Here is a 288,358-nt window from a genome sequence, read left to right as displayed (position 1 = left end):
TGACCTTGTATCTCTTAATGCCTGATTCCAGAGTTTTGAAACCCATAGTTTTATATATTTCATGTGCTTTTTGTGTGTGGGGGGTTCAGAGTGGGCAAGAAGGCAAATTTGGTCATTGTTCCCCCATGTTGACTAAAAGTAGTTCATTGGCATGGAATTTAAAGAAGAACAAAGGAAATGTGAAACCTTTTATACTAGTCCCAAAATTTCCATCTTGTCATAATCAAAAAAAAGAAAAAATTTGGCTAAGAGACAGAAGGAAAACCCTAGATCCAGAGTGTGAAAAGATAATCACAGTTTCTCTCTGCTGCAGAGAATTTAGCACGGGAAGGAGGGAAAGATATAGTCACGCCATGCCATTGCAAGAGGTTCTTGTTCATTGAACCCTACTTTTGCTCAATTCACATTTCATCAAGAACAATCTTTGTATCCAGGAAGACTTCAATTGTTGGGATGCCATGTGGGGATACTTTCCAAAGAGATTAGAGAGTCAAGGGGTAACAATTCTCAGGGGAATTGGTGGAGGGAAATAATACAGGAAAGGAACAAGTGATATTAACACTGATTTACTGTTAGTGCCTTTAGATATTTATGGAATTCTCCATATTATGGATTCCCTACCCCCATCATTGCAGAAATCAGACCTTCATTGTCTCAACCTCCCTTGCATCTATCTTAGGTAACACAGGCATATGATCTGGGGTCTATCAGTCAAATCCACCCACAGCAGGCTTTGAATCAGAAAATTATATGTAAGTAATAGGCACTGACTGAGTTCATTCTGTTTGAAGGGCAAAGAGTAACATTACAATTTACAGAGGCAGAGATGCCAAACCTTCTAACAGTCCTGTCCAGAGCCTGGTGTTGAGAGTATTAGCAGCACCTTGGAATAGTGGAAGTAAAGTTTCCCTAAGCTAGTTCACAACGTGCTTTTGTGAATTTTCTGGCTGTGTTGCCTCTAACACAGTGTCTAGCAGGGTTTTCTGCCCTCTGGAGAATCTGTGTATGTCCTAATATCCTTTAATATATGTATTAGTAATCATTTTCTACAAAGGGGTAGTTAGTTGTTATGGACTGAATTGTGTTCCATTACCCCCATTCATATGTTAAAACCTTTATCCCAATGTAATGATATTTTGGGATGGGCCTGGAAGGTAATTGGGTTTAAATGAGGTTATGAGGGCAGCACCCAGATTAGTAAGAAGAGACACCCAGAGAGCTTGTTATCTCACTTTCTCTGCCCTATGCAAAACAGTCATCTAAAACCCAAGAGAGCTCTCTCACCAGAAACCAACCATGCTGATACCTTGATCTTAGATTTCTAGTCTCCAGAACTGGGAGAAATAAATTTGTGTTGTTTAAAGCTACTTAGTCTGTACTATTTTGTTATGACAGCCTGAGCTGACTGAGACATTAGTAAATATTTTGGGCTTTGTGGGCCATACAGTATTTGTTACAACTGCTTGATTCTGCCCTGTGCTTAAAAGCAGTCATAGACAATATGTAAACAACTGAGTGTAACTGTGCTACAATAACATTTTATTCATGGACACTAAAATTTGAATTTCCTATGATTTTCATGAGTCATAAAAATAGTGTTCTTTGGAACAATTTTTTGTCCAGCTATTTAAACATGTAAAAATTATTTTTAGATCTTAGGCCATACGAATATTAATGATGGGTCACATTTTTCTGACCTCTGTAAAAACATTCTTTTTCTGCTTAGATGATCTACCATTGGTTTCTGATTTGTAGTTAAGAGCTCTGACTAATACATTTAGACTGTGCCTGTTTCAAGAGAAGCTTATTCTTAAGCCACTAAGATAGACAAACACCCATTCTGCTTTTCTTCAACTGCCAGAGAAGAATTTTCTACATAAACCTCCATGGGTCACCTGCTACGATTTTTAGTAACCCACAGACTCCTTGCACTGCCTAATATATTCCCATAATCTCCTCAGGAGGAAGGATTTTAAATAGATTTTTGCTTCCTTCTCCTATACATTGCCCTGCTCTGGAGAGACCTTGCTCATCTGAGTGAGCTATTTGTTTCCTTGTCACCTGAGCCACATGACTGTGGATAGACACAGCTCAGCAGCCATAGCTATAGCTCAGATTTTCTGTAGCTGACAGGAAAGATATGTGAAACAAGACACGCAGATGGTAATAAAACAGAGCAGGCTGCAAGATGAAAGCAGGTCATTCCCTCAACTCGTTTATAAGGTGAATTAAGGAAACTCTGCTGCACCATTTTGGAAGCACAAACTGACCAAAGCCGTTGACATTTACAGTCTGTCTTTTTTCCAAGCATTTTACTACAAGACCCAGATTCTGTTTGCATTTTCAAATAGACTCCTTGACTAATAAAAATATGATGCTTAGCAACAGAATTGAAATATATAACTATATTTAGCCAAGCTAAAGCTATATAAAAATGTACTGGACAATTGATTGACACAATTGGCAATTCCTCTTGTCCTTTACTGACAGTATCACCTGGTTTATATTCTGACATGAGAAGAGTCTCTTCAGTCTGAGGTGATTTTATTTGTCAGGGGAACAATGAGAAGGCAGAAGCTTAGACAAGAAGGTCTCTCTTTGACTTCTCCTCAGTCACAGGTCTAGAGTTTAGAGAATCCCTGCCGGTATCAGAGATTTCCCACCTTTGAATGTTAGATCTTCAATTTTTCTCTTAAAGTTACAGTAATTATGTAATCAGAAGAGAATGCAATTCAGTGTTTTGTGGGTTGGGCCTGGAAGAAAGTACCTAAGAGTGAGGAAGAAAAGGTGGACTTTCAAAACATCAACAGTGATAAGTCATGTAGATAGTAAGTATTCTTAATAAGATATGGTGAGAACAATCCTTTACCCTTGTGTTCTTCCTTCCAAAAGCCCATAATCCCAGTCTAATCATGAAAAAACATCAGAGAAGTCTTAGATGAGGAACATTCTACAAAATGTCTGACCAGGACTACTTTCAAAAAGGGAAGTCTGAGCAATTGTCATAGCCAAAAAGAGCCAAGGAGACATGACAACTATATGTGGTGTGGCTCCTGGAACAGAAAAATAATATTTAGGAGAAGGGAGGAACTCTAAATAAACTATGGACTTTATAATAATATGTCAATATTGGTTCATAAATTGTAATTAATGTACTATGCTAATGTAAGATGCTAACAATAGAGGAAACTATGTGGGGTATATGGGGACTCTGCACTATTTTCACAATGTCTTTTTGAATCTAAAATTTTTTCAATAAAAAGCTTATTAAATAAGAGAAAGTAGGTTTTCTCTGTTGCTAGACTTATTCCCCAGCCCTCCATGGAAGACAGAGACAGTAGTCGCTATCTGCACTGAGCTCAACCTGCAGTTCATTATCTGTGACTGCGTAATATAGAGTATAAATGATCAGCCAACCATTTTTAAAAGAAAGCTAGACAAAACTGGAATTAAAAAAGTGTACACAAAAGAATAACTTCCCAAAGCACTTTGTTATTTGTCAGTGTGAATAGAAGATAATCTACGAGAAACTCTAAGACGGAATCCGACCTTTTATTTTTAACACAACAGCTGAACTCTCAGTGGTTGCCTGCAATAACTACAATCATTGCCTATAGAAAGCACCTCTTCCAAATTAAGGAACGTTCCTTGAAGTTCTCATTAAATGCACATTACTGTTTGGGGGTTGATATCCTGGGAGCTATGATTGTTCAAGTTACTCTTTACAGAGTTGAGTACTTATATAAAGCAGAAGCATTATGAAGAAACTGAAATGTATTCTGCAGAGTAGGTTTGTTTTAAGTATGTTATTCAGTACAGATATCTCCTTTGGGAATTGTACTAGAGAAAGCCTTTCTGATTACTACTCCAGGACTGTGTTTATAGCAGTAATTGCTTCCCTTAAGATAACCTTACAGAGGTCATTCTTAAACAGAGAGAACTGATTATCTTGTCACTGTTCTTCAGAATTGGTCATAGTGTAAGCTGGTCATAGAAAAGGAGGACTCTCTTGTTTTGCCTTTTTAGCAGCAAAATAAGTGGGAGACTCTAAAGCCCCTTTCCACTGCCTTTATGTACTGTTTTCAGAGTTTGGGACCTGCTTTGACAGAGGTAGCTGTAGCTATTTTGATGCTAGCCTTTAACTTTCTGTTCTTTATATAAATTGAATTCTGATACTGCCCTCTGCTTTTTTTTTTCTTTCTTTCATAATAAAGACATATTAAAGAAAAGAAAAAGCTAGAACTGGATTTCAACATTCTCAGTTTTTCTATTAAAGAGTTTTGTTACAAAGTGCCATAAACACAGTTTGGTTCTCTGTGCTTCAGTTTCCTAAGCTGTAAAATTAGATTCATAATACTTGCCTCCATTATTTCAGTGTAACTGTGAGGAACAATGATCCTAAGACATGGCAAAATTTTTTTAAGTTTAAAATGAAAAACAAAGCCATTTAAATACCTAAAGAGAACTGCTCAGAAATTCAAAGTGCCCTTCAAGTTCCCTAAAATAGCAGTTTACTTGTGACCAAAGTGTTAGAGCTACAATTTGGTCACAAGTTTCACACAACAGAAACTAATTCTGGCTGATTTAAGCAAAAAAAAAAAAAAATTTTTTTTTCCTAAGGGAATGTGAAAGAAAGAACATTTTTGAAACAACTTTGAGTACCTCCCTCAATTGCCATGCTTGAAAAATGGGTAAAATAAGGAGGGTGGGAATCAGACAGGACTGTGGCCGAAGTCGAGTCACCAACCACTGCCCCCCACTTGGTGTTTTCTGTGTGAGCGGGGAGGTTCTGCAGTATCTATGTCCTTGGATCCCTTATTCAAAGTATAAGGGAGAAGTTTCTTATTGGATTTCCCCACATTATGACCTAACTTTTCAATAAGAGAGCTGGGTAAGGAGCATCTGGCATTTTCTGCTTCTAAAGTGAGTAGTTGGCAATGTCCTGCTAAAACTTGTGAAGTCACATTCCCCAATCAGAGGATGGAGATTCAGTTGCTGTTCAGACAACAGCACAGAGAATCAAAGTATGTTTATGGCACTTTGTAACAAACCTCTTTTTTTTTTTTTGAATTTTTTTTACACATTCCATTTCTTTTTTTATTTAAATATTTTATTTTACATAATTCTTACATCTTTTTTCATCTTTGCACAATGTATGCATTTTCATTTTGGTTATATTCTCCATACAATTGCACCTCGCCCTTATTTTGACTCTAGTCCTTCCTTTCCCCACCTTTCCTTCCCCCCCCATAGTGTGTCTCTGGTTTATAGTTGCTTGTTAATTTTGATTTTTACTTTGTATTGATTAGTCTTTTTCCTGGTCCCTTATTTAGGTTTTCTAAATTCCTGCTATGAGTGAGACCATCTGGTATTTTTCTTTTTCTTTCTGACTTATTTCGCTGAGCATGATCCTTTCTAGCTCCATCCATGTTGCTGCAAACTGCATGTGTTTATCTTTTTTGATTGCTGAGTAATATTCCATTGCATATATGTACAACATCTTCTTGATCCAGTCATCTATTTTTGGACATTTGGGTTGCTTCCATAGCTTAGCTATTTTAAATAGTGCTGCTATAAACATAGGTGTGCAGGTGCCCTTTGGAATTACTGTTTCTGTGTCATTTGGGTAAATACCTAGGAGTGGAATTGCTGGATCATATGGAAGCTCTGTGTGTAACAAACCTCTTTAATAGTAAAGCTGAGAATGTTGAAATCCAGTTCTAGCTCTTTCTTTTCTTTAATATGTCTTTAATATGAAAGGAAAAAAAAAAGCAGAGGTGCAGTGTCAGAATTCAATTTATTTAAAGAACATTTAGAACATGAGGCATTAGACCTGTTCTCACTAGCCAACTCGGACACTGTCTTCTGACTAGGTCACAACTTTTTGCTCCCATAATTCATAACTTGGGGCACAACCTACATTTGAGACTACAAGGGGAAAAAAGCCACAGCAATACAGACCTTTACTGTACTTCCTAATTTTAGCAAATAGCTATTTTTTTTTCAACTAGAATATAAGTGGCCTAAATTTTTCAGATGGGGAATATTTTTACGTGAAGTCTTAAAGTTATTCTTTCTAAATTTATAAATGTTGGTCATTTTCATGATCATAAATGTTTCCTAAACAGTTTATAAAAACGTTTTCCTGTTGGTTCTTACAAGTGCCAATTAAATGTTCTGAGTTTGCTTTCACATTTTTATTTGATGAATATAAAACTTAAGCCCTGATTTGAAGATGAGAAAAACCTTACCATTTAAAAGTGTTTAAATAATTTTCCAAATTATGGAGCTACTCACCAGCATGATAAGGCTAAATGACTAGGGGGGATATTCAGAAGCAGGGAGCAGGAAATTGGAAGCCCTCCTTATCACCCAGTCGATTTGCCATCTCGCTCTTTGCTTTTACATAGCAAGAGGAGACTGTGAGGTATGTGGTACAAAAGTTATTTTCAGAGTTGTTAGGATTTAATCACTTCAGTGCTTTTAGCCAGAGGAAACTTTTATTTATTTTACTACATTAGAACAAATGTTTAAAAGGAAAGTACATAGTCCCTGACTTAGAATAATGAAGCTAGCTTACTCCTCTCCTCACCACGCAGTATTCTACCCTTCACCAGACTGTACACAGATGAACTTTCTGTCTCATGTACCTATTTTCTGCCTCATCCTCAGTTAGGGAGAGGAGAATTTGATGTGAAACCGATAAAACATGATCTTCAGGGACCCAAAATTTCATGGCACTCTCTCAAGGGGCAACTAGCAATACTTGATGTGGTCATATAATTTCGCAAAAGTAAAATCATTTAAATACAATTGGGGAATTCTTTTATCTTTTTTTCCACTCAGACACCCCTCTCTCATAATTCTCCCTACTTTTTTTTAAAGATTTATTTATTTATTTATACAAGCACTGGGTACAGTCAGAAGCACGGGAGGGTGAGGGAATTCACCAGAGCCAGAGCGGAGAACAGAACAGGCAGACTGACGAAATACATTGCTGAGGGGAGCAGCGGGCAAGGCAGGAGAGGTCTGCGCACCATGTGGGACCCTCACTGGTGGCCGGGGATCGAACCGGCACTGCAGAGGCTGCGGGCAGCTTCGCAGCCCAGCGCTCAACCTCTGCGCCACCGGGGAGGCCCAATTCTCCCTATTTTTCATGGTATTGGAGGATCCATGATCATTTCAGGGATTTATCTAAAGGAAATTAAGTTAGGAATACACTTAGTTGGGTTTTGCAAAGATAAGTTCATGTGGTTTACAATCATTTCTGTGAATAGCTATTTCTGTCTGTCCCATCACTTGACCACTCACCTACCATTGTGACCTGAAGGTGATACTGGGAGGCTTATTCCTGGTCAGGTGAAACTGCAGGGTGCCTGGGGACTCTGAATTATTAAGTGGAAAGACCCATGTTGCCCATTCTAAGGGTTTGTACTACCCACATATATCAAGGCAAATCAATCAGGGTCTAGTAACCTGAAGATCATGTTTTATTGGCTTCACATCAAATTTTCCTCCTCCTAACTAAGTGCTAAGCACAAAATAGGTAACTAAGAAGTGTTTGCAGCATATACGAGAGTTCTGGTGATCAGTTTAAAGATCTTTAATTGGTGAGAAGTTCAAAGGGCATCGAATTGTGAGAGGTTCATGAGGAGAAAGTAAGTAGGGGAGAGAAATACAGACTCCAAATTAAAATCCCAAACCACCTATTCCCTCATGTATAAACAGCTAGCCAAATGGGCTGAGCCCAGAGCAGGGCAGCTGAGGCCCCAGAACAAAACTGCCAATGCTCCAAGGCACCTCCTAGTAGGAAGATCTGGAAGGGAAGGAAAGTAAAAATGTACCATGTAAGCTGAGCCCACTGGAGGGCCAAGATCATGGCTACTATTGTCTCCAAAGAGAGCCACGTCTTGATGCCTATGAAAGCACCAAAGCCTCAAAAGAGCATAGACCAGGAGAAGCCTACCTCTGTGTCTTCTGTTCTTCTCCTGTTCAACGATCCATCCACCCTTTCTTTTTCCTGGCAACCTGTCATTCAAGAATTCCAGTTCATGACATGCTGGGAGTTGTAGTCAGATGCTGAAGGTGTCGAGATAGGACAGAGTTTGTAGCATTGTTCACTGTATTGAAGATCACCAGTGGCCAGCCAGCCTACTTCTTTTTTTTTTTTTTTTAAGATTTATTTTTATTTATTTATTTATACAAGCACTGGGTACAGTCAGAAGTGCGGGAGGGTGAGAGAATACACCAGAGCCAGATCGGGGAGCAGAGCAGGCAGAAGGACCGAAGTACACTGCTGAGGGGAGCAGTGGGCGGCAGGAGAGGTCTGCGCGCCATGTGGGACCCTCCTCCAGTGGCCGGGGAGCAGCCGGGGATCGAACCGGCGCAGCAGAGGCTGCGGGCAGCTTCGCATCCCAGCACTCAACCTCTGCACCACTGGGGAGGCCCCAGCCAGCCTACTTCTAAGAAAGGTGCAGGGTCATCAATGATATGCTGGTATGAGTATGGTCAATTTAAAGAACATTAAGATTAGTCATTGCACAACTTGAAATGCCCTGAAATATTAAAGCCCATTCATAAAAGCAAGTTGGTGGACTTTTCCCCAAATTTGGCAATATTCCTAGAAATGTACATGACATCAGTTATGAGTTGGGAAACTGAAAGCTCTTCTAAATTATTAATAGAAAAAATGTTGATCAACCATGTTAGAGGAAAGCATGAACTATCTCTAATCCCTGTAGAAAATGATCTTATAAATTATTGTCATAATTTTCCTGAGTGGTGTATCAAAAAATTATTGCCAAAATATCTCCCAAAGTTATTTTCCCAAGAAGCTTTCTCAAATTTTCCTTTAGAAATTATTTTCAGTTCCATGGCCCAAGGTATAATGATCCTTCAATTTTTGCTTTGCTACAGTAAAAATAAGAACAAATTATGAAGAATATTGAATATTGTAGTGTGTTCATGTTTTTATCATGAAAATTGAAGTTGTGTGTGATGAATTACTATTTGAAGCACTTTTTTAAAAAAAACAGCTATGCACTATTCAGCATTAAATATATAATTTATTGACTGTGGAATGTGAGGTTACTATTCCATATTTGAAAAATAGAAGAAATTGAGTCTCTGGATGATTTGTTAAGATTTCTTCCAGTTTCTCACTTCTCTCATTCTGATAACTTCGTAGCATTCATTAAATCTTGGGCTTCTCACTCTTACTTAGATGCTTTAACTCCTTCCTGTGTCTTCCCTGGAGAAAATCAGATTTTGCTTACATCATTTTTTTTTAAAGATTTATTATTTATGCATACAAGAGCTGGGATACAGGCCAGAGATGCAGGGAAGTGAGAGGATTCTCCAGAGACAGAATGGGAAACAGAACAGGCAGACTGACTGAAATACACTGTTGAAGGGAGCAGCTGGCGAGACAGGAGAGATCTGCTGCACCATGTGGGTAGCTCCCTGGCTGGCCAGGGATCAAACTCGTGCTGCAGAGGCTGCGGATTGCTTCATCGTGTATTGTTTAACCCCTTGTGCCACCAGGGAGGCCCCTACATCATTTTTTTGAGAGCACCATATTTTTTTTTTTTTTAAGATTTATTTATCTATTTATACAAGCACTGGGTACAGTCAGAAGTGCAGGAGGGTGAGGGAATTCACCAGAGTCAGAGCGGGGAACAGAACAGGCAGATGACTGAAATACTCTGCTGAGGGGAGCAGTGGGCGCGGGAGGAGAGGTCTGCACACCATGTGGGACCCTTGCCGGTGGCCAGGGATCAGGCAGGGGATCGAACCAGTGCTGTAGAGGCTCAGGGCAGCTTCGCAGCCCAGCGCTCAACCACTGTGCCACCAGGGGAGGCCCTGAGAGTGCTGTTTTTAAGAATACAAATAAAATGAGGTTAAGGGCTACCATACATATACTGTTATCAAACACTCACTTGAATATTCTGGTAAGAAGTATTTAATGTGTTTTGATTAAGCAAAAAGTCTCTGAAGAGTCAGGTTGGCTAGGGCAGATTGTGAAACTGGAGGGGTTAACAAAGAAGTCACTTAAGCTAAATTAGAAGTGTTGAAGGAGAAAGTTAATTGAGTAAAATAGTAACTTGATTATTAGGGTTAAATTTTCAGGCTTGAAAGGAAACAAAGTGATAAGAAAAAAAGGCCAGTAAAGGGGCTTACACCATGTAATTCCAAATATGTCACTTTGGCCTATGGATTATTTTGAGCTGAAGGCAAAGCCAACAGACTCAGGAAAAGGTAACTATCTCCACTTTAGCAGTCAAAATAAATCATAAATTCCCCATTTATGGAGGAAATATAAATTTCCACTAGAAAGTTACCTGAACCACCAAGAAAGTTATTAACAGAGATAAATTTTTCTACCTAAGGGACTTATCTGCATAACATGCTTTTTTTACCTTACCTTTCCTCCTCTCACTGACCCACACATTGCCTTTCCACCCCTGTCCTGCCCCATTACCCAGAAGCCCAGGTCTTATACCTTTCCTTAGCTCTGGATGATATATAAGTCTCAATCATCTGGCCATCTGTTGAGTCTCACATCTTTGAGTTTCCCATATGTAGACTTGTAATTAAAATTATTTTTCTTCTGTTAATCTATAAGTCAGTTACAGAGGGCAGGAATAAACATGGTTTTTTGCTGAATATCAAGAAGAAAATAAGGAACTGAGATCTAGAGAAAGACTGGAAATCATACAACTTAAAGACATGGAAATCATACAACTGAAAATTCTGAATTAATGTACACAAAAGGAGATCCCCTGTGATGTCTACTATGACTTTATTTTTTGTCTACTATGACTTTAATAGAGTGATTGATTCATAGCATGCCATAGGCCTGGGAGCTCTAAAAGTGGGGGGGGGGGAGTAGGAGAAAAATCATTTTCTTAAGGAGTCATTGTTAATGACATGGTAACAAAAATCTGTATCTATATCTGTTAGATTACCTTTAAAGTTTGCTTGACTTTGTATAGCTTCTAAAATATGTTTACACATTTGTAATGTGTTTCAGTTTAGTAAAGTGGTGAAAAGCACAAAGACAAGAGTAAATATTAATAGAGACTGGTAATTTAAATTCTCTGAGTCTCAGGTTCCTCCTTTTGTAAAAGTGGAATAATCATTGATACCGGTTTGCTGAGAGAAATAAACATCTTTACAGTGTCTGGTGAGTCAGGATACTCAAAAATCACTTTATGCCTGAGCCTTTGAACAGGTAACCATTGTCAAGTAGCTCTCAGTAGGACTGATTATGAGTGTAACTGTACCATTGCCTCACAGAAATTCTAAAAGTCATCTCATCTACACCCCTCACCCCAATCAAGGCAGAAATCTGCTCTACGGTATGGATTAGTTGGGCATAAACATGTCTACTTTGGAGAAATCAGTACTTTGGATGGTAGCCTATCTTGTTTTAGGATGATTTGATTAGGAAATTTTATCTTATATTCAACAAAAATTTGTTCCTCATTTCTACTCTTGGTCTTTTTTCCTGCCATCTTGTTACATCTTGTTCACACAGTCACTTCCTTATTCCAAGTCAGTGAATGGGTCGTACCCCCACTGCCAAAGGCCTTCTTTCTCTTTGTCTCTGCCTTTCTTCTCTCTCATTTATTATTACCCCTGCTTTAAAAAATATATGCACTTATGTGCAATCCAGAATATAAATTTAATTTATATTTAAGCAATGTTTTCCTCCACCACCATCCCTAATACCCCTCTGACCTTTTCTCCCTTCTCCTCTCTCTGAAGCTCAGAAAACGCACTTCCTTGATTAGTGTCTGCTAATTTCAGTATTTGTTTTGTCAAATCCCACTGCTACATTTGGGGGTCCAGGAATAGAGGGAAAAGGCTCCTGGGGAGGCTACTTTTAAGCATAAGAATGTGAAGGTTTTTTGCAAATTTTGTTTAGGGTCAGGATGGAGGGCATAATTTAAACAGACAGGACTATTCACTTTATCAACATCTGCTACATAATAAATTGGGACAGAGTTTTTCTCTCCTCAGAGAATGTGTAAAACAAAAAGGATAGAGATTCTTCTTGCCACTGATCTAGCCTTCGCTATAGAAATCAAAGAATATTGGGTTCTTCCGCCAAGTAGAGCCTAATCAGAAGCATGGGAAAATAGAGCAGAAATCAGTTACTTCGTTCCTGAAGGACTGAGAAAATACTCTCTCTCTCTTCTCCTCTCCCTCCCTCTCTCTCTCCTCTGTGTGTCTCTTTTCTCTCTCTCCCCGTCGTCTGTCCTCATTCCTTCTCCTCTCTGTTTTACCCACTTAAAAAAGGTCTTTGGGTAGCGGAAAGCATTAAGAATTAGAGCACATAAGGGTTTGGGTTTGCAAATAATTTAACCTTGTCTTCCTTTATAGCCCTCTGGTGATTGTATTTTCCAGGATCTGATTTTAATAATAATAGCTCCCATTTATCAACTACTTACTATGAGGCACAGAATTGTACTAAGCAATTGAGCATATTAACTCAATCCCCAAAGCAACCATTGGAGGAGAGACTATTATTATCATCAGGTTATAGATGAAGGGAATAGTTAAGTATCCTGCACAAGGATGTGCAGGGGTCAACTGGAGCTTCAGACTCAATGTGTCCAACTCCAGAACTTATACTCTAGTATGTAGTAGTCTCTTCCCTGTTAAGGAGATTTATACCCCCTAAACTCTAGGTTAACAAAGTGTTTGTGACAAACTTTTCAGTCTTTACTGCAGGGGATAGGATATCCAACATGAACTTTGCTATGGCAGAATATTTTACTGGATTTCAGTTTGCTTAGGAAACAACTATAAATAGAGCTGATGGCCCTGGGTCTAGATTTTTGATTACTAAAAGAAATTGCTCAAGTAACAGTTATATCGAAATGCTCCTAAAGCTGTGTGTTTCCTCAAAGTCAACTGAAGTAATGTTATTGTTGGACTCCTTACTCAGCACATTATGAGATTCTCAAGACATTTCTGTAAGATAACTTTGTAATTTTCAACTTATTGCCTCTTAGCTCTAAATTCACTTTCATTGCCTGCACTGAAAAAAAGGGTGCTGAGCCCATTAAATATTTATCCTTTGCAAATTTACACAATGTTAAGCTTTGTCAGTAGGAGTTGCTAGAGAGGCAGTGCAAGAAGTTGTTTAATTTCCTGGTTCCTGTATGTCTTGCCGCAGGCTCCTGCATTGTAAGTAGCTTTTATGGCAACCAGCAATCCATGTTTTCTGTAAAACTGGACTTTCACAGTACTAAGTCATGATCAGTTCCCATCAGCTTCCCCAGGTACTCACTCAGACAGACATGTAGTGGAACACATCTAGTAAGACACCTCCCCTTTAACAAATTTTCTTATTAGGATGAGTTTCCAACAAGTTCTTCTATCAGGGTACCACAGAGACTTCTCTGCCATTCAGTGAGTCACATGCCCTGCCACTCCAACAATGCCTGGCTTTCATCCCAGGTGGGCTGGGGCCTGTTCTGTGATTCTAACTCAATCCTAGGGGTAGTGGTTGCTCCTTAGAGCTGCTATTTCTATAATATTTATAGTTCTCTTTTCTTCTTACTACCCTTCCCTCATCACTCTGTTACGGTTAATAAATTATTTACATGAAACTTCCTCTGTTCAAATTTCTCTGTGGTTTTGGCCTCCTGAGTGGTCCTTGACTTATACATTTCCTTATTGTACAATTTGAATGTTGATTCCCCTCAACTATATATATATAATTCAGAGATCTGTTTAGTCAGGACTTTTCTTGTCACAATTAAGAGAAATCTAACTCAAAAAAAAAAAAGAGTAATCTAACTCAAATTAGCTCAAACAAATAAACAAAAAAAACTATTAGGTCAAAACACTGAACTTTAAGAGGCAGAAAGTTCAGGGAATTATAATACTACCGTATCTCTGTCCATTCTTTCTCTCCATGTCCTATCATCCCGCTTCTTCTGTTTATCTTTTTCTACCTGTGACTTCTTCGTTAGGGTCAATTATAAGTATGCATCTAGAATCATGACTGCATTTGTGTCCAGGCTTTATAATTCTATGTTTGAATTCTACCCTAACTCTCACACACACAAAAAAAATTGTTTTTCTATACTGTCCAGTTAGAAAAACCTTAAAAACACTCTTGACTGAGTTTGAACTGTATGCCCTTCAGAGATCAATCACTGTGACCAGAGAAGAAGGGTATAGTTGTCTTATCCTGAATCAGTGCTCACTTCTGTGGCCAGGGAAATGGGCATAGTGATTAGCAGTGCCCCAAAATTTGTTCTGCGCAGACAAAACTATAGTATTTTCATAAGTTCAAGCTGCATAAACTGAAAAAAAGCAAAGTATGTCTAGTAAAAATGTCATTCATGGGGGCCTCCCCGGTGGCACAGTGGTTGAGCGCAGGGCTGTGCTGCCTGCAGCCTCTGCAGCGCCGGTTCAATCCCCAGCCACTGGGCAAGGGTCCCACATGGCGCGCAGACCTCTCCTGCCACCTGCTTCTCTCCTCAGCAGTGTACTTCGTCAGTCTGCCCGCTCTGCTCTCTGCTCTGGCTCTGGTGAATTCTCTCACCCTCCCGCGCTTCTGACTGTACCCAGTGCTTGTATAAATAAATAAATAAATCTTAAAAAAAAAAAAAGTCATTCATGGTACTTTGGTGGTTAAATGATAGTCCTCCTTCAACCAACTGACCAAGGCAATCATTGTTAGCATAATTCCCCAGTCCAACAGGACTTAAATGTGGCAAGTGGTGTTGGTAGCATATTAACAGCCAGTGCCTCCCATATTGCTTACCAGTAGAACCTTATCATAGTCATGAATTCAGTGAAGGAGCTCTTCCCTGGCTCCAGAGTAATTCCCTGTTAGCAATATATATATTTTGCAATTGATCATTTAGTAATGGGTGTGTGAGGCAATTCTGTAGAGACTTGAAAGAAAGTTTTCTGGGGGTAAGTAGTAGCTTCTGTGAGAGCTTTTCCTCAAATTGGGAGGAAAAAGTGTTCCCTCCTCTTGTATATGGATATCAACCCCATAGGAACGGATGATACCTGGAGACGAAGCAGTCCTCTTAGAAGCACAATGAAGCAAGCAAGGGCACAAAGAACATCAAACTGGGGATGAAAGCAAAAAAGCATGGAAGATGGTTTGATGACACTGTTGAGCTTTGAGCCACTTTTAGGTTTTTTTTTAATATACAACCAAAAGTATTAGAAAATTTAATCTAGGACCTTATTTATCATCACCTTTACATCAGGATGTAGCATATTTGCTTGGAAAAATCAGATACTTTTATCATAGAAAGAAATAAGAATGGGAATATTAGGGGTAATGCAGTCAGAGTGTATCTAGCCTCAGAATCACCCAAAGTCATTGAATTAACTTCTACACATTAGACATCTAGTGTCTACAAAGATTTATATCCAGTTCATATAAGACAGATGTGACTCTTTTTACAGGTGAATACAGCTTCAAAAGACAAAAATAAAATATAAAAAAAATTAATTCACCTTTTCAAATCAATGTCATTTGCCAAAGACATAGACATTTGAAATCCATTATAGACTCCACAGCCCATGTGGGCAACTCTCATTTGGAATGCCATCTGCTGAGCTCTTCCAAAACTGTACTCGACAGGTAATTCTATCTGTGAGGAATGCATTCAACTGACAGGCAGCTATTCAATTTCTCTCAACAGGACTGAAGATATATATAGATATATATCTTACATTGATAGTTTTCTTTTATAGTTTTTTCCTGTACTATACAATTTAGCTCTTAAATATATTATGATTCTTCAGTTTTAACCTCTTAAAAGTGTCTCTCTTTGTTAGAAAGATTACAATTTCTTAAGAGGCTCTGAGAATCACAATTAAAATCTTGGTTCTCTTATTTAATATCTTTGTAACTTTGGGCAAGTTACTTCTGAGACTGAGTTCATTTTCTATAAAATGTCAATAATAATGTGGCCTTTTATGATATCATTGATACCAGGCAAAAATTACAGGGAACCAAAACTGTTACAAGGCAAAACTAAGGTGGTAGCCAAGGACCCCAAACTGTTTAGAGGAAAAGTCCATGTTGTCTAGTCTAAGGGTTTGTGCTATCCGTGTGCATAAACGCAATGCAATCAAACTCTCCTGTGCTCAAAGATTTTTAATCAGTGAGAGGCTCAAGGGGAAAATAGAGAGGAAGGAGTAAGGGACAGGAAGATTTCAAATTGCAGACTCCTGATCAAACTCTGAAATTCACTGTCCTTTTGTGGACACCCATTTAGCTAAGTAGGCAGGGACCAAAGTGGCATGGTCGAAGTCCAAAGCAGAGCTGCCAGGAGAACAAATCCAAAACACCTCCCAGCAAGAAACACAAGCAAGAGATTTCTCAAGGGCGAAAGGATTGGGAAAGGAGAGAACCAAAGTTCAAAATGCACCGTCCAAGCTGAATCTGCCCAATGGTCAAGATGGCAGCTGCCTTAATCTCTGAAGAGATTCACCAGCCAGAGTGCTAAAGCCAGAAAAAGAAAGTGGGCACAAACTTGTTCAATATTTTTAAGTCCAGTCATGGCTACTCGCCTCCACCCCTAAATCCCAGCAGCCTCCTCATTCAGGATATCAGGTTCAAGGCATGCCAGTAGTTGCAATGCTTAGTGTGTGGGGATGGGTGCCTGGGAAGATTCAGGGGTTCGAGTCCATTCAGGACATCATTCACTAGCTCAGAGTTTACTCTTCACAGTTCCTCTAACAGCATCACTCACTGCTGTTACACTATGGAAAACACTGTGGAGATTACTCAAAAAGCTAAGAATAGAAATACCATATGATCCAAATATTCTACTTTTGGGTATTTAGAAATCAAAAACACTGGTTTGAAAAGATAGAGCATACATCCCTATGTTCATTGCTGTATTATTTACAATAGCCAAGATATAGAAACTAAGTGCCTTCAATGGATGATTGGATAAAGAAAATGTGGTATATGTGTATGATGGAATACTGCTTAGCTATATGTATATAAAAAGATGAAATCTGGCCATTTGCAACATAGGTAGACCAAGAGAATATTATGCTAAATGAAATAAGTCAAACAGAGAAAACATGTATTATATTATCTAGTCATTGTGGATTCTAAAGAAACAAAGCAAACCAACAAACACAGTAAAACAAATGCAGGGCCTCCCCTGGTGGCGCAGCGGTTGAGCACTGGGCTGCAAAGCTGCCTGCAGCCTCTGCAGCACTGGTTCGGTCCCTGGCCACCAGCGAGGGTCCCACATGGCTTGACAGACCTCTCCCGCAGCACCCGCTGCTCCCCTCAGCAGTGTATTTCGTCAGTCTGTCTGTTCTGCTCCCCTCTCTGGCTCTGGTGAATTCTCTCACCCTCCCGCGCGTCTGACTGTACCCAGTGCTTGCATAAATAAATAAATCTTTTAAAAAACAAACAAACAACAACAACAAAAAAACAAATGCAAACTCTTAGTTACAAAGAATTGTTTAGTTGTTATCAGAGGGGAATGGGATTTTGGGGTGTGACAGAAAAATGTGGCTATTGTATAGTAGCGGATAAACCAATGTTCCATCAATAAAAAATATTTTTCAAAAAGAAAAAGAAAAAAAGTAAAGTTGGTAATTTTCTGGGTAAAGATAAATGACCAAAATTAAAAGGAAAAGTCACTAAAGAAATTAAGTTCTAATGGGGGAAAAACCACCTCCAAATAGAATAAGACACAGTTTATAGCCTAACGTTAGCAAATCTTCAAAAAACAAGTTAACATCCACCTATTCTCTTCGAGAGAATAGGAAAGAAGAGGAAAAACAATAGTAAGCAAGAGTATTAATGCCATTTCAAGGTATTAATCTTACAAAAATTTTCACACATGTATATAAAATAGCCTGGATGATCATGATCACAAAATTTATTTGAAACATAAATAACTCAATGTCTCTCAACAGAATGGATAAATTGTTGAATACCCATACCATAATAAGAAATCATAGCTACATCTATCAGCATGGATAAAAATTAAAATATTAATGTTCAGTGAAAAAAACAAGTTGCCAAAGAAAATGTACAAGATGATATCATTTATAGAAATCTTTTAACCTTACAAAGGTAGCATCTGTATATAAACAACTGCAAGTTTTTTTTGTGGATATATAGGTAGTAAAGTATTAAAAAATTTATGAAGTAACACTTCAAATAATTGTTATATCTGGGAATAAGGCAATAAAGAAAGGAGGGGCTTGAAGAGGGAATTGGGCTAATGAAGACAAACATCTATCAGCCCACATTTTATTCATAGGGATTAAGGTGGGTTAAAGGATGGCTCCACAAGATAGGTTCCAACAAAAGCCTGAGTGTGACTGTATTTGGAAAAAGGGTCTCTGCAGATGTAATTATATTTAGGATATTAAGATGAGATTATGCTGAATTAGAGTGTGCCCTAAACCCAATGTCATCTGTCCTTAGAAGAGAAAGGGAGAGACACACAGAAGAATGCCAAGGATTGCTGGAAGCCACCAGAAATTAGGAGAGAAGCAAATCTGGGAAAGTTAATGGGCATTATACTAATTTTCAAATAACTCATAAATTCTATTTTTTTCTTTTTTCTTTTTTTATATATTTTTACATCATTGTTAACTCATAAATTAAAAGCATTTATGTATGTGCTTTTGATATATATGATAGATTATGTATATATGTGTATATATAGGTTTTTAAATTATTAGTAATATATCAAGTCTATGAGGAAATGCTCCTTTATATCTCCCAGCTGCTTTTGGCCATGGATATATCTGTAAACTTGATAGTGGAGAAAAGAAACAATCTCTGTTCCAATTTCTCCTTTGCTTAACTCTGGTCATTTTACCAAAATGTTTTTGCCCTAACTTTTGGTGTTTGCCATACACAGTACATTCAAAAATTCATGCACCAATCCCACAATCAACATTTTCTAGAAGGACTGCTTAAAGTCTTTTATTTCTTTTATGATTTCTTTATTATTGATGTAAAATAATGTCCTTTTCTTTAAAGAGTTTTATGATAGTTAATGAATAAAAAGAGTTGGGTGTTGGGTTTCTGGAAATAAATACTTTTCATATTAATCATGGCAATAACTACCTTTTATTAATTTTTCCTACTGTAAATTGCATTTGGAATGGGTGTTCATAAATATAAACTTAACCTGAATTGTGAACTCCTTCAGGTGGTACCTTACTAACATGGGTGGAACCTATGGAAGGGCAGCAAGGATTTGTGCACTGTAGAACCAGAGCTTTATGCAAACTCAGCCTCTCTCTTTCTCTCTCTTCAGTCACCTTCCTCTACAAACTGACTCATCATGCCTCTAACCCAAGATGACACAGGCTCTCTGGTGAGGTACAATTTTATAAATTGTTTTAGAGGTTTCTGTGTTCTTGGATGGAGATAATAATACATTAGGAGCTTAGTTTTACTATGATGAGAGGAATTCTTTGAATGCCCCCACTATTTATGCATATATAAGGGCCATTGGCATCCTTTCTCTTGAGGAAAGAACTTTGTGCGTTCATAAGAAAAAGATCACACCCATTTTCTCTTTAGAACTTAAGTCCACTAGCCTATCAGGTCAAACAAGGTTGTCCTGTCATCTGGTCACCAGGACACTAGTTTCCAAAAATGATGGCAACAAGTGGGATGGGTGAATTTAAGATGTTAACTTGGGCTAAACACAAAGTTGTAACAGCCAGATTTTCTGTGATACTCTTTTATTCTGGCAATTGTGTTAATAAGTGAATGCAAGTTAAGAAAAATCTAACATTAGACATGGAGCATGAGGAGACTCTGGGCTAATGAAGACAAACATCTATCAGCCCACACAAGACCAGCATTGAAGCATGCAACTGTGTGGGAGGGACCAAACTAATGCTGCTAGTAAGCCAAGCAGATTTCCAGTTCTTTCTTCTCGAAGTTTGACAAGGTTGATCCTTTTGCACCAAGATAATCCCTGAGAATCTTAGACAATTCAGTGGGAAATCCTCACAGGGGAGATTCTGGAAGAGTATGTGAAAACTTGAGTACATCTACAAAAAATTAAAGATGTAAAGCCATATTGTTCCTTAAGCTGGAAATGTGTTTTATAGTTTAAATCTGTACCTTTTTAGCTCAAGAATCTACCACTAAGTTGAATTTCCTTCTGAATTTCATGTTAAATTCCCAAGTGAATGAATCTAATTTGCTTGCACAAGTCAGGCAGCTAGGACCTAAGGAGGGAGGCCAAGAGGCAGGCACTGACAGAAAAGTCAACATTGACATTATATTGACATAAGAGACAAGCAGTGTTGCTTAGAAGAACACAAATGATGAGCAACAAAGGCATGTGTTTAAATACGCTTAGGAGTTGAAATACCTCAGGAAAATTAATCTACTGAGTCTCAAATCTGTAAAGTGGGTATGATAATACCAACCCCAAAAAAAGAAGCTGTGACTATTAAATAAGGTAAAGCTATAAAATGCCTTGTACAGTACTTGACACATAACCCATTTTCAGGGAAAGATCAATGTTATTTTTACCTCTACTAACTAGAGTTAGGTTTTCTTCCAAGGTGCTTTATGTACTCCATGGTATTGTTCTCTGAATTTTGTAAATGTTTTGAGATTCTATGGGGGAAGTATACTATATTAAGAAATTTTATTTGTGTTGTGCTTCTGACTCAATGACTAAGTCATACAGATAAGATTAAGGAGGATTGTAATATTTTTCTGGCTGTTTGTCCTCTAAGTTTGAATGCATTAGTCAGAATTCTTATGGTTGCAAATTAAAGAAATCCAACTGGCTTAAACATAAAAAAGGAAATTTACTTACTCTCATAAATGAAAAAATCCAGGGTATGGTGGTTTTAAGATTATTTTGATGCAGGTATGCATAAGATGAAGCCAGGAATCTCATGGTTCTATTCTCTGTAGGACTTCATTGTCAGACAGGCTCTCCTGGAGTGATAGCAAAGATTCCAAAAGAACCCCAGGTTTGCATTCTATCTATGGGAAAGAGAGTGTCTCTTTCTTAATAGTCCCAGTGCAAAACTGAAGGAAGATTTTCATTGGCCCAGGTTGGATCATATGTCCATCTCTGAGCCAATCATGAGGACAGATGTTACATTTCTGATTGGCCAGGTTTGGGTGATGTATTTAGCACCTCTGGATGTAGGTAGGGTGAGCTCTACCTGCAGCACATGGAGGGGTGGTTAGGTACCTCAAAATGGTTTTACTAAAGGGAAGAGAAGAGGGATGGTATGCTAAAGAAGAAAACAAACAGTTCCACAGAAGAAACTGCAGCTATTGGAGGGGAAGTTAAAATGACTACTTTCTATTCTTTTGCTGCTATGAAATATATATTTACCTCCTAGTGGACTCTGAAAAGTCTTTTGTAATCTTATTTGAAAGAAATAATCTGTATCTTACCAATAATGTATTCAGATGATAAAAATGAAGATTGGCTTATCAGACAAATAAATTACATAAGAGTAGTTTTCACTCTCATCTGAATGATTTTTGTGTGTGACCGCTACCCTGATCAGCTCATCCTATAACAAAAGAAATTGCCATCTGTCACTTCACTGTGTGAAATATTTCTGGAGGTGGCTTGCCAACTTCAGCCAGAATTATAGAACTAATGAGTTTTTAGCTACCATATGCACAGAATATAATAATAGCAGGTTCTAGGCAAATGTCTACTTACTTCTGGGAGTGCTTTCCTTCCATGATAGAAGCAGATGCCCAAGGCTCTATTAAGAATTCTGTTTTCTTCATAAATCTGTACAGTGACATGGAGTCCTCATCTTTTAGTGAAGTAATTTTTATATGGAAAACATGCCCTTGTTACCCTGTTTCTCTTGGAGCTTTCAATCTCTATTATATAAAGATTGGCTCTGATTTTGGTAGAATTGAGTGCCAGCTCTTCTGAGGAAATTTGACCAGTTTGAAATTGCTGATAGGTCTTCTGTTCTTTTGACACCTTACTGATTTTTTGTGAAAGCAAATAAGATTTTAATTTCCTAATATTTCTCACTAGTTAAAAATGACTTTTTATCTAGTCCAATACTTTGTGTATAGTTACTGCAATAGTCAAAATAGGGTAGACTGTGGTTGTAACGAATGACCCCAAATTTCAGTGATCTGTAACAAAGACTTCTCATACTCGCTACCTATTCCACCATTTCCCATAGATTACCATGCAATATATAAATACCTACAGGAAACTAGAGGGAGTAAGTGGGTGAGAATTTTCTCAGTTTATAGCATAGTATACTTTTTTTTAAAAAAAAGAATACCGATAGTCCAGCTTTGTCCAAAGGTAGTGCCTTAAAGCAACTGTTGCCCAGCAGCAATGAGCACACCTACTGCCCAGATCTTGGTCTCTAAATTCCATTCACCAATAATGGGAATAAATAAGATTTCATTGGAAAACATTGGAGAAATTATTAATTCTAGGCTCAAGTCAGGGAAAGATCATTCTAGAAAATAAGGAAATATTAAGAAACACAAGTGTATCCCCTCAAAATTAATGGACTTTTGAATTGTTTCCATTTTGGGGTTATTTAGATAATAATGTACTCACATTCATGCCATGGTATGTTAGTTGAGTTTAAAAACTAAGTCCCTACTCCTTGTCCAGCAGGCAAGTTTGGGAGTCTTGAATGGATAAAGGGAGTGGATGGCACTGCCATAGGAACTAGGACATTAACCTTATGATCTGATGATCTGTTATGGCTTATTATGCTAATTCATATCATTGGGATATTGCCAACTTCAGCTAGAATTATAGAACTGTAATTTATTTGCAGCATCTGATAAGCTAGTCTTCATGTAGTGGTATCATTTCTATCGTCAAAAAATACATTATTGGTGAGATATAGATTATTTCTTTCAAATAGGACTACAAAATATTTTGAGGTTCCTTGGGTGTCAGGACACACCCAATACTAGTCACACTAACCAGTCAATGATGCCCGGAGTGTAAATGGAGCCTCAGAACCCCCACTCAGTGTGCAGCAGACCTCTTCTGTCTTGCCCGCTGCTTCTCTTAGCAGTGTATTTCAATAAATATGCCTCTTGTGCTCCATTCTGTCTCTGGTGAATTCTTTCACCCCTACACCTCCAGTCTGCTCCTGATTGTCCCCCATGAAAGTTCATATTCCAGTTCATTTGTAGATATATGTTTTTAATTCCCTTGAGAATATACAGTTGACCATTGTAAAACATGGATTTGAACTGTGAAAGGTGACTTACATGCAGCTTTTATTCTGCTCATGTTACAGGGCAGAGAGAGGGAGCACCTCAGAACCCCCAAACCTGCCTGCTCTATGTTCTGCTTTCTGCCATATCAAGATAAAACACATAAGATCTTTAATGGAAAAGAATTTTAATACAATTAGTGTGCAATACAGAAAAGGGAAAGAATATAGTTTTCCAATCAAGCACCCAAAGTTATCCAAGCCCTCATGGGTAAAAGTCCAGCCAGACAGGATTGGCCCAAAGAAGGGCCAAGAACCTGTCACAAGTCTAAAGCACCTTCTAGTAGGGACCCATGGAAAAGGGTCAAAAACATCCCCCCCAACTCCGCTCTACCCTCCTTTAGGTGGGGCAGGGAACCTGGGACCTCCCCTTTTCCTGGGCACCATCCTGTTATACTCACAGGTTCCACATTCACACATTTAACCCACTGAGTATATTAGTTAGTTGAATCTGACAATATGGAACCTAGGGATGGGAAGGACCAACTGTAAGGGACTTGAGTATTAGAGATTGGAGAAAAGTCCTGAAATCAATCCCTTGCAGATACCAGAGGACAACTGCAGTTAAGTTTGGGGGGATTCAAGAGCGCATTGGGAATCAGTGTATGGAAAATCACTAAGATAAAGCATCAAAGCTAGTAGGATTGCTAGACCCACTCAACAGGATTCTTGCTGGCAGGCAAGCCAGAGTGATAATATATTGAGGGTAGAGATGAGAAATTTGATCAGATAATCAAGGGTGGCTAAACTGATCTAGCAGGATTTTTGCTAAAACTAGAAAAAGGAATGGGCAAAGACAGAGTTAAAGGTCAGGGACTAGATTTTGGTCAAGATGAGAGTCTTTGGGGCCTCCCTGGTGGTGCAAGGGGTTAAGACACAATCTGTGAAGCTGTCTGCAACCTCTGCAGCATGACTTCTATCCCCTGGCCTGCCAGGGAGCAACCCACATGGTGCAGCAGATCTCTCCAGACTCGCCTGCTACTCTTCTCAGCAGTGTATTTTGGTCAATCTGCCTGTTCTGTGCCTGACTCTGTCTCTGGTGAATCTGTTACAGGGCAGCCCTGATATAAAACGGGTTTGCCTGACTGTGGGTCCTCACCCACGCACTTAAAAGGGACTTAATACTCCACTGCAGGCACACACAAAAGGTTAATAAAAGATTTATTCACAAGGGAAGGGGAAATGAAGAAAATGTACAACTCAGGGAAAAATGGGAGATAAAGTCTTAAATGTGTCCTACCCGATCCACCGATCTGGAATCCCAAATGGCACTCTGAGAGCTGGCTGTGAGCCATGAGCTTTGAAGCCAGAAGGCGAGCGAGAGAGAGAGAGAGACCCCAAGGCCCACTTGTCTGGTTTTTATACCAAACCTGGCTGCTTAACTCCACCCTCAGGTCCCAGCAACCTTCCCTTTGGTGGTGACGGGATTTGTCTTTCCCAATGTCTTGATGGCTTTGGTATGGAGTCGGGGTGGAGTCCACAAAGCCTGTATGGAATTAACTCAGGACATCCTTTCCCCCTAACAAATCCTCTTACCTCCCTCCCACCCCCTAACCCCCGCCACAGCTCTGGCCTGTACCCCAGCTCTTGTATGCATAAATAAATAAATCTTAACAAAAAAAAGACAAGAGGATTAAAGGTGTGACCTATCTCCTATCTGAACCCTGTTTTAAGATAAGGAGCCTGAGGTCAAAGGGGTCTTAAAACCTTTCATATCACGTGGACATGAAAAGGCATGTAGACAGACAGTAGGTCCCAGCTTCCCCAGATATCCCCAGCTAAGATTGTTCAAAAACTATATACCAGAATCTATGAGAGGATAGTGAGTGCTAGAGTGGGGATTTAAATCCCTTCTTAAGAAAGATATGGCCCTATTTAGAGCACTGTAGTCTAGTAGAACTCAGACTTAAAAACTCACCCATTGGCAAAATAAAACAATTTTTTGTAAAGCCAAATGCCTTTTATTGGTGAGGACAATTTTCCAAAGTAACATCTACTATAATTGTAATTTCATTAAAGAATTGACATTTCTTATGTATGTACACACACTTATTTTAATTTTTAAAAATATTAAATAAATTCAGCTCTTTTCTTCTTAAAAGGCTTTTGCTGTGTTGTTCTCTTATTTCCCCACAGAGCAGTAAAACTTGTGAACAATCATTGGAGGCCCAAATGCTCTGCTTTAGACTCCTAACTAACAGAGGGGCCCTGCAGGCCTGCCTGCCTCACCCTGCAAGGTGCCATCACCAAATAGGTATTTGATAAATGTTCTTTGATGATAAAAGTGATGAGGACAGAATGGATTTATAATATTTATTACAGTTGGGAAACTACATGCTAGAGGTACAAAGGATTTAAATTGCTTTTCCAAGGTCACATAACCAGTTATGAAAGGACCTGGTACTGGAATTGAAATCTTTTCTCTTCAGGCTAAGAATCCCTCTCCCTTAGACTACATTGAGTTTGATAAAGGAAGTCTAATAGGATGGCTCTTAATGGTTTGGTGGAAGGTACTGACTTACCCAGGCAAAAGAGATGGAATCAAACATCAGGGACTTATTACAAGATATAAAGATAATATAAACCCAAGAGAGGTCAGAAAATTTGAGGATATTAGTTTTAAGTGGCAAAAAGTCTGTATAAGGGGGAGTAGAGTTTGGGGTGAGAGGACCAGTAATGGTTTTCTTTGCAAAACCGCAACTGTTGGAGTAGTTGCTGGAAATCAAGTAGCAGATGCTAGTTGATTTCTGGAGTTCCAAACTGGCAAAACTTGTTAGATAGGCTTTAAACTGAGAGGAAAGGGTGATGGAACATCCATTTAACTCAGATATCACTGGATATATTTACAATGTAGAACACTGGACTAAGCATGTTCAATGGAAAATAGCGTTGAAAACTAAAGCTTTGGTGTGCATAGCAAATGTTATATATATATTATATTTTTTGTGTGTTAAAATCTGGGGTAATCCTGCTACTGAAAGGAGTTGTTAGAGAGTTATCTCCATAAAATGGGGAGGTTCCAGGTTCCCTTGCCCCACCTAATGAAGGGTGGAGCTGAGCAGCAAAGGGAAACAGCAGAGAAAAGAGTCAGAAGGGACTTGGAGGAGACACGTGGAGCAGAGATATGTGAAGAAGGTCCACTTGCTCCTCAACTTTGGATTTGCACCAGGGACGTGGGGAACATGGAAGGAAACATGAATCAAGAAATAGACACTTACAAAAAACATGGCGAAGCTGACAATAGCAGCCTTTATCTTGATTTGTACTTTAATCTTGTTCCTTTCATCCCAAACTTGCCTGGCTCCTTCCTCCTTCCCTTTCCTATGGGTCGCCACCAAAAGATGCCTTAGACCCATGGTAAGTTTTCAGATCTCAGCAGCCCTACCTTGGGCCAACTGTGTTTGAGCATTTGCCCACAAGGGTATGAGTAACTTTGGGTGTTTATTGGGAAAATATTTTCTTTTCTGTCTATGCATACTGTCCTATTAAAGTTCTTTCACACTAAAAGTATGCTTTGTCTTTTGCATTGGATGGCAGAACCCATTTAGAATGTGCAGGTTTGGAGGTCCCGGGGTACCCTTCAATCTGTACACTAACAACCCCACTATGGCATAATAGATGAATTGACCTGTGCAAGAAAAAGAAGAGGAAGTGAATTTACCATGATAAATATTTTGAAATGACTTATGGAGAAAACCAAAAGGCTATTATAGAAGTGAGCCAGATAAGAAATAAAACAATACTTGTTGAAATGTTTGTAGTAAGAAAGGTTCTATAGCAATGCATACGCTGTTATAGATAGTAACAGCCATGTGGGATTAAAGTTCGCAGAATGGTTGAGTATCTGTCTTCTGAGTGCTTTTTAGTTTCTAAGAAGGTAACATGGTGCAGGAAGTAAAGAAATAAACCAGAGGTATGGTTTTTGCGTGCCCTAGGGATGTTGCAGCAAAGATCATCTGAGATAAAGCAGATGTATCTTTAGAAGTGCCATCTGGGCTGGCTGCTCATAACTGGTACACCCAGATGTATAAACCTGCTGGGTGAAGTTACTCTTAACCTCTGAGATACATTCAGGTTCAAATGCAGCATCTTCTCTCCTAACAGTGAGAGAAGTCTTGTTTCCTGGTAGCAATTCCTAGCTTCCCTCTTCATATTCACAGCACTCTCAATGAAATAGTCTTGCCTTGTTTAGCCAGCAAGTTCTCCCTTGTAAGGTATCTTGGTTTAGTAACTAGATGGTTCAAATATAAGAATGTTGCAATACAATGCAAAGGAATGTCAGAGTCCAAAGTATCCCTGAGATTTAAGGCCAGGTTTTTGTTTGTTTGTTTTACTTAGCTTTGTTTTTGCACAGGGAGGTTGTCTTTGTTTGCTGTGTTGCTTAGTCCATTAGATGAGCTAATTGTGAAATTTTTTTTTTTTTTAAATTTCTGTGATTGAAATACTTGCCTGTCTCACATGCTTACCTGGGCATGGTCTCTGGGAGAACTGCCTTTTAACTGATGTCTTTTAAAGGTGGGAAGACATCAGTGGCAGTAAGACCTGAGAGGTGGTGGAAAAAGGAGTAATAGTGAGCAGCTCTAGCCACAAAGAATGTGGTATTGGGGCCTCCCCTGTGGCACAGCTGGTTGAGGGCACTATGAAGGAATCCGCAGCCTCCGTGGCACTGGTACGATTCCAGTCCAGGGAGATTCCCACATGGTACGGCAGACCTCTCCAGTTGCGCCCGCTGCTTCCCTCAGCAGTGCCTTCGGTCCTTCTGCCTGTTCTGCTCTCTGCTCTGTCTCTGGTGGATTCTCTCACCCTGCCATGCCTCTGGCCTGTCCCCCAGTGCTTGTATAAATAAATAAGTCTTTAAAAAAAAAAAGAATGTGGTATTGACCATGGAAGTGTGGGTGGCTTTTTTAACCTTATTCCTTTACCTGACTCCATTCAACATTAACCTGATGTTTTAAAAATATCCTTGCCTTAGGATGTCCACTCTCACCATTGCTTTTCAATATAATACTGGAAGTCCTAGCCAGGGCAATAAGACAAGAGAAAGACATCCAAGGAATCCAAATAGGAAAAGAAGAAGTCAAACTATCACTATTTGCAGACGATATGATATTATATATAGAGAGCCCCAAAAACTCCACAGAAAAGCTAATTCAACTCATCAATCAGTTCAGTAAAGTGGCAGGATACAAAATCAACACGCAAAAGTCAGTAGCCTTCCTATACACAAACAATAAATCTGAAGAAGAAGAAATCAAAAAGACCATCCCTTTTGTTATTGAAACAAAAAAATCAAATATTTGGGAATAAATCTAACAAAAGAGGTAAAGGACCTATACAAAGAAAACTATAAAACACTGTTAAAAGAAATAGAAGAAGACACAAAGAAATGGAGAGACATCCCCTGCTCATGGATTGGAAGAATAAACATTATTAAAATGGCCATCCTTCCAAAAGCAATATACAGATTCAATGCTATTCCAATCAAAATTTCAATGTCATTCTTCAAAGAAATAGAACAATTATTGATGAAATTCATATGGAATCACAAAAAACCCCGAATAGCCAAAGCTCTCCTGAAAAAAAAAGAAGGGAATGGAGGCATCAGACTCCCAGACTTCAAACTATACTACAAAGCCATAATCATCAAAACTGCATGGTATTGGAACAAGAACAGACATACAGACCAATGGAATCGAATAGAAAATCCAGAAATAAACCCACAGATTTATGGTCAACTAATCTTTGACAAAGGAGCAAAGAATATGCATTGGAGCAAAGAAAGTTTGTTCAATAAATGGTGCTGGGAAAACTGGGTCGCTACATGCAAAAGAATGAAGCTTGACCACCACCTCACACCATACACAAAAATCAACTCAAAATGGATTAAAGAACTAGACATAAGACCTGAAACCATAAAATATATAGAAGGAAATATAGGCGAAACACTACGTGATTTGCACATCAAAGACATCTTTACAGACACATCACCCAAAGCAGTGATAGTGAAGGCAAAGATAAACAGCTGGGACTACATCAAATTAAAGAGCTTTTGCACAGCAAAAGAGACAATAACAAAAACAAAGAGAAACCCCACCAACTGGGAGAACATTTTTGCACCCAACACTAATGATAAAGGACTGATCACAAAAATCTGCAAAGAGCTGATGAGACTCAACAACAACAAAGAAAATAATCCAGTCAAAAAATGGGCAGAAGAGCTAAAAAGAAACTTCTCTGAAGAGGAAATGCAAATGGCCAACAGGCATATGAAAAAATGTTCAACATCACTTGTCATCAGGGAAATGCAAATCAAAACTACCATGAGATACCATCTTACACCAGTGAGAATGGCACATATTAAAAAAACTAGCAACAACAAATGTTGGCGAGGGTGTGGAGAAAAAGGAACTCTTCTGCACTGTTGGTGGGAGTGCAAACTGGTCCAACCACTGTGGAAAGCTGTGTGGAGATTTCTGGACCTACTAAACATAGAGCTTCCATATGATCCAGCAATTCCACTCCTAGGTATTTACCCAAAGGACACAGAAACATCAATTCCAAAGAACACCTGCACCCCTATGTTTATAGCAGCACTGTTTACAATAGCTAAGCTTTGGAAACAACCCAAATGCCCAAAAATAGATGACTGGATCAAGAAGATGTGGTACATATATACCATGGAATATTACTCAGCATTCAAAAAAGATAAACACATGCAATTTGCAGCAACATGGATGGCGCTGGAAGGGATCATGCTCAGCGAAATAAGCCAAAAAGAAAAAGAAAAATACGGGATGGTCTCACTCATAGCAGGAATCTAGAAAACTTAAATAAGGGACCAGGAAAATGAATAACTATAAGATAGTGAAAATCAAAATCAACAAAAAACTATGAACCAGAGACACTTTTAGGGGGGCGGGAGGGGAGGGATTGGGGTCAGAATGGGGGGGCTGCAATTGTATGGGGAATATAACAATAAAATTTATTTAAAAAAAAAAATTAAAAAAAAAAATATCCTTGCCTTCTCAAAACTTTAAAATATTTTAAGCTTATTTTGATCTCTTTCCCCCATTGTAGGATATGGAATTAGCAACTTTTAATGGCTGCTAGCACTAAAGATCAAAATCTGGGCACATACTAAGATTACAAATTTGATGGTTCCATTTTAGTACTAGTCTAGTCAGGACTAAAGACTGATAACACTGCAAGGCCACTTTGTTGACAGAGCTGGAAAAGGCACTTTTGAAAATACTGAGTTCATGTCCCTTTTTCCACTTTAACAGTAATATTCCAGTCTAACTCAAAATCCTCTAAATTCTGATCCAATATACAAATTTTTATTTTCTGTGCAATGCACATACATAAATGCTTAATTCCCCACTTATAATTTTATCATTTTTATAACCCTTACATGTTTCATAAATCAGTAATCTGAGGTAAATTTATTGACATAACCAAATTTTCTCCAAGAAATTTTGTGTAAATTTCCACTTTCTATATAGGACTCATGCTCGTAGCAGCATTATTCACAACCAACTGTGTAAGGAACCCAAGTGTCCACTGACAGACAAATGAATAAACAAATATATACATAAACTGGAATATCATTCAGTATTAACAAGGAAGGAAATTCTGATTCATGTTACCACATGATGAATCTTGAGAAAATTATATTTAGTGAAATAAGTTTGTTAGAAAAAGACAAATACTGTATGATCTACTAATAAGAGGAAATTAGAGCAGTCCAAATCATAGAGACAGAAAGTAGAATGGTGCTTCTAGGGCCTGGGGGCAGAGGAAGGTGGAAGTGGAAGTTGTTGCAAGCATATAGATTTTTAGTTTTGCAAGATGAAGATTTGGAGATTGGTGAAAAAACACTGTGACTGTACTTAACACTAATGAACTGTGCACTTAAAAGTAGTTGAGATAGTAAATTTTATGGGAAGTGTATTTTACTACAATTAAAATTTTTTTAAGTTTATACTTTCACCAGTAGGATATGGGAGTATTTCTCCTAAAATTTCTTTTCGTATAAAAAAAAAAACCTAATTTTATTTTTTAATGTTTAATGAACTTAATAGGAAGAATTCACATTATATTAATAGCACTTTTAGTAAATTTTGTAATGGGGGGGGTGAAAAATCCTCCAAGAATGGTATCTTATTCTGGAGTTTCATGGATTTTTTTGATCTATTAATGGCCTGCAGCACCCCTAAGATTATGGGTAAAATAATATGGGTCTTCATTTGTGCTCTTCCCTCTCTCCCAGTAAGATATCTATAACTTACATTAAATTCCAAAAAATCTATGTGACTCTGATAGAAACTAAAAACTGTAATTCTACACAATTCCACAGAAACAGAAATTTTTACAAGTGCCAGAATTAAAACTTGAAAATAACAAAATGCTGTCAAAATAGGCCAAATCTAACAATTTAACAGATAAATATAAGATTCTGATTTTATGATCCAAAAATTAATTTCCCAAGTGGAACACTGGGTTAATAACCCTTCATGTGAACACATTTGGGAGCAGTAGGAGGAGAGCTTCTCAACCCCAGATGCACATTAGAATTACCTGCAGCTCCTTCCAAACATACAGTTGTCTGGGCTCCTCCACTGAAGATTCTAATGGAATAGATCTATGTTAGGCCTTGGTATCTGCATTTTTCTTAAGTTCAACATATGTTCTAATTCTTGGCCAGGGTTGAGCATTGTAGTTTTAGATGGCTTAAATTTGAATCCCCATTCCTATGCTCACTTGCTGGGGGACTCTGCTAACATCAGATTTTTCATCTATAAAAAAGGAATATAAAAGGAATTAATTTCACCATGTTATTATGAAAATAAAATGAAATAATGTCTTAATAGGTGCCAGATTTAGCAAAAAAGCTACTAGACACCCAGTTAAGTTTCAGATTTAGCAAAAAAATACAGTACACCCACTTAAGTTTAAATTTTAACACCCAGTTATGTCAAAAATGAATATTTTTAGCATATGTATATTTATGCAATATTTAGGGACATATACTAAAAAAGTATGCATTATCTAAAACTCAGATTTCTCTGAATGTCCTGTATTTTATCTGACACCCTATGCCCTAGGCATAGTAGGAATTTAGTAAGTGTAAATAAAACCCCTAACAGTGCCAAACTCAAGCTGGCTTCTACATGAGCCCCCATTGTGAGGCAAGTTCAGCTAGATAGATAGATACATAGATAGGTAGGTAGATACATAGATACATAGATAGAATCTTAGGCTAAATTAGAAGTGGTATCCAAACCAAGGAACCTGAGGGTTTTACCTCTCTCTGCTGTGGTCTGATCGAGCTAGAATAGAAATCTAGGGAGACTGGAGCATGAAAATACATGACTTCAGGGGGATGGGACAGCTCTCTCTATAGAACAAAGGACTTTACGTGGAAGAATAACTTAGATTTCTTCAGAGTTGTTCCAGAGTAGAGTTACAACCAGAGTTAGAGCCCAGTCAGAAGAGTTACTTAGAAGCAGCTTTTAGCTCAATACAGGGAAGATTCTCTACTGATAGAGCAATACACAGATCTAGTAAGCTAAAAATCTAGAGAGTAATGTGCTTGCTGCCATCTAAGGCTAGATGACATCCTGTCAAATGTGTCATAAATGTGATTTGCTACAAGGGTCTATGGTGATGGTGCATGGGTGAATTGGTGGTAGAAATTCTATAGGGACTACACCTCATATAAAACATTTATAAAGAAAGAAATTATGAAAAAAATAAAATGATTTCATATAGGTGGGGGAAAAAGTGATTTGCTAATTGAATGATTGTACATATGACCAGTTGTCTTCTCAAATGATCAGACCAGATTCACATTGATAGTGTGGCTCTTACCAAAATGTGGCTTGCTAGCCTGTGATTTCAAAGAATGTGCAACAATTGCTTAAATATCTATAAACAATGAGATAGCAATTAAATTAGTTATTTAACAAACATTGGTAAAGTTAATTAAAAATGACAAACTTAATCTTAATGGATAGGCTTTATGATGAAATTAGGGTGAGGAAGACAAATATAAAATGGGGTTTCAGTCAAATGTATAATTTCACTTAGAACAGTTTTTTAAATGATTTAAATAAATAAAAATAATGCAAATAGAAACATTGATCCTAATTATGTTTCTGATGCTAATTAGGCCCTGATGACTCTCCCAAATAATTTCCTTTTTTTCCAGTTTTATTTAGCTTAACTGAATTTAAAATTCCTAAGCTCAAGTTTACCGTTATGGAACATAATACATTGCACCAAGCTGTGAGAGTTGGGCTTTGCAAATCTCCCTAATGATATGTAGAGAAATGAACAAAGGCTTCCAGATAGTCCTATGATACAGTTAAGTTCAAGTAATTGTTACACAGTCTAAAATTTAAAACTCCTTTATTTGATATCACTCAAGTGAAATTTGACAAGTCAAGATACAAGATGGCAAAAGAACACTTGAAGGATGCACTGAAGCACATGTAAAATGATGTAATGTAACCATGGAATGCTAAGAAATAGCATCTTGATGGGAGGAGTAAGTGAAAACTCCACAATTTTTTTTTTTTTTTTTTTTGGTTCTCACATTTTTTTTTATTTTTTAATAAATTTTATTTTTATATTCCTCATACAATTGCAACCCCCCCATTCTGATCCCAATCCCTTCCCTCCCATCCCCCACCCCCCCAAAAGTGTCTCTGTTTCATAGTTTTTTGTTGATTCTGATTTTCACTTTCTTATAGTTATTCATTTTCCTGGTCCCTTATTTAAGTTTTCTAGATTCCTGCTATGAGTGAGACCATCCGGTATTTTTCTTTTTCTTTTTGGCTTATTTCGCTGAGCATGATCCCTTCAAGCGCCATCCATGTTGCTGCAAATTGCATGTGTTTATCTTTTTTGAAGGCTGAGTAATATTCCATGGTGTATATGTACCACATCTTCTTGATCCAGTCATCTATTTTTGGGCATTTGGGTTGTTTCCAAAGCTTAGCTATTGTAAACAGTGCTGCTATAAACATAGGGGTGCAGGTGTTCTTTGGAATTGATGTTTCTGTGTCCTTTGGGTAAATACCTAGGAGTGGAATTGCTGGATCATATGGAAGCTCTATGTTTAGTAGGTCCAGAAATCTCCACACAGCTCTCCATAGTGGTTGGACCAGTTTGCACTCCCACCAACAGTGCAGAAGAGTTCCTTTTTCTCCACACCCTCGCCAACATTTGTTGTTGCTAGTTTTTTTAATATGTGCCATTCTCACTGGTGTAAGATGGTATCTCATGGTAGTTTTGATTTGCATTTCCCTGATTACAAGTGATGTTGAACATTTTTTCATATGCCTGTTGGCCATTTGCATTTCTTCTTCAGAGAAGTTTCTTTTTGGCTCTTCTGCCCATTTTTTGACTGGATTATTTTCTTTGTTGTTGCTGAGTCTGATCAGCTCTTTGTAGATTTTTGTGATCAGTCCTTTATCATTAGTGTTGTGTACAAAAATGTTCTCCCAGTTGGTGGGGGAAAACCCCACAATTTCTATTGTTAATTGTGTTTTCCAAAAAAAGCCATATGCTTATTTAAATGTTTCAATATTTTTGTTTTCTAGTAGTGTTGCTTTTTGTTTAATTAGGGGAAAAAATTCTTGCCACTCTGGCCTTTCCTTCTAGTCTCCCATTTTTATGTTAGTGGTTCTTATACTTTCAGGAAAAGGGAGCTCATGAGTCATTGGCTGTGTCAAAGGTGTGCTATCTATTCACAATGGACTAACTGTCCATTGTGGGAGAGTTTTATATTTTACCCCCTTAAGCTTTCTCTATTTAAAATGTTAACAAAATTTTTAGTTATTTGTACTGTTATTCTGTATGATAAAGGCCTGAAAACATAGACCCTCTTATTCCTTAATTTCTACCTTATAGAAACTTTCCAAGAAATTAGGCTCTGAAATTTCCAGATTCATTTTAATTTGCAAGATGACCCTCCCTTTGATTGAAAAGTTCTTCCTGGATTTACTGCTTTGACTATGCCCTACCCTCAACATACACGTTTGATCAATTGCTAGAACTTCGGGATGACGCTTGGTTTAGACCTTAAGGCTCAGAAAGATTCAGTGCTCTTGGGGATGTTTTCATTCAGACTCATCCTGGTCCAGCCTAGAAAACTAATCTTAAGATATAGATGTACATTCCTTAATATAACACATCTTCTAGAAGAGATACTTCCAAGGAGTAAACAAGTTAGTTACAGATGATTTTGAAAAATGAATTTGGGGTACATGGCCTTTTCATTAGAATATTATTGGATTGACAGAACTTGATTTTTATTTTTTAATTTATAGCACATATTACCAAAAAAAGGTTGATTCTGGTAATGTCAGGGCCATGCTTTATTCATTGTGGAATAAATGAGAAATGTACTACAAATTTACATAAAAATTTATCCATAGGTAAACAGTAAAGATCTTAACTTTAATAAGGAAAGAACTGAAATAAGCAAACATTTGCTTTTATAGATTGGAGATATATTTTTAGGGTCAGATTTTTCTGATCATATAGTGTTTTAAAGGTTGCAATCATTTCTCATTTCCATCCTTTAGTCAATCAGGCCTATTTTCTGATGCATCTTTGCATACTGGTCTAGCTTCCCTTTCCCGTCATTGCCAACCCAACTCTATCCAGCGCAGCTGCTCTCACAACCTGCTATCTGAATAGTTATACTGATCCTTTTATGCATCCAATCCAAACCCACTGGAGTCCTCTTCTTTGGCACAGTCACTTTAGTATTTTTCCATTGTAGTTTAAAATGTGCTAATTTTTATGTTGAAGATTATTCTGTTCACCCATAAGATGCAAATATTTTACATAATTTTTGCAATTACGATATCGGGACTATGTTGATCCATTGCTATTTTTTAAATGGTGCCTCTGAGCAGAGAAGTAACATGCTTTAATTAATTGAGTTGACACATTTGTAGCACATTAATTGAGCTTATGCATTTAAATCATGCATTAAATATGCATGTCAAATACATTTATAATGTGTTTCCAGTTGGCCAACCCATGTCCTTTGCCTTTCACTTTTTTTCTCTGTACTTGTTTTTCCTCCTGACAACTACAGAACATAGATTAATGTTGTTCTTAGGTGAGCACTTAGACTTAAGCTATGATTAAGAGGTGAAGCATCATCTCCCCAATACAAGTGACTTATTTGGTAAACATTTACTCTGAGTCAAGCACTGTACTTAGGTACTAAAGATACCAAAATGGGCACGTCTTGTCTATTTTATTCACAGGAAACTTTGATGTTGTAGTTTTCATATATAGTATTCTTAGGAGTCATATGAAGGTAAGAATTGAAATGTGGGCTTCTAGAGTTCTCATCTACCTTACTTTTTAATTTAAAGTTTGAGATAGGATCCAGGAATGGGCATTTAAAAGTGTCCTCCCAGTGGATCACCCATTGATATGAATTCAAGTCTATGAAATTTAATTAGATCACATGAAATTCTATTGAATATTTTATACTTGTGCTGTAGTTCTGTGCTGTTATCTGTAGTTTTAAAAAATGTTATTTAAAGGACAATGTTATTTAGCAAGTTTCCTTTCCATATTTTTTCCTCTATCATTTTAAAATAAATCCTCTCATATTCCAAGATTAAGTATGAGCAGAGTTAAAGTGCAAGTAGCTTTCTAAAAACCTAGAAAAAAATTTGCCATTGGGGCATTTTATTTGCATGTATGTTTACATCCCCAGAAAAAGAATCCCAGGATCTCCCCTGTGTGTTTTTGTCTTCCTTCTTCGTGGTCCATGATGCCAGCTGAGGTTGTCAGTACCATGAAACCAAGCTGACAGTATGGGAGCAGTTTAGTTTGTCATGTTTCTTGACTTTCAGTTACATGTCAAATCTGGGGTTAATCTCTTCATACTAGTTTAACCTGCCCATGAAGTTCACAACAATTTTCTCAGCTCTGTGATTGTCATTGATTTCAAATCCGCCATTATAGCCACATAAATAAGAACCTGGCACTTGCCTCTCTTTTTTGAATTGTTGATGCATCAACCAGGACAGTCACATACAACAGTAGCAGCACAGAAGGAGGACTGGCTTAGAAATTATTATATGTCTTATTTTTTCCTCACTTAAGTGCTGTGACAACAATGTTCTCACTTTGTAAAAGTACAGATTTTAAAATTTACTGTTGTGAGTCTGTTTTTTCCTTAGATTTCATGTAACCTAGGTCTCCTACTTCCAGGAAAAAAAAAGGAATATTTAGTTTTCCCAGCCAATCAAAGTCCCAAATTATGACTAACTTGAGATACAGATTTTAGCCTTATGAGTACTATTTCTGAAGAGACCATGAAAATAAGTTTTAGCAAAGCAAAACGTTAACTTCTCCAACTTCTTAGAACCCTATTCATATAGATAGATTTGGTATTTTTCTCACTGATGCTAAAGTTTGATCAGGCTGAGTCCCTCTCCCAAACCCAGGTCTTAAATTTTGTTTTCCAGTTCTTTGTAAAGTTTCTTACAACCAGAGTAGTAATGACCTACAGATTACTTCCTTCATTGCATAACTTGTTGTGGGTGTGCATTTTAATTGCAAGCTGCTTGGTCTTTTTGAGCCAATTAAAGGGATGCCCTAGTTCACCTTACAGAGAAATTCATTTCCTTCCTTGTACTTCTATAACCTCTTTCCATGCTACTGAGGAGAATGATAATAGGTATAGATACAGATATATGTATGTAATTATATTTATAATATTGGCATATATGTCAATATTTTGAGAGCATTAAAAAAATCCTTGTGGATTAGATGTTTTTTAATAAGGAGAAGATAATTATCCATATTATAGTTAAATAAAATGAAACTGTCTCATCTGTCACATCTCTCTTTAACCAGAAACAATGCCCTTGAGCTAATTGGGATCTCAACAGATATTCTTACAATAGCAATCATTTTTGGGTGTTTATATGCTCAAGTAAAAAGATGTAAGAACATACCATCTTACAAAATGAACAGTGTTGATTATTCAGGGACAAGTGCATAATTTCAGCAATGAAAGATGATGATATATTTATTTTCTCCTGGAAAATGGTATATATTTAACTGTAGATCTTATTCAGGTATTATTTTCTTTTTAGTGTCTTTTGTTGGGAAAAGGATGTTTAGAAATGGTGAAGAGTATTTCATGTCTTTAATTTTGAGGGTGGGAAGAACTTTACAAGTTCTACTGAAAGCAAATTTATGAAAATGCATCTCAAGGAAATTTTGCCACTGACTCCAACTTGCCAGAGACATTCTGCATTTTGCAGTGATGGAGGAAAGAGGGGTGTTAGAAAAGGAGCAAAGAATGAGTGAATAATGATTAATGTAGTATTGCCAAGAATCTTGTGTTTCAATCACCCCTATTTTTTTAAAGGAAAATAGCAACAGTGCCTCTCCTCATTTGTATTCAGTTTTATCTCATTGAACTTTTTTGTCAATCATAAAGGCTTATTCCATAATAAAGAGCATGGAACTTGAAAGTACACTATAAATTATCAACTTTGCTTCATGTGTGAAACAAGAGTCACAGGATTTCTTAAAACTTATTTACACACTCCTCTTCTTCAGTCAGCTTATTTCTTCAAATATGAAAGAATGAAGCACAGGGTCCCACTGAAGATTACAGCATGGGGCTGCTGTGAATAGTTGTGCAGCTTATACAGCCTACAGCCATTGCAATCACAAATGGCAGCCCAGATTGCAGACACTTATCCTTGTGTTCGCAGATTAATATGAATAGAAACTAAGGAAATACAGTTTGTCAGTGGAGAGCACCAACTATGCCCTCCACACCCTGATATATAATAAGTCATTTGCTTTTAGCACAAGAGAGAAACAAGATCCAGACATGCCAACACCAGACAATTGCATTATTAAAGCAATAAATAAATACTAAAGCCAAATGAAAAAGTGAAAGTCACCAAGGAGATGTATTTTTACATCATTTAAGACACAAGGGTTTTGGTAAGGTTTATGAAGTCCTAATGATAGTGATTCCACTTCTTCTGAAGTAAATCTTTCATTCCCTGCTAGTATTGTTATTTCCAAGCATGGCTGCTGGCTTCTTCATGCACTTGATTTAGCTGGCATACAGTTGAGCTCATAGATTTCCTTCTTTTACCAAAAAGTAGTTACCAATACTTTATATCTGAACAGAATGTTTCAAAGAGCAAATTTAAGCAATATTTGTCACAGGGATTTAAACTGGCTTTATTATTAACCAAGGAAAATTAGCAGACTTTTTACCTTAATCATTCCGTAAGTTCTGTAACTAAGAACTAAAAAGTATATATGTTAATGTATTATTGTTCCATTAGGCAGCTAACTCTATATCTGATAATAATAGCATGGATAATCATCAAGTAACAATAGCATCCTCTCTTATAATCCTCTTTTGTGAATAGGCTAAAATCTTCCTTATGACTGACTAGAATAGTCTTCAAAATGCTTGGAATCTAAAGAGTGTAGGGATGGTACCCCAACATTGTGTTAAACTATTTCTAACCTTTTGGCCATGATACCTTAACATCCAATGTTATAGATTGGTTTCTTTTGTTAAAGCCCTTTAAAATCCACATCCCCTATGGAGGTTTGTCACTTGTGTTATGAAATAATAATATGATTAATAAAATGTGTATCTTGTGCATGCAAGATGTATATACATCTTGAGAAATACAAGTATTTCTTTTATATGTATATACAAGCATATGCATCTATGGTAGAAAGACCCCTGTGACTTAAAAATGTAGAATCAAAGTCAACCCACTTCTGTATTTCTCAACGCTTTGAAGAGTGCATTGAGAATCTTCAGAGAAGAATCTAGAATGCCACATTCCCCCAATTTATTATACCAGAGGAACAGAGATCGGTGAGATTGATGTTTAATGGCACACTTTTAGGGAAGTATATAGGCCATGTAAAGTAAACCCCTTCTTATATCCACATGAAGACTTAAGGATAAGTCTTAGAGATACAAAGGAACAAAGAGGTTTAGTTTTCAGTGGGAGGAGTAAGAGGATAAAAAACTCAATTTCCCTTTGCTTCATTCCATGGCTCTCTCCAGCTGGTGTGGGAGGCCTGCCTTAATTTAAAAGACTAAACTGAATTCAGGATGCAGTTGAGGGGAAAGGACGCTTTAAGTGGGCATCTGGCCAACTCCACTTCTGACAGAGGAGAATGACACTCTTCTTATACTTTCTTCTCCTAACATTGATGTGGAGGTAGAGTTGGAAGTGTGTAAAGATTGCTTCTTATTAGATGAGTCGGGTTTCTAAGGCCCAGGTTTTGTGGGGTTTGAAAGTTACCCAATTTGGAGATGGGAGAAACCCATTAATAGAAAATATAAAATCAGGAACAAATGTGACTGTCCAGTTAAGATGAACAAAGGAGTTACAACAAATTAGATTTTTTTAACTGACAAATTGCCATTAATTTCACAAAATCCAGAATAACGACACACTTTTTATTACTGCTAGGCATACCTTCATTTTAAAAAATCTCTTTTTTTGTTGCATGCTTGTTGCTTGCCACTTCATATGAAGATTTTGAATATAATTTTTTAAACTTTTTTATTAATTTTTTCTTACATTGTTGTAGTCCCCATAGTTCTCCCACCAAGATTTCAAATTTTAGAATAACATTTTACATAGCATAGAAAGATAATCCAGACTTTCCTCTAGCAAATTGAAATTTGGTTTTCACTGTTGATACTTGAGAACATATTTTTTCCGCATCATAACTCATTGGAAATGCATGTAGAATTTTAGGATTATTGTCGTATTTTTGGAAAACTTACCTAGTGTCTTTCATAGATGAGGTTTCAGAATATCTCAAGTTTTCTTGTTAGTAGCCATAAGTACTCTTTGAGGTGGAGACACTCATTGAACAGTTTGTTACCCATGTCCTATTGTAGAGGCTTACTAATGAGCTCTTTGTTGAGCTCTGTACCTCTGCTCTTGGTGCCAGGTGAGTTAGCACAGTAGGCAGAAGAAACATTCCTGAAAACAAATACACTATGATGACTGGCAATAACTCAACTACATGCAGAAGCAGCTGTGAACCTCTTTAATATATTCCACTAAATCCAAACTAAATGTATTCTCAACTCAGCTTTCCCATGCCCATGCCAACAACACTCACCTCCTGTTGTAAGGGTGAGAAAGTCAGAGTGGAAAAGAACAGTGGTGTTAATTTATTGCAATTAAAATATCTTAATTGTACAAATTTTACAGAAACCATATGACCTTGTGAACATATTTCCAGGATCTCTCCCAGGAGGGGTCCATTTAAGTGAGGGAAGCTGAAGTTAAAACTTCATTAGCATTGGGGTAAATTTGCCTCTGAGGTTCACATCTTTTCTTACTCAGCTGGATATTCAATAGTGCATTAACTTGGAACAGTCTGCTATGCATATATCCTACGGAAACCAAAAGTGTGGCAGTGTGCCAGCAAACAGTGCATTTGACAGCTTTCCTTGCAGCTTGGGCTGGCCATGCGAGCCAAGTCCTGGTCAATGAGACTTTTAGTGAAAAGTCAGTGTATGGAGACTTCTGATAAATCTCTTTCCAAGTTTTAGCTGGCACATGACTTTTGCCCTTGACTTATCACTTTCTTCCTGCTTGGAACTTATGTGCAATGCCAGAGGTGAAGCAGCCATCTTGTGACCACACAATGACAACATGGGGGCAAAAGCCATTGCTGAGATGAAAGTACAGAAGAGCACAGGCTCCTGTCCTGATGTCACCGTCTGCTTTTAGACATCTTGGTACATGAAAAAAATTACCCTGTTTTCTGAATGCAATCACAAATTGAAATGCTTCCCACGATCGTGACTTTGAATTAAGGATCCAGGAGACACAATTTCTCTTGCAACCCTCTGTGGAACTTTTAAAATTTCTAAAATTGGTGGCCTAGGTAATGAATAATGCACATTGTTTTCACAAGCATTTCCCATACTTTCTCATTGACATTTAAAAATCAGGCTATATTTATAGTCTTTAAATTATACTATCAATGTTTGAATTGATTTTTCAACTTTATTTAAATTCCCTCACTATCGTCTGACTGCACGGAGATTTCACTTAGGGTGTGATATTGATTTAAGATGATTTTTATGGTTGATTTAAATTTCCTATATTTTGTTGTTTTATGAAATGGAAATAATTGTATTTTCTTATTAAGCACAAATGATGTAAATGAATTATAATTTCTTTTGTCATTGGTAAAGCATTATGAGTATGAGGTATTTTGCTTGGGTCTTAATGTACATATTAAAATCCTGTAAAATAAGATTTTGAGTATACCTGGGACTATTGCTTAAGTTAATGGACTTAGAACTTTTCAAACTAATATTTTAGAATTGATCTTATTCTCTACCTAGATAGGGCATAAGGGATAAAAGAGTTTCACTTGACCTTTTTACCATGCTTAGGTACTACTTATAATTCAGTAACACCTGTTTTTATATTTTATGTTATGCTGTGATTTCCTGCTCCTTATTCCTCCTGTGACTTTGCAATTCAGTCCAGAGTTCACAACATGTCATATGATCTCCCTCAACATGAAGTTTCCTTTTGTTGTAGAATAAATCACTCTATTTTTTATAGTAAGTGATTAAATCTCTACCTGTAGTAAATTACTTTCTCATACATTCAACAAATGAGTGCCACTATACAGTTGACAGTTGTAGGGACTGTGGGTGCAGTACAAAAAAAAACCTGACAAGATGCTTGCTCCCTTGAAGATGATATTCCAGCAAAAGCAGACAATGAACAGTGTTGTTTTAAAAACAGAAATAGAACTAGGGAATGGTGTAGAGCTGGTTTCCGAAAAATCATGGTCAGGAAGAGGAGGAGGAAGAATTGGAGAAAGATGGTGAAAAGGTAAAACTTCTACTTTCAAGGTAAATAAGTACTAGGGATGTAATGTACGGCATGGTGGCAATAGCTAACTCTGCTATGTGGTACGTACGAAATTTGTTAAGAGTAAGTCCTAAGAGTTCTCATTACAAGGAAAAAAATTTTCCCCTTTTTTATTTCCTTCTTTCTTTTGTTTATTGTATCTATGTAAGAAGATGGGATGTTAACTAACCTATAGGGTGAACCTATTTCACTATATATATAAATCAAGCCATCATTCTCTATACCTTAAACAGTACTGTATGTCAATTAATTCTCAGTGAAACTGGGAAATATTATTAGGAGTACCAAAAATCCTTCAAACCAAAATATATCTCCCACTTGACTGAAATAGCCCCTTCTCTTTCAAAGTTTCTCTAAAATAGAACCCCTTCTCTTTAAAATTCTCTCTAGTGCTTCAACTCAGGCCCTGGCACAAATTGCTAATGCTTTGAGTCATGAATAAGTTTTAGAAAAACTAGTGAACACATTATAAACTTTTAATGGTATTGGATCATAGAATGTTAAAACTTGAAGGGAAATTAGAGATAATGTAGAAACCAAATTATTTGGGAGTTACGTGGATTATCAATTTAAACAATTAACACTTTGGACTCTGAAGGAATGGCGTGTCAGATGTACATATTCCAGGATGTCTATTTCCTAGAGTGTGACAAATCTGCAAGGTTCCTGGAGGTGGATGATAAAATTTGAAGGAGACTCCTAGAGATGGGTGGAGTGAGAAATAAAAGGCACTGAGGAACAACTTTTGTGTTACTAATTAGGCTTACCCATACCAACCAAAATAAGAAAAAGAAATATCCAGATTTAGTAGCTTTACTTTCTTATTCATATTTCATCAATTATATAAGAAATATCAAACTATAAAAGGTGATTACTAAGTAATTGATTGTGTGTGTGTGTGTGTGTGTGTGTGTGTGACCCTCACCAGCGCCCGGGAACGAACTGGCGCTGCAGAAGCTGCGAGCAAGCCTCACAGCCCAGCGCTCAGCTGCTGCGCCACCAGGGGAGGCCCAAGTAATTGATTTTTTTTAAGGCTTCACAACCTATAAACTATGACTAGGTACTCCTGCCCCCATTGCTTTGCAGTTTCAGTTCAGATTGACTTTTAGTGCCAAATTTCTAATTTATCCAATGGGAAAGCAATGATAAAGTCAGCTTTGTAATGGAATCACTATGGGCATTTGGGGCAGGATAATTCTTTGTTGTACAAGAGTGCCCTACATGTTACAGGATATTTAGTGTGCATCTGTGGGATTGAATATGTTCCCCCAAATTGAGAAGGTAACCTGAGTTCAAAGAACAAAGCAGGCACATTCATTAATCATAATTAAAGTTTATGAAGAGCAAAAGAGCAACTTACAGTTGGGGCCCTCAGCACCAGAGGCAATGGACAAGACTTGTCAAATCAGAATCCAAACCACCCACTCTGACAGGGATCTTCTTAAACTCTGCTTAGTACATGAGATCATTCTTGTGTAAGAAGACAAGAAGACAAGACCCCTAGGGTGGGGGAGAGGGTCTTATTGTGTACATCTTTCTTCCACTAACATCAACAGAATTGTACATGGATCATGAGTATAGGTTAATATGCATAGGGTAAAAAAAATTGGGAAACTGGCTCCCTTATCATGGTGGGGCAATTACTAGTCACAAGTCTACGATGGCATTGATACAAGATGGAGTCACTTTGGTTTCCCTACATTTATATATATATTTTAATTTTATTTATTTTTTATATAGAAGAACTGGGTGTAGACCAGAGGTGGGAGTGAGAGGATTCACCAGAGACAGAGTGGGGAGCAGAACAGGCAGATATACTGACATACACTGCTGAGGGAAGCAGCAGGCAAGACAGGAGAGGTCTGCTGTGCTGTATGTGGGTTAGCTCCCTGACCTGGGATCCAGCTCAGGCTGTAATGGTGATAGCGCTGAGATTTAACTCATAGGCCACCAGGGGGGCCCTGGTTTCCCTACACTGACTCTAAATGACAGGGATACATCCCCCACCCCAACATTATAACAACAAAAAATTTCCCCAAACACCGCTACAAGGGAGGTGTACTGGATCACACCCCAAGCTGAAAGCCACTGGTACTGGGAAGGAGATATGTAGCTATATTACTTTGATTTGACATAATGTGTGCTAGGCTAGATATTTGCCTTCACTGCTAAGGGGTCATAGAGGAGGGGCACCTCACCAAATCTGGTTGTTCTCACAGGCATTTAAATTAAAGTTATTCCCATCAAAATAACCCAACAATGCCATCCCTACTTAAAATATTTTAGAAATTCACTTTTGGATTACTTTTAGAGCCTGAGTCATCTTCTTCTGAATGTGTCTGACACAGGAAACTTTCCTTGGAAACATCCCAAAGTCACTTGTAGCCAAGTCTTGTGAATAAGATGAGTGAACAAGCTGGACAACATTATTTTTAGTTAAAAACATTTCACAGAACACAAAATTATGAGCTAACACTTAGTACTTATTGAATTATGAAAAGCACTTATCCTAGGTTTGAATAAGAGCTACCACTTATTTTTTCATATTTTTGTTATTATTACAAGGTTGTTGGCACTCTGTAAAATACTGTGGGTACAGAAATGAAAGGCACTTCCTGCCTTTAAGGAACGCACTATCTAGTGAAGGAGGTAGGCAACTAAACCAGCAATTGCAATAAAAATGTAAAAGTACATGCTAGAAGTATATATGTGCTGTTATGGGAATGTGATGGAAGGGTAGTAGTTCAGCCTAGCAGTGAGGAATATGGAGAATTTGCCAAGAGAAGTTGATGGTGTATCTGAGTTTTGAATGTACAGTGCTAAGTGACTTGGAGCAGGGATGCAAGATATTCTAAGCAGAAGCAACAGCATAGCAAAAAAAAAAAAAAAAAAAAAAAAACCAAAAAAAAAACAACAAAAAAGATTAAAAGTGGGATACAATCTGTGAGTTTTAGTTCCTTGGTTTCTTCTGCCAGGGAGGAACAGAAGATGACACTGGTAAGAAAGGCATCATTATTTGTCATACCACTTTTGTGTGTCATACCAAGGCATTTGGACTTTGTATTGAAGATGAAGAATGGTCATTAAAGATTTAAAGGGTAGGAATATGATAGTTTCATTTTAAATCATTCTAGCAGTAGAGAATAATGAGCTGGAAGAGAGTAAAACCAGAGACATCGAGTGGTTAAGATGCTAGAAAAGGAAATGAAATGATGAGGTCCTAGATAAAAAGATAAAAAGATAGAAGTAGGTATTAAAAGAGAGGAAAGATTCAAGACATTAAAATATATTACCTTATAAAGTAACAGTAATTAAAGCAACATGGTTATAGACCAGGAAAAGAGATCCATTCTGATGAAAAGTTCAGAGTAGCGTACATAAACTAGCATGTATATGGGAATTATATATACAGTTAAGATGGCATCATAATTTAGTTGGAATAAAATATAATATTTAATAAAAGATTTTGTTTAAAAGGTATAATAGTTTTCTAGTTAACAAATCATCAAATACCTGATAACCAATACAAATTAAGTATCTCATTGTTCTGTACCTCAGAAGTGTGACATGGGTTTCGGTGGGCTCAATCAGGTGTCAATAGGACTGCACTCCTTCTTGGGGGCTGTAGGTAAGAATTTATTTCCTTGTCTTTTTCAGTTCTAGAAACCATCTTCATTCCTTGGTTCTTGGTCTCGTTTTTCATCCCCAAAGACAGCAACATTGCAGCAATATTGAGTTTCTCTGGCCATTCTTCTATAGTCACATCTCTCTCAGACCACAAACCAGGAAAGTTTCTCTACTTTTTTGCACTCTTATGATTAGATGAGCCCACCCAGATAATCCAGGACAATCTCATTTCAAATTCCATAACCTTAATCACATCTGCAAAATAACTTGTCACGTACGGTAACATTTATAGATTATGGGGTTTAGAGTGTGGACTTCTCTGTCGGGTCATTATTATATCTATCACATATAAAAAATGCCTGCCTCATATCATATGGAAAGAAGAAATTACATATGGATGAATTAAAGGTCTAACATAAAAACAATGAAACTGTTACCAGGAGGCTCATTCCTAGCCAGGGAACTGAGACTGATATCCGGTGAAATGGACGGGTACCAAGAGATCCCAAGGGAAAAATCCATGTTGCCTGTTCTGAGAGTCCATGCTACTCACATGCACAAAGGAAAGTGATCAAACTTTAGTGTACTCAAAGATTTTTTTAGTAACTAGTAAGTAGAGAAGCAGGGGAGAGAAGGATTTATATAACAGACTCCTGCTCAAACTCGAAAGTCACCCATTCCTCTCCTAGACAAGCACCCAGCCAAACAGGTGTGCTCCAGATTGGGACAACTGAGGTCCAAAAGTAAAGCTCCCAGAACAATTCCAAAGCTCATATCAGCAGGAAGCCAGGCAGGGTCCAGTGGGCTGGGAGAGCAGAAACGTTAAATTCACGATGCACCTTCCACGCTGGGTAATCTGCTGTGAGGTCAAGATGAACACTGCCATTGTCTCTTCAGAGTCTGCCTGCCAAAAACGCTAAAGCTGCAAAGAGCAAAGACCAGGAGCAGCCTGCCCATGTGTCCTCCATTCCCCACAGAAGGGCCGCCTTGTACCTGTCTTCTTTCCAGCAGCCTCCTGTTGAGGAAGTCTAGCTTATGACATGCTGGAATTTGTGGTCCAAGACTTCTAGATGTTGGAGGGACAGGACTGTGGGTGGGGAAGATGGCGCCAGTTCCTGAGACCTCTGCTAATGCTTCTCCCAGTGCTGTGTTGACACATCCTGTAACAAAACTACCAAAGTATTAGGAAAAAATAGAGTAGGATATCTTTTAATAAGAAAGATCTTCCTAGATAGGAATAGGGACTCAGTAGTCGTAAATAAAACTCTCAAAAGATTTAACTCAATCAATATTTAAAACATTTCTACAATGAAAGTCACCACTAAAAAAGTTACAAGCATCAGACTAGGAAAAACTACTTGCAACATATATAATAGACCAATATGATAGCCAAAGTATTGTTTTAAAAAAAAGCCCACACAATTCAGCTGAGTAAATTTAGAAATCTAATTGGTTTTATTAAACAATTCATGAATCAGGCAGCATTCCATGCAGTCAATACAAAGTCCGACAAATAGTAGATTTTTTTCATTGAGTGGGACAAGGGTATTAGCAAAACAAACAAAAAAAAATATTTCAGGAAAAGCCACCTTTTCTTAAGGGAGGACAAGGGGTTTCATCATGCAAAATATTTCACTAATGCTGACCGGAAACTTCCAGATTCATTGGTTTGAAATTCCATTTTGGGGAAGCCTGAGACAGCAGGCTTTGGTGGGACTTGGCATGAATGGTTCCATTTTGGGCATGTTTGTTGTCGGTTTTTTGTTTTTGTTTTTAGTGGGGAAGAAAGTTGTATTTAGAATTAGCCAGCTAGACTCAGTTTACATGATCCCAATTTTGTTGGCAATATCCATAGTCAGGCACCAGTAGAACATAGGCCTTCTCTCCATCAGGTCTGATCAGGGTGTTGACCTTGGCCACATCAATGTCATTGGGTTTTACCATAACCTGTTTGAAGTGGTGTTTGTTGACCTTGACATTCACAATGAACACAAGTGTGTTGTGTTTTCTCTCTCCTTTATGATTAACGTGGTGGTCAGGGGGAACATGACAGTGGCATAGTGGTCAGGCTTATTCCTCCTGAGTATGTTCTTCTGAAGATATGTGGGTTACCTTCAGAGCTGCAGTGACTTGGGCCATAGGAAGGTGGGTGACATGTGGATCTTTTTTTGTGACCGTGGATACCTTTCAACACAGCTCTCTTGCTCTTCAAACCTTTTGATTTTGCTTGGGTTTTGGGAAAGGCAGGGGCTTCTTTCTTTGCTTTCAGCACCATCTTCATGAAAAGGTTTATTGTTACTTTTTTTTTAAACATTATATAGAGAGTATCTAAAAATCAATAGGAAAAAATCCAAACCTAATGGAAAAATGGACAAAAGATAAAACATATGGTTAAGACGAAGAAATGAAAGTTACCAATGAACAAAGAAGGGGTGAGAAGCTAAACCTCTTTAGTTATTAGAAAATATTTAGTAATTTCTATATATGTGGTAAATCTTTAAAGAAAAGCAAGGGGGTCATAAAACAGATTGAGGATAATCTTTCCCATGGGGGTTGAATTAGCATACTGGGCACTATAACATTATTGATAAATATTTTATTTCTCAAATTGAGTGGTAAATTGATAGGTGTTCAATTTTCCTTTTAAAAGTCATAATTTACATACTATATTTTTTGTTTTTATGTATCCAATGATTTATGATTCAAAAAATGGAAAAGCAGGGATTTTTTTTTTACTTTTTATTTTAAAACAGTTTATTTGAAACTATTTCAAACTTACAGAAAAGTTGAAAGCTTGTGTGAAGAGTTCCCAGGTACTCTTTTTTCCCGCCCAAACCCTTTGTTCTTTTCAAGTTTTGGCAATTGTCCCATTAATATTCTTTTTTTTTTAAAGATTGATTTATTTATGCATACAAGAGCTGGGGTATAGGAGAGAGATGGGGGTGGTGGTGAGAGGATTCACCAGACACAGAGTGGGGAACAGAACAGGCAGACTGACTGAAATACACTGCTGAGGGGAGCAGAGGGTGAGACAGGAGAGTCCTGCTGCGCCATGTGAGTTTCTCTCTGGCTGGCCGGGGATCAAACTTGTGCTGCAGAGGCTGCGCATTGCTTCATAGTGCAGTGCCTAACCCTGTGCATCACCAGGGAGGCCCCCATTAATATTCTTTAAAAGGATTCACTCCAGATTTGGGTCTGTGCTATTGTGATTTATAATAAATACATATTTGGTTTGGCACAGAGCTCCTAAAACCGTTGGAATTTCCTAAGTGATAAGAGATATAAAGGATCTTGATAGTCATAACTAATACCTTGCAACCACAACTCAGTTAATGAAGTGACATATAAAGTCCCTAAGGATGGGGGTGAGATACCAAGAGAGGGTTTCAGTCCCTCTCCCTCTACTTCTGAAGTCTTCTAGAGAGCACGGAAACCCCAAGGCCCCTATCACATACCTTGCCCTATTTATCTTTTTTTTTTTTTTTTTGGTGGGACCCTTGCCGGTGGCCAGGGATCGAACTGGCGCTACAGAGGCTGCGGGCAGCCTCACAACCCAGCATTCAACCACTGCGCCACCAGGGGAGGCCTGCCCTATTTGTCTTTTACATTTGACTCTTCCCTGAGTGACATCCTCTTAAAATAAACTGGTGAACATAAATAAATGTCTTTCTGAAATCTGTGAACCTCTTTAGCAAATTAATCAAAAACCTGAGGAAGTGGTTGTGGGAGCCTCTAATCTACAAGATTTCTGAACTTGTCAGAAGCACAAGTGACAATGTAGACTTGCACTGGCGTCTGCAGTGGCGGTGGGTATGTGCGATCCTGTAGAACTGAAGTTAATCTGTGGAATCTTACAGTAGGACAGGTAATATCAGAATTGAATTAGTTAATTGCTTAGTGATGTTGAAAAGAAAATATAGTGTTGTATCGAGTTGTCAAGTGTCTCCAGTCTCCTTCACCCAGAAATATTTCTTCAGTCTTCCCTTACTTCCATTATCTTGATGTTTTTGAAAACCGCAAGCAAAATAATTTTGTTGACTGTCTCTCACTGTAAGTTTGTTTGAAGTTTCCTTATGATTAGACCTAAGGTATTCTGAAACATCACCCAAGAAAGGCTGAATTCATTTCATTGCATCCCCACTGGTAACCCACAATATCAATTTGACCCATTCTGATGGTATTAATTCACCAGTCAATTAAGATGGTACCTGCCAAGTCTCTGAACTTACTCCTTCACCTACTTGTAATTAGTATTTTGAGGGAAGTACTTCGAGACTGTAAAATTCTGTTTCTCATTCTACTTTTACCTTCTGATATTAGCATCCATTGATGTCTCTTGCTGAATTGTTACCATGCTGATCGTGAAAAAGTGATTTTCTGCTTCCATTGTTTCTTTTACATTTATTAATATCTAGAATGAAATTTCCCTTAGCCCTATCCCCAGAAATATCTATTACTAACATTATTTCTTTTGAAGTCTGGTAATTTTTTTCTGTAAACATTCAGGTACAAGAGTGAGAAACCAGTGGTTGTGTTGTTCTAGAACGGGTACAGCGAATGACCTTTCAAAGGAGTAAGGAAGTTATTTGTCTTGGCAAGAGCAACATTGAAGGGATAGATTGTGTGATCTGGTTGGATAAGTTAGAAAGTGAGGCCAGAAAACACTGACAAACAGGCGGAAATAACACAGGTGAAGACCTAGAACCTTGATGATAACTTGATACATGGGCAGCCTATAGATGTACAAAGATGCTAGAACTATTGAGTTCTAGCGTTGTTTGTTTTTTTTACTTGGGATTTCTCATATGCCCACTAATGCTTCAGCATCTTTACACCTCATCACTCAAGCACACAGAATGAATCATATTAACTGAAGTCAAGAAACAATCAACATGCCTTCACTTGTGAGTCTGACAATGTTGGGGTCTTGATGTTAGAAATTTACACCATCAACTTTGATGTTTTGTTTCCAGTTCATAAAAGGAACACCATACTTTGTTTCAGCTACTATTTTCCTTAATGAGACATTAATTCTTCCGGCTTCTGTTTAAAGAGCAGAACAAATGGTAGACCTTTATTGTTTTTGTTCATAATCCAAACAAAACCTTTTTTGTGTTCAAGGTTTCCTACAGGATGATCTGTTCCTTGATCTAAATATAGCTTCACAATCGCTCAGAGTTAATCACCTTTTAACTTTTCAACATTTTTGTCAGACCTATAGTTTTGTATCTCATGACAGATGTCTAAGAATACTTCCTCATACCATTGTTTTTCTACCCATATACTTTTCCTAACATGTCAAATGACTCATTTGCAGAATATACGTGACTGACAATTTGGTTTCAAATCTTTGTCTAAATAGCAGTCATTTTTTAAGTGGAGCCATTTTTTATATGTATAAAAACCTTGTGTGCTACTAAATCAACAAGTTAAAACATGTTGCAATCTTCTCAGCTCAGACAGTTTCTCCTTTGTTTCCAGGAATCATAGGAGAAAACAAATTGGTCTTCTTAGTTTGCTGCACTGCTATATTGTTCATCAGTGATTAAAATTATCCAAGAAGAAAGATACTAATGTGGAAAAAACAACTGATAACATGCTGAGACTATCTTTCCCATCAGCTCTGGTTACAAATTTCTCTGACAAACACCACCTATTAAGACACTGGGACCTGGAAGTTGGACTTGTTATTCTATCATCTCAGTTGACTGCTCCTTAATGATTCCTTCAAAATTTTCTTATTTGTGAATAATGAAGTTGATGTTAACAACAAATACGGTCGGCTTGATTGTCAAACCAGAAATGACAATCCTCCTTATCTTTCTCCTTTTATTCGTAAAAGGAATAGAAGGGACTAGCTGTCTAAACAGCAGATAGCAGCAACAAGGAGACCGGCTATGTTTCAAAGCCCCTGAAAGATGTTCTAGAGGATGAATTTGAGCACTGGGAAATCCATGCCCTTTCTAGCCTTCCTCTTAGCCAGGATTCCAACTCACATCTCTCTGATTCTCTTAACTGCTAAATCATGAAAAATTAAGTCTTTGAAATGAGAGCAAGAAAAAAATATCATGTATATTCATTTGGTCTGGGAATAAAAGGGTACCCTATAATTTAGAATAAGAGACAGGAATGACTCATTACAACTATGAAGGTGATTAAGGAAATGAATAAATTGGTCACTCCACTACAACTGTGCTTACCAACACAACAGCATTGCCCATACAGCGGCTACTTGCTATTCTATATCTTCTTATTGGGAATATAAGACCTATTCTGATGTAACAATAAATATAAGAATACTCTTCATGTGCATAATTAGACAAAGCTATAAAAAGCTGTAACTAGAGGAGGTTTAGGCTACCTCAGAAAGAATCATTCAAAACTACAACGCTGAAAATGCACTGAATTATCCAATCCAATAAAAAGTATACATGAGGTTGAATAATCAGTATAAAAAGGCCATAATACTTGCAAATTAAGCTTGTTTTGATAATGTTAAGTTTAACTGATACCCCAAGCTGGGAAAGTGGTACAAAACCTAAGTGTATACTTATATTTCTTCAGTATGATAAGCCTATCAATGTTTAAAAATAAAAAAGAACAAAAGCCATATATATTGCAGCTGCTTTGTTTGACTCCATTTAGACAAGATTTTAAGTTTCTCAGTTTTTCTTATAAAGCAACTGATTTTTAATCCTATTATGCTAATACTTATGTTGATTACTTTGATCATTAGGCCTGCAATTATCTTTCCAGAGTTGTTTTTGCTTACTCTGTGCTTCTGCTATCATTGTTATCACGAGGTATATCTGCACCCAAGTCTTTTTCTCTTATGGCAATGGTCAAGGAAGAGGAAAGGTGGATGGAAGAGCATACATTGAGAAGTTGAAGGAAAACACTTCCCTTCAGCTCCAGTCTGTAACTGACCATTTCATCCAGTAATTAAGAAGTAAAATCTGTGAAAGCTAAGATAAATAAAAGGCAGCATGCAGAGCAGTTGAAAGCATGGATTTGGGACTCAAGCAGACTTGGGTCCCTTAATACTTGTAAGACTTTGGACAAACTTCTAATCCCTCTAAACCTCAATCTTCTCACTTGTAAAATAGTACCCGTCTTAAAGAGTTTATCATCAAGATCAAATTAGATGATGCATATAAACATTCTACACGTTGTGGTAAGTATTAAAAAGTGCTAACTAATAAAACCTTGGTGCTGTTAATATAAAATTAGTTTTCCTTGGAAAAATGTAATATACCCTTCATAGGATATACTCCTATGCCCTTTAGGGTCCTTATTCAGCAATGACCTTGAGCCTAAAATTGCTGTTATCACTTTGTTGGTTGAGAAGAGTTAGGTCCTAGGATGCCTCTTGTTCTTTGATGACCTGCTTCAAAAGTTATTTTCTCTTTCCAATGACTTTACCTCTTCCCTCAAGACACATAAAGTTCTGTATGCCAAAGGCTCCCATAAGTGTTTAAGGTGCAGCCCAGGGCTTTCTACTCACTGTATACCACTGAAAATCTTCTGTGGTTCATTTCCTCTACATGCATGATAACCAGGGTGTAATTATTTTGGCCTAGGTATATTAATATTTATTATAATTTTTATTATAATTTTTATATGTTCAGTGCCTCAAGCACATAATGTTATTTATTAGGTGCCTACTACCAAATTTCATTGAATATGAAACACACTGATTGTAGCATGCACCTTTAGTTTATATTATACAAATAAAGAAAGAATAAAGCCAACTACTAATTTAACTTAACATGTCATTAATTGTAAGGGGCAGCCTAACTGATTTCAGTTGTGTTATAGGTAAAAACAGGTATTGTTTTAAGTTCTGGAAAACCAGATGTGAACCAATGAAAGGGGAGGGAAGGACAGGAGAGAGGAGGAGAGAATCAAGAACAAAGCTTTGGTGGGCTCTAATATTTAGTGGATCAGAAAAAGATCCAGCAGGCCGCAGCCCGCAGCCTCTGCAGTGCTGGTTTGATCCCTGGCCGCTGGCAGGGTCCCACATGGCACACACACCTCTCCTGCTGCACCCGCTGCTCCCCTCAGCAGTGTACTTCATCAGTCTGTCTGTTCTGCTTTCTGCTCTGGCTCTGGTGAATTCTCTCACCCTCCCATGCTTCTGACTGTACTCAGTGCTTGTATAAATAAATAAGTAAATCTTTAAAAAAATATATCCAGCAATAGGGCTGATCAAAGCAGCCATCAAGGTGGGAGGGAAAGCAGAAAAGTGTCTCAGTCAGAGGTTCTAGAGAAGGGTGGGGGGAGGTGTAAGTCCGCTGAGTCAAATACTACTAGAAGAACTAGTAAGATAAGGGCTGAGTTAACTGTTAATTAGGCACTATGACGTGTGTGATGAACAGTATAGGAGATAGCAAATGCTCTTCTGGTTTTTCTTCGTTGTATGTACACTATTAAGCAAAATTGGGAATCATTAAGCAAAATTGGGAATCAATAGTATTACTGAAAATCGTATTCAAAATCCCTTTTTTTAATCATATGAATCTAAATGAATAATAACCACAGAAATTTTAGGCAATTGAGAACAGAAAGTAAATATTACCCATATTTTATCATGTTAACACAATCACCAAGATTTAGTCATTAATTTACTTTCATTTTGTGAATTCCTGCTTTGAAGCAGACTCTGCTGGAATATAGAAATAAATATAATAAAAATCTCTGCCTTAACGAATTCAGGGCTGAGTGGGGGAGATGAGTATGTGAAAAAATAATTACAAAGTGAAGTGATAGTGATGCAATCATGCATGCAGTATACAATGGAAGCCAAAAAGAGAGAAATTAATATTGTCTGCTAAGTGATGAGATGAAGAGCACCTTGGCAAACTAAAGGACATGTTTTCATTTTAGTGATAAAAACAAGATGGAAAATTGGGGGAGGGTGGTTTGCATAGAAGAACTAGAGTGTAGGCCAGAGCTGCAGCGGGGATGAGAGGATTCACCAGAGACAGAATGGGGAGCAGAACAGACAGATCTACTGAAATGCACTGCTAAGGGAAGCAGTGGGTAAGACAGGAGAGGTCTGCTGCACCATATGTGGGTTAGCTCCCTGGGTGGGGATCAAACTCAGACTTTAGCGGTGATAGTGCTGAGACTTAACCCCTAGGCCACCAGGAAGACTCTGGAAAATTGTATCCCATTATTTTAACCATATAAAAATGTGATCTCTGGAATTTCCCTAATCAAGGAAAAACTTGAACTGAATATTGAATGATGGGCCAGACAAATAAGGGTAGGATTAGGTGGGGAAAGAAGGGAATTCAAACTGGAAGCAGCCAAGAGAAGTTAAACAGAGAGTGTAACCTGTTTGGCCTCCTTAAAACTGTGGTGTGAATGGAGTATGGAATTCCTATGAGGGAGTAACCAGGCATAGAACTGGAAAGACAAGCAGGTGATAACAAGATTTAAAAAACTAAAAAAGATTCACACAGGCAGTGCTAGAGAGTTTGAATTTTATCCAGTCACTTATGAATAACCACGGAAGAATTTTAAAGTGTAAAAGTATGCTCAGATTTGGTATTAAAATAAAAACCACAGCAGTTGAACTACATGGGACTGAAACTGCAAGAAAAAAAAAGACTATTTAATAAGCTTTTGCAATAACGTAAGAAGGAAGTTATAAAGGAATGGCAGAAGGATGGATGGGTGGATGGATGGATGAATGAGGATGAATTCAAAAGGCTCTTTAGAAGGCAGTGTGGACTTAGGAATGGTAAAGGATGGAGAGTGAATGAAGAGTAAGGGGAGACAAGAATGACTCTCAGATCTCTCGTTTGGATGATTGACTGCCTCTGTTCTTATTTCTAGCCTCATTTCTACCCAACATAATGAATATAGGAGGCAGCAATTAAGGGCCCCATGCAACATGCAAGGGGAGATGTTTAGTGACTAGTTTGATATCCTGGAACTCAGAAAAGACATGTGGACTAGAGTGAAAGATTTAGTCATCATTACATATTGATTTATGAAGTTTTGAAAGTGGATGAGACTGGGTGGGGAAATTGTGTATGTATCATTTAGGTGTTTTCTTTCTCATCATTTTATTCTAACATCCTATTTAGTTTTAAAAATTGGTAAATACAATTTCCTTTTTCACCTTGCATTATATATCAAAAGCTTTTTTCACGTTGTAGTAGTGTTCAAAGCCTTCATGGCTGTGACAGAAGAAAAATTCACCAACAAAATATGTTATAGAGTTGACATAATTCTGTGATTCACATTTCAGAGTGTTTCCCTATATTTTGAGTTATTTTAGGAAAGAGTCTTAAAAAGAGTAATGTATGTGTCTTCTATAGTTGATGTGTCTTGTACATAGATACTCAAATTATTTTCTAAAATGATTGTACCAATTTATCCTTGATGCCAGCAATGTATGAGAATATAGATTTAGCTAGATTCTTGCAATATTTTGAAATTATGCATTTGTAGATGGTATATATGTTTTATTATATCAATTTATATAATCATATAGAGAAACATTAATGGATATAAAACATATATACACCAAAGTGTACATGTCTAGGTGTACAGCTTGATGAATTTTCAAAGTGAACATACTATGTAAACTGAATCTAAATCAAGAAAGAACATTACCATAATCTCAGAAGCTTTCCCCATGTGCCTTCAAGGGTAATCACTGTCCCTGATTTTTAGCACTGTGGAATGTTTTTGCTTCCTTTTGAACTTTATTTAAATGGAAACACATACTGTGTAAATTTTTGTGTCTATCTTTTGTTCAACATGTTTGTACAATTCATCTTTGTCATTGTGTATATTTATGACTCATTATTTCTCATTTCTCTATACTATTCCGTTGTGTGAATGTTCCAAAATGTATTTATCCTGGTGGGCATTTGGGTACTTTGTGACTTGGAAATATTATAAACAGTGCTGCTGCATTATTCCAGCATATGTCCTTTGAAGGATATACATATCTAAATATATATATACCAATATCTCTAGATATGTATTTGTTGGATATTTACTTAAGAATGGAATTGATGGATCATAGGATTGGTATTTGTTCAGCTTTGCTACTTACTGCCTTTGGTTTTCTTAGGGTACCACTTTTTACCCCTGCCACTGTATAGGCATTCCCAGTGATCCACATGCTTGCTGACATTTCATCTTCATTTTAGCCTTTCTGGTGAATGGCATCTCATTTGGCTTTAACTGGAATTTCTTGTTAACTAAAGATGATTAACATCTTTTCATGTGTTTTTTGTTTGTTTGTTTTTGCTGTTTGGGTATTCACTTTAGTGAAGTAACCACTGAAGTTTTATGTCCACTTTTCTACTATATTGTTTCTCTTTTCCTTCTTGGTTTATGGGAGGTTTTTTATGTGGTTTTATGTATTCTGAATGAGTTCTTTGTCTTGAGATATATGTATTGCAAATATATGTATTGCAATCGAGATATATGTATTGCAAATACCTTATTCCCTATGTGTTTGCCTTCACTATCTTAAAGCAAAACTTTTGGTGATCAAAAGTTATTAATATCATTCAGTCTGTCAAACTTGTTCCTTATGATAATCACATTTTGTGCCTGGCTCAAGAAACCTTTGTCTACCTGTAGGTAATGAAAATATTTCCCATGGTTCCTTTTTAGGGCTTTATTTTTATTTTCATATTTATATCTGCAATCTCTCTGGAATACATGATAGTGGTTAGTGTGAGGTAGGGCTCAAGATGAATATATTTCCTTGAGGATATCCAATTGATACAGCCTAATTTATCAAAAAGATCATCTTTCCCCCACTGCACTGAGTTGTAATATTTTAAAGTGTTTTTTTTTCTAGTTTAATAGGTGAAAAGTGGTACCTCATTTAAATTTAATTTCTTGAAAAAATAAATTTAATTTCTTGATTATTTGGGCAGTTTGATATTTTCTATTTTATTATTCAAGACATGATAGCTATGTAAAAACAGCAAATTTCAGAGATTGCAACAACATAGGTTTATTTTTCCTCACACAAAGTCCAGTGGGTTAACTTATAGGGCAGCTGGTCTCGCTGCAGTGACTGGGAGATCCAAGTCATTTCCATCTTTGTCTTTGCATCATTTTATGGTCTTTATATACCCTGCTAAGAGAGAAAAGAGTGTACTATTTGTACACTGACTCTTAAGTCATTGGCCTGGATAGGACACATTAGATTTCTGCTGACATTCCATTGTTTATATTACCTAGTTAAATGGCCCCATCTCACTGAATGGGGTCTGGGAAGTCTGGTTTTTCCCATGAAACTAGAATAGAGAGGAAACCCAGACATCAGAGCAGTAGTAGTTTTACCACACTCCCATAATTAACTAATCATCTTTTCTACTTCTTGAATTGCTTGTTTGTGTCTATTTCCACTTATCTTTTCTAGGTTTCCAGTGTTTATATTAAATAAAAAATTTCTTGCTTTAAATTCCATTTTAACTTAAATATGATCCCTAATTTATTGCAGATTTGGTTCCTGTATTTTTATCAGTCCTTTTTTCTCTTTTCTTCTTGTAGTATTTTATTTAGATGTATTTTTAAAATACATCTAAAGTTATTGGATTTTAATTTTTAACATAATACAATAGGGATTTTTCTATTAACGTAGACTCTTAAGTTTAATACTAAACTTAACATGCTCAGTCTTACTACATTCGTTTGTGCCCTTGTACGTGCTGTTTCAGCTTTTTCATTTGCTCTACAGATTTGGTTTTGTTTGCTCTTATTTTTGTATTTTTGACAGTGGACATTCCTCTCATTCTGCTAGTGGGGCTTCCTGAGAATTTTCCACAGATACTTTTTTTTTATTTATTTTTTTTAAAGATTTATTTTTATTTATTTATACAAGCACTGGGTACAGTCAGAAGCGCGGGAGGGTGAGAGAATTCACCAGAGCCAGAGCCGGGAGCAGAGCAGGCAGAAGGACCGAAGTACACTGCTGAGGGGAGCAGCGGGCGGCAGGAGAGGTCTGCGCGCCATGCGGGACCCTCCTCCGGTGGCCGGGAAGCAGCCGGGGATTGAACAGGCACTGCAGAGGCTGCGGGCAGCCCCGCAACCCAGCGCTCAACCGCTGCGCCACCGGGGAGGCCCCACAGATACTTTTAAAACCTACATTTGTTTAATTGTACCAATAAAAGGCCAAACAATATGCCCTTTGGAAACTTTGAAAAATGAAGCCCCAAACATTTCTTTCTTACCCTAACCCTTGTTAGTCCTTCCTTTTGTTGGTCTTTATTAATCTACTCTGGGATAGTAAACCCAATCATTTGAAAAAATACAGGTTTTTTTTTTTTCTCATAAAGTAATTGTGCTATTCCTATAAAACATTGGGACATACCAAAAGTACAAAGGGTAACAACAAAGATGTACCATCATTTTATCACACCAAGCAAACAATGTTAATAGTTTAATATTTCCTTCCAGTCTTTTCACTATAATGTTTTATATGATTGAGACTATACTATATATATAATTTTTATATGTTGCTTTATTCACTGAAATGCTTTTCTAAGCAAACCAGTTGGTTAGGGTTATTATAAAATCTTCAGACTCATTTTAATGATCTTACCATATTCTATAAAGTAGATGAGCCATTAGTTATTACCACTTCCTTATTATTGTACATTTAGGTTATATTTAATTTTTTATTATCATAAATAATGTTGAATAGAATGTGCTTAAAAGGAGAAAACCACATTTTTTCTAATTTAGGATAGATTCCCAGAATAAAATGAATAGATCAAAAGAAATACATTAAACGTTTTTTTTATTTTATTGAAGTAACATTGATTTATAACATTTGGTTTCAGGTGTGCATTATAAACCAAACTCTATGTACATTACATTAAGTCTACCACTAAAAGTCTAATTCTATGCTTTAGCATATAGTTGATCACTTTTATAAGATCTCCTTGCCCCCTTCCCCCTTCCTTCCTGGTAACCACTAATGAATAAAATTTTTAAAGGATTTTTGATCCAGATTGGTAAAGTGCTTTCCAAACAAATCCCACCATTATAAATAAGATTGCAATATAACTGTTGTTGTAGTTATACTAGCATTTTAGACTTAGTATCAATTCATTTCTCGTTATTAGCATTTATATTAATACATCTATAGCTAAAGTATTTTGGACATCTCCACCAACTCTTTCCAAGCCCTATATTCTACGTCATGAGTTCTTGTTATGATCAATGATGTATGATTTTATGATTCATCAAATTGTGTAAAATCCATGGGAGAATGTTTTGGACATGCTTTCTGTTAATTACCAGTAAAATTAATGCTGTATTTGACTTAGATTGACATAATTAGAAGATTTCTTTTCTGTGTTTTGAGTAGAAGGTGACTTAGTTTTACTGAGAAAAATTACTTTTTATTATCATCCTTATTCTCTCCAAAGCCATCTCATCTTTGGTCCATAGACCAATGGGAAATCTCTAGTATATTGAAAGATGCAGGTCTGGGAGGCATTTGAATGTATATGGAAGCCTTTAAACAAGGGAAAAAAGAAAAGTTCAAGACTGTACGAAATTGAATATATCATTTAAAAAATAGAAAAGACTCTTAAGTTGGTCTATGGACTCCATCCAGAGCCTGGTGCTCTGATGGATAGTTTTTGAATCTTGAAAAGGAAATCATTTAGATTACTTTGATGCACTCGATGGCCTATTTGAAATTGCTTCTCATTCAGGGAACCTTGCATGTGATCTCTTCTGCCTCCTAAGTTCCCCCATTTAAATATGCTTCACTTAGGATCCTGCATGGATCATTTTCTACTTTGGATGGTAGTCATTTGCCTGACTATTCTTTCCTCATCACCTCTAAGCTTCATGTCTGACTCACCTCTGCAAATCCATTCCCACAGCACCTGCAAACCCATTCACTGAGGCTAGGTATTAAGCATTTCCTGGCGCGCAGACCTCTGCTGCTGCCCGCTGCTCCCCTCAGCAGTGTATTTCATCGGTCTGTCTCTTCTGTTCCCCACTCTGGCGAATTCTCTCACCCTTCTGCACTTCTGACTGTACCCGGGTTCTTGTATAAATAAATAAATAAATCTTTAAAAAAAATAAGCATTTCCTGAAATAAATGTTTAACAGTTCATACTATTTTCAGACTCTATGGATTTGTAAGGAATAAACCATTCCCAGTATTCTTTACTAAGTGCCCAAAGTGAGCAACAGTTAAGTTGATATTTCTACTTATTAAGTAGAAATAGTATCTGTAAGTAGAACTTTCATGTCAGATGACTTTGTTTCACAGTGACAGTTTTGGAAATTTCATTGTATGTTTATTGCTTAAATACCATTGTTTCCTTCACTTCTTCCCATAAGAAATCCCTACTTATTTCCTCTCATATTAAGAACATTTTCCCAATGAATATAAGAAAGTGAAAATCAAAATCAACAAAAAACTATGAACCAGAGACACTTTTTGGGGGGTGGGGGGCGGGAGGGGAAGGATTGAGGTCAGAATGGGGCATTTGCAATTGTATGGGGGAATATAAAAATAAAATTTAATATTTAAAAAAAAAACATTTTCCCTTTTTAAAAAAATGCCCCTTTTCATTTTCTCAGTAAACAACCATAAGAGCAAATTTTTCCCCTTAAGCGTGTATGTATGTGAACACTTAGAATCACAAGTAACAAATACCACACTTTTTTTTCCTAATTTTTAAATGTGTAGTTTGACGAGCTTTTACAAACTAAACACACCCTTCTAGCCAGTACCTAGATTAAGGAACAGAATATTACTTGCATCTCAGAAACTGTATTCTTGGTTCATAGTGGCATTTTGACTTCTTTCTCATTAATTATTTGACATTTCTGTATTGTTTAAAGATTTCTAAGAAGTTAAATACATCTCTGTTTTTGCCATGTATCTGTATAATTAAGATAAATTTATCACCTACTTTTCCTAGGAAAGCATTGAGTGATTTTGAATGTGTCTAAACTGTGTAGTTGAAAAGCTATTGCCAAGAATCAAGGATGTTTGATATTAATTTTTATGGTAAGAAACATCTGTTTCTTTAGGGAATCTATGTGATGAATTTATATTTTGGTTTAATCAGTAAAATTTACAATAAGTAAAGTGGGACATTGGGTTACAAAAGGTTTTATATGTATTCTTAATCATTTTTGTAATAGACTATCTTATTAAGAGGTACACTGTTATTTTAAATCTGCTAGATAAGCCCAGTTTGCTTGTTATACTTAGTTTTTATAAACATTTAACAATGTTTATATCCTTCATGTCCTTGAAGGATAGTTTCCAGTGGACTTTGGGGGAGGTAATATTATTCTGAAGTTGATTGTAATTTTTTAGCCTTAGGCGAAACGAATCAGTTTTGAGAATCCAGTAATTCCAGTTTTTGTTATGTATAGACCAAGGCTTTTTTTTTTTTAATTCCCAAATGAGTTGACAGACCTGAAGAAAACCATTTCCATTGCTAGAGTGAGCAGAGGAAGTATAACTAACCTAGCCTGTTATGCACAAAGGCTTAAAACTATCTCTACAGGGATTTTGAAACCAAAATTTTAAAGCTTTGTGAATTGTGCAGGGCACGTAGAACAATCTCAATAAAATGAGAATTCTTATGAATCCAATGCTATGTAGTCATTTGTCTAAGCACCTATCAAAATGACTATAGAGGTGGCATGTTATGACGATGACCAAGCAGGCATCTTGAGAGTGCCAAACTGTGTGCTTACATTTGGACAAAGAAAGGGAATCAACTCTGGGGATGCGTCCTAGCAGAGGAGACAGGGTAGACATCTAAGTTCACTCTAATAAGAAGATTCAGCCAGCACTCCTCACTTCCTAGACATCTGTAATATATTAGTAATATCTTAATCATGTAAGAGTAAATCTAAATCTAGATCTATGTATATAGTTATAGGAAAAAGAGTAAGACAAACATACCTCCATATTCCATCCAATGTAATTAGTGTCTTTCTGATGCCTTTCAGACCCTGTGGCTTCTCCACAGTCACATCTCTCCTTTTCCCTGTCTGAAGTAACTACTTTGATTTGGTTTCTCATTCCTTTTAAATTTTTCTTTTGAGTTTTGCCACATACATATTCCTGAGCACTCTATTGTTTGGTTTTGAATATTTTAAATACTTTATGAAAGGAATCATACTGACTTCATCCTTCTTCAACTTGTTCTTTTTCTTCTAAAGATTTTATTTATTTATAGAAGAGCAGGGGTACAGGCCAGAGGTGTGGGAGAGTGAGAGGATTCACCAGAGACAGAGTGGGGAGCAGAACAGACAGGTGGACTGAAAGCACTGATGAGGGGAGCAGCGGGCGAGACAGGAGAGGTCTGCCGTGCCATGTGGGTATCTCCCTGGCAGGCTGGGAATCGAACCCGCACTGCGGACAGCTTCATAGAGCTCCGCTCAACCTTCTGCGCCACCAGGGAGGCCCTCAACTTGTTCTTTTCAGTCAACATTATGCTTGTGAGCATTTTAATTGTTGTGTAGTGTCCTGTTGTGTGAATATACATAACTCTAGGTTTATTTGTCCATTCTCTTGTTGATGGATTTTTGGGTGGTTTCCAGTTTTCAGCTACTTCAAACAGTGGTATTATGAACATCTTGTTCTTATCTCCTGGTACACATGAGCCAAGAATACCTCTAGGATATATTCTTTGGAATGGAATTACCAGGTCATGGTATCTTCAACTTGACTAGGTCATGCCGCATTATCTATTTTTTACTTAGTTGAAAAGGGCTAGGGTTGTCAGAATAAACAAATAAAAATACAGGATGCTCAGTAAAATTTGAATTTCACATAATGTAATTTTTTAGTATTAAAAAGTATATAGAGTATATAACCCTTTCTTCTGTTAGAGTGATCATCCTAGGTATTAACCAGCAGGTTAGCTCAGGGGGCTTAAGTGCTTGCTAAACAGCTATGTGGGTAATTGGCTTAGCAAATTTGTAAAGTGTATGCCTGACAGGTGCTAGATGTTGGAACTACAATTCTAATACATGACAGACAAGGGTTCTTGCCCTACCTAAGCTTTTAGCCAGGGTGGAGTAGTGGAGGGTAATAAGGATATGATACATATACTGTGGGCACAGTGGCATGCTGGTGAATGCTTAATAATCAGTTCTGGAAGCATTCATTTATTGCTTTTGCTGATTTTGGAGGCATAAATATTCTTACCAAGGCTGATTTCAAGCTACCATGGTAATATTACTGGACTCTGAGTAGGAAAGAGATGTATACATCTGTGGGCAGCATGAATTTCTTGAATTTCAGCCTTCTCTCTGGCACTAGCACCCTATTTAGGGGAGTCCTTAGAAAGGACATTTCACCCAGTCTTTGGGCTCATTCCTTCTGGCTTAGGGGAAAAGGATTTATGTGGCTTAGGCATTAATTATTCAAATTCAGAAGGAATCAAATATTAGGAAGTATAAAATGCATTTATCATACCTATAGTATTTTGTAATTATGGATGCTTTGTAAATATTTCTACTGTGATATATAAATAGAAGAGAATCTAATAAATGTAATTTATGATCAGCTTACAGATCAGGGCTCAGATCTTCCCCTTTGTATATGACCTTCTATCAGGAGATCCTTCGAGACCTCTTTTTGGCATTGCTCCCTCCACGTGAATCCCAGCTTACTAATCCTCAAGATTCATTCATTTCCATAAACATTTACAGACCCCTTGCTCTGTGCCAGTCACATACTAGGGACTTGAGTGCCTGTCCTCATGAGGCACCCAATCGAGAGAAAGAACATCCTCCCGCCTTTCTGAGTCTTTGTAGGTAGAGTCTTCTTTTACTCACTTCACTCCTGTGTTTTCATGCTGGCTTTACCTCTGCAAACATATTTCCCCAAGGAAGGTAGCCAAAAATTTCCTTCCAATGCTCATTCTTATCTTTAAGACTTCTCCTTCCCTCACAGACTGGCAGGTGTCCTTCTGTCAAAAATCTGGAATTTCCTGTATCTTTTCCTATTATGTAGTCTATCACTCTAACCATAAAATATCTTTTTGAATGCCTATGTCCTAGCTAATGTGCAAGGTGCAGGGGAGGCTCTACTTACACATAAACATTTTCATTCATTTGACATAATAATTTAAAACTGTCTATTTGTACAATTTGTGTTCAGGCCCTTTTTATATTAAATTACTTCAGAAATACACAATTCACTGTACAAATTTTGGAAAAAGCATAAAGGAGGTAATAACTACGTAATTTCACAATCTGAGACTAGCCATTATTAACTTTTTGGGGTACATCCTTCCAGTCATTTGTTAGGCATGCTTATAAACAAGAGTATAAAAGTGGGATCAAACCCACTTTTTCATTTACTATCGCATGAACATTTTATCATCTTTTTCAGTTTTCTTTGAAGATGATTTAAAGTGATGGTATAGGGGACTCCTTCGTGACCTATGGGTTAAGTCTCAGCACAGTCAAGCTCTCACTGCTGCACTGGCCTGAGTTCCATCCCCCGCCATGGAGCCAACCCACATATGGCTCAGCAGTCCTCTCCTGTCTAACCTACTACTTACTCCCCTTAGCAGCGTATTTCAGTAGATCTGCCTGTTCTGCATCCCACTCTGTCTCTCACACACATACCCCCACACCTCTGGCCTACACCCCAGTTCTTCTATGCATAAATAAATCTTAGAGTGATTGTATATTTTATTTAAACCACAGTTTATTTAATTAGCTCTCTGTTGCTGGCAGTGACCTCTTCATTTGTTGGTGTGAGTCTCTCCTTACCATTGAAAATAAAAGGAGCCAGTCTGCTTAAAATGTAACCCAAGTTGGTATAAAGGTAACCAGAAGTTCTGGGGAGGGTTGGGAGGAAGATAACCTACCATCAAATCCCTTTGGTTAGTTTTTGTTCACTATTCTTGGGAAGAGCTGAACTCTGTATAGTCTTGGAATTTGTAGGAGATTTAGAGAACACTCAGTGATTGACCCTAAACTCTTTCACAAATGAGAAAATTAAATCAAGGACTGTTAACTGGCCTTTTAGCTTTCTTCCTCTTCTATGTGCTTTTCACTACAACCTGCTGACTAAGCTCACTTTTAACATACAGAAAGAACATATATTAACCTACATGTTGTTACAGGAACTCTGTTTCCCCTTATAGTGCCTGTTCTTTGGTATGAAAATCTAAGGTGCCAGGTATGTAGCCAAGAAAAAGAAAAGCATATATTCACACAAAAACTTTACATGAACAGTCATAGTAGCATTATTAGTTACAACCAAAAAGTGGAAACAAGACAAATGTCTAACAGGGAATGGATAAACAAAGTTTGTACATTCATACAATGGAATACTCATCAGTTAATAGAAAGGAACTATTGCTAAATGCAACAATGCAAATGAATCTCTAAATAATTGACTAAAAGAAGGAAGATCAAATGGTACAACTGTATGATTCCATTTATCTAAAATGCAGGAAAGTGCAAACTAATCTATAGTGACCAGAAAGCTGATTCCTGGTTACCTGGGGATAGAGGTGGAGTGGAAGAGGGACCTTAAAGGAGTAGAGGAGGTCTCCCTGGTGGCACAAGGGGTTAAGCACTGCACTATGCAGCAGTCCAAGACCTCTGCAGTACAAGTTCAATCCCTGGCCTGCCAGAGAGCAACCCACATGGTGCAGCAGACCTCTCCTGACTTGCCCACTGTTCCCCTCTGCAGTGTACTTCAGTCAGTCTGCCTGTTCTGTTCCCCACTGTCTCTGGTGAATCCTCTCACCCCCTGCATCTCTGGCCTGTACCCCAGCTCTTGTATGCTTAAATAAATAAATCTTAAAAAAAAAAAAAAGGAGTAGAGGAAACTGAAGGCTGGAGGATATATTCCTAATCTTGATTATAGAAATAGTCTCAAGGGTTAAAACTTATCAAACTGTATATTTTAAATATGTGCAGTTTATTTTATGTCAGTTATACTAAGTTCTGTAATTTGTAATATCTACCTCAAATTTGAAAAGAACATGACCAAAAACTCAGTTAAAGGATCTGAAGCACAAGAAAACTAAAATTACTTCTGGAGATAACTGACAACTAAGGTTCTATTCTAGTATGATAGCTTATCTGAACAGAACATTACCATGAGAAGTGCAACGTCATAAAAATGAAAAATAGAAACGACATTTTTGTCCCTCTGGTAATCATGCCATTTCCTCATGCCTGTACAATAGCTCTGTATCATAATCTTTTCAGTGTTCTAGTCAGTTTGGTTTTTTAAAGAGCCAACAACCTAGCTGTATTTTTCCTGAACTATTACACTGCTCTTTTATGTACATGATGCCCAATCCCTGGTGTGTCTGTACGTATGTGGGTGTGTAGAAAGCGACACTGTATATAAATTTTAGCAACGCTGTAATTTGCCTTGGGATTTTGTAGTCGGAACTCAGCAGCGGCACTGGAAATGTATCAGAACTTTCTAGAAACCATGCCGTCTCCGACCAGAAAAATACTGGATGGTTTCCCTAAATATGTGAATTCACCGAACAAATCTTCCTATTTAGATTTTCTGCTTACCGTTTTAAAACAAAGAGACTGCACCACCCACCCGTACAGTGCACAACACCGGTAAGGATTTTTCTTTTCTTTTTTTTTTTTTTTTTAAGAAAACATTCATAAAGTTTTAGTTCCACCCCTCGCCAAAAATCTCATTTTCTTAGCGCTTTTATTAGATAATCACTCCCATTCTGCAGCGGGGGAGCCGCACACAGGTTTTGGGGTGGGATTTTCTGTACAGCAGAGGGGCGAGCAGGAAGCCACACTCAACTTTTCAGTTCCATTTTGAGAAACGAGCCCTGGGAACTCCTGAGAAACGACAGCCCAGCGTGAGCAGAGCAGAAGCGTTTCTGGCTGGCAGGGTGTGGGGCGGGCGCCAGGCGCGCTTCTGCGGGAGAGGGGGAGGCAGGTGGCAGCGGAGCCGGCAGCGGCGCGGCGGGGGGCGCCTCCCTCAGGCCGGCGCGGCCCGGCTGCCCCCGGCACACGAGTCCTGCGGCCCGGCTCCCGCCGCGAGCAGAGCAACGGGAGCGCCAGGGGCGCCCGGCTCCCCTCCCTCCACGCTCTCCCTCCACACCCCCGCCCCCACCCCCTGGCAGGTCCCTCCCCCGTGCCTGCTCCCGCGGCCGCCGCTACCGGAGGCGCAGGAGCCTCGCGATAGTGTTTGCACTGGCGGCGCGTGACGCCGCCGCCGCCCGTAACTGATGCAGAGGTTACCCCGCCGCCTCAGCCGCCTCAGCCGCCGCCCGCCGCCCGCCGCCCACCGCCCGGGCGACGCCGGGGGCCGACGCACTGCAGAGGTGCCGGCAGGTTCCGCCCGCGGAAGTCTCCTCGGCCCACGCAGCCCGCGCTCCGCCCGCGCCCCGACCCCGGCGCCAGCGGGCGCCCCCTCGACGCCTCTGCCGCGGCGCCCCTAGCCTCCGCCTCTTCTCCAGCGGCGCGCCCGCCTGCTCCCTTGCTTCTCCCCCTTTTCCTCCTCCCGGTCCCCTCTCCTCCCCTCACCTCTCCCCTCCCCACCTCCCCTCTTCTCGGCTTCCTCCCCCATCCCCTTGACTCTCCCCTCCCTCCTGCCCTCGCTTTCTCGCTCGCCCTCTGCGCGGCCCCCGCCATGACGGAGGCGGGTGCCGGTGCCGTTGCTGCTGCTGCCGTCGCAGGGGGGGAGTCGGGTTCCCAGAAAGTAGCTTGATGAGTGTCCAAAGTAGCAGTGGAAGTTTGGAGGGGCCGCCATCTTGGTCCCAGCTCTCCACGTCTCCAACCCCGGGCTCGGCGGCGGCGGCCAGGTCCCTGCTGAATCACACGCCGCCATCCGGGAGGCCCAGGGAAGGTAAGCACCGTCGCGCCCGTGCTGCTCGCGGGCCTGCCCTCCCGCCCGCGGCCCCCGAGGCCCCGGGGTCTCCTCCCTGCGACCCCGGGGTGGGGGATGGTGGGGAGGTGGACGCCTGGCCGCAGGGCTCGGGGAGGTAGTGCGTTGGCTGCGGGTGGTGGTTCGCGGGTGAGGGAGGAGACGGGCGAGGGGGTGCGCGCTGGTGGGGACGGGCTGAGGCGAGGCGCACAGACTCGCTTGGGGCTCGTCGGAGCCGGAGCCGGTCCTGCCGGGGTGGGAAGCCCCTCCGGACGCCGGCCCCTTTCTGCTCCATTTGCTGGCACACTCAGTACTCTTAACCTCCTGGCCTCTGGTCTCTGGTGGGTTTCCCTCCCATTGAAGCGTCCCTGCCCGAGCCCCCTCCCCTTCCCTCGCGCACTCCTCCCTGAGAGGCGGCGCCTGCTCTGCGGGCTCGGCCACCCGGGCCCCAGAGGATGCCCCTCGCTGGCAAGGTCTCTGCCCTTTGGGGAGAGCCTCCGAAATTCTCAAAGCTGACTTTGATGCCCCGCCTGGCCCCTTAGAGCATGGAAACGACAGACTGACTTCGTGGGCAGGCTTCTAAAATCGCTCCTCCAGATGGTTGCAACTTTCTCCTCTCTGCCATCCCCTCCTGCGTGCCTGTGCCTTCTCTCCCCACCGCAAGTAGGCTACTGTGCTACGCTGACAGGGTCCTGGGTTTTGTAGGCGATATCTGCGTAAAGGTTATTGCCAGCACGCACCGTATCGGTTACAATTGTTTTCTAAGTTTTCTGGCGTCTTGCACGCAAGTGTGCTGCCACCAGATGTAGCAGTTACACAGCTAGTGAGGCACCGGAGTGTTCTTGACTGAAATTTTAACGTGCTGTATTTAACTTTGTATACGACGGAAAATGAAATTGGGGAGAACATACATTTGTGGGGAAAAATAAATGTGCATGGAATTGCCTTTTAACGCCCTTTTGTCTGGAAAACCTTTCGCGGTGTTCGTCCGTCAGCTGTTGGGAAATGGGTTCGCGCGTCCAGTTGTGTCACGGAAGGCGATTGTGGCCGCATTACAAAAAGAAAAACCGTCTGGAAGTCCAGTAGTTCAGCATATTCTTTTTAAAAAATGAGCTTTGGTTTATATTGGAATGGGAGGATTAATTTACTTTGAAAATAAGTCAATATGTACTGCTGACATTCCTGACAATTGTTAATCAAGTGTTTTGTGCCCTGACTCCAGTGATTTCAGGCACAGCATTCTTTGTCATTTTGTGCCTATGAGCATGTGTGAAAGTGACAATAGCCTCAAAGATTGGCATGGATTTGCTCTAGGAAATTCATGTAAAGGTTTGATTCATGGCATTTATTAAACATGCTGAATGCATTGACGGGCATTTCTCCCTTTCCATCTATTAAAAGATAAAAGTTGATTTATTGACTAACTCAGTTTACTACATCTGCTCATTTTTTTTTTGTACTTGAACATTTATAACTGTTTTAAAACCATTTTGTAAATAGAGCAGTTGGTGCTTTTTTAGCCTTTTATTTTTGCCTGCATTGTCATTAAGATGCTTAATGAGTGATAGTGAATGATAATCTTGGGAGAGACTTTCTCTTTTCTTTTTTAGGTTATATCTTTTTATTATTCATTTTTCAAATATTTATTGAGCCGTTTCTATGAACCAGGTGCTATACTAGATACTGAGGACATAGTGTTGAATTGTTCATCTCTAATATGTTTTATCAGCACTCTGGGGGCTGTAAAATCTAGATTGTGAGTTTCTGAGGTTACTTCAACTCAAGTTAAACGTCTATACTGCTCTGTACTTTTCCTGGTAGTTGAAAATTTTGAGGGATTGGAATAATTTAGCTTAAATACACAGGCTTTTTTCTAGCAGTTTAGAATCACATAAGATTTTTACTGTGTAACCTAAACTAGTGTGTGTCTGTTAATGAAATAACAGGACATCATTTGTGAAAGTTATACTTAACACCAAGTACCTGTATGGCCACAGTGTGTGTGAGTGTGTGTCTGTGTTGACCAGTCAACATGTAAGTTATAACTGATGCAATCCTCTTTGGGCTTGTGTATTCGTTGTGAAGCTATAATCTTCAGATTTCACTAATGTTAACAGAAATTGAATATATAAAACTCTGCTTATTGGATGGAGACATTTTCTATTGATTGGAGTTCCAGTTCTTTCTTTTAACAAGTATTTTACATCTTTTCCAGGTATGCATGTTAGTGTAGTTTATAAATCAGTGTAAATTGAGAGAGCTTTTGACTTCTGGTGACTGCTAGTAAGAAACATTACAATTATAAGAACTCACACAATTTGCTTTTTGCAAAATTGAGCTGAAATGTAATATATCAAGGTTATATGATGAACTCCTTTTAGGTAACTAAACTTTGAAAAGGAGCTATTTTTAAATCTATACACAAATATTTGTAAAAAGTAATTATTTTACAGTTTTGATGTATGTGGAGCCACAAATTCTGGATTGCAATCTGATTTTTTTTAATGTTCTCTAATGACTTTTCCTCTATTCTCTGTTCTTACTATCATATCAATAAAGTTTTGACTACAAATAAAATACATCATGAAGTATCATAAAATTTAGGTATTTATTGGACTCTAGGTGTAATTTACAAGTAGTCTACTATTTCTCCCCAGAGTCCCAATGCTCTTACCAAAATTGTTCTCTTAAGAGGTGCTCAGCGATGTAGCTCTAGATTTAAATGTTACTGCCACCCCATTTTATAATAATCTTGTGATTTAAGGGTGTGAAAAGTTAGGAGGTTAAGTAAATTTTTAAATAAATGTCACTTTTGCTTTGTTGAGGCCTAGGAACCTGGTGTCATTTTAGCTAGATCATCTGCAGATGGTTTTGTACATACCAGTACATGGGTGCTCAGTGGGTTATTGCTAAGCATCAAATCAATGACCATAGACTTGGGTGTTCTTTTCTGTTCCATCTTGCCAATTATGAATAATTTGCTTTATTTTTATGTAAGTAGTGAAAGTAGTTTGGTCAGAAGAAATAGTATCACAGCACAAACTGTTACTTTCTGTGCTTCTCTGTTTAAAGACTGCATCTCCTTAGAAGACTTAAAGTATCTGATTCCAGATGATTGACCTATAGAGAAATATTAAATCAGATGGTCTTTAATTCTTGAAATCACTAGCTGGGTGAAGATGGGTTTATATGTTTGAATATTCTAGTTCATGAATACTCTGTGGTAGGCTCTTCCTATATAAAGCCATATTTATGTGTTGGGGTGGGGGTGAGGTGAGAAACCCAGGACAGATAAAGATCTGAGAAATAGTGTATGCTTTTAAATCTTTTTTTTGTCTCAGGGCCCTTTTACTCTCTTAAAAATTATTGCAAACCCAAAGAGATTTTGCTTATGTGGGTTATGTATGTTGAGACTAACTAAATTAGAAACAAAAAAAATGAAAAAATATTTAACTAAGGGCCTCCCTGGTGGTGCAGCGGTTGAGCGCTGGGTTGCGAAGCTGCCTGCGGCTGCTCCCTGGCCACCAAAGGAGGGTCCCACATGGTGCGCAGACCTCTCCTGCCACCCGCTGCTCCCCTCAGCAGTGTACTTCAGTCCTTCTGCCTGCTCTGCTCCCCGCTCTGGCTCTGGTGAATTCTCTCACCCTCCTGAGCTTCTGACTGTACCCAGTGCATGTATAAACAAAAACAAACAAACAAACAAATGAATAAAATACATGCCTCTTAAAAAAATATTTAACTAAAAATAGCAATAATAAATTGATTACATGTTAGCAAATTTTTGTAGTGAAGTATATGTTTGGTATCAAATATTTCAGTAAGACTAGTGGTATTGTTTTATATTTTTGCAAATCACTGGAAACAGCTGAATTTGCTTCTGCTTTTCTGTTGTGATGGACTTTGATTAAGGTAGGTGAAGAGGATCCAACTTCACATTGAGATGTAGTTGGAAGTATTGTAAAAAGATTTCCCCCCCAAATTGTGTGTATTCTTTGATATTACAACAAAATTTGACAAGTGGCACTTTAAAAAAAAGGTTACTTTCAATGTGGAAGTACATTGTATTCCTAAAGTGTCTTCAGGTCTTAAAGGTAGTCTGTGGACTGAAGAAAAGACTGCCTAAAAGGGTGAGTAGCATGGTCGCTGTCTTTGCATACAGGTACCCCCCCCTTTATGAAAGTTTGAGTGGCACTGAAGACCTACGTTAGTGCCTATGTTTGCCAATGGAAAAAAATTCCAAAGAGGATTTTTCACTTTTACAACAGAAGGTGAAAAGTGAAAATAGCTTCTTTGCTTTGCGCCATTTTGACTTATAAAAGGCATCATAGGGATGTTTGGGATAGCAAGGAAACCTGAACTTCGAAAACATAAATAGAAGAGAGAATACATTCACTCTGCTATTTTAGAAGTCAGGCTACAAGGTGAAAGTTCGGAAGGCATAGATTGAATTCATTGTAATTTTTTGACAGTGTAAAAAATGTTTAGCAACTGGACTTGTTCAACTTGGAAAGAACTGCTTCTGGATATACTTGCTATACAGATTTAAAACAGACTACAGGGACATTTTGGAGGAGGTAAATTTTGTAGATTTTATTTAGGGAGCAACTAGATTAAGTTGCATAAATTCTCATCCATCTTAAAAAAACAAAAATATTCTGTGATTCTTTGAAAATCCCTAAATATAGCTACACTATACTTATATATCCGTGTTTTTGAATATTCTCTTACATCAGTAGTATAGAAACGATTGTTGACTTTATTACTATTTTGCATTTTTATTGTGCTTTTCCCTCTGAAAATTTTCCTGTGTTTTCTGGAATCAACATAGTCAGTGTTCCTGAAATCTTGTTAAGTTCCCTGTGAAATATAATAAGCTTTGAGAACATTTTAGGGAATCAGATGCTGGTTATGATACAGTTTAGTAGAATTGTAATATATTTGGGCAAGGAATTTTAGAATACTGTGGGGGCTGATTTTCAGTTTTGGAAGAGAAACTATCAACAGTTTATATAGTATTTGTAATTGTTATGTGATTTCAGAAGTAATATACTTAATCTGTCCTAATTTTTTTAAAGCTAGAGTCTGAAAAGAGAAAACATGAAGGGAAAGTGTTTAAATTGATCTCTTTTGAATTAAAAAAATGCATATTAAATGTAAGTAGGATGTAAAGTGAGGAATTTTAATTCTGCATATAATAGTTATCTTTATACCAACTCATGTTTTAATTCTATATGGAATATAATCTTTTCTGTGAGTTGGATTGAAAGGTTAGATTTTAGTTAGTGGAAAATTAAACAAAAATTCTCATAATTTTCTTGAGGTCAACTTATTAAGTATAGTAAATGACACACAATTTGAGACTTCAATTGCATTTTGATTTGAAACTCATTTTCTGTAGAAGAACCATAGATGTAACTCATTTAGTTTCATAAAATCCTTCATGTTTGTTAACATTTTCTAAATAGGAGAAATAGTGTTATAAAGTATGAGAGGCAAAATGGTACAGATGAGAAAATGTATTGATTGTTATTGGAATCCAAGTGTATTCCCTACATTGCCATTAACTAGTTGTGTGACTTTAGGCAAGTTGCATATCTCTCTGCCTCAGTTTCATAATTACAAAACTGAAAGATGGGCTGTAGAAACAATCTAGTACAAATCTCTTGTTTTAAAATGAGGAAATTTAGATAATTTGCCCCAGCTTTTACTGTAAGGGAATTGGACCGTACTTTCAGTTTTCTGACTCTTGAGTTAGTGTTTTTTCCATTGCATTTTGTGGTTTCTTTTCATCTGTAAAGACTTGGATTCGAGGTGCTCAGAGGTCCCTTCCATCTCAAAAAAATAATCTTTTGACATTATTGCTAATATTTACTAGATGAAAGCTTATAGCTTTTACTTATTGGTAAATGTTTCTTTAGAAGCACTGTAACCTTTTCAAGGTTGTTTTGATTGTTAAGAGAAGATAGTCAGGGCCTCACCTGGTGGCGCAGCAGTTGAGCGCTGGGTTGCGAGGCTGCCCGCAGCCTCTGCAGTGCTGGTTCGGTCCCTGGCCACTGGTGAGGGTCCCACAAAAAAACAAAAAAAAAAACCAAAAAAGAAGATAGTCATCTTTATTATTACCAAGAGATATTTAATTTAGTTCATTTATGAGCATGGTAAGTAGTGCACTCTGATTTTTTTTTTTAAAGATTTATTTATTTGTTTGTTTGTTTATACATACAAGCACTGGGTACAGTCAGAAGCACAGGAGGGTGAGAGAATTCACCAGAGCCAGAGCGGGGAGCAGAGCAGGCAGAAGGACTGAAGCACACTGCTGAGGGGAGCAGCGGGCGGCAGGAGAGGTCTGCGCGCCATGCAGGACCCTCCTCTGGTGGCCGGGGGAGCAACCGGGGATGGAACCAGCGCCGCATAGACTGTGGGCAGCTTCGCAACCAAGCGCTCAACCGCTGCGCCACTGGGGAGGCCCTGCACTCTGATTTTTTAAAAAATAATTACATAGTAAAACACTTAGGACTATATTAAAGAATATGAAAGTACACAAATGACAATATGGTGCTCTGAAGTGAACTAGGTGATTGCTCCTCAAAAGTTTTATCTGGAGGCCCTCCTTGGTGGTGCAGGGTGCTGAGCGCAGAGCTGTGAAGCTCTCCGCAGCCTCTGCAGAGCGGGTTCTATCCCCGGCTGGCCAGCGAGCAACCCACTTGGTGCAGCCCTCTCCTGTCTCGCCCACTGCTGCCCGCAGCAGTTGTATTTCGGTCATTCTGCTTGTTCTATTCCCCGTTCTGTCTCTGGTGAATCCTTTCATGCCCCACAACTCTGGTCTGTACCCTAGTTCTTGTATGTATAAATAAATAAATCTTAAAAAGAAAAAGTTTTATCTGGAGCATTTGCCCTCTGTTCTTTAGTGTCCATAGGATTGTTTATTTCATAGCACCACCCTCTATCATGCTACCTACCTCTTAGTTGCTTTCATTTATGTTGCCTAATGGGCAAAGTTCTTGAATTCAGAGACTATGTTCATTTTCATATTTTCAGTGCATAGTGGGGATGTCCTCCATAGAGTTGGCACCCAACAAAAAGTTTTGTTGAAGGGTTATTATGTTTTCTTAAAAATGGAGTGGTTATATATTTTAATAGGCACATATTTCAGTCCCAGGAAGATGCTTATTTTAGTACTTTTTAGGCAAGTTACATTTTAGAGAGTTACAGTAACAGTAGCACTAGATAAAATTTATGGTTTGCACATTTAATTCTCATAACTCTGTTCGGTATACATAATATTACCTTGTTATAGATGAGGAAACTGAAGCACAAAGAAGTGAAGAAATTTTCCCAATGTGGGAACTAGAGTAGTAAATGTTAGGGCTGAAATTTGAACCAAGTGTGTGCATTTTAACAACTAGGATATATTGCCTGAGTAAGATATGGACCCTTGGGGCAATTTCTAGGTTTTTTCCACCTTATATTTTAATTTATTAACCAACTTTTAGTCTCCTTCAGTTTATTTCTAGACTTGTCAATTATTTTTGCCTGAGTTTTATACATGTGTGAAGATAAGATTAAAAAAAAAAACAAAGCAAACAACCCGGTTTAGAAGGCTGTACCAGCTGTGCAAACCTTCCATTTCATTTTTTCAGATATGTTTAGTCTTTTAATGGAAAATGTTAGTTACACTAAAATTTATTATCATGTTTAATAATCAAAATTGGAATGCCATTTATCTTAACATTTTGACCTGATAAGACCACCAGAGCCATAATAAACATTAGAATTCACACACACAATTTCCAGCTGTTGATAGAGAAGTGCTGTTTTGTAGGGCTCTGAATAAAATTGAGATGCTTTAGTGGCAGATCTTAACTCTTACTAATATCTGATATAGGCAGGGAAAAAGATGCTTGAAGCTCATTTGGGCTCATCTGTAAAAAGTATTTTTTTTTTTAAGATTTATTTATTTATGCATACAAGAGCTAGGGTGCAGGCCAAAGGTGCCGGGGAGGTAGGGGTGAGTGGATTCCCCAGAGACAAAGTGGGATCCACTCTGGGGAGCAGTGGGCTGGCCATACAGGAGAGGTCTGCTGCTCTAGGTGGGTCACCTCTCTGGCCTGAGATAGAACTGGTGCTAGCTGCTGACAGCTTCGTAGTGCTGACACTTAACACCCTTGCGCCACCGGGGAGGCCCCCTGTAAAAAGAAATTCTAAAAACACTAAACTCATAATTACTTTATCACATATGAAACAAATCCCTTGGAAATGTGCTATATTGTAAATCTAAAGAGACAAAATTTGAATGGTTTGAATGGTTTGACAATCAAAACATGGATTGGAAAGTTGCAGGGTTGATCCAGGGGTAAGGTGTGAAACTGAAATCTCCTCTATGCTGCTTCATTATTAGTTCTGAAATTTTGTGACTTTCAAGAGAAGTTACACTAACAGTTAATGTAAAAAAGCTTATTTTGCAAAGATGCAAAGCCAAATATAAGTGGGTTTGGGTATGACTCAAGTCTTCATTTATGTGGATTATTAAGAATTGGTTGTACTCATAAATTTATGCCTTCCTTATCAACTAATTCAATTGGAGAAAATGACAGATTTCTAGGTTTAAAAATTCTTAAGCTTTGCCTGCCTTGCTTGGTATTAATAAATGTGGTGCATTAGTGATTCTACAAGTAATACTATGTCTGTGCTTCTATCTGATGATTAATTTAGGCTATACTAGGGAAGGTCCTAGGGGTCTTTGTGGAACCAGTCAGGTTCATCTTTTCTCCTTACAATATCTGAAACATGTTTTAGAGGTTTTATATATTTTTTAAATAAATAATATGATTGCTTTTTAAAAAACATTTTTCTATTTCTAATACACAGATTTTTTTTTTTACAAACATCAATCTAATTAATTGGTTCAGCCAAATTTATTACTTTTAAAATTATCTCGTCTATTTAAAATATACATATACTTATTAGTGGTAGACCATGTTCTAGGCAATTTGCAAATAGTAACTCATTTACTTTTAACAATCATGAGCTACGGATTAAGGAAATGGAGGCACAGAGAAATTCAATTACCCAAGGATATGTAGAGAATAATGTATTATAGGGCCTCTCTGGTGGCACAGGGGGTTAAGAAGCAACCTATGAAGCTATTCGCAGCCACTGCAGCACAAGTTTGCTCCCCAACCAGGGAGCTACCCATATGGTGCAGCAGACCTAGTCTCCTAACTCGCCCACTGTGCCCCTCAGCAGTGTATTTCAGTCATTCCTCCTGTCTGTTCCCCACTCTGTCTCTGGTGAATCCTCTCACCCTCCACCCCCTGCGCCTCTGGCCTGTACCCCAGTTCTTGTATGCATAAATAAATAAATCTTTAAAAAAAAAAGAAAAGAATAACGTAGTAGAGCCAGGATTCAGGCTGGGCTTAGTGCAACATGCTCGTAAAACTCACACTATCCTGTGAGCGTTATTCTATTGACTGGATGTACTAATAACTTAATCATTCTCTAGGTAGTTGTGGTTATTTTTCCTTATCCATGATAAAAACTTAACATAAACTTTGTTAAGTTAAAAAAGGAATTTGTTGGTTCATGCATCTGGGAATTGTATGTGTGGAGGAGGGTGGAATGATATTGGAAACAGCTTACATGTGAGATCTCAAATAATGTCATTGGGTCTCTTTATATTGCCATTCTTGGGTTCTTCTAAGCTCTTGGTGTGGAGCCCTAGAGTCATACCTTTCAGCTTTGCAACCTCATTTGAAAACAACTTCTAATAGCCACAGGTTTGTTCTGGGTCCATGCCGATGCAGTCTAATTGTCATTGGGACCTGGGATATGAAGTATGTCAAGGTATAGCCCTTGTGACTGTGGGCAGTGTGAGTTGTGAACCTGCAGAAAGTCACAATTGACAATCCTCTTAATATCACAGAGATTAGGTGAATAGTAGTTTTCCTGAGGAGATAAATCGTGGTGAAAACAACTTTTCTACTGAGGTCTGTAGTTTCGTAGATTTTTTAAAATTTTAATTAATTAATTTTTTTTTTCTGTACATGGTATCTTGAATAAACTTGTTTTTAAAGATGATTCCCAATGATGGAATTATCAGGGCAAAAAATATAAAACAATTTTTGGACTTTTGATAAATACTGCCAAATTATTATTTGAACTGTTGGTACTCAGCTCATATACCAGCAATGAATGAGATGAGGTTTTTTTTTTTAAACCAGTTGGGGTTTAATTCAGTCTAGCAATTACTGTGCTTAAATATTAACACAGTACCTTGCACTTAACCAAAGGGTAGCATACCTGACATTGAGCATGTGGCTATTTTTTTGTAGGCATTTCTCACTTCCACTGATTTAAATTGTTCATTTTACAGTTTTATACTATAACAAAACCAAAAGACTAATAAATGGCAGCATCTTTCAGCTCTTGGCCCCTATTCTTTATTTCCTCCCAGTGTCTCCTACTTTTCTGACCTAGTTGTCAGCATTATACTTAGTTTTTGGATATGATACAATGTGTTAAGTAGCATTATTATATAGAAAGTTAGTGTAACATAATAGTAACAAACACATATTTGTTAGACTGGGGTTCTAGTTTGAGTTTTGCAATTTAGCATGGTAACTTATTTAACCTCTCAATGCCTTATCTGTAGATTTTTCTTGAAAGGATAGTAAACTTCACTATGTTATGAGAATTATGAGAAATTCATGTCATATTAACCAGTCCGTATATGTTAACTTTTACTATTAATACTAATGTGTAGATATGATATGTTCAAGTTTAATTTTTTTGCAATCTGTTTAAGTGGCAAGAATAGGGAAGAAGTACAGTCGGGGTGAAGGTCCCCATGTCCAGAGCACATTTGATATACATGGATTGTCTCCCTGGCCTGTAGATGAATTCTTAAAAAAGCTGTGTCTGACAGAGGTAGATTTCAAATGTTTTAAGGTTGCCACTGTCATAATTTTAGTTCTTGCAATTCTCTGTGGTTTGAGAATTGATCAAAGTTATGAGCCATGCATGTAACATTTAAGCAAGCAGTAAGCACTCGATTTGGATTTGAACTGTTTATGCTTTATTTTTGACACAGAAATATACTTTAAAGCACTGCATTGAAAATTATCAAAGGGGCTTTGCATTGTGTTTTTGTGTGTTGTTTGTACAGGGAGAATGCTTTATGTGCACTAAGTGCTTAATAATGTAGCATAGGGTTAGGGCTTGTTATGGATAGACCTGGATTTAAGCCTTTATCCTTCATTAAGGTAACAGTGATTCACAATACTGATATGATTTGGGAGATGGGTTGACAACTCCTAGATTTATGTTACCATCTTAGGCCTACTATTCAAACACCCATAATAGTCCTTTACTTAAACCATTATGTCCTCTCCCTCCTTTATTATTCCCCCTCCCCCCTCAATTCTGCAATCATAGTCTTAAGAGTTTAGTTTTGGTCAGTTCCTTTGTGGGTTTTTATTTGTTTTCTCTATATTCTGCATATAAATGGAATTATCTGATACTTGTCTTTCTTCTTCTGACCTTTTTCATTTAGCATAACTGATTTGTATCTTGACACTTACGAGATGTGTACCCTTGTGTAAGTTACGTGTGTGTGCACGCACGTGCATGTACATATGCATTAGTGAATTTCCCCTTTTGAAAAGGCAGGGACAAAAACGAACTAATATTAGAGAATCATTGAAAAGTAACATTTAGTCTGCATTTCCTTGTTACACATGTCCCCATGTTGCAGTTTTCATAATTACCTTTATCATTAAATGAATGTATACTAACTTATTTACTTGATATGTATCCCAAAACTTAATCATAATTGCTAGTATTATTTCTTTTCACAATAGAGTGGCCTTTATTGTGCATTTAAAATTTCTTCCTTGGAATTACTTCTTCAATATATATCTCAAGGATTTGATTTGTTGTGCAAAAGGGGATGAATAATTTTATGTCACTTAACCTATGCTGTCACTCTTGCTTTGGAATAACTAGGTTTTTAAAGTCTGTTATTGCTTCACAGTGATGACCTCACTTGTCATCCTTAGGGTTTCATAGAAACTTTATTGGCATAGTTAACTTACTCAGCAAGTATTTTGGACCCAGAGCCTAGCACTGAGAAAACAGATAAATAAAATATAGTTCCTCCTTCCTAGGAGCTTGACCAGACTACCGAGGAAGAATATAATTCATAACATGTAATTTATGCTTTTAATACCTTGTGGGTCCGATAAAACAATCTTTGAGTTGCCACTTTTCAACTTACGATAAAAGCAGATGTGCTGTATCAAAGTGGTGTGTGCATAGGTTATTTTGGTTGCTGGAAACAAACCAAAGCCAAACAGACTTATTTATTAGAAGGTTATAGGACTGGGTATCTCCTAGAACCCATTTAAATTTCAAGAGGACTAAACTAGGAAATTTAGGAACTGGGAAATTAGGAACCATGGCACCACTGTTCTCTTGTGGATTAACTTTTCAGCACTGTGAAGGAAAGTGCTCTAAAAAAGGAATAGTGGGAAGAAAGGAAATTGTATTTCTATCACAGTGGTAGGAAAAAAGTACTCCCAAGAAAAAGGTATTACACAGTTTTCCTCCAGTTTAACAATTTAGTAAATGATAACTTATGGTATGATTTGATTGCTTATTGGTATGACTTGATTGCTAGTAAGATTAAACTTATGTTTGTATCAAAAAGTCCATTGTCAATTTTTCTTGAGGTCTAACACCTTAGGTACTAGAATATGTGGTAGGAATGTTAATCCTTGTTATACTTGATGAAACTTTTTTCCATTTTTTATATATATTTTTATTGTATAAAGTTTATGCTTGTATTAAATCCAAATTGATGTTTTTTGTGCTGTTTTAAGTACAAGTCTTTACAAATTGTTATACTCCAAAGTTCACGTACTCTAACTTTACTGTGATCCAGTTTTAAATTTAATATTGTGTTTTACCTTTCATATTGAAGCATAGCATTGAAAGAAACTACACACAAATAAGTTAATGCTTAGGGAATTATTGTAAACCATGATCTCTGTTAGCTGTCACTGCATCAAAAACTAAACTAGAACATTGCCAGCATTTCAGAAGTCCACCTGGTCTCATTATTCAGTACTTTCTCTCTTCTCCCCATTTTCTATTCTGACTTAGTAGTACCTTTTTAAAAACATCCTATAAATGGACTCAAATAGTATATATTTTGTTTTTAGCCACTTTTTTGTTCCACACAATGATTTTAGGATTCATCCATGTTCATTCCTGTAACTGTAGTTCATTTTCATTGTAATATAATGTGTGTAAGTCAATGGGCTTTTGAATTGCTTGTTTATTGACTATTACTAATATGACTATGACATTATATGCCAGTATATGACATTTATGCCATATACTCTCTTAATATCTGTTGAGTATATTCCTAGCATAATAACCATATAATCAGATCATAGGGGGTGTTGTGTTTACTTTTAGTAAGCAATAGTTTCCCAAAGTGGTTTTATCAGTTATATTACCATGAACAGTGTGGTAGAGTTCCCTTTATTCCACATCCTTACCAGCAGTTGGAATTGTTAGTATTATTTGTACTGTTCTGACGCTTGTCAGGTGAAATTTTTTTGTGGTTTTAGTATTTCCCTGATAAATTACGTGTTTATCTTTTTTTTTTAAGGTCTTTTGGCCTTTGAATGTTGTGTATCCTATTCAAATCTTTTGCTCACTTTTCCTTTGTGGTGTTGTCTTTACAAAAGAGAGAATTTATGGGCCTCCCCGGTGGGTGGCACAGCGGTTGAGCACTGGGTTGTGAAGCTGCCCGCAGCCTCTGCAGTGCCGGTTTGATCCCCGGCTGCTGGGGAGGGTCCCACATGGCGCGCATACCTCTCCTGCCTCGCCCGCTGCTCACCTCAGCAGTGTACTTTGGTCCTTCTGCCTGTTCTGCTCCCCGCTCTGGCTCTGGTGAATTCTCTTACCCTCCCGTGCTTCTGACTGTACCCAGGGCTTGTATAAATAAATAAATAAATCTTAAAAAAAAAAAAAAAGAATTTATTTGAAGAATTCTTTGTGTATTTTGGATAAGTAGTACTCTATTTTTTATTGGAAACATTTTTGTCCCTTTGCTGTGAACTGCTTTCCCCCCTCTCTTTAGGGTATTAAGAAGTACCCTATGTTCATAAAAATATTTTCCAATGTGTTAATTTTTAATATAGGCATTTATAGCTGCAAATATCCCTCTGAGCATGCAGTTTATCCCATGAGTTTTGATATGTTGTGCTTTTGTTTTTATCCATCTCAAGTATTTTCTGTTTTCCTTTGATTTCTTCTTTTGACGTATTGGCATTGTAGAGGTATACTCATTTCCACATGTTTGTGAATTTTCTGAATCTCTTTCTGTAATTGATTTCTATTGGGTTGTCAAAAAAGTCATGCATTTTTTCTTTGTTTTTCAGAGAAAAAAATACATCATGACTTTTCCGACAACCCAATAACTCCATTCCATAGTGGTCTGAGAACATACTATGTATGTTTTCAGTTTGTTGATGCTTATTTTATATCCCAGCATATAGTCTATTCTAGAGAATGTTCTGTCTGTACTTTAGAAGAATGTGTATATTATTATTGGGTGGAGTATTTTCTAGATGTCTGTTTAGTTGGCTTTGTAGTATTTGTCTCCTGTTTTCTTCTTATTCTTCTGCCTGATTGTTTTTGTTATTAAAGTGGATTATTGAAATCTTCTAACTATTGTTGTGTTGTCTTTCTCCCTTTATTTCTGTCAGTTTTGCTTCATGTATTTCAGACTCTAGGGTGCATATATGTTTATAATTTGTATATTTTACTGATGAGTTGTAAAATGTTATAAAGTAAATCCTCTCCAGCTCTTTTATGGTTGCTATTTTTTGTATACGTATTTTTCCATTCATTTAATTTCATCCTGTTTGTATCTTTGAATCTAAAGTGTGTCTTCTGTAGACAGCATTTATTTGGATCTTACTTTTGTTTAATCCATTCACATTTAATATGATTGAAATGGTTGGATTTATGTCAACCATTTTGCATTTTGTTTTCTATGTCTCATCTTTTTGTCTATCTGGTTCTCCTTAGTGATATCTTTCACAATAAGTGAATATTTTTTAGTGTCACATGTTCGCTCCTCTAATGATTTTTAAACTATTCATGTTGTACATCTTCATTTGTCAGTCAGTATCACTTTATTTCAGTGATATTATAGAATCTTTGCTACTATAAAGCTGTGTTCTATCCGTCCCCTTTATACACATTGCTATATGTCACAAACCCAAAAATGCATTGTTATACTTGTTACTTTATATAATTTTTTTTTCATTTTAAAGAAACTTCAATAAGGGGAAACGCATTTACAGTTTGTTGTACTAATCAGTTTTCATCTCTTGTTTTCATTTCTTGCAGTAGATTTGATTTACCATCAGATGTCGTTTCCTTGCTCTGATAAGTTTTTCTCTCCACCTGCTTCCTTTGTGCTATTATTGTCAAATGTAGCATATTTCAATGTGTTATGGGCCCAACAATACAATAGCATACATGTATGTGTAACTGCTTTTTAAATCAGTTAAGAGAAGAAAGGAGAAGAAATGGGTGATTATGCTATCTTCATTGGTACTCAGGTTTTCAGATGTAGATTCTAATTTTCTGATATAGCTAAAAGAACTTATTATGATTCTAATGACAACTCCAATCTATTGTTAGCACTGTTAGTGAATTTTTCATTCCAGTTGTTGTACATTCAACTCCAGAATTTTTATTTTTTAATAATTTCTGTCTTTTCATTGGTATTCTTTATTTGAGGACCCTGTGTCATAATACCTCCCTTTAATGCTTTAAACATGGTTCCCTTGAATTCTTTAATGTATTTATAATAGCTGCTTTGAACTCTTAGCTGAACCCAGCATTTGGGGCTTTTCAATGGCATGTGCAGTTTCTCTGACCACCAGAGATGACTCTGCTATTCTCTTTGACTCTTTCCTGATCTCTCCAGTCAGTTTTTGACTAGTCTGCCTCTATTGCTATCACACCCAGCTGCCAGCCTCCACTAGTTGCTAGCTGATTCCTTTTTAATTTTTATCAGCATTCTGGGGCATAAGTTGCTTCATAGTCAGGTCTTTGTAGAAGCTTAAGTCTTGCCAGTCATTAAACCTCTTGCTTACCCCAAGAGAGTTCTTATTGCTTATCTATTTGCCCTCTCTCTTACACTTCTGACTGGTACATAACTTGCTTCTTACCACTAGTGTTAGGATCTACCAGCTTCGGTTGTTCACTTCTGATACCTCTCATAGTTTTTGGCAGTCATTAGGAGTAACTGAGCTTTCTGTTCTTATAGTCTGTCTTTAAACCCGGGAGGAACTTCTGCTTTGCTTCAGTGGACTAGGGGAACGGCCATTGAAATGTACCCTTGCTCTAGGGATGGTGCACTGGTTGAGGATAGTATCCGCTATCTGCTGCTTGCCCCTCCTGTGAGGAACCTCTGCATAAGAGTGAGCAACTGGAGCCCAGTATTTTTGGCCTATGGTACCTTAAATATGGGGGCTGGGAGTAAGGACTCCCAATCCTTTTAGTCATGTTTGCCTGGCGTAGTTTCCACAACATGAAGCAGAAGTGGGGTGAGTGGTAAGAGATGCCAGAAGCAATGAAATTGTAGTCCTCAGCTGGGGGAGGAGAACTTCTGCAGTACCTGTTTGATGTGGAACTTTTACCTTGAGTTAAAGTCAAGGCAGAAAATATGAATGACAGTGGCTCGTAACACACTTGGTACTCAGTTTAGCATATTTTCTTGAGTATTTCTCTAGTTGCTGTATGCCTGTTGGACAATTTCCAGTGACATTACATGGTTGTGTATATGTGTGTTTATCCTTCTGAAGTTGATTTTTTTTTTTCTAATGTGGTGTGAGGTAGGAGTTTCATTCCCATATGGCTCTCCTGATACCCAGCACCATTTATTGAGAGGAAGTATTCTTTACCACTGTTTTGCAGTGCTGCCCAGAAGCAGATCTGTTTGAGTTCAGTATTCTTTGTCATTTGTTTATTATGCCAGTACCATACTGCCCTAATTACTATAGTTTTAGAGTAAGTTTGATATCTAGTAAAACAGACTTAGTTCTCACTTTTGATAGGTAGAATTCTAGAGATGTTCCTTCAAGTTTTCTGCCTTATTCAGTTCAATACTAACATCAGTACTTTTGTGAAGGGATTTTGCAGATGTAATTAATTCAACAGACAGTAAAATACTGAAATTATATTGGATTATGTGTATATACCCAATATAATTATCTAAGCCCTTAAGTGCAGAAGAGAGATGGGGCAGAAGGAGAGGGTCACAGTGGCTTGGCTCAGAAGCATAAGACTTGACCTGCTATTGGGCTGTCAGCAGAGAATGTAGACAGTTTCTAGAAGTTCAGACCAATCCTTACTTGATGGACAGCAAAGAAGTGGTACCTTCATCATACAGCTGCTTGGAACTGAATTTTGCCAGTGTCCTAAAAGAACCTGGAAATGGATTCTCTCCTAAAGTGTCCATATAGGAACAAAACCTACCTGTTACCCTGATTTCCTCCTTGGGAGTCTTAAGGAGAGGACCAGTTGAATCATGCTGTGCTGAGATTTCTGACCCACAGAAATTAAAGATTAAAATGGGTGTTTTAAACTGTTGAATTTGATGTAACATGTTAGAACAGTTTATTGATATTGAGTCCTTTTCTTTTTCCTAATTTCAGAAGTAGAAGGAAGATTTTTCAATATTTCACAATTTGATAAATAGACATTTTGGATCTATCCTATCTCTGAGAGAAATTCCTTTCTGTTTCTGTTTACTAGAATTTTTTTTGTTTAATTAATGGATGGATATTGAATTTTATCAAGTGTTTTATTCTGCATTTATCAATATTTAGATATTCATTTACTCCACTTTTTTAATGTGGCAAATTATATTATTGCCTTTTGACACTATTAAGCCACACATATTCCTGGGCTAAACCCAACTTAATTGTGAACTGTTATTCTTTTATGTTGAATTTCTTTTTATACTGAATATCTTTGATGACCTTTTATTTAGCATTTTTTGCATTGATGTTCATGAATGAGATAGGTCTGTAATTTTCTGCTCTTATAATGTCTATATCAGGTTTTATATCAAGGTAGCACTGACTTAATAAAAAATGAGATAAGTGCTTTTTCTGTTACCGTTAGCTCACATAATTTATATAAGAAGAATGTTACAGCTTCTTTAAATATTTGGTAGAGTTCTCTGATGAAACTTTCTAGTCCTGGATTGTCTCTGTGGAGAAGTTTTAAGTAACCTCTTAAATTTCTATAATGTCATGGCACACTCTAGAGTTTCATTTTTCATATCAGTTTTGGTAAGTTTTATTTTCTAGAAATTCCTCTGTTTAATCTAAAACTTCAAATTTGTCTGATGAAACTAAATAATCTTTTCTATGTCTGTAGGATCTATAGTGATGTCCTCTTTTTCATTCCAGATGGTGACTGTTTTGTCTCCTTTTTTTCCCTTGGCCTTCTATCACTTACTAGTTTTGTCATGGAACCAACTTCTTTAATTTTATAAATTCTTTCTATTTTGTTTGTTTCCTATTTAATTTTTGTTCTGATTTTTATTTCCTCTTTTGACTTTCTTTGGGCTTAATTGACTTTCTTTGCATTCTTTTCCTATACTTTCATGACACATTCATTGCTTGAATTTTCAGCTTTTCTGCCCCTACCCATTATGTATTTGAGGTTATAAAGTCCCATAAGCATGGGTTTAGCTTCATTTTCATTTTTTTTAATCAAGGTAAAATTCATAACATACAATTAACCATTTTAAAGTATTCGGTTTGCTGCCCCAGGTATTGGGGAGAGGGGTGTACTTCATTCAGCTCAAGCATTCTCTTTGGTCCATGGTTTATTTCCAGAGCATTACATGATTTTCAAACACAGCAGCATACTATCTTTCTTGATCAATATTCTTTGTATATGACAACAAAAGTTTTTGTAGGCTGTGTTGTTAATATGGTGTAATATGTTTGTCATTTATATTGACTTTGTTTCTTTTTAAACTTAACATTACTTGTTTGTTCTTTTTCAGAGGCTTGTTAAAATGTCCCAAAATGATTATCGATTTGTCTGTTTCTCTTTATAGTGTGGGCTAGTTTTTGTTTCATGTATAGTAGCTATGTTGTAGGTGTTCACAAACTAAGAAATTTTCTGTCTGCCTGGTAAGTCAAACCTTTTATTATCATGATGTGTCCCTTATTATCTGTAGTAACGCATTTTGCTCTGTAATATGCTTTATTGTTAGAACAGCTTTTAGTTGCTAGTGAATTGCTTTTCCATTCTCTCCTAAACTATGCTTAGTATTTGTTATGCTTATCTACTGCATTCTTAACTTAGGTTTTTCATTTAGAAATGTTTCATTTTCCTTTTCAGTTTTAGGTTCTCTGCTATAGTTCTTAGTTTTACTACTCAACACCTACTTGAATCTGTCTGATTACTTCATTATTTAGATAACTTTGAGTCTTGTCCCATGCTTCCTTTGCTTTTCTATTATGTGTTATTTTCTTGTTTTTCTGCTTGCTTTTTTCCCTATAATATGCTTTATAGGACATTTTATGTGAAAAACTAGAAATAACATGTGGTATAGAAAAATGCAGTTATCCATTACATAGGGTTTATATATAATCTTGGCAGAAATATAGGGGTGCTATAAATCTCTGATTTTCTCTACTTTTAAAGATTGAGATGGTTAGAAGATGGACTTTTATACCATTAATTATTGCTCTGAAATTGAGATCCCAATCCAAAATTTGGGGGAGGGTTTGAATTTCATTTTTTGTCTTGTTAGCCCAGTGATACTCTCAAGGTCTTGCTTATCTTCTTAGCCTCTCAGTCACTATTTCTGGAGTCAGAAAATGCCTCTATGTACCTCTCAGAAAAACCTTTTATACCAGACTCACCTCTCTGGAGTTTTCTTTTTCTGAAGTTTGGCCTCATGAGCAAAACAGGCAAGTTTTGCCTGTATCTGTGAGTGGATTCTTCATCTTTAAATTTTGTCCAACTTTTTTCAAGTTTCCTCAGCCAGAAGGTTGATTGATCTTACCTAATTGCCATTATTGGTAGTAGGAAGTTCTTGTTTGCTTTCATTTTTAATACTTTAATTGGTTTGGAAATTTTGGTGAATTTGAATATCTGCTCAAATACAGCCATTTGATTCTAGGAAAAACTTTTATGATGCCTTATAATGGAGTTGGGTCTTATTTAGGATTCAGGGGTTTAGGTTAAGAGTTTGAAGGTGACCAGGTATTCTGTCAGTGTGCTTAGGATAGTCTAAAAGACTGAATGGGTTTCACATACTGTGTCAGGTGTCCCCAAGACCACCCCCATGTTCAGAGATTTGTTAAAGTTTTACTCAAGGTTGACATATGGTACTGTGACATAGTAAAGGTACATGGTCAGATCATGAGGGAAGAAGGCATCAGCAGAGTCTGGAGGAATCTATATGTAAGCTTCATTATACTCTGTCCTTCACAGTAGGGCACACGAAGGCACATACTGTCACCCTAGTACCAAAGTGTGGTAACATGATGTAGGCAATGTTGTCTGCCCAGGGAGATATTGCACTTAAGGGTTTTATTAGGGTACCTTCTTAGTAACATAGATCATATCTGCATAAACATCCTTTTAGGACACAGAGAAATACAGTCCATAAAAATACATATATGTGGGCCTCCCTTGGTGGCGCAGCAGTTGAGTGCTGGGCTGCGAAGCTGCCCACAGCCTCTGCAGCGCCGGTTCGATCCCCGGCCACCGGCGAGGGTCCCACATGGCGCGACAGACCTCTCCTGCCATGCCCGCTGCTCCCCTCAGCAGTGTATTTCTTCAGTCTGTCAGTTCTGTTCCCAGCTCTGCCTCTGATGAACTCTCTCACCCTCCCGTGCTTCTGACTGTACCCAGTGCTTGTATAAATAAATAAATAAATCTTTAAAAAAATACATATATGTATGTGAATTATCTTTATTTAATTAGGGAAAGGTAGAATTTCTTTGCAGGCAATTCTTTCAAAAGTTAGCGTCCTCAGGTCATTATATTAATCCTGTATAGTTAACTGTTGACCCAGGATGGAGATTGTTTGGTTAGACTTACCTATCTTTCTGAGCACACTGGGAGTCATTAATTTCTAAGGAAATAACCTGAATTCAAAGCATTTTTTAAAAAGATTTATTTATTTATGCATACAAAAACTGGGGTCTAGACCAGAGGTTCAGGGGGTGAGAGGATTCACCAGAGAGAGTGGAGAGCCAAACAGGCAGATCTAGAAAAATACACTGCTTAGGGGAACAGTGGGTGAGACAGGAGAGGTCTCCTGCCCCATGTGGGTTGCTCCTGGCCGGAGATCAAACTGATCTCATGCTCAAGGTAGCTTGATAGTGCTGTCTGAATTCAAAGCATATTAAATAGAAAAATGTTTGTTGTGGCATTGTTCTTAATAGAAAGAAATTAGAAACCACTTGAATTACCTGTGGCAGGGGAGTAATTAAATATATTGTCGTATATCCATTTAATGGCTTGTTAGGTAGCTGTGAAAATAATGTTCATGAAAATATAAATCTGGAAAATTGCTTTTGTATAATTGGAAGAACATAGCTTTATCCACCCATACCTGTAGTTTTTCAGAGCTTCCTTTTAGGACACAGAGAAATACGGCTTAGTATAAATATACATATATATGTATATATGTGTGTGTGTGAGAGAGATTTGATTTGAAAAATAGCAAATTATTATAAGCCTGAAATTAGAGGAAAAAGAAGGAGCTACATTATTATAGTGTATTAACATAAGGAAATTAGACATTGAAGGATATGCCGTTCTGTCAGGAATATGGGGAGAAAGCTGGAAAGCAGCTTTTATAAATATGTATTATATGTCAGTGTTTATTGCACATTTGTGTTTTAGCATATGTTTTTGCTCACATTTCTTCATTACTTACTGATAAATTTGGTTCAAAATACTTTGTATAAACTTAATTTTGCTCTAACAATTCAATAAGGTATATACTTTATCTTCAGCCATATTTACACAGCTTACCTATGTGTACTTCTTTTTGATGAATGAAAATGAGCTGTCAGACTTTTTTTTTTTAATATTTATTTTAGATGCATTTTATTCAAGAGTCAGGTGAGCCAGATACTCTGGTATTCTTGTAGGCTTTCAGAACCTTGGTTCTTAGCAAGGCCCACATGTTTGAATGAGGGCAGGAATCTGACGCTTCTCATTTTCACGGCATAACATGCTTTCATTGGGATAAGTATTTCTGTCAATCCTGTAGACAGGATAATACATCTTGGCACATCCATTAATTTTACTGACTGACTCTAGCATTACCATTTCTCCTCAGAACACTGAGACTGGGGGGTCATATAGACAGGAGGGCAGTCCAGGCTCCACCTCCTTCCCTGTGTCACAGATACTCTTTGTTATTGATTGACTCAGTCTGGTAGTCTGACCTCAGGTTTGGGCAGTGTCACCTGTGTGTGAGGTGAAAGGAGTGCCATGGCTTGAGCCTCTGTGGAGTCAGTTCTCTAAGGTCTTTCTCATCAGTGGACTTCCCAACACTGCCCAAGATGGCAAGTCTAAGGAGTACTCGTGAGATTTAAGTGGAACAGGCATCTGGGGTTTTGAGCTTGTCAGGATATTTATACTTAAAAAACTAGAATTGAAATTAAATTACTTTCATTCTTTAGAGCCATGACAGTATAGAGAAACAAAAACTAGAAACTTCTACTCTGATGTAAGCTATATCTCTTCATATGAATAATTTGGACACTGTGTGTCTGAATACTTTGCTATAAGGATTATAAAAAAAAAAGTGTTTAAAATGAGTAAGTATCTTAAAGAAGGGAGGTATTAATTTAACTAGTATAGTGATTCTATACCTGAACTCTCTTTACCATAGGCGTATATATAACTGAACATATAGACTAGATTCAGGAATCCGGCTTTCTGTGCTTATTACTTTTTTCAATCATTCTAAGTGAAGCGTGTGTGTGTGAGAGTGTGTGTGTGGTATTTATGTACATATGTACAATACATATATATTTTTGGGGGAGGGTAGGTAAATGGACAGATATATATGGCTCAGAAATTAACTTGGTGGGGCCTCCCTGGTGGCGCAGCAGTTGGGCGCTGGGCTGCGTGGCTGCCGGCAGCCTCTGCAGCGCCGGTTCGATCCCCAGCCACAGACGAGGGTCCCACATGGCGCGCAGACTTCTGCTGCCTGCTGCTCCCCTCAGCAGTGTACTTCAGTCCTTCTGCTTGTTCTGCTCCCTGTTCTGGCTCTGGTGAATTCTCTCACCCTTCTGTGCTTCTGACTGTGCCCAGTGCATGTATAAATAGATAAGTAAATGTTGAAAAAGAAAAAGAAATAGTGAAACAATTAAAGAAACAGACCCTTGTTTATATGAGTTTAAAATATAATAGATAACCAGATAGTACTTTATATCATTGAGGAAAGACTGAAATCGTGAGATATATAACATTTTCCTTTGGGAAAAGAAAATCTAGATATGTATCAAACTTGATACTTAAAGTCTTTAGAAAAAAATGTAGATTAGTTAAAAATTATTTTTTACGTTTCATGTTTGTTAAAAATTTTTATGGGTGTAACTTTTGTGTTATTACCATATGGTTTACTCCGTCACTCAATTTACTCATCCCTTTCCCTCTGCCCTTCTGGTAACCTCTAATGTGGTCTTAAACTCTAGAAGGTTTTTCTTGTTTTATTTAGGTCATTTGTTTTGCTTGTGTAACACATATGAGTAAAATTATACTGTTAGTCTTTTTCTGTCTGACTTATTTCATTAAGCATGTAATAATCTGTATGTCTGTCCATGTTGTAAATGCCAGGATTTTACTTTTTTTTTTTTAAATAGCTGGATATCTGCCACAGCATCTTTATCCACTTACCTGGCAGGGGCAGTTAGGTTATTTCCTACTCCTGGTGATTGTAAATAATGCTGTGATTAAAGTGGGGAAACATTACTCTTTGCATTGGTGTTCTTAAATTCTTCAGGTAAATCCCAGAAGTAGGATAACTGGATCATATGGAATTTCTATTTTTAATTTTTTGAGGACTGTCCATACTGCTTTCCATATGACTGCACCAATGTACATTCTTACTAACACTGTATAGGGTTCTCTTCATATCTTCTCTAACATTTGTTTTTCTTTTGGATTGCAACTATTCTAACGGATGTGATGAGGTGATAACTCATTTCAATTTGCGTTTCCCTAAAAATAACAGGCATGAGCATGTTAACTGTATGTGTTCTTTGGAGAAGTGTCTGTTCAGATCCTCTGCTAATTTGTCACTTTTTTTTGTTTGTTTTTGGCAGTTTTGTGTGTTCTTTATATATTTTGATGGATATATGATTTGCAGATCTCTTCTCCCATTCAATAGGATGTCTTTTTGTTTTGATGATAGTTTCTTTTGTGTGTAAAAGCTGTTTATTTGATGTAGTCCCTTTTGAATTTTTTTGCTTTTGTTTTCCTTGCTGTTGGACTTGAACTTCCATAACACCTCTAAAGAAACAGTATAAAGGGGCTTATCACCTGTGTTTTCTTCCATGTATTTAATGGCTTCAGGTCTTATATTTAAGTCTTTAATCCATTCTGAATTAATTTTTGTGTACAGTATTAGGTAATGGTCTAATTTTACTCTTTAGCCTTTGGCTGTCCAGTTTTCTAAGCACTATGTATTAACAGGCTTTCCTCACTCCATTGTATGTCCTGGCTCCTTTGTCATAGTTGTTCATAGATATATGCACTTATTTCTGGTCTCTCAGTTCTGTTCCTTTGATCTTTGTGTCTGTTCTTATTCTAATACTGTATTGTTTTGATTATTATACCTTTGTAATATAATTTTGAAGTGGGGCGTGTGATACATTGTTTTTTTGTTCTTTTTTTCCTCTCAGGATTACTTTTGCTATTGGGGTTTTGTAGTTTCAAATACATTTATAATTTTTCTGTTCTTTTTGTGAAGAATGCTTTCGGCATTTTTATAGGAATTTCACTGAATCTGTATATTCTTTAAGTAATACAGTCTTTTAAAGATGATAATTCTCGAGTGTTCCCTGGTGGCGCAGCGGTTGAGCGCTGGGTTGCGAGGCTGCTCACAGCCTCTGCAGTGCCGGTTTGATCCTGAGCATGGAGTATCTCTCCATTTCTTTCAACAATGTCTAGTAGTTTTCAGTATTCAAGTTTTTTACTTCCTTGGTTAAATAGACTCTCCTTGGTTTAATTTCTTCATTTAATTCTTTTTGATGGATTATTAGTGATTGTTTTCTTCTCTTGTGTTAGTTCATTATTTGCACATAGAAAAACAACAGACCTTTGTATATTAATTTTGTATCCTGCCTCTTGCTGTACTCTTTCTATTAGTTTTTTTTTTTTTTTTAAGATTTATTTATTTAATTATACAAGCACTGAGTACAGTCAGAAGGACGGGAGGATGAGAGAATTCGCCAGAGCGGGTAGCAGAGCAGGCAGACTGACGAAGTACACTGCTGAGGGGAGCAGCTGGCGGCAGGAGAGGTCTGCACGCCATATGGGACCCTCGCCCACCAGCCGGGGATCCAACTGGCGCTGCAGAGGCTGCAGGCAGCTTCGCAGCCCAGTGCTCAACCACTGCCCACCGGGGAGGCCCTAGTTATTTTTTTTTAAAGATTTATTTATTTATACAAGAACCAGGGTACAGGGCAGATGCGCGGGAGGGTGAGAGGATTCACCAGAGACAGAGCAGGGAACAGAACAGGCAGACTGACGAAATACACTGCTGAGGGTAGCAGTGCGCGAGACTGGAGAGGTCTGCTGCACCGTGTGGGATTCTCGCCAGCCAGCCGGGATCGAATCCGCGCTGCAGAGGTTGTGGACAGCTTCAAAGTGCTGCGCTCAACTGCCTGCGCCACCAGGGAGGCCCTTTATTAGTTTTTTACTGGAGTCTTTGGGATTTTCTATGTATATTATGTCATTTGCAAAGTAGGTGATCATTTTATATTTTCCTTTTCAATACAGATATTTGGTATTTCATTTTCTTGTCTGTTGAAACCATTTGATCCTGAGCTTTTGTTTTCTTGGGAGGCTTTTGACTACTGTTTTAATTTCCTTATTTGTTATGTCTGGTCAGAGTGTTTTTTTTTTTTTTCTTGATTCAGTCTTGGGGTGTTGTGTTTCTAAGAATTTGTCCATTTCTCCTGGATTGTTGGATTGATTTCCTTATGGGTGTTTGTAATACTCTTTTATGATCTTTCTGTAGTATCTGTGGTAACTTTAGGAGGTGTTTTTGTAAGATTAATGTAAAAAAATTGGGCTCATTTTGTGATAGCTCTGTTTACATACTCATTTAACTGCAAAATTTACAATATTTGGTTTTAAATAGGAACTCACACTGTGGAATAAATGATGGAATGTAATGTAGTCAACAAAAATAACTATTGTTACTAAATATATGATACAAATACTACCTTTGAAAATAGATATGTTCCAATTATTAACCATGTTAAAATGAATGATTAAAGAATCAGAAGCAATTCTAAAGTGAACAGTGTGGACTGCTTGAATATTTTAAATTTTTGTACTTTCTAATACATTTAAAAACTAATGAAAAGGAATAATTAAATGAAATATTTTATCTTGTTAAATTAATTTTTCACTTTATCATGGTATTTCTGTTTTTAGTCAGATTTCTCTGCCTTATCAGACATATGTAAAAAGTGTTAATAGAATAAAGACCATAACTTTTACATACAAATCAGCTTCTCTGATGCAATATGAAAAGTTGCAATTAAAATCTAGAATGAATGAAAATATTTTCAGACTTAAGTGTGTGACTTACTTTTTGGTAACTGGTATTAGCCTTTTAGACAGCTGCTTTTTAGATATATTGATTTTGTTTTTACTATCAAGAAAAATGGAGACTTAAGGAAAGGAAAAAAATCATACAATTGAAAAATTTATTCTTTGTCATTCAAATGGTGGTGTAACTAAAGTAATACTAACTAACCAGAACTGGAAATGTCTACATGCATGCCATCTGTTTTTTAGACTAGCCACCTTGGGAAAGCATACCTTTGTAATAACATTTGATAAGTTTGTAAATATGTGTAAGAGTGGGAAAGAGTAAGAGAAAATGTTTAGTGGAGAGGACATGAAAAATAAATATAGGAAAAAAACTTCATGACTTTTCTGACAACTCAGTACAATATGTGTTGACATTGGTAGACTAAGCATATACCACAGTTTTCTAACTTTCAATTTTCATGGATTGAATTGTGTCCCTCATTTGTGTTGTTTCCTTAAAGTTGTTTTTCATAGTATAGTATGTGATTGATCTCTAACTTAGGTAGTGACCTCTCTTGTTACATATTTTTTTTTAAAAGATTTATTTATTTATTTATTTATTTATTTATTTATTTATTTAAGTACTGGGTACAATCAGAAGCGCAGGAGGGTGAGAGAATTCACCAGAGCCAGAGCAGGCAGCAGAGCAGGCGGAAGGATTGAAGTACACTGCTGAGGGGAGCAGCGGGCGGCAGGAGAGGTCTGTGCGCCATGTGGGACCCTCCTCCGGTGGCCGGGGAGCAGCCGGGGATCGAACCGGCACCTCAGAGGCCGCGGGCAGCTTCGCAACCCAGCGCTCAACTGCTGCGCCGCCGGGGAGGCCCTTTTGTTACATATTTTATGTGAGGCTTTGGATGTAAATTTTGGGGCGCAGTTTAGTAATAGCATAGTATAATTAGGCAGACAGCTGGTTGTATATTGAGATGGGGTATTTATGGATAATGTGGTATTTATAATGGCTTTTAAAATTGCTTTTGAACATTTACTATGTAATAATAATTTAATGGATTATGGAAGTTTACATATTCTTCAGGAAATCTGACTGTAATTGGGGACCATGTTTCTAGATCAGTATCAGAAATTATAATCTGATTCTATAAAAGATTAAAATCTTTGTGCCTTTTTACTACAGATGTCAAACTACCTATTTTTGCATGGTAAATAAAAATGAAAGATGATAAATACTTTGTGACATGTGAAATTCAAGTCTTTGTGCCCATACAGAGTTCCTATATGGCATTCTTCTCACTTCATACTGCTTTTGGTGCACTACAAATTTTAGTGCTATAACTGTAACTTGTGAGTGAGTGCCTTGTGTATTGCCAGCCTGTAATCGCTACCGTTTTTATACCAGTGCATATCTGTCATGTCAAAACAAGAAAAGAGAAAAATGAACTCTTGACTGGTATGCTTTTGAGGCAGTGTGTATTCTTTTGTTATTGAATTAAATGGTAAAACATTGTTCTTATTTGTGCAATGATGTAGCTGTGATAGATAATACTGAATTGTTGGAACAGTCATGATGCATTTTTGCTTGAAAAATACATAGAAAAAAGCTTCCTGACTTTTGTGACAACCCAGTGCAATATATGTTGACATTGCTTGACTACGCATATACCATAGTTTTCTAAACTCTCAATTTTCTGAGAGTAACAGGAAAATTAGAAAATTTAAAGTGAGCATATTATTACAACATAATTTCTTCATAAAAATAAAAATAAATGAAATTGAGACAGCCACCAAAATAAGTTTCCCAGTGGCTCATTTGTTAACCAAAGAAATCTATTTACTGATGAGTTAATTAAATTGTGTTTGATTGCAACAGTCAATGTGTTCAGAGAAAATAAACTTTTTTAGGACTTTTAAGTTTTTGCCAAGAATTAGTTGATTTAAGAGTTGAGGACATTTGAAGCAACATCAATAGTCAATTAAAAAAACAAGGCAAATAATTTAGAGTGGTTTTTCTTGGCTCTTGATGAGTTGACAGATGTTATTGATACTACTTAGTTGTTGTATATTCAAGGAGTCAATGCCAAGTTTGAAGTGGTAGAAAAATTAGCCTCTATGAATAGTGTATATAGAATGGCTATAGGCAAGAATATTTTCAAAGTTGAGAAAAAAACGCTAAGTACAATCTGAAGTGGAATCTGCTAAGATATGTTACAATTGATGGTAAAAATGTGTAGGACAGAAAAAGGACTAGTTTTATAGTTTGCAAAGTTTATAAAATGGGAGGTATTTGAAGCTTATAGCTATTCCTTGCATTATTCATTAGTAGGTACTTTGCAGAAAATATGTGAATTTATCTTGTATTATTGAATCACTGTTTTCTATGGTAAACTTCATTTGCTCTCATGGATTTAACCAGCATAAACAGGATGAATTTTTGTTATAAACAGAAGATGAATACTCTGAGTTAGCAGTGCTAAAAATTATTGCAATTTTTTAAATTTTGGACTAAGACTGATCGTTTTTTAAATGAAGAGGACATTTCTTCTACCACTATTGTCAAAACCACAAGCTTTGGAAATCTGCATTTTCTGCAGACTTGATAACGTTTTAAAATGATTTTAACCTAAAATTACAAGGCAAATGGTGCTTATGTATGAAATTTAACTGTGATAAGATCATTTTAATGACAAATGATGTTTCAACCACAGGTAATGTTAAGTTGTTCATTACATTTCTATTAGAGTGAGATCTTTATTTCCACATGAATTTGCATAAATGCATTTTCTAGCCTCAAACTTAGCACATTTTGAGACATTGCAGTTCTGATATTTTTCAGATGTTGATGCAAGTGAAAAAGTTTACATATTTGAAGATCCATTTAATGGTGCACTTGAGGAACTTCTGCCTATCTTTCAGTTAGAAGTGATTAATCTGTAATGTATTGACATACTGAAAGGAAAATATCAAAGGAAGACTCTAATAAACTTCTATAAGTGCCTTTGAAGTAATGAATAAGCTCAATTAAACACTACGCTTGTGGGTTGATATCAGACAGTATCTGTCTGAAAAATAATTTTCAAAGATAAATATATAAAATTTCATTATAGATCAGCACTGTCAGATGAGTATGTGCCAATTATTTTGATGATAGGAAACATGAATACTTAAAAATCCCCTCCAAAAAAGAATTCCATTCTTTCATTAGTAGGAGTCTAAAATATTATACTCAGTTATTATGTTTTGAATTTGTCACTGAAAAGTTTATGGACAGTTTTTCTCTTTTTAAAAACTTGAAGTATGATTGACAATAACATTCATGTCTGCAACATTTGTATACATTGCAAAATGATTACCAGTCTGTTTACTATTTTTCTTAGAAATTTTCAAATTTGTAATTCCATACTGTGAATTATAGTTCTCATGCTGTACATTACATTTCCTTGACCTACTTAATTTGTAACTAGAAATTCATACATTTTGATTTCTCCACCCACACTCTAATTCTCCACCTCTCTAGTAACTAACAGTCTGTTTCCTCTTTCTGTGATTCTAGTTTGTTCCACACATAATAAGGCTCTCTTTCTGACTAGTTTCATTTAGTATAATACCTTCAAGTCGACCATGTTGTTTCATATGGCAAGATTTCATTCTTTTTCATGACTGAGAAGTATTCCAGTATGTGTGTTGTGTTGTGTATGTGTACCACATCGTTTTCCATTCATTCACTGAGAGACAACTCAACAGAAACAAACAACCCAGTCAAAAAATTGGCAGAACTAAAAAGACATTTCTCCAAAGAAGAAATGCAAATAGTCAGTAAACATATGGAAAATGTCAGATATCACTTGTAATCAGGGAAATGAAAATCAAAACCAAAATGAGATACCGGGCCTCCCCTGGCGGCGCAGCAGTTGAGCACTGGGCTGCGAAGCTGCCTGCAGCCTTTATAGCGCCAGTTCGATCCCCGGGCGCCAGCGAGGGTCCCACATGGTTCTCAGACCTCTCCTGCCGCGCCCGCTGCTCCCCTCAGCAGTGTCCTCCGTCTGTCTGTTCTATTACCCGCTCTGGCTCTGGTGAATTCTTTCACCCTTCCGCGCTTCTGACTGTACCCAGTGCTCGTATAAATAAATAAATCTTCAAAATGAGATACCACCTCACTTCAGGAAGAATGGCCCACATTTAAAAAAAAAGCTGAAAACAACAAATGCTGGCAAGTATATGGAGAAAAAGGACCCCTCTTACACTGCTGGTGGGAATGTAAACTGGTCTAGCCACCATGGAAAGTTTCCTCAGAACTTTAGTGTGTGGAGTTTTCTCAGAACACTGAAAATGGATCTACCATATTATCCAGTGATTCTACTCCTAGGAATCTTCCCAAAGGACACAAAAACACTAATTCGAAAGGAAAGCTGAACTCCTATATTTATTGCAGCACTATGTACAACAGCCAAGATAGGGAAACAACCCAGATACCCGCAAGTAGACAAATGGATCCAAAAGTTGTGGTATATTTATACAATGGAATATTACTCAGGAATCAAAAAAGACAAGCTCATGCTATTTGTAGCAAGATGGACGGAGCTGGCAGGCATTATGCTACCCAAAATTAGTCAGAAGGAAAAAGATAAATACTGGATGGTCTCATTTATATATGGAATAGAGAGAAACCAAACAAAAGGTCAAAACTAGTAAGCTGATCATAAAACAGAAACATACATCAAAGGATGAGGAGTGGAGTAAAACGGGAAGGATGAACACAAGGGAATATGGTGATAGTTTTCATGGGTGATATGATTGTAGGTAAACTGTGGGTACTACAACAATGTTAAGTAAAAAAATTCAGTTAGTTAAAAGATAACAAAATGGTTACATTTAGGAAAAAAGAGAGAATGAAAATCTTAGGCCATATTCAGACTTACCAAATCAGAATCTGCATTTTCATCTATAGAATTCATTAAATTTATGTTGACATCTCAACTAAGTATATGCATAGAGAGAGAGATGGATATTTTGTGTTTTGTGTACATAAAGATAGACATATATGTGTATTTTTTTTTTATATATATAATAGGTGCAATGGATGAGCTTCATAGTCTGGATCCAAGAAGGCAAGAATTGTTGGAAGCTAGATTTACAGGAGTTGCAAGTGGGAGCACTGGGAGCACTGGCAGTTGCAGTGTTGGAGCTAAAGTGAGTACAGTTGTAATCTTTAATTGACATTATTTCCATGTATTAAATGACCTTATATATATTTTATAAAAGATTCCTACATAAGGGGCCTCCCTGGTGGCGCAGGGGTTGAGCGCTAGGTTGCAAAGCTGCCCACAGCCTCTGCAGCGCCGGTTTGATCCCAGCTGCTCCCCTGCCACCCGAGGAGGGTCCCACATGGCGCGCAGACCTCTCCTGCTGCCCGCTGCTCCCCTCAGCAGTGTACTTTGGTCCTTCTGCCTGCTCTGCTCCCCGCTCTGGCTCTGGTGAATTCTCTCACCCTCCTGTGCTTCTGACTGTACCCAGTGCTTGTATGTATAAATGAATAAATAAATAAATAACAAATCTTTAAAAAAAGAAAAGATTCCTACATAAGTGCTCAAGAGCAACTTACTTAGTATAATTTTTATAATTTATGGGGGAAATATTTATGAACCTCATTTATTTAATTATTTTTGTTATATTTCTTAGTGATGTACATTTATTTTACATTCTTGTTTGTTTTTTCACAATATAGGATTTCTCCCCTCAGGTGTGGTCACCATAGTTTTCCCAGTATCAAAGCACCCATAGTCATCTACCATAGTCCAGGTGCTCCCTTCTCTGTCTTCCTCTTTCCCTTCTTGGATGCCTCAGATCTGTAGTAAACTTTCAAGGGTTAGTCTTTGTTCCTTTATTTTCTCTACATTTCACATATAAGTGAAACCATCTGGCATTTGCCTTTCACCTTCTGGCTCACTTCACTTGGAATAATCCCTTTCATTTCCATCCATGTTGCCACAAATGGCATGAGTTTATCGTTTTTGATCGCTGAGTAGTTTTCTGTTGTGTATGTGTGCGCGCCTATAAATATATATACACACACATCACATCATCTTGATCCGCTCATCTGTTCTGGGGTATTCAGATTGTTTCCATATTTTGACTTTTGTAAATAACGATGCTGTAAACACAGGCGTGCAGGTTTCCTTTCTATTAGTGCTTTTTGGATAGATACCTAGGATTAGAATTGCTGTGTCATATGTTAGATCCATTTTTAGTCTCTTAAGGTATCTCCACACTTCTTTCCATAGGGGCTGGACCACTTTACAGTCCTACCAACAGTGTAAGTTAGAGGGTTCCTTTTTTTCCATACTCCAGCACATGCTGTGTGTGGAGGTTCCTCAAAACACTAAAAATGGATCTACTGTATGGCCCAGCAATTACACACCTAGTAATCTGCCCAAAGGGCACTAAAATGCTAGAATGCACTCCTGTGTTTATTGCAGCACTATTTACAATGCTAAGATATGGAAACAGTCTAAATGTCCCAGAGCAGATGAATAGATCAAGGAGATGTGGTATATATACACAATAGAATACTCCTTGGTGATCAAAAAAGACAAACTCATGCCATTTGTGGCAACATGGATGGAGCTGGAAGGGAATATGCAGAGGGATGTAAGTCAGGAGGAAAAAGATAAGTATTGGATTGTTCTCTTATAAGTACAGAACATTGAAAAACCAAACAAAGGATCAGGAAAATGACAAAACTTGCAAGCTGACCATACATCTGAGACATACAGAAGGTGAGAGAAAGGTAGAAGGGTCAAAACGGAAGAGCACAAGGTACTGTGGTGATGGATCTTTGGTGCTGTGGTTGTGGGAGAACTACAGGGACTGCATCTGAGAGGAGAAATCAAATACTGTCCAAAAATTAACAACAATGTAGGAAAGTAATATTAAAAAAATCATTAAGTTAAAGATAAAAAAATATTTAAAGTTAAGGCAACCATTTGAAAAATTAAAAGTAAAAATAGGAAGGGAAATTGTAATGTTAGTGTGTTCTAAACTCTTTTTTTTTTTAAGTTTTATTTATGCATACAAGAGCTGGGGTACAGGCCAGAGATGTGGTGGGGTGGTGTGAGAGTATTCACCAGAGACAGAGTGGGGAACAGAACAGGAAGATTGACTGAAGTACACTGCTGAGGGGAGCATCGGGTGAGTCAGGAGAGGTCTGCTGCGCCATGTGGGTTGCTCTCTGGCTGGCTGGGAATTGAACTCTTGTGCTGCAGTGGCTGCAGATAGCTGCATAGGTTGCATCTTAACCCTTGCGCCACCAGGGAGGCACCGAGTTCTAAATTCTTAATCTTTCACAGCAGGGTCAATATAGGACCCACTGAAATACAGTGCGTACAATAAAATACTCTGCACCTGTTTGAAAAAAATACTCCTGTTAGCGAAAGGAATGAATAGGCTCTGTATGCATTGATTGGGAAATTTCTCCACGATATGTTAAGAGAAAAGAAAACACTGCAGGACAGTTAACATAATGTTATCTTTTGAGTAAGAAGGGAGAACCAGTGAATGTGTATTTAATTTGCTTGTGTAGACATAAAAACTCTAGAAAGATAATAAGACAAGCTGAAGTAGCCTTTGTGTTGCTTACTAAAAAAATTGAACCAATTTTTAAAAAAGTGATTGTTTCTAAATAGTGAAACTGGTGTGTGGGAGGGGGGAGTTTGTATTTCTGTTTTTTCACTGTGTTGCACTTATATTTTTAAAAATGTTCCTTGAGTGTGTTTTTTAAAAATCTGTTTTGTTTTAAAGATTTCAAAAGTCTGTGTGCTTACATATACGCATGCTGTATACCTGAATGTATGTGATTATGCACTATATTCTGTCATGTTTCCACCATGTTTCTTCCTCTCAATAATTTTGAACCTTTGTTATCTTTTGGCATTGATAAGTAACTCACATACCATAAAATGGATCCATTTAAAATATACATTTCACTATGTTTTAGTATATAACAAAGTTGTACAACCATCACCACTGTCTAATTTTAGAACATTTTCAAAAGAGATCCCATAAAAATTGGTAGCAAACTTCCCTTTTCCAGAGAATATTCTATACCCTGATAACCAAGGTCTGCTTTCTCTCTCTGTCTGGATTTGCCTTTCTTGAACATTTTGCATAAATGGAATCATACATGACATTTTGTGTCTGGGTTTTTCACCTATCACAGTTTTTTCAATGGTTCGTGAATGTTGTCTATATTAATATTTAATTCCTTTTTATGACTGAATATCCCATTGTGTTGATATATCACAATTTGTTTATTCATCAGTTGGTAGACATTATTTCTTTTTTTGAAATGGATGATATTACTGATAAACACTCTAATAGAAATATTTGTGTCAACATATGTTTCCAGGTTTTTTAGGTATATATACACACACCAAGGAGTGGGGTTGAGTCACTCTGACACTGACCTGGGGAAGAAAAACAGACATTGGAACTTAGAGCCCAGCAACAGAGTCATCCATATATAATAACTTGATTTATTACTCCAGTGCAGTGTTGTAGTAGATGATGCTGAATCAACTGCATATACATATGGAAAGAAATGCTCTTGACTCTCGCCTCTTACCATCATACAGCAGTCCAGTTGAATTGTCTATCTAAATATGAAAGATAAAATTCCTGTAAGAATAGTAACAGATTTCATAAATTGTTCACAAAGAGACTAAAGTTTGATTAATGTAACTACATTCAAATGACACCAATGTATGCGTGAAATGGCAAGCATTAGAGATTTCATACCCAGATATGTGTTGGAGTTTCAAAAGTCAACTTGTTCTCCCAGCCCTATAATGAGTATTATTAGAACCATATCTAATTCTTCAGCCCTGCATTCTTTCTTCACAGAGGCAGTTCCTTTTACCTTGTAGGTTTTTTTTTTTTTTGTAATTCATGTGTTGTTTTAGTTATGTCTGTATTTCTAAATGAGATTATTGTAGTTGTTTTGTCTTTCTCATTTTTTAGATATTTATTGACTATTATAGATGATGAGTTAACTCTTTTAAATGATCCAACCCTCCACCCCTATAGAAATACTCAAACTTACCTGACCCTCCCCCCAATTTAGATATTTCTGGCCCTAGTTATATCATTATTTCATAGTTTATATTATGACAATGTAAATTTTATTTATAATGAAGCCATGTGGGATTCCATTTCTTCTTTTGTACGGCATCTTATTTTCATAGAGTTAGAAGTTGATTTAGTTCTTCAGTTTATTAAGTGTGAGTGTCCACATATACTCCAGGAGAAGTATATTAATCTCTCATTTTTTTTAAAGATTTATTTATTTGTGTATACAAGAACGGATCTAGGCCAGAGGTGCAGGGTGTGGAAGGATTCACTATAGACAGTGTGGAGCAGAACAGGCAGATCTACTGAAATACACTGCTGACGGGAGCAGTGGGCGAGACAGGAGAGGTCTGCTGTGCTAGGGATCAAACTTATGCTGCAGTGACTGGGATAGCTTGATAGTGCTGAGACTTTAACACCTGCGTCACCACAGAGGCCCTAAATCTCTCATTATTTTCAAGTAACAAGTTGTGTACTCTTTTTCTTTTGGCATTCTACTGAAATCTTTCATTCTTCTGTTCTTATCTAGGAAGTTTCTCTTCATTTTTTCTGGATGCCTGTCATCCTGGGATCTTTCTTGATCATGATGGGAACTCCTTTTAATATCTGTTCTGTGTGTGAACTCCTGTTTCCTGTATGCCATTGCTACACTTCTTGGTTTTCTTTCCTTGTTTTGGTGGAGCAGATTCTCTATTTCTGAGAAAAGGTGCTTGACCTTGCATAAAAGGTGCTTGACCATACCCCCAACTTGGTTGTTAGTTTGAGTGTAGAATTCTATATTGGAAATAATTTCCTCAGAATTTTGAAGCCATTGTTTCCATTACCTTCTAGCTTCCAGTGTTACTGCTGAGCACTCCAGTGTGAATCTGAGTCTTGATTCTTTTTAAGTGACCTGTTTATTCTTCACTGGAAGCTTTTGAGATCTTTAATCTCCGGCATTCTTTTTTTTTTTTTTTTTTATAATGTGCTTTGGTCTGGGTCGTCTTTGAACCAGTGTGCTTGGTTTAAAGGTGTGTCCTTCCAAATCTGGAAACTTACCCTTTCCAGTTCTAGAAAAAGCTTATTGACTTATTTCTTTGATAATTTCAGTTCTTTGATTTTCTGGTTCTTATTTTTGGAATTCTCATTATTTGGATCAGGACTTCTTATACTCTATAGTTTCCTTTTTTTTCTTTCCTTTTTTTGGGATCCCTTTCTGGGAAGGTTCCTTCAGCTTTATCTTTGTTGCAGCTGGGGTTTTTGGTTTTTTTTTTTCTTTCTGCTACTGTATTTTTAATTTCCAGGAACTATTTTTAGTTGTTATTCTATAAATGATTCATAGTCTGCTGGTATTAGGATATTTGTAATAATTTTATTTCTGTGTGAATTTTTTTCTCCCTAAGTTGTTTCTGTTTCATTTATAGGTTTCTTATTTTTTCTTGTGTCTTTAGATATATGGTATGATAGTGGACTTGTTTATATCTGTGCATAGACACTGTATCACCAACTGGATGCTTTGCATGGATAATAGGCAGAACCGAACTGACTGATGGGTTTTGTAGTTGGTTGATTTGACTGTTTTCCTGTAGAGAAATTCTACAATTTCCTACCTGTGGAATGTAAGTTTGTCTGCTAACTTTCTAGAATTGACTATAAACAGGGGGCTAAGAACTCTTCATTTAGTGTATAGGACTTGAACTTGATAATCTTCAGAGTTGGAAAAGTCAAATTGTTCCCCCAACCCTATAATGAAAATTATTAGAACCATGTCTGATGCTCAGCCCTACATTCATTCTTCACAGAGGCACTTTCCATATTGTCCCATATATAGCTCGGTTGAGAGTTCTGTAGGCTCATCATTTTCAGAGGTTAAATCTGGCCTCCAGTATTTATGATAAGCCAGCATTCAGTCATACCTATTTTTTGTATGTAATTATCATTTTTCTCTGACTGCTTTCAAGATTCTTTCTATATCTATGCTTTTCAACAGTTGGGCAATGATGTTCCTAGTTATGGTTTTCTTTGTACTTTCCTTGGTTGAAGCAATCAGTGAGTTGCTTAATCTGTAAATTTGTTATTCTCACCAAAATTTGGGATTTTATGGCTGCTCATTTTTTTCCCTTTTGTGACTCCAATTACATGTATATTAGATTTCTAAAGTGTTCAACAGACATCTCCTTTTCAATATTTTTCATTAGTCTTTAGTTTTAATAATTTAATCTATCTTTAGTGTTGTCTTTTTTCCATTCTACTCTTAAGCCCACCCATTGAATTTATTTTTTGAAAAAATTTAGTTTTCTTTTTTTTTTTTGAAGTTAGTAGTTTTTCACCACAGCAGCTGTATATATCACACCATGATGTCCAGTCACCATCTGTCACCAACCAGTTGATCTCCTCTACCTGCTCTGCTCCCCCTTCCCGTCTGATAACCACCATTCTGTTATCAGAACCCAAGGGTGGTTTTTATTGTGTCTGCGTGCTTTTTTTTCATAGATAACCCATAAGTGAATAAAAATCACAGTGTTTTTCTTTCTCTGTCTGATTTATTTCACCTACCATAATCCCATCAAGGTCTGTTTTCACAAATGGTAGAATTTCACCTTTTTATGATTTGAGTATTCTACTGTGCTTGTACTCACCTTTAGTCACTTCCATTTCTTGCCTGTTGTTTATAGTGCAGCAGTGAACATAGTGGGGAGCATATGTCTTTTTGAATCAGTGTTTTCATATTCAGATAAATACCCAGAAGTGGAATTACTGGATCTTTTGCTAGTTCTGTTTTAAAATCTTTGAGGAATCGCCATACTGTTTTCCATAGTGTTTGCCTCAATTTACATTTTACACCAGCAGTACATGAGGATGCCTTTCTCTCCACATCCTCACTAAAACTTCTTGTTTCTTTTTTTTTTTTTTTTAAGGATTTATTTATTTATACATACAAGCACTGGGTACAGTCAGAAGCGAAAGGGTGAGAGAATTCACCAGAGCCAGAGCGGGGAACAGAACAGGCAGAGTGACTAAATACACTGCTGAGGGGAGCAGCGGGTAGCAGGAGAGGTCTGTCTTGTCATGTGGGACCCTGGCTGGTGGCCGGGGATCAAACTGGCGCTGCAGGGGCTGCTGGCAGCTTCGCAGCCCAGAGCTCAACTGCTGCACCACCAGGGGAGGCCTACTTTTTATTATTTTAAGAAGTTAAAATATCTTATGAATTTATATTGATGCTTCCAATTCAAATCAGAACTACAAAGTTTTTATTTACATCTTTATTTTCTTCCATACTAACAATTCTCAAGGACAAAACAAGCGATCGGATTATAACATGATTATTTATTTACTTTCTAGACTTCTCACACACCAGTTTCAGTGTAACAGTAGCAGTACTGTCACTGTGACCAAAGTAATTATTGAAAGCAATTAAAATTTTTTCTTGTGTTTTCCATAAACTTCGATCCCCATTTTAAAAATATTAATAATTATACCTACATTAAGCCATTAAATTTTGTATTTCTTATTAAGTCTTTATCAACAAGTAAATAATAATCATTGTTTGATACCAGTTTTTAGGTTGAAACACTATTCATTTTGGTTGCTGAAAGCGTGTTCTCTAGATTCTTATTTCTAGCATTTTGATTGAGTTTATCTCTGCCTTCTAGGTATTAAAAATCAACTTTAGAAAATATAAAATACTTTCTTTTCTTGAATATCTTAAATATGTTACTCTCTTTTCTCCTGGCAATAAGGTTGCCTTTAAAAAAGTTGATGCTGGGGCCTCTCCGGTGGCGCAGCGGTTGAGCGCTGGGTTGCGAAGCTGCCTGCAGCCTCTGCAGCCGGTTCAATCCCCGGCTGCTCCCCGGCCACCGGAGGAGGGTCCCACATGGCGAGCAGACCTCTCCTGCCGCCCGCTGCTCCCCTCAGCAGTGTACTTCGGTCCTTCTGTCTGCTCTGCTCCCCGCTCTGGCTCTGGTGAATTCTCTCACCCTCCCGCGCTTCTGACTGTACCCAGTGCATGTATAAACCAAACAAACAAACAAACAAATAATAAATAAATAAATAAATAAGACATGCCTCTAGAAAAAAAAATTAAAAAAAAATAAATAAAAAAATAAAAAAGTTGATGCTGACTTTCTGGGATTGATATGCCTAGGTAGATGTACAATTTGTTTTAGTTGGTAGTTCCTTTTTTTTAATTTCCAGGGAAGCTTTCTTGAATTATAGTTTTCAGTTTGTTTTCTTATGTTAGAGCTTTTTAAAGACTTTCATTATCTGAATGTGGATCTCTTTGCTAGTTGTTGCTTTCTCTCAAATCCTTTTTATCTCTAAATTTCTTTTGATTTTAAAAATGTTCCTTTTTACTACTTAGTTCTCTTAAAGCAGCTGTTGTGTGTATTTTTCTCTTGGGTTCATTCAGCCTTAATTTTCACTTTTGAAACTTTTTTTTTCAATTTCTGATGCTTTTCTGAGTTCTCTTACCAAAATTCTAAGGTTTTTGAAATCTGATTTATGTTCATTTCATGTCTTCAGTCATTTTTGCTAGCGTTTCAGCTCATGTTGAAATAAGTTCTAATTTTCACCTCTTTCATGGGTGTATGTTCCTTATATATAGACTTTTATTGTCAAGATGTTACTCTGTATTTTAGTCTTTTTCTTTAATAATAACTTCATAAAATTGATCTACATCATTTACTGTTGCTCACTTAATGTGGTCCAGGATGACTTTTCTTACAGAGTTCTCGCTGCTATTGTTGGGGCTTTCTTCAATCATGTGGCTTTTGCTTTCTGAGATTTCTAGGCTTTGTACCCTTGCCCACTTTCATCTAGATGTTTTCTTTCCTTTATCTTCATTGTTTATAATGTACTCAATTTTGATTCTGTACCTAGTAGTTTGTCCTTATCGTGACACAGTAATGTAGATGAGTTTCAAGAGTACATAAAGACTGGATTTCTCCAACTTCTTCAGACTATACTATGGGCCCCTTGGGAGTCTGTTCTCAGACTACTTCTTCAGGTCTTGGTGGTGGTGATTTGTTCTCTGCTATTTTGTGAGGGTGAAGGGGGAATTTCATGCCACTATTTTGTTGTGACTACTGCATTTTTATTGTTGTGGATATTGCATTTTTAGGTAGGGGTTTGGATGCTTGAAAGCACGCTACTGCCTCCATTGCACTGGGATGGTTCTAATTTACCGCTTCTTAATTGCTGTTTATTTTTTTGTTTCAAGTTGGATAATCTTGCCCTAAATTAGATTGTAACTTCCTCTAAATTGTTCCTGAATCCTAACTAGTTTGAATGTTACTTTATGTTGAAAACAACCTTTATAATATCTGTATACTGGACTGATATGCAATGGCTCAGTCATCAAATTGGAAATTAATAAAAGGGTGATTTTAATGCTAGGATTAGTAGCTATTTTTATAAATTGATGTGAAATGACCTGCTTGTACAGGAGATTAATTTATGTGTTATCTTTGTCATGTGTGGCATAGCCTGTTCTCCTCTGATCTAAGCATTCCTGGAAGACATTGTAATGTACTCGTTGTCCTGAAAAAGTCCACAAAGCAATAATCTACATAGAAGACATACTAAAAATGTAACACACATCATTGTACAGAATGGTAGCTCATTTCTGTTTGTTGCAGTTCAAAAATATAGTAAAGGAAATGTAACAATTCTTGAGCCTTGCAATTAAAAAATGGTCATGATGGTAAAAGATTTTCTTAAGAGACTAAAAAAAGAAAGTGAAGGATTGTTGAGTTTGTTAATATGAAGACAAGCAAAGAGATGGTTATGGGATATAATGGAATTTGGTAAGATTATAAAGGAAATTGAACACAGATTAAAATTTTGGTTAAAAATCATTGGGTAGTAGTAATTTTAGGTCTTGCTAACCTAATAGCCAGTTCCTTTGCTCCTGAATTTGGTATTCCAAACAATTAGCTAACACAAGCCATTTCTTGAAACAGAGCAGAACATTATTGACTTGATAAAACTTTCAAAAATATTTATAGTGTTAAGCAGTTGATTTTTTTTTATTTCATTTGACTTCCTTGCATAAAGGGTCATGCTTTATAGTCATTTATGAAGAAGATAGATTATTTACTTCATAATATCTCATTTAAACTTCTAATTTTCACCTTTTAAAAAAATCTTTAACAGGCTTCAACAAATAATGAAAGCTCTAATCACAGTTTTGGAAGCTTGGGATCTTTAAGTGACAAAGAATCAGAGGTAAGTAGCTTCATTTTAAATATGGTGCTGTTAAAGTAAAAACTTTTTTATGAAATAGGTTTTTTCTTCATTGATCCTTGTGCGGAAAGCTAATGCTTTTTAAGTTTCTTGTAGTAGCTTTTTTTTGTTTTATGAAGTGCAGCATTCAGACTGAAAATTTTATTTGACATTAGAAAGAAAATAGAGTTTGTTTCTGAACTTGTACGATAGTGGTTTAAATATTCCCAATGGAAGAGAGTTAAAAGCCATTCATAATTCTAAGAGATGAAAGTGGTTTTTGAAATGCATTATTTCACTATTTTCTATTTCTATTGTTATACTTCCCTCTAAGTTTGGTCCTGGGTGAGGGCTTGTTTACTTTCTGAGATGTAGATATATATTTTTTCTCATTTTGAAATTTCTTACGGAATTTCATGCTGTAGTTTTTACCTTTCATATTTGAAAATACATGACAAATCCCATCCCCTACCACTTACTTATTGACCCCACCAAGAAAATACATGCAATTTTGGTAAAGAGGCATTTGAATCCCTGGCATAATTCACATTGAGTATGATAAGTACTTGATAGCATCTTTTAAAATGTGTAGACAGCAATTTGGATTTAAGCATTCACTTGTTGAAGCATCACTTTGGGTTTTAGCATTCACTTGTGGAAGCAACTTTACCTTTTTGTCACTATATTCTATACTATTTTCTCAGATTACAGAGTGTTCTGTCTACTTCTCAACATTGTGTGTGTGTGTGTGTGTGTGTGCATTCTCCCTGTCGGTGTTGACTTATTTTTACCTGATCCATTTTAATCTTTTTTTTCAACTTGGTTGTTGTAGATTTATCACCTTGATAGTACTGATTTGTTGTTAACACTCAATAACTCTTAGCTATTTGATTTTGGTATTCAGTGGAAAGAGAATATCAAAAGTGGCATCTTTTCAAGCCTTCTGTTAATAAAAACATCTAGGAACCTCTAGGTAGTCAGTTTTGCGTAGTTCTAGTCAGGCACCCTGACACTCCAGAGGAGTGTGGCATAGGGCTTTCACTCATCAGGCTTTCCCTTCCACAGAGACAACTGGCAGGCAGCTGAAAGGACTGTGCAAGTGACGGGACTTTATCTGCAGTAGGTTCCCTTGAGGTAAGCGTTAGTAGACCCTGTAGCAACAGATTATCACAGTTCAGCTTTTTTTCAAGTTAACACTCTTTAAGTCCTTAAAAATTATATAGTCTTAGATCTAGTCAAAGTACAGTTTTTACAAAAACTGAATCAAGAATGTTTTCACTTTATCTTGCATTTTGGAACATTTCTTGATCCTTCCACTGAAATTTGGGTCATTTAGTAATTTCACATGCTTCCTCTTTCATAGACTTTTATATTACAAAGGGCAATAAAATAACTTAAGATACTTGTTCCCCACCACCACCACCAATCTGGTGTTTTTGATTGATTTAAAATGGCAAAACTGAGTAAAAGATTACTTTTAATAGTTTAAAATTATAGATTCAGTATTTGAATTAAAAAAAAAGTCTGTAAGAAAATACCACCTCCCTTAAAGAATTCCACAGATCACTTTTGACTATTTTTAGTTAATATGTTAAAGACCTTTTTAAAGACCTTAGCTACATTTATAGTGAAATGCAATTTGATTAACCATTGGATGTGTTTAGCTTTGTGTAGAAATTTGATTTGAGGCAGCAATAGCAAATCTTTAGAGTCTTTTGACTTTTCACTGTTCTGTGTTGTGTATCTTGAGTTTTTACAAATTAATGGCTAGGTAGTACTGTATTTTGGAAATGACTATAGGATTATACATTTTCCAGATTTGAAGAAGCAAGGCCTTTTTTGTCTTTCCATTTAAGAATTCATTTATCTAGAGTATGAATCTCATATTTTATCTCTATGACAGCTAATTAATGTATTTCCCTTAGGATAAAATTTCTTACATTGATTACGGATATCCATAGATTAAGTTGTTGAGGAGTAAACAATTGCAAGATAGAGGTACTTTCCCAGAACACCTGTACTTTCTCAGTGAGCATGTAGTAAAGTTATGTAGTATTCCTTTGTCTTTAGATATTTCATTTTTTGGTACTCCACCCCTTTCCCCATCCATTACATTTTTTTAAATAATAGTTTTTTAATGAACATATAGTATTAAAAGATTTATTATTTTTAAATAGTAGTTTTCTACCACTCACTATTATCTCACCTCATTCTATTCTAGCTTTTCTTCCTGATATTTTCATATTTTAAAATGAATAATAAATATTAAGTATAATAGTTTAAAATAAATATGCATATTCTGCTATTTTGGTTCATCAATTGGACATAATTTGTTGACTCCCTCTCAAGACTTTTGAAGAGTTTTAGCTTACTTCCCCTTTCCCTTCCTTCTGTCTCCCTACCCAGTACTCATTTTGAATACCCAGAGCTTTCCTGTTTTTGTTTGTTTGTTTGTTTCTGTCCATTTACTGTTAAAAGTGAAAATCATTTGCTATTTTCTATTAGGTTGATTGAATCTACTGAAATTTTTCATAGTGTGTGTGTAGATATCTATACACACACATCTATACACAGTCACACATATATGTATTATATGAATTTTCCCGTTAGTTCTAAATAAAGGAATTGTCAAGCAAAAATAAGATTTTTCCTTTTGTTAATGAAATCACCTATTAGGAAGGAAGATACTGGTTGTCTTTTACTTTATGTTAGGTGACTCTAACTCTGTTCAGTAGGTTCCAAAAATGCAGTGTGTTTTCAGTAAGCATTGACTGCTTATCTGTTGTCTTCTAATCTCTGTGCCAACATACAGATAATATAAAAGATGAATAGGAAATAGTTCTGCCTTCAAATAAGATCCACATCTAGTAAGACAAACAGGCTTCATAAACATTGTGGATTATGCTAAATAGATGTAAATACAAGATGCTATGGGAGTAGAGCAAGAACCTAATTCCGTAAGAGAAGTCTTCCTTGAAGAAGAGATGATAGTTGATAAATTGAGACTGTGTGTTTATCCCAGAGGACAAGAGAAATGTATGAGAAGAAGTAAGGCAGAGGGGTTAGGGTATATTTTTAATTTTGCATCAAAGCATGGCAAGGAGTTTCGTCACAACTAGGGTAGTGATTGTCAAACCCAATTGCTCTTTAGATTGCCTGAGGAGCTTAAAAAAAGCCAAGCTACTTAAGTGTTTCATTGGTGGGGTGAGAATAGAGTAGATTGCAAGAATGGTTAAAAAAAAAGGGCAAAAGTCAGAAATTGAAAGCCCCCTTAATTTCATAGAAAGGAATTTGGACCTTTATCTACATGGTACAACACCTTTGAAGCAGAGGAAACAAAATACCAAGTACAGATGAAAAGTTTTCTCCAGGTGGCAGTGTAGAAGATAGATTTGGAAGGAGGCGAAACCTACGTTAGGAAGATTATTTAGTTAAGGGTTAGGACCAATTTCACAAAACTCCAAAGCTCCAAGATTTACTGTTAGGAGGAAAAGCTTTCAAAGTGTTTAGATTCTCATTACTCTATTCTCATGTTTACCTTTTGGACTGTAACTTCTTCATGTTCTCTAACTTTGCTGACGGATGGTATAACCACCCAGGACCATGCTTCTCAAACTTTAATGTGCGAAAGAATTACCAGGGGTCTCCTTATGTCTTATATCTGGAGTGGAGATTTTCATTTGTCATAGGCTCTCAGATTCCACTTTAATATATTTTTTAAAGATTTATTTATTTATGCATACAGGAACTGGGGTACAGGCCAGAGATGTGGGAGGTGAGAGGATCCACCAGAGACAGAGTGGGGAGCAGAATAGGCAGACTGACTGAAATACACTGCTGAGGGGAGCAGTGGGCGAGACAGGAGAGGTCTGCTTCACCATGTGGGTTGCTCCCTGGCCGCCGGGGATCGAACTCTTGCTGCAGAGGCTCCGGATCGCTTCCTAGTGCAGTGTTAAACCCCTTGTGCCACCAGGGAGGCCCAGATTCCACTTTAAAAGTAGGGCTTCATGACTTTGAATCAGAGTAAAGAAAGAAAGGGGGAAGCCTAGGGTTATTTAAAGGTATCTAACTTTATCTGTCGTTGACCGAGATCAATAGCACACATGGAAGTTGAGTAGATTTGGCATAGAAGGTAATGAATTGGGGATCACATTGAGTTTGAATACCTGGGAAAAGATCAAGTGAAGATGGTACTTTGTTTATACAGTGGAAGCTGTCTGGAGCTCAGGAAAGGGGTCAGTCTATAGGTGAAAACTTTGCTGGGTCACTTCCTTTTATTTAAATGTCTTAGAATGTCTATAGGAGTTGGAAACATGGTCTGTGGGCTCTATCTGCTGACTAAAAGTCTAGATTATTTTATAAGAGAAGGTGCCCATGTTTCTTAGTAATCAGTGTATTCTGTTTTAGAATCTATCTTGATCCACCTGTTTGCAGTTCTCCCTGCGGAACCCTTCCCTGTCTAATCACAAAAACCTGTATTTGTTCTGAATTCTGTGTAGTTGTTTCCCCCATCCACCTTCCCTCCAGGATGCTCTAATAAATTATGTATCTTGTAGCTTTTTTGGAATTTATAATGACTGTTAATACCATAACCATTTCTCTTCTCTACCTCTTCTTTTAGATGTTCTAGAATATATTTCTCTGCTTTATTTCTTACTGTGGTTGGGATATTTATGATTGAATATAAGACTGAATATAAACACCTTTAATAATTTTCAGAAGTGCATTTAAGTGTTTATACACATCTGCTTACATGAAGTATACAACAATAATATTTTTAAAGCAGAAACATGTCAGATTCCATTTTTGCCTCAAATGGGTTGTCTTCTGATATTAGTACGTGGCAAGATAAGCAGAGTGGTAAGAACACTTCCCGTTTCATTTTGTTTTATATACATACCCATCTCTACTTTTGCATTTTTTCTTTTTTTCTTTTAATAGTGTTTAGAATGAATATTTTTTCAGTGAACACTTAGGTACCCTAGATTGTGATTGGAAGCTAGGATTCTATTTGACAACTGTGGGAATATTGGCCTTAAATTTTAGGTTTTAGGTTGATTTCTAAAATTTGTTAAAATTTTATTTCTTTGTGTGTATGTATATATATTTAGCTATATGTGTATGTTAGACTCTGGACATTTTTTTTAAGGTTTTATTTTAAGGCTTTATTTTTTTAATTAATTTATTTATACAAGCACTGGGTACAGTCAGAAGCGTGGGCGGGTGAGAGAATTCACCAGAGCCAGAGCGGGGAGCAGAACAGGCAGACGGATGAAATACACTGCTGAGGGGAGCAGCGGGCACGGCAGGAGTGGTCTGTGCGCCATGTGGGACCCTCGCCAGCGGCCGGGGATCGAACAGGTGCTGCAGAGGCTGTGGGCAGCTTCACAGCCCAGCGCTCAAACCGCTGAGCCACCAGGGGAAGCCCATCTTTAAGGTTTTAGTTTGAGCACCCAGTAAGAAAGAGGAAAACTTAAATTTTAGTGATGTGTAGTTAAGTATCGCTTAAAGTTACATTTTTATACCCAAATATTTCCCCCTAAATAGAATTATCTTGCCTTTTACTTTTTTCTCTTTCAATCTGTTCAGTTTTAGATACCAACTTTATCATCCTTATTCATATTAGGAAAGATTCTTAATGTCCTGCTTCCTAAATTATTTTATAAAATTATTTGGTTTCATAAATGATCTTTGTGCTCTTCTACTTGATGGGTTTCTCTTTCTGCTCCTTTATCTTTCCACTGGTAGTATTTTCTCACTTACTTCCTAGTATGTTAGGGTGGCCAAACCAAAGGTCTTACTATTATTATGTTAGTTGTTTTGCTAAGATATTGCATACAGATGTTATACACACACTTTATAATATGTACAATAACTATGTCATCTTGAAGAGAATCACTCTTTGCCCGCATATGCATGTGAATGGTGTTTTTTTTTTAACACTAATAAAGACATTTTCTCAGTAGGGGAATACATTTTTTTTCCTCTTCCTGGAGACTTAGTCAAATTTATAATTTATGGGACTTAAAAGTTACTGTGAAACACCTGGAATTACATTGTAACTTATCCTGCTATAAAGAGAGAAAACTTCATTTACTTACACCACTACATACTAAAGGACTTGCTTTTATAGAAACTATATTTAGCTAGAAGTTAGTGTCTAACCCTAAAACATGTTATGTGACAGGGTTCACAGCAAAGGAAGTAGGTTTATTCCGCTTCAATATATACACCTCTTTGTCCCCTGGAAGGGAAAGTGAACTGAAAACCAAATGTGGCTCTAAATTCTGGTTCTGTACTGTATTCACAAAGATGGGGGACTGTGAGTGTTGAAATCATATGGAGACTTTTTCAGAGTAAAAGTATCTAGGCACCCTACTTGGAAATTCTCATGTACTCAGTCTAGATAATCTTTTGAATTCTTCTAAATCATGAAATCTTGAAATAATGATTCTCTGAGCCATTTACTTAGCAAATAAGCAAGCAGCTGTTGTTACATGTGTCCTTTTATAAAAAAAGTGCATTTGGTGTGGGTGCTTGGTGGTTTTTAGAGCAAGAACATTATACGCAAATAGGTGAAAACATGACTGGAAGAAAAAAATGGCACATCATTTTAACAATGAGAATATATTTAAAGTGGAACCTGGTACAGTGCTTGACCATAGTAGGTGCTCAGTAAATATTTGTTGAATGGATAATTTAACATTATTTTAGTTGCAGTATATGTCACAGGTAGTTTTTGTGCCAACTGTAAATGATTCTTAAATATTCATCGAGCAAGGTTTTCCATCCTTTAGCAGTAACAGGTGGGCCTGGTACCTCTTGGGGTTGTGTGTGAGTGAAGGAGTTGGATGGTGTGGTGATGGGGGGTGGGGCTGTACAATAAAGGGTGCTTAACAGCATCTCTGCCTCAACACATTAGATATCTACAGCTACTACTTCTGCAAATCCCCAGTAGTGGCAACCAAAAATATCTCCAGATACTGTCAAATATCCTCCGAGGGTGGGACAAATCTTTTCTGCTTTAGAATTACCTCATCATGAAGGAAAGAACATAGTTTTAGTGTGTGACCTGTGGAGCTCAATTACAACTCCATGTTTTCTACCTCTGATTATGCAAACAGAAGCTCAGAGAGGCTAATTTGTTTACAGATAGAAAGTTAACAGTCAAAATTCTAATTTCACTGTTTGTCTTATGCTGTGTTCTGTCTGCATAACTTAGAACTATCACCCTAGTTTGTCTTTTGAAAAAGGTACTCTAAGATAATTTATGGTGGTATCAAATTTGCCAATCCAAGATATGTGTGGACTTAACAATACTGCACAGATGTTTTATAATATAAATACTGCTGTAACTGGATCTTAAGGGCAATCTTCGCAAGTTGACATTATTGAGAAATTCAGTAGATTCTAAAATATCCTGCACCTTAGTAAACTTTAAAAAAAAATACGTGTTTTGTCAGCAGAATAGTAATTATGTTAATTTTATTTAAGATTAATTCTCATTTTCTAAAATAACAGTATCTAGAATGGCAGACTCTTGGACTTGTGATTTTTCTGCTGTGTTTTAACAATTTTGGTCTTTAGTTCTTTATGGAAATTTATACAAAAAATAGTTTCTTGATTTTTAGAGATTTTGTTGTCTTTAGGTAGGGAAATATATGATTATTACACATAATATGTATTTTTAGATTATAAATATATTATTCCTGATCCTGATGATCCAGCAGCATTACTTTTGGAGCTTTTTAAAAATTATAATTTTTTCGGTCTCTCTCCAGTTGTGGTTAAATTTGAAATAGGACTCCAGTATGGTTTTTAATAAATGTTTTGTAATTATGATATAACATATATAGTCATTGAGACTCAGTGCTTATAAATAAAAGAATTTCTTTTAAAAAATAAATCACTTTTCTGGTCATCAGTTTATTACTGTAGAGAAAACAATAACAGTGAAATACCTTTTTTTTTTTTTTTTTTTTTTACACTTTAGGTAGCTAGCTCTTAAAAGACTGGGGGTAGGCATTCTTGTGCATTGTTAGCATAGATATAGGTTGCTAACATCTTTGAAAGTATGAGTTGGCAGTATCTTTCAATTTGATGGATGGTGTTTTGTGATACCTCATTTAGACTTAAAAGTATCCCAAAGAAATAATTGTTTAAGGATCTGACAATTCATGTTCAAAGAAATGTATACAGAGACATTATACATGAGTATGTTATTCCATCATAAGTGTCACAATAGGACAAAATTGTGAAAGAACCGTTCTGAATTTTACTATAATAAGTACTCTCAAAATGCCAACATTTCCAGAATAAGTTATCTTAAAATTTTGTTTCCACCATCCACAACATTTGTTCTATATGGCTGTTTTATTCTTATCATATGTTTTGAAAAGGCTTAAAAGATCATTTGATAGAAGAGAAAGTCTGGCCTTATTCTAATTTTATGGTTTAACAAATAAAACTCAGAAGAAAAAGCCAGAGAAGAAGAAATGCTGAAAAATAGGTTTGCTACATAAACTATTAAAAAAATGGTAAAATTGCATTTTATCAATATTGAAGACCTGATATGAAATACATGTAAATACAAATTAAAGTGGTCTAGGTGATAGGAATTTAAGACTGTGAGGATGGCAAGTAAGGTAATTTTTAAAAATTATGAGTAAGATTGTTTGCATATTATATGATTCTTTTAGGTACTATATGGTTATGAAAGCTACATAGTTTTGAAGGAGTGAAAATCCTTCAGACTTTGTAAAATGCAAACTGGAGCACTTTGTTTACCTGTAAAATAGACACATTTGGTTGGGTGGTTACCTTGTTTCAACTTACTGGCTCTCTGCCATCCTTGATAGTACACAGTACTAAATAATAAAGGAAGTAAAACAGAAAATAAGTAATACTCAAAATTGCTGTGTTGATTGGATTTACTTCCGTTGGCAAAGAGATGTTTTTATTTGGTGATAGGATCCCAAATGTAGGATATATAAAATTTTTACATTAAATGTTGAAATCAGCACTATTAACAGAGATCTTTTAGGTGTCAAAGGTTCAAGCAAACCTTTTCAAATAATAATTCTTCTTATTTACCATGCTTAAAAATTAGTGTAACATTAAATGTATGGGGAAAACAAGGTTTCTTGACTTTAGATTTTTTTGTGTGTATGTTTGTTTAGTTGAAAAGAATATGAATAAGTTATTTGGGAATCCACTTTTTTTAAGATAGATTTTAGGGTTCTTTATAAAAATATTAACTTAGATTTTTTTTTTAAATTCTGAGGAAAGTGGAAGATTGGTTATTGTTTAAGCTTAGTTTGTTAATATTGACAATAAAAACTAATGACCCTTCTACCCACTTCCTGAGATTGTCAGTTAGGTTGGATTTCTTTAAGATCTGTGGTTTATGGTGTGAAAACATACAGGCAGTTTGTTGTGCATAATGAATTTTATTTACAAATGCAGTAAATTTTGAAATACTTTTGTATAGTTGACCAACTCAGTTCTTGAGGTAGAACATACTGCATATCATGTAGAGAAGAAAAGAGCATTTAGGCCTTAGAAAATAAAATAATGAATTTGATTTGAATCCCGATTACCTTGAGTAAGTTATTAAATATGCATGTGTTTATTGAGTAATAACTATATGCTAGGTGGCATGGTGGTTGGAGGGGAAGTGGGTAAAGGTATAACTTCTGTCCTTAAAGAATTCAGAGATTGGTTAACATTCACTTCAGCCTCTCTGAATCTGATTTTGTTGGCACTGTGAAGGTAAGAGAACTTTAAAACCCTGAATTAATGTTAGAAGAACCATAGTTACTATGACTTAAGTTATATATTGTCATTCATACTACTTAATCAGTACTACTCAGAAAAATCAAAATATGGAATAAGTTCCTTCCTTATTTGGGGCCTACAGTGCCTTTAGATTTTTTTTTTTAAGTTGTCTTGATGTTTCATTCATTGAGATATTGTTTGTTCTTACATCAGATGCACTTGCCAAGCTTTTAGAATTTGAGGACTTTGGGACATTGCCTTGTGCTTCTGCTCTGATTTTAATTTTTCACTAAGCGTTATCTGTCCTACTCCATAAAAATAATTTATTATTATATCCTAGTGAAAATACTTGCTGTCAGTGAAAAGAATGAACATGTAACCTGAGAATAAGGTTACAAGTAGGGTTGGGGTGTGTAAACTCTTTCCTCGAAAGGTCTGGATATGTTAAACTTTGCAGATCATTCAGTTTCTGTTAGAACTACTCAGTTGTGCTGTTGTAGTGTGAAAGCTGCCACAAACTACATAAATGAACGAGCATTGATTGCTGTGTTCCAGCAAAAGTTTATTTATGGGAATTGAAATTTGAATTTTTCATGATTTTCATATTATAAAATACTCTGATTTTTAAAAACTTAAGTAATTTTAAAATGTAAAAGTTATACTTAGATCATGGGCCCTGCAAAAATAGGTGGCTAGCCAGATTGGTCAACAGGCAATAGTTTGTTGACCCCTGATCTAGGGCATAATATAAGAATTTGATGTAATTGCTGTTGAATAAAAATTGTCAGACTTTTAGGTGAATAGTGCTTTTTAGGAGAGATTTTTTTTTTTTATTTTTTAAAGATTGATTTATTTATGTACACAAGAGCTGGGGTACAGGCCAGAGATGTGGGGGTGGTGAGAGGATTTACCAGAGACAGAGCAGGATGCAAAACAGGCAGACCACAGAAATACACTGTTGAGGGAAGCAGCGGGTGTGACAGGAGAGGTCTGCCACGCCATGTGGGACTCTCCCTGACCGGCCAGGAATCGAACCGGTGTTGCAGAGGCTGCGGACAGCTTCACAGCCCTGCACTCAACCCGCTGTGCCACCGGGGAGGCCCTAGAGGAGATTTTATACCTTAGGGTTTAGAGTGTGTGTCTGCTCATTTTTCCTCATACAGCTTTACTTTTATAGACTGGATATGTATGAATAATAAAAAACTAATAGGAAAAAATTTAAGGGGGTTCCTCCCCATCTAATTAAGATTTGAAGGACATCTTTTAAAGACTAATTAACTCTCAGATTTTTCATCTACTTCAAGCCAAATTCTGTAAATGTAAATTTCAAGTAGTCTGTGCAAGGTCTTATATACTTTTGGTCTTCTAAATTTAAAAAATTTATACAATAAGGAATTTTATCTTTTCAATAAATTGTAAGTAACTATGCATTTACATCCGATGAGTTTTACTGAATAATTTTTGACCTCCAAAAAATTACTTCTTACTGAGTATAATAAGTTTGCATGTTAAAACTGTAATTTACATAATGTTGTTAACTTGCTTTCTATGTAGACACCAGAGAAGAAACAATCAGAATCATCCAGGGGGAGAAAGAGAAAAGCAGAAAACCAGAATGAAAGTAGTCAAGGTAAGTGAAGCAAAGTCTTCCTTCAGCATCAAATAAACATTTACAATTAATTATACTGACTTTTAATCAATGAATAGTTTAATTGTAAAATAAGTAATTTTGTGTCTGTGATTTCTGTTGTTTATATGATCTTTGATAATAGTTTAGGGCTGTCCCATACATGAGAAATGATAATGTGAAATTGGAACCTTTTTGTATCACAGGTGATTTTAGTGTATGGTTAGTGTTAGCCTTCCTTTTTTTTCTGTTTTAAATGAGGTAACATTATATCTCAACCCATCAGGTGTTGCCATCAAAGTCACACACCATCAAGTCACCCATAGTCTACCACCATAGTCCATTGTGTTTCCTTCTCTTTTTGTTCTTGTTAGGCTTTTTAAAATTTCCCCCATTTTTTAAAAAAAAATGTTTGAACTAGAAAGACAAGTGTCATGTCCAAACCTAGTACTACCTTATCACCTTTCATTTTTCTCTCTTTATATGAATTATGGTATTGAGTGACTTCTTTTTGAATAAAAATGTTATATCTCACTTTAAAAAGATTATCCAAGCATACTCATCTCATTTTATTAAAAAAAAAAAGAAGGGGCCTCCCCGGTGGCGCAGCGGTTGAGCGCTGGGTTGCAAAGCTGCCCGCGGCCTCTGCGGCGCCGGTTCGATCCCCAGTTGCTCCCCGGCCACCGGAGAAGGGTCCCACATGGTGCACAGACCTCTCCTGCCGCCCGCTGCTCCCTTCAGCAGTGTACTTCGGTCCTTCTGCCTGCTCTGCTCCCCTCTCTGACTCTGGTGAATTCTCTCACCCTCCCGTGCTTCTGACTGTACCCAGTGCTTGTATAAACAAAACAAAACAAACAAACAAACAAACATGCCTCTAAAAAAAAACAAACTGAAATTAGGCAAAAGAGATATTGAAGGAATGCAAATTGGAAAAGAATTAAAACTATCACTGTTTGCAGATGGCATAATAATATACATATGAAACCCCAAGGACTCCACTAAAAATCTATTAGAAACAATAAATCAGTACAGCAGCCTACAAAATCAACTTACAGAAACCTGTTACATTCCTATGTGCAAATAATGAACCAGAACAGAAAGAAATCAAGAAAACAGTCCCATTTACAGTAGCATCAAAAAGTATTAAGTATCTAGGAATAAATCTGACAAGGTGAAAGACATGTTCAGTGAAAACTATAAGACATTGTTAAAAGGAAGAAAGAAAGCACAAGAAAATATAAAGATATTCCATGTCCATATTGGGAAAATTAACATTGTTCAAATACCTACCTAATTCAAAGCAATATATAGATTCAGTGTAATCCCTACCAAAGCTTTAATGGAGTTCTTCAGAGAAATAGAGCAAACAGCATTGAAATTATACCAAACCATTAAAAGACCCTAAACATATATCCAAAGCATTCTTGACGAAAAAAAAAAAAACAAAAAACTAACAATAGAGGCACCACACTCACTGACTTAAAACTACACTTCAAGACTGAGTAATAAAAGCAGTATGGTATTAGACTAAAAGGAGATACACAACCCAATGAAATAGAATTGCAAGCACAATTAAATAGTTAATCTGCAACAAAGAAGTAAAGAGTATACAATTGAGAAAGGAAAGCCTCTTCAGAAGCCACATGCAGAAAAACAAAACTAGATCATTCTCACACCATACACAAAAAATAACTCAAAATGGATTAAAGACTTGTAAGAACTGGAAACATTAAAATACATAGACGAAAACAGGCAAAATGCTCTGACATGGGCTTTAGGGATATCTTTGGAGGCTCAGCTGTTTTAAAGGTAATTTCTTTTACTGTGCAGAAAATTTTTAGTTCCATTCATTTATTTCTGCAAGGATGTGGATAAAAAGGAACTCTCTACACTGCTGGTGGGAATGCAAACTGGTCCAACTACTATGGAAAGCTGTGTGGAGGTTCCTCAAACTACTAAAAATGGAGCTTCCATATGACTCAGCAGTTCCACTCCCAGGAATCTACCCAAAAGACACACAAACATTAATTCAAAAGAAAACTCCACCCCTCTGTTTAGTGCAACATTATTTACAATAGGTAAGATACGGAAACAATCCAAATGCCCAGAAGATGACTGGATCAAGAGGATGTGGTATATTTACACAATGGAATACTAGTCAGCAATCAAAAAAGATAAACTCATGCCATTTGCAGCAGCGTGGATGGAGCTAGAAGGGATTAAGCTCAGTGAAATAAGCCAGAAGGAAAAAGAAAAATATCGAATGGTTTCACTTATAGAAGGAATGTAGGAGAACCAAATAAGGGACCACGAAAAAAAAAATAATTATAGTAAATTTAAAAACCAAACTAACAGGCAGCTGTTAATCAGAGACACTCTGTAGGGGAGGGAAGGGAAAGGGATCAAAATGGGAGGGAATGTGTTCTTACACAAGGGACTATGGTGATGGTGCATGGGTGAATTGGTGGTGGGAATTTTGAGAGGAGAAAGCATACATTGTACAAAAAAGGAAGAGCGATATAATATATATATAAAATAAATTTTTAAAAATTAAAAAAAAAATAAAACAACACACCCTACTGAATAGGAGAAAATATTTGTACATCATACATCTGACAAGGGACTAATATCCAATATTACAAAGAATTCAGCGAAAACAAAACCAAGAACCTTATAAAATGGGCAGAAGAGCAAAGTAGATATTTCTCCAAAGAAGACATACATAAAATCAACACGTACCTGGAAGAAGGTTCAGTACTTACAGGGAAATATAAATTTAAACCACAGTAAGATACCACCTAACTCTAGTGAGAGTGGCCTATATGAAAACAGAACAAAAAAACCCAACCGGAAACAACAAATGTTAGCAAAGATGTGGAGAAAAAGGAACCTTCCTACGCTGTTGGTGGGACTGTAGACTGTTTCAGCCCCTATAGAAAATAGTCTAGCAGTTCCTCACAATGTAAAAATAGACATGCCACGTGATCCAGCAATTCCACTCCTAGGTATCTACCCAAAAAATACATAATCACTAATTTGAATGGATATACACTCCTATGTTCATTACAGCACTGTTTACAATATATCCAAGTTATGGAAACAACTTAAATGCCATTGACAGGAGTAGATTAAGATGTTGTATAGCAGCAAGGGAAGAGGAAGAAGAGGGGTCAAAATGGGAGAGAGGTGCCCAAGGGACAGTGGTGATGGTTCGTGGGTGCTATGGTGGTAGGAGAATTATTACTGAGCTATAAAAAAAAAGATGAACTTTTGCTGTTTGCAACACTATGGATGAAACTGGATAGGATTATGCTAAGGGAAGTGAATCGGAAAGAGAAAGACAAATTCCTGATGATTTCATTCATGTAGAATATAGAGGAAATATATTTGTCTTCAAAGGAGACCTGACAAAACTAAACCAAAATAAACCCTGGAAATATATGACTGCAGAACTGAGGCTGCTAGAGAGAGAGGGAGAGTGGGAATAGGACCAAAGGGGACCCAGTGGCTTAGGGAAAGAACCATGGGTGCTTTAATGGTGGGGGTGGGCGTGTGACCTAGGTCCCTCTTGCCTTAAATCATGTACAGTGTTAGAAACCAGTGTTACTGCAAAGAAAAAGGAAAAAGGAAAGGTATGTAGAAACCATTGAGAGACACTTTTAATTTTGAAAAATTGCTTTTTTAAAAATTAAATTTATTCTTACTTTGAATTGAGGTACTATTTGGATACCCCCATCAGGGTTTGCCACCATAGTGCCTCCACCACTGACTTACTCATAGTCCACCACCACCACAGGTCATTGTGCTTCCTTCCCTCTTTGTTCTTACCTCTTTTCCACCCCACGAGACTGTTAAAGCACCATCTACCTTTTGTAATATGAGCTGTGAAAATTTTCCTGAGACTATAAAATCTAATTGACAACAAAATTATTGAATTTGTTCATTCAAAATTAAATACAATAAATTGAGCTCATGTCATGTATGATTTTATACGTAAATTTTAAAGCCAACCTTTTGTCATAAAGGATCGGGCCATGTGGTATTGATATCAAGCAATATATTTGCTGCAACTGTCTTTATGGAAGGAAGTCGTTATGTCACTCCAAACTTTCTGTAGGTGAGCAGTACTTTGTATTTCAATCTGCCATGCTCTCTTAGTAGTTCACACAAGTTGTGGTTAATGGACTTGGGGCTTCATTTACTATAAAGATATAATAGTTGTGATAGTTTCAATACAGATTAAGAAAACTCACTTTAATGGGCCTCCTTGGTGGTGCAAGGGGTTAAAGTCTCAGTTTTATGAAGCAATCCACTGCAGCACGAATTCAATCCCCAGCCAAGGTGTTAACCCACATGGTGCAGCAGACCTCTCCTGTCTCACCCTCTGTTGCCCTCAGCAGTGTATTTCCATTGATCAGCCTGTTCTGCTCCCCACTCTCTCTGGTGAATCCTCTCACCCTCCCTGCACCTCTGGCCTATACCCCAGCTCTTGTATGCATAAATAAATAAATCTTAAAAGAAAAACTCACTTGAAAACAAATCCAAAACTACGGTAGGACTTCTGGACATTAGGTGTATATCTTTAAGATCCCATGTTTTTTTGTATGTGTGTCTGCCATCCACAAAATTGCCTGAATTTCTTAGGGGCTTAGGATGATTGCCGTTTCTGTGATTGTTTCCCCTCTCTCTTTGAAATAGGCTTCTTTCAAGTCCAGAGCAAACCTGTCATCTTATTGTCCAGAATTAGGCCATGTGGCCATTCCAAAACCAGTTGTAGCCAACAGAAGTAGTATTGCCTTAAAAAAAAAAAAAAAAAAAAAAAACAGGCCAACCTCTGAAATTGAAAATAGTGTAAAGTCCCCTTAGAAATACAGGCTGGATGGAAAAGAATGACACTTGAACAAAATTGGGTTTCTAATCAGAAATGAACAGGGAACTAGGCATGGGGCCTAGATAGGAGTTAGCTTACCTTGAAGTTACATATGTTATGTAGAGGAGGGGCTGTTAATAGGACACAATTTGCATCCAGTTAGGGAAAAATAACTGGGGAAATACCAATAGCACCTCTTCAGAATCTGCAGGAAAATTGTTATAGGAAGAAAAGAAATACCATTGGTATTAAGCCTTTACAGTCCTTCCTAACCTCCAAGTTTGCACAAAACTCATTCAGAATATCTAGATATATATGGTCCTCAGTACATACTTAAAAATTTCCCCCTACCTTGTTTAAAGAAGGAATTTAAGGTTGTTGAACTTCTAAATGTAGTTTGTTCATCTCAGTAATGCCTGGTACATAGTACTATTCAGAAAATAATTAATGAATAAAATAAACAAGTAAATATAAGTGAGTATTTTCATAAATGTATATGTGTTATACCATGTGAAAATATCCTGCAACTCTCAACTACATGGTTTGTCCACTACAGCCATTCCTTGTGCTGCTTCTCTCTCCCCACTGTTTCCCCTTCTATTCGTCCTGCTCTTCTCAGCGCCATATGGAATAGTGGCAGTGACCTGCACACAAAGGTGCCCCTCCCCGGGATATAGTCACTTTCTACAGGTCGTTTCCAAAATCAAATTATCTTGGGCGAAGTTCAATATCCAGTACTCCTATGATGATAAGCAGGATAAGTTCAAACATTTGGCTGAAAATATGGCCTCCAATGATGATCCTTTGATGTCAGAGGTGGGAACTCAGATTATGGTGACAAGCTGAATATGGAACTGAGTGAGGAATACAAGCTGGACAATGAGAGCTACCCAGTTTTCTACCTCTTCTGGAATGGGGACCTTGACAACCCAAACCTGTATAGTAGGACAGTTAAGGTTGAAATCATGCAGCACTTGCCAGTATAGCAAGGGGTCCACTTAGGTATACCTGTTTGCCTAGCAACATGCGATGCCCTTGCTGGGGAGTTGATCGAAGTCTCTGCCATGGAGGCCGTCAGGTCCTCTTGAAGTGGGGGACAGGACAACTTTGCAGGCATTAAAGACTCAGAAGTGAGCCAAACAGTTTACCTGAAGATCATGGGGAACAACTTAGACCAAGGCGAGGATTTTTCAGCATCAGATGACCTCCATGCCAGGCTGATTGAGAAGAATTTGATCAAGGGATAGGAAGAAGAAAGAAGGAAGAACTATACTGAAGCTTAAACATCTTGACACCCTTTCAGAAGAAAGAGACTGGGCAGGAGGCACTCCAGGGTTTGGTGGGGGTGGTGAGGGGAGAGTTATTACTGTTTGTGAGTTCCTCTTGTGCTGTAGAAGGGAGTGGTGGAAAAAGTGGCAGTAAACCAGAAATCTGAGTATGCCTAGACATTGATATTCATGCAACTGTTCTTGGGACAGCTCTATGCTTGGGCCAGCCTGGATAGCTGGAATACTTACTCAGATAACTTGTGAAATCCCACCTCAGAAGGAATTGGTGCTATAAAGAAGGGAATATGGCCCAGGTCCTTGCCAGTGTGTAATTTTGATCCAGTTAAGTGTTTTGTTTAAGGGGTGGTGGGGGGACTTTGCTTGGTATCATTAGTTTTTCTTTTGTAATTTGAAGAAACCACATATACTATACAGTTCTAGGGAAGGATATATGCCTCCCATTCACATAAGTATGTCTGATCACCATATATCTTAGACACTTTTTAATTGAGTATTTATTAAAACTGATGAATAGTCCATTTTAGAGGAAATCTTTTAAAGAACTGTGATCCGAGGCCTTCCTGGTGGCACAGGGGGTTAAGACACAGCACTATGAAGTTTTTTATAGCCATTGCAGCATGAGTTTGATCCCTGGCCAGGGAGGTGACCCACATGGTGCAGCAGACCTCTCCTGACTCGCCTGCTGCTCCCCTCAGCAGTGTATTTCAGTCAATCCGCCTGTTCTGTTCCCCACTCTGTCTCTGGTGAATCCTCTCACCCCCCACACCTCTGGCCTGTATCCTAGTTCTTGTATGCATAAAGAAATAAATCCTTTAAGAAAAAGCAAACTGTGATCCGTTGTGATTTGGGTCACTTTTGTCAATGACATCATAGAAGAAAAATAATAAATACCTAGTTTATCTGAAACTTACGTGGTGCTATAATAAGATTAATTGATTAACAAACTTCATTAATTTGGAAATTTTTTTAGAAAATCATTTTTAATTGCAGAACATTTTACAAAGTAGCATTTATATTAAAGGATGTTATTTTTAGTTTGTTATAATTTGTGTTAACCAAAGGTTTTTATTTACAATATAAATTTGTCAGTTATGCAGCTGCTACATGTCTTTTATTCATTGATTTGCTTTTATTAAATTAGTACCCATTAGGCAGTATGAATAATGCTTTTAAAATGAGATCCTTAAGTGTCGTTTGATTCCACTGTAATTGGGACTTCTAGAAGATGACATGTTTCTATTGAAATATCATTTTGATTTTGGATTTCTGAAATTGGCATGTGACCTTCTGAAAGCTCAGTATTCTTTCAGTGCCCATTACTACTCATCTAAAAAATATATTCTTTTTATTGAATAGATGACTTTCATGTGTGTCTTATGAAGTTAAGTTTGGCACATTCTCTTTATGATAATTTGATAGTCAAGACTAACTCTGTAAAATTTTTTATTTTATATTTTAGGAAAGAGCATTGGAGGACGTAGCCACAAAATTAGCGACTATTTTGAAGTAAGTTCATTGAAGAATATCTCCAGTACTCAGTATAATTCTACTATGGGCTGAAAATAGCTTCTTAGGACAAGGCCAGCTTTGAAATACCTACTTGATTAGTGTTTCATTACCATGTGTTGTCCTGTCTTCCTGGGAATGTTAAAATTTACTTTTACAATGGTTTAAACACTTTGTAATTTTCAAAGTACTTTTTTACTTATTTGCTTATAACAACCAAGGAGAGGCAGACTAGGTACAAGTATTCCTGATTACATATGAGTAACTGAGGACCAGAAATATAAAGTAATCTACTATGGGTAAATTCTGAAGAGCAAAGAGTAGAACTTACAGTCTAATAACCTCTAGTTCAGAATTCTTTTTGCTCTCAGTATAGGTTTTGTTATATGACAGCAATATTTGAGCTCTATGGATGCGAATTAAATAATGATAAAATTGTGAATCTGTGAGTTCTTGGAAATAATAAACAGTACTAAATTTAGATTTTTACCAAATCTGGAATGTTTCTTCTACACAGAAACACTTAAGACCAGCAGTTTTATATTAAAACATTGACATGATTACTAAAACAAACATGATATACTCATGTTGAAAATATATTATTGAAAAATACATTCATAGAGCAGCATTTGCTGGTTAGGGGAAGGGCTGCATTTAAAATTTTTTTTTTACCCTCCATTTTTATTTATTTGGTTTACAAAATCTAAGGTAAAATTGTTACTGGCCATAAGATATCTAATGCTTGTTAGTTGCAGTCTGTTTCTCAGTGTTACTGTCATTAAGAATCTTTGCCAAAAGGAACAGTTCAAATAAACAAATGTTTCATGAGTCCATACTATGTTCCAGTCATTGTGTATCTGGCACTATAGATAGAAATAATTAGACAAAGTTCCTGTGTTGCAGGAAGTTGTTTAATGAACACATTAGGAAGTCCCCCTCTCTGCTGTTCATGCCTAATACCCTGAGAGGAAACCGGTATCATCAGATTATTTTCTCCCATTTTAGTACAGAAACATGAGAAATAAGAAAAGTAGCTAAGAAACAGATTGTGTGGCTTCTCTTTATATGCAGCTAAATCATATTGTCATACTTATAAGTAAAGATCAAATTTTTATTAGACTTTCGCTGCTAAAGAGAGTGGACTAGTCTACATATAATTCTCTTTTATAGTGCCATGAACATTTGGATATTTGACAGATCCTGAGAGTGAAGATTTTAAGATGGTTGAATATGTTCATTTGCATCTACATGTAAACATAACATTTTTGGAGACATCACTGTACCTGGCCTTCATTTTGCATTTCCCTCAAACCCATTTAAGTGACTGCTGGATTTAATTTAGAGTAGGGTATATTTAAATCCTTTTTTTTTAAATGTACAAATATAGTCTTTTATTATTTTTATTTTCTATATTTTTACATCACTTTTCATTTTTGTACAATGTATGCATTTTCATCTTGGTTATAGTCCCCGTAAAATTCCCATCACCTACTTGTTTTGATCCTACTTCTTTTTCCCCATCCCGGTCCCTTATTTGGATCTTCTAAATTCCTGCTATCAGTGAGAACATTTAAAATCTTTTTTTTTTAGGATTCCCATTGTGTTTTTATTCTTTTGTTACAAGCGTATGTATCTGTAAATTATACATAACATAATTTTGCATGTTTTAAAACTATACAAATGCTATGATTTTTAGCATATTATTTTACAACTTGTTTTTGCCTCCCACTCAGTATTATACTTTCTTTTTTTTTAATAAATTTTATTTTTATATTCCCCATACAATTGCAACCCCCTTATTTTGACACCAATCCCTCCCCTCCCCGCTCCCCACCCCCAATAGAGTGTCTCTGGTTCATAGTTTTTTGTTGATTTTGATTTTCACTTTCTTATAGTTATTCATTTTCCTGGTCCCTTATTTAAGTTTTCTAGATTCCTGCTATGAGTGAGACCATCCGGTATTTTTCTTTTTCTTTCTGGCTTACTTCGCTGAGCATGATCCCTTCCAGCTCCATCCATGTTGCTGCAAATGGCATGAGTTTATCTTTTTTGAATGCTGAGTAATATTCCATGGTGTATATGTACCACATCTTCTTGATCCAGTCATCTATTTTTGGGCATTTGGGTTGTTTCCAAAGCTTAGCTATTGTAAACAGTGCTGCTATAAACATAGGGGTGCAGGTGCTCTTTGGAATTGATGTTTCTGTGTCCTTTGGGAAATATCTAGGAGTGGAATTTCTGGATCATATGGAAGCTCTATGTTTAGTAGGTCCAGAAATCTCCACACAGCTCTCCATAGTGGTTGGACCAGTTTGCACTCCCACCAACAGTGCAGGAGAGTTCCTTTTTCTCCACATCCTCGCCAACATTTGTTGTTGCTAGTTTTTTTAATATGTGCCATTCTCACTGGTGTAAGATGGTATCTCATGGTAGTTTTGATTTGTATTTCCCTGATTACAAGTGATGTTGAACATTTTTTCATATGCCTGTTGACCATTTGTATTTCCTCTTCAGAGAAGTTTCTTTTTAGCTCTTCCGCCCATTTTTTGACTGGATTATTTTCTTTGTTGTTGTTGAGTCTCATCAGCTCTTTGCAGATTTTTGTGATCAGTCCTTTATCATCAGTGTTGTGTGCAAGAAAGAACATTTAAATTCTAATGCCATCTCTAAAATAACATCAATCTAGGCTTTCCCTGGTGGTCTAGTGGTTAGGATTCGGCGCTCTCTAAAATAACATAAATCTTCCTTTTTCCATTAGTACCAGGGTGGGAATGGCTCAAGTCCAGTAAGAGGCATACCTGCTGCAATCCGTTCTCCTCAGAATTCACATTCACATTCCACTCCTTCTTCATCTGTAAGTTTTTTTCATGGGTAATCATAGATTTAGGAGTTATGTATACTGACTAACTTTTATAATTTGTTTTATTGAGAGCTTCTCTATGTTAAGTGTTTATCTTTTTAAATTATTGTGTGAGGTGAGTTGAATCCTTTTTAATCTGACCTGATGTTCATAGATTTAATTTGATTGGACATTATTTTTAGAACTTTATTTCTAAAAGAGATTTTAAGGATTCCCTGTTATGTCCAGAAATAATGTTTTTGTGAAAGAATGCTAATGAACCTGTGAGACTAAAATGAATATTCTGTATCACTTCATATTCAGTTACTGACTTAATTTCTATTTCTCCAATCCTTAAGAAAGAAGTAGGCAGCTATCAGCCTTCAGCCTTAGATCATTTAGTTCAGTGTTGGAGAAGGATCTTGGACCTAAATATTATCTGTTAATTCCTTGGTTTGTTTCTAATGTTTCAAGATACAGTTTTATATGCATTGTTTTTATTACTGGATTTCATTTATTCTTTTGTTATATAAAAGTTCAGTCACTAATCAAAAAAATACAGTGACAATTATATAAAGATGAATTACATATTTGAACAAATTATATTTGAACAATATAACCTATTTTTGCTTCCAGTGCCCCTTTATAGTCCTTGTCTATAAACATTTTGTATCTTACTCTTGTAGCTTTGGGCACATCATAGTGCTATTAATAAGAAAAACTTAAGACTCAACAAGTTGTGGTGATACCATTGATACAATGATATAATCTGCATTCAGTGATTATGTTTTTAAAACTAGTGACTAAATATACCATGAAATTCACCAATAAATTGATAACTGTACTACATATGGGCATTTACTGTTGTCCCTAGTGCTAAGTGTTTATTATTAAGATCTATTCAGGTTTTCTTTTTTTTACCCATTATAATTTGTTTTTATTTATATATTTTTGTTTCAAAATATGTATTTGGCCTTTTCTAACATATTGAAAGCATTAAAATTTCTTTTATTGGTCTAAACTCTATGTTCCTTGAGAGCAGGGAATATATGGTGCTCTCACTGGCCCTTATGTAAGGGAGTAGTCAGTGAATGCTGGTTGAATGAATGGTGATTAAAATTTTTGTCAACTGTGTTTAAATTCATTTATTATCCTGATGCAATCTTAAGAAATGTTAAATAGATGTGAAGCAAACAACTTTTTTCCCCTTGCTAATGAAAAAATTTCCTTGTTTTTTTCAAGGTTCGACCGAATAGCCCTTCTCCTACTGTATTAGCTTTTGGGGACCACCCTATTTTACAACCAAAGCAGTTATCCTTTAAAATAACTCAGGTACATTATTCTTTGTGTGACTTCTAACAAAGCAGTGACCAACTTTGTACAAACAACTAAAATGTCTTCTCTGTTTCAGTAGGCATAGTCATAGAGTAAAATTGAACATCAAAAAAGTTAATTATTAGAACAAAAAATGTTTGTTGGTATGAGAATTTGAAACAATCAGTTTACTATCAGCTTGTCTTTTGTTACACACTGGTTAATGTAGATATGTTGTAAGCAAGTTCAAATAGATGAGTTCTGTTTACTGATTCTTTTTGAATTTAACACCCCAAATCATTGTCTTCATGAAGTTGTTTTAAGTAGACATGAGAGCAGTTATTTAGGTGTCTTTGTGTTTATTCACATGTTTTACATACATCAGTACATAGCTTCCAGTCCTCAAACAGCTCATGAAAAGTTTTGTTATGCTCAAAAAAATCAGTGACAGTTTACAGTATATAGCTATGGTTATACTGAATTTTAATGAAGAATATATCAATAATCAAAAAACTAAACTTTCAAATGTTCCTTTGTGAGTTTGTAGAATTTATGCTTCTGAAAGTCATTAAAATTTAAAATTGCACTAATATTTTGGGGGATGCTCTTTACGTACACATACAAACTCAAATATTTTCTTTGCTTTTTAGAATCAATAAATTCTAATTTTATGTTTATATGCAGTAATATGTATAATGGGGATAATAAAATAGCTTTCTTTCATTTAGACTGATCTCACAATGCTGAAATTAGCAGCATTAGAAAGTAATAAAAACCAGGACCTAGAAAAGAAAGAAGGTCGCATAGATGACTTGCTCAGGGTAAGTAAATACATCACAGATGGGGGAAAAAATGGAGTAAATTATCAGGCAAAATACTTCAGATACTACTCTTTAGGAAAAAAAAATCTGTAGCTAGGGAAAAATTAACTTTTTCCTGGTAGTATAGGTATGCATGATTTAAAACATCAGCATTAAAGTGAAAGTTATTTTCTTTTTTTTTTTTAAGATTTATTTATTTTTATTTATTTAATTTATACAAGCACTGGGTACAGTCAGAAGCACGGGAGGGTGAGAGAATTCACCAGAGCCAGAGTGGGGAGCAGAGCAGGCAGAAGGACCGAAGTACACTGCTGAGGGGAGCAGCGGGCGGCAGGAGAGGTCTGCGCACCATGTGGGACCCTCCTTTGGTGGCCGTGGAGCAGCTGGGGATCGAACTGGTGCCGCAGAGGTCGCGGGCAGCTTCGCAACCCAGCGCTCAACCGCTGTGCCACCGGGGAGGCCCGAAAGTTATTTTCTTATCTCTTTAAATGTGCAATGAGAAACAATTGGGAAATAGAAGGGAATTTATAAAATTTATTTTTATTTGATCAACTATCATATCAATTTTGTTAGTTTTAAATCTAATTGATTTTGTTGTAACCCTGATGTTTGATATTATACAAGATGAAGTAACTGCAATAGAAACTTTATTTAAAAAACATCAAAAAGTATAGTTATAATGTGATTCAGGTATGTAGCAGTGATTTTCAGCCTTTACTGCTTATAAGACTCATCAGAGGGTGGGTGGCACTTCACAAACTGCGACCTGAAAGGTTCTGATCAAGTTGATAAATCATAAGACTTGGGCATTAGTAATTTTAAAAACTCCTCCAGATAATTCTAAAGTCATCTTTACAAACCATTGATATGAAAACTCAGTAAAACCACCACCTGTAATCCTATCATAATTATTCCTTATGATCCCATCCCATTTCTTCCCTATGCTGTAACTATTAATCACTATTTTAGGTTTTGTATTTGTCATGCTTCTGTGTTTATTTTTTTATTGTATATGTATATCTATTCTTAAAAACATTTCAGTTTGTGTTTGGACTTTATGTAAGCAAAACTAGACTATATATGCCCATTTGGTCTGCTTGTTTTCACTGAGCATTATATGTAGGATTATCATGTAGTGTGCTTTCTGCAATTTGGTGCTATATAGTAAGACTTAGCTACACAGTAAAGTGCTGCGTAGTGACTGTATACCATAATTTATCTTTTCTGCTTTGGGTGACCATTTTGTTTCTGCTTTTTGCTAGAGCAAACAGTTCAGCTAAGAACATTGCTGTGCATGTCTTTCATATGTTTAGTAAAGACATGGCCAGAATACAAGGTAGACACATCTTTAACTTTTTTTTTTTTAGATAATAAATTTTATTGTTATATTCCCCATACAATTGCAGCCCCCCCATTCTGACCCCAATCCCTCCCCTCCCGCCCCCGCCACCCTAAAAGTATCTCTGGTTCATAGTTTTTTGTTGATTTTGATTTTCACTTTCTTATAGTTTTTCATTTTCCTGGTCCCTTATTTAAGTTTTCTAGATTCCTGCTATGAGTGAGACCATCCGGTATTTTTCTTTTTCTTTTTGGCTTATTTCACTGAGCATGATCCCTTCCAGCGCCATCCATGTTGCTGCAAATTGCATGTGTTTATCTTTTTTGAATGCTGAGTAATATTCCATGGTATATATGTACCACATCTTCTTGATCCAGTCATCTATTTTTGGGCATTTGGGTTGTTTCCAAAGCTTAGCTATTGTAAACAGTGCTGCTATAAACATAGGGGTGCAGGTGTTCTTTGGAATTGATGTTTCTGTGTCCTTTGGGTAAATACCTAGGAGTGGAATTGCTGGATCATATGGAAGCTCTATGTTTAGTAGGTCCAGAAATCTCCACACAGCTTTCCACAGTGGTTGGACCAGTTTGCACTCCCACCAACAGTGTAGAAGAGTTCTTTTTTCTCCACACCCTCGCCAACATTTGTTGTTGCTACTTTTTTTAATATGTGCCATTCTCACTGGTGTAAGATGGTATCTCATGGTAGTTTTGATTTGCATTTCCCTGATGACAAGTGATGTTGAACATTTTTTCATATGCCTGTTGGCCATTTGCATTTCCTCTTCAGAGAAGTTTCTTTTTAGCTCTTCTGCCCATTTTTTGACTGGATTATTTTCTTTGTTGTTGTTGAGTCTCATCAGCTCTTTACAGATTTTTGTGATCAGTCCTTTATCATTAGTGTTGGGTGCAAAAATGTTCTCCCAGTTGGTGGGGTTTCTCTTTGTTTTTGTTATTGTCTCTTTTGCTGTGCAGAAGCTCTTTAATTTGATGTAGTCCCAGCTGTTTATCTTTGCCTTCACTATCACTGCTTTGGGTGATGTGTCTGTAAAGATGTCTTTGATGTGCAAATCACGTAGTGTTTTGCCTATATTTCCTTCTATATATTTTATGGTTTCAGGTCTTACGTCTAGTTTTTTAATCCATTTTGAGTTGATTTTTGTGTATGGTGTGAGGTAGTGGTCAAGCTTCATTCTTTTGCATGTAGCGACCCAGTTTTCCCAGCTCCATTTATTGAACAAACTTTCTTTGCTCCAATGCATAGTCTTTGCTCCTTTGTCAAAGATTAGTTGACCATAAATCTGTGGGTTTATTTCTGGATTTTCTATTCGATTCCATTGGTCTGTATGTCTGTTCTTGTTCCAATACCATGCAGTTTTGATGATTATGGCTTTGTAGTATAGTTTGAAGTCTGGGAGTGTGATGCCTCCATTCCCTTTTTTTTTTTTCAGGAGAGCTTTGGCTATTTGGGGTTTTTTGTGATTCCATACGAATTTCATCAATAATTGTTCTATTTCTTTGAAGAATGACATTGAAATTTTGATTGGAATAGCATTGAATCTGTATATTGCTTTTGAAGGATGGCCATTTTAATAATGTTTATTCTTCCAATCCATGAGCAGGGGATGTTTTTCCATTTCTTTGTGTCTTCTTCTATTTCTTTTAACAGTGTTTTATAGTTTTCTTTGTATAGGTCCTTTACCTCTTTTGTTAGATTTATTCCCAAATATTTGATTTTTTTTGTTTCAATAACAAAAGGGATGGTTTTTTTGATTTCTTCTTCTTCAGATTTATTGTTTGTGTATAGGAAAGCTACTGACTTTTGCGTGTTGATTTTGTATCCTGCCACTTTACTGAACTGATTGATGAGTTGAATTAGTTTTTCTGTGGAGTTTTTGGGGTTCTCTATGTATAATATCATATCGTCTGCAAATAGTGATAGTTTGACTTCTTCTTTTCCTATTTGGATTCCTTGGATGTCTTTCTCTTGTCTTATTGCCCTGGCTAGGACTTCCAGTATTATATTGAAAAGCAGTGGTGAGAGTGGACATCCTTGTCTTGTTCCAGATCTTAATGGAATTGCTTTCAGCTTTTCACCATTGAGAATGATACTGGCTGTTGGCTTGTCATAGATGGCCTTTATGATGTTGAGGTATGTTCCTTGTATCCCAAGAATTTCAAGGGCTTTTATCATGAATGGGTGTTGCACTTTGTTGAAAGCTTTCTCAGCATCTATTGATATTATCATATGGTTTTTATATTTCTTTTTGTTGATGTGTTGGATAACGTTGATTGATTTTCGGATGTTGAACCATCCTTGTGTCCCTGGAATGAATCCTACTTGGTCGTGGTGAATTATCTTATGGATACATTGTTGGATTCTGATAGCTAAAATTTTATTGAGGATTTTTGCATCAGTGTTCATTAGGGAGATTGGCCTGTAGTTTTCCTTTTTTGTGTTGTCCTTGTTCGGTTTTGGTATTAGTGTAATGTTGGCTTCATAGAACGTGTTTGGTATTGTCCCTTCCTTCTCAATTTTTTGGAAGAGTTTGTGAAGGATAGGCACTAATTCGTCTCTGAATGTTTGGTAGAATTCATTTGTAAATCCATCAGGTCCTGGGCTTTTGTTTTTGGGGAGGTTTTTGATTACCATTTCAATTTCGCTAATTGTAATTGGTCTGTTTTGGTGTTCTATTTCTTCTTTATCTAGCTTTCGGTGATTGTAGAGTTGTAGGAATTTGTCCATCTCCTCTAGATTGTTAAACTTGTTTCCATATAACTGTTCATAGTAGTTACTGATTATTCTTTTGATTTCTGCTGTGTCCGTTGTGATTTCTCCTCTTTCATTGATGATCCTGTTTATTTGTGCTTTCTCCCTTTTTTCCTTTGTGAGCCTGGCTAGGGGTTTGTCTATTTTATTGATTTTTTTCAAAGAACCAGCTCTTGGTTTCATTGACCTTTTGGATTGTTTTTTTAGTTTCAATTTCATTTATTTCTGCTTTGGTTTTTATTATTTCTTTTCTTCTACTGGTTTTGGGGTTTTTTTGTTGTTCTTTTTCTAGACCTTTGAGCTTCGAGATTAGGTTGTTTCTTTGAGTTCTTTCTTGTTTCTTGATGTGAGCTTCTATTGCTATATATTTTCCTCTTATTACTGCTTTTGCTGCATCCCATACATTTAGGATATTGGTGTCCTCCTTGTCGTTCAATTCAAAAAATTTTTTAATTTCTTCTTTGATCTCCTCATTAGTCCAGTGGTCTTCCAGTAGTGTGGTTTTTAATCTCCACGAGGTAGGAAAGTTCCTTGCCTTCTTTTTATGGTTTATTTCTAGTTTGATGCCTTCATGGTCAGAAAAGATGGTTGATATGATTTCAATCTTGGTGTATCTGTTGATGTTTGTCTTGTGCCCCAGTATGTGTTCGATCCTGGAGAATGATCCGTGTGCGCTTGAGAAAAATGTGTACTCCGTTTTTTTGGGGTTTAGTGTTCTATAGATGTCTGTTAAGCCCAATTGCTCTAGGTCCTTATTTAGAGCTTTGGTTTCTTTACTTATTTTTTGTCTTGTTGATCTATCCATTGTTGATAGTGGTGTGTTGAAGTCTCCTACTACGTATGTGTTTTCTCCGATGTCTGTTTTCAGAGAGGACAACAGTTGTCTGATATATTTTGGTGCTCCTTCGTTTGGTGAGTATATGTTAATGAGTGTTATTTCTTCTTGAAGTATTGTCCCCTTGATCATAATGTAGTGACCATTGGGGTCTCTTTTTATCTTTTTGAGTTTGAAATCTGTTTTATCTGATATAAGTATAGTTGTTCCTGCTTTCTTTTTTGGTCCATTTGCTTGTAGGATTGTTTTCCATCCTTTAACTTTGAGCCTATTTTTATCTTTTGTAGCTAAATGTGTTTCCTGGAGACAGCAAAAGGTTGGGTTTTGTTTCTTAATCCAGGCTGCAACTCTATGTCTTTTTATTGAAGAGTTTAGTCCATTTACATTTAGAGTTAATATTGATATGTTAGAATCTGTATTTGCCATTGTGATTGTCTTTCCTTTGATTTTATTTATTTATTCTTTTAATAACTTTTTTTTTTTTTGGCCTTCTTTCATTGTTATTTGTCCCTCTGAGGTTCTGGGTTTAGGACTCCTTGTAGTATTTTTTGGAGTGGGGGTTTAGTTGTAATGAAATTCCGGAGTTTCTGTTTGTCTGGGAAGGTCCATATTCTTTCTTCAAAGAGGAAGGAGAGCTTTGCGGGATAGAGTATTCTTGGTTGGCATCTGCTTTCTTGGAGTCTGTTGACTATGTCCCTCCACTCTCTCCTTGCCCGTAGTGTCTCTTCGGAGAAGTCTGATATCAGCCTGATTGGCTTTCCTTTGAATGTTATCTGTTTCTTCCCTCTTGCCAGCTTCATTATTTTTTCCTTGTCCTGGATTCTTGGGAGCTTTACTATTATGTGTCTTTCTGTATTTTTCCTTTTGTCGTGGAAGTTTGGTGTTCTTCTTGCTTCTTGTATATCAATTTTCAGCTCCTTCTTCACATTTGGGAAGTTCTCTTCAATTATCTCTTTGAATATTTTCTCTGTTCCTACATCTCTCTCCTCTCCTTCTGGTATTCCTATAACTCTTATATTTCCTTTCCTCATGGAGTCAGATAGTTCCCGAAGTCTTTCTTCATTCTTTTTCCTTCGTACTTCTCTTTCCTTTTCTGTTTTGGTTCTTTTTATTTCTGTGTCTTCAAGATTACTTATTCGTTCTTCCATTTCATCTATTCTGCTTTCATTGCTTTTCCCAGAATTCTTTAGTTCTTCCATTAATTCTTTGATCTCCTGCATTTCTTTTACTTCCCTCTTTAGGGACTCAATTTCTTTCTTCTGACCATTGTTTTCCCTCTCTAGGGACTCAGTTGCATTCTTCTGATCGTTGATTATTTTTCCCTCATCATTGTTTTCCTTTATGACTTCTGTCAGTTTTTTAATCACGGCAATTTTAAATTCTCTTTCTGGAAGGCTCAGAAATTCTTCCAAGTTATTGTCGTTGCAATCTGGGGGCTGGTTTTCTTTTTGTGGTGTGCTTTTTCTCTGGAGAGTTGCTAGGTTGCGTGTGGTTCTTCTCCTCCCTACTGTCTGTTTTCTAATTTGCCGTATGCGTTGGGACACTGTGTTGTTGGGACTGGCCGGCATCTTGCGTGGGCTTCTCTGCTCCCCTCTGGTTCCTCCAGGAGTCATCTGTCAGTTTCAAGTAGTCTTTACTGGAGAAAGGTCCCTGTTCTAAAATGCCGCTGTGGGGACACACTCCCCTTTGCGCTTGGTCTGCCCCGGTGGTGGGTTCCTGCTCCCCCTCTGGGCTTGGACTGCAGGCCAGAGGGGGTCTGGCGTGGGCGAACTTCCCCCGCTCACCTCTGGCTCTTGAGGAAGCCTTCTGCAGGTAGTCTTTACTGAAGAAATGTCCCTGTTCTAAAATGGTGATGTGGGACACACTCCCTGCGCGTCTGGTCTCAGGCACACTCTTCTGCGCGCCTGGTCTGCCCCGGCTGTGGGTGCTCGTTCTCCCTGTGGGCTCAGACTACTGGTCGGAAGGGGCCCGGTGTGGGCTAACTCCCCAGCTGGCCACTGGCTCCTTCAGGAGTCTCTGCTGGCTTCAAGACGCTAGGTGGCACCAGAGATCTCTCCTAGAGCCCTTGGGGAGCTGATTTTCCACCCCGTGGGACAGGGAACAGAGCGGGGATGGTAGGGTACACCTCAACGGCTTTGGGGTGCTGTGTCTGCCTTGTGCCCCACCGTCGTGGGGAACCCACGCCCCTAATTTCGTGCCCCGGGTCTCAGTTCCAAAGCCCTCAGTTCCAGGACGCGCAGTGGCGCGGGAATGGCGCCTTTTGAATCCCGCTCCCCTGCCTGGGCGCCTGGTTCCTGCTCACTCAGGGAGGGCCTCCGCGTGTCTCCCCGCAAGCCTAGGTCGCAGGCGCGGGGACCTGGGCAGCTGCGATCCGATCCGGATCCGCGTTTGCTTTTCAACCGCGCTGCTTTTCAGCGCGACCCCGATCCGCGTCTGCTTTTCCAGCGCACTGCTTTTCAGCGCAAGCTTACCGGGCGGCCGGGGCTGTGTGCTGGTGCTGGCCTCCTCTGGGGGGCGGGGTCTCTCTTTAATGGCGCCTGGAGCTCACCTCCGCGGCGGATCCTGCAGGGTACTCCACAGCTCCCGTTCACGGGGTGTGGTGGCTGAAATAGTTCCTTTCCACTCACAGTCCCGCTTGCTGCGTCCTTTGTTCTTGTTGGCCGTTTTGGTTTGTTGTTTCCCTCCTCTCTGCCGGTCGGAGAGTGTCGACTTTGTGGGCGGGGGAGGGGAGCAGGGTTCTGCGCTTCCCTCCCTTCTGGTCCTCTTTTATGGCAACTTTCTTCTTTGGGCAGTTTGCTGGAGTCGTCCGTTTATCTTCCGTGTCCCAGTTCTCACTAGGACCTGCCGCTTTTCCTCCCTATTAACTTTTTTTAATGGGAGATCTTACTCGCAGCGTCTCCTCGCCGCCATGTTGCTCCGCCCCCGACACATCTTTAACTTAACTTTTAATGTCCTAAGTTCTCCCAAAGTGGTTGAATCACTTTACTCTCCAAAGTCAATGGGCCAGAAATAATCTTGTCGCTCATTATTCTTGTCTAGGCTTGTTATAATCAGGTTTTAAAAAAACGTTTTTTATTCAAGCTGATGGATATAACATGGATGATGTCTTTTATGTGTTTACTATTCATTTTTTGAGTTTTTATTCAAAATATTTTAAAATATTTCAAATGAGTATATTTTCAAAACATTAACCATTCTTGTTTCTTCTGTGAAATAACTGATCATGGCATTTTTTCATTTTTCTTACTGAGTTACTGTCCTTTTTTCTAAGCGATGTCATTCAGTTTTTTTAGCACGTATGTTGATTTTCTCTGAGTATAGGTGTGTGTGTTTCATCATGCTCTCTTTTGATGATTAATTGCATTTAAAAATTTTATATGATTAAACATACCAATTTTTATTATGTTTTGTTTATACCAAATCATTTTCAAAATCATACCAAAATAATTCTTTTTCTCTCATAGGTCAAAAAGATATTCTATATTTTATTTCAAAAGGTTTATAATCTGGTTTTTCAATTTAAGTCTATCTCACTGGCATTTATTTTGGTGTGAAGTCAGGCTTTATTTTAGTGTTCTTTCTGTATAATAACCAGTTGTCTGACCTATTTAATTAAAAGTTCATTTTTTATTACCATCTCAGCTATATTATTAGTTTCTGTGTACAAGTGGATCTATGTCTGTGTTCTCTACTGTGTTTCATGTTCTGTGCATGTATTAACACTGGTACCACAGCATCTATCATTTAGCAATTGTCTTTGGCTATTAGTAGCAGAGAAAATAAACAATACTTTAAAGACAAGAGTATTATTTTTTGAGAAAAGAATAGAAGTGGGCAGCCCAGGTATAATGGCTTCACACAGTCTTTTATTTGGGATCTTGGCTCCTTCAGTTTTTCTGCTGCCTCATCCTTAGTGTATGACTTCCATCTTGACGGTCATAGCAAGGTGAAAATATTTTATTAAGCTTCATTTCTAATACCTGTGTCCTTTAATAGAGAATGGGAAGAGAAAGGGAAAAACAGAGTACAAGCATGTGTAGCTTTGAATACCTTATGTTTACATCACATTAAAAAATGTGTTTTTTAATTTAGGCAGGTAAAATCCAGAATAAAATGTGTGGTTTTTTTTTGTTTGTTTGTTTGTTTTGTTTTGTTTTTAATGAAAGGGGAGAAAATAGATTAGGGTCATAGTAATTACTGTAGCTTCATATTAAATATTTGTGTATACACAGATAGAATTTGGTGGGGTTTTATTTGACTTACCCCTAATAAGCATCTGTTTGTGCTTAATTTCATTTGTGTTTCTCTGAAAGTATCTTTATTTCACCCTTGTTTCTTGAAAACAACAACAACAAAACAGTTTTCTTAGGTATATAATTTTAGATTGCCAGAACTTTATCCCAGCATTTTCAGTTTATTATGCCACTGTCCTTTGGCTTCTACCATGTTTGGCCTACACCTGTGTTTCTCAAAGTGTGATCCCCACACCAGAAGCACTTGTTAAAATTAAATTTTTAGACCCTACCCCAGAGCCTACTGACTTAGAAATGCTGGGTGGTGGGTCTTAGCAGTCTGTGTTGCAAAAGTCCTCTGGGTTATTATTCGCTTGTCACTATTATAAACTAGACTCATTAGCTTAGCTCAAGAGAGCCCCCTTCTCTGAGTGCATGACTGCCTACAAAGTTAACAAAATTGGTATCCAAGATGCTGAGGATATTGAATTGGTGACTACAGTGTCAGCCACAAGTTTTTTGGGGGAAATTTTTTTTAGTTATAAGAGAGGGAAGAGAATTCACATTTATTTTAAGTGTTAGATTCTTTATATATTTCAATTATTTTTTAATTGAGTAAATGGCATTGCTTCTATTTTAGAAAAAAAAGAAAACTGAACTAACAATTTTGATAATTTAATTTAGCCAAATTTTTATACTTCATTGTGTGGATTTTAAAACATGGAGTATGGCTACAAATTTCATGTACTTTTCACTACACAACTAAGCAACATTTACCTAAACTATCCTTAGTTAAGTAGTTGTTTAAAAGAAAATTATTGGTATCATACTTAATCTTACTAATCCTTTCTCTTTATGTAATTTACTCAAAACATTTAAAATATATTTAAGTGCTTCATATACAAAAATCCTAGACCTTTCCCATTTTCTATTTATGTTGTAGGCTAACTGTGATCTCAGACGGCAAATAGATGAACAACAAAAATTACTTGAAAAATATAAAGAACGATTAAATAAATGCATATCAATGAGCAAGAAGCTGCTCATTGAAAAGGTAAGTTAAAAGTTCAGTAAATCTTCCCTTTGCTTCCACTTATCCCTTTTACATTGTATGTTTTTTATATTTAAATGAATAAAATTGAGTAAAGATATTTTTCCTCTTTTCAGAGTACACAAGAAAAACTGTCAAGCAGAGAGAAGAGTATGCAAGACAGATTACGCCTTGGGCACTTCACAACAGTTAGACATGGTGCTTCATTTACTGAACAATGGACAGATGGTTTTGCATTTCAGAATCTCGTGAAGTTAGTCATTCTTACATTTTAAAAATTTAGTATTCCTTTGAGTTTTCATTGCCTTCTAAGATTATAGATTTTGAATTCTACTTCTTATGAATCTTTTTGAAATTATAGAATTTAGTGCTGTGAAAGGAGCATGGAACAGAGCAATTGCAATTTTAGCATCAGTGGACTTCGTGATTAGTTGGCGTTTATTTATATTATATATGTTATTCAAAATATAATTTCCAAAATATGAACTAACCATCTAGCTTTATGGGTGACTTGATAAGAAATTTGTTGAAAACTTAATTTTCATTGAAAGATTTGTATCTGTAACTATTTAACCTGAGATTGTCCCTAGTTTTTTCCCTCCCCCATTTCGCCAATCCTTATTTCAGTATTAATATTTAGCATTTGTCTGCTCTCTCTATTCCTTCAGAGGAAAAAAAAAAAAACAGGAATTTTTTCTCTTCTGCTTTAGATACATTGGCTCATAAATCAGTTGAACTGAACATGTGGCTTTAAGCATTTCTGAGGTAAATTTTAAAACAAAAAAATCATTGTTACCATATTTCCCTGAGATCAGATAGTGTAGGTAAGGATAGTTTGACTCCTTTAGGTGCTCCCTTTTGCTGGAAATTTGTTAAAAACCTGAAAACCAGTATCAACATCAGCTTCACTAGAATCAACCCAGTTATAGAAATTGAAGGCAAAACTTCATTTGACATAGCATGACATAAATATTGTTGTTTACAAACACTGGTCCACAGTATTGCTGTGCTGAATGTTAAGTATGCCATCATGACATACAGTGTCCTTGTGAAACTAGGAATTTGGGTTTTAATTTCTATGGCTAACAGGCTGTTAATGGTTTCTATATAGTATATATATAGTATGTGGTCAGAATTCAGTTTTAGAAAAGAGAATTCAGAATATGGAAATAATATTTATTGACAGTTCAGATAGGGAGGTATCCAAATGAAAGGTGATTAGACTTGAGCTAAAATATTGACAGTAAAAGCAGAGTAGGAGATACCCTTGACACAGAAACCATAATTTTTGAGTGTTATGTAAACAAGAATCTCTGCTGCTAACACCTACCTACAGTTGTCCTGGTAATGAATAACAACAATGGTTGCATAATAGAGTCTAAAATATAAACTCTGCCAGTAGTTAAGATTTCTCCATTGAACTGTCAAAAGAGCAAAATTGGAGTTTCCAGGTTGGTGAACATGTGGAAATTTGGGAAGAGTGGAGCACCTAGATAGGACATGGGAGGTCTATGTCCTATCTTTGTGCCTTGCTGCCTACATCTCTTCTGTCTGGCTGTTCTGGAGTTATATCATTTTATAATAAATCAGAAATCTAGTTTCTGCTTTTCTTAATAAGCATTTATTGCATGCCTATGGTATGTTGTTACATAGGCATATTTTTTATCAGTCTATCAGTATTATGAAGCTGCATATCAATGATAATAACCCAAAACAGTTGGAAGATGAGAAAAGAAATACATATACTTTATAGTCATTGATTTCTGAATAATCAGTTATTAGCTATATATCCATTCCAGTAATTCTTTATTGTTTCATTAGAATTTAATCATTAAGGTTATTGTTTTCATTTTTTTTTTAAAGATTTATTTATACATACAAGAGCTGGGGTATAGGCCAGAGGTGTGGGGGGTGAGAGGATTTACCAGAGACAGACTGGGGAACAGAACAGGCAGATCTGCTGAAATACACTGCTGAGGGGAGGAGCGGGAGAGACAGGAGAGGTCTGCTGCGCCATGTGGGTTGCTCCCTGTCTGGGCACCGAACTCGTGCTGCAGAGGCTGTGGACAGCTTCATAGGTTGCATCTTAACCCCTTGCTCCACGAGGGAGACCCTGTTGTTTCATTTATAACATCTTGATTGTGCTCTCAGCTAGCTTTAAAAGTTGACTTTTTTTAATAAGTTGAAATTATTTCCAACTCCAAGTGAAAACTGGATGAAGTCTTGCTCTGACTTTACTATTCTTGAGATTTTTCTCTATCCTTTTACTCTTCTTCCTAAGTGAATCTGGATTGTTTCACACCTTCCTTGTTCTACTACCTAACTAGCTATGGCAAAAGGAAATGTGTATAAAGGCAGCTTTGCATCATCAGAGTAGAAGTTTTATCATTCTGGCTTGAATGGGCGTGGGGGAGCAAGGATTGGAAACATTGGACCTGTTCTAGGTCTAAATATTGTAATTATAGTATTTAAGCTATTTTGTAGCATGAGTGAGGTATAATAGGGAACATGGTTACTAGTACAGCAAGCTTAAGTTGTAAGTTATGATGAGATGGTTTGAAAAGCTTCACTGTTAGATACTTAATGCTCTGGTCAAATTGCCAGAAGTCTTACCTGTGTTTTTATTATTGATGTCCTATCTATTAATTTTTAGAATTTGTAAGCTTTGTATTCTTGAATGGGAAGCACTAGTACTTTTACTTTCTCTAATTGCCCATTTCTCAAAGCCATGCTGAATTTTTTGCTCTTTCCTTTCTTTAAATTGTCAGAATCCCTTCTTCCTAAATTTCTTATATTAAGGTCAGTTGTTGTTTCATTTGAAAATATCATTTGTCCATTCCCAAAATTTCTTTTTTTAACATAGATAATTTAGAACATAATACAGATTAGATTCATGTTTATATTTTTAAGTTTTTCTGTAAGCGCTAAGTAATGAAATACATTTTAAAAATCTACCTCGGGGCCTCCCCGGTGGCGCAGTGGTTGAGCGCTGGGTTGCGAAGCTGCCCTCAGCCACTGCGGCGCCCGTTCGATCCCCGGCTGCTCCCCAGCCACCGGAGGAGGGTCCCATATGGCGCGCAGACCTCTCCTGCCGCCCGCTGCTCCCCTCAGCAGTGTACTTCAGTCCTTCTGCCTGCTCTGCTCCCCCCTCTGGCTCTGGTGAATTCTCTCACCCTCCCGCACTTCTGACTGTACCCAGTGCATATATAAACAAAATAAACAAACAAACAAAATAAATAAATAAATAAAACATGCCTCTATAAAATAAAAAAAATAAATAAATAAAAAATAAAAATCTACCTCGTAGTTCATTCCTTTTTTTTTTTTCCTTTCCATAGCTTATTTATTTCAACAAATATTTATTGAATACTTAATATGTGCTGATCACTGTGCTGGGCACTAGAGGCCCAAAAGAATAGAAAATAAATAGAACCTCTGTTCTCATGGATTAATGTAGTCTTACCAGACACAGGAATGACATTTATTAGAAGGAGTTGAGGAACTATAAGATACCATGATATATATATGGCCACACGTCTTTCCCTAGTCCAGGAGATTTAGGGAATGTTCAAAATAAGATCTGGACAACAAGTATTAGTTGATTCACAAGGTTGGAACCATTAGGTTATAATATGTGGTTTTATTATATGATTTTTCATGTTTATTAATGTATTTTCATGTTTTAATTGTATAAAGTAATAGAAGGTTAATACGGTTTTTAAAATTTATTTTTATATAGGCAACAAGAATGGGTGAATCAGCAAAGGGAAGACATTGAAAGACAAAGGAAACTTCTAGCAAAACGCAAACCTCCCACAGCTAATAATTCTCAGGCACCCTCTACCAATTCTGAACCAAAACAAAGGAAAAACAAAGCAGTCAACGGAGCAGAAAATGATCCCTTTCTTAGACCAAATTTACCACAACTGTAAGCTTCCACTTTTAATTTTCCTTTTTTAAATTGTTGCCAGTGAGCATGAATGTTAGTAATGGATGTTATTTATAGTTAAACTAATATATAAACAGTAAAAATAGTTACAGCGAGGGAGGAAGGCAGTATTAAAAATTGATCTCGAAATTAATAGTAAGCCCCAAATATTTCTACCTTTTAAAGTGGTGCTTTATGAATTCTCTTTTTAAATTGAGACTTAGGTACCTAAGAGGAGATGGAATCCATTCTTTCATGTTTGAATGATAATTATCAGTTTTGGTTATTCCATTTCAGTGTTTCAATTAATAATTGTTTTCTTTTTCTGATGAAATGTTAAGTAATGTAACAGACATATCTTAACCTGTAATAGAAAACACTGGTATGTTATAGGTGTTTTTTTCCTTTCTGCTGTTTGGTTTTTGAAATTTTATGCATTAATGATGAATTACTCTTTATAATTCAAGGGATACAGACATTTCAAAAAACAGTTTGATACTTATTTGAAAAATATAGAAGGGTATAATAATAAAAACATGATCCCATCCTACGGAGAACACCATTGTTAAAATTTTGATGTTCATCTAAACAAATTTTTTTTTGTTTTATAACTTATCTAAGTTTTTGTAGGTAGGAAATACATTCTATACATACATATACATATACCCTCTTAATATGAATGTGTTCTTTTTCTAATGTTTTATTTTGTGCTTTGAATCCCATGCCCTCCTACAGCAGGAATCTCTCTTATTGATGCTTCCTTTATCTTACATCTTAAACCTTTTCCTCTCTACTAGTCCTTCCTTTTAGAAAATTAAAAAAAAAAAAAAAGAACAACTCTCCCTCAGTTATAAATCCCTAAAGTCTTTGTTCTCTGTCATCTTCATTACTGGGTTTCTTTAAAGACCTGCCTGTGCCTGCAGTTTATTCTGCCTCAACTTCTATTCTCCTTCCTTAACTGAAATTGTTCTTTTAAAGATTGATACAAAATGCCATAGACATTTTAGTTTTTAACTTGACAGTGCTGAATATTGTTGAATCCTCTCCCCTCTCTCCCCCCACCAGAAGACTCTTACCTTAGTTTTTAAAATACTTTGTTGTCCTAATTTTCATTTTAACTTATCTGGCTACATCTCCTCAGTCCTTTCTGTGACCATTTACTCAAACAATTTGTAAAATGTAGATGTATTTTAGGGATCTGTCCTAGGCCATTTTCTTATTCCACATATTCTCCTTGAGCTACTTTCAGAGTTACTATGTACATACTACTAACATCCAAACTTCTATTTCCAGCCCACTTTTTCTGTTAAGTATCAGATATTTGTATCTTAGTCTTGAATGTCATATTGTTGTTTGGTTGATACTAAATGTTTTGCTGGTACCTCTAATGCTGCCTGTTCAAAGCTGTATTTACTGAAGAACACAAAAACTTTACTTATCTTTCCATTTCAGTCTCTCTACACATGCACACAGAAACATGCAGACACACCACTGCCTTTCCTGTATTCTCTGTATTAGTAAATGCTACTACCATCCGCTAAGTTCCACATGCCAGAATTCTTGTTGTCACACTTGACATTTTTTCTTATCTGTATTTACTACTTTTATTTTTTTAAAGATTTATTTTTATTTATGTATACAAGAACTGGAGCATAGACCAGAAGTGTGGGAGGTGAGAGGATTCGCCACCAGAGGCAGAGTGGGGAGCAGAACAGGCAGATCTACTGAAATACACTGCTGAGGGGAGCAGCGGGCGAGACAAGAGAGGTCTGCTGCTCCATGTGGGTTAGCTCCCTCGCTGGGAATTGAACTCATGCCACAGTGGGTGGCAGTAGCTTGATAGCACTGAGACTTTCCCTGTGCAACCATGGAGGCCCTACTACTTTCCTTTTAAATAGGTGGTGATAATCTTTCAAAGTTCATCTTAAATCTACTTCTTCTTAAGTCTTCTTAAGTTTGAGGAGCTATTGCAAGCTGGAATTAAAGCATCTATCTACCCAATAATATTTTATTAGAAAATTATTGTAAATTATTAAATTTGTTGCTTAATAAAATGGGTAAATGGGTAAACAAGTTGTTTTTTCAGAAGCAAGTATGTGTTAGAAGTAGGTATTTCCACCCCCTTTGTGACCTAGTTCTCCTAAATCTCAAATATGTGCACTTACTGCCAGCTCTCTAACTCAGGTTACTTACTCTTTCTTTGCTTGGGTTATTTGTCTCTATCCCCTCTCCCAACTTCAATTTTGGTCTAATTCTCTAATCCATTTTCATGTGAAGTCAGTCATTTTTTTATGAAATTAAAATGGTATCTCTTCATTTTCTTCTTTCTTTATAATCCTAGCACACCTCACTATTGCTTAAATGATATAATCCAAAAGTCTTAAGACTTACATAGTCTTATAAGGCATGGCTTATAAAACACTTTTTATCTGGGTCCTTATGACCTCACCAGCCTCGTCTTTACCATTGACCAGAACTTCCCCCTCACTGCCAACTTCCAAACTCCAAACATTTGTCTTAATTTCAGTTCATCTTTTAAATCCCATCCTAGATGGTTCCTCTTCCTGAAAACTTTTGCTTAACCCTTGAAAGAAAAGAGTTAACTATCTCTAGGGTATCACTGTACTGCTTCTCTGTCTATTCACTTAGTTAATAACACTAGAAGCATCTTAGGTATTGTTCCTTTTTCCCTACTTCTCCATATCTGTTTCCATAACATTTTTGTATCTGTCCATCTTCATTGTCACTAGCTTAATATGGACCCTCATCTCTTTTTAAAAACTTAAATTACTGTTTCTTATCTGTCTCATCATGTCACTATCATGTTTAAACTCCTTCACCGGCTTTCAAGATAAAGTTCACTCTCATAAAGATCCTTTTTAGTCCTCCTCCTTCCTCTAACTTCATTCCCTAATATGTGCCCTGCTATCCTGCCTCAGACTCGTTTCAGTTCTTTAAATAGATTGCACTTTATTGTTTCTGGGCAGAAACTTTGGTTCATCTTGTTCTTGCCCTTTTTTACCTGTCTCATTTCCTACTCATCCTTTAAGGCTTGGCTCAAACACCAATCTCAATAGGAAAATCTCCTAACTTTTTTTTTTGTTCTTCCCATTCCCCCTTCAGTGTTTATATCATTTTGTATGTGACTGTGTTGTAGTGTTTATGTCACTATTTTATCTCTGTATTCCCACTATCTAGCACAGTTCCTTACACATGAAAAGTGCTCAGTAAATATGGTCATCGCTTGGTATCCAAGGGAGATTGGTTCCATGGCCTACATGGGTACCAAAATCTATAGATTTTCAAGTCCTTCATGTAAAATGGTATAATATTTCTATGCAACCTGTGCACATCCTTCTGTATAATTTAAATGATCTCTAGGTGACTTATACTACCTAATACAATGTAAATGCTCTGTAAATAGTATATTGCATTGTTTCGGGAATGATGACAAGAAAAAAGTATTTATTTTCAATATAGGTAATCATCGTAGACCTTAACTACCTGATAGGTATTTCCGATCCAAAGTTGGTTAAATTTGTTTCTAGAACCCAGAGTTAGAGAACTGACTGTACTAAATTATAATACATAAGCATTTGATTGAGCATCATATTTTCATTTTCAAAAGACCATTTTTCTAGTTTCACAGGTCTTTTGCTTGTCTTCCAAGGCGATAACTTTAACCATAGTTCAGTAATCATTTCCATCTATTTTATTGCATATGTTGACTTAGAACTACCCCTCAAGTGATACTGGTATGTGTTCCTGGAATGGGAAATAAATTGATACTGTATAACAATTAGATTGCATACAAATGCAGGTATAAACAGGGAGGGAAAAAACCCAGATTCCCTTTGATTCATATATAATAGTTTGATTTTAGCAGTTCTGCTTCGTACTGTTCTGCTAGTATAAAGTTCTTAAGAACCTTGTGACTCTACCATATGTGATACAGGATTCACTCCCTTAGACATCCTTGACATTCTTTTTCAAGTAATTTCATCATGACCTTTTGGCTTGGGCTGAGAGATCTGAGGGGGATATATGAATCATATACTTTATCTCTTTAATGTGACTGAATACTCTGACATTTCTGGAGTATTAGCAAAATGGGTTCAGCTACACCTTTGGGGGAGGGGAACACTAAATCTTAATTTTAGTGTATTTTGTACTCTGGATAGGATAAGATTTTTTTTCTTTACAGTATCGTTGTTGTGATATCATTGTTAATTATTGCACAGTATTGGTTTCTCCTCTCAGGGTAGTCTCAGTAGTGGATAGGAAAAGAATTTCTTATTTGTTTATTTATTTATTATTTTAATTTTATTTTTATATTCCCCTTACAATTACAACCCCCTTGTTTTGACCCCCAAGCCCTCCTTTCCCCGCCCCCCACCCCCCACAGAGTGTCTCTGGTTCATAGTTGTTTGTTGATTTTGATATTTTCTTTCTTATAGTTATTCTTTTCTTGGTCCCTTTTTTCAGTTTTCTAGATTCCTGCTATGAGTGAGACCATCCTGTATTTTTCTTTTTCTTTCTGACTTACTTCGCTGAGCATGATCCCTTCCAGCTCCATCCATGTTGCTGCAAATTGCATGTGTTTATCTTTTTTGAATGCTGAGTAGTAATCCATGGTGTATATGTACCACATCTTCTTGATCCAGTCATCTATTTTTGGGCATTTGGGTTGTTTCCAAAGCTTAGCTATTGTGAATAGTGCTGCTATAAACATAGGGGTGCAGGTGCTCTTTGGAATTAATGTTTCTGTGTCCTTTGGGTAAATACCTAGGAGTGGAATTGCTGGATCATATGGAAGCTCTATGTTTAGTAGGTCCAGAAATCTCCACACAGCTCCCCATAGTGGTTGGACCAGTTTGCACTCCCACCAACAGTGCAAAAGAGTTCCTTTTTCTCCACAACCTCACCAACATTTGTTGTTGCTAGTTTTTTTAATATGTGCCATTCTCACTGGTGTAAGATGGTATCTCATTGTAGTTTTGATTTGCATTTCCCTGATGACAAGTGATGTTGAACATTTTTCATACGCCTGTTGGCCATTTGCATTTCCTCTTCAGAGAAGTTTCTTTTTAGTTCCTCTGCCCTTTTTTTTTTTTAATAAATATATTCTTTTTTTTTCTTTTTTTTTTTTAATAGAGGCATGTTTATTTATTATTTGTTTGTTTGTTTGTTTTTGTTTATACATGCACTGGGTACAGTCAGAAGCGCGGGAGGTGAGAGAATTCACCAGAGCCCCTCTGCCCATTTTTTGACTGGATTATTTTCTTTGTTTTTGTTGAGTCTCATCAGCTCTTTGTAGATTTTTGTGATCAGTCCTTTATCATTGGTGTTGTGTGCAAAAATGTTCTCCCAGTTGGTGGGGTTTCTCTTTGTTTTTGTTATTGTCTCTTTTGCTGTGCAGAAGCTTTTTAATTTGATTTAGTCCCAGCTGTTTATCTTTGCCTTCACTGTCACTGCTTTGGGTGATGTATCTGTAAAGATGTCTTTGATGTGCATATCACATAGTGTTTCGCCTATATTTCCTTCTGTGTATTTTATGGTTTCAGATCTTATGTCTAGTTCTTTAATCCATTTTGAGTTGGTTTTTGTGCATGGTGTTAGGTAGTAGTCAAGCTTCATTCTTTTGCATGTAGCGACCCAGTTTTCCCAGCACCATTTATTGAACAAACTTTCTTTGCTCCAATGCATATTCTTTGCTTCTTTGTCAAAGATTAGTTGACCATAAATCTGTGGGTTTATTTCTGGATTTTCTATTTGATTCCATTGGTCTGTGTGTCTGTTCTTGTTCCAATACCATGCAATTTTGATGATCATGGCTTTGTAGTATAGTTTGAAGTCTGGGAGTGTGATGCCTCCATTCCCTTCTAGGAAAAGAATTTCTTAAACATTAAATCTTGTATACTTTTTTTTGAACATTTCTTCCCTTAATTAATCTCTGTCCCCATATATTAATGGGAACATCCAAGAGGAAACCAGTCTGTGCTTTCAGTGCTTTGTTTGGAAATCTCCTAAACTAAGCATTCAAGTTAATATTTTGTAAGTTTGGCTTTCTATGTAACCACAGGATACAGTTTTTGCTCAAGAGTCTTTCATAATAACAAGTAATTCCATTCCTCCAGTTTTCAGTATGTCCCTCACTTCCTTTTGAGTCCTTACCAGCAGCACCCCTACTGTCCATATTGCTGTCAGTAGTCTGTTCATAAGAGTTTCATGTTCTCTAAGGAAATAATGTTTTTCTCTACTGTGCTAGGGCTCCTTCTGAGTCCTCCCTGAGTTGTTAACTTCCATATTTCTGCTAACAGTATGTTCATGGCAGTCTAAGATTTTTAAAATCATCCTCCTGGGGGCCTCCCTGGTTATGTCTCAGTGCTATCACCACTGTGGCCTGGTTCGATCCCCAACCAGAACGCTAACCCAAATATGGCACAGCACACCTTTCCTGTCTTTCCCTCTGCTCCCCTCAGCAGTGTATTTCAATAGATCTACCTGTTCTGCTCTCCACTCTGTCTCTGGTGAATCCTCTCACCACCCTCCATCCCATTGTACCTCTGGCCTGCACCCCTGTTCCTTTACACATACACACAAAAAGGTATTTGGATTATAAAAGAAAACTAAAAAAATTTAATAAAAATAAAAATCATGCTCCTCATAATTTTTCTATCCTTTTGCCCACTGCCAAATCCAAAGCCACTTACGCATTTTTAGGTGACTGTTACAGGAGTGTTCCACTTTGATATATCAAGGTCTGTGTTAGTTTTCTTTTGCTGCTATTACAAATTTCCACAAATTCAGTGAGTTTAAAGAACACAAATTTATTATCTTACATTTTTGGAGATGGCAAATTCAAAATGGATCTGTCTTACTAGGCTGAAATCAGTAGGTCATCTAGGCTGTGTTATTCCTGGTGACTGGAGAAGAGTCCATTTCTTTGCCTTTTCCTGACTCGAGAGGCAGCCCACATTCATTGTTTTTGATCCCCTTCTTCCTCCATTCAGCAGTTATCAGTCAAGTCTTTCTCAAGTCACCTCATTCTGATACTAAAAACATTGGCCTTTCTCACCTTTATTTAAGGACTCATAATTATATTAGGCCCATAATGGTAGTCTAGAATAACTCCCTATTTTAAGATAAGCTGATTAGCAACCTTAATTCCATCTGCTATCTTAGCTCTTCTTTATTACGAATATTACTGATTACTGTCCAGGGATTGGGATGTTGATTTAGGGGGAGGAAGGCTTTATTCTGCATACTCAGTAACACAGAGTGTAAACCCTTGGTTCTTATTTCAATTTTTATTGTAATGTGAACATTTGGGCTTTTCAGAGGCAGACTAGTTTCATCCTTCCCTCACACCCCCATTTCTTTTTCCCAGTGATGCTTTTTAAGTAAGGTGAAGTTCACATAACATGCAATTAGCCATTTCAAGTATACAGTTCACTGGCGTTTACTCCATTCACAGTGTTATGCAACTACCATTTCCCTTTAGTTTTAAAACTTTTCATTAATTTAGAACACATTATACAAATTATATAATCACTTCCCATTCCTCCCTCCTCTCATCATCTGGTAACAAGTAATCTGCTTGCTTTATATGTTTGCCTCAAGAAATCATACAGTATATGAACTTTTCTTCCTTGAGTTTGCTCAGCACATTGTTTTTGAGATGCCTGCAAGTTGTAATATCAGTACTTCATTCTTTATGTCTGAATAATACTCCACTGTATGTATATGCACAATTTATCCATTCACCTGCTAATTAACATTATACTATTTCTGACTTTTGGCTGTTATGAGTAATGTTGCTGTAGACATTTATGTGCAAATTTTTGTGTGAGTATGTTTTCATTTCTTTAGAGTATATATTTAGGAGTAGAATTGCAAGTTCACATGGCAGTTCTATGTTTAAGTTGCTGAAGAACCTCTGTTATTCATGTCTGCACCATTTTATGTTTCTACCAGCAGTGAATAAAGGTTCCTGTTTCTCCACATTCTTGGCAACGTTTTACTTTCCTTTTTTTTTTTTTTTTTTTTGTTATAATCATCCTAGTAAGTGTAAAGTAGCATCTTAATTGTCCTTTTGGTTTGCAGTTCTTGAATGAATTCTAATGATGTTGAACATCTGTTAATGTGGTGTTTGTCTTTGTGTGTAGATTCAAGTCTGCTCAGTTTTTAATCAGGCCTTTGTCTTTTTGTTAGTGAGCTATTAGAATTGTGTATCTATTCTGGATACTAAACCCTCATCAGTTATATGATATGTAGATATTTTCTTCCATTCTTTTAGTTGTGTTTACTCATGATGCCCATTGATTCTAGAAGGTTTTAATTGTTGTGGAGTTAACATTTATTGTTTTGTTTTGTTGCTTTTGTACTTTAGTTTTGTTGCTTTTGTCAAATCTAAGAGTCATCTAACAAATCCATAGTCATGAAAACCCTGCACTATCTTCTAGCAGTTTTTAGTTTTAAAGTAGATCATTAAAGGCCTCCCTGTTGGCACAAGGGGTTATGTCCCTGCAAGGAGTTTGATTCCCCACCAGGGAACTAACCCACATGGCGCAACAGACCTCTCCTGTCTCACTGATGCTCCCCTCAGCAGTGTACTTCAGTAGATTTGTCTGTTCTGCTCCCCACTCTGTCTCTGGTGAATCATCTCAGCCCCTGCACCTCTGGCCTGTGCCACAGTTCTTGTATGCATAAATAAATTAATCTTTAAAAAAAAGTAGATCATTAATCCAGTTTTAATTTTTCCTATAAAGTAGGGGTTCAGCTTCGTTCTTTTACATGTGGCTTTCTGTTTGTCCCAACACCGTTTGTTGACGAGACTATTCTTCATTGGATGATCTTGGCAAAAAACAATTGGCGATGGATTATTTGAGTTTATTTTGGTAATCACTTCTGTCCCATTGGCCTATATATGTCTATCTTTAATGACAGTGCAGACTATTACTTTATGGTGCATTTTGAAATAGAGAGTATGAGTCCTCTAACTTTATTTTTCCAATATTATTTTTGTGTTTGGGGCCCCCTGGCATTTCCATATGAATTTAAGAATCAGTTTTTCCATTTTAGCAGAATGAACCATTCTTACTACATTGAATCTGTGATTGGATCTGGATTTGGTTTGCATTGAATTTGTGGCATGCTTTGGGGAGGATTGCCCTCCTAACAGTGCTTTAAGCCCACTAATCCTTGAACATAGACATCTTTCAGTGTTCTTTCATTTCTTTAGCAATGTTTTGTAGTTTTTAGTGTACAGGTACCCTCTCCTAGGTTGAATTTATTCCTATTTTATTCTTTTGGAGTCTGTTGTAAAAATAATACCCTTTTTAGATCGTTCATGATGGTGTCTAAAAACAACTGGTTTTGTTGTGTGTTTTGATCTCAGACTCTACAATTTTGCTGAATTTATTATGTTTAATAGTTTTTTCTTGTTTTTTTTTTTTTTTGAGATTTTCTACATGTAGAATTATGTCATCTGCAAATACAGTTTTAGTTTTTTCTTTCCAATTTCAGTGCATTTCTTTTTCTTACTGAAATTTTCTAGTTGGACTTGCAGTACAATAAGGAATAGCAGTGATGAAAGCATCCTTGTCTTTTGCCTGATCTTAAGGGGGAAACTTTGAGTCTTTCACTATTGAGTGTGATCTTAGTTACGGATTTTTATAAATGCCTTTTATCACGTTGAGGAAGTTCTCTTCTATTTCTAGTTTGTTTGGGGGTCTCTTCAAAGACAAACTAGTCTCATCTCCCTCATTCCCTCATTTAAAAAAAGTCCTCAATATATGGCTCATAATTAAATATTCAACAAAGATTTTCTAAAGTGTTCAAATGAATGAGCTTGCTGTTATTTTTTTCCCCTTAAATGCTTCTAATAGTTACTTCCCATAGCTTAGGTTTCTTAATTTGAGACTTCAGGTTTAGTTTCCTCATTCAAGAGAATGTCTTTAATAATTATCAACTTTGTTTAAAATGAGTATTCTCTTTCCTGTTATTTCAGTCAGTTCCTTTCACTTGTCATCATCCCATATTTCTGTTTAACTGTTATAAAACAGTTTTTGAATTAAAAATAAAATTATTCACTCAAACTTACTTTGTGTTTGGAATTTTCCAAACACACGTGATCTAAGACTTGTATTTGAAGTTTAAATTTCTTGATTTCTTAAAGTTTTATATAAACCTACCAAATAGCTTTATGAGGAGCTTTAGCATGCTGTTAAATAAATAGATGTAAATATTTGCACATAGTAAAATACTAATAATTCAGTCCATGATGTAACTTTTCAGAGATAATTCATATACAGACTCTATATACAGAACAGAGAGTTCTACATTATCTGTCAATCAGTTATTTACTAAATAAAAGACTTGTGTTAAGAGGGTAGGATTTTTTTGAGCATGCTAAAAATCATTGATGGTGACAATTAAAAGTCATTAAAATTAATACTATCCTAACTTAACTCTTTTCATTCTACTTAATAAAACCCTGTTTCTCTAAAGAAGTTTCATCTTCTCTAAATACATTTTTCATTTTACCTAAAAACATTTTTCATTAATGCAAGTAGACATAGATCTCTAGAAAGCTATTACATGGCAGGTACTTCCTGATAAGGAAATGGAGAGAAATGTAAGAAATGTCTCTATCAGCTGTATTAGTGTTTGCGTTCTGTTTGGTTAGACAAGTCCCTGGAAAAAGGATAACTTTGAACTGTAAAATTATGTATTTGTGAAATTTTTCTGTAGAGTTTATAATTTCCTTCATGCTATTAGTTGTTATCCATGATTATGAAATGGTGAGAATCACTGCCTTAGAAAATCAGTAGCGTAGGGATTTAGTGCGCTCTTTAAATATTGCTTATTAATATTTCAAACCCAAATATTGAGAAGTTAGTAAATATGTGTTAATATATATGTGTATATATATAAAAATATATATTTTTTACTCTGAAGTTTAATATAGTGATTGTAGTTGGAGTAATCAAAATGTTGTATCACTGTGCCGTGTAAATTTGGGAATGAACTATTTGTGTACATTTACTTTAGCTATAGATATGTGAAAGATTTGTATTTGGACCACAACACAAAGATCTTAACAATTGGGACTGAATGCTATTAAAGCAAATATGCATTACATTATGCTGTAAAATTGACCAAACAATATTCAGTGAACTAAATTGTGATGGACTTGATGGATTGACACCAATTTATTACAACACTAGGATATTAGCAATTGAAAACTAACAATTTAAGACAACAATATAATCTTCCCTCCAAATGCAGAAATTCCCAACCACTTGTATGTGTTGGAGCTTAGCAATTTTATATGATAGCCAAACTTCTTAATAAAATACACTTTCAAAAATTTTCAGGAAACTCGTGTACTAATTTCAGTTTATGAATATCAGACTTTAGCTGTGCTTTTAAACTCAGTCAAAAACAAAGTATAGAATTCTATTTTATTTCTGTATAGAAAATAAAACATTTACATATGTTTAAATATATAAGTTCTTATCCCATCCTTTCGTCTACCTGTGGACCTAAAACCATACTTTTAGAATAAGAAATCATGAAATTGTTAATTAGGTAATTAAATTTCTATTAATAGCATATGTATATTCCTAAACTAACATTCCTACAACTTTTTCTTACTGGGTTGAGGTATTGTCAATTTTAATTTCTAAAACTATTTTTAACAACTTCTCCTCTCCTACTTCATCTACATTCACACTACAACATTTAGTTCTCCAATTTACTATAAACAACTATTGCCACTATCAATTATTGCTCTGTTTAGTATAATAAAACCCAGCAGCTGTGTCACCCTAAAACTAGGGTATATTTAATTTATTTTAGATATTTATATCTTAAAATATTTCTAGTAAAATACTGAATTTCTTAAGAGTTTTTCATTTGTTTCCTTTGAATACCTTTTGTGTATGTGTAGAATTAGTAAATTTATAACATCTAGCTAGAAGGAAATAGCCTTCTATTTTTTTATAATTTATTTTTTAATTTATATTTTTTCAATCATTGTGTAGTCCTGGTAAAATTCCCATCACCAGTCCACCAGCAAACAATCACCATGGTCCCTTGTGCTCTTCTCTCCCCTGTTTTGATCCCTTTTCCTCCCCCTACCTTGCAGAATATCTCTTATTTATGCTTAGCATTTATTCTAAATGATACTAAAGAACCTGAACCAAATATAAGTAAATCACAACTGGTTTAGGAGTTTAACCAGAGACTCTCAGAACACACAAATGTATAAAAAGGGATTGCATAAAACAGAGAAAAGCGTTTTTTTCAAAATTGGAAAAATGAAATGGAAGTCGTTGGTTGTGGAGCAGTTTTTCTTTTTCTTCCACTTTTATCAGAATATAAAACTGTTTTCTTAGGAAATGTAATCTGTATATGTCTTGTTAGGTTATATATGTTAAACTGGTTATTTTTTAGTTATATTAGAAATTAGTGATAAAATAACCGTAAAGTACTTATATTTATTAAGCTTTATCTAGCTTGTTCATGCCTAACTCTGGAAGCAGAGAAAGGAGAATATTTTTTTCCCTTTTTTATTTAAACCAGTGCCTAGACTAGACTGATATTCCTCTTGCAATGATTTGCAAGTCTATACATTTACTGGCCGCCTGCTGACCTTGCCTACTGCTCACAGCATCTGTGACTAGTTCTGATGCTTATATTTTTTTCTTATATGCCAACCTATTTCCATCATAGCTTCTTTGCACTTGCTGTAACCTGTGTCTAGAACATACTCCCCCAGATTCTTTTGTGGTGGTCTTTTTGATGTTTAGATCAAAACCACCTCCCTAACACCCAGTCCAATTAGCACAATACAGTTAGTCATTATCACACCACCCTTTGTTGTTTTCTTTGTAACCTGTTATTTGAGATTTTTTTCTTCATTAAGTAATTTTTCTCTTTAGCTCCACTATAGAGTATAAATTCAAATTAAAATGTAAAGAGAAATGTCTTTTTTATTGTATTCTTATGATCTAAATTCTAGAACATGGTACTCATTAAATAGTTGATTTAATATTAATAGTAACTTGCTCCATCTATAAGTAGCAGTTGTATTCTGAAAAATATCTTAAAGAATATTTGGTATCAATACTTGGAAAGTTGTTAACATTTTAGCATTCCCATTGATTAATTTTATCTTATTTTGCTGGTTGTTAAAAAATAAGTATTAGTCTTAATATCTAGAATTACAATTTCATTTTGACAGGTTGACTTTGGCAGAATATCATGAACAGGAAGAAATTTTCAAACTTAGACTAGGACATCTCAAAAAGGTATGTGAAGCATATGATGGGTTTTTAAGTTTGTTACTGGAAGCTTTGAAGAGTTGTGTTATAAATCTGTCATTGAAGAATTCAAAACTTGAGAAGAGAACCCAAATTAAAATTTTCAGACAAAAATACAGGGCATTAAGTTGCATTTTTATATTGAGTATATTCAAAATAATGTTTATCTTGTAGCAAGTTAGAACCATTGAGATGATGATAATGATATGTTACTGTGTGTGGAGGAGTCATTTGTAGGCAGATCTAGACCTGCAGGGTCTTTAAATTATTTTGTTTATATACTGTTGCCTTGAAAAAAAGTGCTGCATTTTTTAAATGAAATGTTAAATTCCAAATTGTTTCTGTCCATTTCATAATAAAATGGCAATTATAAACAAATAGCTAGCTTGTTTTTTGACTTAATTTTTAAGCTGTTGAATGTTTAGTTGAGTTAAATGTTTCAATTAAAATGTACATTGGAAAATTTAGAAGATTATAAAGTATAAAGTGATATGATTTAGAAAAATGTTGCTATATATTATTATAGTAAATTATAATCAGTTCATTGTTTTCACAGTTCATATTTCTAGTTCAATTTCAAAGAAATAGTAAGAGTAGATTTTCCCCCTGAAAATTTTACTGACAGGTATAAAATTCATTTTCTATGACTCAGTTTTTTATTCTTTCTTCTTGTTAAATTACATGAATTTTTTTTAATACGCTGTATAATTTAGCTAAAATTGAGTTAGTGAACTAATTGAAGCTAGTATTTGTAATGTCATCAACTTGGGATAGGATGAAGTAAAACTGGTTGCGGCTGCTATCAAACTGTTTACTGTTTTGTTTATAGAATGCCCTCAACATGGTTGACACCACTCCATTTAATTACAAGAAACAGAAAAAAATTACAAATATTTCACATACATATAAAAATTACTGCTCACTCATTCACTAAATGGTTTATTTTCATCCTCTGCCTAATGCAGGCATTATATCTGTCTGTGCCCTTGCTCAGCAAAGCTTCAGCCTAATCTACTTGAATAATGAATTCTAAAATGATGTACTGTTTTGTTTAAGTTCTCTGTCCTATTACAATATCGACTATTTCTCCTGTTCTTTGAGATACAGTGACTTCAGTTTATTCTCTGTAACAGATGGGGTTGTAATAGACCTATAGAAGGGAAGAGATTTTGTAGTATAGAAAGAGTCACAAGTATTTGTGTGAATTTATAGAGACCTGTGTTTAATGTCCTATATGAAAATTTATCAATTATCTTTTAACCAGCCTTTTTATAATAATGGGACACTTTAAGTATATGCTAAGTATTATACTAAGAGTTTTAACTGAGTGTTATTGTCACATATAAAGTTTAAAATACTCTTGCTAATGATAAAATTTAACTTGTCTTTATGAAAATCATTTATATAAAAACCTGAAGTTATAAAGCAGTTAAATTAGGAGTTGACTATTTGTATTACAGAAAATACTTCACGTTTTAAAAGGCTTAAGAAGAAGATTCGGTGTTTGTTGATCTTAAATCTTTTTGGATACTTTGAAACTATTCTATTTCTTTAAAATTTATTTCCTAAAGGGAGGTATAATAAATGTCTAGATATTACACAAGTAGTTGTAATCTGTTGTAGAATATTACATCTTCTAATCTGTTACCTTCTTTCCTAATGTTTGACTTCTCCTTTTTTTATATTTACTCTTTCTAATAATTATCCCTGCCATAATCTTTTTCCTCTTATTTTTTTTAATTTTTATCAAATTTAGTGAGCAGTTTCAGATTTCTAACTTATATGTTCTTAACTAACATTACTTTTTTTTGACCTCTAACAGATTATTTTGAGAGAGTGGATGGTTTAATAATGCTGATAAATAATGTCTTATTTTCTCACATTTTCTTCTGAAAGACAATTTTGAGTGAGAAGAATGAATGCTTTATTTTTTAAAAAGTTGCTAATCGTACATACAGAGAGCAAAATTGAGCAAATGGTGTCACCTAGAGTACAGATAGTTTACTACTTACCACTGCTTACTATTCTTTGAGTTGTGCAATTAAAATTAAATGTTTTAAAAATATGTTGTTTGAGGGGGGCCTCCCTGGTGGTGCAAGGGGTTAAGTCTCAGCACTATGAAGCTGTCGGCAGCCTCTGTAGCACAAGTTCGATTCCCAGCCAGGGAACCAACCCAGATGGCATAGCAGATCTCTCCTGTTTTTCCTGCTGCTCCCTTCAGCAGTGTATTTCAGTAGATCTGCTTCTTCTGCTCCCTGCTCTATCTCTGGTGAATCCTCTCTCACACACCCCCGCCCCCATGCCTCTGGCCTACACCCCAGCTCTTGTATGCATAAATAAATAAATCTTAAAATATATATATATTTTTGACATTGTAAAACACAATTGGAAAATGGGTCATTCATTTTCTTTTAAAAAAAAAAAAATTGGTTTTTAGTTTTTTAACACCCAGAGAACAAGCTTCAGTTATGAGGAAAGATGTTAGCACCTCTACTTATCACTTCCTATGCTCTGGCTTATTAAGCTAACATGAACTGTACCCCAATTTGTAACTGTGTGGCTTCAACCATACTGGACCTGTTCTGTGAATATTTAATGTCCCATGTAACCTGCACAGGAATTAACCTGTTTTATGTCAGTGTAGGGGTTAGACTTAGAACCTGGCATACTCTTGCATTAGCAAGGGTGACTCTCCCATTAATAAAAATGCTTGAATTAAAGCAGAATTACAAGATTAACTTTGTTAGTACAGATGCATAAAGCATCCTTTGTTGAGGAACAACATGCCATATGGGCATAGAGATTAGGAAACTTATTTGCCTTTTTTGAATAATTTAAGGCATGCATTGTATTTCATGATGATAATCCTTAACATTTTAATAGGGAAACTGATATACAAAAAAAGTATATTTATAATTGAATAAACCATAAAGTTCCCATCACATTCTATGCTGTTCTGTAAGGTTACAAATATAATAAATCCATGGCTGTTAGTGTGATAGAATAATGAATGAGAGTTAAGCCAAAGCATAAAAATTAAGTCCATGACTATATAAATAGATACTTCAAGTTACCACCAAATAATAACTGTAAAATTATTTAAGGGATTATTAGTTTTGTCTTCTGAGATTTGGAAAATCACTGCAAAATTGCCTTTTTGTAATATCAGGAATTCTTAGTATTTAATGTTTTAGTTATTATCAGTTTATGCAGTCATTGTTCACTCATTCACAGAGTGATTTATTTCCTTACTCTGCCTGATCCAGGCATGATTCGCATTCTTATTTTAGGAGAATTATGTAATACATGTACTTTGAAGTCCATTCTAAGGTGAACATTAATGTTAACTTTTTGAAGACCAAGATCTGTATACTCTTTGTCTAAATTAATACAGCTAGTAACTGTCAAAGCGAAAACTTGTGTCTTTTTAACTATTTCAGTGGCAATACCCATATACTTTATTCCTGTAATTACTTTGTTGTAGATGAAAAACAGGTTGATTCTTTGTATTCAGCAGAATTATTTCATTTTAACTTTATTTACATCACTCAGAGCAGTAGGGATGTTTGCTTTTCATTAAACATTTTTGGAAACATGCAATTTCATTTTCATAGCAGACACAGGGGAACAGTCAGATTTTCACACATTCTCTTTCTCATACATTACTTTTTTCTTGGGTATTCAGTTAGTGATTGGTGTACCTACTAGGATATTTTCTGTTAGTATATTGCTTTTCACTCTAAATTTGTTTTTAAAGGTCAAAAGAAACAACATTTTTTGTAGAAACTGTAAATACTCATGTAATTTTACCTTTTTTATAGTTTAAGGATTTAGCAGAATAGAAAAAAAAAGAACTATATAATCAAAATCATGGAGACTATAAATTATTCCTAAAATTAAAAAGAAACATACACCTTTTTCCTGCTAGCAGTTATATACAGACTTCCCAAATTAGCACATACTAAAGGCAATGGGGGGCCTCCCTGGTGGCTTAGGGATTAAATCTCAGTGCTGTCATTGCTACTAGCTGAGTATGATCCCCCACCAGGGAGCTACCCAATCTCACAGCAGACCTCTCCTGTCTTGCCCGCTGCTCCCCTCAGCAGTGTATTTCAGTAGATCTGCCTGTTCTCCTACCCATTCTGTCTCTGGTAAATCTTCTCACCCTCCGCACCTCTGGCTGCACCCCAGTTCTACGCAAAAATAAAATCTCTAAAAAAATAAAGGCAATGGGAGTAATTTATTATATTTAAAAAGTGAGTCCTTTGAGATAAAGCTGCTATTTCACTTTATATACCTGTGTCAATGTGGAATCGATGAATTTAAGGAAATGATCAAGCCATATAACGATTGATGCTGTTTTGATACAAGTATTTGATATATTCTAGTTATGGGACAGCAACTTATCCTTGTGAGTTGAGAAGTTCCTCTAGGTTGTTATTTTATAGTCAGGTTGTTATTCTAGAATAGAAGAAAAACTATATGGATGTGCTTTTCAAGGATTGTTCATAAAGTAACACAAATCTTTTTAAAATCCTTGGAAAATTATCTTTGGTTTGTGATGTGACCAGCTTGAGGGTATTTGTTGCTCTTTATTTTTTAGTATTCAAGTTTTGTGGTCTTCTAGATTTTAAATACTTGATTGGTTGGAGAGAATGCATATAGATTTGACATCTCAGTATGGAATATTAAATGGTGTATAGGGATTGACTCTATGTGTTTTGCTGTGTGCATGTGTGCGCATGCGCACATGTGCTTGTGAGGGATTTATAAATCCTGAATAAAAGTGCCAGAATCTGTTTTTGTAAAACATAACCAGTTTATAATTGAAACAGGATTAGTCAAGAATCATCAGCACGAACACAAATGTATCTTTTGCAAACGGAAGGAATCAGCTAAACAATTTGCAGTCATCTCAATCTCTACTAAAACAAAAACCGCATCCAACATGCCACCTGACACCATTTCTTTCTCTCTCTCTCCTTTGCTCCTTGCGATGTGGCATTCATCTCTCCTTGTGCCTCCGTTCTGAAGAGATAACAGTATAGCAACAACTCTGCCACTGAAATCCTGTTCTCTGACCGATATTGGCACCTGCAAAGCGAAACAACCAGTAGCAGGCAGCAGCAGCATCAGTATTAATCTCCCATGATGAAATCTTTACAGGTCAAGAACAAGCACACAGCTCTTTTCTCACTCCTTCACAGTGGACCATGCAACTAGTTGAAATGGAAGACAGTGGATTGTCTACAAGCCTTTTGAACAGTGGCGAATACAGGGCATTGGTCTTAGGTGAATTGACCCCCAAATACTTTTGAAGTTTGATATCTCCTTTGGTCTTTCTTTCTAGAATACCATTGTCATCTGACTTATCCAGTCCTTAGTGTGATCACATAGACCAAGTTTGCATATGTGACATTTCTTGTCACTTGAGGTTTGAATAAAAATGTGAAAGTAGTGGATAATATAGTGCTAGAGGACTTAATCTTTTAATCTTTGTGTTCACCTTAATATTTATGGCCGTGACTAGAAGAAATCTTTTGGAAATTCTTCTCTCAATTAAAGCCAATGACATTTTACATTATGTTCTTCTAGAATATAACGCAAGACACTTCATGTGTAAGCAGTAGTTTTCAGTGGAATTTTGGTGAAAATACACTACACACAAAAAAGCCACCATTAGACCCATGAAGAGAGTTATAACTTTCCTGACTCCTTGGCATGTGTGGGCAAGAAAGGTGCTTAGAACAATGTTGAAATTCTAAATTTCTAAATTTTACTGTAGTTTCCCATTTTAAAATGAGTAGTATCCTATAAAAGATGATTGTGGTGAGAGATCATGGAACTCTGTAGATAAGAAAGCTTCCAGTATTTATATTCTGCATCTTACTCTCATTATGGACCTACAGATACATTCCTAGCTCTTGTTTAACCATTTATAATCAAATAGGCTTAACTAGGTAATAGATGATTTTCATGTGTCAAAATAGAAATTTAGAGGTAGAATGTATTTTACTTCTATAGTTTTTAATATCAATCTAGTTGTATGGGCAATGGAATTTTTTTAATTTTGGAAAAAATTTTAGAAATCATGTTAGCCACTGGTTAGAGTCCTGTTTAATTCAGATTTGTAAATTCATTGTAAAGATAACTGATTCACAAAAAAAGAGTTTTGTGATCAGCAACCTTTTCCAATTAGAACTATAATTCCCTACCATTTATATGCATAGTCGTAAAGAAAGTCTAAAAGACTGTGCTCTTCGCATTGTTCTGTAAGAAGTTAAATCTTTTTATACTTAAAAAATATATCGAACCCAACAAAATCTTCTTGGAAGAAGTTAAAAGGGAGCAGAACCTGGGAGAAGAGCCACAATATATTGTAAGAAATCATTGTATTTGTATGTGTGAAGGTTTGGTGTCAGCACCTGGGTTAGTGTTCAGTATCAAGGAATTTCACCCCCTCATACAGCAGCTGTTACTTGTTTTTTCTTCAAGAAGTACATTTAAGTACTTAAGTACTCAAATTGTTACATTTATTTGCTGCTGGAAAAAGATAATGGTTGGTTTGGTTTAAATAGAATGAGGGAACTCAGAGAATCAAAACATGCCCATTTTACCAGTTATTCTCAGTTAGGGGTTTCAATAAATGTATGTATGCTTTTTGAAGATAAAATAAAACACCACACACCTCCACCTCACCCAAAAAGAAGGAAATTAAGAGAAAAGAAGACATTAAGGTTCAAAAATAATTATCTAAGCCACTTAAACACACCTGAGGGGGTACAGTATGCTCTTATCAGAAATAACCAGCTCAGTGATTGGGGATGGGAGCAGAGGGAGCATTTTCATAGTTAGGAAAAGAAAAAAATAAGAACAGGAATTTCGTAACTTCTCCTTTTCCTTGTATAATCATCCCCACAGGGAAATAGGATGCAGGCAGTTGTTTCAAAACTGATCTCTGTAAATATACACCTACTTTGTCTACGTGGGTTATTTTGTTTGTTGGTCAGTTGGGTCACGTTTCTGTTGGTTTCACTCTTTCATACCCATATTTAAGATATGGGAAAGCATATAATAGAAATAATCTGGGGACATAAAGTAGATATAAATTTGAAGTCAGTTGGTAATAATTTCTACTTAATTCTTACTCTGTGCACTGACCTTTCTTTCCTTTAGCTTTTAATTGTGCCCTTTGATAATTTTGCCTTTATTGGTGACAAACTTTTAGAATGACATTATAGTTTGTGAAGTTAAAACAATTTGAAGACCTGGGGATACTACCTTTTGAGTAATTAATGCTGTTCATGTTACTAGATAAATTTGCTGTTAAGCTTTTTGAAACCTCATTCTGAACTAATTTTCCTAGACAAGTAATGTTACTCTGCTATTGAGTAGACTCTTCAAAGCAATGTGTTTCTCTCCATTGTCTTCATAAATACTCAAATTTCTCCCCTTTTGCCAACCCTAAGAGAGTACAGGCAAAATGAGAGCAGTATATCAAAATATTTTCTATCTTATCAGGGTTTTATAGAAAGGCACCTGTTCAAAATTGAGTTTTTGGTATGAATAACATGTAATATACTTTCAGGTTTGCTATCTTAATATGTTTTTGTTCCCCCCACCCGGGAAATATATCAGTTTTACATGTGAAAAAGCATTTTATAGCTAAGCTTTTTGGCATTGATGCTTACATGCCCCACTTGTCTTTTAATAATTGCCCATTTTAAAATCACCATTATGTGAAATGCTCAAAAATACCCCAAATCCACTTACCAGTTTTAACCTTGCATTTTGTAGCGATCCTAGATTGTTGTAACTTGGTTTTGGCTTAGAACATTGAGCTAAGGGGATAGTGAGTTGCCAGAAGAGACTTTGATTACAAATAGAAAGCACATTTCTATGCTGAACATAATGGTGAGTGACAGATTGTTCTGTTAATTGCTGTAGAATTTACCTTCCCAATACAAATTTTTAAGTTAAAATTTTGGAAGGTGTGTTTATAGGTTATTTGAACAGTGAGGCAGTATTGAGATCTGTTGTATACTGGTGTGACTTGTGGTTTTTTTTTTTTCTTTTTTTTGACATAATTAAGAATAGTAAAGCTTATTTTGAAATACTGTTAAAACAGCTGCAGTTTTTACTGTTGAATTGTCCAATGCTTTGTCTCTTTGTTTAAACAGAAAAGAGCCACATCCTTTTATTATATTTGACTATCAAACCTACCTCTCTCTCTCTGTTCTTACTCATATCCCTTCTATACTATAATTGCCTTTGAGAACAATTACTTTCCAGCCTTTGTTTCTTCAGGGCTTACCTACTGCTCAGCTAGTGGGTAAGCCAAGGATTTAAACTTGTTATTCTTACTCAACACAATTTAGCTCTTATATTTTGGCAATCTGGCCTAGCTTTGCCATGCTTTTGAGGATTCCATTCTGTAACAGATTTAAGTCAGTTGGAACCTAAGTCATCCTTGCCCCTCCTGAACCCTCTGAAAAAAAGATTTATTCTGAAGATTGCCCACAAGTTAAGGTCAATCCCAAGCAAGAAGAGTGTTACCTGAAGGATAGATCTTTGGAAATGAATTGTCCTAAAGATAAATTTGGTTGTTGAACCTACTGCATCCTAGATTATTATAACCTGGGGTCAAGCCAAAACTGCACCAAGCCCCTTTCTATTAGGAAAAAAGGCTACTAAGCAGTATTGCCCTAGCATTTGCCTAAAAGTAAGTGTATTAGTCTACTTGAACTGCCATAACAAATAACCATAGACTGGGCCTCCCTGGTGGTGCAAGGGGTTAAGACCCAACCTGTGAAGCTATCTGCAGCCACAAATAATCATAGATGGGTAACTTAAACAGAAGAAATTTATTTCTCACAGTTCTGAAGGCTGGAAGCCCAAGATCAAGGTCCAACAGGACTCAGCTGCTAAGTGAGGCTCTCTTTCTGGTCTGCACACAGCTGCCTTCTCAAGTTCTCACTTGGCCTCCTCTCTCTGCTCCCATGGGAGTGGGCAAAGGAATCTCTCATAAAGCCACTAATCCCATCTTAAGGCTCTCACCATCACCCAATTGTATTCTAATTACCTCCCAAGACCCATCTCCTGGTACCATTATAGTAATCAAACATATGCATTTTGAGAGAACACAAACCTTCAGTCCATAATAGCATATATGCTTTTTTCAATGGAATTTGAGAGAAATTTCTTAGAGTATTTGTTTCTGTATATGAGACTGGGTTATAGTCAGCTTCCCTTGCCACATCCTCTTAAATGCTTAAGATCCAGCTTTTTCCCCCCTAGTTCCTCTGATATTATTTTTCTTGTAAACTTAACAATTCAAACTGAAGTGCTTTGCTTTTGTTTTGTGAAATTTTATGGGACATATTTGTCAATTTATAATCAATTTATGGAGTAATAGAAAGCTTACTTTACTGACATATTATACTTAAAAAATATCTTTTGAAATTGGTTATCATTATATAGACACTGAAGATTACCAAAATTATAAAACATGCCGCTGTATGTATCAATAATCTAGTTGAAACTTGTAATTACATATTTATGACACATTGAAATTTAATTTCTATAAATTCATTGTTGAATAGTATCCTTATTCCACAGTTTCAGATGAAGATGAAAACAAGTTTTTCAACTGGTATTTTTAATAGGTATTTCACAATTTTATCAGATTTAAAATTCCATCAGCAAAACAGATGTTTAGTAGCTCCCTATATGTATAAGAATGAAATTAATGACAAGTTTTAAGGCAACAAACCTTCCTATTCTTAATAAAGAAGAGAAAAAAATTACCACTTTCTGTGTACTATGGTGTAAATAAATTGTGATTTGAGTTTATTGTTCCAAAGCTTTCTAATGTAGTTCATGTCATTATAATGAACTTTAATTATTCAGTCTCATAGGATATTGTCTTTCTTTAATTAAAACTAGAAATATTTGTGACTTAAACTACATAAGTGAAGAAATTTCAGTTAAATTAAGATTATATAGTGTGTCTATTTTAGAAAAATGTCCCATAATTCTAGCAAGGTTTATCTTTACTTAAATTTATTTGGAAGTATCTAATATCTACATTAAATATCTGCAATAAGTAGTGGTTGAGTATCATTTTTAAGTGATTAGGATATCTTTAAAGGTCAAGTGGAATACAAACAACATGCTTAGATTCAGTTTCTTCATCTATGAAAATTAGTTTTTCCTCCCAAGACTGTCTGCCTGTAACTACGCAGGCACTTCTCTTTTTTTCCTTTTCCTTTTTCTCAAAAAATCTGCCCTTTTAGAGAAGGAGGGAGAGGCGTCCGAGGGAGGGAGGGAGGCAGGCGCACAGGGGACTGAGGTAATGGTGCATGTGTGCATTGGTGAAGGAAATTCTATGGGGACTATACCTGAGGGAGTAGGGGAAGCAAACATTGTTTAAAAATGAACAATGGTGTAAAAAATACATATATTTAAAAAATTAGAGCAAAAGAAAAAAAAATCTGCCCTTTTAAAATGTAAAAAAAAAAGCAAAACTTATTTTAGTTTAAGCCTTAGATGGATGTGTAGCATTTCTGTTACCTGCTTTGAAATAAAGTATTTTCAACATAAACTTAAGAGTTAGTTTTCGAAATAAAAGATTTTTTAAATATCAGAGGATAAATCATTATGAGAAATGAATGAAACACAAATATTTTGGAGCAATATTCAGAAATAACTTCTGGTTCATGTGGTATCAATTTATAATGTCAGTGGGTACACATTTAAGCCCAGACAATCCGTATTTGCTTATTTACTCAAAAACATTAAAAAATTACACATTTATAGAAATTCCTACTGAAATTTGCTATTTCCTGCCCTTTAAGTAGTAGTCAGATTTATATTGACAAAGGAAGAGAAATGTATTTGAGTACTGGGTGATTATTATTTTAATGCCTAGATTTTTTGAGATATATATTGAAACATGAAGAATGTCAAAAATTTTACAGTCAGTAAATGTTAAATTTTGGCATTTGCCATATCTGCTATAACTAGGGATCTGCCACAGCTATCTATAAGATTTTTGTTTTAGTGTCTCATATATCCAAAGTGAGTAACCAAATTATGTTATATATTTCAAATAGTAAGTTTAGGAATAATCAGTGGTACTGTCTTCTTCCTCTCTTAACTACTGTAAAATATACTAATTTGTTTTGTACTAGTATTTATTCCTTTTCAAAATTTTGATGGGCCAGAAATGATATTTTCAGTTCATTTTGTATTATAAGCGAGTTTCACACTACCTTGCAGTCACTTTCAGTTTAGACATTATAAAAATAGATTTCTTATAGTGCAGAGTAAACTCAGCATCTCATTAGGTATAGATTTTTATGTGTAGGGCAGTTTCTTGAAATAGGCTTTGCCTTATGTCTTTTTATCTTTCAGGCATTGAAAAGAGCACTTTGGTCTTTCAACTCAGTGGTACTTTATAATAGACTATTCTTCCCTTCACTATAGAAAAATTGATGCATGGGTAAAAATATCTTTTTTACATCACAAATAAATTGAGCTTGTTATAGTCCCCTCTCTTCATTTTCAGGAAGAAGCAGAAATCCAGGCAGAACTTGAACGTTTGGAGAGAGTCAGAAATCTTCACATCCGAGAACTCAAAAGAATAAACAATGAAGATAATTCTCAGTAAGTCATTATTTGTATTTCACAGTTTTACATGATAAAATTCCGCCATCCCCCCACACAGCAAACACCTTATTTCATTGTTGCCGACTTGTCATACTTAGGAAAAGATCCATAGTCCTTTCCATGGCTCAGAAGATAATGTATTATCTGGTCTCTGGCAACTTCACCACTCCATCTCTTAATCCTCCCCTCATTCAAGCATTTCAAGTGCATTCCCATCCCAGCACTTCTGTGCTTGCCATTACAACTCTGCTTGAAATGTTCCTACTGTAAATATCTGAGTGGCTTGCTCACTTCAAATGATTATTAGAGAGATTATCCTTAGGCTACCATACCTAAAATAGCAGTCCTTGACCCACTCCATTCTCTCTCTCAGTATTACCTCGCTTTATTTTTTTAATAGCATTTATTATTGTTTGGAAGTCTGAATTTTTCAATTAAATATTATCTGTCTCTTACTAGAATGTGAGATATAGGAGAACAGATAATTAGTTTTGTTTTTGCTGTATTCCCAGACCAATGTTTGGCACACGGTTGCCATGCAACAAGTACTTGTTGATTGAATGCCAAAGTTAATGTTACAGTAGTAAAGGAATCAAATAAAGAATCTCAGTAAGCCTATGTATCTAGTACATTATGTAATAACTAGAGAAGTGGGGGAAAAGTTATGGTCTCTATTCTGAATATCTAGTTATCAAAAAATGAGTATTATAGATATTAAATGCTAGAAGAATTCAAAGGAGAGAAAATACCCGTGGATTGGTTGGGAGCTTTGTGGACAAAAATGAGATTTTTTTTTTTAAGATTTATTTTTATTTATGCATACAAGAATGGGGGTGCAAGCCAGAGGTGTGGGGGTGAGAGGATTCACCAGAGACTGTGGCGAGCAGAAGAGGCAGATCTACTGAAATACACTACTGAGGGGAGCAGTGGGCAAGACAGGAGAGGTCTGCTGTGCCATGTGGGTCAGCTCCCTGGCCAGGGATCAAATTCATGCCTCATTGGCTGCCAATAGCTTGACAGTGCTGAGACTTAACCCCTTGCATTAGCAGGGAGGCCAAAAAGATATATTAAGCAAGACACTACTTGGATTTAATGTTGAAGAAGGAAAGGTGTCTGTTTACACTTTCAAGACTTGACATTTAATTTAAAATTTCATTATGTAATGAATATCAGAATGGGAAGTGACTAATTTCTGCAATGAAATATAAATGTCTTGTTCAGGTGTAATTTTTAGACAGATTCCAATGTACAAAGTGAATTGAATAATACAGTTTTGAAATAACCTAAATTCTACATTGTACCAGATAGTCTAATAGAGCAGATCAGAAAAAACTAACAGTTGGATGTTTTGAAAATTATGTTCAAATGTTTGTGGATATGACTTAGTTCAGTTGATGAAATCTATTGAATTACTAGTATTACATTGTTATAGTTTTAAATCAAATATCTCACAAGTTCTTCAACAAAAGTTTAAATTATTAAAGTCATGTTAACTTTGAATAAAATATAGTGGATTTGCATCTGATAATATAAAGCTATCTTTGACTTTTAAGAGTATACTTTTAGGACCACCTTTTCCTGCTGCATCCTCCCTTGTATTAGGTGTTGATCTGGGGGAAATTATTTCCCCTTCTATGTGGTGTTGCCCTTCTGAGAGGATGCAAGTGTTTAACATGTAACAGGTGTGTAGTATTGCCTGTGAGTGGTTTTTTTTTTTTTTAAAAAAGCTTAGAAGTTTCTTTTAACTGAATTAACATTTTAGCAACCTAAAGGCAGTAAAATGCAATCATGGATGAAAGCCAGTTTATAAATACAATAACTTTTAATCAGCTTGACTAACCATAACTCCTGGTATAAAAGTATGTTTTTCCAAGGGTAAGAATTCCTGCTGAGTAGATACAGGATTTGATAAAACACTTAGCAACATAATAATTGTTGGGTATTTATCAGAGTATTATAATTGGTCATTGAAACAATATTCACTTACAAAATTAAGCTTTTGAACACCAAGTTAAGATACAGTAGGCAGGCACAGAAATAGTAGAGAAAGAATGGAATGGAATAGAGTAACTGAGATTAGAAATAGCCACGTGTAGAACAAGAGGGGAAATGTAAGGAACCTTTCTGTGTGTATGTTCATTTGCCTAAGTGTTTTTTCCCCACCCTTAAGGTTCAAAGATCACCCAACGTTAAATGAAAGATACTTATTACTTCATCTGCTTGGTAGAGGTGGCTTTAGTGAAGTGTATAAGGTAATGTAAATTTTTATCTGTTTTACTGTAATATAGAAAAGATGTAGGAATACATGATTAAGAAGTACTTATCTTAATTGATTTCATGATTTTGTTGATTTTATGTCCTAGCTCTTACTACAAAAAAAGAGTCTGTGGTGGTTTATATAGATGGACATACCCTCTTATCTCAAGAGGCTAAAGACTATTATTGCACACCTGCACAGTCCCTCTGATAACTGGTACTAGTCACCATTAGCCAGTTTGCTATAAATAACAACAGCCATGAGGATCAAGGTAGGCAGGTAGCCATTTAATATAATTTATGAAAAGAGTGTATTTCCTTAACTTAGACATGTGTCAAAAGTCATTCATGTCCTGAACTTACCCAAAATTCTACCTAGTTTAAGGCCAGTGTTTTGCAAATGCACATATATAAATGTAGAAACTTTTACTATACCTTACTTTCTTTACTCTGTATTCTCCTTTTCAAATATACCCCCTCCCATTCACTTAGTTATTGTCTGTTTGATTTCACCCTCATACTTACATCCCACGCTTTCCTTCTGAGCACCGTGCTTCGTTATGTACATAAGTTAGTCTGTGCCTCATGTGATGTTTCATAGGCACTGCAAACTTCTGTCTGAACTAAAAATTATCTTCCTCTTCTCCAACACCCCTTCCTTTGATGTTGCGCCATACTTCAGTACACAGTAGTACCATTCATTTTTCCCCACTCCCTCGTGTGAAAAACATAAAACTCATTTGCTCCACCTTCCCCCAACATACTACAAATCTCTGGTGACTGTTAACTGTATGTCATATTAAACTCTGCTAAATCCAGCCATTACCCTTCTTTTCTCTTAGCTCATGACTTCATTGTGTCTTGTTTGCATTTCTGTCCCAGCCTCTGACACCTTCTCTTGGACGTTGGGTTTCTCCTATTCATTTATGTATGCTGCAACCAGTATCCAGTATGGCTTGGTTTTTGGTTTTTGGGTTTTTTGTTTGTTTGTTTGTTTTTTAAGTAGAAGACAGTCAAATTGTCTATGACTGAACATTTGCTCTTAGTTAGGTAAAGTCCTATGTTGAAGGCCAAATTATTAAACTTCAATTTCTATAGAAGGCTTCCTTGTTGGTCTGCCTTTTATAATCTCCTTGTGACACTTTGTACTTTGTTATGTATTAATCTAATTGGTGGATAAGAACTTGGATTCTGAAGCCAGACAACGTTGGGTTTGAATGCAGACTGCTATTTACTAACTGTGTAAACTTGGGCTTATTACTTACCATCCTTTGCCTCACTGTCTTCATCTTGGAATAACAGTACCTACATTATATGGTTATTATAATGATTAACTATGACTAGAGGTACAGCATATAAAACATTGGTACTTAGTTTAAGTTTTAAGTTCATCAGATAATTTTTAGAAATCCTCCCTATTAAAAAGATCAAGGACAATACCTTCTTGGTTTATCAAAGACATCCAGGATTCAAGTGCTTATTCTGAAAAAATTTAGCTTCAGAGAACTTCAGTTCTGTTCTTGGTTCTTGTTCTAGTTTTAACTTGGACAAGTATTAAGAATCTTGGGCCTCACCTTTCTCACCCATCAAAAGTGATCTCTCCTCTAGTTCCTGTTTCTGATTCTAATGGTAATATATCCTCAAGCATTTAGTAGTTCAAGTAGGCTTACCCTGTCCCACAAGATAGAAAAGATCATAATAGATCACCCTGGATCTAAAAATCTTCAAAAATACAGTTAGCACTGGCACTCATTCAGCCTAAAAGATGCCTATCTTATGAACCTATTGATAATTTTTGTAGCAGCCCTCTGCCACTGTCCAGTAGTATTTTCACTGTCTTTAGCTCCCCCAAAAAAGGATTTTTGAAGAAAAAGCTTATAGAAATTAGAAATTGTAGATTGGGGTCTAATGACTTGAACCTTCAGTATTGACCTAAATGCTAATGGCCGCTTACTCAGAGCCATCAAAACCCTTTCATGTTCGCCAGGTCCATTGGGAAATAAAGCAGATTGTAAACCAGAAAATAGACTCTTATCTATACCTAAGTAGAAGATATTGATAATTGTAATTATATGATAATCTGAGTGATTGTCATATAATTATTATAATCTATATGCATTGATAGTAACTTACCAGTATACTTAGAATTTTATATTCTTCTGTTATCCTTATGATTGCCTTTTTTTAAAGATTTATTTATTTATACATACAAGAGTTGGGGTACAGGCCAGAGCTGCGGAGGGTGAGAGGATTCACCAGAGAAAGAGTGGGAAATAGAACAGGCAGATTTACTGAAATACACTGCTGAGGGGAGCAGCAGGAGAGACAGGAGAGGTCTGCTGCGCCATGTGGGTAGCTCGCTGGCCTGGGACCAAACACGTACAGCAGTGGCTACCAATAGCTTCTTAGTGCTGTGCTGAACCCCTTGTGCCACCAGGGAGGCCCATGATTGCCTCTTAATTTCATAATTTATGATCTGCTTTCTCTCACATGAACTACTTTTATAGTTAAACTTTTAATTACATAATGTTTGTTGGATATTTAGAATCAATTACTTATTCTAAATATAGGTTTGACCCCCATTTAATCCTCTTGACAATCCAAACTTTATAAATGAGACTCAGTCATTTATTAGCTACACAGTCATGTAGCTAATAAGTTCCTCTGACTCCAAAGTGAATATTTTTAATTACTGAGTCCTGTATTAATTCTGATCTCATGCTTTTTAATTTTGTGACAAAACAATTTAAACTTAGTCACTGTTTTAAGTTTAAATTGATGGGAGAGAGGCCTTTCTAGTAAATATATACGCTTTTTAAAGAAGAGGAGTGGCTTTGTATATAAATCACAGTGGGACCCAAATTATTCATTCTCTTTAACAACGTTCAGTGCTTTTAAAAAACATTTTTAAATTATCTGAGACATAAACGTAAACTGATCATACTTTGTCTTTTTAAGAAATAAGGTGGTTATTTGAAGAAACCATATAGTATATGAGACAACCAAGGAAAATTAAAAACAAAGTTGTGTATTAGATGAGATTAAAGGATTATTGATGTAATTAGGTGTGATGATACATGGTCATGGTTATACTTATATTTAAACAGTTTAATAAAATTTTATAATTTATTAAACATTGGAAAATTGTTAGGAACTTGTAAATTTTCAAAGAAATGGGGAGGGGAGGAGTTAAAAGGGAAAAAAGGTTTGCTGTATTCAACACAAAAGAAACTTACAGCCGTCTGTCTTCCTGGCTGCATATTGGTACTCCCAGAAGCGAGGAGCCAGCCCATATTAAAAACAAGTAGCTTTATTCTTTCATGGTGAGTCAGTGTATTGGCATTTCTAAAACTATAATATGAAAATTTATAGTAAGGTTTATTCAGCACTGTGGAATTTGCATCTTACTTCTGGTGCCACTGAAATATAATCTTAGGAGAAGTGATTGCCAAAAATTGTGGTATATATTCTATATTATTGCAAAAGTTAACAACAAAAACTCTCTTCTGCTAGCCTTTTACCCTAACTCTTCTATGCCTTGATCCCAGGCTTTTGACCTTTATGAACAAAGATATGCAGCCGTGAAGATACATCAGCTAAATAAAAGCTGGAGGGATGAGAAGAAAGAAAACTACCACAAGTAAATATTAAAACTTTTATTTATTAATTGAAAAGATATTTAATAGTCATGGAGAATTAATATACTTTCTTCCCATAGACATGCCTGCAGAGAATATAGAATACACAAAGAACTGGATCACCCCAGAATAGTTAAACTCTATGATTATTTCTCCTTGGATACAGACACGTAAGTGAATATAAGGATTGTTTTTAAGACAAGACATGTTTGCTTTTGTTTTCACTGTTCTCTGGTAATACATTCTTCATTTCTCCATTGTGATTTTGAATTATTGGATAATACTGTGTCTTTTTTATCTTTTCCATTGTAGGTTTTGTACAGTGTTAGAATACTGTGAAGGCAATGACTTGGATTTCTATCTGAAGCAACATAAATTAATGTCAGAGAAAGAAGCTAGGTCTATTGTAATGCAGATTGTAAATGCACTAAGATATCTCAATGAAATCAAACCTCCTATTATACATTATGATCTTAAGCCAGGTAATAAAATGTGTAATAAATTTTTAAGTTCTAAAGAATATAGTTATTAACTAAAAGTGCTTTTTGGTTTAGTTTTTCACTGTCAGTGGAGTGTAAGACTCGAAGTGTTTTTATTGCATCACCACATTTTAAAATATTTAATTGTATTTAAATTTTTAAATATGTATTTAAAAGATAAATATTTGCTCCCCAAAACTAGCTTACATAGTAAAGATAATGTTTTTCATCTGTATATCTTTAAAATTATCTTATATTCTGTTCTTAGGAAACATACTTCTGGTAGACGGAACAGCATGTGGAGAAATCAAAATCACTGATTTCGGTCTGTCCAAGATTATGGATGATGATAGCTATGGTGTAGATGGAATGGATCTGACTTCCCAAGGAGCAGGAACTTACTGGTAAATGTATTTAAAATATTGATATAATCTAAGGAGAATTTAGTTTTTATTTTCATGAACCTTTGCAATTCCTGTGGTAAGGATGTTGATATGTATGACGTCTGAGTCAAGAGGGAGACAGACTACTGTCCTAACTGCAGGTATCAGCAAACTGGAGGGAGAGTGGCTTGGTATTAGCAAATCATTTTGGTGCCTTCCAGCCAGAAATTACTAACGTGGAGAATGCAGGGATCTCTCTATAAAGTTAAGAGTGACATTTATTGTTAATATTAATACATGTTTGAAACATCTTACCTATTACAAGCAATAACCATAAGCTGTAGGGGTTTTGTGGTTAGTTTTTAATCTTAATAATGGAGAGAAATTCAGTATGTTCTTGGTTTTTGCACTTGGCTCTCAAAAGTCCTTTTTAATTACTTCATAGATATAAATTTAGATAAAGCCATAGATTCATGGTATGAATTTCCAAATTTAAACTTTCTTTTCATAATAAATTTGATTTAGCAGGAGTGGTGTCTTAATTTAAGAGAGAAACTGCATTTCACTTTATTGTGACTATAAACATAAATGTGACTTTAGGATTTCCATAAATGTCTTCACAATTACCCTGTGCCATAGAATGCCACAGGTCTATTAAGACCAGGTTAATCATGTTTATATTGTCTTTTAAAAGCCATTTGTCTTTAGACTTTAAATAATAACACTTTTTTAACAACAGAATCTTAGAATCCTAATAAATAAAATCAATAAAAACAAGATTTCTTTGGTAGAACCCTGAACTCTCTGACAATAGCTTGAAAACCATGTTCTTAACAACAGATAACCCCACTATTTTGTTTTCCTGATCTGGTTTAACAAGTGTAGTTCAGGGCAAGGAATTTTCCCTCTGGCAGGTGGATAGGAGCTTCTATTTAGGAGACGATGCAAGAAGGAGATAGAGCCAGCATTTTATGTAGCAACCTGGAATGTATTTCCATGTTCCAAAATTGTTAGTTTCTACAGTCATATTAGAATATATATAATGCTTTTTTGAGGATGATGACTTGTAAGAAAATTTTGTCCTGCATTCCTTCTCAAATGCAACCATCCACTAAATTCTGGGTACCATAGCAGTGATGTCTGGCTCTCCTTGATCACATCCTTTTGCCTCAAGAGACAATAACAACAGGGCCTCCCGGTGGCGCAGCGGTTGAGCGCTGGGTTGCGAAGCTCTCTGCGGCGCCAGTTCGATCCCCAGCTGCTCCCCGGCCACCGGAGGAAGGTCCCACACGGCGCGCAGACCTTTCCTGCCCCCTTCAGCATGTGCTTCGGTCCTTCTGCCTGCTCTGGTGAATTCTCTCACCCTCCCGCGCTTCTGACTGTACCCAGTGCATGTATAAATAAAAAAAAATACATGCCTCTTTTTAAAAAAAAAGACAATAACAACATAATGTTTAGGTGCTGTTCCATATACAGGCCTACACAAAATATATACTATTATTGATAAAACAAATTAGCTTTTTACTTGGTTTTGGGAGGACAGTAAAAAAAGGATTTGCATCACAAATAAGTTACTGTCAAAGAGATATGGGGTGATTTCCAATGGTACTTTTTCGTTTCTGAAAACTATATATATATACATATATATACAGCATACTTTATTACAAAGTTGTGTTTTGGCTCTAGGATCAAATAATGTCAATGCTCCCAAAGCTTTGAAAATCCTAAGGATTGTGTATACAATTTTATACTTAGGATAAAACTACTTTTTTAATTACCTTTTCTTTCCTTCTCCCTAAAACACTATAGGTATTTACCTCCTGAGTGTTTTGTAGTTGGGAAGGAGCCACCAAAGATTTCCAACAAAGTTGATGTGTGGTCAGTCGGAGTCATCTTCTTTCAGTGTCTGTATGGTAGAAAGGTAAGTCAAAGTACATAGATTCAGATGTATGAAATTCATATGTTAAATTTTCTCATTAAATACAAAAATAGCATTAGCAAAGTCAATTTAGATCCTCCCAAGACAAGTAGATTTCTTTCTAAAATTTCCATGAATCAGAGTTTTTTTAATGTCATAACAACTTATTTGGCCTGCTTTCTGTATTTTAATTTAAAAAGGGAAGCTATCAGTTAACAATACTAACCCTACATTAGGAAAACAGAAGTCAAAATGCTTTTCCTTATCCATCATTTCACTTCCTTACATCCCCCCAATACACACAGAGTATGGTAGGTTTCCCTTGTGCCTCCTTATGGAAATTCCATCAAATATAGTCTGATTTTTCCCCAGACATCCCTTATAATGAAATTGGGATTATAGATTACCATAGATACTATCTAATCCCATCGTGTCATCAGTATGGAGAGAGAGATACCCTGGGAATTCACTGCAAGTTTGAACCAAACACTTTCATTTAAGTCAAGGTATTATTCAGAGTATTTTATTCTTTGGACCTGTCAGACATTTCTACTACTACATATCATTTCTAATCAAACTTCATTGTTTAAACATTCAGAATAAAGTTTTTATATAAAGTTTTTATTTCATCATAACATATTGCAACATCATTTTCTACGGCTTTTTCACTGTTTCAGCTATTTTGAGGACGCACCCAGACTTCCAAATAAAATAACTAAGGATAAGATTTTTTAGAACATCAATTTTGTTTTGGGGATTCACGTATGATAGATATCTTTGTTATATATTCTATGAGATAATTTTCTTACCATTTTCATTCTTTTTAGCCATTTGGTCACAATCAATCTCAACAAGACATTCTTCAAGAAAATACAATATTAAAAGCCACAGAAGTCCAGTTCCCTGTAAAACCAGTTGTAAGCAGTGAAGCAAAGGTATCTAATTTATGTAAATAACTTTGATGTCATAAATTGTACATAACATGAAGCAGGTACTTAGGACAGAACTCAAATGGCTAAATGGGACTTCCTGGCACACTGCACTCACTCCTGGTTATTTTTACTCATTCATTTTCTGTTCTCATTGATACTGTAGACAGGGAAGACAAAATTTAGATGCCACTAGCTTTCCAAAGGAGTCATATTTATTATATGGAAATTTATGGTTTAAAATAGAAACGTTATTTTTTTCAAAATTTTTTTAAAAGTCATTCAGGTAACTAGTATTTTACTCTATAAGTTCCTTAGGCCTTTGGTTGTGATAATTTTCATCTCAAAAGAAATCACATGCAGTTCCTGATTCTTTATATTACTTTACTTTGAAAATTAGGGAGAAATCACAAGATCTGAGCACATCTTTATGTGTAACCTTATGTTAATACTGAGATATTTAAGAATGTTAGCTCCAGTAGCACACATACTAATAGTTACTATGTGGCAAGCATTATGTTGATACATATCTTAACCTTACATGGTATTGGCATCTTTGTTATTTGCATTTTTTTAAAGTCGGAAACAAGCCAAGCCATAGCAAAATACCTCATACACTTAGTTAAAAAGTAGCCGAGGGCCTTCCCGGTTAAAGTCTCAGCTATCAAGCCATTGCCAGTCACTGTGGCATGAATTCAGTCCCCAGCCAGGGAGATGATAACCTACATGGCACAGCAGACCTCTCCTGTCTTGCCTGCTGCTTCCTTCAGCACTGTTTTTCAGTAGATCCTCCTCCTCTTCTCCCCACTCTGTCTTGTATGCATAAATAAAAAAATAAGTAGCAGAGCTATGGCTCAAAGAGACCATTTCTGCTAGACTCCCATATCCACAACTTTGTTCTTATGCTGTGCTGCACTAGCTCTTGAGAAAAAGCTTGACCTCTTTCTCAGCCTGGCTTACATATAGCAGTCTGTCAATCTAATACAAGATTTCCATTAGTTTATTCCATGCAATCTAAACATGAAATAGCAAAGCTAGATGTTACCCTGATTGAGGTCATAGAATACAAGTCTCAGTTTATTTAAATTGTTCCGTATTTCATTTTGTCTCATATCTTTACTGTCTTTTTACAAGTTACTTGAATGGCTTTTTAAAAGATTTTAACAAAAAATAACATTGCTATTTTAAAGCATAAATTTCCATAAAGTAAATAGGACTCCTTTGGAAAGCTCGTGGCATATAAATTGTCTTTCCTTTCTATAGTATTAATAAGAACAGAAACTATAAATGAGTGAATATAACTATGAGTGAGTGTAGTGTGCCAGGAAGTCCCATTTAGCCACCTCTCAGTTCTGTCCTAAGGCTCTCTATAGGTACCACAATCACCTTGGAATCTGGGAAGGATTACTTTGGTTTTTTGTTTTGCTTTTTTAACCTTTGTCCCTGCAGAATATATCTTTGCCTAGTACTTCTGATTTTGTATGAGAACCTTTAATACTTTCACTCCTTCTAGACTTACCTTTCTATTGGTAGCTTTTCAAATTCTGCTTTCAGTGTAACAGTCACTCTTGATTTTTTTCCCCCCCTCTGTCTTAATAGGTAAAACCTAAGGGATCCAAAAGACTTAACAAATATTAATAGCCCTAATATAATGATATGAATAGTATTGTTTTTAAAGGAAAAAAAAAAATACTTCCAATGAATTTCAAAACAAAGGTGGTACAAAACAGTTACATATTTTTAAGTCTTGTTAAAAAGTATCTTACATAGTTTTCCTGTTAATGCTTTTAACTCATGAATTTATGTAGTAGTTAAGAATTTCAACACAGGCTATAAGTGTCATTCGCCATCATTAAAACATTTTGAACCTCTATTTTTGAGGGAAATATGTTTTAAAATAGTATTTGGAAACAAAATTAGTGTTGACAGCTACCATGTAAACATAGCAGGTTCTTGAGTTTAGTACCCCTCTCTTTGGTAAAGAATTTTCCTATCAAAGTGGGAAAGGGACTGGACTGTAAAGATACTCAGGCTAAATTAAAATAGATAGCCATTTGGAAGAGAGTATAATAAAAGAAATTAGACTAGAAAAGGAAAACAAAGCTCTGAATGTCAGATTTTCAGACCATCACAATATAGACATTTGAAGGGCTTTGTAGGACTCAACCTGCATCTGATAAAGACAGCTGCAGAAATGTCAGTCTAAAATAAGTTGTGCTGTTTAACATAACAAAAGGAAGTCTATTGCTCATGTCAAAATGGTGTAAGGGGAAATAAAATTTGAATTTTGTTCCCTTTTTAAAATATTGCTGGTATTACTGACTGATACTATGCTGGATTGGTACAAAATGTTTGCATTTGCCAGTGATGATTCCTTCTTGCCTGTTTGAAGATGTTACTCTGTCCTTTGAATCAACCCAGAATAGAACCTCATAGTCTTTCTGTTACAAACATTTGTAAATATTTTGGAAAAGGGATTTTCTGGGCTTCTTAGATAATGTATACTCAAACTACAGACTGAAGGAAAAGAATGGCTTTGAAAGCAGAAAGATACCATCCAAAGAAAAAGAGGACATAAACTCATTGATCAAAAAAGACAAATTTATGCCATTTGCAGCTAAATGGATGGAATTGGGAGGGTCATTACTAAGTGAAATCAGGTGGTTTCACTTACATGTAGAATATAGTAAAGCCAAACAAAGGCCCACAGACAAACCCTGAAAGCTGACCATGGATATAAATCATGGCAGGGGTTGGGGGAGGTGTGAAAACAAAGGGAAAGAGTGCAAGGAACTATTTTGATGGACTGTAGGTGCTTTGGTGGGAGACTTATGGAGACCACACCTGAGGAAAGAGATCATATTATCCAAAAATTAACAATGTAAGAAAACAGTACTAAATTTATAATTTTTTTAAAAGTATGAGAAACAATAGAGATAATTATCAGTTGTTCCTTAAGAATATTTTATCTGTTGCAAAAAAGAAAATTCTTGATATAATAGTGAGTGAAAGCCAGACAAATTCTGTGATTCAGTTACATAAAGTTGAAAATAAGCAAAGCTTGCTTTAGTATTACAAGACAGGTAGAGATTTATTTATATTGGGGTGGGAGCAGAGCATGAGAGTTAGAAGGTTCTGCTAAAGTTCATTTTTTTAAATCACATTGCCAGTTAAGTAGACATATGTTCTCTTTGTGTTGTATATTTGTGTATTTTTTTAAATAAATGCTATACTTCAGTTAGGATTTTATACAAGAAGCAATTGATAAGGGTGAAAAGGAAAGTGATATTTTATTAATTTTTTTCAAGTGTAATGATGCAATATATTACTCTAGGAAACAAACATCCTATTAGAAGTATCATTTCATTGGCCTCTTCATCTAAAGTAAGTGTATACTCAGTAGGAAAAAAAAATGTCTAAAAAAATGGCATCATTGCCTCTAGCCAAATTAAACGGGTAGTCAGAATGAGGATGAGAGGATTATCTTAGCAGAACATTCTAGAAGAAGAACTACAGCTTCAGCAATGTTTATATTATTCCTATTTTATCGTTGCTCTATTTAGACTATAAAGTGAACTGCTGGGAATTGAATTTGGAGTGAAGTTTATTGCAAATATTTTTTAAGATATGTTCATCTTTCTATGATTCAATTGATTGATATTTAAAGGGAAAAGATGATTTTGACTGCTGACTTTTTTTTTTAAGGCCTTTATAAGACGCTGTTTAGCATACCGAAAAGAAGATCGATTTGATGTACACCAACTGGCAAATGACCCATACCTTCTCCCACACATGAGAAGATCAAATTCTTCAGGAAATTTACACATGGCTGGGCTGACAGCATCTCCTACACCCCCTTCTTCAAGCATAATTACTTACTGACTTACCTCCAAAATTGGCGTGATTATCTTTGAATTGCTTCCAGATGCACACTTGGATTTGAGAGCATTTGAGGTTTTTTGTTTTCTTTTTTACACAGGAGTTGGTTGAGAAGTTCTTCATAGCATCATTGGTATGAGAGTGGATCATGGATAATGAATAAATGTACATTTTTGACTATAATCTTAAGCAGTGAAGGATGACTGCCTATTGCAGAGAAACAGGAATACCATGTTAAAGTCGAAGAAAAATGGTTTGTTGGGGGAACACTGTAAATATTACGTTTATAATACTTAAATACATTTGGTTGTTACTGGAGAGTTCTAAAATGAAGGGTAGTTTTTCATTATTTAAAAACACATGAAAACAGACATATTTCTAACACAAGAACTATAGTGCCTGGATACATTCTTCAGCATTCGGCAGTTAATCTGCTGAAACCAAAGTAAGAACTGAATGACAGTGGCAGTTGTGTTTTATAGTAATAGAATGTGAGAGAATCTTTGGGCAAAGTTAGACTTTGTGATTTGCTTGTCTGGCTTTTACCAAGTTGTACCTCGAAATCACATGTCCATTTTTTTTGACTGGTTATGTTACAGGGGGAGATATTCCTAGATTCTTTACACCTTTGACAAAATGAGTTGCTTATTTTGAGAGCAGTTGAATTCACTAAATTGTAAAAATGCCAATGTTTTCAAGATGTTGGAATTGTTAAGATATTTTTCTTTTGTTACCAGGCCTTGTTCTTTAAGATAAGTAACAGTGTGTAACCAAATGCATACCAGTTCTATGCAGGATAATGATAAATTCCCTTCTAGCTCTATTGTAAATTGTTGTACAGATGTCTTATTTCAATTACCAAGTTTCAGCAGCTTATTCTTGTACAAATGTTTTAAAATATGGCTTTTCTAATTGGATATTGTATTTTTTTTAAGTCTTAAAGACATTTTAATTGCTGCTAAATGCTGTTGCTTCTTTGCTAAAAAATTGAGTCACCTCCATAAAGGTGCAAGTTGACTGTACATCTTAGAGATTAAAAGCAGGCATTCATTAATAATCAAGGCATATAAAAATGATCCATTTTAGACAGAGTTCTCTAAATCAGTTTCTTGGGTTCTAGGGCTGTGGAACACATAGATACTAGATTTATAAATTGTTTGTGGTTATTCTACATTTCTAGAAAGTTCTTACCAGTAAGGTGGGATGATGGCCCCATAAATAAGTTTTTTGTGTTTTGTACAGATTTGTTAAAATGTGAACATTTTCTAACTATGGTAGATAACATTATTTTTCAGGATGCTGTACTTCACTCCTATAGGGATTATTTCTTTATTGTCGCATTCATAATGCTGATACTTACATGTAAGTTGTCTGTGTTGCCAAAAAAGGAGGCTATGCTTAACCACAGATTCTCCTTCATGTTGTACAGTGGCTCTTAGTTCTGATTTGCAAGCCATTTTGTTTTTTCATTGTACATAGACACATTGTCTCTTTAAGATGCTGCTGAAATTGTAGAGAATGTAGCCAAACAGTAATAAACAATGACAGTTAAAATTTAAAGACTATGAAAATTACATTTGAAGGGAGCTTTCAAGATTTTAGGATATAGACCTACTTGGCTCCTTTAGTTAAGAATCAGCTAAATAAATTTTTGCAAGTATTTCATTCAAACTGTTAAAGTAAACCTGATAACCATGGCTAATCCTGGGCAAGTGACACTATCAGGAGTGACTTAAAGTCTATAGCTGTGCTCCTCTGTAGATTAAGATAGAAATCCTATATAAAAAAAAAAATATATGGTAATGAAATGTTAGCATTGAGTGCTTTAGTTGTTGCCCTTCAGTTTTTCAATTTTGTTGTTTGACTTTCCATCTTTCTGATCATAAAGTGCTATATTCATATATGAACTGTTACTTGAAGTTCTGATTAAAAGAAAATGTCCAGTTTGTTAAAAAATTTGGTGCGATAGTAAGTGGGCGTGTAAATCTAACATGAGGTTGAATTAATAGTCTAGACCTAGATCATTACTTCACCGTATTATTTACAAATGAATGAAAGTGACTGCCTGAGTAAAAAACACAAAAGAGGAAAATAAGCCATAAATTAAACTGCTTTTCTTAATCTGGGTTTAGGTTATCGTTGAGAATCAAAAATGTGTAAGAGATGATTCCATTTATGAACCATCTTTTCTTCCAAACAAATGCTTTAAAATTTTAATATGCCAGGTAACCCAGCAGTTACAAGATTGAGTTGAGCTGAGTAATTTACTGTTATCTTCATATTGGAAGCTGGTATCTATCACTAAATAATTTCAGTCATTCTGACAATCTTTGCCTCTAATATTTTTGAAGTTTGAATTGTTTTTCTGGACTCTGAATTCTATCCTCAGAATTAAAGCATGTCTTATATCCGTAAGACAGTCCTAAGACAGTTTTACAGGTCTGACCTCCCATTAATCATCAGCATTGATGCAAGATAAAAATGTATAGTTTTAAAACTTTCTTTGATGTGAATTAGCATAGTGTGTGCATGTTAAGAGGAAGTTTAGAAACCAGCCTAATTTGGAAGTTGGGTAGATACTTGTTTTTCAAAATAAAAACTTGGTCTGTTTTTGTCCTTATTGACTACCATCCCCCTTCTAAAACAAAACAACAAAAAAAAAACTTTCGGATTAAGTGGTACATAAAATGTGAACAAATAATTCTACAAATACCTCATTACATGAAGCCAAAATGGAGCGTTTCAGTGAAACATTTAAAGAGTACATTTTGTTTTTTGCTGTTCATCATTACTTATTAAATGCAATAATGTGTTGATTGCCATCAGATGTTATTAGCCGTGTTTTAGTGGTAATGCAGACTGCATACAGTCCTGTAGATTGTTAGTTTACTTAGAATTTAATTACATTGCTGTTTGATTTGTGTGTGTAAAAGATAGCTTTATTTATACCATTAAAATCACAGTGGCAGGTCTTTAATCCCCCTTTAAACCATGACATTTTCTGAAGACTTGCTCTAATTCAAAAATTATTTTTAATTTCAAGCTTTTAATCAAATTATTAAGCATTCTAATACCTCTTTCAGGAATTCGATAGCAGTTTTAAAATTATATAACTTGTCTGTTCATTTGAGTTAGCATACTCCTGCAACATAGATCTATCCACTTACTGTCCTCTAGTTTCCCTTCTCTCCCTTTTCCTATTTTTGAGGATTTTTTTCCTCCTGAGATTTCAATTTTTGAATGGGAAATATTTGAGTAAAGTATTTGAACCAACTTCAAAAATGTGCATGCAGAGCCTGAGAAAAACTTCTTCAGTTAGGCTTCAAATACATGGTTTTCATCTGGGACCCCTCACCCATTTAAAATTCTAGTGATACAGATCATTTGCATATATATTACTGTTTAAGAAAGGCAATACCATATGCTAGTTAAGAACTCAAATTATAGAGCCAGGTTCAAATGTCAATTGCTATTTACTGTTTATGTTTCAGGTTCTTCATCTGAAAATGAGAAAAATATTTTCTAACATACAGAGTGGTTGTGAGGAATGAGTAAGTTCACATATATAAAGCGCTTAGAACAATGCCCAGCACATTATAAATACCGTGTAATAAGCTGTTTTTATTGTTTAAGATTGAAAGATTATTCAATTGCTTTCATCCTACATCTAAAATAGTTTGCTTTGCTTCCTGTGATAATTTAAATCCTTTTAAGAAATAGTTTTTATAACGCGTCATTCATATTTCAAATAATTATGACTACGTTACCTGAAAATGGAAGGTAAAGAAATATAGCAACTTGAAACAAAAAATAGTTCCTCTTTGTGTAAACTGGCCATTTATGCTGTTTTCATCAGAGGCATTTCTGCCATGCTTTGCAGTTTTCCTTGCTGGTACAAACCATTTGAGGTAAAACAGAATACCATCATCCATTCTAAGATCCCTCTAACTAGTAAGTAGTCACATCAGAACTAAAGCACGGATAACATCTTACCTCTTTATTATAAAATTTACTATGTTAAATCACTCTTCAAAGGTGACACAAAACTGAATAGGTGCAACTTGTCACCAGTAGATCAGGAATGCCATTAGAGCCCAACTTTAACAATATGAGTCATTTAAGGCTTTGCATTACCTAGAATGAGTCTGGGACAGAGAGTTGATCACAGACTTTTTGTTTTCACTTTGGCTTTTTTTTTTTTTAAGTAAACATTAGATTCAGTTCTGCCCAACAAAAAGAGATCAGAACCCTTATCCATTTTCATAAGCACAAAAAATATATTCTCCTGCAGTCGTACCACTTGGTTTCTTAGAAGAAAATTTGTGAAACTATTAAGTCAGTAACATTTTCTAAAGGAGATCCTAGAACTGTAGGAACTTTACCAATTATCCATATATGGGTCTTGAACTTCATCTCTAAAAGTCTCCTAAGTCTGATGAAATTACCCATGTGTGGTACTTTAGCACCAACATTACAAATGAGTAATCCTTAAGTCACTTAAGTGATTTCAAAAATCTATATCAAAGTAAGTTTAAAATTTTCCTTATATGATCCATTTTCATCTGAAGGACTTCTGCTATTTCTATAGCCATATACCCTGGCTTAACAATAAGTGTCATGACCAAATCCCACTATTTAGCAGAAGATGTGTTATGTTTGGGTTGTGCACCGTATCAGAGATACTATTACAGTTTTATTTCTAGGATATCAGAGACATTGATTTAAATAGTAAATGACCTTATCCAAAGAATGAGTATGGCTGACTTATTCTTAATTTTAGTCATTTTGGGTGTTTCTAATGATGTCGTATTTCTACAGCAGTTCTTTATATATGACAAAATTCTTAACATCCTTTTATGGAAGTATTCAGAAGAGTGAAAAGTGGGGATAGCTTGGGTTTTGAAATCATATCTGACTTTGCATTCCAGGTTTGTGATTTAATAATTGTGTGAACATAAAGAAGTCACTTAAAATCTCTAGAACTTTCCATTAGTGTAAACATACCTAATAACATCTGCCTCAGGAGCAGGTTCAGATATTTATCCAGGGTTCTGATCAACATGAACAAATGCTGGTTATGCAGAAAAAAATGATGACTGCTATGAACAGTTACTCACCATCAAATTGGACAGCTTAGAAGACATACATTCCACTAGAACCGAATCATGAGGAAATTGAAAATCTCAACAGAATGATTACCAGTTAGGAAACTGAAAAGGCCAAAAAACAAAAGTCATTGGTAAATTTCACCAAATATTTAATGCCAGTCCTTCTGAAACTTTTCCAAAAAGTAAAAGAGGGAACAGTTTCATACTCATTTCACGAGGACAAACCCAGACAAGAACACATGTAAAGGAAATTGCAAAGCTCCTTGACAAAGTTAACAAAATTCAGGCCTCCCCAGTGGCACAGCGGTTGAGCTCTGGGTTGCGAAGCTGCCCGCAGCCTCTGCAGTACTGGTTCAATCCCAGCCACCGGGCGAGGGTCCCACATGGCACGCAGACCTCTCCTGCCACCCGCTGCTCCCCTCAGCAGTGTATTTCGTAAGTCTGCCTGTTCTGTTCCCCGCTCTGGCTCTGGTGAATTCTCTCACCCTCCCGCGCTTCTGACTGTACCCAGTGCTAGTATAAATAAATAAATCTTTAAAAAAGAAAAAAGTTAACAAAATTCTATATAAAAGATTGATCAAATGGAATTTATTCAACATCCAAAGATAGTGTGATAGAGCACAGTAAGTGAAGCATCAAAACCATATGATCATCTCAACAGAAAAATAACACTGATACTAAGTATAGAGGGATTATACCTCAGCATAATAAAGGCCATATACAACAAATCAGCAACATGATGGTGCAAGCTAAAAGCCTTTTTTCCCCAAGATCAGGAAGAAGACAAGGATATCTACTCTCACCACTTCCATTCAATATGGTTTCAGAATTCCTAACCAGAGCAGTTAGGCAGTAGTGGGGAGGGGGTAAACGTCCAAATTGAAAGGAAAAAGGGAAAACATTTGTGGATGATATGAATATATATATAAAATATGTATATAAACCCTGAAGATGCCAACAAAACCTTAGAACTAATCAGTCCGGTAAAACTGCAAGGTGCAGTATCAGTACACAAAAATCTTGCATTTTTCTATCACAAGACAAAAAAACCAACCTATTTATAATTGCCTTCAAAAAAGAATAAATGTGATCAAGAGGGTGAAAAACCTGTACACTGAAAATTAATGGTGGTGCAAGAAAGACAGCACAAAGAAATGGAAAGAAAAACATGCTTGCTCAAGGATTGAAGGAATATTGTGTAACTGTCCATACTGCTATAAGCAATCTACAGATGCAAAGCAATCCCTCCAAAGTCTCAATGGCATTTTTCACAAAAATAGAACAATCGTAACATGTGTGAAACCACAAAAGACAAGACTAGCCAGGGCAAATTTGAACAAGAACAAAGGTAGAAGCATCACACTCCCTGCTTTCAAACTATACAAAACCATAGTAGTGAAAATCAAAATCAAAACGATAGTAGTGCATTGAAAGAGACATCCACCAGCAGAACAGAATAGATAACCTAGGAATAAACCCATGCAGATAAGGTAGTAGGCAAGACTACGATGGGGAAGTCTTCAGTGGACGACGTTAGAAAAACTGGAAAGGCGCATGTGAAAGAATGAAACCGAACTGCTATGATACATCATACACAAAAATTAAATCGGTGTATTAGAGAAGTGAAACAAAGATCTGAACCCATAAAACTAAAAATGCATAGTTGGTAAAACTTGCTATCTTGGTGATTTTTTATTTTGACTCCAAAAGCAAAGACAGCAAAAAGGATTACGTCAAACTAAAAATTTTCAGCACAGCAATGGAAACCAACTAAGTAAAAAGATAACCTACTGAAAAAAGATAGCTGCAAATCACATCTAGTAAAGGGTTAATACCCAAACTATGTAAAGAACTCAAACTGGGGGGGGAGGGGCGCTCCCTGGTGGTGGCAGGGATTAAAGGCAGTGCTGTCAAGCTATCACCAGCCACTGCAGCTTGAGTTTGATTCACGCACGCGCGCCAGAGAGTTACCCACATGGCACAGCAGACCTCTCCTGTCTTGCCCGCTGCTCCCCTCAGCAGTGTATTTCAGTTAGTCTGCCTGTTCTGTTCCCCACTCTGGTGAATCCTCTCACCTGCCTTCCCACACACACCTCTGTCCTACACCGCAGTTCTTGTATGCATAAATAAATGAATCTTAAAAACTCAAACTCAATAGCAAATGAGCAGAGGATCTGAAGAGGTGTATTTCAAAGATTCCATACAGATAGCCAACTGATACATGAAACAAAACATCACTAGAGATCAGAGAAAGGCAAACCAAAACCACAAAGAGACAGCATCTCTCACCTGTATGAACAACTACCACCAAAAAGAGTAATTATTGGTGACGAAAAGGGAACCCTGGTACACTCTTGATGCAAATGTAAATTGGTATAGCCACTAAGGAAAACAGCAGGAGAGTGCCCAGAAATGTAAAAAACTGTACTACTCTAAGATCCAGCAATTTCACTTGTGTGTGTGTATGCAAAACAAATTAAAACTTGTAAATCAAAGAGATGTCTCCCACATGTAGGGTGGTGGGGGCATAACAAGAAAACATCCCAGAACTTCAAGTGCGTATGCCCTGACCATACAACTTTTCAGTGAGAAAGCCAGATGGCTCATGGACTACCCAGACTAAAGTAGGCTGTGCCCCATCCGTGCATCTGTGCCCAAAACTGCACCATTCTTAGATACCTTGGCCATGATCCTATGAGCGCATGATGCTGTCCTAGACACGCAAGTGCTTTTTTCAGTCTAGCCTAGCCACCGAGTGACAAGAGTCCAAAGCTTTCACATGGGAAAGGGACCTGCACAGCCCCACAGTATATCATGAACAGTAGCTAGAACTCTGACCCGGTTCTTCCCCATGCCAGTAAAAGGGACCCATCAGACTGATGGCGCAGTGTAGGTAAGTGAAGACTCACCCCTGCTGCAGGGCACTGCAGACTTAGAACATCTGTAAACAAGAGGATGGATGAACCCACAGAAATTTAAAGGCCCAGACCCCAACAGAACATTCTTTGGAATCATCCAGTGAGATGTACAATGTCCCAGAAGCTGTTAGCAAGGTGCAAACCTATTCAGTCTTTACCAACATGACAGGAATTGAGGGTTGGGATGGACTTTTCTGCTCCACGTATCACAGCACCTCTGCTGTTTATACCACCTGATAAAAGGACATTGTGTGGGACTGAGGATAAGAACCTTCCAGAAGGCAACAATACTGGTGAGGCAGATTTAGCTCTGGGCATTTCCCAAGCAGGGCTACCTTTTGCATTATAACTGTACCTTTGAAAAGTAAGGGTTGACCTATGGCAGAGACAACAGGAGGGGAGAATACCCCTAGGGCTTGTGTCCCAGAAACCTGATAATGCAGAGAGAAGAGCAACAGCTCTTACTAGCAGCATATACTGCTCCTCCAGGGGGAGCCTCTCCCAAAGGAAGAGCACATCAGGAGCTTCCCTTCCAGTGTGGAGGTGGGTTGAGAATTCATTCCTCTGACCCACCCCTGCCACAGCCCCGCCCCGCACTACCAGGAAGCAGACGCCTATTTCCAGCAGCAGCACAACCTTGTCCTCCAATCCACTATGGGTCCTGTAGAATATATTACAGATTCCCCAAATGCCACAACCCCAATTCTGTGGTGCCCCCTGCAGCCTTTAAAGAGGGAATGAGGGAAATTCCATTGCCTGATAGATAAATGGGTGTAGTTGGGGCAACCTGCTCACAAGGACTGCTGTTGCTATTCAGCCCCACACTGACACCATCTGGGTGGAAGCAGGCATGAACTGCAGAGGCCTGTGGACTAACTACAACTTCTCGGTGATGGTGATCACTCCCTAGCACAGGTCATTAACTGCTCTCCTTAGCCTGGCCCTTTGCACTGATAGCTGGGCTCTTTTAGAGGGTCCCTTTGCACTGACAGCTGGACTGTGGCTTGGATGGTGGGAAGCCTGTGTATTAATGACCAAGGCAAATGCCAAAGGAGTCTGGGACCATCCACTGGAGTTCCCAACAGGTGAGGGGCTGGCAAATTATGTTGGTGAGGGGGAAAAAAAACAATTGACTATGGCAGGGCCACTGTTTGGAGTGTGCATGTCCTCTCCGTGTCTGCAAAGGTTTTCTCCAGGCGCTCTGGTTTCCTTCCATATGCCCAAGATGTGCACCGTAGGCTCACTGGCAGGCCGCGGTTGTCCCCGCTGGAGCGAGTGTGGGTGTGAGTGAGCTCTTTTTGGAAGGTGACCTGGGCAGGGCTGGGTCCCACCTTGGGCCCCGAGTATCAGGAACAGACTCTGGCCACTGGGACTCTGAACAAATAAATGGGTTAGAAAATGAAATAGGGAATACAAATGGTTTAATATTAGAGGCTTTTGCGGGTCTTTATTTAGAAGTTTGGTGATATCTTGTGACCAGAATGTGCTGTAGGAAGTTCTTATTTATATCAATTACTCCATGGAAAAATTGTTACATGCACATGTTGTTTTAAAGTCCCAGTTTCCAAAAAACTATCAGTGATTAAAGCGAGAACTTACATGAGCCCCTCCCTCCAAGTGAAGGCTCCAAATATGCCCTGGCACCTGAGCACTGCGTCCCCCTGACGCCATGCAAGTCAGCCTGCCCTTATGAGGAGACTAAAGAAACTGAGCACCGTGTACAGACCCCCAGGTAGGCAGTGATCAGAGGTCCACTTAAGAGTGAAAATACACACTTGGCGATGAATGTGACATTGGGGTTCCAGCTCCTCATAACCTCTAGTCTGCAGGGTGAAGAGGACGGGATATTGCAGCGACAGATGAAAATACTAACATGTAAACGCATGTCGGCCAGGTGGGCTGAAGTACACCCCGGGCTTTACTACATTTGAACACTCAACCCAGGTGCCAGACTGGACACCTCGGCTGAAACGCTCAACATCATAAAGATACTAAAGTTGTCAAGGACAGTGCCTGGCCCTCACAGATCTACACGCTACGCTGCTGAGAACAAGCCCACCGCGGCTGGGAGAGGCGCTCAGCTGCCGGGAACCCCACTGGGCTGGAAGAGTCACCCCACCCGCGCTGGAGCCGGGACTCCTGCTGCTGAAAGCGACTACCGCGCTCTCCTAGGGATGGGCATTCCACCGCCGTCCCTGCTGTAGGGGCCGCTTCAGTCTTCAACGAGTAATGTTACTGACACCGCCTGGATGTGACTGAACCCCAGGAAGGCCTCCATCTGCACCCTTCAGATCCTGGCGGCGTCATGGAGATCCACGCACACTGCACCTGACCAAGACAAACCTTGCACGGGACGCCCCTTGCTGGTTCCTCCTGCTGTCTCCGACCTGAGGTGATCTGCCTCTTCCCTGAGTCTATCCTTGCCCTCAGGGTTGGGAGGCAGTTCTGGGTGTCAACTGGGGAACTCCCAAGGTGGCAAGGCCGGCACCTGGTGCTGGGGACACAGCCTGCGCGGGGCCCTCGAGTCCAGGGAGCCATAACAGAAAAACTGGGAGTTGCACTAATTTGCCATTTACAACCAACTGCAAGATTTAATCCCGATCCTCGTTCCTAAAAGAACATATTCAGAGCTTCCACTTGCTATTCTGCATCTACTTTACCTTTTCCTGATAGGTTGATGTTGTGCCATATACAAGTTATTTAAGATTTTAGTGAAATTTAGGAATTGATACACAGTAAAAAATGGGAGCAGTCCCTATTGTATAAATCCAAGTTCTGTGTTATTTCCCCAGGCAGCTGCTTCAGACTGCGTCCTGACGGTGTTACGACATTTTTTTTTGGTTGTGTTTATCTTTTTTCCCCCTCAAATTATAAAATCTTTGTGTTCCCCCCATCCAAATATGAAATGATGTAATGGGATAGGATTAAGATATGGTCATGAAGTAACCCCCCCCCCCCATAAAAAGCTTTGTTTCTCAATCATGCAAAACCCTACAAGAACTGATGATTCTCCCCGACAGCTCTTCCTGTGTGACGGCCATCCTGCTGCTGCTTGTGTCTACGGTTCCGTTACATCAATGCAGAGCTGCAACATGGCAGTTCTGGGGAGGCACGCGTTCTACACAGGCCATAAGCACTGCCATTGTCATTCCCTGCTAGAACGGAGTCATGGCCTGGGCTCCATACACAGGAGACACTGTAAATCTAACCTCCTCAGGAATCTGAATAACGAAACAATCCAGTTGGATAAGTAAACTGCTTGTGCTCCTTAAAGGGGGTCTTTTTTTTTTTAATTAAAGATTTATTTATGCATACAAGAACTGGGGTACAGGCCAGAGGTGTGGGGGGTGAGAGGATTCACCAGAGACAGAGTGGGGAACAGAACAGGCTAAAATACACTGCTGAGGGGAGCAGCGGGCAAGACAGGAGAGGTCTGCCTCGCCATGTGGTTTGCTCCCTGGCCAGGGATTGAACTCGTGCGGCAAAAGCTGCGGATTGCTTCATAGTGCTGTGTCTTAACCCCTTGCGCCACCAGGGAGGCCCCTTAAAAGGGGGTTTTGTCAAGACCTCAGATATAGGCTGGTCTCTGGCCCATGACTTTTACCAAATCTTGAAGGTGTGTGGAGCAGGAACCTAAAGAGCTACATGGAAAACCTCAATCTAGAAGAATTTCCTTGTGGCCTTTAGAACTGAGCTGGTAACAGACCCTCCAGTCTCTGGACTGAAGCCCTCAGAGGACGCTACGGAAGAACACACTAACCCAGGCTCTGCAGCACACCCTTTAATTGGTGCTCCCCTCTGCTTGGTTTATGGGGTGGACAGTGGAGAAGAAAAGTATTTTAGATTGAAGTTTTTAAGCGCAAAAGATGCTAGTAAACTCAAGATGATCATTTTAGACACAATTAACTATTTGAGGTTCTCTTTCTCCAACAACTATATACCAAACTGTTGTTCTGAATTATAACGATGGAAAAGACAAAAGCATTTTACTCAAACCAGGGTTTGTATTTATCTCAGGGGAAAATAAAAATAACAAAGATGGTTTGTTGAGCACTTAGAGTATAGCAGGCACTGTCTCTCAATCTCCCCAAATAACCCTAGAATGGTGTCCACTTTGTAGGAGGGGTTAACACGGGAGGGAGATTAAGAGATTAAGGGCCTCCCTGGTAGTGCGGAACTAAAGACACAGCGCTATCAAGCTATTGCCAGCCATACCTGGCAGGCCAGGGAGCAACCTCCATGGCGCAGCAGACCTCTCCTGTCTCGCCCACTGCTCCCCTCAGCAGTGTATTTCAGTAGATCCTCCTGTTTTGCTCCCTACTCTGTCTCTGGTGAATCCTCTCAGCCCCCCACACCTCTGGCCTACACCCCAATTCTTATATGAGTAATAAATCTTTAAAAAATGATAATAAAAACTTACGAAAGTAACAAAAAAAGGGGAAGATTTCCTGGAGCACTAGTGTAATGTAACTAAGCTCACCTAAAGGGACTGGAACCCCCACCTCCCTCACAGGATGATTACCAACAGATGCTTTTATTCCACATCAAGGCAGCTGGCTCCCACAACTACCCTGGCACACAGTTTGTGTGCAGTCTGGTCACAGGAAAAAAAACCTTAGGGCACCACCAGCAGGGCAGAGTGTCTGGAAGTGCTGCTCTCAGATACCACCAAGTGCAGGCACATCATAGTTAAAGCTAACCTGTAGTCACAGCACTGCTAAGGAAGTGTGGAATCTGAGAAGATAGGTCTTCTTAGGCAGTGTCTGTCCCTCTGTCCATCAGAAAGTTTGAGTCTGCGTTCTCTGAAGTATGATGAGTGAATCTGAATTTCCAGGTTTCTTATCCCGGTTTATTGATGAAATAAGTTGTCATCAATTTTCTCAAATAAGTGTACCTGCTGAGCTCCTGTGTGGATGCATGAAAATTTATCACATTAACTATGTTAATTTTCTTTTTTTAACAATATTAATTTTCTATGGCTGCTGTAATAAATTATCACCCACTTGGTGGCTTAAAAACAAAAATGACAAAATGAATCCTCAGAAGTTTTCAAGTATCAAATGTATCATTTTCTGACATTTTTCTTGTGTTTAAGAGACTTTAAAATCCTAAAAGACTATTCAGAGACTTCTGAAGTCACAAAAATAATGTAAGGGCTATCAATATGGTATATAATATGTAAGAAAAATCACATTTGACTTCTACAGATTTTGATAAAGCTATTTTGAAATTTATAAACTTATTCAGTGAGATACTTTCCTTAATAGAAAAATAAGCATATCTAATTGAAGAATTTTGGAAGGGTCTGCTTACTTACTGGGGACCCAAGACCCATATGAAGAAAAATATAGGTAGTACTCTGGCCTGAATGAAGTCTGTAAAGTGAGGTTGGGGTGCAGGCTGGAGAACTCAATTCCTCTATTCTGGGAGGATCAAGTCCCATTTTAAAAAAACTGTTTATGACTTTGATCTACTTGTGTGCATATGGAAATGCCCTCTTTTGAATTTCAGTGACATGAAAGTTAAAGGAAGAGGGTCACTATTTACACTGTTGCGGAAATGAATCTAATAAATTCCACATGCAAATAAAAAAATAAAAATTAAAAAATTAAAAAAACTAAAAATAAATAAATAAAAAAGTTTATGGAAAACTGAAAGCTTTTCCTCTAAGATCAGGAGCAAGACAAGGACACTCACTTTCACTTACTCCACTCAGTACAAGTCCAAAGGCCTAGCCAGAGCAGTCAGGCATGGAAGAAAGAAAAGGCATCCACACTGGAAAGGAAGTTTCAGGGGTTCTGGTTCAAAATGGTGGAACAGGAAGAGCCAGATCTCACCTCCTCCCGCAGACACACCGAATCTACAATGACATACAGAACCATCTACTCTGGGAAAACACAAAAGCAGACACTAGCTGAGCAGATGCTATACTTCTGGCAACGGAGAGAAAAACCCCAACCAAGTAGGTAGGAGAAGCTGAGACGCAGCTCACCATAAATCCCATCCCCATGTGGTGACCCACAATCTGGAGGGAACTCAAAGGACTTCATCCTGAGGAGCAAAGGTTTTGAAGCCCATACCAGGCACCCCACCTTTTAAACTTGCACCTGAAAGATGAGCCCCCAAAATGTCTAGCGGTGAACACTGAGAAATTTTGGGGGCAGCCCCCCAGCAGGCAGAAGAGCCAAGTCATCTGCACAGGCTTAGCCCGGCGATCTTATCCTGTCCTGTGAAGCGGCCATGCAAGAATCTGATGAGGAAAAACTAAGCTTTCACCCTTCACCAAGAAACCAGCTGAAAAAGATTTAAATAATTGTGCCTGTGCTTCTCCACAGCAAATTCTTTAGAAATCAGGAAAATGATTACACCTGTTGTTGGCCCTGTTTTGTGCCTAGACAACATCTCTCTCGGTCAAGACAGCTCAAGCAATCAAAAGATCTACACCTACAGACAAAACCAAGAAGCCCTGTCAAGACACAGATTTCTCATGTCAATAACTCATTGTTCCCTCCTTCCTTCTGCATGTGCACTTCTCCTTAACAAAGGGCATCGACTAACCTCAAAACTAGTGATTTTTGGAGCAGTTCTCACAGTGTTAACTGTGTCAAAGTGTTTCCCCGGTGCAAATCCTCACTTTAATTAATGATATGATAATTAACTCTGTATATCATTGAGACTTTTATTTCAGTTAGCAAAGCTTACTTTGAAAAACCAATAGGGCTTGCATGCGTGACATCCACAGGAAATGAGTCGAGAAAGGCTCTAAAGGGCTAGCATGCTCAGAATCACCCCGCTCCCCAATGCAGGGACCACAGCAGAACCCCCTTATGGAGAAGTACTGTAGGGTAAGGAAAAATGTCAGGCTTTTCTGCCCTCCTGCCATCAAGATGGATGATGGATCCTTGCGGTCCTGAATGCATGCCTGATGGTGGGCACCTGGAGTAGGGTGTGGGCATTGGTAGATGGATTCACCTGGGCTAAGACGGGGCTTTTCAGGGCAGCGTCACGGGGACGCCGGCAGAAGCCAAGAGAGAAGCAGGAGAAGCCAAGAAGCCGAGACAGAACAGAAGCCGTGAGAGAAGCAGAGAACACCGGAGAGCCCAGATAGAGTGAAGACTTGCTGGGGCCTGGGAGGCCTGCCAGCCTGCCAGCCTCCCGGCCCCCCAGCACCCCTGCCTGCTGTGTGCCGGGTAAATCTCAATAAAAGACCCGCAAAAAACCACTGAGGACTCTGACTCCTCCTTTACCCGGTCTGCTGGATCAGAAAACCTACACCGTGTCCATTCCTGCCCCTACAAGTACCCAGACTTTGTGTGCAAGAGGCTGATTAGCTTAAAGCACAGGCCTAAGCGGCTGGCATCTAAATCAACAAGTATCATGCCTGCTCAGCTACTCGCCAGGGATGAAGGCTGGTGGCCACCATCTTAGCGCTCTCCTCTGCCTCACTCCACAGCTCACTGGATGTCCCACGGAGCAGTTTGTACCTGCCTCTGGCACACAAGTGTTTTTGCAGCTGCCTCCTGTGGATATTTCTAGATCTTCTGGCTTTGGTGGCTAGTGGGCTTACCTGTGCAGGTCCCACACAACTATACCCAACAGTAAAAGAGTTTTTAAATAGCTATTACCTGCAGGACACAGCAAGAGGTGACAGACCCAAGAGCCCAATCTTTCTAAGAAAGAGACGTATTAGCTTATCATCACAGCTGCAGCCTGAGAGGCAGGCTTCTAATTAGACGCTTTTGAGGGCTGACTGTAATCCTTTCCAGAGAACTCAGAAGGGTGGGCACTAGGTTTGGGTTCTCCCTCGGCTGCACTAGAGTGCCAGCATCTCTCAGAGGGAAACGGTCTATTCAGATCTGCCCAGTTATTATTTTATTAACAATCTAGGTGAGACAACAAGTTCTTAGAACTATACAATCACCCAAAGTCGAATAAAGAAATAGAAAACTTGAAAGAAAACCCAAGCAGTGATATTGAAACAGTAATCAAAATCCTCCCAGAAGACAACAGCCCAGAGCCAGCTGCGGGCTATTCTACAAAACATTCAAGGATGTGGGCCTCCCCGGTGGTGCAGCGGTTGAGCGCTGGGTTGCGAAACTGCGCGCGGCCTCTGCGGCGCTGGTTCTATCCCCGGCTGCTCCCCGGCCACCGGAGGAGGGTCCCACATGGCACGCAGACCTCTCCTGCTGCCCGCTGCTCCCCTCAGCAGTGTGCTTCGGTCTTTCTGCCTGCTCTGCTCCCCACTCTGGCTCTGGTCAATTCTCTCATCCTCCGCGCTTCTGACTGTACCCAGTGCATGTATAAACAAGACAAACAAACAAACCAGCAAACAAATAAAGCATGCCTCTATTAAAAAAAAAAAATCAAGGATGAACTGGTGCCCATTCTGCAAAAACTCTTTCAGAAAATTGGGAAAGGAAAAAAAAAAAGAAAATTAGGCAAGAAGGAACACAACCAGATGTGCTTGATGAAGCCAACATCGCGTTAATACCAAGACCAAAGACAGACAAAACTACAGACCATTCTCCCTCGTGAACAGACAAAAATTGAGATAAAAATCCTAGATAAACTATTAGCCAACAGAATCAAACAATGCCTCAAAAGAATTACACACTGTGACCAAGTGGGACTGCAGGAACACACGGATGGTTCCACATCCGAAAATCAATTAATGTAGTTCACCACATCAACAAAAAGTACAATTAAAACCATATGAGCGTATTAATAGATGCTGAGAAAGCATCTGATAAAGTTCAACATGTATTTATGATGAAGGCCCTCCAAGAACTTGGGATAAAAGAACATATCTTAACATAATAAAAGCCATATGCGACAAAACCACAGATAACATCATGATGAAAAACCGAAAGCCTTCCCGTTAAGATCTGGAATAAGACAAGGTTATCCACTCGCACCACTTTTCAGTAGGATCAGTGTCATCCTGGAAGGCCTGGGGAGAGCACTCAGATAAGAGAAACACGTGAAAGCGTAAGAGGGCGGTCCCTAGGAAAAGGGGAGTTGCCAGGTTTCCTGCCCCACCCATAGGAGGGTGCAGCTGAGCAGGGAGTCGAAGCTGGAGAGACTGGAGAAGGAAGGAAGCAGGATGGAGAGCCAGATGGGGACCTGGAGGAGGCACGTGGAGCCGAGACATGTGAAGAAACCGCGCTTGCTTCTCAGCTTTTGACTGGTTGACACTGACGTGGGTGGGAGACCCGTGGGGAGGTTAACAATGGCAGCTTTTATCTTGATTCTGATTTTGTCCTTTTCCTCCCTGACTTGTCCAGCCATTTCTGACCCTCTTCTCTGGGTCCCTGCCGGAATGTGCTTTAGATTTCTGGCAGGCTTTCGGGCCTCAGTGGCCCTGCTTTGGGCCAACCCTGTTTGTCTGGGCGTTTACGCTCGAGGGGATGAGTAACTTCAGGTGCTTGATGTGGAATTTTTATTCTTTGTCTTTTCTTTGTTGCATACTAATTGTATTAAAGTCCCTTCCCATTAAAAGCACAACCTATTTAGAACAGGCAGGTTTGGGGGTTCTGGGGTTCCCCTCTCCCTGTCGTGTAAAAGGAATCCAAATTGGGAAATAAGTAAAATTATTATTTGCAAATAATGAAATAGAGAGAGAACCCTTAAAATCCACAGAAAAGCTAATTAAAATAAATCAGGGGCTGTTGCCTGGAGGGCTCCATTGTTCCTGCTAGTCAAAGCATATTATCTCTATTCTAATATCTGCCTGCTGTTTTCAGCAGATACTGGTTCCCAGTATGTTCCTCATACCAGGACTTTTACCCTTGGTGAGAGGCTCCCTGCATGATCCTACACCTAGCTGACAAGCAGGAGCTCTGGGCACCGAGACAATACCCCAGAGAACAAGGAGGGCTGGGGAATCCCACATAAAAACAGCATGGTAGGCCCTCTCTGGTGGCACAAGGGGGTAAGCACACACTTTGAAGCTATCCACAGCCTCTGCAGCATGAGTTCAATCCCTGGCCAGGGAGCTACCCACATGGCGTAGCAGACCTCTCCTGTCTCGCTCACTGCTCCCCTCAGCAGTGTATTTCAGTCAATCCGCCTGTTCTTTTCCCCACTCTGTCTCTGGTGGGTCCTCTCTCCCCCTACACCTCTGGCCTGTACCCTACTTCTTGTCTGCATAAATAAATCTTAAAAAAAAAAAAAAAAACACCAGCATGGTATTGGAACAAAAACAGACACACAGACCAATGGAATTGAATTGGAAGCCCAGAAATAAAACCGTCATATATGGTCAACTAATCTATGATAAAGGAGTAAAGAAAATACACTGGAACAAGAAAAACCTTTTCAGTAGATAGTAATGGGGAAACTGAACTACCACATGCAAAAGAATGAAACTTGACTAACTCACACCATACACAAAAAGCTCAAAATAGATAAAAGACTGAATGTAAGACCTGACACCACAAAATATACAGAAGAAAACAGGCAAAACACTCCAAGACAAACAGGCAAAATAGGCAAAACACTCCATGACAAACTTCAGAAACATCTTTGAAGACTCATCTCCAGACGCAAGGAAAATGGAGAAACCTAAACAGCTGGGACTACATCAATGTAAAAAGCTTCTGTACAGTAAAAGAGACAGTAACCAAAATGAATAGGCATCCTATGAAATGGGAGAAAATATTTGCACACCATACAACTGATAAGGGACTGATACCAAAGATCTACAAAGAGATCTACAACTCAACAAAAAGCAAACAATCCAGTCCAAAAATGGGCAGAAGAGCTAAAAAGACACTTCTCCAGAGAGGAAATGCAAATGACCAACAGGTATATGAAAAAATGTTCAATATCACTTATTGTTAGAGAAATGCAAATCAAAATCACAATAAGGTACCACCTCACACCTGTGAGAATGGCAACAACAAATGCTGGCGAGAATGTGGAGAAAAAGGAACCCTCTTACACTGCTGGTGGGAATGTAAACTGTCCAGCTACTATGGAAAGCTGTGTGGAGTTTCCTCCAAACATTAAAAATGGAGCTTCCATATGACCCAGTGATTCCACTCCTAGGAATCTACCTAAAGAACACCAAAGCACTAATTCCAAAGGAAACCTGAACACCTATGTTTATTGCATCACTGTATTTACAACAGCCAAGGTATGGAAGCAACCTAAATGCCCTGAAACAAATGAATGGATCAAGCAGATGTGATATAGGGGGTCTCCCTGGTGGCGTAAGGGGTTAAGACGCAGCCTATGAAGCTGCCCACAGCCACTGCAGCATGAGTTCGATCCCCAGCCAGGGAGCTACCCACATGGCGCAGCAGACCTCTCCTGACTCACCCGCTGCTCCCCTCAGCAGTGTATTTCAGTCGATCTGCCTGTTCTGTTCACCACACTGTCTCTGGTGAAACCTCTCACCCCACCCTGACCCCCGCACCTCTGGCCTGTACCCCAGCTCTTGTATGCATAAATAATCTTTAAAAAAAAATGTGGTATATACACAATAGAATGCTACTCAGTGATTAAAAAAAAAAAAACTCATGTAATTTGAGGTAACATGGATAGAACTGGAAGGGATTATGCAGAACTGGAAGGGATTATGCCAAGTGAAATAAGTCAGAAGGAAAAAGATAAATATCAGTTCCACTTATATCCTGAATATAGAGAATCCAAACAAAGGATCAGGAAAAAGACAAAACTTGCTGACCATAGATCTGAGGCAAGCAGCGGGGGACGGGGATGGAGCGGACTCAACACAGGGGACAGAGCACAGGGGACTATATGACTCAAAGGTGCTTTGGTGATGGGAGAACTATGGGGACTACACCTGAGGGGTGAAATCAAATATGCACAAAAATGAATGATTAAGAAAATAAATTTTTAAAAAGCACTAATAATCAAAACCAGTATGGTATTAGCGTAAAAACAGAGCAACAGACGAGACTCCTTCATAGACACATGGTCAGTTAATCGAGCACTAGAAAATGGCGTTAGGAAACTGGAGTCACATGCAAGAGAATGAAACTGGACCAGTGTCTTATACCAGACACAAAAAATATCTCAAAATAGATGAAAGACTTGAATGTAAGACCTGAAGCAAAAAAGTTCCTAGAAGAAAACAGACATAAGCTCCTTGACCAGGCTCTCAGGGAGCGATGTGGTTTTTTTGGATGTGACTCCAAAAACAAGAGAGGACGTGTATAAACAACTGTGACCAAGTAAAAAGTTCTTGCTCAGCCATGGACACCATCAACAAGATGAAAAGACAACCTAATAAACAGAAGAAGATATTTGCTAATCATGTATCTGATAAGAGGTTCACATACAAAATTTGTAAGGAACTTATGCAACTCAATAGCGCATAGGCCATCCAATTAAATGTGCAAAGGATCTGAACAGACTTTTTTTAATTTTTGCATAGAAAAACTTGGGTGTAGGGCCAGAGGTGCAGGGGTGTGGGAGAGGGTTCACCAGAGACAGAATGGAGTGCAGAACAGGCAGATTTACTGAAATACATTGTTCAGGGGAGCAGTGGACAAGACAGGAGAGGTCTGCTACGCCACATATGGGTCAGCTCCCTGGCCAGGGATCAAACATAGGCCACAGTGGAGGGAGTGCTGAGACTTAACCCCTAGGCCACCAGAGAAGCCTTGAACAGAGCTTTTCTAAAGACACACAGATGGTCATCATGAAAAGAGGTGTGTTCAACCTCACTAATCAGATGGGATATGCAAATCGAAACAATATTACCTCATACCCGTTTAAGTGACTTATTAAAAAGACAAGAAATAAGTACTGGTGAGGTTACAGAGAAAAGGAAACCCTTGTGCATTGTTGGTGGAAATAAAAATTGGTGCAGCAACTATGGAAAACATTAAGGAGGTTCTTCAAGAAATGAAAAATAGGCATAACATATGAGCCAACAATTCTGTATTTATCCAAAGGAAATGAAAACGCTAAATCAAAAAGACATACGTGCCCTCAAGTTTTTTTCAGCTTTATTTGTAATAGGAAGACATGCAGCCATAGGAGAGTCCATCAATGAAGGGGAAACAAATGTAGTATTTAGGTACAATGGAATACTATTCAGCCATAAAGAAAATCTTTGCCATTTGCCACAACACAGATTTGAGGGCACTGTAAGTGAAATAAATCAAAGGAAGACAAGTACTGTATGATCTCACTTCTACATGGATTCTAGAACAAAAAACAAAAAACACAAGCTCATAGATAGAGAAATAATTGATGGTTGTCTGAGGCAAGGGTGTGTGTGGAAGGGATTAAAGGGCACAAACTTCCTATTTTAAATTGTAGGGACATAGTATACAACATGGTGCCTAGAGTTAACAATGCTGTGCTGCATATTTGAAAGTTGCTGAGCGATCTTAAAAGTTCTCATCACTAAAAATATTGTAACCATATCATGACAGATATTAGACTTTTGGTTATTGTTTTCAATGTATGCAAATATCAAATCATTTTGTTGAACACCTGAATAGTATGTTATAGGTCAATTAAATCTCAAAAATTTACTTCACCTCCATTTCCACTTTTGCAAGTTCAGAGGAAAGTGCCTAATATCTGTTATTTTCTCAAGGAAAAAAGTATTAGTAACAACAAAAAGTCTCAACACATCTAACTTGTTTTAGTTATGAATAAGTTCGAGCAAATCCAAGAATTTTCAAAATGGAAAGGTATCATTTGAAAGCTATAGGCTACTAAATTACAAGTTCATTGTTTATAGATGCTTTCTGAGCATTTAGAAAATAATGCAATCAGGATACCATACATCTAGCCTGCTCTAAAAATTCCGCAAAGGTCTTTCATTCATCCACCAAGAATCTGCAGAGCAATAATCTATGCCAGCCACTCTGCTAGACTCTCAACATTCATAAGACTGCAGAAAAATGTCCTTTGGGCCACAATCCAATAGCAGTGACAGACATCAATTAAAGAACCACACAAATAACCAATTAAATAAAATTTGATAATTGCAGAAAAAAAGAACCACACAAATAAATGTAAAATGACACTGTGATAGGACAATAATGTGATCAGTGCTGTCAATAAAAAGAGGTAGAGAAAAAGTTAAGGTCTTGTTACTCTGACATCAGTTAACTAAGATCATTTTACTATGAAAGCTGTTCACTTTGGAGATATAATAATGTGACACAGTCATACGTCCAAAATTATCAGAAGCACAGTAGTATATCTTAGGCTGCAAGCTGACAATACTGGCAATAACAGTTGGCAACACTTTAGGTGTTCAGGGAATTCTAGCCTCAAGCAGCTCACAGCTCAACCCCAGGTGCCTGGCTGGTTAAATCTGTGGCTGTGGAGCCCTCTGCTATGGAGGGTCACCTCTATAGCATTCTTGGAACTGTGTGGGTCAATATCTCAAACCCCCACATCGTTCAAGGGCCAACTGGACTTCAGTCCTGCCCTTGAACCTTCAAAAGAGAACTTCCAGGCAAATGTTAGCCCTGAGAAATAAATTATTTTAGCTAAATATCTTTCCTTGGTCTTTCTTTCACAAGGTTCTTATAACATGTGTCATTTTATTACACATATAAATTTCTTAAATTCTTAGATGATCATATTATGGATACTACCATAGTGGTCTTTTAACATGTTTGCCAATATTTTAACACACATTTCACTCCTGACACCATTCTTTTCTCAAAGATAACACAAAGAGCGACTATTTCTGACATGCATAGATATTTCAAGAGTTTTGTTTCTTCTCAATGTTGAGAACTTTTAATTTTCCCATCTGTTATAAGTAAAATAAATGTCTGAATAGCATGTTTTGAAAGTGCAAACCCTGACAAATAATCTTTCTAGAGTCAATTCCTGCCAAAAACTTACTAATCGTCTACTTTGAGTGAGAGAGTTAGGACCCTAATCCTAAAACAAAAACAAAATTTTTTAACCCATACTTTACCAGTTAGATAGGGAGTGAGAGATAAAGCCTTTGACCTGGGTGTCAGAGGCCAAATGTGATCAGCCCTTGTCCTTGACTTGCCCTTGGCCACATGCATGCTCCTGTGCCAGCCACTGCTCTGGACCCCACGGAGCGCTCACGGCCCCTGGGAAAGGGGGAATGTGGTTTGAAACATCTCCCCCTGCCCCCATTCTGTCCATCCTCCCTCACCCCAGATACCTGTTGAAGGTCCCTGGCCTGGAGCAGGACATAGTGGGTAGGTGCTGAGAACCAGGTACGGGGGCTCTGCTGCCTGTCCACTCACTATGTGGGCTCCCTCTCATCCGGGTCCTACCGCTACACTCCTGGGGGTGGACAGAGCCTGATGGACACTCATTTGGCAGATGCCGAGAACCTGCTGTGAGCCAGGGATGTGCTAGTAGCTGCAGCAACCATCAAAGCAGAGAGGTCCCTGCCACCACTGTGCAGAAACAAAATGCTATACCCTCAGGGGCAGCCTCCCCTCCTCCAGTGTCACGCTGTAGCCTTTCCCACAGGAGTCCTCTCTGCTTGCTGCCTGCCAGTCCACACAGAGGAGGACACCAGCGCCCAGAAAGAGCCACAGCTCAGGTTGCGTGACTCCCCGCCAACCACAGAACTCTCCTGGGAACCTGCCCCTAATGGCCACCGTTTGACTACCTGGTTCAAGTTGGGTCCTTATAACAACTAAAAGCCCTGATGATTGTGCGATCTCACTGTCAAAAACAAGGACAATTCTGATAATGAGGACACAGTTAGCTCTCCTTTGCCATAGATCATCCTGCTCCTACAACCAGGCACTTACCTAGTCCCGCCATCCACCTGTGGAGCAATCTCCTTCCAGAGGCTGTGAGTGCTGCACCGGGCTCCATCCCACGTGGCATGGCGAGTTTGAGGTGAGGCTTGAGGTGAAGCTGAAAGCACAACGGGGTGGTTACCAGTTCCACCTGGTCCTGGGCCAGCCTCACCACCCTCAGCTGTGAGCCTGAGGAAGCGTCCTCTTCAGAGGGGATAATAGTAATGCTCACCAGGTTCCACTTTATTCATCTATAAAATGAAGGGCTTTAGGGGAAAGATCTCCAAGGCCCCGTGGCTGCTTTCCCTGGTGGATGAATATATTTTAAAAGTTACCAGGATGGAGAAGCCCTGGTCTAGGGCTTGGTTTTCTGAGCCCAAGTGGAAAGCCTCATGTGGCCAGAGGGGATCTGGAGACAAGGAAGAGGCCTCACCCCATCTGGCTTTTGGCTCTTCCCAGACCTCTAAAGACCAGTAAGTCCCCCAGTAACTTCTAGAGCAGGGTGCTGGGGGTCAGAGACCCAGGGCAACTTCTCTGGGCTCCAGTGTCTCTCGGTCTAGGATGACATGCTGGCGTCTCCACCACGTTTGGGCTCTGGGCTTCTGGGGCCTCCTGCAGGGATGCCCCGCTTTTCCCGCCTGCTCGGAGGGAAGCTGCCAGCACCTCCACCTTATCTCGTTTTAAATCCCACATTCCATTTTTCAAAGGCTTCTGCTTGCTGAAAGTTTTTTTTTTTTTTTTTCTTTTCAACCACTGAATTTTGTGAAGGCAAGATTCCCGAGCGCCCCTCTGACAAAAGCGATGCCCTCAGCCCTTATTAACTCCCCTTACCCTAGAGTCTAAGCTCCTGGGCATGGTACCCAAGGCTTTTGAGGGAGCTCAGTTCCTCGCCCCCCCCGCCCCCGCCCCGCGTCGTCACCCTGTCTCCACACTTGTCCCTTCGCGGCCACCCCGCAGCGACTGGTAGCTCCAGAGCGCGCCGGGCCTGCGTACCTTCCCGTGGCGGGAGCCGTTCCCTCTGCCAAGCCGGCGTCCTGCGGCCTTCGAGGCCCCGAGTTCTGCGCGCCCCGGGCCGCCGTCGGCAGGAAGCCGCTTCTGCGCGCTGCGCTCTCACCCTCGCCGCGCGGGACGCTGAAGTGCTCACCGCTGGGCAGCGCGGCGCGGCCGCAGGCGCACACCTGGCTCCCAGCCCCGCCCCCAGCGCCCCCCCGCCCCCGCCCCGGGCCCGCGCAGGTGCGCCGGCGCCTCGCCCCTGGCGGCCAAACGCGTGCGGGAGGCGGCCCAGGGCCGGCCCGGAGGCCGCTCTGCCACGACGAGAGGCGGGGCGCTGGGGGGGGAGGTCAGAGCCGGCCTTAGCCTCCGGGGCAAGCCTGGGTGAGGTTGGGGAGCAAGAGGAGTGAGGGCGGGGACTGAAATGGTGGGAAACAAGACCCAACACCTCCACCACCAGGTACTCAGACTCTTGGGGTCTCCTTTGAAGCATCTGAAAGATTCAGACACCTGAAGGGTTTTCATCTTTAGCTTAAACATCATCTTTAGCTTGTATTTATTTTAAAATTGTGTCGAGGGCCCCCCTGGTGGCGTAAGGGGTTAGGCACCGCACTATGAAGCGGTCCGCAGCCTCTGCTGCACGAGTTCGAGCCCCTGCCAGCAAAGGCGGTGACCCACATGGGGAGCAGACCTCTCCTGACTCACGGGCTGCTCCCCTCAGCAGTGTATTTCAGTCAGTCTGCCTGTTCCCCTGTTCTGTCCCCCACTCTGTCTCTGGTGAACCCTCTCACCCCCCCGCATCTCTGGCCTGTACCCCAGTTCTTGAATGCATAAATCTTAAAAAAAAAAAAAAATGTGTCGCAAGAGAATTCCTTTTGGTGATTGCACCAGGCTTTTCTGCATGCCCTACGCAGCTAAGCATCCACGGTGGAAGGGGAGCGGGTAAAAACGTTCCAAAGACCTTTTCCAAAGAGCGAAAACACCCCTACCCGCCCGCGGGGCTGCTCCCGCCGCGCACCCGCCCCGCCCCGCCCCGCCCCGCCCCGCCCCGCCCCGCCCCGCCCCGCCCAGGTGAGGCGGGCCCGGAGACGCCCCGGCCCTGCACCGAGCGCCGCTCCCTCAGGCGCTGGGCGCCCCCTGGCGGCCGTGGCGCGCACTGCGGGCCCGCCGGGCGCTCGCCCCGGCGGGATCCCCCCCTCCCGGTGGGCTGTCCTATCCGCCTTCCCCGGGCTCTAGCGAGGGCAGTGAACCCGGCCGCCAGCTCAGTGAGGGAGAGAACTGGAACCCGCACACCTGCCTGGAGTCAGCTTCCATCCCAAAGCGTTCCCGCGGGGTGACCGGAGGTTTCGCAGAGCCCTCGGTACCAACGGCGCGGATGTCTCCGAGAATAAATAGGAAAATAGCCCAGCAAGGCGCCTGGCACCTGCTGTCAATTCAACACTTCTCTTCAAAGTGATTTTTTCTCACTTGTTTATAAAGGAAGCAACTTTAGCCTCATCCGAAGTAACTGTTTTACAATACTAAATATGTAGGTATTAAAATTAGGAAACAAAAATTTCCTCCGTGTGCCCACCAGTCCGTGAGATCAAGTCGCTGGCTCAAGGCGGGTCCCGGCGCCCCCCACACCCTTGTCTCTTCTGCCTCCTTCCATGTTCCATCCAGACACCCCACCTCGCCCCCTCCGGGAACACATTCCGATGCCAAAGATCTCAGGGGTTGCTTTCCTCACTCAGGTTATACTATTTGACCAGTAGAGATCTGAATTTTAAAAATGCACTTCACTGTTTTCATGTCTTTTAGTTCGGGTTATTTTGGGAAACGAAAAACAAAAAAATAGCAGAGACTAAGGTGGATAAATACCTTTTTATTAAAATCAGAATGAGCTCTCAGTCCCTGGGCACGTACAACCAGAAGCCTGTTTGTTCTTGGTTTTTTTGTTGTTGTTTTCAACTACCTAAAAGACAGGTGGCCTCTGCCCTCACATTAATGTCCCAGACAGCCCAAATGCCCACCTGTTCAGTCGATCTCTAGCTTATTCTAGCAAATAAAAAAATGTTAGAATTTTGTATATTTCATGTACCTGACAGCTGATGTTATTTCCCTGATCTAAATGCCAAAAACAACACCTAGAGACTGTGTGGACTGCAGCCATCTTGTCCCAGGGCCTCTCCTCTCAGCACTCCTGTCTGAACCACACAGGGACACTTCTGGACAGATTTATAAACACAATATTGCAGTTTAATCTGGGCAAATTCTAATCTAGGACCAGTGTTGAGATTTCTGGGTAGAAAGCTCCCTGTGCATACGACCAGCCATAAGAGCCTTCTAAATGCTGCCAAAGGATTTCGCCAGCACGATCCCCCCACACAACCCCAAGACGGCAAACCTGGCTCTAAGACTCCCATTCATCTTCTAGATTAACCCTATTGCTTTTGCTTTAAAAAATAATTCAAATGTGTTTTTTAAAAATAGTTAATACATAAGTATATAAAAATGAGCAGTTCTCATAACCCTTTCTGCTCCCAGCCACCCTAATTAAAGTGTTATGGAAATTGCTTCCCTTCCCCCCCCCACCTCAGGCAGACTTACTAACTCTAGTTTCAAATCAGGCAAGATATGCCAGACACGTGCAAGTAGCTGCTGCTTCCCTCTCATGAGGATTCAATGTGCCTGGAGTAGAAAGCCAGAAAGCCATTTAGGAATTTGGGGCCTCTCATTATCACTCCTTGGTCTCTAAAAAGAGAACTGATGAAAAATTCATCAAATGATTGTTGGGATAAATAACTAACAGGCTTCATGTCCCCGTATACGGTTTAAAGAACAGAGGCTGATGAACCCAAATTCTTGCCACCGTCCTAGTCATGTCCAGAGACTTATTTCTCCCCTGGTTTATAGTTTAAGCAATTGTTTCAAATCTTGTCCACCTTAGCACCCCATTCCACTGTGAAGGACCTTGTTTGCTCATCCTGGGTCTTCTGGGCTCTGTAACCTCCAACTTTTGAAGCCCCAGTTTCCCACCTATCCCTACCAGGGTAACATTTGGGACAGCAAAGGCGTTTGCCTGCAGGCCAGGCAGGATTGGGGTAAACTGGAGTATAGGTCCAGGAGGATCCTTATTCCCTTGTGAGACGAAGGGCCCTGCGCTGTCAGATCATGGGACAATTATTTAAATCAGAAATCTTGATATATGTTAAACTTTCTAATTTTTATATGTTGGGAATTTTTCACATTGCAATATAAGGGCAGTTCAAGGAAGCTGGGGGAAACTGGTATGCACCTCTTGTTCACTGGGCAGAATGAAGCTGGCTCACCTGTACTCATGATCCAGCCATGAGCAATGAACATTTAATAAATGTTGGCTACTGTTACTACCCCAAGGCCCAGGAAATATGGCACACCCCAATTCTAGTAACATTGAGAGTCCCTGAGGACCCCCGCCAACACATGGTGTGTTTCTCATGCTTTGATTGTTTGGACTGGAGAAGAGTCGTCAGAGGGCACTCGGTTCATTAACTACCCGGAGAAGTAGCTTTTTTTTGCAGTTTTCAACTACTCTTGAACGGATGTAAACTCTGTCCTCTGTCCTCCACAGCTGGCAGTACCTCCCTGCCACGGTCAGATTGCTGTGAATAGGGCATGCTCTCTCTCCTTAGTTCCAGGCTGGTGCCAGTCTGGGAGTGGTCCTATCTGCCTTGCTGATGCCTGTGATTCTGGTGTTGGCATGATAGGCAGTGGTGTTAATTTCTTTCTCTTTAGTCAAACTGGCCCACATGTAAAGGCTCATATTGAAGGAATGCATTGGTTAGCAGTACTGAGAGCTGCTCTTCCCAGAGCTAATGAAAAATGATCCATAATACATGGATCCCTCCTTTAACATGTACACTTTGCTAAGGAGTGAAAGGAAATACTCAGTGCCTTAGTAGATGACCCCTTTTGTTACCTTATTCCCTCCCTAAATTTTGGACCCACTGGCCTCAGTTATGTCCAGGTGCAGGGCCTACTGCTTAATTGCAGCTGAAGGGAAGAGGTTCAATGAAGGAGCAAAATGCCAGACTTCAGTGGCTCTTATGCCTGGGAAGCTTTTCAAAGCCCCAAAGGCCCAGGAATTCACATTTTAATTGATGCAATTCTAATCAGCAGCTGGGGTTGAAACCTATGCTGGGTGGCTAGATAATTAAAGGGGAGGCCTCCACCTTCCGGCCAAAAAAGAGTCATTTTTGCACTTTAGGTTCACAAATAGGGAGGGTCTTTTCATTTTGTTTCAATTTTCAGGAAATAAGCAAAAAAAAAAAAAAAAGAAAAAAAAACTCATTCTAAAGTAAGTGCATTTAGTAATGAACTAAGCATAAAACAAACAAAATCCAAAGGAGAAAGAAAGGTAAAGTTAACATCACAGACACAAGTCTTAGCTACCTAAGTGGCTTCAGGTGCTAGTAGCAACCTACCTGGAGTCTCTTTCTCCCATCTCCTCTGAAGCTCTTTGCCTCCTTTTTGCTCCAGGGCTGGCCATGGGATTGCTGCTGGTCCCTCCAGCCTCTACACAGCTAGACAGGCTTTCTTAAATGCAGATCTGAGCTTGACCATGGAGAAATCCTTCAGTGGCTCCTGTTTTTGAGAGAAAGCTCCAGCTCCCCAACACTTCAGCATCCGACTCCTGTGCCCTCTACCCCATGCCATTCTTTAAATACTTAAGAATTTTCCTAGCCTTTGCCTGAATAATAATTCTTTGTATCAATTGTCCTCTCAGAAATCTTCCTGGCTTTTTTTTTTTTGCAGTGCCCTCACCAGAGTGCTCCTACTGGCTCCATGAAATCTGGGCAAACCGTGTCACCATGAAGCTTGGTACAGCTCCATGTGGCACAGCGGAGTTGCTCACTGGAACTCACTCCTCTCCTGTCTGCAACAAGCATGGCATGGCTGGGGGTCCTACCATCTGGGTCCATGTATGACCTTGGAAATGGAGACCACACCCAGCAGAACTCTAAGTTAGGAGCTGAAGTCTCTCACATTGCAGTGGGCCAGGACTGCCTCTCAGCCAGCTCTCTGAACATGGGAGAGAAATATACTTCCTCGTTTAAGCCACTATTATTTTGAGAAATATTGTAGTAACTGAGCCTATTACAGATTAATGTCCTCTGCCATTATTGTATCCTGCTTCTCTTGTGTGGACACTCTAAAGTAGACACTCAGTGATACAGAAGGTTAAGGTGATTCTGACCATGTGATCCTTACCTCACGGGCTGGCTGGAGCTCACTGCTATGGTTTTGCATTTATCCCAGAGTGTGCTGAGGACTTACACCCACCTCTCCCAAAAAGCCATAGTGAGTGGACTCCTATGACACTATGTGTCTTTTCTAGTATCTTGCAACTGGTCACTGCTACAGTGTAGGGTAAAGAAAATGTCAGGCTTTTCTGCCCTTCCGCCTTCAGGATAGATGATGGATCCTTGTCCTGAATGCATGCCTGATGGCGGGCACCTGGAATAGGGTGTGGGCATAAGTAGATGGGATTCAGCTGAGTTAAGGCTGTGCTTTTAAGGGCGGCGTCACGGGGACGCCAGCAGCAGCAGCAGCAGCAGTAGAAGCCAAAGCAGAAGCCGAAAGAGAAGCTGAGAAGCAGCAGAACGCACGCTAGAGAGCCCAGATAGAGTGAAGACTTGCTGGGGGCTGGGAGGCCTGCCAGCCTCCCAGCCCCCCAGCCAGCACCCCTGCCTGCCATATGCCTGGTGAACCCCAAATAAAAGACCTGCAAAACTACTGAGGACTCTGACTCCTCCTTTACCCGGTTTGCATGGGATCAGAAAACCTGCACTGTGGCCAGTCCTGGCCCTTACATACAGGATCTACTATCATCTATACACACTAAAACTGGCTTTTTTGAAGGAAGCAAATAATATCTAAATTAAGTATTGCCCACCTGAGGAAGAGTCACAGGTCAATTTAGGCCAAATTTGCATCCATCTTCCAAGTGAGTGCTAAGATCCCGTTCTCTGCAGCACTTCCTGTTTTACAGGTGCTTATATTCATTTTCCCAGGGAATATACTCCAGGGCTGTTGTCATCTTCAAATGAGAACTGTGGCCTCGTAAGTCTTAAGAATCGCTGCACTGGAGGAACCCATACTTGCTTTTCACTAAGTTATCTCCTCAATATAGATTTCTAATATGAGCATTCTAATATGAGCATTCTAATACGAGCATTTCTTAGAAGACAGTAATAACATGTTCAACTTTTCCAGTCCGGGAAAGCAAAAATATGTAACATTTAACTATACTTGTGAGTATATTCTGTACCTGTTATAAGCGCCTTTTCAAAAATTTGGTTTTTAATTAATTGAAAGAAATAACCTGCAATGCAAACAAATCATGATGAGACCACAAGAGCCTTCATTTATAATTTTGCTTTAAGTGCAAATCTGCTCCAGGAATGCATATATCCTGAAAATTGCCTGGTAACTGGGCCTATTTAGAGGTGATTGGTTGGTGCTAATAACACTAATTTCCCCCTGATTAGTTACATGTGCTGCTCCTTTACCAATGTTCATACTAGTACCACATCAATAACCAATGAACCTCTTGTCTTATTTAAAAAACAGATATAATATGCATTTAATTTCATTCCATAAATCAATTCCACTTAACTTACCATCTCTTAGAAAACTTAGGAGGAAATAAAGACATGAAAAATTACATCAAAGATGTGTGACATAATGAGGAACAAGTGCACACATGGCAATCAGGAATTGTAATTTAAAGGTACCACAAGAAGAAAAGTAAAATTATTGTAATTTATTGCTGTATCTATGCTTTCTCAGTATAGCTATATTATAAGTAGCCACAAAGTGCCACCTTCTGGTTTAAAACTGTGCAACAGCTCCTTTATTCCTGTTTAAATGCCATTTTATGGTAGACGTATAAAGCAACAGCAGCAGTTACAAAATGTTGTCTGAGTAAATTCTGAGAGCTCAAAACAAGGATCTGTGTTTAGGCTGAATAAAAAGATGTTCAATTAATAGTGCACATTGTGTAACATTAACAAACATCTTTAGTTGGAATTTTTGTGTAAACCTTAATAGACACATGATTGATGGGGACAAAAATAAAATTACCTTTTCCTTGCATGATTTAGTTAGGTTGTCTGCATTCTTGCAAACAGTTTATAAAATACAAGAAATGTTGCATGGTGAGTACTAGGCAGAAAATATTTTTTTCTTACAGAAGGACCAGCAGGGGGACAGGGAGCCTAGTGGGCACCCTGTCACCACTTCTTCCAAAGACGTACACCCCCAAGAATGGCAGTGGAAACCTGGCAGCAAGTCACCCTTACAATTTTTTTGGTTCTTTGAAAATACAAGCACTTTCTGACATTTCCCTCCCCAGCCCATGCGCCCCACCCTGACTTAGCAGGATACAAGCCCATGTCCTTTTTTTTAGTTTTCCCATAGAATTATTTACAGGACACCTACAGATACGGAACAAACTAGTATGAAATTAATGATAGTGTGCATTTCCAGACACACTCCCGTGGTTAAACTAGCACACCACGCCATTCTGAAGACCAGTTCAAAGTTAAGGTGACTCAGAGGCATTTGCATCCATAACCGCTGAAACAGGCTTCTCGCTGGCTGGGGTGGATTCGCCGACTCTGTCCTCAACAGTGGTAGGGATCTTGGGAGTGGGAGGTGTCACATCCACAGTGAGTGCGGAAGCATCTGCCCTTGCAGTGGTGGTGATAGGGTCGGAGGGTAGGCTGCCAGTGGGCGGGAGGGAGGAGAGCAACTCCCCTGAGCCTGCTGCAGAAGAGACCTCTGGAACCAAAGGGAATGACGGGAGGAATTCGGACGGCATGGGGAGAGGTGCAATGCCAGGTAAGTTTCGGGGAGGCAAGGAAGGAAGAGGTGGCAAACCTAGGACAAAAATGGCAAAGATCATATATCCTCCCAGCACTAAAAGAGCAGCAGTCATCATCACATGACTATTTTTCTTTGCATTTTGTTATGGAAATTGAAGCTGAGGTGAGAAAAGACAAAGTGACTTCTGCTAGCCCAGTTCGGGGCCAGGACAGTTAAATAGTCACCTAGTCAAATACTAGCTAGGATGAAAAGCTCCTAGCTTCTAAGTTTCTCGGCTCAGGGAAGAACTGATTCTCCATTTGGAAAGGACAGAAGCCCACCAGTTGGTGCTGTAGCTACACCAAATGCTGGACAGAACTTCCGCTCACCCAGGCACATTCAAACCGAGTTAGAGGTACCTTCTGGATGGACAACAGGAAGATGAGACACAGGGGTCAGCCTTCCTGGGAAGGGTGCAGAAGGGAGGGGTTTGTCATGTAGCCCCTTACATTAGCCTCATGGTAAGTACCTAGCCTCTGTTTAAGTCTTGTGAATGATAACTCTATTATAGTTGCTAAGTTTATTCTGAGGATTTAAAAATGCAGGAAGAAGGAAAAGAGCATACTTCCTTAAGACACAGACTGTACAACCAATTTAGGGTAACTTCTCGGTTGGTGAAACTCAATGTTCTCAGAGTCTGTCAATTTGGGGACAGAGCAGAAGTCATCAAGAACACAGAGCACAAAAGAAGTAATAATGGGAGTGCTAAGACAGTAAATGTTCATTTGAGTTATTGGTACTTCCTTTGTCCTTTAAGCCCTTGTGCTTTAAGAGTAAATGGGTTAACGAGGATAGGTAATAAATATATGCAGATGGTGAGTGTGACAACAGGGGTAGTTATTATCTAAACTGAAGCATGATAAAGTGCACCACAGTGTAATAAGACCATTCAACAACATCACCCATGGGCCAACTTCTAAGATAAGCAATTAAGAGTCAGTTCTGACACGTGGCCATCTCAAAGTCAAAGGAAATCTGAGTAATCATTAATGAGGAGCATACTTGGGGGACATTCAGCTGCTTCATTTTCATCAGTGCATAAAATTTGAGTGTAAACAGTTTAAATATTGGCTATCTTAACTATCTGTAGCTAAAAATTACAGTTTTTATTATAAAAATATTTGTTAATGTGGGAGAGTATTTATCAAGTACAAGCCCAGCTTGCTGAGCAATGGTGATGGTTTCACAGGCTAAGTTCTGAGCTGTGCTATGAGAAACAGACTCCACGACTCCCCAGGCGGCGGCTGCCCAAAACACCAGAAGAACCACAAGGAGTTCACTCAGAGCCACGGGGAATGTACACTGGTATGCAATTCAGAGACAGTACTACCATGTCGCTTTTCTTTAGTTCAACTGGCCTTTATGGTGTCTGAGCTGTCAGAATGCAGTGAGAGGAGAATGGGGGAGAAGAGGCATCCAGGCAGAGGAGAATCACAAAGATTTATTAAACTGATCTATGCTTTCAAGAAAAAAAAACTGAAATAGAGGTTTGGCTTTCCTGAATAAAGCTTTTTATTACAGAGAGTCTAGGAAGGCAAGATGGGTAACATACCCGGGTTCAGGAGTTCTGGTAAGCTGACACCTGGCATGACGTGTGGTGCAGGGAGGTTGAGATTGGGGAGGGTGGGTAGGTTAGGTAGTCCTGCTGGTAATGGTATCAGACCTGAAGAGAAGGCAGAAAACAAAAGATAGGTCACTTCATTTAGAACAAATTCAATTCTGTGTACTAAAAAAAAAAACTCACTACCCACTTCAAAGTGAGAATTCTAGAAGCCCACTATATCATGACAGCATTAATAACAACAAAATCTCATTGAATTAAAATGTCTTTCTACACTTAAGTGATTAGATGGCAGAAGTTGGGGAGAAAACCCGAGAGCAAGGATGATGACTGTCCGAGTGTCTGAGCATATAGTAAATGGAAGACAGCTTTTCTGTGATGGTTGAGGTTATAGATTCTCTGGCTTTTTTTTTAATTCTAAAATAATTTTAGACTTAGAGTTACAAAAGTAGTATAAGGAATACCATGTATCTTTCACTCAAATTCCCCAAAGGTTAATATTTTACCACATTTGCTTTATCACTCTCTGTGATAACACATTTGGTTGATGTTGTATGTCTATATGATACCTTTAGCTATACAACTAAAGACATTCACAATGCAAGTATATTTGATCATTTACAGCTAGATAAAGGGACTCCTCTTCAGTGGGAAAGAGGAACAAAAATCTAATTTAATGTTAGAGGCACTAGAGAATGCATTTTTCCACGAACTATCAAAAGACTTAAGCCCTTTACCACATAGGAAGTGCTGCAGAATGGAACTATTATATATTCCTTATTCTTGCCTCATGTTGCGTTGGTGCAGGGGGTAGGGAAGGTTGGGTGGTTCGTTGGTAAGTTAAAGAGCCCAAAGCTCACCAGCTAACTGGTTGGTTAACACCTCATTGCCACTTTCTGCCATTTATCACAAGTTTATTGCAGAGGTAAATGAGATTAAGAGATGTAAAAAAAAAAAAAAAATCAGTTCATAGGTTTAAGTTTATTACAGTTTTTTAAGATGAATGAAAAATATCAATAATGCCATTATATTATACATCTTTAGTCTCTTGCTGATTACCTGGTAATGTAGTAGCTGGATTCATTGGTGGCACAGAGGTGAGGGATTGGTTTACTTGTGGTGGTAGTAATGGTACTGTTGGTACACCTACAATAAAAGCACAATCTTTTTTTTTTATATTTATTTTTATTTATTTATGCATTCAAGAGCTGGGGTGTAGGCCAGAGGTGTGGGGAACATGAGAGGATTCACCGGAGACAGAGTGGGGAGCAGAACAAGTGGATCTACGGAAATACACTGCTGAGGGGTGCAGCAAGTGAGACAAGAGAGGGATGCTGCGCCATCTGGGTCAACTTGGCCAGGGATCGAACTCATGCTGTAGTGGCTAATGATAGCTTGAAAAGTACTGACACTGTAACTCTTGCACCAACCGGGAGGCCCAAAAGGTAAAATCTTCTAAAAGAATGAACAGACTAGATTAGGAAAACCTTAGCCTTGTCTTTTTTCCTGAGGATCAGGTCTTCATTCAGTAGGACTCCAACCAGTACTACTTTCTGGCTGCACAGTTCTGTCTGTCATAGCTTATCTACCAATCTGACCATGGTCCTTGACAAAAGCCACTAACAGAAAAAGGAGCATGAAGGTGGGAGGCTCAACAAATCAACCCTGGCTAAGCTCACTGGACAGGAGTTTTATAGTTGACCTGAACAGGCTAGATTAAATAACTGTTTTAGGAATTGGAAATGGGACACAAGAATTCTTGTCAATCTCTTTGAGCTCCTGAACTAAGAGATTCATGTAAACCTGGGACCACTGGGAGAAGGGAGGATATGCCCTGTGAATAGTGAATGCTGTTCTGTGAAAGAGAATATGCATGTATACAAATGTACGAATAGCCAAAGTGTAGAAATGTCCCTCATTGGATGAACGGAAAAACAAAATGAGTTTGTATCTATAGCCATACAATGTTATTTAGCCATAAAAAGGCATGAAGTATTAAAATTGAACCTTGAAACATATATTCTAAGTGAATGAACCTTGAAAACATTGTTCTAAGAGAAAAATGTCACAGAAGACAACACATATTACATAAAATGTCCAGATTAGGCAAATACATAAAAAAAAAAGGTAGATTAATAATTGCCTAGGCTGGGAGTAGGAGGGGGGTGAAGGGTAGGTGGCTGGAGAAAAATGGGAAGTAACTGATAAATCACTTTTGGGGGTACAGGATTCTTTTGGAGGATAAGAAATGTTCTAAAATTGATTGAAGTGATGGTTATACAACTGCAACTATACTGAAAAACAAAAACAAAAATAAAAAAAACACACCGCCATATATTTTAAATGGGTGCATTGCATATTATGTGCATTACAGTGCTTTGTGGAGGGGAAAAAACCCTCAAACAAACAAAAAGGACTGTATTAGGTAGAACAAGGAATGAAGAAAAGGTGGGAGATAGGCAGGCACATGTCCCCTGGGCAAGAGAGTCCCTAAGAAAGGAATGGGATCCTGATCTCTTTTATATCCCCAGTGACTAATACCTAGGGGCTACACATATATGTTTGTTGAGTCAACAGAGCACTTAAACAGAATTTAAAGGTACAACTTGTATAATATGGAAGAGGCCCAGGATCTAAAACATGCCAAGAGGAGGTAAGGGCTGGCCCTGTGTGTATCTGAGTGGGAATTAGTACTAGCTTTCACAGACAGAGCCTGTCAATGCAGAGCACATTTACAGTTTTCAAAGAATACAGCCATTAATTTTTAAAATTCTATAGCTGAAACAGAAAGGAATTTCTTGTAAAGCAAAGCAGACTTAAAACAGAATATATTTTCCTGCACACCTGTACTGAGAACATTACTGACGGCTGGTGGAGTTGAGTTAATAGAAAGTCCAGACAGACCCTGATCAACTTCTGTAGTTCCTGGTGTTGACATAGATGGAGGATTAACGGAGGACAGCTGGACCTTCCGAGAAAGAGGGAAAAAAAATAGAAAAACAGAAAATTATTCAAGTTTACTTAAGAAAATATAAATTTTGACTCACTTGTTCTATAGATACATTTTTTTAATCACATGCTAGCTGTGAAAAGCTTTCACAAGGCAATTCTGCCTTCAGACATGTCTTTCCAATTCTGACGCATACTAAGGACCAAACACTGCAAATATCTCCCCATTCCTGTCACTTCCAGTCTCTCAACACATGGCATGTGCCCCACTATACACACTTTTGTAGCTATTTTCCCGCAAGAAGTACTCTGTTCCTTCTTAGACCCTAAAAGTCATTTTATACAACTATGAAAACATCACTGTTTTTCTCATTTCTGAAACCTCAGCCAGTTTTGTTTTTAATTTATTACTCCTGGAAGAAATCAGGGTTTTTGTTTTTGTTTTTTAAAGATTTATTTATACAAGAATCAGGGTACAGGCCAGATGCACAGGAGGGTGAGAGGATTCACCAGAGACAGAGAGGGAAACAGAACAGGCAGATTGACGAAATACACTGCTGAGGGGAGCAGCGGGCGAGACAGGAGAGATCTGCTTCGCCATGTGGGTTGCTCCCTGGCCAGCTGCAGAGGTTGTGGATTGCTTCATGGTGTGGTGTTTAACCCCTTGCGCCACCAGGGAGGCCCCCTCACTGTTGAGTTTTAACATAACGGATATTCTAGCCCTTTTCCCTAGCTTCAATTTCACCTTCCAGTCTTCTCAGATTTCCCCTAAGAGGCTGAAGGCACTGATTAGGAACAACAGATATAGCAGGAGTTTGATCACATAACTACAGACTGGATATGTGCCAATGGTAGGGGTGGGGAGTGACCAAAGGTTAAACTACTCAGTGTCTCCTACAATCAGGGATGGCCAAATTGTGTATCACCTGCCACTTACTCTCCACCCCCTGTAATTTGGTATCTGCATTTTCCTTTTGAGTCTCTGAACTTGCTCTAGTCCAGGACATGTTTTAGTTTTCTACCATTTTTCTCAATGAATTTCTCTATAGTACTTCATATAGCTGACTATGTCCTTTTCCTTGAAGCTTTGTTCTCCCTCTGGAGTTCTGAACTTCCTTTGCTGGGTTCCCTTCCTCTGCCTATTTATTTAAATGACAGGGATTTTCAATATTCTGACTTCAGTCCTTTGACCTATCCAGGACCAGTTCTTCAACAATTTTTATCCATGCTCACTGGGTTAAATTAGCCTCTCTTTGCTGATGATTCCCAAATCTGTAACTCCAGCTTTGTCCTTTCTCCCTTAACTGTAGGCCATATATCTCACTTTCACCTGCATTTCCTACAGGAATATCAGATTCACCACAATCAATACTCAACTCATCATCTGCCCTATCCAATTAGTGCTACTGTCACACATATTGACAATTCCCATTAGGTGGAAAAAATGATATAATCAAATAGTAAAGTTATCTTACCTCTGTAAACCCATCTTTAAGAGGAGTAATAGGTGTACCGGTCATTTGTCCTGGAAGGGAAATTTTCTTTCCTTCTTCAAATGGCCGTGTAGGTATCCGATGCAAATAACCATATCCAATGCCGCATCCTAGGCTATGAAACAATTTTTTTTTTTTAAGTTAGTTCTATCAATCATAGCTTGCATTTCTTTGAGATTTTGAAATATAAAAAGAATCAAATTTCTTTCTTTTTTTAAAAGGATTTATTTATTTATACATCAAAAGCTGGGGTACAGGCCAGAGGTGTGGGTGGTGAGAGGATTCACCAGAGACAGAGTGGGAAACAGAACAGGCAGATCAACTGAAATACACCACTGAGGGGAGCAGCGGGTGAGTCAGGAGGTCTGCTGCGCCATGTGTGTTGCTCTCTGGCTGGCTGGGGATCGAACTCCTGCTGCAGAGGCTACGGACAGCTTCACAGGCTGCATCTTAACCCTTGCACCACCAGGGAGGCCCCCTCAAATTTCTTTTAATTAACATCTTTCTTTCATTTAATAAGATAATCTCATTTTATCAGAAGTTTCTATGAAACAGCACTGTTTCCACCATCATGGATACTATACTTATTTTTCTTCAATTATTTATCACCATCCAACATATTGCATATGTTTGTTTTCTGTCTTCACAATAAAATATTAAGGTCCTTGAGGGCAAATATCTTGTTTTGTTTACTGTCTTAATTGTTCCTGGAACATGGCAGGCACTTTAAATTATCAGCTGAATGAACAACACAAAGTCTTTCCACTTAAGAGCTCCAAGACTTTTGTATAATGTCATTTACACATTCCAGAATCGGACACAAAAGAGTTTAATCCAGATTCCTTCTAATTCATCTCCCCACTGCCACCAGATGCATCTTGCTAATAAGATGGTCACATTGCTTTTTTCCAGAGTCTGCTGTTCATTAAGAGAGCAGTCAGTAACCAACTTCTGTTCTTCCTTATCCAAACCTGACTTCAAAAAGATGCTTCATATTAAAAAATTACTCCTTCCTCTTGCTTTTGTTCCCTCTTACCATCAAAACTGTAATTCCCATTAAACTGGATCTCAGATAGACTTAGAGGAAAAAAGTAAAAATTGTTTTTAAATATTTATTTATTTATTTATGCATACAAGAGCTGGAGTGCAGGCCAGAGGTGGGGGGTGGGGGATGGTGAGAGGATTCACCAGAGACAGAGTGGGGAAGAGAACAGGTGGACTGACATATACACTGCTGAGAGGAGCAGCAGGTGAGACAAGAGAGGTCTGCTGTACCATGTGAGCTAGCTCCCTGGCTGGGGATTGAAATGCTGCAGTGGCTGCCAATAGCTTCATAGTGCTGACACTTAACCCCTTGTGCCACCAGGGAGGTCCAAGATTAAATAATTTATACTAACCCAGTGATAACCTGTCAGAGGTAGTTGCATTTTAAAATGAAGTACTTATTAATCAAAATAACTAAGTGGTGGTAGAGAACACTCTACAATGAGTCCAAGAACAAAACTAAGAGAAATACACTGAATAAATGTGGTCAACCTCCAAGAAAAGAATAAAAACTGGAGGCATACAACGGGCCAAAAGAGGGCAGATTCAGGGAAATGGTACATGAGACTATCTAAAGCATTGTTATTAAACCATACTAAGAGGAAAAATGTCTTCCAAAGAAAAGTAATAATCTCCACTCAACTAGAAAAGAAGGGCTCCAAGAACAAAAATGAAGCTGTATTTAGTTAACATAATTAAAAATTAAAGAACTAGAGATATTCTTTGCTGTTGAATTTCAACATCTATAGACTCTCTTCCTTGCCCTTAAATTCCAAGCTCATCAATCACTTTTCTGGTACTAATCTCACCTAAGTATTCTAACTGGAAGGTGGTATTTTTCTATTGTAAAATGAAAATTTATCCTTCTAACGAATAAAGCAGTTTTTTTGGTTGTTGTTGCAAATTTAGCTTATATGAAGCAGTCCCTCTGAATTAATTTTGAATGCCTTGAAAAGATAACATTTCTGTTTACAAACCTGGACAATGTACTATCACAACTTGATCAAGTATTATCCCAGACAGGTTAGATTCTTAACATTATACTTATATCTCATTTTTTACCCCAAATTCCAACAAGTTTAGCATTTTAGTGACAAAATATCTTCAGTTGTTGAATTTCAGGTAGTAAAAGATACTGTGAGCAAATTCTTTCTCTGCCTGAATTAACTAAGTTATCCTTTCCCTAAGCATGTGCTGCAACTTTTTTTTCTTTTTTTTAACTTTTTTACATCATTGTTCTCTCCTCAGGTTCAGTCCCTATAGCTGCCCACAATCACAGGAGCCGTGAACCATCACCACTGTCCCTTGTGCTCTTCCCTCTACAAGTGCTGGAACTTTCATAAAACATTTGGAAATGTTTCTGAACCCTGGGTTTTACTGTAATTATGACTTATGTGACAATTCCTCAAATTAAAAAAAGGTTACTAGGGTTTTCAAAATAATGACAAGCTACATAAATTAAGTAATTATAAAAAAGACCTAAAAAAGGTTATTTTGTACTCACTATAAAAATATTTACTATTAAAAAAAACATAAAGAAGCAATGTTAAGTCAGCACACTTTGACTTGGTTTGGCTTTTTGAAGTTAGGAACTAACTTGATAAATAATCTTAGGAACTGATTTTATCAAGTTTGCTTATTTGCTTGTCTTCATCTTCTTTTTAACTTGTTTTCTATATTGCTGTTGCAATTCAGTAATTTGTCAAACTTTTGGTTCAAATCAGCCTGTTCATTTCCAAAAGCCAAAAGATCCCACAAGTGCTAAGAAAATGCCTAGCAGCTACATAAAGTTATATTGTATGATTCCACTGTTGGGGCAGGGGGGAATTGGAAAAATAAAACAAAGCTGAAAACTTTTATTAATAACAACAAAAAGGCTGTTAGGTCTTAGACTGCATAAATCTACTTATACACAATTTTTTCCAACAGATAGTACTGTAAATATATTTTCTCTTATAATTTTAATATTTTTTCTCTTGCTAACTTTGTTTATGAATACAGTTTATGAATATATATGATAGATACATATGAAATATATGTTAACTATTTATATTATTTGTAAGGTTCTGGTCAATAGCAGGCTACTAGTAAATTTTGGGATAGTCAAAAGTTACACAGCAGATTTTTAATTGTGTAGGGATAGATGACCTAATCCCCCATGTGTTCGAGGATCAACTATACAGAATATATACCAAATTCCTTATATATGTATTTTAAGAAATGAATTACTGGATTCAATATTCTAGGTCAGCTCTTTCCTTTTCTCAAGGGAAGTCTTACAATAAGTCAATAACTATTTCTGAATAAAAACAATCAATGTTTATAACATTTGACTGGAAAATTTAAGCAGTTATTACTTAGTTTAAAAAATGGCCTTACCTGCCTTCTCCACCCCATGCAGAATTTGGTGTAATAATCACTTCTCGACAGTTATCAGTATCTGTATTATACACATACAGTTTCAATGGTTTTGCTTCATGTGTTTCAATAAGGCTGAACAGATCTTCAGACTGCAAAAGCATCACAGGAGAAAAATGTTTTTATGTTACTGAACTTAAAACAGTGGGTCTCAAAACTGGGTAATATCAAAATCATCTGGAAAACTTTTTAAAAAATATAATAAGTACTCAATGTCATCAGCAGGTTCTTGGAAATTTCTACTTTATTCATTTTTTTAAAAAAAATTATTTATTTTTGCATAGAACTGGGGTGTAGGCCAGAGGTGTGTGTGTGGGGGGGTGAGAAGATTCACCAGAGACAGAGTGGAGAGCAGAGCAGGCAGATTTACTGAAATACTGAAATACTGAGGTGGGCCGTCACAGTGAAAGCGCTAAGATTTAACCCCTAAGCTATCAAGGAGGCCTGGAAATTTCTACTTTCAGTGAAATGACATATAACAAGTGAAACCAGGTTCTAGAATAATGTTATTTCATTAAAGACTGGCCGGGATTTTTTCTTTATCAACAAGACATTATTTAAAAAATGATGTTAAACAAAATGACATTATTCTCGGACCTACTATACGATTCTGGGTCCTATGCCTAGACATAAAATTTCCTGAAGCAATGTGAAGGTGAGAACAACTCCCAGACTGAACAAAGCCCAAGCTGCTGCATCCCTATGTCCAGTGCCTACATCCTGTTGCCACCACACTCAAGAGAAAGGCTGAAGGGGATGCTAAAGGACATAAAGCCCAGATAAAGGACGGACCACAAAGGATGTCTGTAAGATGATCTGTTAAACCTGCTCCACCAAAGCCAAAGTCCAAGACTAAAATGGATCCTGCCAAGAAGGGAGAGGAGGTACCAATGGGAAAAGGGTAAAGCTAGTGTTGGCAAGGATGGGAATAAAGCACTGCAGAAAATGAAGATGCCAAAACAGAAAGTGGAAGGTGCTAGAGATGCCAAAGTGGAGTTTGTGCATTTTTGATAATTATGTGCTTCCGATGACTGTACAATTTGAAATACTATTTTCAAATTTTATAAAAATGCAGAATTTTGTTTTAAGCTATGTTGTTAGCACACAGACCGCTTTATTGCTGTTTTTTTAGGGAAGTGCATATGTCACTAATAGAGTGTCTCTGAAGCTATATTGATGTGGGGCAAAAAACTTTTCCCTTGTATTTTGAGAGCCTTCCTCTTGGTTCCTATGGGGAGGAACTCCTTGATCTTGGCACGCATTAGGCACCTTGGCAGACACCCTGTAGTGGGGAAAAATTAAAATTTGTTTTGAGGTCCTCTTCTCCTGTTTAGTCTTCAGCATAGACTTGACTCCCTTAAGCCCAGAGAGACCTATCAAGACCTATCGAGACCCGACTTCAAAAAAATGCAGAGACCACATGTCAGGCAATCTGGAATTTCTAATGTCACCATTGAGATGACATCCATTAAAAGAGCAATCCCTCAATGGAACCGAATAGAGAGCCCAGAAATAAAGCCACACTTATATGGACAACTAATCTTTGACAAAGGAGCAAAGAATATGCAAAGGAATGTGGACAGTTTGTTCAATAAACGGTGCTGGGAAAACTGGACCACCACATGCAAAAAAATGAAACTAGACCACTATCTCTCACCATGCACAAAAATCAACTCAAAATGGATAAAAGGCTGGGAAATAAGACCTGAAACCATGAAATATATAGAATATAGGTAAAACACTATAAAGCATACATCTCAGTAACATATCTTTAAAGACTCACCACCCAAAGCAAAGAAAGTCAAGGAAAAGATAAACACCTGAGAATACATCAAACTGAAAAGCTGCTGTACAGCAAGAGTTACATTAACCAAAACAGAAACAACCCACTGACTGGGAAAAAATTTTTGCACTCCATACAAGTGATCCTTAAGGGACTGATCACAAAGATACACAAAGAACTCACATGACTCAACAAAAACAAAGTAAACAATCCAGGCAAGCAATGGGCAGAACTTAAAAGACATTTCTCTAAAGAGGAAATGCAAATGACCAACAGAAATATGAAAAAATGTTCAACATCCCTTATCATCAGAGAAATGCAAATCAAAACCACATTGAGATACCACCTTACACCAGTAAGAATGGCACATATTAAAAAAACTAGCAACAACAAATGTTGGCAAGGATGTGGTGAAAAAGGAACTCTCCTACATTGCTGGTGGGAGTGCAAACTGGTCCAACCACTATGGAAAGCTGTCTGGAGGTTCCTCAGTCTACTAAAAATGGAGCTTCCATATGACCCGGCAATTCCACTCCTAGATATCTACCCAAAAGACACAAAAACATTGATTCACAAGAACACCTATGTTTATTGCAGCACTATTTACAATAGGTAAAACCTGGAACAGCCCAAATGCCCAAAAATAGATGACTGGATCAAGAAGATGTGGTATGATATACACAATGGAATATTAGTCAGCAATCAAAAAAGATAAACTTATTGCCATTCGCAGCAACATGGATGGAGCTAGAAGGAATTATGCTCAGTGAAAAGCGCCAGAAGGAAAAAGTATTGGATGGTTTCATTTATAGCAAGAATATAGGGGAACCAAGTAAGATATCAGTGTAAAAAAATAATAACAGTACAAAACACAACAAAGCAAAAACAGACAATTATAAATCAGAGACATACTGTAGGGGAGGAGGTGGAGGGAGATGGATCAGAAGGAGGGAGGGAGAAGCACAGGGGACTGAGGTGATGGTGCAGGGGTGCACTGGGGAAGGAAATACCATGGGGACTACACCTGAGGGGTTGGAGGGAAGCAAATAGTTTAAAAATGAACAACAATGTAAAAAAAAAAAAAAAGAGCAGTTCCTTTTTTAGATTGTGCCTCTTCAGACTGAGAAATCTGCCATTTTCATTTCATTACCTAATGTCAGGGTTGGCTTTTGAAAAGTTGTTAAACTACATGCTAATTGTGAAATGTCAACTCTCATTCTAAACTTTCCCTGTTCAGAGCATCAAATGAAGACTTCATTAGGTTTTATAATGGCTTTCTGATTTTGGTAGCTTGTTGAATGGAAGATTTTGCAAGTTGCTGTATACTGTTAATGATTATCTGCCCATATCCTATCTGAAACATCATGATTGTTTATGTAAAGTATTACATAAACAATATGTAAATAAAGCTGGATACAGTTTGGCTTGGAAAAAAATTATTCCTTAAAACTAATACTCCAAGCAAGTTTTAATTCAATATATTAATTACCCACTATGTACAAGGCCTTATGTTGGTTCTACTAAAAACTAGTCAGCAATTTTAGTAAAACCCTTCTACACCCAAATTCTACATATTCTGCTTTTATTCTCCATTATTAAGATCTGATTATCTAGTCACCTTATTTATCTCTCTTTTTCTTTTTTAACAAGAGAACAAATTCACTTTTCTTATTAGCTTTTCAATATGTTTAAATCCTTGGGGTACAGCATCACATGGATTGTTTCCAGTGGCCTTAGCAAGAAGGTTGCTTTAGAACTTGGTGCAAACCAGGCCACTATTTCCATGTTCATACTTTACCATTCCCCAGATTACTCTAGTTTTATTTGGTTTGCCACCAGGAGTCACTGTGTTGTTCTTTCCCTTGTACACATGAGCATATTTCTTATCTAGACAGAATTCAGTCTCGTCTCAAGTAAAACACCTTCAAGTTTTGTTTTTGTTTTTTTTAATTACTTTTCTCCATTTCTTTTCTTTTTTTTTTTTTTTAAGATTTATTTATTTATTTATACAAGCACTGGGTACAGTCAGAAGTGTGGGAGGGTGAGAGAATTCACCAGAGTCAGAGCGGGGAACAGAACAGGCAGATTGATGATACACTGCTGAGGGGAGCAGTGGGCAGCAGGAGAGGTCTGCGCGCCATGTGGGACCCTCGCCTGGTGACAGGGGATCGAACCGGCGCTGCAGAGGCTGAGGGCAACTCTGCAGCCCAGTGCTCAAGCGCTGCGCCCCAGGGGAAGCCCAACACCTTCAAGTTTTAAGAAGAGCTGTATGTTTGCTCTGGTTCAGGAGGCCCTGCTGTGCTGGTAGCCAGCAATAATGGCCATAGGCTTCCAACCACATTTGAGAAGTCCTGTTTCCAGCAGGCCTCCACAGATGCCAAGATGGCAGAGTATTTTTCTCTCAATTTTGATTTAGCAATATATACTTTCACTAGCTAACAGAAGAGGAAGAGGATTTGTTTAATATATTGAGACGATTTTGTCACTTTAAGAGCCAAAAAAGGAAAGAAAAAATGAAATCTATTAACCAAAATGTGGATTTAATTTAGCCTTGAGGTACATAAAAAATTTCTATATACAGTACATACAACCTGTGCAACTGTCACTCAGCATGTTTTTCTTCATAGCTACACCTAGTAAGATAACCTCCCAGATGTTCTGTTTAATACATGGAGGCAAAGACCTAAATTTCAATAGTAAATGCGAAGTATGTAAATATACTTCTGAATGTAAACATTGAGAAAATGTTATATGAACTTATGTTATTAATAAATACATTAATTACCTCATTCATGACCATATCAGCTCCAATTATATAATCACTGTGAGGTCTAAGACCCGCCAATGCCGCAGGAGAATTTGATTCTACTTCCTAGTATGACACAAAAACATACCCCAAAATTAATGTATATAAAATAATGTTCTGAATTTTGCAATTCATAGTATTTAAATGTAATGAATTTTAAAACTTCCATCTTTTTGTCTTGTTAGAGATATCAGATGTCACAAACTACAGTATATATTTAAATCTTCCAAGCATAAAAATCACATTTACTATTTAAAATATTTCTGTAGCTACTTTAATATATCTTATTCTAACATAAGTCATTAGAAAAACAGTTCTTAAGCATCTGTATTTGCTTACCTTGCTCAAGATTTTCTTAATAATACATATATTAAAAACAATAAATTCTGTTTTCAGAAATTAAAATTAGCCTAATATATATCCTTACAATCTCACCAAATAGGAGACTACTATTAAAACACCTTTCTACACTACTTCTTAAGTTGCATGTACCAACTCACAGTTGATACCTACCAACACATGCCAAACATTTTCATTTGCCCCATCAAAGCTGCAGAAACGAATGCTGACTCCCAACAATCCCTGGCCACCCCACATGTTACTTGGTGTGACTGAGGTCTCTCGAAGTTCCAGTGTCTTACTGCTATAGATAAGCATTTTTACAGGCTTTTCAACATTTGCTTTCAGTAGATCCTTAAGAGTGTCATTGTCTTTATTCTGTGAATACATAGAAATAATTTTCCTTCAATAAAAATGCAGTGTTAATTAATCTCAGCTTAAGCTTCCTATGGCCCTACTGGAGCACATTTAATAATCAACATAGCAAAACAATCAACAAAGGTTTCATTAACATTCAAATGGTCCCCCAAGTAAAAGATGTCAAGAAATTAAGAACAACTCTTATGTTAGCAGAAACTGCTGACTGATTTTTTTCTAATAGCTGACTATGGATTCCTGAATTTGCAATGCAACATCATTGGCATGATCTAGGACTTTAGTGATGAAAAACAAAATATTCCATAAGAAGTCATATTACTAACAAGAGTTGATAAGACTCTGATTTTAAAATCTAAAACATTTACTGGGGTGAAAGTTTAATTTCCTATTCTACTGCTAAGTATATACTTTATTTATTTATTAGGAACTGAGAGGAAAAGATAATGGAAGCAGTATGTTAAATATTTCATTACACAAATGAATAAAGGCCATTAAGTATGAGGCATTGATAAGTAATGAAAAAAACTTAAGTGACTGTTGTGAAAAAATAAACCAACCAAATAGCTGTTGTCATAAGAATTTTTTTTAATGAAATTATAAAATTTCCTTCCTATACAACTTTACTGCAAGTAAAGTGAAAACAGCTTATAACAAGTGGTTTTAATTCTGTACTTCTGGAACAAATCTGTCAAGTTCTAAAAAAATTATTTATATATGATGGAACTTAGCTCCAATAAAACCATTACGTTTTTTAAAAATGTGGGCTTTATTAATCCATTTGTCAACAACCTGTGAAAGTCTGATATCTTTAAAAAGTATCTTTGTCATCTTAAGTATTTCTTTCTGCATATAATAATATATAAAGTAAAAGTGCCAGTGATTCTACTCTGCTAAGATAATCACTGGGGTGTGTAGCTAGTATATATATTACGCATTTATATTGTATATATTTGACATTTTTATACGCTTACTAACGCATGATTATTTTTACAAACTGTGCCATACATCTATGTAATGGCCTTAACTGATGAATAAACATCCATCCTAAATGATCTGAAAAGTTCCATTTTCAAAAGATTATAAAACACTATAGGCAAAACTATTAAAAAAAATTGAACTTACTAATCTCGAACCATTAATCGAAACAATAAAATCAAAAAATGGCTCCAGTCCAGCTCTATGTCCTGGGGAATTTTCTTGTACCTATAAAAACAGAAATGCCAAAAAAGTTAAAAAATTAAAAAGCTAAAAAATTAAAAGTTAAAAAATTGTAAGCTAATTTTACTATTTCTTTTCAGTAAAATACATTTCATTGATAACACACTAGTTCTCTGATCTCTCCCAGACAAGACCCTTGCAGTTCCCTAAATAATACCCATTATTTAAGTTTATCTTACACATGAGGTTTTCCCTCTGGTTCTATGTCAGAACACTCTCTACTTTTTTGCAACAGGGTGGGAACAATCCTCCCAGCAGTTAGCAGTCATTACAACTGAGGGACAAATTCAATTTAGCAAGCACTTATTCCATGACCACTATTAGCAAGGCACCATTTAGTTACAAAGCTAATATAGAAACACAGTCGCTGACATCAAGACATTCATCATCTGTTGAGGAACAGGCAAAAAAAGGATGGGAAACAGAGGTCACACAGTCCTTTTAATCACTATATATGTAAGACCAAAGCGGTTAAGGACTATAAATGGAGTTACAAAGTTCTAACAGGATGATTAATTCTCACTGAAGAAGCTTCATTAAAAAAGACATTTGAATTGTGCTTTACAAAAAGTATAGAATTTTCAAAGATGAAAGATGGATAAGATGATAAGAAAGGACATCTGAAAACAGATGAAATAATGAGTAAAAACCTGGAAGCAGGAGTCTAAAAAATGAGGATTATAATGTAATGTAGTTAGACAACAGGGTTGTGTGGGATACAGAATTGCAGATTTTGAAAATCAGAAACCCCTTAATTCAGGGGAACCGTAAACTGAAATCTGTGGATGGTTTCAGGGAACACCACACAGCTCTTGAAATTAAATGCAACATTTTGTATGAATCAGCAGTTTTTGGAATTTAAAAATCCACGGCTTTCACCAAATTATTAGAGTGTTTCGCCATAACCCAGGGGGTTAAAACCACTAATTTTGTGAAATTCTTTTATTTTACGGTGAAGAAACCATTCTATGACTTGCTTATGGTCCTATAGCTGGCTAGTGGTAAATATGAAACTGAAAAGTATAACTTATACTTATGAGTTCAATAAGGGCTAGAAAAGGTGGAACCAAATTTATAGAGAACTTTAAGTGGAAGATTGAGTAATTATCTTCCCAAAAACTGAAATGTTTAGCATTCCAAATTTGAGATGGATTAAAATAAACTATAAAATTTTATAAAGTACAATAATAAAACCATTATTTGCTAGTTATAACAGCAATATGACAGAAGAGCAAAAGCAACTACAATCCACTCTGTATTCCTCTTCCAAAATATTTTCATAATTTCTTAAGTAATTTTTATTCTGCTTGCTGTTATTAAGTGCTGTTAAGGCTCTCTTACAAAAATGAAGTTTGCAGGGGTATTTGTAGGCTAATTTTCTATAACTGTCCAAGTGTTATGCAGACCTAATGCACTTTATGGTGACCAACGCAAGAAAAATTACTTTGGGCTGGTCAACCATGGGTGAAGCTTGCAAAGCACTTTGGGCGCCAAGCTGTTATAGAGCAGCCCCGATATTGAACGGGTTCCTGGCTGTGGGTACTCACCCGCGTGCTTTAAAGGGACTTATTAACACTCTACTACAGACACACACAAAAGATTAATAAAAGGTTTATTTACAAGAGAAAAGGAAATAAGGAAAATGTACAACTCAGGGAGAAAATAGGGAAATAAAGTCTTTAATGTGTCCTACCCGATCCAACGACCTGGAAACCCAAAGTCACTCTCAGAGCTGGCCGGACGCTGCGAGCTGGCGGAGAGCCAAAATAGGGGAGCTCCCAAAGCCCATGTGTTTGCCTTTTATATCCACCTGGCTGCTTAACCCCACCCTCAGGTCCCAGCTACCTTCCCTTTGGTGGTGATGGGATTTGGAGTTCCCAGTGTCTTTGGCTTTGGCCTGGGGTGGGGGTGGAGTCCACAAAGCCTGTATGGAATTAGCTTTAGGACATTCTGTTCCCCCTAACACAAGCAGTTCTTCTAACAGTTCTGAGGCTATGCAAATAAAGTACCCATATTCACCCCTACATAAAATTTATAGCTGTATACACAGTAAACAAATCATTTTAATGTTTTCAAAATGGAATCTAGATTATTCCCAGAATATATTCCTCTACTGCCAGATAACATCAAGCAGAACCACTCATTGCTGCTTGGATTAATATTACCTTTTATTTATTTAAAACCAAATTATGCCATCATTGCCTCTGAAGAAGTAAAACTAGATTTTCTTCCTTTGTTACAGTAAGGAACAGCTGTCCTTTACAAAACAATATTTACCTTACTGAAGCTGTCTAATTTTGCTTTCTGTAAGTTCTCCTGCAAATCTGGGACTATATCATTTTTGTAAATAAAACAAATTAAATATCAAAGGGATTTACTATTTAAAGGTGTTAGCAGTAATAAAAATTATCAATACACATTTGTTTAGTTTTTTTTACATTCAGCTTTCTTAGATGTAAGCAAAATGTCTAGAACCCAAATCGCAGACTGATTTCTCCCCAAATGGTCACTCTGAAGGGAAAAGGGTGGAGGCCTGCAGCCCTCAGAAGATAAATGAGGTCAATGGAAAAGAAAGTGATGCTCTCCTAGGCATGAAATCTGTTAGGTACCTATCAATTACGTGTGAAATGCCTCAGGTGTGAAAAGGAGATAATTAACATAGTTCCTAGGAGCCTCCTTAGAATGAAGTTTCTCATTTAAAAGGGACTGTATCTAGTCACATTCTCTGAATCTGAATGTTACCAAATGACCATTTTATCTAGAAACAACAAGTTCATTGATCAATTTCAGACCTCTCCACAGAGGCTGCCAAAAGTTTACTTTTCGGTTTAAAAGGGCTAAAGACAGTACTTTTGTAATGACACCACCAACTCAGGAAGTGGATATCATGCACACTGATTCTTATACCACCCGCTGAGTATTAAGTTTACCATTATTTGATTGAATGTAATGTTTCCAATGGCATTAGAAGAATTCTTCCCCATAACTCAAAAGATTCAATAGCTAAATATGAATTTAAAACAAACTTAAATAATCCTTTCACTATATCTTCCCATTTTCATTTGCTATAGACATAGATCTCCTTTCTGTTACAAATGGACTTAGAAATGTATTTTCCTAAATTTATTTATATCATTAGAACTAGCACAATTCTGGCAACACTCAGTAGAGGGAGGTCTAGAAATGCTCTTTGATCCTAATACATGTGAAAGAAATTTCCTCCATTTCTCATCATGGAAAGTAAGATCTACAACATAGCAAATTAAGTATCCAGACAGGTTAAGTTTTTCTGGCAGTATTATCCACTGACAAGAGTCTCTTAGGCAACTAATCTCTTAAGCATCAGATTACCACTTCAATACTTTCAGTCCCCTATGAGGTCTCTCAATTGTTGTCCTTCAAACCATCTTAAAACACACAAACACACACACACACACACACACACACACACACACACACGACTCCACAGTTCACTTAACATTTATTAGTGGTCAACTATCACAGAAATCCAACATGAATAGGTTAAATCTGAAAGTTTATTAATATTTTATGGGATTTTGAAAAAATGTACAATAAAAAAACAATAGTCTAAAAGCTAGACTGGTTCTGAGCCCTGGTTCTGCCTGTTTAACAGCACTGTGAACTTAACAAATTTTATTTACCTTTCAGGGCCTCAATTTTCTCACATGCAATATCAACTACTTTACAAGAATAATGTAGAGATTCAATGTGTCTGAGTTAATGAAATGACTAGCTAACTCTGACATGATAGGAATCCTACACATCTTAAGTCCATCATCCTATCTCTGCAGTCACCACCTGAGGGCAAATCTTTGTAACCAACTAATTCCTGTATATTACCTTATTACCTTATTTTTCACCCCTTTAAAAAAGGAAAAGGACATAAAATGCTAGTCAGCGAGGAAGAAACTTCTTAAAAAATTGCTTCTCAAAAAACAGTTCCAGATGGATGGCAAATCTAAAAGTCAAAGGTAAAAACAAAGACTTTTAGAGAAAAACAGGAGACTATTTTTGAGATCTTGAAGTATGAAAAGACTTCTTAAACTGGGAACAATAATCTAAAAAAAGATAAACTATACTAAAACTAAGAAATGTTGCTCATCAAAAGACATTAAGGGAATGAAAAGATATAATAAACATATAACAAAGGAAATGTATTCAGTTCTACTGTAAATCATTAAGAAAAACAAGTGATACCACTTCACATCCATAAGAAGGACTAAAGTAAAAAAAGATATTAACAAGGTCTTCCCATTGATGATGGGAAGGTAAAATGGTACAGCTATTTGTGGAAAACAGTTTGACAGATCCTGAAAATGTAAAAGAGATGCAGGACAGAATTCTACTCTTAAGTATAACGTAGAAATGAAAACATGATCACATAAACACTTGTATACAAATTTCATTATCTGCATATTATTCACAACAGCCCAGAATTGGGAACAATTCAAATGACCCTCAACTGATTAATGGATAAACAAAATTTAGTACATCAACAGACACATAAAAGTGTAAGTAAAACGTAATGCTACATGTAAATAAAAAGTAATGATATGACCAACAAACCTTGAAACCATTATGTTAAATGAAAGAAGCCAGTTACAAACACCACAGGTTTTATGATTCCATTTATATGGAATGACTAGAAAAGGCAAATCCATAGGGATAGGAAGTAGATTAGTGGTTGCCAGGGGCTAGGGTTGGGAACAGAGAAGAGGTTCTGGGGTGATTAAGGATTCTGGAATTAGATAATAGTGCTGGTTGTGCACTCTGTGAATATACTAAAAAAGCAATTGAACTGTACACCTTATAAGGTTGAATTTAATGGTCTATAAAATATATCCCAATAAAGTTTCCAAGACAGACAACCCAGGTTTAGTAAAAGAGGATACTGATATAGATAATAAATATGAAAATATGCTCAACTTCTATAATCATCAAGGAAATGCAATTAAAACCACAATGTAAAGCTTCCACACAGCTATCAGAATGGCAAATATGAAAAAGACAGAAAATACTAAGTTCTAGTGAGGATATCAGAATCTAGTGAGGCAGAATCAGAAACCACAATTATTGATGATGGGACTATAATTGATAAAACGGTTTGGCAATATCTATTAATGATGAAATAAGCACACCTTTGACACACAATCTTCCACTCTTTACCATATACCCATAGAAATGGGTATACATACATTCTCCAAAAGACATATACAGTGAAGAAAAATAATAAGCAGGACTACATCAAACTAAAAGGCACAGCAAAAGAAACCACTGACAAATAAAAAGGCAACCTATTGAATGGAAGAAAATATTTACAATCATATCTGGATAAGGAGCTAACTACCCCCAAAATATAAAGAACTTCTACAACTCAATAGTAAAAAACATAAGCAAGCCAATTAAAAAAAGGACAGAGGATCTTAACAGCCATTTTTCCAAAGACACAGAGATGATCAACATGTACATGAAAAGATGCTCAACATCACTAATCATCAGGGAAATTCAAACCAAAAACCACGGTCATCTCATACCTGTTAGAATGGCTAATATCAAAAAGACAAGAACTAATAAGTGTTGGCAAGGATGTGGAAGAAAGGAAACCCTTTGTACTTTTTTGGTGCAGTAAACTGATATGGCCACTATGGAAAAACATCATGGAAGTTCCTCAAAAAATTAAAAATAGAACTACTCTATGATCCAGCAATTCTACTTCTGGGTATCTTGCCTAATGAAATGAAAACACTAACTCAAAGATAGATGCACTCCCATGCTCACTGCAGCGTTATTCACAATAGCTAAGGTATGGAAACAAGCTAAGCATCTACTGATGGATGGATAAACACACTCACACACACACACACACACACACACTCTCTCTCTCTCTCTCTCTCACTCTCTCAAGTATTATTTGGTCATAAAAAAGAATGAAATCTTGCCTTTTGTACAACATGATGGACCGCAAGGGCATTATGCTAAGTGAATTAAGAGCTCTAATCACAAGAAAAAATAATTTTGTAACTATGTATGATGATTAACTAGACTTATTATGGTTATTGGTTTGCAATGTACACAGCTATTCAATCATGTATTGATAGTATATCTGGGACTAGTATATTACGTGTCAATCATGCCTCAAAGGAAAAAAAGACACAAAGGGATTAAATTATATTTAATATCCATCTTTGATACTGGGAAAGTATGTAACACATTTAAAAATAGATTTTCATATAACATTATTTGGATACCTAAAGCAGTAAATATTCAGCTTTAAGGAAAAATATGACTCTATACAAATCCGTTCCTAAGGGTTCTAACAAGCATGTTGAGATTGCACTTTTCCCACTTATTCTTGGCATGTGATCACCCCTGAACAATTAAGAAACAAAATGAAGCAGCTGAAAATACTAAAGAGCAATTATGCTTATAATATGATAGCTATAAAAAGAAATGTTAACAATATTATAGGTAGAAGAAATTATGAAAAGTTACTGGCACTTGTAAGAGTTCAAGCTTTACATTTTGAGGTTATATCACCAAAATAAAAGTCATGTTGAAGAAATACTTTCTCTCCTAAGCACTCCTGAAATAACACCTTTCATTCCTCAAGAAGCAAAAAATGAGATGATAGAAACTGCACAATATAAGGACATCCTTCCCCACTATATAAAAAGAAATTAGCACCAATGATTAGAAGTAGGATTTTGAATCACCAATCATACATAAATAATCCCTAAAGTGGTGTTATTCAGTGGGTTCTGAAATCAATTTAGTGGATCATGACATGACAGAATAGACCAATGTCAAAATAGGAATATGCCTGAATAGACAGAACATCAAAAATCCCTAACTGAATACCAAGGGTATTTTTCATGGTTATAATGGAAAATGTATTTCGTACTTTGAGCTGTAATAAAAAATTTGAAAAAATTGCCCTTCAGGAAAAATACCACTAGCTCTTTTGTCCACTCAACCTCCAGATAATAAAACAATTGAACTTTTGACTTTTCTCTTACTTTCTGATCTTGGATCACTCAGATTTAGACTGAAATTTTTTTTGTGTATGGACCAAACTGTTCTTTACTGGTTGTTTCCAGTGAAGCATCCATCTTTTTCTGGGATTAAAAATATTATACTTTATACTAGATTTGAATCATTTCACATGAGCTCCCTACCCATCCCCCTTTTAACCTTAGCTTGGAGGAGGGAGGGAGGGAATGCAGAGAAGAGTTTGGCAGAGTATGGGAGGAGGCATCTCTTCAACTGTACTGTTCTGTTTACCTAAATACTTCCAGGTGAGGGGTATAAAACCTTCAAGTAACAAAGAAAGTAACCACAAGGCTACCTACCTTCAGAACAAAGGATACCATCACATCAAGTATTTTATAAGGTGATATACAAAAATACATTTATCCACGTTTCTGGCAGGTATGTGAATTATCACCCTTTAATTTTGAAATCAAGGAGATAGTTCCATAAAATTGGCTCAGTGGAATATGTAATTGTTGCTTCTTCATTACTGCGCTAATTCCTTTTCCACACATAAAATGCAGGTAAGTCCCTATGAATAACTTTCTGTCTACACCATCATCTCCTCTGGCTCTCAATTAAATGTTAACACTCACTTTTGTACTGTTTTCAAAAAAAAAAAAAGTAGACAGATGTTAAATGAGACTGGAAAAAACCCTCAACCTAAGCTAATACCTAAATGATAACTGACTTCAATTAGACACATAAAGCCTTATGTGTGTGCTTAGGTAGTAAAAATGATGGAGAAAGATTTGGGAATGTGACATAATTGAAAAAAAATCCTAAATGTTTCATAGTTATAAAAAAGCATTTTTGGAATGGAGGGAACTCTGCTATGACTAGTTTCCCTATCTGGGACTTGATACAAACTTAATCAACTTTGCAGTTGACTAGAAGAGTTCAAGTTTCACCTGCTAAAACATTCTCCTCCTGTATTTGACCCAAATAAAGCAAGCTCTCCTGACATTGCTCCTATAATTTTGTAACATAAAAAGCAAATTGAAATAAAATTCTAAAGATAGCTAAAAGAAATAAAACATTTTCATTACATAATAGCTTCCTAGAAAATACCTGTATGTTAGGAAAATGATGATGAAGGATGTCTTAAAAGAAACAAAAACTTCTGACAACATGTCACTTCATTTTATTATTTTCAAAGATCAACTTAAGGTTACTTGTTTGTTAGAGAAAGAAAACTTGCTATGTGACCTTGGGCAATAATCTCCGTGCCCCTTTAACAGTAAAGTGAGGACACTGACTAGATCATCTCTAAACCTAAGGAACTCACAGTAAGACTGTCTATTTATAGTTTACAATATAGAAAATCAAACCCAACAAGATCACTTTAATTACACAGAATTCTTCAATCATTTTTACTAACATGTTTACTAACACTGTGGCAAAGCAATGAAAGGACACTTGTACTTACCTACCTTTAAAAATATATATTTAAAAAATTTCCTTTAAAATAAAGGATCCTTAAAAATTAGCAGGCATATTCATAAAATTAATGGTCAGATTTAATCCAAAACTTATATTTTATTTTATTTTTTTAATAGAGGCATTTTTTTTTATTTATTTGTTTGTTTTGTTTATACATACACTGGGTACAGTCAGAAGCGCAGGACGGTGAGAATTCACCAGAGCCAGAGCAGGGAGCAGAGCAGGCAGAAGGACGGAAGTACACTGCTGAGGGGAGCAGTGGGCGGCAGGAGAGGTCTGCGTGCCATGTGGGACCCTCCTCCGGTGGCCGGGGAGCAGCCGGGGATCGAACCGATGCTGCAGAGGCTGCGGGCAGCTTCGCAACCCAGCGCTCAACCGCTGCCCCACCGGGGAGGCCCCAAAACTTATATTTTAAACAGCAGCAAAGTACAGAGCTAGATCATGGATAGAAAGTAGATGCTGAATGATTAAAAAACACTACTCAAAATATTTATAACTAGTATATTTTAACTAGTAATGCCACTCCAATAGTGGCAATAGGTGATACAATTCAAATGCTAATAATAAAAGTAACAACTAACATTTACTGAATCTCTATTATATTCTAGACCCTACATGAAATACTTTACATGGAATATCTCACTTCATCTTTGGGATAAACAGTGAGATGGAAAGCACTGTTTCTTCCAAATTATTTTCATACACAACATTTGATGTGGTTTTTAGCTTAAAAAACAGTATGAGGGACTGTCATAATAATGATTATCTCCACTATTCAGGTAAAAAAAACATAGTTCAAAGAAGTTCAAAAGTTTTCCCCAAGAAACATAAGGATGTAAGGCCTCCCTGGTGGCACAAGAGGTTAAGACACAGCACTAAGAAGCTATCCACAGCCACTGCAGCACAAGTTCAATCCCCAACCAGGAAGCTACACACATGGCGAGGCAGACCTCTCCTGTCTCATCCACTGCTCCCCTCAGCAGTGTATTTCAGTCAATCTGCCTGTTCTGTTCCCTACTCTGTCTGTGGTGAATCCTCTCACCCGCCACACTTCTGGCCTGTACCCCAGTTCTTATATGCATAAATAAATCTTAAAGCAAAAAAAAAAAAAAGAAACATAGGAGGTAATGGGTGACACTAGAATCCAGTGATTCCCAAGGATGCTCTCAAGTGGTCTACTAGGATAGTTTCTCAACAATTCATGTCCATTAAGACACAAAGCTCCTTATTTCTGAGAATGTGCTTGACTTCAACTTGATGCTTTAACTAAAAAAAAGCAAGTCTATTCCAGCAAAATTCTCTTCCTATTGTAGTAAATTTATTTGCAATGTTAGAGGAAAGTATATAATTTCTCAAAAATAACTGCTTTGGTTTTTAATGTTGTTTGAAAAAAAAGCCATCCTTTTTTATAATTACACCTCCCAAGGCAACATGCAATCAGATTCCAAAATAAATATCAAATCTTTACAGATAAGTATTTTCTAGGTTTTTTTTTTTAATTTTCTAGTTTCGACTGTTAAGATTGTATTAGTGAATCAATCAAAACAATATAACCCTTTCAGTAGACTAGTAAAGCCAGTAAAATGAATGTACTAATGCTAGCAGTTATTCTAAGTTCAATTCTTAAGAAAATTTCAGGGAATTATTAAAAACCCTGTCTATATCTGACCGAGAAGGCCCTAGAGCCAGTGCTGTGTACTCTTGAACTACTTACCGACCAGAAACAGAAATCCTAATAACCCACCCCCAGCAGGATCCTGAGGAAGACAGTCCAAACATTAAAATATACTTTATCCAATAAATATGAAAGTATATATACACATGACACTAGTTGTTCAAGGCCTATTTTTACTGGGAAAAGTTTATTTCTAAAGATACTTAAATTCCTAAAAGTTTCTTAAGGCTCATAAAATTGTAGTCCAAGGTTTTCATAACCTGAAATATCTGATCCCTACATTTGAAAGTAACCACAAATAATGCTTATAAACAATTTTGCAGCCTTTTATCAGAAAGATCAATGCTGGGGGTGGGGTACAAGTCAGAATCTTCATATGGTATTTATAATTTTTTTCAATTACAACTTTATATTTGGAAAACATCAAATAACCCAACTGTTTTCTATTTCCACACATTGTTTTTAGAATGAATGAGAAAGGGGGATAGTAGTAAGATTTTTGTTTTTCAAAAGGGGGCATGAGTTTTAAAAGTTTGAGAAACACAGTATTAGTAAATAAAACATTATAACTATTAAATACCAGGAACTCACTTTTTCAAAGTTAAATACTGAACTGAAATGGTATTATAGCAAGAGTTAGTGTACATTAGTGAAGCACCATTAAAACAGAATGGTACTATATAACAGTTAGATATGGTCTTATTACTCTTTCCTACAGAAATAATGCCACTTAGCAGTCACTTTCTCCTTTAGGGAGAGTGCCTAATCTGTCCAGTCTGCAGTAAGTGACTCAGGAGATAAAGACCTATTATTACACAGGACCACACTTCATCTCAAAAGTCTCTCCTACAAAACATCCATCACCTCAAAATCCCTCTCAGAGGAAATAAGGAATGGTGTGAACATGACATTTTCTCACATCCCCATATAAGTGTGAGCACTGGATCCACAGTGGGCTGAGGTATTCTAGATCTCAAGGAGTATTTAAGTGTAGAATGGAATTAATCTGAATATCTTAATTTAGAAACTGATCCAGAAATGTAATTTTGAAAATGGCCTTATTGAGTTTACTTGATAGTTAATGGAAGAATTCTGGCAAGAATTCTGTATCCAGCAATCTACAGTAATTTCTAACAAAACTGAGAAGCCCTGGCTAAAAACATTATCCTGCCTAATATTTGGAATGGGAATAAAATTGGCATTCTCCTTAACGTGGAACTGGACATACTACATAAAGAAATTTGAAATGTCATCTTTAAAAAATGATTTTTGAAAAAATTCTAAAATCTTCCATGAGCTGTCTATACTTATAACTTTTTGTAACTGTATTTGTGAATATACAAATATTTCACATTTGCAGAAATTTCATAAAATTGATATTGAAAAGGAATTATGTATCACCATCTGCCAGTAATCCTTTAAATATCCAGGCTTATTACCTGTTTCATTTTCCTGTACATGCAAATGTACATGCACATACAAGAAGAGGTTGGCCCATTCCACAAAATGTTCTGAAACACAATCTTCACTAAAACGCAATGCATAGCATTGTAAGTGATTAGACACATATTTATTAAAACCTCAGTTATTGGATATTTTTGGTTTTAAGGCAAACATAACTTGTGATATCCTGTTCTTAAGTCATATGGTTCACAATCTATGTGAAACACAGCTAAGGGGCAATGTTAAGCATAAGGGAAAAAGGCTACAAAAAAATACTTCACCAGTATATATCTTTAGATGGTGGAATTACAAGTAGTTTAGATTCTTTATTATACTTTTTGAACATATCCAAATGACCTCTAATGTACACTTGCTGATAACCAGAGAGCAATATAACTTTTTCCTAAGATGATGACCATTTACATAGACAACACTAAGATTAAATAATCAAGGAAAATGTACCTTTTAAGTGATAACAAAAGGTAGGATTTAAGGTTGTAGATATGTACTTCTACTAGAAGAAGACTAAAAAAATTAAATATCCAAACACCAGGAGGTGCTGCTTAATCAAACTGTTCCAAACAGATCACCTGGGACCTGAAAGCAAGAAGCAGATCCTTTGTGCTGTTGTGAAAGGTCTGCAAAAATGAGTTATCAAATAAAAAGACCAAGGTGTTTAACAGTATATATCACAGGGTTCCAAAGCTACAAGAAGAAACAAAAAGAATGAAAGAGAAGGGAGGGGCAGAGATTTTTTTTTTTTTTTTTGGTAAGCATATAACATTTTTGAAAAGAAATGTAAGTAACTATGTGGTGGTTACTTCTAGGGTGTGTATGGAGACCAGGATATACAATATGATGACAACATGAAAATGTTCATCACACATACATACATAATACATAAAAAGGAAAGTACATTGCTTGGAGCAGAAAATCTAGAACCATTTCAAGGTTCTCCCCTAAAAATTTTTTTAAAGCAATATCTATCAATGGATATGGAAAAAATGTAAAGTTCAACCTATATGAATTATAGGGACTTTCAAACAACAATAAAACACAGTGGATATGGGTGTAACTATAATTGGTATTTCAAAACTCAGTCACACAAGTTTTTGTTACTGACAAGAAAATGGCTAGGAAATTGATTAAAGAAAACTAACTTCTGATTAAATCAGTCTAGAACTTGTTAGACGTGAGTCATTTTACTCCAAAATTACCCTGCTATATTTCCTTTGGTTTACAGGCGCAATAGTATACTGCTGGTACATTCAGGCAATGTTTCATGTAATGGAGACATTTTTATGTCGAGATTTAATAACTTCTTTCCTCTCTAAAAACAAAGATAAGAAAACCAATACGGGGCCTCCCCGGTGGCGCAGCGGTTGAGCGCTAGGTTGCGAAGCTGCCCGCGGCCTCTGCGGCGCCGGTTCGATCCCCGGCTGCTCCCCAGCCACCAGAGGAGGGTCCCACATGGCGCGCAGACCTCTCCTGCCAGCCCGCTGCTCCCCTCAGCAGTGTACTTCGGTCCTTCTGCCTGCTCTGCTCCCCGCTCTGGCTCTGGTGAATTCTCTCACACTCCCGCGCTTCTGACTGTACCCAGTGCTTGTATAAATAAATAAATAAATCTTTACAAAAAAAAAAAAAAAAAAAAGAAAACCAATACGGAATCAGGAACAGAGTGGGTTAGGGACTCTGAAACATTAAAAAAACTAAACTATGTATTATTTACTATATCTACTATTTTATAGTTCCCTCTAATAAAACTTGAATGAAACAAGAATCATTTCATCTTTTGCAACACTTACACACCAGATGCAGACTGGAAGCGAAGGCTGACTGGTGTTTCTAAAAATCAAGTTTATAGATTAATAACACACTTGCATTACTGAACAGGTATGAGCACAGATTTACTGAGGTGCACAATGTAAAGAAAATGCACCTCAGTTTGTTTTATATGGGAATGTCATTAACAAAGGTCGCTGAATGTAATCTTTTTGATGTGTACAGCTTTCTTTCAAACAGACTTTTAAAATTCACTAACACTAATGTGTTTTACTGAGTGCATGTATCATAAAAATAAAATAAATCCCCAAGGATTCATGGTCAGAATATGCCACTGTGAAAATCAGTGTAGCAGGAACAAACAACTAGACTTGATAATCCTGAAGATTATAAAGGTAACCGATCCCAGTTCTATCACCCAGATACTTGGGTAATTTAGTTTAGGAATGCTGTCTTACCTAAAACAGTATCTATGGCAGAACTTTTCTGTAGCACTAGGAAGCACATTCTCTTTCAGCGAAAGTACTCTTGTTTGTGAAGAGTTAATATACAGTGACACTCTCACGTTCTGAAATGGTGCTACACATTGGGGCCACTTTAATGACAGTTCACCATGTTACCACTCAGCAGGTGTCACAGCACACAACTATCACTGCTACTTTCAAAGACTCCCAGTTCCATGAGGAAAGAACCACAAGCTTTACCCAAACCGGGATGTTCCTAAGCAGCGGCTTAGCCAACATCTTTTGAGATTCAAGTTTCCCTGCATCCTGGTAACTGAGGTGGCTTTCCTTCATTTACCTCGGTATTTTTTTTCCCCCAAAAAAAGTCCCTTTCCAGTATCTCTCTTACCACTGTGGATCCACACCTGTATCTGCTCCACCCCCTGAGCAGCCTCAGAAAAGAACGTTTAGACCTCCTCTCTCCCCCCTCCAGGAAATCTGGAAGGGGAGGGGTGCAGAGGTCAGCAGCCAACACAGAAGATGGAAAGGTCCTGTCCAAAGCAAGTCCATTTCAGCCCGTCAACCCCAGTTCCAGGCCATTTCGCTTCCGGTCTGCCTCAGTGGCCTCTCCCGCCGGCCAGGCGGTGCGGAGGCGCACGAACACCTGCCGTCGCATCCCCGCCTCTGCTCTCTGGGTTCTAGGCTTCCTTCTCTCAGAAAACTCAAACGCGACCTTCATCACCTCTTTTGCAGACTTTGCCCCCAAGACTTCCTAACTTCGGGAACTGGGAATTACGGGGAGGGGGCTCGTGTGCGGAGGGGCAGGGCAGGCCGCGAGGAGGGACGCGAGTCGAGGTGGCCCCGCTCCGGCCCGGCCCGCCCCCGGCGGAGTCTCCGGCGACCGCCTCCGGCTCCAGCTCGTCCTCCCAGAGCGGCGGGCGCTGGGCCCGGGGCGGGCGCGCCGGGGCGGCAGGGTGCGAGCTGCCCCCGGCCCCAGCCCACGGTCGCCGCTGCTTCGCGGGGTCCGGCCTGGCGGCCCCGGAAAGGCGCCCGTCGGGGCCTCGCCTCCCCGAGGCCGGGTCCCACCTCCCACCCGCCGCTCCGGGGTCGCCGTCGGAGCCCTCACCCGCAGGACGTGGTAGCCTTCCGTGCCCCCGCCCGGGATCTCGACGCTCTGCGAAGAGCCCATGGCGGCAGGCGATCAGTGTGGCGTGGCCGGGCCGGCTCCGCGCTGCTCCCCACCCCGGCGCACCGCCCGCTCCGCTCCTCCGCGTAGCACTTGGGACGTGGCACTCGCAGCCGCCCGAGAGCCGGGCCGCACTGCCGGCCGGGAGATCGTCGCCGCCGCAGCAGGCGCGGCTGGGACGCCGCCAGACAGCGCCACCTAGCGCGCACCACCGCCAGGGGCCTGAGCGCGCGCGGGCGGGGCGACGGGACCTGAAGAGGAGGCGTGTGCGGGGCGGGGCTTACTCTTCTCGCGCGAGAGGAGAAATACAGTTCGTCCAGTCGCGGCACCTTGCTACGGGAGCCTGGACTGGACAATATTCATCAAGACGCGTTTCCGTTTGTCAAGAAGAACGGTCGCTTGGTTGCAGCGCCCCTTAGTGGTCGAATCCGTGAAAGGACGGCTGCTGGAAAGAATAGGGGTAAATGCACATCTTGAGCTCTGCTTGTTAGTCTTGGGTTTATAGTTCCCGTTGCAGGTCCAGAGGAGAGGGATAGTGGCTTTCTGTGAGCTGAATACCGCATCCGCTTAGCTCAGTAAATATGTGTCCCAAAGAATCAAGGAGAATACACTAAGTACTTTTTTTTTTTAAAGATTTATTTATTTAGGCATACAAGAGCTGGGGTATAGGCCAGATGTGGGGGGGTGAGAGGATTCACACCAGAGACAGAGTGGGGAACAGAACAGGCAGACTGACAAAATACACTGCTGAGGGGATCAGCGGGCAAGACAGGAGAGGTCTGCTGCGCCATGTGGGTTGCTCTCTAGCCGGCCAGGGATCGAACTCGTGCTGCAGAGGCTGCGGATTGCTTCAGGGTGCTATGCTTAACCCCTTGCGCCACCAGGCTTTGCCCGTTCTACTTGTGAGAACAAGATCACAAAAATCATCACAATCTTAGTTAGCCATGCCAGAGTTAGAAGCCTAATTGCATTTCCTTGGCGTTCCACTGCCTGCTGCTGCTAGGTTTCTCATCTCACTTCCTTTAGGTAGCCAAGATGTATTCACATTTTTTTCTGCCTCTTTGTTCCTTTTGTCCTTTGCTGGTGTTGCCTCTAAAACCCTAGTTATTGCCTTTGCCAAGGGTCAATTGACCATGGCTAATGGTGAGTCAAGAGAATATATGTACTCTGATGTGAAGCAATTTGAAGTACATATTGTCACCTATGAAATATTCTAGCCCCCAATATTTTATTTGTTGCTATCACGTTTTTAGTTAGATTTTTTATTTAGTTAGGGAATGTGCTCAGAGGATAGAGAATAGAATCCCAAGCCTCAATTAAAGTAGGAATCTGCTGCTTGCAAGTTTTTACTTTGAAATATAAGAGGCAGCAGAAAAGCAAAGCTCAACATTATTAAATATCTACAGATTTAAAAAATCAAACCAGAAGAAAGCTATTTTTCTGGAAGTAGCATCTGAGACTCAATTTTGTGTGTCTATTCTGGGTTTCATTTATTCTGAGTTCCTATAAATAAACAGCTCATGCTGGAAGGGTTATGTCTATCATATTGGCTAGTGCAGCTTAATATATTTGCCTCCAGACAGCCCTGGGAAAGTTTGGCTTCTGCTGAATTTCAATGACAACTGCTCTGCATTGTCAGACAGTAGAGTCTCCCTCACCTATGGCCTCTTCCTAATCTAGTTTGCTTTGCTTAAAAAACAAAACTTGGGAAGGGTCATGTTATATTCCATGGAATCCCAGCCACAGCTGACTGGAGTAGAGGGAACTACAGGCAACCAAGACCTATATTAATCCATAATCCCTGAAGTTAGGAAAAACTCTGCCCCACTCCCAATACAAAGCCAAACAAAAACCCGGATGGTGGGGACTTGGAACTGAGAAATAAAAGAAAACTCAGTCAGTGTGTGTTTATTTGCACATTAGAATATTATCTCTTTGAGTCATGGTCTTTGCCTATGTGCTATTTTTTCCTTAGAACTGACAAAGGAGGACCTCCCCAGTTGTGCAGGGATTAAAGACAGTGCTATCAAGCTATCAAACTATCAGCAGTCACTGCAGCAGGAGTTCGATCCTGACCCCAGAGATCAAAGTGGGCAGCAGACCTCTCCTGCCTCACCCGCTGCTCCCCTCAGCAGTGTGTTTCAGTCAGTCTGCCTGTTCTGTTCCCCACTCTTTTTCTGGTGAATCCTCTCCCCCCCTATACCTCTGGCTTACACCCCAATTGATTTATATGCATAAATAAATCAATCTTTAAAAAAAACAACGAACTGACAAAGAACTGGTATAGAGTAGTGGCTCAATAAATGGTTAGTAAATGAATGGTCATGTTAATAGAAGAGCAGTAGAGCAATGATTTTCAAGTTCGGGTATGAATCAGAATCCTCAGAAAACACAGACGTTCAAGTGCTAGTCTACTGCAATGAGGCTGGGTCCCAGTATTCTTTATTAGTTTCCAGGTGGTTCCGATACACACAAACTTTAAGAACTAGCACCCTAGAGCAATGCTCAACAAACCCTGCTGTTTGTGGATAGTCAGAGCCAATGAGAATCTCTAGCGCTGGAAAGATCCTCCCAGCAACCAATCATAGCCATAAGGCCCATCTTGCATGTTTCTTTGTATACTGATGCTCTTGTGTTTCATTGATTTTCCCATCACCTTAATTGTCAAAGTTTTTATTTAGTCTCTTAAAAAAACAAACATTGTCAGGTTTACAGTATTGAGAGTCCTCGTATGCTCTTTTCTCAAGTTCTCCTCTTGTGAGTATCTCCCATACATTTCTCAAAGTGAAGAAACCAAATTTAACACATTAGTGCTGTCTAAACTCTAAATATACTTTAAATTTCACAAATCTTCCCATTAATGTTCATTTCCTGTTCCAGGATTCCAGGTGGAATCATTAATTGTCCTATTTCCTTCGTCTTCTCTGGTTTGTGATTGGGTCTCAGACTTTCCTGTTTTTCACAATCTTGACAGTTTCCATGGGCACTCATCTGTTATTTTGCAGAATATCCCTACATTTTGGTTGTCCAAGGTTTTTCTGGGTTAACTGGTTTTGGGGAGAACCTCAGAGGTGAAATGTTTCTGACTACATCATATTAGGAGTAAGGTACGTGACTTATTACTAGTGATGTTAACCTTGATCACTTTATTGGATGTTCTCTACCTTAATTTTTCCCCCTTTCCTTAAATCTAACTTACTGTCAGGTAAATCTAACCTCCTAAAGGGGAGTATTTACAGAAATAACTTGGAATTCTTCTGTAAGAAATTTTGTCCTATCTCCCTATTTATTTAGGGTTTTTTTTTTATTTATATCAGTGTGGTCTCATGCATATTTATTTAGTGCTTTGATTATAATTCAATATTATTCTATTCAGTGTTGGTGGGAATGTATAATAGTATATTTTGTTGTCCAAATTGTCCTAGATCCCATAGGGAGCACTTTCAGGTTAGGTTTTGTGTCCCTTTATGAGGCCCTCATCTTTTTATGTGTGTGGTAAAGTACACAAAACATTTACCATCATAACCATCTCTGGGTGTCCAGTTCAGTTTTATTAAGCACAGTCAAATTGTTGTGCAACCATTCTTTTGTTATTGGAGTGTTTCAGTACTTTCTGCTTCTAAAAGAGGCTATCGGCTCATCTTGCATGTTTCTTGATCCAACCCCAGAATCTGTCATTCCTCCAAGGAACCCTGATCTTTTTTATTGGAGAATAGTATTTAGGAGCCAAGATTTGTGGTTGGATGTGCTCATCACTACTGGAGTGTCAATATCATTAGACTTCCTCAGTAGACAGCAAGAAAATGTGAATATAATATATAGATAGATACAGATGTAGAGATAGATCAATAAATATAAGTATATTGTTCTATGTATATACACATATCTATAATTATTCCTATATTTCTCTATCTGTAGATATTAAACTAAATATGAGTTTATACTGTCTCCAATACTAATTTAACACAGCGGCATTCATTCCAGCATTTTCCTTCTTCTTACTTGTAGCTTCTTTCTCAGACAGTAAGAAACCCAGCTCCCATCATCTACCATTTATTTACTTATTTTTTCAACCTTCGTATTCATACAGTTTCAGAATTGTTAATGTGTATTCGTGTGAGAAGCAAATCTACCAAATGGAGTATAGTATTTATATAGTTTTTTTTATCTTTATCTTTTGGATTTACAATCAAAACTGCATTTTTCAAAGCTATATTATATAGTTGTATATAAAACTATATATAACTTTGTTATATGTTGAATAGTTAGGTTGACTCCTTCCCACACACCTGTCAATGAAGTGAAGATGTATATAGTAACATTCACCTGTGCAATACAGTTAAATTCATTGGTCCCACTCTGTAGAATGTCTTGGGATTACCTAGCATTCTGGTTGGTTTTAATTTGCACATTAAGATCTAAACTTTGTGATGCATTGTTCTATGGGTTTTATTTAGACAGGTTAAGTACCACCCTACTGCCATAGAGAACAGTTCATCACCCTAAAAATTCCTGTATGTCCCTTTGTAACAAACTATTATACTTTCCTGTGACTTTGGAAGCCACTAATCTGATTCCATACTTCAAGTTTGGGTTCCCCAAAATATCACATGCATGGAACTACACCATATATAGACTTTTGGGTCTGAGTACTTTAAAATGCATTTAAAGTCCATACATGTTGTGTGTCTGTAGCTCATTCTCTTTTATTACTGAAAAGCATTCCATTGTATGGATGTGCTATAGTTTGCTCTTCCATTTGTTATTTAATGTTTTATTTCAAGTTTTTGTCAATTATCAGTAAAGCTGCTATAACCTTCCATATATAAGTTAGTGTGACCATAAATTTTAAATTCACTTGGGCAAATACCTAATACTGAATTTGCTGGGTTCTATGGTAAGTTTAACTTTTTAAGAAATTGCCAAACTGTCTTCCAAAGTGGCTGCACTATTTTGCATTCCTAGCTGCAATGAATTTGCATTTCTATTGCTCTGCATTCTCACCAACATTTGGTACTGTCACTTTTTTAAAAAATTATTTTAATCATTCTATTAGATATGAAGTGCTATCTGATTGTGGCTTTAATTCGCATTTAATAACAACTGCTCTTGAACATTTCTTTACATACTTCGATGCCAGCCTATATCTTCTTTGGAAAAGTGTCTGTTCAGATCTTTGCCCATTTTTAAGTTGGGTTATTTATGTATTGTAAAAGAACCTGCTTGAACAGCTCCCACAAGTCTGTTTTTTTCTTTTTTCAGCTGTCTCTAAAAGCTGAGTCCTCGCAACTTTGTCGATGTCTAATTTTAGGGAATGGATGCTTAGGTTAATTATTACCTCTAGGCCCTTTGAAGATGAAGGTATGGCTAGAGTCAGTGATTAACCTCTCGACTAACTTACTTGCTTGATGGTTTTTTCCCCTTGATATTGAGGAGAGATGGTAACTTATGACTGGTATCAAATTAGTTCCTCAGAGGGCAGAAAGGGTTGGCTGGGTTTCTATATGATTCTGAGAGATAGAGAGGAATCTAATTGCCACCCCAGGGAATGAATTTCCCCTTGTCCCTGGTTCTGTATCAAGGGACAAGGTAAATCATGTTTTTAAAGCATATGTATACAGTAACATTAGTGGTGATGTTGAAAGTCTTCAGTCTGAAGGTCACAATCTGCCAAGGGGCTTTCACAGGCTTACGAAGGGCTTGATAACACATTATCCCTCACTCCTCCCTGGAAATTACTTCAAGTGGATACCTTCATATTAAAATAAATTCTTCCCCCATTCCAATGATACTTAGATCAGATCTAGGTGAGACAACACTTCTTAAGCAAATTGTTCTCCAGAGGTGCAAAAATGCAATGGTGGGAAAGCACAGGATAGAATTCCCATTCTCATAGGAAATAGAAAAGAAACAGGAAAGAAGGAAAGGCTGGCAGGTCCTGAGCAATTTCAAAACCTTAAGGCCCATTAGGCAGAGGTCTTATCTTCCACACACACTGGGGCAGAGGTTGGGCCCCAAAGGTTTTCCTGGGTACAGCCCTGTCTGCAACAGTCCTGGCTGGAATCCAGGTAGGTATAGGTTTGCTACGAGAGCTGATCTTGGTTTCCCTTAGTCAATAAGAGAAAACAGAGTGTGAGGAGAAGGAAAGTATTTTTAACCTGCTGACAAATTGAAAAGGGCAGCAGACTCCTGTCTGAAAGACCACTGTCCTGCTTTTTGACAGAGTGCTGGGGTATTTAGCTAGAGTTACAGGGAGTAAGGAGAAGGGAGGGGGATGGGCAGGGGTCAGCATCTCATCCTTGTGACACAAGCTTTTGGAGATTTTGGGGGAGATTTATGTTGGTGCCAGCTTGCTGTTGCTATCACCTGGCGGTCAGCATTTCCGGTGCTATTTTCTCAGTTCCTTGACAGTTAAACGCAAGGTCCTGATGCTGGGAAGGTACAGAAAGGAAATGGGAGAGTTTCTGATGGGGCAAAAGGGAGAGACACATATTTATGTGGTAGGACACTGTAACGTGTTCTGAATAAACCCTGTTTGTTTTCAGAATAACTCATTTCTTTTGTTTGAGGTCAACAAACAAGATCAAAAAGATCAGCAAACTTTCTCTGTCGAAGGTCAGATAGCAAATATTGTTCCAATGCCAGTGACATCCAAGTTTCTAACTTCACAAATTTCCTTGCTGAAATGTCATTATTAAACATAATATTGTAGGCAAAATGAATAAAGTAATGTCACTTGTATCAACATGGATAGATCTCAAAAATATAAAGTTAAACAAAAAAGCAAGGATATGTATAGCATGACACTACATAGAGGTTTTTTTTTTTTAAGATTTATTTATTTATTTATACAGGCACGGGGTACAGTCAGAAGTGTGGGAGGGTGAGAAAATTCACCAGAACCAGAGCGGGGAGCAGAACAGGCAGACTGACGAAATACACTGCTGAGGGGAGCAGCGCGCGTGGCAGGAGAGGTCTGCACGCCATGTGGGCCCCTTGCCAGGGGCTGGGGATTGAACCAGTGCTGCAGAGGCTGTGAGAAGCTTCACAAACCAGCACTCAAGCGCTGCGCCACCAGGGAGGTCCTTTACGTAGAGTTTTTAAAATGCAAACAATACTAAGCGCTTGTGCTAGTTAAGTGCTATTAGCTCTAAAGCCCACTCCAGTCTTTCTGTGCAGTTTTCTGTACTGGGGCTGGAAACCTGTGAACTAAACGGAATTTTCTTATCTTGTTGATACGAGAATCCTGCCCATATCTGAAATGGATGCTCTATTGAGTCAAGAAGATATATTACTGAGTTTACAGACTGGAAGTAAATTGAAGGATAAGTACTGATCTTGAAAGTGAATTCCCTAATCAGATCCCTCCCCTAAGGTTCCAAAGCTGTTATATCTAACTTGGTAAGAATTCATGATAAAGTCTTCAGCAACCATCACAACCAATGTAGGGCATGGAAATTTGCAACCCTTATTTATAAAAATAAACATGGGAATATGGTTATTGGTGCAGTTTTCTGTGAGCTCAGTTTGAGTAGGGTTAATTCAGTGAACTCCTTGAAAGCAAATGCAAATAAAGAATCTGGAAATGGTGGGGATGCCTCCTCAGTGGCTGGAAGGGAATAAGGAACTTGAGCAGGTAGACCCTCATCTAAATTTGAGTTTTCCCCAAGGGATCCTGCATATGTCTGCATTCTATTGTAAGATGATTTGAGATGGTAAATGGTCAAATGTGTTTTTTCATTTTAATCAGTGTGGATTTATTGTGATTCAATACTCAGCGAGCACATCAAAGTCTTCCTTTTATACTTATAAGAATAACATATTTTTTCTTTCATGTAATTAAGTTTGAAAAATGAGATGAGTTTAAAAATAAGTTAAACATGAATATTGGCAGAATGCAGTTCTGTTAAAAATTGAAGATTTGGAATATTGGAAAAAACTTCAAGGTGCTATTTTAGGATCCTCTAATTTTTCAAGGGCTTTAAAATGTACTCTATTTCATAAAATCTAAGAAGTTTTTAATTATAAAATGAATCATTATTTTATGTACCATGAAGAACAAGGAAACACTGCCAACTAAACTATGGTCCATGCTTTCTTGGCAATTTGAATCTTGCTTTATGCTTAATGAAAGATGTATCCTAGAAATTTTAATTTTTAACACTATTAAAAAATCATGTATTGGGCCTCCCTGGTGGCGCAGAGGGTTAGGACGCAGACTGTGATACTGTCGGCAGCCACTGCAGCACAAGTTCCATCTCCAGCCAGGGAGATACCCACATGGCACAGCAGACCTCTCCTGACTTTATGGCTGCTCCCCTCAGCAGTGTATTTCAGTCGATCTGCCTGTTCTGTTCCCCACTCTGTCTCTGGTGAGTCCTCACTTGCACACACACACCCCCTCCCACCCAGCACCTCTGGCCTGTACCCTGGTTCTTGTATGCATAAATAAATAAATCTTTTAAAAAAAAATAAAGTACACTAGGAATTGTTTCCTGTCATGTGTCCTGGGCTTTTTCCAGGAGAAAGGATCATCAACAGAGGTGAAGTAATTTAGAAAGTCTTAAAAGAAACAAATGAATTGGAAATCAGAGCACTGTAATGCTTCATCCTATCCTGTGAAACATGGGATCCTGACTCAATCACAGCCTGGCTGTGAAACTGGGTAACTTTTCACACAGCAACTCATCACACAACTGAGGCATGTGCAAAGTGCACAATCAACTCCAGAGTAGAATTACTATAGTATTTCCCTTGGTGTTAGTTGTAGATAATTTGTAATCTCACTCCTCAATGAAATAATGATCTTCTAAGCAGTGATGTCCTTTAATACAGTCTTACTGTGAGTGAGCATTATGAGGATTTACTATAGACCCAAGCACTGTTCTATCTACTTTGCTTTTGTTAACTAATTTACTACTTAATGACCTCAAGATACTCTTTTTATCCTAATTTTACATTTGAGGAAACTGAGGCACATAACAGTCATTTAACTTGCCTAGGATGACAGCTTTGAAATGTCAGAGCTAGCTTTGAACCCAGTCAAGTTAGTTTAGCATTTAGGACTTAACCATTATGTTATTGCTTCTACCACATGATATATTAGAAGAATAAAAATGCATGTGATTATCTAAATCTACAGATATATAGAAAGTATATAAAGTGAACCATGTTCTTTGGACTCTCTATAAACATTTGTTTATTGATTGCTCCAAGGATGAAGCAGAAAGAAGTACCCGATGTTGTGTTGAAATGAAAGTCACAACAAGAAGAAATAACAAGCCCCTGCCAGTGAGCCTAGGATCAACAATGGATGGAAGATTGATTTTAAGACTTTGACCATGAAATCAAGGCAAAATGTTAAACTAAGGCAAAGGGTTTTAGGCTCTCCAAAAACCACCTTCATGATGGATATACTCCTCAGCATTCAGGAATCCTCACGCGAACAAGCCAAGGTTAAGTCCAGGCCTGCTTCTGACCACATAAGCACTGAGAAATATTTGGAATAGGCTACAGTAATGAATTGCCTTGAACTGAAATCAACTATTATGAAGTCTTAAGTCATTTTCTGGATTCTGGCAGGCTGTGGTGATACTGTGCGAGGGAAGTTAATTAAACTGAGGAATTGAATTTTTCTTTTTAAAAGAAATGGCCATTGGGTGTTAATCAGCTGTAAAGAAGAAAGCAGAAAGCCAAGGGAATCCATAAAAGAGCTTTGCCCTGTAAGCACAGTTGCCTCACCTCTGACCTCCATAACTGAGAAAGAATTTGGCTCCGGCAATATTCTCTGTGAAGTTAGTGACTTGAATCACTGCCACGAGCAAATGAGTTTTCTCTACTAAGAATGAATTCTCCTGAACTGCTGAAACAAAGGTCTATGTTCCTGAACTGCTATTATTTATTTGCTAGAGACACTGCAAATCTGCCCCCACTCTGCCCTCTCACCAGGAAGCTCCGGGCCAGTGGATGTAGCCTCTGATCCAATGAAACGAAACTGCAACAAGGAAAAGCCAACCCGACAAATAATATGCCCAGGGTGAAATGTGAAACTGCCTCCCAAATATGGAGACACATCAAATGAGCAAATAATAAAGAAGGAGGGACTTTTTTTTTTTAAATTGAACTACCTAATACCTTTGAGAGAGTCTACAAGATTAAATTACAGTATTTGGAGACAGGTAAGGAAGAGGGGCTGAAATCTGCTTTGAAATCTCTGAGTCAGCTCTAGTGAAGTACTGAACCACTGTCACAGGGTCATATTCAGAAGTTTCCACTTCTATCACTGGAGATTTTCATTTAAAATGTTATGATATACATCATTGTAGAAACTGACAGATGTTTCACTATTGTGGCTGGTACTACTTCTATTACTACTCAGAATAAACTCTTGATCATTTGTCTTTTGTGAAAACATATTCCCAACCCTAAGGAAACCATTTAGGGCATTATTATAATTCCTCACATCATCTCCAGGGCCTGTCTGACCATACATAAAATGGGTATGCATTTTAACTAATTCAGATGAAATAGTGTGCTGAACACTTCTCAAGAAATTGAATCCTTTTCAAGAAATAAAACCCAAACAGTTACATAACATTACTGTAGTGTGTTTATTTATACACTGTAGTGTATTTATTTATTTTAGCAAGTCTTGTTCCTGGCTTATAATAAATATAAAATAACTAAGGCATAAATATTGGTAGGCATCAGTGGCACAGCAGGACATTTCAGGGACAATTCCACCCCAGGCCAGCAATGATTGTCTCTAGTCACTTTTCTACATGCAACCTCCTGGACTGCCCTGGATCTCCCTGTGCCCTGACCCACTGTGGCAGCCATCATTCAGGAAGTTACCTGGAGGGCTGCTGCAATTTCCCCTCATCCTTACAGGCACAGGTGCTATATCACCTTCTTCTCTGTGTTCTAGAGTGGGTTGCCCAGGGGCTGTGTGTGCAGGATGGGCAGATGGGGAGTGTGAGGGCTTGTCCACCAGCTCTAGGTATCCCTAGATAGTTTCCCTCCTCTTCACAGTGAAGACCTGTCATGTCTCATCCATCTGTCTCCTTTAAGGTGGTAGCAGCTACACCTTTATGAGCTAGCCCCATGATATTCCTAACAGGAAAATGAACATAGGACATAGACCATTTTCTAGGGAAAATAGAAAAATCTCCAGGAAAAATAAGCAAAATGAACAAATCTCATTAGTTGTCAAAGAATGCAAGAGTTTTCAAAAGTAATAGGAGATACCTGCCCAAAAAAGCCAAAAAAGAAAAGGAATGAGGGGAAGGGTAGGCAAAAGGCATCTTACAATTTTAGGAAAAGCAAATTCACATAACTTCACTGGAGGACAGTTGGGAGTATGCACACTATCCTTAAAAGAAGGATACCGTGGGCCTCCCCGGTGGCGCAGTGGTTGAGCGCTGGGTTGCGAAGCTGCCCGCGGCCTCTGCGGCGCCGGTTCGATCCCCGGCTGCTCCCCGGCCACCAGAGGAGGGTCCCACATGGCGCGCAGACCTCTCCTGCCGCCCGCTGCTCCCCTCAGCAGTGTACTTCGGTCCTTCTGCCTGCTCTGCTCCCCGCTCTGGCTCTGGTGAATTCTCTCACCCTCCCGCGCTTCTGACTGTACCCAGTGCATGCATAAACCAAACAAACAAACAAATAAATAAATAAATAAAACATGCCTCTATTAAAAAAAAAAAAAAAAAGAAGGATACCGTTAAAGTCAGGAATTTTACTTCTAGGAATTTTTCCTATGGATAAAGAAATTAGGCAAGACATATCTATATACATGAATGTTCAGTATAGCAATCTTTATAGGAGTTTGATTACAGCAAAAAATAGGAGCATGGTTAAATAAATTTTGCTACTTTCTTTTAACAGAACACTATGTGATCAGAAACATGATGATACATGTGTATGTTTGACATAGGAAGATATTTTTAATATTGTGTTCAGTGAAAAAGTAGATCCCAGAACAGTTGATGGGATGTGATCACATTTTTAAAAAATAAACATGATTTCTATGCTTAGATAGCAGTCTGAAAGAATACATACAAAATATTAGTGGTGGTGAAAGTATGGAAGATTTACATTTTAATCTTTCTGCTAAATTGTACTTTTGGGCAAAATATGTGTGCTACTTGAGTAATAAAAAAATACTCTAGGGCCTCCCCGGTGGCACAGCGGTTGAGCGCTGGGTTGCGAAGCTGCCCGCGGCATCTGCAGCGCTGGTTCGATCCCCGGCTGCTCCCCGGCCACCGGAGGAGGGACCCACACAGCGCGCAGACCTCTCCTGCCGCCCGCTGCTCCCCTCAGTGGTGTACTTCGGTCCTTCTGCCTGCTCTGCAACCTGCTCTGGCTCTGGTGAATTCTCTCACCCTCCCGCGCTTCTGATTGTACCCAGTGCTTGCATAAATAAATAAAGATAAATCTTTAAAAAAAAATACTCTAGTGACAAAATTTTTTTCAGTTACTAATTTTAAAATCCCATAAAGTATAGTATGTTAAAACTGAAAGCTTTCCTAAAAAACACTTAACTCTTATTTCATAAGTGAGTTGATGAGGCCCTGGAAAGTTGCCCAAGAGTTGTCACCTGGGCCACATCAGAGTGAGAGGCAGTCAGAATTTGAACCTAAAGCAGCAGCTCATTGCTCTTTGTAAAGCCACATGGTACCTGCAAAGGGGGCCAAGCTTGGAAATGCTGTTAGGAGGCTACGTGTCTTAGGCAGCCTGTCTGTGAGGACACATTCACTGGCTCTCAGTAGATTTTGAAAATGGCCCAGACCACGGCCTGTTAAACAGCTGAAAGAAAACTCCCAGAGCATGAAAAATGCTCCACCAGCCTGCCTGTCAAGCTGTGTTTGGTAGGTAAAACCCTCTCCTAAAGATGTGATATTATAAAGAACTCCCTTGTCCATAGAATCAAAGGCATCTTTCATGAGAAAATCTGTAGGCAATAAACTATATGCCAAGAATAATTAAGCAAACCACAGTCAGGAAGAGACTAAATGGACCAGCCTCTATTCAGTATAGGTTGGACTAAATGAATAGATCAGTTCAGATCAATAAAAGGAAAAAGCAATTAGAGATTCTTACTCATGTGTGCTGCCCTTGCATGAGGTCAAGGTAACACAGAGAGCCCTCACCAGGTCCGCTCTGGCACTGAGGTGACACTCTGGATTGATTTCTGCACCTTCACATCTCTATGAGAAGCAATTAACTTGTGTTGGGTGGTTCTCTTAACCTCACCATCCAGCCTCTGCCTTCTGATTACTCTCAGCCTCCCTTAGGCTTCCTCCAGGGATTTGGGCAAAAAATCTGATAAGATTTAAAATCATTTTCTCCCAGTCAGACAAAGGGCTATCTCACCATCTTTATGCTGGTTAGAGGAATATTTTCAGTTCAAAAAACAATACCCTCAATTATTCAGCTGATCCCGTAACTATATATTCTTCTTCAACTGGTCTTTTGTATTTTTTCCTTGAATTGATCTTTTCTCTTTGCTTTTCAGGGAGCCCTGGGCTAGGAGGATTCCAGTATGGCTGGGAAATTTATTCAAATGTGAAGTCTGCTCACAATGGTTTGGACCAGGTTGGACGGCCTGTAACAGAAGGCTGTGTTTTATTTGGCTGAAATTGAGAGCAGTTTGTTGTATGACGTAGACCTCTAATTGTGGTGGCATCACAACTTTTCTGTATCATCAGGCTTATCCTGCTATAGTTTTCATTTGCTATCTTCAACAAGGGGGGCTTCTATTTTAAACATCATCTCATGATTTAAAATAGCCAACCTGCAGCCATCTTAACCCATCTCAGGTAGCTAAAGGAGGAAAAACAGAAACTATAAGGAAACCAAATGTAAAGAGCCTTGCTAGCCCGGTGACATCTTGACTTCTTCAGGAGACTGTGACCCTTCCAACTCTGATCTAAAATGTACTTCTCTTGTGACTTAACCTTTAAAAAAGGCAGACATTTCCTTCACTTCACCTGGAGCTTATTATAGTTCCAAAGTATGATGATCAGAATTATCTCAGTATAAATTATCTTTATTTTCTCTTCTCTAGGTATCAGGCCAAGAATACAAAATATGTCAAACTGTTCAGAACTGCCAGAAACTATCCCTGAAGAAATAGAATGTTATTATTCCCCCTCCTGCTTCTCTCTAAAGCCTGATTTTACTGATAAAATCTCTTAGCGATGAAGAGGGAAACTTCATTCCCCCCATACTTAACATTATAAAGAACTTCATTATATTTAATCTATATTTCTCAACTAAATACTCAAACCCACTTTATGGTTTATCTTCCTTGGAAATGGAGACATACTTAAAACTTAGGAAAATGTAGTGCTTTAACAGGGAGATATGGATTTATTTAGATTTCTACTTTTTTACTTGCAGAGAAGACTGCAAGGAATTGAAGCATTTTTAAAATATTGTTTAACTAACAAGCTGGAAAATATTAGAAATACGGTAAGTTGCAAGTATTGTTCTCCCAGAGCTTAAAAATTCATGCCAACATTGAGGGCATCAGGATTCCAGCCTGGGGTTATGACTTTTAGCTAAGGATAAACTGCCTGCATTAAGGCCAGCTCATACAGCCCATCTAGAAACCAGTAACTGATATTTCATGCTTATTCTTGCCTGTGATGGGAATTTAATAGATTGGAAAATTCCTTTATATCAATCTTGTATACACTTAAGGCTTTTATTTTAAAAATTCAAAAAACGAAAAACTTGGATGGAACCATACCATAATGAAAAAGAGAGCTGGATTCAAATTCTCATTCTGTCACTTGGTGGCTCTAGAGTTTTTAGTAAGTTATTTTTCTGGGTCTCAGTTTCCTTATTTGTACTATGGAATCAGTTGTAACTGTCCTACAGGTTTTAGAAAAAATCTGGGAAGGATATTGATTTACGGTGGTAGACTAGAAATTGCTGGCTCCATAAATAGATTTGGACTCCCAGCCCAACACAGGGTAGGTTTCATGAGGACTGACCAGTGTTTTTTGGGAGACATGCTATGCTGGTCAAATCCCAACTATGCTGAGGAGGGACGAGAAGATAATATAGCTGCTGTGAAAGGCATAAGGAACTTTTATTTTGTTTAGAATTATATTGTCAAGGGGTATTCCTTTCAGACAGGAAAAAAAGATGGGACAAGTAATGACAGGAGAAATTGCAGCTAAATGGGGAAGAAGAGTGAGCCACTGGCAGGGAGAGGCTGTACCCTGGCCACACCTGTCATCTGGGGGGCGGGGTTGGGCAGAAAATGATTTATGCTTGAGCCTTGGCCATGGAGATTCTGCTCCCTGAGGTCCCTGGGCATTAGATTTAAGAAAAGACAACTTTCATTCTATGGCTTTTAACCCTGATGGGACATTAAAATCACCTCAGGGTGCTTGAGAAAGCAATATCCTGTCAGCCTCCTGATTCAATTGGCCTCTGAAGTATCCCAAGAGACTAGGCATGTAAAAGGTTCCCAGGTGATTCACATGTGAATCCAGGCTTGAAATCTACTGTCCTGTGTGCTCTAAATTAGCTTGGGTGACCTGACCTGGGTGAGTTCCTGAGTACCGAAAACACTTGCAGATGAAATTGCTCATCCTGTTCATCCATCATCTTTAAAGATGTGTGAAGAATGTGTTAGGAGAAAATTACAGGTGGTTTTATAAAGAATTGAGGCAAATATGATCCCAATTTTCTAAAAGTTAAAAATAAAAACTCCTTTGATCTGTAGTTCTGGCAACTTGGCAGCAAACCTTGGTAGTATTACCTTTCATTAAAATTATGGTTTATCAGCAGTGGTCATATGAGCTTGCACAGGTCCAGCAAGAAAAAGATGTCCAACTTACTATGTTTCTTATTTCAACAGGACTTCTTGACTTTTTGATAAGGGGCATGTGTGTCTAAGTTCATTAAATTTCAGAAGGCATATGGCAAAAGTGTGTGTGTGTGTGTGTTAAGAAGAGAATGAAAATCCAGGGGCATTAAACTTTATCTTGCAATGAATACCCTCAAAGATTTTGTTAACATGCAGATTCTGATTCTGTTGATTTAGAATGGGGCCCAAAATGCTGCATTTTAAGTTCCAAGATGTTGCACAAGTCCATAGGTCACACTTTCAGTGGCAAAGGTATAGACTACAGGATAGTAGTAAGGTGGATTAGTAAGCAATTGAACAACTATTGATATATTGAAAGACTATTGGGATGCAGTTTTCATGTAGAATATTAGTAGTGCCTTAGATATTTATGGAATGCTGATTTATCAAATTTTCAGATTCTGAATGGTTCTTCAGGGTCACAGATCCACCTCTGCATCCATAAATGAGGTCAAGGTCTGGTGGGCTATAATTGATTCAGCCTGGATCATGTTGTGCCCACCACTGAGAATTGAAGGTATGGGATACCATAGGGACACGCCTTATTGACAGCGAAAGGGGTGATTTTGCTGAAGAAATGATTCTGATGCAATGTGTTCAGCAAATATCCAGCAAATCCTCATGTGTAAACATCAGTGTGGTCAGGGCACATCTCTTCACAGTGCACTGCTTAGACAATCAGATCTTGCATGAGGTGGGTCAGGTTTGCTAATCCTGGACTAGATAGCCCCTAAAGTCATTTTAGAAGATCCCAAGCTATGTTTGCTTGTAATGTATTGTGTAATGGCAGGATTTTTTTGGGTCAAATTCCTTAAATTTCAAGGGTTGATGAACTAGGTATTTATGTTGTTGGGTAGCCCTCAACTCACCCTTAGCCTCCTAAGAAACAAATCTTGGTGGAAGAGTATAAGGGCATAAGGCAGCCTGACCAACCCATGTCCTTCTAGAAGCATGTCTGCCTACAGTTGACTAAGGACCTGTTCCCAGCCCCTCATAGTCCAAGATGCCTAACTGACCCTGGGGCTGCCATGAAGGGCTGGATCACTACCCTGATTGCCATGGGTTGGCTGAAAAGATGATCTGAACTTCAGCTGCCTTGGGAGCAAGAACAAAAAGACACAGAAGGAATCCATTGAACCACGGGTGCTATGGAATCTGGCTCTGTAAAAATGCAGTAGATTGTGGGCAGTCTATCAGATAAGCAAGCAGAGGAACCAGGCTGAGAGTAAAAACAAGAACAGAGCAAATGCAGAGAGAGAAACAGGCACAGACAGGATGAGACTGGAGTGTTGGGAAGGAAAGAATGGCTGGGGGAGGGACAGTATGAACAGTAGCTGTGACAATCAGTTCAGGTTTGATAGGGCACGTGAAATGACTACTCTCCTGGGGAACTGTGTCTTCCCCAGGCTCAGGCCCTGCTTTCTTTCCTGGCTAGATGTGAGGAAAAGTCCCTACCTGTGGGTGACCCTAGGGATGAGGGCCACCTAGGCTGTAGATATCCTAAGAGGTAAATTACAGCCTTGAAATGGGAGCTGGAGGCAGTGCTGTTGGCACCAGACTGAGTCTGTGGCCTTCTGGAAGGAGGGGTGTACAACCAGGTCCCGTGAGATGGGGGAGAGCAGAACCCTTCTGTGACATAGGAGAGGAGAATTAGAGGGTGGATTCATCTAGGCAGCAGCAAAAAGGACATTGGGAACTCCACACCAGGTATAGTGACAATGAGATCTTTCTAACAATAGATTAGCAGGTTAAACCCTGCTAATCTGAAATGTGCTAGAAAGCAAGCTGTACCCATCTATGGGCAGACAGACAGAGCCAGGGAGAGCTGAGTCTGTGATTCTCTATCACTGGACACCAGGCTCATCCATAGACCTTTAACCCTTTGGCCTCTGGCAGCCTCACCACCTAGGGTTGGGAGCCCTCTTTATTAAGTGAGCATCAACCTGTCTTAAAGGTTTCTTTGAAGAGCTGGAAACACCCTGAAAATGACATTTGATTACTGCAAATAAGGAAATAGAATCTGTGTCCCCTGGCCCAATGTTTATGTGGTAGGACTCCTCATTCATAGGTAGGAGTTAGAACTCCTCATTCATAGCTAATGAAACCCACTTCATTTACAATATTTACTCTGTGTGCTTGGATCTGGATTTACAGTGGAAAGACAAAGAGCAAGAAGAAAGCCCCAAATTAAATACATAGATAACTCTATGTTAGAGCAAAACCTATGAACACTAAGAACAGCAGTGTGGGAGGAAGGGTGCTTACGCAAAGTCCCTTGGAGGCACTAACATTTAAGCTGAGGCCTAAACAAGTGACAAGGGGCTACTTGGAGGAAGAGAATTTAGGTGATGGGAATACTATGTTGAAGTCATAAGGAGGAAATTATATGGCGAAAGCTTTATGAACAAGGAGCACAGCAGCCAGAAATGAGGATTGAAAGGGGCCTTGATCATGTGGGACTTTGAAAGCTGTTGTGTAACAGATTACCCCTAAATTTAGTGGCTTAAAACAATAAATACATTATTTTCATAGTTTCTGTGAGTCAAGAATTTGGGATAGCTTAGCTGGGTGGCTGGAAATCTCAGGAGATTTGACTGGTGCTGGAAGATTCACTTTCAAGTAAAGCTGGCTAGAAAATTGGGTGCTGACAGGAAGCCTCAGCTCCTTTTGATTTGGGTCTCTCCACAGGCTGCTTGAGTGTCCTCAAGACATGGCTATGTGAGCCTCCCAGAGTGAGCGAGGTGCAAAGAGCAAGATGGGGTGGCAATGCCTTTCTCACTTGGCTTCAGAAGTCATGCACTATCAATTCCACCTCATTCTATTCATTAGAAGTGATTTGTTAAATCCAGCCGATGTTCCAGGGGAGGGAAATTAGCTTTTACCATGTGAAAAAGAGGAGTGTCAAAGAATTGGTGGATATATTTTAAAAACATATCCTAGGCCAGGGTAAGAGGCCAGTTGAAGCAGAGCTGAGGACTTTTTTTCTGACTAGAGGGGACTCATAGGACCCTGAGGACTATAGTACAGTCAGAACACATCACTGTTCCCTCTAGTTCTCTCATCCTGTTCACTTTATTTCCTTTCTGGTTCACCCTGACCACAAGGCAGCAGGTACCATCCTCCTACCTCTTCCTGCTCCCCCTGCTCCTGAGGTTGCAAAATATACACAGACCAAGTTTTAAGTCACAATTCCAAATTCCTGGCTTGGAGAATCAGACTGGCCTGGCTTTTGGTTAGGTGCTCTCCTCAGGTATAGACAGCTGTGGGCAAGGCAGTGAGGATGTGTATCATGTGTGTCATGTCTGCCAGTGATCCTCTCTGTGAGGGTAAAGAAGGAAGTTTCCCGAGAGAAGCATAGCTGGGCAATAACCTAAATGTCTCTCTGCCAGTCAGTCTTTCTGCCATGCCTGTCTGTCATTTCATCCCACACAGTAAATCTTCTACAGGTGGTATTTCCTTCAACTGGGATCTTCCAGAAATGGCTGAAACTTGGCCCATAGGAATTTTGAAAGTGAAATAGGTCTCACTTGTCAAAATGGCCCCAAGAAAGGACTCATGAAGCATTTTATGAGGTGCTTTTGGAGACTGTTAAATAAAATGGTTTAGTCATAAAACAGTTGGAGTTAATCAGTTGAATAAAAATGTAAGAGGGTTGTCTCAATGAACTGGCTAGCATAAGACTTATTAAAATTAGGAATAAGAGCCAATACTAGCAGCAAGACAGAGCACAAAGATCTTGATAGACTTACTGAAGTGGTTCCCAGAGCAATCTATCACAAAAAGGCAGGAGCTTTTATTTTGGAATAGCTACTGCAGAAAATGAGGGCATCAAAGACAGTCTAAATGCTGTAATTATGGCCATTTTCAGGCAGGGACCTCCATTCTTCCAGCAGGAGGCTAGTGGACAGATTTACTTGCTATAACCATAGTTGCAGGAAGGTAACTTGACAAGGTGCAGCCTGTGACATCAGGTTTCAAAAACCCCTAGGTCCTCCCCTGGTGAGGAAGATAAAAGTGAATGAAAGGAAATCTTTTATTCATCCTCTAGAGGTAATTTTACAGAGCAATTATCACTGTGAAGGTAACAATCACAGGGGCTGGCAAGAGATTCTATCATAAAAGTGAGCTCTGCTCAAACATGCACTGAATGTCTAAAGGTAAGTGGGGAAAGGAGGTTAATGGGACTGCAGGCCAACTCTGAAAACCTAACACTTCAGCCTGGGGTCAGTTCTGACTCACAGGTATGTTTCCCTGCACATACGCACACACACATGCACGCACTGGGGAAAGTCTATGGCCTAGTTTAAAAGGGAAAAAAGTAGAGAAATATGTTTTTCAAGTATTTATATGTAAGAAATCTATTAATGAGTGAGAGCTATGGACAAGAAAGATGCCCTGAGAAGTGGGCCACAGTAACACACTCTAATGCAGGGTCAGGTTACTGGAAGGATATGGTGGTGGATTTGGGTGCCATATTGGAGGAGCTTTGAAGGGAGGATAAAGTGAGGTTTCTTTCAGGTGAGGCTTGAGGAACTCCATTCGAATCCTCTTTGTGGCCTATTGTACTTGCACATGACACAGTTTCAAAAATCTTCCCTTTAATTTCACTTATTATTCTTCTAATGCCATTCATGAACCAAGGCAATCCATCTAATTAAGTGTACTTGTATCGGCAGGTGTTCCCATTAGAGAAATAAAAATCGATGGAAGATTGTGTTCATTTTCACAGCCAACAATATTGGCCCACATTATCGGACCATTATTATGGTTACTCTGCTGTCTGTTTATTTGTTGGGTTTTTTTTTTAATGATAGCATCAAAGTGTAATTATCAAGTAATCTTCAGGGCATAAAGAGAAGCTCATTCAACTACTTAGTAATAACAGTCATTACTGTACTCTTTAAGAACAATGGGCTAGAGACTTGCAGCTTCCAAAGAGCTCCCCAATCCGGAAAACTGCAAATTACACAGTAATGATTATTGAGGTTCTTTGGTAACTTCAGTCATAATTTCAATGTAATTGGTAGAGCATGAATAACTATGAATTATGTCGTATACACAACCTATTTACAGGGAACTCACAGTTATTTGTGGTATGCATAATCAGGCAAAACTTAAACTGAATGTTAATTTTAATAAAAATTGCTTTTATACCTCATTTTCATTTGAATGGATATGATCTGTTTCAAGGTGTTAGCAGGGAGTAAAGTAAAAAGAGAGAACTTCAAAAGTACAATATTAATTGTTTCCACCTTTTCAAATCTAATGCTGACAGCCCATGAATGAAACAAGAGACTTTGATACATTATTGTTCTCCAGGGCAGGGAGTTACCAAAGACAATAATAGGCATTAAGACTATTAGGATGTTTCAAGTAACCTAATCAAAAAATAAACAGAAGAGTTAAATAGGCACTTCTTCAAAGAAGACATACAGATGACCAATAGGAACTTGAGAAAAAATGCTTGTAGTCACTTGTTATCAGCAAATGCAAATTAAAATCACTATGAGACTCAGACTAGGGATTGATTGTAAGTAGCTTACTTGTTAACAATGGTCTACATCAAAAGATCAGAAACAACAAATGTTGATGAGGATGTGGAGAAAAAGAAACTTTCACACACTTAGGTGAAATTGTAGGTTGGTCAAATCCCTATGGAAACAGGATGAAGTTTTCTCAAAACATCAAAAATAGATCTACCATATGATCCAGCAATTCCTCTTCTAGGTATCTATTTGTAGAATACAAAAAACACTAATTTCAAGGATAGATGGAATCTTATATTCAGTGCAGCACTATTAACAATAGCCAGGTTATGAAAACAACCTAACTGTCCAATGACAGATGAGTGGAATAATGTGGTATAAATGTAGAAGATGTGGTATAAATGTATATACACAATGGAATACTACTCAGCCATTAAAAAAGATAATGTCTTGCCATTTGTGACAATATAGACAGAACTAGAGGGAATTATGCTAAGCAAAACGAATCAGGAGAAAGACAAATACATGATTTCATTCATCTGGAAAATATAAATAAACAAAGCAAAAGAACCAACCAAATCCTAAAAATTTGGCTGCATAACTGAGTTTATCAAAAGGATAGGGTGGGAGTATTGGAGCAAAGGGGAGAGGTGCCCAATGGTATATGGTAGAGCATTGGTGGTGGTATATGATGACACACACTTGAAGAGATATGAACCTATACCCCTAAAATATACAGTGTTGTAAACCATTGTTACCTCAATAAAGATAATATTTAAAAAGAAAGGATATTAGGATCCCCACAGTAGCATACTAACCTAAGAAAGTTCTTGGATTCCCACTGAAGTTTACAGATTTTTGAACATTAGTTTAAGATCATACAGCAAAAACTCTAGACTAAGGTTTGATTGTAAGTAGTTTACTTGGAAGGTGGCCCCAAGAAACACCAGTGAGGGAATGGGGACACGAGGTCTGGAATGTGAGATTGGGGAAGGAAATGAATAACACATGCATTATCATTGCGGAAGCGTGGTATTTAGTGCTGGGGGGAATCTGGAGGTACATGGAATCAACTTCAGAGAGTCCCACCCAGGGGAAGTTGGGGTGCTTTGCACCAGCCCCTCTTCTGGAAATGGCCATTTGGGATTCTTTGGGAGCATTAGCTCTTCAGGCTTGCTTTAAAAGTGGGTAGATCAGTATAAGCAGGCCAAGAGTGCTTCCTGAGAAGCACCCCAAAGTACCTCTATGAGAACCCCACTCAGTACTACAAGAGTGTTGTTTGTATAAGGCAGAATTTTGATGAAGACTTGGGTGAATGTAAGAGACTTAGATTTAAATGAACAGATCATTTAAACTGAATATTAAACATTGCTGTTCTGAAAGGTGCTTGCCATCACTCCCTAGAGAATTTCTTAGAAGTCACCCTTCTCCTTCCATTTGTTATGGGTTGAATTGTGTCCTCCCCTGCTTCAAAAAGGAAGACATGTTATTGTCTTAATCCCCTTAGAATGTAACCTCATTTGGCGATAATGTCTACACAGAAGAATCAAGTTAAAATGAGATCACTTGGGTGGGTCCTAATCCAATATCAATGGGTCCTTAAAAGACAGGGACATTTGAACACAGTTGAACATTTTAGGCATAGAAGGAAGATGATAAGAAGAGACACAGGCAGAAGATTGTCATCTACATGCCAAGGAGAGAGGCCCAGAATAGATCCACCTCTTAGAGTCCTACAGGAGAACCAACCCTGCCAACATCTTCATCTTGGGCTTGTGGCCTCTACAATGGTGAGACAATGCATATCTGTTGCTTAAGCCGCTCACAATGCGGTACTTAGTTACTGTAGGAAACCAATCACCACTATGCCCAGATTCCCCTCCAGCAAGGGGACTCTTCTGTAGTCCCAGTGTTGTTCTTTTGTTCAATAGAGGAAGATTCAGATCTTGTGGTATTTAACTCTTTCCCATCCGTTTCTCTGAAAGCAGCTCAATTGTTCATAACAAACCCTACTCACTAGATTGTTTTTATAAAACAATAATTAGGTTGAATTGTGAATGGGAAAGGGGCTGCGAATTGTGGGGGGAATAGCAGGTTTTTTTAAAGATTTATTTATGCATACAACAACTGGGGTACAGGCCAGGGGTGCGGGTGGGGGGCAGTGAGAGGATTTACCAGAGAGTGGGGAGCAGAACAGGCAGTCTGACTGAAATACACTGCTGAGGGGAGCAGTGGGCAAGGCAGGAGTTCTCTTTAACTCTTTCCCATTCTTTCCTCTGAAAGCAGCCTGATTGTTCATAACCAACCCTACTCACTAGCTTGTTTTTAAAAAACAATAGAGCAGTTCTCTCCTTACCCAAAAGCCAGGCCTACCAGAATAAAGACCGTATTTCCCAGCTCTCTCACACCTAGATTTGACCACATGACTATTTTGGCCAGTGGAATATAAACAGTGTTTTATTGTGAATTCCAGGAACCTTTCAATGAAAATAACAAGAGGGACACATCTTTACCCTCTTTCTTTGTCCTTTCTTCCTTCCTGCTGGTTTGATTATGAGCATGGTATTGTCACTGGGGACCAAGAGGAAACCACTCCTAAGGATGGAGGCCATGTCTCCTAAAACCAGACTGATGGAATGTAGATTCCTGAGCACTTTATGGAGCAGAGCTGCTCATTTTTGGACTTTTACACATAACAAATTTCTTTTAAAAACTGCTATTCCTGGGCCTCCCTGGTGGCACAGGGGTTAAACACAGAGCTATCAAGCTACCGCCAACACTGCAGCACAAGTTCGATCCCTGGCCAGCCGGTCAGGGAGCAGCCCACATGGTGCAGCAGACCTCTCCTGCCTTGCCCCTTGCCCTCAGCAGTGTACTTCAGTCAGTCTGCCTGTTCTGCTCCCCACTCTCTCTGGTGAATCCTCTCACCCCCCACCCACCCCGCACCTCTGGCCTGTACCCTGGTTCTTGTACGCATAAATAAATCTTAAAAAAAAAAACTGCTATTTCCCCCACTACTGCTATTCCCTTCCCAGCACCTTTCCCATTCACAACTCAACCTAATCCTAACTGATATATCCCTTTAGCTACAGTTCTATCACAAATTGGAAGATTCCTTTGGTGTTTGCTAGCTAAAATTTCCAAGAGAAAGACAGTTATGACTAGTCCCATATTTTAATGCCTACAGCAGAGATTTTGTTCAGTTTGCATGCGTACAGTTGTGGCTGGGACATAGCTGTAGAGTTGGGAACTATATTTCCTCGTCTAATGTGCATGTAAATAAAATTGCATGTCACCTATGAGCCAAAGTTCATAGGAAGCACCTGTTCTCATTTTTCCATCCCTCTTTCCTGTTAACCAGTTGGAAGAGAACTCTGAGACCAGAGGAGATAGTGGAATTATTATGTAGAAAGAGACTGGGATCCTGTATTACCATACATGGGATCCTGTATATAGAAAGTTATCTGTCAAATAGCACATCGAATCATAGTGGGAAAGAGAAACAAGCATCCTTTGGGTTAAGCACCTAAAGTTCAGAGATTTACCTGTTCCCGCAGTTAGCATCACCGTAATATAATGCAAATCTATAATTCAGGGTCTCTCTTCCTGACTATGGATTGGTTGCCTGTGGTAGACAGTACAGATGTTCAACAAGATCTGGTTCCCCTCTCAGAGGAAGGACTATACTTCCTCACCTTCTGAATTCTAGGCTTAGCCATCAGACCACTTTGGTCAATGAAAGTGAGTAGTAGAAGGGATGATTAATTTCCAGACAGAAGCTATTAAGAGCCAAAGCATGATTTGTCATCTTAAAGGAAGAGGTTGGCAGTTGGCTTGCAGCCCACTCCTCTTCTCCTGGGGGTACAATCAGGTGGTGTTGGTAGAATTAAAAGAAAGGGATTTTTCCTTGCAAATGTACTAAGCATACCTCCTGATGTTACATAGTGGGATGCTTTTGTTATCATTTCTATTTAGAATTATTTTATTACATCATAAAGTATAACAGTTGCTTAAATTTATACATGTACTTAAATTTTTTAAAAGAAAACAAAAGTGTCTAATTACACCATGATCCTGGCTAAGAACTTTTCAAAACTTTTGAGGAAATCTTAGAAAAGTTTTCACATGTCACACAAAACTGACAATTTTAACATTATCAAAGCAGGGATGCTTCTATCGACCGCTATACACAGACCACTATAAAGACACAATAATCAAAAAGCTAAGAAACTGTCTCAAAGACATTTTTTTAACCAATCATTCCTGCACCGTAAGGTAATCTTATTAAATAACCCAATCCATTCACAAAATGGCTTTCTGCATCTGCTCTTGCATCTTTCACTTCAAGCATGACTAAGTTTCCTTAACGTTATTTCAATAACCTAAAATTGTTCTATTACCCCCAGGCTCTTATCTTCCCCTATTTACACAGTGAAGCCCATGGCAAATAGGAAGCAGCTCAGTATTGGCTTCTCCCGTCACAACCCTCAAAATATCCTCCTCCGCAGTTGTAATAACCACCTCTGTAGCCCCCATCCTGGTTGCCATATCCCGGTCCTGCACCACCATATCCTCCTTTTCTTCCTCCATAACTGGGGCTACCTCCAAATTATCACCTCCAGATCCTCCTCCCTACACAGTATAGCCATCCCCAAAGCCACAGCCACTTGCACAGCCATCAGATCTTGTCTAAAATTACTTGCAGGGACCTCCCTGGTGGTACAAGGGGTTAAGACTCAGCATAATGAAGCTATCAGCAGCCACTGCAGCACAAGTTTGATCCCTGGCGGGGGGGTGACCTACATGGTGCAGCAGACCTCTCCTGTTCTACCTGCTGCCCCCCCCTCAGCAGTGTCTTTCAGTCAATCCACCTGTTCTGCTCCCCACTCTGTCTCTGGTGAATGTGAATCCTCTTAACACTTCCCCCCAACCCTGCAACTCTGTCCTATACCCCAGCTCTTGTATGTATAAATAAATACTTAAAAAAAATAAAATAACTTGCAAGTCCTGCTCCAAAATTGCCACACTACGAAAATCTCTCAATTATAACCCAATTTTAAAAAAAAGTCAATTCAGACTGCCTGAAATATTCCTTATCTCTAGACTTCCACAGACCCCAGAAGACTTTTTCAAGTTCAGAATGCACACGTACAGGTATAAAATACAGATTGGGTCAGAGGACAGAAGTTTCCTGCCTCGAATGAATCTTAACACTACATTTCTGCTTGTTGGTGCTACTGTCTAGAATAATTCCATCTAAATGACATTCTTCTCTTGAGGACCAGTGAGTTGCAACTTGCCTCCCTCAGGTCCCCAGATTCCAGACTTCTGGTTTGCTGCTCACCAAAGAGGCTTTAAGCCTGGCTAATCTGCCCGTTTCCACACTTCTGCCTTGAACCTGCCAAGGGCAGTTCCTTTGTCCATCCCAACTTTGCGGGGCTTCCTGGCTCACCAGCCAGGATAAGCTACTTCCTGTACCTCAGTCCGATGGGCAGCCTTTGAGGGGATAACACACTGTTTACACACTTGGATTTGGCGGTGAACTAAGGTAGTTAGGCAATGTCAAGCCCAGGCTGGCTAGTGCTGGCTGAGTGTGAGCTGGTTAATTGTCCACTAGGTGGCGCCAATTACGCCTCAAGAGAGAAGGAGAGCTTTTCTTTAAAAAAAAAAAAAAAAAAAAAAAAAAAAACCAAACAGATTGCTTTTATTTATGCACACAAGAGCTGGGTTTTAGGCCAGAGGTGCGAGGGTGGGGGCAGGGTGGGAGGATTCACCAGAGACTGAGTGGGGAGCAGCACAGGAGGACTGACTGAAATACACTGCTGAGGGGAGCAGTGGGTGAGACAGAAGTCTGCTGCTCCTAGGGAGAGATTTTCTTTAAAATCGCACAAAGGACGAATTCTTTCGTCTTTTTCTTTTCTATTTAGTCCACCCAACACTCCCACCACCCCCATCAGCTCCAACCCTAAAAGTAATATTTAAACAAGTACCTTTCTACTTCTCCTTCCCTGGAGGATTCCAGCTTCTCTCAGCCTCTCCTGACTAGAGTAAGGCAAGAGGCTGTTCTTTTATCTGAAGTCTGAAATGAGATCACCCAACCCATTTCATTTGCTTTTAGGCTGTAATTGGAACCCATTGAGCTCTAGTAACCCGTCCCTCCTTCCATTGCTTTCAGCTGGTTTTCTCCAACTAAGATTAGTCACAGGTGTTTTGTATTCTTTTTTTCTTCTTTTCACCTCTCTGACCTTTTTCAAGTTCCATCTTAAATAGGAGTTTCTTTGCTGCACAGAAGAAACTATCTACTGTCAACTCAGCAGGATTTAACTAGGGGATTATGGGGTGCATGAACGTCATTGTATACAGAAAGGCACTGTGATTCAGCCACGAGTGGATACATGGATTTGCCCCCTCAAAATAAAAACCGCAGCTACGTCAACAAAAGATTTTGCTCTCTCTAGGTTGGAGTTGTGACTCTGGTTTCTTTCTAGGGGCATTATTCTCTGAAATCCATGTTTCTCCAGGCCACATCTGTATGGGAGCAAAAATAGGGTCAAAATATCAGGGCTGAAACCCCATTTTGTGGGGCGGGGGGAAAGGGGAGGAAGACGACTGTCCCCACTTCTTATCTGAGGAATCACCAGACCTGCTCAATTCTTCCCTTCTGGTTCAGAAGTTTCTCTATTCTGATGGAATGACCTGAGGAGTGCCATGAAGGCCAAGTAGTCTTGGTGTCAGAATGAGGCAACAACTTAGCTTCATCCTTTTCACCTTTTTCTCATTCCTTCAGGCCTTGAAATGTACATATGGGTGGGGACAAAATACATCCAAAGCAAACCACTTTGAAACCATCAACATCAGAATCTCAGTTCTAGACAAACAATCCAATAATTTGATGTTCTGGCAGAAGACATGGCTCTTTCCACAGACCAATGGACTCTGTTCCCCGATATCCGTATATGGCTTCCACTGTTATGTGGGTACAAGGGCATGCTGGCTTGTGCTCTAAATCTCCTACAGTTTGGAGAGAAGCAACTTTTCTTATGACCTCCTCTTCACGGATTTCTGGTAGTCCTTCTTAAAGGGACAATTAAAGGTTTCGCTCTTGAAAAACAAGTCATTCTACGCTGAACTTAAGAGATTCCTGTCTAGATCAACTTATGTTCTTGGGCCATCAACCATTTCTTCTTAAAATGAGGTTTTTGTCAGGAGGCATCTTGACCCTTGGGGGTTTCTACATACAGCCCTCCAGTGATGTCGATGTCCTTATCCAGTATGTTACCTCAAATGGTAAAAGAGAGTTTGCAGATGGGATCAAGGTGTGAATCTTGAGATAGGGAGATTGTTCACAGATAAATGAAAGTTCCAGAGCCCTCAGTGGCTTTTTTTTGGCTGTAACGCTTTCTATGCCAACTGTTGTGGGGCAAGCCCATGGACTGGCAAAGCAGGGAAACCCGGGGTGGGGGATGACCAGGAGCCTGGCAGGCCTCCCATCCCCTGACAAATCTTTACTTTCTCATTGGGCTCTCTGGCATTTTCTCGTGGTCTCTTCCCCTCATAGCTGTCACTCATACTCTCATAGCCGGGTACCACAGCCATCTCATCTCTAAGTGATGCCACCCTCATAGTCTCAGCCTCCAGGCTCAGGTGTACCCAGTTACACATGCCCATACCATACTCCAGGTGTCCACCATCAGGCATGCATGCCCTGAGTCCATGCTGCGGCATTCAAGGCTACAGGTGATAGCCACAGAGGCCAGTGGCATAAAAGCTTGACCAATTAACTCACCCTACATAGATTATCCTGGATTACTTAGATGACCTCAACATAAATAAAGGTCCTTGTAATGGAAAGAAAAAGGCAGGAGAGTGAAAGATGAAGAGGTGAACTAGTGCCATGAGCCAAGGAATTCAGACAAGCTCTAGAAACTGGAAAAGGTATGGAAATAGACCAGTCCCTGGAGCAACTCTACCACCAGAACAGTAAGAAAACAGCTTCATTTTGTTTTAAGCCATTTAATTTGTGGTCATTAGCTTCAGCAGCAATAGGAAACTAGTATTGTTAGATATTTAGGGCAGGGAGGGCAATACCTAAAGAAAATTAAACAGCCAACTATACTCAACACCCTAGGAAATACTTGCCTGGGCTGATAAATCCCAAGAAGAGCCAAGAAACACCCAGAGGGGAGAAAGGAAGCCCCCCACCCCAACCTACAGGTAGATGATAAAGGAAGACCAGAAAGCTTCAGAGGGGAGAAATTCCTTGAAATTGGCCAGTTTCTGGATGACAAGGCAGTCCCCCTAAACAGGACAAGTAATACCCTGAAAATCCTGGAAGTGCTCTCCCTCTTCTGAGGAAGGCAGAGCTGGTTGACACTGTGGGAACTCAAGCCAAACACCCTCCCCTGCCCTAACCTGCTGCCACTGGGCTCACATAACTATACCTGGGAGCACAGGAGATGGAGTGACTCAGAAACTGCTGCCTGGACTGATAAATTACACCCCTGTGCATGCATCCCAGGAAGGAAGGCCGGAGTCCCACAATTCCCTTGCGATTGTTCTTCTTAGGACTTTCCGGATAGCATTCTGGGAATAATTTCATTCTCTCTCTCTCTTTTTTTAAAGATTTATTTATTTAGGCTTAGGCATACAAGAACTGGGGTACAGGCCAGAGGTGGGGGGGTGAGAAGATTCACCAGAGACAGAGTGGGGAACAGAACAGGCAGATCAACTGAAATACACTGCTGAGGGGAGCAGCAGGCCAGTCAGGTGAGGTCTGCTATGCCATGTGGGTATCTCCCTGGCCGGGGTTTGAACTCGCGCTGCAGTGGCTGTGGATAGCTTCATAGGTTGTGGTTGTGTCTTAACTCCTTGTGCCCCATTCTGTCTCTTAATAGACTTTGCCTTTGCTCCTGCTGAAAACCTGGTGGCAAACTCTTCTCACACCATAGTAAAGAACCGTGGAACCCCTAAACCTGACAACAATGCAGCCTTTCAGACAAGCTCAACCATTGTTACAGAATCTTAGGGTGAACATAATGTAGGGCTTTCAAGATAGGGCCTCTGTCCTATCTGCTATGGTCGATTGCTTAAGTGTCTTGCTTTGCTCAGGGAATCCTTCCCCCTCTAGGGCTTCCTGGCTTCACCTCAGAAATCTCTTCAGCCCATCCTTGTGGTTTAGGGGATCAATGCCTTGATTGGCCATGCCTGAGTCAGATGACCCCCTTTGGAATCAGAGGGTGGACACATCCCTCCAAGTTACACTGGGCAAGAATGAAGAAAGGATATATTCTTAAATAAAATTAGAGGGATGTGATCAGAAGAGATAAAAAATGCAGTCAGGCATAAAACATGATGTTTATTATGGAGACTGAAGGAAATAGGAGGAGATTTGAAGTGGTTTTCTTAAAATATTAAAGCATTCTTGTTTATTAAAAAATCCATTCTTCAGCCCCAAATATAGCGAGACCCCTTTTATTAAATTGTTTTATACCATTTAGTCAGACTAAAGGATTTTAAGATCTTGCAGGTAGATTTGCTGTGTGTATTTGGTCTTTCTTTAAGAGATAACAGAAGCTCCATAATGCCTAGGAGCAGGGTCCCTTGATGTGCCTGGAACATTCCTGTCTAACAAAGCCTTATCTAACAGTTACTCTTTCCAGCTTCAAGGCAGCAAATCACCTGGATCACTGCATTTTCAAACTAATCTCACAAATGATGTCCAGGAAGCAGACAGTGCCAGAGTCCATTCTTAGAGAGGGGCTATTAATAGAGTTCAATAGGGAAAAGCTCAAATGTATGCAGAAAAAGAAAAAGACCTGATGGAAGATGTAAGAAGGATTCATGCACAAAAGGAGTGGTAAGTATGTGGGTATATCTAAGCAGAAACCAATTGAACGGAACTACTAAAAATGTACAAATTGTAAGTTTGAAAAAGAGACCTAAGGGCCTCCTTGGTGGCTCAGGGGTTGAAGTCTCAGTGCTATCAAACTATCTTCATCACACACTGCAGCATAAATTCAACCCCAGGGCAGGGAGTTAATATACATAGTGCAGCAGACCTTTCCTGTCTAGCCCACTGCTCCCCTCAGCAGTGTATTCCAGTAAATTTGCCTTTCTGCTCCCCACTCTGTCTCTGGCAAATCCTCTCAACCCCCTTACCTCTGGCCTACACCCCAGTTCTTGTATGCATAAATAAATAAAAATAAATCTTAAAAAAAAGAGGGACCTAAGATACCAGAAAATAATATCATGTATATTGGGAGGATGAGGATCAGAGTAAAGTTATTCTAAGGTTCTTCTATGACCCATGAAGAGAGTAAAATTATTAAATTTTGAAATGGTAAAGTATCCATAACATATTTAGAGTAAGCAAATACTTAGGGTAAACACATTGCTTTGTGAGCAGCTGTACTCTCAGACATTATAACTGAAGAACAGAAAGAAAAAAATGAATCTCAACTAATCCAAAATTTTCACAAGAAAGGAGATTAAAAAAACAGAAATAAAATGGGATATATAGATGGCACATAAAAGTGACAGAATTAAATCCAAACACTACCTTATTTATCACTGTAAATGAAACCCTTCAGTCAAAGACAAAAATGGAAAAGATGATGAAATCCAACTACTTATATGAGACATACCTTTTAGAACATGACTACGGGGATATCATTAAAAATGGGAAAATAATTATTTTTAGGCAAAGACTAAAGAAATGTACTGTAGCTATAATAATAACAAAAAATAGACAAGGACAAGAATGCAAATACCACCACCAGAAAAAAAGACATTTATAAACTGCTTTATACCCAATAAAGGAGCAAAAATTAACTATAATGAAAAATTTATAAATCCACCATATTTAGAATGGAATAAAAAATATTGCATGACAAAATTTGTAGTATATAAAGGGATACTTATAGGGAAATAGTTTAACATTAATCACCTAAGCATAGGCTTATATCTTTGTGTAAATCTATATGTAACATATATAGAAGCAGAAATTAATGCGGTAAAAAGCAATTATACAACTGAGAGTATTGATGAAGATGTATATTTTCTGAATAGTTTCATGAAACTGACAAACTTCTGCTAAATTAACCAATAAAATATGAAAGAGGGCACAAATTACCACTATTCAGAAAAAAAGAGATTTTTTTTTTTAATAAGAAGATATGGTAGACAACTTTATGCCAATAAATCTGAAAACATAAAACTATTTATAAACTCCTGGCAGATGGTTTATGAGTAATACCACATTAATTAAATATTCATCTACTGTGGCCTCCCTGGTGGCACAGGGGTTAAGTCTCAGTGCTATCAGGCCATCACCAGCCACTGTGGCATGAATTCAATCCCTGGCCAGGGATCTGACCCACATGGTGCAGTGGGTCAGCTGTCTCAGCTGCTGCTCCCCTCAGCAGTGTATTTCAGTCAGTCTGCCTGTTCTACTTCCTCACTCTGTCTCTGGTGAATCCTTTCATCACTGCCCCCTCCCCCCGCCACACTTCTGGCCTACACCTCAGTTCTTGTATGCATAAATAATAAATCTTTTAAAAATAAACATTTACTCTAGAAATTCATAGAAAACTATGAATAAAAACAAACTTCTTTAGCTCAATAAAAGGCATCTACCAAAACCTAAAGGAAACATAAAACTAACAGCAGGAACAAAGCACAGATGTCTACTACCAACACTTCTTTTCTGCACTGAAGAACCAAAACTATTTTAGTATGAGCAAGTTTTCTGGATATAAAATCATTATGCAAAAGACAATTACGTTTCTACATATCAACAAACATTAATTAGAAAATGTAATTTTAAAAAGATGCCATTTAAAAATAACAATGTAAAGTGCCTAAGAATAAATCTATCAAAAGTTATACATACCCATTATGAAACTTTATTGAAAAGATATTAGTTGATCAAGTTAAAATGGAGATATACACTTTGTTTATGGCTAGTATATTCAATATTGAAAAATATGTTAATATTCTTCAAATTGACCCACAGAATCAATAAAATTCCAATCAGAATTACAGCAGGAGTTTTTGGGTGGAAATTGATGAACTGATTCCAAAATTTATGTGGAAGAATAAAGGGATTATAATAACTCTTTCTCTTGAAGAAGAAGAACCAAATACAAAAAGTCAATTCAAGGTAGCTTAAAGGCAAATGTGAAAGGAGCAAAACCATAAAACTTAGATGTCTATGTTAGAGCTTTCATTCATACATGAATGAGACAGGAACAATTTCTTCAAGAAGACACACAAGAAAGTGGAAACCATAAAGATAAATGTTGATAAATTCTGCCACATTAAATTTAAAAACTTATGCTTTCCAAAAAAAGATTATTAATCAAATGAAAAGACAAACCCTAAATTAGAAGATATTTGCCAAGCATACAATCAAAAAGAATTAGTATTTGAATATATAAAGAACTTCAAAAATCATAAGAAAAAAACAACTCAGTTGGAAATGGACAAAGGGCACAATTTGGTACTTTATAGAAAAGAGAACACAAATGATTCATAAATGTGTGGGGTGCCTCTTTTGAAAGCAGGAAAGACAAATTAAAACCACAATGACACATATTTTCATACTCACCTGAAAATTTGAGGCCAGATGATGGTGAGCCTAGGGAATACTGTGCACTGCTGGCTGAAGTTACTTAGCGACACCATAACCCAGGGGCCTCCCTGGTGGTGCAGGGGTTAAAGTCTCAGCGCTATAAAGATATCACTAGTCCCTGCAGCAGAGTTCCATCCCTGGCCAGGGAGCTAACCTACTTGGTACAGCAGACTTCTGTTTTACCCGCTGTTCCCCTCAGCAGTGTATTACAGTAGATCTACTTGTTCTGCTCCCCACTCTGTCTCTGGTGAATCCTCTTACCCTCCATACCTCTGACCTACACCTCATTTCTTATAAGCATAAATAAATATATTTTTTTAAAAAAAGACACTATGACCCAGCAATCTCATTTCTAGCTATAAACTTTAGAAACATTTTTAGCATATATGCACCAGGAAAAAAGTACAAGAATTCTTATATCAATATTGTCCCCACAGGCAAAAACCAAAAAAAATTGGAAAAAAAAACTCTTCTACACCTCCAACAAAATGGACAACAGAATGGACAAACCAACCAAAGTATATTCATACAATGAAAAAACATTACAGGCATAAAAAGAAACAAATTACAGCTGGAGCCATCATCAAAATTATTGTACATCTCAGTTACATGAGGTGGCCACCTAAGGCTGTGCCTATAGACTGTGGCCGCAGGTTAAAGAACCTGACCTGACCACCAGCCTTACTCCCTCTGCCCACAACAGTGTCAGAGGAGGGGCAGCAGAAACTTTATATTGTATAAACATTTGCACCTTTTTCATTGCATTGAGCTGGACATTTAGTTGCAAAAATGAGACTGTTCTTGTGAATGAGAAGCCAGAAAAGATATGGGATTGGTCTGAATTTGAGGAGGGGCATGGAAACAATAAGCCCACAGAGAGAATTTGAAGGAACAGTGGGAGAAAGAAAAAGTGATCTTATGATCATCTCTATATGGAGCCCATTTTATTTAATACAATGGTTACCCACACAATCAGTATGCTAATTACAAATGACCCTTATCTAATCCCTTCATGTGCCAAATAGGAACTCCTTATGAGATAGTATTACAGTGTAATGGAATATCGTAGAAAATGAGACCTATTTCCTAATGATCCAGCACCAAAACATATTTCCTTAGAAGGTAAATTGGGCCCACTGTCCAAGTGTAAGTAGCAGGAAGGAGTGATTCTATGATTTTAGCTAGGTTCAGGGACCATGGGTGCTAAATGATGTAAGATACTCACTGGAAGGAAAATATGCCTGCCGGGAACAGCCCTGTAACCTCGGTCCTAGAACAGCACCTGCTATAGAGTAAGAAAATGTTTGTCAAGTGAATGAATGACTGGAACGCCAAGAGACAAACAGGAAAATGAGAAACAGGTATGACTTACCTTTCTCAAGGCTTAATCTGTAAATTTTCATTTCAACCATAATAATTTTACAGATAAGGGACTCAAGAACCTATGATGGTAGGGTAAGTCCCAGCTTAATAAGAGTACAGAGCATCACCTAAAGTCACCTAGTAGAAAGTATGTATGGCTGTGGTGATCCAGGTATCTATAATTGGAAATCTATCTCTATATATGATACACAAACTAGAAGAAAAATTTGTTTGAGTTCTCCATGGAGAATATCTTTATTTATTTATATTCTTGCATACTCTAAAACGCACAGTGTGAATTTCCTTTCTTCAAAAACAGTTGTGAGCCTGGTCAATTAATCTGAGATCTTCGGGAGGTCTTCAAAACATTGCCTTAGGTTTGAGCTAAGCAAGTCACAGAGATTGGTCATGAACTACTACAAAATTGCAGGAGGTCTAGTTATTATTCAACAGATACTAGAAAAGCTTTGAGAACACAGACATACAGCCAGACAGAAGATAATAGGAGAGCAGATGCTATTTAAGTAATGGGATTTGCATATATATGACTTTATGTACAACATCAGAATTCTCTTATAGATAGTAAACTTATGCTTAAATCCTTATTTTAAGGGCACTCTAATATAAATACAAGTTTCACTAATTTTAATCTTTTCTCTTTGGCTCACAAATGCATGAAAATACCATAAACAGTTTTCAGAACTTACTGCATTAATATATAAATAAGATACATTACAAATGGGAAGAAAATACAAGACACCTCTT

At 37.8% G+C, this 288,358-nt stretch overlaps 2 protein-coding genes and 1 pseudogene across 5 annotated transcripts; 2 read left to right on the top strand and 1 right to left on the bottom strand.

Moving 5' to 3' along the window:
• Positions 1-69,551: 69,551 nt before the first annotated feature.
• Positions 69,552-188,880, top strand: TLK1 (tousled like kinase 1; the record flags this gene model as incomplete). Of its 3 annotated transcripts, XM_084247593.1 has the most annotated exons (22): positions 69,552-69,699; positions 70,020-70,049; positions 101,645-101,763; positions 111,829-111,900; positions 123,229-123,304; positions 130,920-130,966; positions 133,725-133,820; positions 135,048-135,137; positions 135,848-135,940; positions 146,059-146,169; positions 146,283-146,419; positions 149,906-150,094; positions 163,347-163,413; positions 174,995-175,092; positions 177,266-177,347; positions 180,900-180,991; positions 181,070-181,159; positions 181,302-181,471; positions 181,737-181,872; positions 183,661-183,772; positions 184,597-184,704; positions 188,404-188,880. In XM_084247593.1, the coding sequence occupies 22 exons, from the start codon at positions 69,552-69,554 to the stop codon at positions 188,578-188,580; spliced, it is 2,340 nt and encodes a 779-aa protein (XP_084103719.1). In that variant the 3' UTR covers positions 188,581-188,880. The 3 variants fall into 3 exon arrangements, with proteins under 3 accessions (XP_084103719.1, XP_084103721.1, XP_084103720.1); XM_084247595.1 differs by lacking the exon at positions 70,020-70,049 and having other exon boundaries at positions 69,552-69,690; XM_084247594.1 differs by lacking the exon at positions 70,020-70,049 and having other exon boundaries at positions 69,552-69,690; positions 101,645-101,775.
• On the top strand, positions 126,882-129,259 carry LOC311180370 (endoplasmic reticulum resident protein 29-like; annotated as a pseudogene). The gene is made up of 2 exons: positions 126,882-126,933; positions 128,728-129,259. The product of its transcript is annotated as an endoplasmic reticulum resident protein 29-like (transcript).
• A 32,020-nt stretch (positions 188,881-220,900) lies between the features above and the next one.
• GORASP2 (golgi reassembly stacking protein 2) lies at positions 220,901-252,237 on the bottom strand (the record flags this gene model as incomplete). The annotated part of the gene is made up of 10 exons (XM_084229104.1): positions 220,901-221,238; positions 222,776-222,886; positions 223,844-223,930; positions 225,629-225,752; positions 227,209-227,341; positions 230,650-230,780; positions 235,257-235,343; positions 235,791-235,994; positions 237,117-237,197; positions 252,175-252,237. The coding sequence occupies 10 exons, from the start codon at positions 252,235-252,237 to the stop codon at positions 220,901-220,903; spliced, it is 1,359 nt and encodes a 452-aa protein (XP_084085230.1).
• Positions 252,238-288,358: the final 36,121 nt, after the last annotated feature.

This window comes from Talpa europaea (genome assembly GCF_964194135.1).
Source record: "Talpa europaea genome assembly, chromosome: 1".
Taxonomy (NCBI): domain Eukaryota; kingdom Metazoa; phylum Chordata; class Mammalia; order Eulipotyphla; family Talpidae; genus Talpa; species Talpa europaea.
Note: the sequence above shows the minus strand (reverse complement) of the source record. Positions and strands in the feature narration are given on the sequence as shown.